We start from the raw sequence: 288,358 nt of genomic DNA on the forward strand, positions 1-288,358 counted from the left end.
TCTAGGCGATCCTTCTTCGATCTCTACTGGGATCATTGCCTCCATTCCGTATGCTAATTGGAAGGGTGATTCCTTTGTGGTAGAATGCGGTGTTGTTCGATATGCCCAAAGGACTTGTGGGAGCTCTTCAATCCAGGCTCCCTTTGTGTCCTGTAATCTCCGTTTTAGTCCAGCCAATATGACCTTGTTGGTGGCCTCGGCTTGTCCATTGGCTTGGGGATGTTCTACAGAAGTGAACTGGTGTTTTATGTTCAAGTCGGCCACTAGCTTTCTGAAGCCTGTATCTGTGAATTGCGTGCCATTGTCTGTGGTGATGGAGTATGGAACCCCGAACCTTGTGACAATGTTCCTATATAGGAATTTTCGACTTCTTTGAGCAGTGGCGTTAGCTAGGGGTTCTGCCTCGATCCATTTTGTGAAATAATCTACCCCTACTATGAGGAATTTAACTTGCCCCGATCCCTGAGGGAAAGGTCCGAGAAGGTCGAGTTCCCATTTTGCGAATGGCCAAGGTGAGGTCACGCTGATGAGCTCCTCTGGGGGGGCGATGTGAAAGTTGGCATGTTTTTGACAGGGTGGACATGTCTTTACGAACTTTATGGCCTCTTTTTGTAGGGTTAGCCAGTAAAATCCTACCCGGAGTACTTTTTTAGTAAGTGCTTGTACTTCGAGATGATTGACACAAATGCCACTGTGTTTTTCTTCTAGAACTTCCTTTGTGTTGGAAGTCGGCACACATTTTAACAATGGTATTGAAATCCCTCTTTTGTATAGAGTATTATTTATGATAGTGTAGTGTTGTGCCTCCCGTTTTAACCTCTTTACCTCCTTTTCACCTGTGGGGAGTGTTTCTATTTTGAGGTATTTAATTATGGGTGTCATCAATCCTTGATCCTGACCTGTTATGGTTTGGATTTTTTCTTCTTCCGAGATTGACGGAAAATGCAGCATTTCTTGGATGAGGCTTCTATTGTTCCCCCTGGTTTGGCGCTGGCTAGTTTTGAGAGTGCGTCAGTGATAAACCACTATTTTATGGTTTATAATGTGTTTAATTGTGTGGTTTTATCATGATCTTTACCCACTTATTCATATGATTAGCATGCATTTATATTTCCTTCCTAAAATTATTACATGATTGAAAACTTGCTTCCTAGAGACTTTTTATTACGTATTTTAATTCTCCTTTATTCTATTCGATGCCGTGATCTGTGTGTTAAGTGTTTCAGGCTTTATAGGGTATGAATGAATTGGAGATTGGAAAGGAAGCTTGCAAAACTGGAAGGAACACAAGAAATTGAGGAGATGACCAGCGAAAAGTGACGCAGCCGCATGGCTCGCGCGACCGCACGAAAGAGAGGAAATCGCAGTGACGCGGCCGCATGGCTCACACAACCGCACGGATTGGAATAGCACAAGTAACGTGGAGGTGTGGACGACGCGCTCGCGTGTCAGGGCAAAACACCGAATGACGTGGCCGCATGTGACGCGATCGCGTGATGTGCGCGATCTGCATAATTTGCAGAATTCGCTGGGGGCGATTTTGGGTCCTGTTTTGACCCAGTTTTTGGCCCAGAAAAGCAGACTAGAGCCAGAGAACATGCAGAAACCAAAAACAACATTCATTCTACACAATTTTAGTTTTTAGATCTAGTTTCACTCCTCCTCTAGGTTTTCTCTCTACACATTCATAGTTCTTAGGATTTTTATTTCTATTGCTCTTTGCATTGGGATATTGAGAAGAGTTATTACCTCATCAAGACTTCATCATTCTAGTTCGTTTTCTTTACCTGGCTCTACTCTTCCATGTCCTTTAATTTACTCAATTTTACTATTGGATTATTTTAGAATTTATTAATACAAGAATTACTTTTATTATTAATTGATTTCTTTGATTTTTATTTATCATGTCTTTCTTTAATTCCCTTTCCTATGTTATGAATTCTACATTCACAATGAGCGAGTAGTTCCCTAACTTGATGGGGAGTTAATTGAAAGGAACCCTTGAGTTGGAATGCTCAAAAGAAAAATTGTAATTGGGTTTATTGTCGGATTTCCCTCTAGTCACTGACACCAATCCCTTTTAATTGAGTGGGTTGGAACTTGTGAATAGAAGTAGCATTCCAACTTGTTTGACTTTCCCTTACCTAGTAAGGGATAACTAAACAGGACAACCTACAATTATCAATTAATCTTGAGAGTACTTCAACAAGAATAGGGCTTCCAACTAATCTACTCCCAGTCAAGGCTTTTATTTAAATTATTTAATTTCTCTAATTTAATTTCCTATTTATTCAACTTAAACCATTTTGAAAACATCTGATTAATAAAATAGCACACCTTTTTGCAACTCGTTGGGAGACGACCTGGGATTCATACTTCCAGTATTTTAATTTTAATTTTTGTGACACCCTTCTAAATTGATAAGCGGAATTCTGGTTGGTTAAGAACTATACTTGCAACGCATATCTTATAACAATTCTCGACTCGCCAATTTCCGCCACGTCAATTTTTGGCGCCATTGCTGGGGAGTTACAATAGAATGCTAAGTTATTGATTGGAATTTATTTATTTGCATTTTATTTTATTTTGCTACTATGAGCTGCTTGTTTCTTTCGTTAGATGACGCGTTCACTTCCTGATCCAAACTAGCCAGTATTCGATCCTGAGATTGAAAGAACTATTTCACGAATAAGACAAGCTCGGCGTCGGTTAGTCCTCTCTGAGAGCGGATCTAAAACGTCATTTGAGGAAGAAACCAACCCCCATTCTACTGATTCGGTTGATTTATGTGTAGGTGACATGGCAGCACCTAGGAGAGTTACTATCCAGGAGGCTGGAGCCCCTGATTTTACAATGCAACCGTTTCAAGCACATCATCCAGCGGTGGCTACAGACTTTGAAATAAAGACTGCACTGCTCAATTTGATGCCCAAGTTTCATAGCTTACCTGCTCAAGAGCCTATCAAGCACCTGAGAGATTTTCAAGCAGCCTGTTCTACTGTCAGGCGTGATGGTGCAGATGAAACTTCAATTTTGTTGAAAGCTTTCCCGTTTTCTCTTGACGAAAAGGCAAGAGAGTGGTACTACACTCAACCTGCAGCAACTGTATCCGACTGGGATACACTTAGAAGAGAATTTTTAGAAAAATTATTTCCAGCTGAAGTTACTGATAAACTGAGGAAAGACATTTCCATGATTGTTCAGGACGAATCCGAGACTCTCTATGAATACTGGGAGTGCTTCAATAATCTTCTGGAAGCATGCCCCCACCATATGATTGACAAGATAGTGTTACTCGGTTACGTCACACAGGGCATGAGGCCCCAAGATAAGACCACATTGTAAAGTGCTAGCAATGGGTCTATGAAAAAGTACAAAACCACTAATGAGGCATGGCAATTGATCAATGACTTAGCTGAATCTACTCGGAATCACAGGCAGAAACAAGGCCGTTCAAAAGCCGTTGCAAAAGTATCCTCTAACAGAGAGACTGCTGCTCTAACTCATAGTATCTATGAAATGACCAACTTACTGAAGCAGATGCAATTGAATCAACAAAAAGTTCAGCAAGCTCAACCTTCTCCACCACAGAAAAGCCAACAGTTAGTCCCACAGAGAGTTTGCGGTGTCTGTGCTGACTATAGCCATTATACTGATGAATGTCCGTAACTCCAGCAGGAAGACAACACCGTGGCAGCCACTCATAACTTCTATGACCGCCCCAACCAAGGGTACAATCAGGGTGGCAATTACAGCCATGGATGGCAGGACAATTCTAACCAGAATTGGAGGGAGAACGACAACAACAGAGGAGGCAGAGACAATCAGGGAAATCAGAGGTGGAATAATAATAACAACAGGCAGCAGAACCAGAACCAGCCTTACAGAGCACCTCACCTGAGGCAATCCCAAGGACCACAAAATACCCAACAGCAGACCTCTCAAATTACTTATCTTTCTTCATCTTCTAATGACGACTTACTACAATCTATTGATCGGAGACAACAGACCATGGAAAATAACCTTTATGCTACACTAAATGGTCTGAACTCTACTTTGCAAGCTCTTGTCTCACAGATTGGATCAATGAATAACTTCAATAACCAGCCTTTGAGCTCCAGTGGAATCTCCTCTCAACCATTACCCAATCCAAAGGGTGGCATTAATGCCATCACCCTAAGGTCCGGAACCACACTGCAGGAGAAGAATCAGGAAGAGCCAAGCCCACCAGAACACGCCTTAGCTGAAGAGGTAGTGGAAACAGAAGATGTTGAAGTGGAAGAGGACATACAGGACATGGCTGAAAAAGAAGAAATTCAACCACAGGTGGAAGCACCAAAGGGCGCAGACACTGCAGAAGACACCACTCCCTTTCCATTTCCACAACTTGCAAGGAAGCCCAGGAAGTAGCTGGAACCTGATCCCAAAATGGTAGAGATATTCAAAAAGGTTGAGGTAACTGTTCCTCTTTTTGATGTTATTCAACAGGTACCTAAATATGCAAAGTTTCTAAAAGATCTATGTATACATAAAGACAAAATTAATGAATTAGAAACTATTCCTTTAGGTAGTTCCATATCTGCTTTAATGGGAGGTTTACCTGAAAAGTGTAGTGACCCAGGTCCATGTATGGTTAATTGTACTATTGGTGGTGTAGTATTTTTTGACTGCATGTGTGATTTAGGAGCATGTGTGAGTATAATGCCTTTGTCTATATATGATATTTTGAGGCTCCATCCCTTAAAAAGGTCGGCAGCTCATTTTGTGTTAGCAGATAAAAGCATTATTACAGAGGCTGGAGTTGCTGAAGATGTATTAGTAGGCATTAAGGGGCTCACATTTTCCATTGATTTTTATATCCTGGAGATGCCCCAAAATGACTCAGAGAAGCCATCATCAATTCTACTCGGAAGACCATTCCTGAAGACCTCGAAGTTCAAATTAAATGCTTTTTCATGAACATACTCTTTTGAAATAGATGGCCGAGTAGTAATCTTCAATCTGAATGGAGTTATGAAGCATCCTTCGGAGGATCATTCTATCCTCCAGTGTGACATCATAGATAAAACCGTGGCTGAAGTTCACAAGGAGGAATTTGAAGAGAAGTACATAGGACAAGGTCCAAGTGTGGGGATATTTTCGGAGGACAATGACAGTGCTTTACCATTGTTACCAGCTCTAGACAATCCAGAGCCTGACCATGATCAGAAGTTAGAATTAAAACCCCTTCCTCCACACCTCAAATATGCTTACCTTGAAGACGAGCAGAAGTTTCCAGTTATCATTGCAAAGGAACTCACTTCTCAACAGGAAGAGCAGTTACTTAGTGTCCTGAGGAGGCACAAGAAGGCAATTGGTTCGAGTTTGGCAGACATAGTAGGCATCAACCCTCAAGTCTGTGAGCATAGGATATTTTTAGAAGAGAGAGCAAGACCTGTCCGTCAACCCCAGAGAAGACTGAACCCTACTATCTTAGAGGTTGTCAAGAAGGAAGTGACCAGACTACTTGAGGCAGATATCATCTACCCAATTTCAGACAGTGAATGGGTAAGCCCAGTACAAGTAGTGCCCAAGAAGTCTGGAGTCACTATAGTGAAGAATAAGCATGGAGATCTCATGGCAACCAGAGTTCAGAACGCCTGGAGGGTCTGCATTGACTACATACGCCTCAACCAGGCCACTCGTAAGGATCACTATCCTCTTCCATTCATTGATCAAATGCTGGATCGCCTGTCAGGTAAATCACATTATTATTTTTTAGATGGTTACACAGGTTATTTCCAGATTCATATAGCTCCTGAGGATGAGGAAAAGACCACTTTTACATGTTCTTTTAGGACTTATGCTTACAAGAGAATGCCCTTTGCCTTGTGCAATTGATAAACCACTATTTTATGGTTTATAAACCACTATTTTATGGTTTATAATGTGTTTAATTGTGTGGTTTTATCATGATCTTTACCCACTTATTCATGTGATTAGCATGCATTTATATTTCCTTCCTAAAATTATTAAATGATTGAAAACTTGCTTCCTAGAGACTTTTAATTATGCATTTTAATTCTCTTTTATTCCATTCGATGTTGTGATCTGTGTGTTAAGTGTTTCAGGCTTTATAGCGCATGAATAAGTTGGAGATTAGAAAGGAAGCTTGCAAAAATGGAAGGAACACAAGAAATTAAGGAGATGACCAGTGAGAAGTGACGCGGTCGCATGGCTCACGCAACCGCTCGGAAGAGAGGAAATCGCAGTGATGCGGAGGCATGGACGAAGTGGCCACGTGGCAAAGCAAACGCCACATGACGCGTCCGCATGAATGACGCGATTGCATGACATGTGCGATCTGCATAATCTGCAGAATTCACTGGTGGTGATTTTGGGCCCTGTTTCGACCCAGTTTTTGGCCCGGAAAAGCAGACTAGAGCAAGAGGACATGCAGAAACCAAAAACAACATTCATTCTACACAGTTTTTTAGTTTTTAGAACTAGTTTTACTCCTCCTCTAGGTTTTCTCTCTACACATTCATAGTTCTTAGGATTTTTATTTCGATTGCTCTTTGCATTGGGATATTGAGAAGAGTTATTACCTCATCAAGACTTCGTCATTCTAGTTCGTTTTCTTTACTTGGCATTACTCTTCCATGTCCTTCAATTTACTCAATTTTACTATTGGATTATTTTAGAATTTATTAATACAAGAGTTACTTTTATTTTTAATTGATTTTTTGAGTTTTATTTATCATGTCTTTCTTGAATTTCCTTCCCTATGTTATGAGTTCTACATTTATAATGAGCGAGTAGTTCCCTGACTTGATGGGGAGTTGATTGAAAGGAACCCTTGAGTTGGAATGTTCAAAGGAGAAATTGTAATTTGGTTTATTGTTGGATGGCTCTCTAGTGACTAATGCCAATCCTTCCAAGTAAGCGGATTGGGACTTGTGAGTAGAAACATCATTCCAACTTGTTTGACTTTCCCTTATTTAGCAAAGGATAATTAAATAGAACGACCTCCAATTATCAATTAATCTTGAGAGTACTCCAACAAGAATAGGACTTCCAACTAATCTACTCCCAGTCAAGACTTTTATTTAAATGACTTAATTTCCCCAATTTAATTTCTTGTTTATTCAACTCAAACTCTTCCTGAAAATATCTGATTAATAAAATAGCACACCTTTCTGCAACTCATTGGGAGACGACCTGGGATTCATACTCCCAGTATTTTAAATTTTAATTTTTGTGACAACCTTTCTAAATTGATAAGTGGATTTCTGGTTGGTTAAGAACTATACTTGCAATGCACAACTTATATCAATTCTTAATTAGCCAATTTCCGCCACGTCAATTTTTGGCGCCATTAACGGGGAGTTGCAATAGAGTGCTAAAGTTATTAATTGGATTTTATTTATTTGCATTTTATTTTATCTTGCTACCATGAGCTGCTTGTTTCTTTCCTTAGATGACGCGTTCACTTCCTTATCCAAGCTTGCTAGTATTCGATCCTGAGATTGAAAGAACTATTTCATGAATAAAGCAAGCTCGGCGTCAGTTAGTCCTCTCTGAGGGCGGATCTGAAACGTCACTTGAGAAAGAAACCAGCCCCCGTTCTACTGATTTGGTTGATTTACGTGCAGGTAACATGGCAGCAGCTAGAAGAGTTACTATCCAGGAGGCTGGAGCCCTTGATTTTACAATGCAACCATTTGAAGCGCATCACCCATCGGTGGCTACAGACTTTGAAATAAAGACCGCACTGCTCAATTTGATGCCCAAGTTTCATGGCTTGCCTGCTCAAGAGCCTATCAAGCACCTGAGGGATTTTCAAGCAGCCTGTTCTACTGTCAGGCGTGATGGTGCAGATGAAACTTCAATTTTACTGAAAGCTTTCCCATTTTCTCATGAGGGGAAGGCAAGAGAGTGTTACTACACTCAACCAGCAGCAACTGTATCCAACTGGAATACACTGAGAAGAGAATTATTGGAAAAATTCTTTCCAGCTGAAGTTACTGATAAACTGAGGAAAGACATTTCCATGATTGTTCAGGATGAATCTGAGACTCTCTATGAATACTGAAAGTGCTTCAATAATCTTCTGGAAGCATGCCCCCACCATATGATTGATAAGATAGTGTTACTTGGTTATGTCACATAGGGCACGAGGCCCCAAGATAATACCACATTGGAAAGTGCTAGCAATGGGTCTATGAAAAAGTACAAGACCACTGACGAGGTATGGCAATTGATCAGCGACTTAGCTGAATCTACTTGGAATCACAGGCAGAAACAAGGCCATTCAAAAGCCGTTGCAAAAGTATCCTCTAGCAGAGAGACTACTGCTCTGACTCAGAGTATCTGTGAAATGACCAACTTGCTGAAGCAGATGCAATTGAATCAACAACAAGTTCAGCAAGCTCAACCTTCTCCACCACAGCAAAACCAACAGTTAGTCCCACAGAGAGTTTGCAAAATTTGTGCTGATTATAGCCACTATACTGATGAATGTTCGCAGCTCCAGCAGGAAGACAACACTGTGGCAGCCACTCATAACTTCTATGACCGCCCCAACCAAGGGTACAATCAAGGTGGCAACTACAACCATGGATGGCAGGACAATTCTAACCAGAATTGGAGGGACAACAACAACAGAGGAGGCATACACAATCAGGGAAATCAGAGGTGAAATAATAACAACAACAGGCAGCAAAACCAGAACCAGCCTTACAGAGCGCCTCACCTAAGACAATCCCAAGGACCACAGAATACCCAACAGTAGACCTCTCAAATTACTTATCCTTCCTCATCTTCTAATGATTATTTACTACAATCCATTGATCGGAGACAACAGACCATGGAAAATAACATTAATGCCACTCTAAATGGTCTGAACGCTACTTTGCAAGCTCTTGTCTCACAGATTAGATCAATGAATAATTCTAATAACCAGCCTTTGAGCTCCAGTGGAATCCCCTCTCAACCATTACCCAATCCCAAGGGTGGCATTAATGCCATCACCCAGAGGTCCAGAACCACACTGCAGGAGAGGAATCAGGAGGAGCCAAGCCTACCAGAACACGCCTCAGCTGAAGAGGTAGTGGAAATAGAAGATGCTGAAGAGGAAGAGGACATACAGGACATAGCTGAAAAAGAACCACAGAAGGAAGCACCACAGGGCGCAGATACTGCAGAAGACACCACTCCTATCCCATTTCCACAACTTGCAAAGAAGCCCAGGAAGCAGCTGGAACCTGATCCCAAAATGGTAGAGATATTCAAAAAGGTTGAGGTAACTGTTCCTCTTTTTGATGTTATTCAACAGGTACCTAAATATGCAAAGTTTCTAAAAGATCTATGTATACATAAAGACAAAATTAAGGAATTAGAAACTATTCCTTAAGGTAGTTCCATATATGCTTTAATGGGAGGTATACCTGAAAAGTTTAGTGACACGGGTCCTTGTATAGTTAATTGTACTATTGGTGGTGTGATAATTTCTGACTGCATGTGTGATTTAGGAGCATGTGTGAGTATAATGCCTTTGTCTATATATGATATTTTGAGGCTCCCTCCTTTAAAAAGGTCGGCAGCACGTTTTGTGTTAGCAGATAAGAGCATTATTACAGTGGTTGGAGTCGCTGAAGATGTATTAGTGGGCATTAATGGATTCACATTCCCCACTGATTTTTATATTCTGGAAATGCCCCAAAATGACTCAGAGAAGCCATCATCAATCCTACTTCGAAGATCTTTCCTGAAGACATCAAAGTTCAAATTGGATGCTTTTTCAGGAACATACTCTTTTGAAATAGATGGCCGATTAGTAAGTTTCAACCTGAATGGAGTTATGAAGCACCCTCCAGAAGATCATTCTATCTTCCAATGTGACATCATAGATAAAACTGTAGCTGAAGTTCACCAGGAGGAATTAGAGGAGAAGCACACAGGACAAGGTCCAAGTGTGGGGACATTCTCAGAGGACAATGACAGTGCTTTACCATTGTTACCAGCTCCAGACAACCCAGAGCCTGACCATGATCAGAAGTTAGACTTGAAACCCCTTCCTCCACACCTCAAATATGCTTACCATGAGGACAAGCAAAAGTGTCCAGTTATCATTGCAAAGGAACTCACTTCTCAACAAGAAGAGCAGTTACTAAGTGTGCTGAGGAGGCACAAGAAGCCAATTGGGTGGAGTTTGGAAGATATAGTAGGCATCAACCCTCAAGTATGTGAGCACAGAATATTTTTAGAAGAGGGAGCAAGGGCCGTTTGTCAACCCCAGAGAAGACTGAACCCCACTATCTTAGAGGTTTTCAAAAAGGAAGTGACCAGACTATTGGAGGCAGATATCATCTATCCCATCTCAGACAGTGAATGGGTAAGCCCAGTACAAGTAGTACCAAAGAAGACTTGAGTCACTACAGTGAAAAATGAGCATGGAGAACTCATAGCAACCAGAGTACAGAACACTTGGAGGGTCTGCATTGACTACAGACGCCTCAACCAAGCAACCCGTAAGGATCACTATCCTCTTCCATTCATTGATCAAATGCTGGATCGCCTGTCAGTTAAATTAAATTATTATTTTCTAGATGGTTACACAGGTTATTTCCAGATTCATATAGCTCCTAAGGATCAAGAAAAGACTACTTTTACATGTTCTTTTGGGACTTATGCTTACAAGAGAATACCATTTGGCTTGTGCAATGCACCAGTGACTTTCCAAAGGTGCATGATGAGTCTTTTCTCTGATCTTATTGAGGACCGTATGGAAGTTTTTATGGATGATTTTAGTGTTTATGGCGATTCCTTTAGCCTTTGCTTAGATGGATTATCTAGAGTATTAGATTGATGTGTCAGTACAAACCTCGTATTAAATTTTGAAAAATGTCACTTTATCGTTAAACAAGGGATTGTAGTAGGACATGTTGTGTCTAATACTGGCATTTTTGTAGATCCAGCAAAGGTGGATGTTATTTCTGGTTTACCTTACCCCTCTTCTGTGAAGGAAGTCCGCTCGTTCCTTGGCCATGCAGGTTTTTACAGGAGATTCATTAAGGACTTCAGTAAGGTAGCACTTCCCTTATCCAGACTACTGCAGAAGGATATTGAGTTCGAGTTCAGTGAAGATTGCAAACAAGCGTTTGATAAGCTGAAAACTACCCTGACTCAAGCTCCAATTGTGAGAGGACCAGACTGGAGCCAGCCATTCGAAATAATGTGCGACGCTTCCAACCATGCAGTAGAAGCAGCATTGGCTCAGCGTGAAGGTAAGGATCCTTTCGTTATTGCTTATGTGTCTAAAACTCTAGATGCAGCATAATCCAATTACACTACTACTGAGAAAGAGCTTCTTGCTATTGTTTTTGCTCTGGATAAATTCCGAGCCTATTTACTTGGTACGAAGGTAGTAGTGTACTCAGACCATGCAGCTCTAAAATATCTATTAGCTAAAAAGGAGTTCAAACCAAGGCTTATACGTTGGATACTGCTATTACAAGAATTTGATTTAGAAATTAAGGATAGGAGTGGTAACCAGAACTTAGTGGCAGACCACTTGAGTTGCCTTGAGCAGATTTCAAATGACCCCACTCCTATAGCTGATAATTTCCCATTTGATAACCTACAAGCAGTATCTGAGGTAGTCCCTTGGTATGCACCTGTAGCTAATTATCTAGTTAGCCGCACTTTTCCTCCAAACTTTTCTAAGCATCAAAGAGACAAGCTGAAAAGCGAGTCTAAATATTATGTATGGGATGACCCATATTTATGGAGATGTGGCACTGACCAGGTAATTAGACAGTGTATGCCTCAATCAGAATTCTAGTCCATCTTAGAGGTCTGTCACTCATCTGAGAGTGGAGGACATTTTGGCCCTCAAAGAACAGCTAGAAAAATCTTATACTATGGATTCTGGTGGCCTACACTTTTTAGAGACGCTGCTAAATTTTCTAGATCTTGTTTTCCATGCCAAAAATTTGGTAATATATCCAGGAGGGATGAAATTCCTCAACAAATTATGCTTTTCTGTGAAATTTTTGACGTTTGGGGCATTGACTTCATGGGCCCATTTCCAAATTCTAATGGTTATTTTTATATATTGTTAGCTGTGGATTATGTTTCCAAATGGGTGGAAGCAATTCTTACCCACACTGATGATGCTAACACTGTTGTTTCCTTTGTGAGAAACCACATTATTTGTCGCTTTGGATCACCACGAGCAATCGTGAGCGATCAGGGCACCCATTTTTGTAACAGGAGACTAACAGGATTAATGAAGAAGCATGGAATAATTCATAAGGTTGCAACAGCCTACCATACTCAGACTAATGGGCAAACCGAGGTGTCAAACAGAGAGATAAAGCGTATCTTGCAGAAGATAGTCAAACCTCATAGAAGAGATTGGAGCACCAGGCTACAAGATGCACTTTGGGCGTACAGAACCGCATACAAGACACCTGTTGGGATGAGTCCTTTCCGCTTAGTCTACGGAAAAGCTTGTCATCTCCCTGTTGAAGTTGAGCACAAAGCCTTTTGGGCAGTAAAGGAGTGCAACATGGGAATTGAGGAAGCCGGAGCTGAAAGGAAATTACAACTGCAAGAATTGGGAAGCCTTCGCCTAGAAGCTTATAAGAATTCAAGACTATACAAGGAGAAGATGAAGGCTGTACATGATCAGCACATTAAGAGAAAAGAGTTCCAACTTGGGGACTTAGTCCTCCTTTACAAATCTCGACTGAGACTCACCCCAGGCAAGTTGAGATCAAGATGGGATAGTCCATACAGAGTAGAGAAGGTGTAACGACCCAACTTCTAATACGTCATGATCGTACCAAAAGTAAGGCGTTACTGACCTGTTTTCCTTATTAACTATTTAATATTGGGCCTTTAGTTCTATATCGCGATCCAGTTTTAGTAAAAATACCAGAAAATTTTGTTTTTATTTATCAAATCATATATCAAGCATCACCAAATAATAATAATCATATAATTATTAGTAATAATATCTGTCATACAAAAGATTTCAAATAAAACTCAGATACACATCCTTTCCCTCTGTATAAAATAAAAATCTTAAGCAATAAGGGCGAGGGGACTCTATTAAAGCAAATTAACTCATACACTTAACTCATAAATATAGTCCAACAATCGTCTGCAGCTTCAAACTGAGTCTTCGAACCTGTGTCACTGAAAGGGTGGAAGATTTTGGGGTGAGAACAAACCACACGTTCTCAGTAGGGAATGAGAATGCCGTAAAAGTAATGATTAACATGCAAATAATTAACTCCAGTTTCCAATGTAGTTTTCTTTATCAAACCTTTTCAAAATTTCTTAAGACTTACTTGAAACCGTTTAAATCCCTTTCTTTAAATCATATTACTTAAATAAAGTCTCAACTGCATTAGCAATTCTTCAGCTACAAATAACTAAGTAAATCAGCAACATAAATAATATACCCAAACCTTACTTCACAAATACCATTCCTCAATATTTCACTAAGTTCAAAGCATCAACAAAATATCTAATCAAACACACAAACAAGTCACCAAGACAAGCAGCACAATCACAAAGAAACAAGACTAGCAACACGATCGAATGCATATGCACAAACAATATGAGCTCATGTGTCGGTTGGCTGCCCGCAATCCCGACATTTACCCGGTCACGAGTAATCCCGATTTTCCGGATACGATTTTCCGTTCCTAAATAAATGCGCATATAATAATAGCTGCTCATCTGAGACAGCCTCTGCTTAATGCAGGAAAATATATATATACTCTGCTCTGCTCTGGGGAAGTGGAAAATAGCTGTAGGTAATTTAGTTTCCCTATAAAAGCTCTGGGTTGCATTAAGCAACTAATATATATTAAATATAGCTCTGGGTTGCATCAAGCAACTAATATATATATATATATATATAAATATAGCTCTGGGTTGCATTAAGCAACTAATATATATATATATATATATAAATATCTCTTTATTATATTACTCTTCTCTTTATATCTCTTTACTCTATTCTGGTTTCTCTTTTCTCTGTATCTCTTTACTCTGCTCTGGTTGCTCTGTTCTCTGTATCTCTTTACTTTTCTTTGATTACTCTTTCCTTTATATCTATGTTACTCTTCTTCTCTTTATCTCTTTACTTTCCTCTGGTTACTCTGTGCTCTGTGTTTCTTTACTCTGCTCTAATTTTTCCACTTAACGTATGTATTTAAAGCTTATGTAAATTTCGGTATGAATAGTTAGCCTGACCCAGGTATAGGTTCATTAAGTCTATACTAAAACAGTTTAACTTTTCATATAACACCTAACCCTAGTCGCAACTCAAGAACAAACTATGTTGCCCTAGTTCGTTCACTAATCTCTGTCTATTTTTCTGTCATTAAAACTTTACAGACTTTTCTTTGGTAAATCAAACTCAAAATATTATAATTCCTTTCTTAACTAAATAAAACTCAAGTAATATAATTTTCCAAATTTAAAGCTTCTAAAATAACTTTTCAAATGAAACCTCAGATTTTCATAAAATTTCGGCAGCATCTCCCTTAAAACTCGGACTTAGCCACCCTTACGGGTTCCCTCTTTCTCAACATCTCATCGAACCTTTCTCAACAATTATCACAATAAATCAATCAGAAATTTAACAATCCGCAATAGTTAATAATTCAGCCATAATCCGCAACTTCCACATACTCCATCTACCCAACTTCAATTTGATCAATTCATAAATTATTTTAACCAAAGGATTAACAATTTTGCACTTTCCAAACACCCAAAACACATTATCACCTAACTTAACCAAAATCTTAGCAATATTGACACCAAAACACATAGTATGTATTATTTACATAATTCCAGTTCTTTTATAATATGTTCACCCAAAAATTCTGCTCCATATAATTCCCAATTATCACAAGTTATCCTTATACTTTTAGAGTTACTGTTCTTATCTTTAAATTCAGATTTCATAAGATACATTTAATAATCAAGCTTCAATCTGTTAACAGTTCTCAAACTTAATTCTAATTAATCATGAACCAACATTAAAAACTACCAAAACCAGTTCCAACCAGTCACAAGTCAATTTCACAGCCATTCCGATACATCAAATAACTAAAAACAACAAGCACTTACTCTCCATAACCAGAATACAGCCACACAACTCAACTAATTCAGTATAATCACATAGAATCAGAACTTTTCAACAATCCCATCAAAATCAGAAAACATCAATATCAATTACAGCTTCAAACTAAAGCAAATCTCATCAATTAATTACTCACGACAACGAAACCAGTCAATATCACAGCCGTAACCCAAACTCAATTCACATTCTCATCCAACTTCAATCATAACTCATAATAATCACCACAACTAACTCTTCTCAAATATATTTCATTCAATGATTAACTCTTCATATCTTAATTTAATAAGTAAACTTATATAAATCACTAATCGCAGCCACAGTTCAACCAATTCCAACTTGTCACAAATCCATTTTACAGCCATCCCAATATATTAAATTTCGAATTCAATATCAAACAATTCAAAGTAATTCATTCAAGATCAAAATCCCAGCCAACTCATCACAAGATCAGAATTTCCAACAAATCCACTACCGTTACACTATATCAAATAACCATCACATCATTCAATTCAATATAAATCCATCGAAGATCAGAATTTCAGTCAGTTTGCAACCATCAAGCAAACCAGCTTATGGCAACCATCTCAACATAATCAAATAACAGGATTCTCAATAATTCCAAATAATTAGAAAATCGGTAATAGTTACAGCCTCAAATCAAAATCAATATTACCAGTTTAATCACCGTTCACAACCACATTTAATTCGAATCATCACAATAGCTAACCATTCTCAAACACATTTCAAGTCATTTTTGACAATTAAGAAATTCTTAACTATTATTAACCATTTGCACTTATCCAATAACTTTGTTGGCATTCTAAATTAAAAAAGTTAAATCCCCTACCTCGGTTAGTCGAAATTGCAGAGTCTAAACGCCACAACCAAGTATTTCGAAGCCACCTGCAGCAACGGCAATTTTAGCATCTCTGATTGACGGCAGCAGCACTCTGTCAGGTTCTGACATCCGTTCTGTCCCCATGGTAGGAAACACAGTGTTCTTGGGCAGCTTCAATAACAATTTCCAGCACTTATTTTGTTTCCTGGGTAGCAACCATGGTGGTTTTGAGCAACTCCAGTGATGGTGGAAGGCATCAGCAGCGGCCAAACAGCAAAGTTGGTTCCTACAGCAGTAGTGACAGTTGTAGTAGTACAAGGAATCTGCATTTGACGAACTCAAGGTAGAAATAGCTCAAGATAGTGGACGTTGAATATGATTAGAATGGCAACAGGGCAGTAGCAACTCACCCCGTTAGTGGCTCTAATTGTAGCAACTCCAAATCGACGGTGGCGGCGGCTTCCTTCGACGGTGACCAAGAAACACGACAGTGACGGCTTGGTGAGAAGTGGCAGCGGTGGAGCATGACGACAGCGGCGATGGCTTCGTGGTGAGGTTTTCCCTTCGTGCGCGCTCTCTCTGGTGGCGGCTGGGACGGTGGACTCCACCCACGACGACAGCGACACTCTCTTCCACAAACCTTGGCAGCAGCGGCGATGGAAGGGCAGCATTGCTTCCTCTTCTCCTTCGCGAACTCCTCTCTCTCCCTCTCCTCTGTTCGCAGTTCACGGTGGTGGCAGATCGGTGGTGCGACACGGAAGCTCCTGGTTCGCATTCCTCTCTGCGGCCTCCATGGAGCAGCGATGAGAGCGACGACGGCGGCGCAAAAATGGCAGCGACGCATGGCTCGATGGCTGGGCACGGTAGCGGCAGCAGCTCCTCCATCTTCTGTTTCTCTCTTGTTTTGTGTGTGTATATTGAGGAATGAAGATGAAGGTGAACGAAGGGGGAACGGCGCTGGGGTGTGGGGTTAGTGGGTTAGGGTTTCTCAATTTGGGAAATTAGGGTTTCTGAGTTTGATTTGGGAATTTAGGAATTAGGGATTTTATAAAGTAACATGGATAGATATGAATAGATATTTTGATAAAATTGGAGGATAGGATAATTTTAAAATCAAATGTACTCTATTAAAAATATTTAGAAACATTATTTATCAACATATTGCTAAGTTGAATTAATTATTTCTAGTTTAAATTATAAAATAAGCATATTAATCATATAATTATAAAATATAGTTCAAACTCAATATTAATCATTCAAATTAAATGATATAACTTCTCATTATTTTTCTATCACTAGACTTTAATTTCAATTTATAAAATAACCAATTATAATAAAAATTGTACATAAATATTAATTGACGTAAACTTAAAGTATTTATAAATATCAATCTAATCATTTCAAATAAAATAAATTCTAGGAGTTCAAATTAATAACATAATTCATTCAAAATAGAATTTATTTAAATTAAATTATACAATTCTTCTTATTTTTCAATTATCAAAATTATAATTTCAATTATACCAAATATCCAATAAAGATTATATAAAAATTCTTATTAATTTAAACTCCAATTATGATGAAATTCCATTTAATTTCCTTTAGTAAAATAATTTTCTTAAAATAAAGTTATCAACAAATATAATAAATCACAAATAACTAATTATTTGATTTTCAAAAACTAGGGTTGTTACAGAAGGCCGAACCATACGGAGTTTATCACCTAAGCCATCTTTCAAGCTCTGAACTTATCAAAGTTAATGGACATCATTTAAAGCTGTACCATGGAGAGAGGATGCAAAAAAACAAGGAGCTCGAGATCTTCCTCTTGGAAGATCCTCACATAGCCGAAGATTGAACTAATGCAGCGTCCAACTTACGGACGTTAAAGCAAAGTGCTAGGTGGGAGACAACCCACCATAGTATGATCGTTCTTTTCTTTATTTTTAGTTTTTCTATTTAATAACTCTTCTCTTTATTAGTACATTTCGTGCATTTGCATTTCCATACTTTTATTTTTAATTTTAATTGAAAAAAAAAATGTTACGTGACGCGAACGCATCATTGACGTGTCCGCGTCGCAAGGAGATGGGAGAAAATAAAAACCAACAGAGAGTCACGCAAGAGCGTGGCTGGAGGCGTGCCAATGGCACAATATGCCCCACGCGACCGCGTCGCCGACGCGCCCGTGTCACATGGGAACATTGGCCTCCCACGCGACCGCATGACCCACGCGGCCGCGTGCCCTACAATTCGACGTCAAAAGGGCGCACGACCGAAAGTTGTGCTAGAGTGGTGCTGGATTGGTGCTGAACACACAATCCTTCCCACGCGGCCGCGTGACCTACGCGACCGTGTCATATCTTTCTAATGGCCACTCACGCGATCGCATGCCCCATGCGATCGCGTCACCCAATATTTGGCAATTAATGATTTTGAACAGAGAGTTGTGCGAGCGCGAGGCTGCCCTCGTGCCAGTGGCATAAAACGGGTCACGCGACCGCGTGACTGACGCGGCCGCGTCAATCAGTATCAGCGCAAGTCGCGCGACCACGTGCCCCACGCGACCACGTCGATTGCGCCGCACAGCTTTCCTGATTTGCCACTTATCTTATCTTTTTCTCCTCAAATCCTATTTTCTCTTTTCCCTCCTTATTTCTTCTTCCTTCATTCTTCCTTCTTCCTTCTTTCTCACTTTTTACACCCTCACTCTCTCTCTCTCTCTCTCCACCATTAACAAGGTTTTCTTTTTCTTATTCTCTCCTTACTTTTCAATTTTTCTTGTTATTTTTCTATGTTATCTTCTTTTCTTTTCTTTTTACTTTCATTATTCATATTTTCTTCCTTTTTACTTGGTGTTAGAAATTTATTTGAGTCATTATTTCTCATTATATGCTTGTGGATTGTTCTAAACTTGTTTGGCAACTATATATGACTTTTTAAGGGGTTGCTTGCATGTTCAATTTAATACTTTCCTTACATTATTTCACCATGCATGCTATGTGTTTGTGAAAAAGCCCATATGGCATTTTGCACTTTTCTCCGTTATTCTACTCTACGATTAAATGCCCGTTTTTCACAAAATCCCTTTTATATTTTATTTGTTATAAATAATTATCAATACAAACGTGATGGTTTGTTACGAGTGATGCTTGATCTATGCTACTCATGCCTTTGCCATCATACCAATAAACACCTTGCATTCACTTGTCATTATATGCACTAACTATTTTCCATTGATGACTTTTCACATGTAGTCATGACCATGTGATAACATCATTTTCCTTTTAATGTGCATTCATAACCATCCTTTTCCGTTCTCTTCCTTGCTCTATCTCTTCGAATTTAATTTACTTTCTCTTCCCTTTTTCAGAATGGCCACCAAGAAAGGAAAAGAGAAAGCTACTCCCAAATCCACAGCAAGAAGAGGAACAAAAAGAGCATTAGTGACAGAACCCTCTTCATCTGCGGTTAAACCCTCAACAAAGAGACTTAAGAGGATTATAAAGGTTGATGATAAAGAAAAAGCCTTCCCAGCAAAGGACACTACACGATTTCCCAATCGCTACTGTGAGCAGATGTTCCCCATCCTCGCAGAAAGGAGCTACAACAACGAATACATTCTTCTCCTCCCAAACCATATTGCTACCTTTGTTGAGCCGCAAATTGCACAAAGACAATGGGGTTTCCTACAGAGACAGCCGAGGCAGGTCAATCTTTCTTGGGTAGTCGAGTTCTACTCCAACTTCCACCTGCCAACCCTGCAGTCTGTCTTTGTCCGTCAGAAGCAAGTCCCCATTACAGAAGAGGCCATTCAATAAGCTCTAGGTCTTCCCCCTATTCCAGAAGGTTTGGATGCCTTTCAAGAAGCCACACTCAAGCGCCAGATGTACCAATTTGACTGGGACGTCGTTCTCAGAGTTATCGCACTACCTGGCAGCTGATGGATCTACGGATACTATCGTACCCACCCTAGGGGAATTTCGGCTTCAGCACTTACCTTGGAGGCTCGCGTATGGGCACAGATCATGTCCCATTACGTCTTTCCGAGCACTCACGAGTCCTCCTTCACTGCGGACATGGCCGTTCTACTATGGTGCATCCTTACAGACCAGCCTCTGAACCTACCAAGACACATCCGAAATGCCATGGGACACGTACAAATCGCGGGCAACTTACCTTTCCCCGCCTTAGTCTCAGATCTCGTCTCAGCAGCCAGAGTCTCCTTCAGAGCTGGGGACACCAAAGCCATACTTCCACGGGATGATCAATATGTCCCTAATGGGAAATATATCAGACCCTCAGCCGCCACTATAAGCCAACCCACTGAACCGGCTCAGGACATTCCTCTTTCCGTACCACAAGCACCTACCACAGACCAACTACTCCATCAGATACTCGAAAGGTTGGATCGGTAGGAACACAAAGCTAAGATGAGAGAGCGCCATAACAAGCGCGGATTTACATACCTCAAGGAGCTGAATATGGGAAAATTCAAGGACTCAGACACCCCGGTCTCCACTTCTTTTACCAGCACAGGGAGCCATGACGGTCCCGACTATGGAGATACTGCTACCAGCCCACCTCTGTTCCTGACAGATGGCACCGAGGATGGTGCAAAGCCTTAAGTGTGGGGAGGTCGGTCAGTACCTGACTTCCGGAGGTAACTTATCTTCCATAAACACCATTAAATTAGGATATTTAGTTAGTTTTTCTTTTGTAGAATAGGATAAATTGCACAGTAATAGATTAGTTGCATGCATATTCTACTTTATTAAAAAGACAATAAGTTTCTTCTAAGACTCTATTTTTGGAACAAAATTTCAGTAATTTTAATTAAATTTTTATGTTAAATTTGCTTGAAGTTGTATTTGGAACATGATTTTTGAGCTAAAGAACACACAACCTGTGAGAATTGAGCCTTTATGCATGGTTACATTATTTAACCATAATTATTTTATTCTTGTGTGTTTACTTCTCTATGATTGTAATCTATATATTGTTTCATCCTATATGTCCAATATTTATTATATTTATATGTTTGCATATGATTAAGTCCATTAATTGTTTAACTCACTTATCCAAATTAAGCCTACCCTTTCAATTACCTTTGTTAGCCACTTTGAGCCTTTAAATCCTACTTGTTCTATATTTTACCACATTACTAGCCTTAAGCGAAAAAACAATTATATCTCCCAAACTGAATCTTTGGTTAGCTTAAGATAGAATTGTGTGTGCTAATTAAGTATGGGAAATTGTGGAAACAAAAGATAATAAGGGAATGTGTCATGATAATAAAATGGGAATTTGGATACCTACTCATGTGAAACTATAAGAATTAAAAATCTATGTGCATTGATAAGCTATGTTTATTTTTATGCTTATATTAAAAAAAATCAATAAAAAATATTCAATATATAAATAAGGGGACAAAATTACCCCAAAGTTAATTTAAGAATTCAAAGGTCAATGCATGTATAATAAAATTAAAATAAAAGTTGATACAAGAGTATGGAATGTGAAAGAGAAATTCTGGGTAGGTAGGTATGAATTCTAAAGTTATATAGAATATATACATAGGTTATGTTAAAGCTTGGGTTAATTAAAGATTCAGTTTATAAGCTTACTTAGCCATATATGTATCCTTACCATTACCTTGGCCCAATTACAACCTTGAAAAGACCTCATGATGTCTGCATTGGTATATTAAATGTTGTTGATTGATTAGGAGAAGAACAAAAATCAGAAAGCATGATTAGAGAAGGATAGAGTGATTGCCCTATACTCTAGAGAGATTAGAGCGTACATACATCATCAGTGAGGGTTCAATGCTTAAAATTCTATATTCTCTGCTTTCCTGAGCTGCCTTCTTACATTTTTATCTGTTCTTACTGCATGAGAATTGAATTAGTTGAATTTAATTTGTAATTGTTTTGAAGAGCTTATTTATTATTGATCAAGTGGAAAAAAAATCATATAGTTGCATTCATATATATAGGTTGCATTGCATTGCATGAGTTTTACATGTTCCTACTCATTTATTTTATCTCCTTCAACTAAGCATGAGGACATGCTAATGTTTAAGTGTCGGGAGGTTGATAAACCACTATTTTATGGTTTATAATGTGTTTAATTGTGTGGTTTTATCATGATCTTTACCCACTTATTCATGTGATTTGCATGCATTTATATTTCCTTCCTAAAATTATTACATGATTGAAAACTTGCTTCCTAGAGACTTTTAATTACGCATTTTAATTCTCCTTTATTCCATTTGATGCCATGATCTATGTGTTAAGTGTTTTAGGCTTTATAGGGCATGAATGAGTTGGATATTGGAAAGAAAGCTTGCAAAAATGGAAGGAACACAAGAAATTAAGGAGATGACCAGTGAGAAGTGACGCGGTCGCATGGCTCACGCAACCGCTCGGAAGAGAGGAAATCGCAGTGACGCGGTTGCATGGCTCACGCGACCGCGCAGATTGGAATAGCACAGGTGACGTGGAGGCGTGGACGACGCACCCGCGTGGCAAAGCAAACGCCGCATGACGCGTCCGCATGAATGACGCGATTGCGTGTCATGCGCGATCTGCATAATCTGCAAAATTCGCTGGGGGCGATTTTGGGCCCTGTTTCGACCCAGTTTTCGGCCCGGAAAAGCAAACTAGAGCCAGAGGACATGCAGAAACCAAAAACAACATTCATTCTACACAGTTTTTTAGTTTTTAGATATAGTTTTACTCCTCCTCTAGGTTTTCTCTCTACACATTCATAGTTCTTAGGATTTTTATTTCGATTGCTCTTTGAATTGGGATATTGAGAAGAGTTATTACCTCATCAAGACTTCGTCATTTTAGTTCGTTTTCTTTACTTGGCTTTACTTTTCCATGTCCTTCAATTTACTCAATTTTACTATTGGATTATTTTAGAATTTATTAATACAAGAGTTACTTTTATTTTTAATTGATTTCTTTGAGTTTTATTTATCATGTCTTTCTTTAATTCCCTTTCCTATGTTATGAGTTCTACATTCACAATGAGCGAGTAGTTCCCTGACTTGATGGGGAGTTGATTAAAAGGAACCCTTGAGTTGGAATGTTCAAAGGAGAAATTGTAATTGGGTTTATTGTTGGACGGCTCTCTAGTCACTAACGCCAATCCTTCCAAGTAAGCGGATTGGGACTTGTGAGTAGAAACATCATTCTAACTTGTTTGACTTTCCCTTATTTAGCAAGGGATAACTAAACAGAACAACCTCCAATTATCAATTAATCTTGAGAGTACTGCAACAAGAATAGGGCTTCCAACTAATCTACTCCCAGTCAAGACTTTTATTTAAATTACTTAATTTCCCCAATTTAATTTCTTGTTTATTCAACTCAAACTCTTTCTGAAAATATCTGATTAATAAAATAGCACACCTTTCTGTAACTCGTTGGGAGACGACCTGGGATTTATACTCCCAGTATTTTAAATTTTAATTTTTGTGACAACCTTTCTAAATTGATAAGCGGATTTCTGGTTGGTTAAGAACTATACTTGCAACGCACAACTTATATCAATTCTTAATTAGCCAATTTCCGCCACGTTAGCAATGCACCAGCTACCTTCCAAAGGTGCATGATGAGTCTTTTCTCTGATCTTATTGAGGACTGTATGGAAGTTTTTATGGATGATTTTAGTGTATATGGCGATTCCTTTAGCCTTTTCTTAGATGGATTATCTAGAGTATTAGATAGATGTGTCAGTACAACCTTGTATTAAATTTTGGAAAATGTCACTTTATGGTAAAACAAGGTATTGTACTAGGACATGTTGTGTCTAATACTGGCATTTCTGTAGATCCAGCAAAGGTGGATGTTATTTCTAGTTTACCTTACCCCTCTTCTGTGAGGGAAGTCCGTTCGTTCCTTGGCCATGCAGGTTTTTACAGGAAATTTATTAAGGACTTCAGTAAGGTAGCACTTTCCTTATCTAGACTACTGCAGAAGGATATTGAGTTCGAGTTCAGTGAGGATTGCAAACAAGCGTTTGATAAGCTGAAGACCGCCCTGACTCAAGCTCTAATTATCAGAGGACCAGACTGGATCCAGCCATTTGAAATAATGTGCGACGCCTCCAACCATGCAGTAGGAGCAGCACTGGCTCAGGGTGAAGGTAAGGACCCCTTTGTTATTGCTTATGCGTCTAAAACTTTAGATGCCACTCAGTCTAATTACACTACTACTGAGAAAGAGCTTCTTGCTATTGTCTTTGCTCTGGATAAATTCTGAGCCTATTTACTTGGTACGAAGGTTGTAGTGTACTCAGACCACGCAGCTCTAAAGTATCTATTAGCTAAAAAGGAATCAAAACCAAGGCTTATACGTTAGATACTGCTATTACAAGAATTTGATTTGGAAATTAAGGATAGGAGTGGTAACCAGAATTTAGTGGCAGACCACTTGAGTCGCCTTGAGCACATTACAGATGACCCCACTCCTATAGCTGATAATTTCCCATTTGATAACCTGCAAGCAGTATCTGAGGTAGTCCCTTGGCATGCACCTGTAGCTAATTATCTAGTTAGCCGCACCTTTCCTCCATACTTTTCTAAGCATCAAAGAGACAAGCTGAAAAGCGAGTAAATATTATATATGGGATGACCCATATTTATGGAGATATGGCGCTGACCAGGTAATTAGATGGTGTGTGCCTCAATCAGAGGACCAGTTCATCTTAGAGGCCTGTCACTCATCTGAGAGTGGAGGACATTTTGGCCTTCAAAGAACAGCTAGAAAAATCATAGACTGTGGATTCTGGTGGCCTACTCTTTTTAGAGACGCTGCTGAATTTTGTAGATCTTGTTTCCCATGCCAAAAATTTGGTAATATATCCAAGAAAGATGAGATGCCTCAACAAATTATGCTTTTCTGTGAAATTTTTGATGTTTGGGGCATTGACTTCATGGGTCTATTTCCAAATTCTAATGGTTATTTTTATATATTGTTAGCTGTGGATTACGTTTCCAAATGGGTGGAAGCAATTCCTACCCGTACTGATCATGCTAACACTGTTGTTTCCTTAGTGAGAAACCACATTATTTGTCGCTTTGGATCACCATGAGCATCGTGAGCGATCAAGGCACCCATTTTTGTAACAGGAGACTAACAGGATTAATGAAGAAGCATGGGATAATTCATAAGGTTGCAACAGCCTACCATCCTCAGACTAATGGGCAAGCCGATGTGTCAAACAGAGAGATAAAGCGTATCTTGCAAAAGATAGTCAAACCTCATAGAAGAGACTGGAGCACCAGGCTACAAGATGCACTCTGGGCATACAGAACAGCATATAAAACACCCATTGGGATGAGTCCTTTCCGCTTAGTTTATGGAAAATCTTGTCATCTCCCTGTTGAAGTAGAGCACAAAGCCTTTTGGGCAGTAAAGGAGTACAACATGGGAATTGAGAAAGCCGAAGCTGAAAGGAAGTTGCAACTGCAAGAATTGGAAAGCCTTCGCCTAGAAGCTTATGAGAACTCAAGACTATACAAGGAGAAGATGAAGGTTGTACATGATCAGCACATCAAGAGAAAAGAGTTCCAACCTGAGGATTTAGTCCTCCTTTACAAATCTCGACTGAGGCTCATGCCAGGCAAGTTGAGATCAAGATGGGAAGGTCCATACAGAGTAGAGAAGGCCGAACCGTACGGAGTTTTTCACCTAAGTCATCCTTCAAGCTCTAACCTTATCAAAGTTAATGGACAACGTTTAAAGCTGTACCATGGAGAGAGGATGAAGAAAAACAAGGAGCTCGAGATCTTCCTCTTGGAAGATCCCCACAAAGCCGAAGACTGAGCTAGTGGAGCGTCCAACTTACGGACGTTAAAGCAAAGTGCTAGGTAGGAGACAACCCACCATGGTATGATTGTTCTTTTCTTTATTCTTAGTTTTCCTATTCAATAACTCTTCTCTTTATTAGTACATTTTGTGCATCTGCATTTACATACTTTTATTTAAAAAAAAAAAAAATTTCGCGACGCGACCGCATCATTGACGCGTCTGCGTCACAGGTGATTGGAGAAAATAATAAAACGAACAGAGAGTCACGCGAGAGCGTGGCTGGAGGCGTGCCCGTGGCACAAATTACCCCACGCGATCGCGTCGCTGACGCGTCTGTGTCGAGTGGGAACATTGGTCTCCCACGCGACCGCGTCACTCACGCGACCGCGTGCCCTGGAATTCGACGTGAAAAGGTTGCACGACCGAAAGTTGTGCTAGAGTGGTGCTGAATTAGCGCTGAACGCATAATTCTTCCCACGCGGACACATGGCTCAGGCGTCCGCGTCATATCCTTCTAATGGCCACTCACGCAATCGCATGCCCCACGCGATCGCGTCATCCAACATTTGGCGCAATAAGAGTTTGAACAGAGAGTTGTGCAAGTGCGAGGCTGCCCTCGCGCCAGTAGCATAAAACAGGTCACGCGACCGCGTGACCGATGCGACCGCGTCCATTAGTTTAAGTGCAAGTCGTGCGACCGCGTGCCACACGTGACCGCGTCGCTTGCGCCGCACAGCTTCCCTGATTTGCCAATTATCTTATCTTTCTTTTCCCCAAATCCTATTTTCTCTTTTCCTTCCTTATTTCTTCCTTCTTCCTTCTTCCTTCTTTCTCATTTTCTACTCTATCTCTCTCTCTCACCCCCCTTAACAAGGTTTTCTTTTCTTCTTCCCCCGTTACTTTTCTATTATTCTTCTTATTTTTATATGTTATCTTCTTTTCTTTTCTTTTTATTTTCATTATCCATATTTTCTTCTTCTTTCTTTTTCCTTTTTACTTGGTGTTGGAAATTTATTTGAGTCATTATTTCTCATTATATGCTTGTGCATTGTTGTAAAATTGTTTGGCAATTATATACCTTTTTAAAGGGTTGCTTGCATGTTCACTTTAATACTTTCTATACCTTATTTACCATGCATGCTATGTGTTTGTCGAAACGCCCATATGGCATTATGCACTTTTCTACGTTATTCTACTCTCATATTCAATGCTTGCTTTTCACAAATTTCCTTTACTATTGTATTAATTGGATTTAATTGTCAATACAAACGTGATGGCTAGTTTGTTACAAGTGATAACACATTCAACTAATTAAAAGCTTAATCTATGCTACTCATGCATTTGCCTGCATGCAAATAAACCCCTTGCATTTAATTATCCTCCAATGCACTTGCTATATTTCCATTGATGAACTTTTCACATGTAGTCATGACCATGTGTTAACAACATCCTCTCTACCGTGCATTGTTTATCACTTATACAACCCTCTTCCTTGCTCTATCTCTTTGCATTTACGTTACTTTCTTTTTTTTCCTTTTTCAAGATGGCCACCAAGAAAGGTAAAGAGAAAGCTACCCCCAAACCACCAGCAAGAAGAGGAACAAAAAGAGCATTAGTGGCAGAGCCCTCTTCAACTGCGGTTAAACCCTCAACAAAAAGAACTAAGAGGATTATAAAGATTGATGATAAAGAAAAAGACTTCCCAGAAAAGGACACTGCACGATTTCCCAATCGCTACTGTGAGCAGATGTTCCCCATCCTGGCAGAAAGAAGTTACATCAACGAATACCTTCTTCTCCTCCCGAACCATATTGCTACCTTTGTTCAGCCGCAAATTGCACAAAGACAATGGGGTTTCCTATAGAGACAGCCGAGGCAGGTCAATCTTTCTTGGGTAGTCGAGTTCTACTCCAACTTCCACCTGCCAACCCTGCAGTCTGTCTTTATCTGTCAGAAGCAAGTCCCCATTACAGAAGAGCCCATTCAAAGAGCTCTAGGTCTCCCCCTGTTCCAGAAGGATTGGACGCCTTTCAAGAAGCCACACTCAAGCGCCAGATATACCAATTTGACTGGGACACCGTTCTCAGAGTTATCGCACTACCTGGCAGCCGTTGGATCTACGGATACCATCGTACCCGCCGTAATGGAATATCGGCTTCAGCACTTACCTTGGAGGCTCGCGTATGGGCACAGATCACATCCCATTATGTCTTTCTGAGCACTCACGAGTCCTCCTTCACTGCGGACATGGCCTTTCTACTATGGTGCATCCTTACAGACCAACCTCTGAACCTACCAAGACACATCTGGAATGCCATGGGACACGTACAAATTGCGGGCAACTTACCTTTTCCCGCCTTGGTCTCAGATCTTGTCTCAGTAGCCGGAATTTCCTACAGATCTGGGGACACCAAAGCCATACTCCCACAGGATGATCAATATGTCCCTAACGGGAAATACATCAGACCTCCACCAGCCGCCACAAGCCATCCTACTGAACCAGTTGAAGATATTCCTTCTTCAACACCACAAGCACCTACAACAGACAAACTTCTCCATCAGATACTCGAAAGGTTGGATCGGCAGGAACACAAAGCTAAGATGAGAGAGCGCCGTAACAAGCGCCGATTCACATACCTTAAGGAGCTAATTATAGGAAAATTCAAGGACTCAGACACCTCGGACTCCACTTCCTTTACCAGCACAGGAAGCCATGATGGTCCCGACTGTGGAGATACTGCTACCAGCCCATCTTTGTTTTCGACAGATGGCACCGAGGACGGTGCAAAGCCTTAAGTGTGGGGAGATCGGTCAGTACCTGATTTCCGGAGGTAATTTCTCTTCCCTAAACACCGATAAATTAGGATATTTAGTTAGTTTTTCTTTTGTAGAATAGGATAAATTGCATAGTAATAGGTTAGTTGCATGCATGTTCTACTTGATTGAAAAGACAATAAGTTTTCGTCTAAGACCCTATTTTTGGAACAAAATTTCACTAACTTTAATTAAAACTTTTATGTTAAATTTGCTTGAAGTTGTATTTGGAACATAATTTTTAAGCTAAAGAACACACAACCTGTGAGATTTGAGCCTTTATGCATGGTTACATTATTTAACCATAATTATTTTATTCTTGTGTGTTTACTTCTCTATGATTGTAATCTATATTTTTTGTTTCATCCTATATGTCCAATGTTTATTATATTTGTATGCTTGCATATGATTGAGGCCATTATTTGTTTAAACTCACTTATCCAAATTAAACCTACCCTTTCAGTTACCTTTGTTAGCCACTTTGAGCCTTTAAATTCCATTTGTTCTATATTTTTCTACATTACTAGCCTTAAGCGGAAAAACAATTATATCCCAAATTGAATCTTTAGTTAGCTTAAGATAGAATTGTGTGTGCTAATTAAGTATGGGAAATTATGGGAACAAAAGATAATAAGGGAATGTGTCACGATAATATAATGGAAATTTGGATACCTACTCATGTGAAACTATAAGAATTAAAAAAAAAAATCTATGTGCATTGATAAGCTATGTTTATTTTTATGTTTATGAAAAAAAAACCAAAAATATTCAATAAATAAATAAGGGGACAAAATTACCCCAATACTAAAATTAAGAATTCAAAGATCAATGCATGTATGATAAAATTAAAATAAAAATTTGATACACGAGTATGGAATGTGAAAGGGAAATTCTGGGTAGCTAGGTATAAATTGTAAAGTTATATAGAATATATAGGTTATGTTAAAACTTGGGTTAATTAAAGATTCAGTTTATAAGCTTACTTAGCCACATATATATCCTTACCATTACCTTGGCCCTATTACAACCTTGAAAAGACCTCATGATGTTTGCATTGGTATATTAAATGTTGTTGATTGGTTAGGAGAAGAACAAAAATTAGAGAGCATGATTAGAGAAGGATAGAGTGATTGCCCTATACACTAGAGAGATTAGAGCGTACATACATCATCAGTGAGGGTTCAATGCTTAAAATTCTATATTCCCTGCTTCCATGAGCTACCTTCTTACATTTTTATCTGTTCTTACTGTATAAGAATTGAATTAGTGGAATTTGATTTGTAATTGTTTTGAAGAGCTTATTTATTATTGATCAAGTGGAAAAAAAATCATATAGTTGCATTCATATATATAGGTTGCATTGCATTGCATGAGTTTTACATGTTCCTACTCATTTATTTTATCTCCTTCAACTAAGCATGAGGACATGCTAATGTTTAAGTGTCGGGAGGTTGATAAACCACTATTTTATGGTTTATAATGTGTTTAATTGTGTGGTTTTATCATGATCTTTACCCACTTATTTATGTGATTAGCATGCATTTATATTTCCTTCCTAAAATTATTACATGATTGAAAACTTGCTTCCTAGAGACTTTTAATTACGCATTTTAATTCTCCTTTATTCCATTCGATGCCGTGATCTGTGTGTTAAGTGTTTCAGACTTTATAGGGCATGAATGAGTTGGAGATTGGAAAGGAAGCTTGCAAAAATGGAAGGAACACAAGAAATTAAGGAGATGACCAGTGAGAAGTGACGCGGCCGCATGGCTCGTGCGACCGCGCGAAAGAGAGGAAATCGCAGTGACGTGGCCGCATGGCACACGCAACCGCGCGGATTGGAATAGCACAAGTGACGCGGAGGCGTGGACGACGCACTCGCGTGGCAGGGCAAAACGCCGAATGATGTGGCTGCATGAATGACGCGATTGCATGATGTGCGCGATCTGCATAATCTGCAAAATTCGCTGGGGGCGATTTTGGGCCCTGTTTTGACCCAGTTTTCGGCCCAGAAAAGCAGACTAGAGCCAGAGAACATGCAGAAACCAACAACAACATTCATTCTACACAATTTTAGTTTTTAGATCCAGTTTCACTCCTCCTCTAGGTTTTTTCTCTACACATTCATTGTTCTTAGGATTTTTATTTCTATTGCTCTTTGAATTGGGATATTGGGAAGAGTTATTACCTCATCAAGACTTCGTCATCCTAGTTCATTTTCTTTACTTGGCTCTACTCTTCCATGTCCTTTAATTTACTCAATTTTACTATTGGATTATTTTAGAATTTATTAATACAAGAATTTCTTTTATTTCTAATTGATTTCTTTGATTTTTATTTATCATGTCTTTCTTTAATTCCCTTTCCTATGTTATATGAATTCTACATTCACAATGAGCGAGTAGTTCCTTAACTTGATGGGGAGTTGATTGAAAGGAACCCTTGAGTTGGAATGCTCAAAAGAAAAATTGAAATTGGGTTTATTGTTGGATTGCCCTCTAGTCACTGACACCAATCCCTTTTAATTGAGTGGGTTGGAACTTGTGAATAGAAGTAGCATTCCAACTTGTTTGACTTTCCCTTACCTAGTAAGGGATAACTAAACAAGACAACCTACAATTATCAATTAATCTTGAGAGTACTTCAACAAGAATAGGGCTTCCAACTAATCTACTCCCAGTCAAGGCTTTTATTTAAATTATTTAATTTCTCTAATTTAATTTCTTGTTTATTCAACTCAAACCATTTTGAAAACATCTGATTAATAAAATAGCACACCTTTCTGCAACTCGTTGGGAGACGACCTGGGATTCATACTCCCAGTATTTTAATTTTAATTTTTGTGACACCCTTCTAAATTGATAATCGGAATTCTGGTTGGTTAAGAACTATACATGCAACGCATATCTTATAACAATTCTTGACTCGCCAATTTCCGCCACGTCAGTTAGCTCGGGCATTCTGTTCTCGGGGTATGTGATGGACTTCATATTCTCCTATCTGTCCGAGCTGTTCCCTGGTTTTGTCCAAATATTTCTTCATGGTGGGATCTCTAGCTTGGTAGCTCCCTGCTATTTGTGAAGTGACTACTTGTGAATCGCTGAAGATGATAAGCTTTTGAGCTCCAACCTCTCTAGCCAGCTTCAAACCAGCTAGTAGTGCCTCATATTCTGCTTGGTTGTTTGAGGCCGGGAACCCGAATTTGAGGGAGAGTTCGATTTAGGTTCCTTGATCGCTTTCGACTATAACGCCTGCGCCGCTTCCAATTTTATTTGAGGAACCATCCACGTAGAGACTCCATTCTGTGGGGGGTTCCGGGGTGTCTGTAAATTCTGCGATGAAGTCGGCCAGGAACTGTGACTTAATGGCTGTCTGAGCTTCGTATTGTAGATCAAATTCGGACAACTCGACTGCCCATTGCAAAATCCTACCCGCTAGATCTATTTTCTGCAAAATCCCTTTTATAGGCTAGTTAGTCCGAACCTTAATGATGTGGGGTTGGAAGTATTGACGAAGTCGTCGAGATGTTAGTATGGGGCATATGCAAATTTTTCTATTTTTTGGTAGTTTAGCTTGGATCCTTGTAATGCTTTACTGATGAAGTATACGGGTTGTTGCCCACTGTCGTCTTCTCGAACTAGTGCTGACGCTACTGCCCGACTTCCTACAGCGAGGTATAATGTGAGTGGTTCTCCTTCCCATGGCCGAGTTAGGATAGGTGGTTGTCCCAGGAATCTTTTGAAATCATGGAAGGCTTGCTCGCACTCATTTGTCCATTCGAACTTTTTTCCTTTCCTTAGAGTAGCGTAGAAGGGGAGAGATCTTATTGCCGATCCGGCTAGAAATCTGGACAAGGCTGCCAGCCTTCTGTTGAGTTGTTTTACTTCTTTGACAGAAGTCGGGCTCCTCATGTTGAGTATTGCCCGGCATTTATCTGGATTTGCCTCTATTCCTCTTTGCGTGAGCATAAAACCCAAGAATTTGCCAGCTTCTACTGCGAAGGTGCATTTGGCAGGATTGAGTCACATGCCATGCTTTCTTATAGTGTCGAACACCTGAGTTAGGTCGGACAATAGCATCTTGGTGCACGAAATTGTGATCCCTGGTAATGGCTCCAAAAACTTGGTGCTCTAATCTTAATTCATGATTTGTCACAACTTCGATACAACTAACCAGCAAGTGCACTGGGTCGTCCAAGTAATAAAACCTTACGTGAGTAAGGGTTGATCCCACGGAGATTGTCGGCTTGAAGCAAGCTATGGTCACCTTGTAAATCTCAGTCAGGCGGATATCAAATGGTTATGGAGTTTTCGAATAACAATAATAAATAAACAGAAAATAAAGATAGAAATACTTATGTAATTCATTGGTGAGAATTTCAGATAAGTGTATAGAGATGCTTTCGTTCCTCTGAACCTCTGCTTTCCTGCTGTCTTCATCCAATCCTTCCTACTCCTTTCCATGGCAAGCTTTATATAGGGCATCACCGTTGTCAATGGCTACATCCCATCCTCTCTGTGAAAAAGGTCCAAATGCTCTGTCACGGCACGGCTAATCATCTGGAGGTTCTCGATCATACTGGAATAGGGTTCACCCTCCTTTTGCGTCTGTCACTACGCCCAGCACTCGCGAGTTTCAAGTTCGTCACAGCCATCCCTTCCCAGATCTTACTCAGAATTCCACAAACAAGGTTTAGACTTTTCGGATCTCAGGAATGGCCATCCATGGGTTCTAACTTATACCACGAAGATTCTAATATCTCGGACTCGGTCCTCTGTATTAGATATCTAAGAGATACTCATTCTAGCTTGTTTGCATGTAAAACGGAAGTGTTTGTCAGGCACGCGTTCATGAGTGAGAATGATGATGAGCGTCACATAATCATCACATTCATCATGTTCTTGGGTGCGAATGGATATCTTAGAAGCGGAATAAGTTGGATTAAATATAAAACAGTAGTACTTTGCATTAAATCATGAGGAACAGCAGAGCTCCACACCTTAATCTATGGAGTGCAGAAACTCTACCGTTGAAAAATACATAAGTGAAAGGTTCAGGCATGGCCGAATGGCCAGCCCCATGATCTAAGAACTAGACGTCCCAAGATGTCTAATACAATAGTAAAAAGTCCTATTTATACTAAACTAGTTACTAGGGTTTACAGAAGTAAGTAATTGATGCATAAATCCACTTTCGTGGCCCACTTGGTGTGTGCTTGGGCTGAGCTTGAAGTTTACACGTGCAGAGACTTCTTTTGGAGTTGAACGCCAAGTTGTAACGTGTTTTTGGCGTTCAACTCTGGTTTGTAACGTGTTTCTGGCGTTTAACTCCAGACTGCAGCGTAGAACTGGAATTCAACGCCCTTTTGCGTCATTTAAACTTGGGCAAAGTATGAACTATTATATATTTCTGGAAAGCCCTGGATGTCTACTTTCTAACGCTGTTGAGAGCGCGCCATTTGGAGTTCTGTAGCTCCAGAAAATTCACTTTGAGTGCAGGGAGGTCAGAATCCAACAGCATCAGCAGTTCTTCTTCAACCTCTGAATCTGATTTTTGCTCAAGTCCCTCAATTTCAGCCAGAAAATACCTGAAATCACAGAAAAACACACAAACTTATAGTAAAGTCCAGAAATGTGAATTTAACATAAAAACTAATAAAAACATCCCTAAATGTAACTAGATCCTACTAAAAACATACTAAAAACAATGCCAAAAAGCGTATAAATTATCCGCTCATCACAACACCAAACTTAAATTATTGCTTGTCCCCAAGCAACTAAAAATCAAATAGGATAAGAAGAAGAGAATATACTATAAATTCCAAACTATCAATGAAACATAGCTCCAATCAGATGAGCGGGACTTGTAGCTTTTTCCCTCTTGAATAGTTTTGGCATCTCACTTTATCCATTGAAGTTCAGAATGATTGGCATCTATAGGAACTCAGAGTTCAGATAGTGTTATTGATTCTCCTAGTTTAGTATGTTGATTCTTGAACACAGCTACTTTATGAGTCTTGGCCGTGGCCCTAAGCACTTTGTTTTTCCAGTATTACCACCGGATACATAAATGCCACAGACACATAATTGGGTGAACCTTTTCAGATTGTGACTCAGCTTTGCTAAAGTCCCCAATTAGAGGTGTCCAGGGTTCTTAAGCAAACTCTTCTTTTGCTTTGGACCTTGACTTTAACCGCTCAGTCTCAAGTTTTCACTTGACACCTTCACGCCACAAGCACATGGTTAGGGACAGCTTGGTTTAGCCGCTTAGGCCAGGATTTTATTCCTTTAGGCCCTCCTATCCACTGATGCTCAAAGCCTTGGGATCCTTTTTATTACCCTTGCCTTTTGGTTTTAAGGGCTATTGGCTTTTTGCTCTTGCCTTTTGGTTTTAAGAGCTTTTGGCTTTTTGTGCTTGCTTTTTCTTTTTCTTTCTATTTTTTTTGCCATTTGTTTTTCTTTTTTTTTTCTGCAAGCTATTTGTATTCACTGCTTTTTCTTGCTTCAAGAATCATTTTTATGATTTTTCAGATTATCAAATAACATGTCTCCTTGTCATCATTCTTTCAAGAGCCAACATATTTAACATTCATAAACAACAACTTCAAAAGACATATGCAATGTTCAAGCATTCATTCAGAAAACAAAAAGTATTGTCACCACATCAATATAATTAAACTAAGTTCAAGGATAAATTCGAAACTCATGTACTTCTTGTTCTTTTGAATTAAAAACATTTTTCCTTTAAGAGAGGTGATGGATTCATAGGACATTCATAACTTTAAGACAAAGTTACTAAATACTAATGATCATGTAATAAGACACTAACATAGATAAGCGCTTAACATAAGGAAAACGAAAAACAGAAAATTTAAGAACAAGGAATGAGTCCACCTTAGTGATGGTGGCGTTTCCTTCTTGAGGAACCAATGATGTCCTTGAGCTCTTCTATGTCTCTTCCTTGTCTTTTTTGCTCCTCCCTCATTGCTCTTTGATCTTCTCTAATTTCATGAAGGATGATGGAGTGCTCTTGATGTTCCACCCTTAATTGTCCCATGTTGGAACTTAATTCTCCTAGGGAGGTGTTGATTTGCTCCCAAAAATTCTCTGGAGGAAAGTGCATCCCTTAAGGAATCTCAGGGATTTATTGGTGATGAGCTTCTTCATGCATCTCTTGAGATCAATGAATAGGCTCTCTTGTTTTCTCCATCCTTTTCTTAGTGATGGGCTTGTCCTCATCAATGAGGATATCTCCCTCTATGTCAATCCCATCCGAATTGCATAGATGGAAAATGAGGTGAGGAAAAGCTAACCTTGCCATAGTTGAGGACTTGTCAGTCACCTTGTATAGTTCTTGAGGTATAATCTCATGAACCTCCACCTCTTCTCCAATCATGATGCTATGGATCATGATGGCCCGGTCTATAGTAACTTCAGACCGGTTGCTAGTGGAAATGATTGAGCGTTAAATGAACTCCAACCATCCTCTAGATACAGGCTTAAGGTCAAGCCTTCTTAGTTGAACTGGCTTGCCTTTTGAGTCAATCTTCCATTGAGCTCCTTCCACACATATGTCCATGAGGACTTGGTCCAACCTTTGATCAAAGTTGACTCTCCTTTTGTAGGGGCATGCGTTTTCTTCGATCATTGGCAAGTTGAATGCCAACCTCACATTTTCCGGACTAAAATCTAAGTAATTCCCCCGAACCATGGTGAGATAATTCTTTGGGTTCGGGTTCTTACTTTGATCATGGTTCCTAGTGATCCATGCATTAGCATATAACTCTTGAACCATTAGAATTCTGACTTGTTGGATGGGTTTGTTAGAACTTCCCAACCTCTTCTATGGATCTCATGTCGGATCTCCGGACACTCATTTTTCTTGAGTTTGAAAGGGACCTCGGGGATCACCTTCTTCTTGGCCACAACATCATAGAAGTGGTCTTGATGGGATTTGGAGATGAATCTTTCCATCTCCCACGACTCGGAGGTGGAAGCTTTTGTCTTCCCTTTCCCTTTTCTAGAGGATTCTCCGGTCTTAGGTGCCATCAATGGTAATGGAAAAATAAAAAGCTTATGCTTTTACCACACCAAACTTAGAATATTGCTCGCCCTCGAGCAAGAGAAGAAAGAAGAGATGAAGAAGAAGAAGAAATGGAGGAAGGGGAGAGAGGTTGTGTTTCGGCCAAGAAGAGGAAGAGAGGGTTGTGTTGTGTGAAAATGAAGAAGAATGGAGAGGTTTATATAGTGGAGGGAGAGGGGTTAAGGTTCGGCCATATGGGGAGGGTTTGGGTGGGAAAGTGATTTTGAATTTTGAAGGTAGGTGGGGTTTATGAAGTAGGTTTATGGGGAAGAGTGGATGGATGTGAGTGGTGAATGGGTGATAGAGAAGAGAGCTTGAGGTGATTGGTGAAGGGTTTTTGGGGATCCTGTGGGGTCCACAGATGCTGAGATGATCCTGTGGGGTCCACAGATCCTGAGGTGTTAAGGAATTGCATCCCTGCACCAATTAGGCTTGTAAAATGCCTTTGCATGCAATTTTGGCGTTTAAACGCCGAATTGGTGCTTGTTCTGGGCGTTCAGCGCCCAGATGTAGCATGTTTCTGGCGTTGAATGCCAGTTCTATGCTTGTTTCTAGCGTTCAGCGCCAGCTTTCCTCAGTGTGCATTCCTGGCGTCTGAACGCCAGGATGCTGCTTGTTTTGGGCGTTCAACGCCAGATCCATGCTCTCTTCTGGCATTGAACGCCAGCCAGATGCTCTTTACTGGCGTTTAAACGCCAGTAAGCCCTTCCTCCAGGGTGTGATTTTTCTTCTGCTGTTTTTGATTCTGTTTTTGATTTTTCTATTTATTTTGTGACTCCATATGATCATGAACCTAATAAAACATGAAAGAACAATAAAATAAAAATAAAATTAGATAAATAAAAATTGGGTTGCCTCCCAACAAGCGCTTCTTTAATGTCAATAGCTTGACAATGGGCTCTCATGGAGCCTCACAGATGTTCAGAGCATTGTTGAGACTTCCCAACACCAAACTTAGAGTTTGGTTGTGGCCTCTCAACACCAAACTTAGAGTTTAATTGTGGGGGCTCTGTATGACTCTGTTTTGAGAGAAGCTTACTGTGCCTCTTTTCCATGTTTACAGAAGGATGACCTTGAGTTTTAAACACAAGGGAGTCCTCATTCAATTGAAGGACTAGTTCACCTCTGTCTACATCAATCACAGCTCTTGCTGTGGCTAGGAAGGGTCTTCCAAGAATGATGAATTCATCCTCATCCTTCCCAGTATCCAGGATTATGAAATCAGTAGGGATGTAAAGGCCTTCAACCTTTACTAACACGTCCTCTACTGGTCTATAAGCCTCTTTTCTTGAGTTGTCTGCCATCTCTAATGAGATTTTGGCAGCTTGCACCTCAAAGATTCCCAGTTTCTCCATTACAGATAGTGGCATGAGGTTTATTCCTGACCCAAGGTCACATAGAGCCTTCTCAAAGGTTATGGTGCCTATGGTACAAGGTATTAGGAACTTTCCAGGATCCTGTTTCTTCTGAGGCAATCTCAGTTGATCCAATGCATTTAGTTCATTGGTGAACAGGGGAGGTTCATCTCCCTAAGTCTCATTACCAAATAAATTGGCATTCAGCTTCATGATTGCACCAAGGAACTTGGCAACTTGCTCTTCAGTAACATCTTCATTCTCTTCAGAAGAGGAATACTCATCAGAGCTCATGAAGGGCGTAAGGAGGTTTAATAGAATCTCTATGGTTTCTAGATGAGCCTCAGAGTCCTTTGGTTCCTCAAAGGGAAACTCCTTGTTGATCACTGGACGTCCCAGGAGGTCTTCCTCCTTGGAATTCACGTCCTCCCCTTCCTCCTTAGATTCGGCCATGATGGTTATATCAATGGCCTTGCACTCTCCTTTTGGATTTTCTTTTGTATTGCTTGGGAGAGCACTAGGAGGGGTTTCAGTGATCTTCTTACTCAGCTGGCCCACTTGTGCCTCCAAATTTCTAATGGAGGACCTTGTTTCATTCATGAAACTCAGAGTGGCCTTAGATAGATCAGAGACTAAGTTTGCTAAATTAGAGGTATTTTGTTCAGAGTTCTCTGTCTGTTGCTGAGTGGATGATGGAAAAGGCTTGCTATTGCTAAACCTGTTTCTTCCACCATTATTAAAGCCTTGTTGAGGCTTTTGCTGATCCTTCCATGAGAGATTTGGGTGATTTCTCCATGAGGGGTTATAGGTGTTTCCATATGGTTCACCCATGTAATTCACCTCTGCTATTGCAGGGTTCTCAGGATCATAAGCTTCTTCTTTAGAAGATACCTCTTGAGTACTGTTGGATGCGGCTTGCATTCCATTCAGACTCTGAGAAATCATATTGACTTGCTGAGTCAATATTTTATTCTGAGCCAATATGGCATTCAGAGTATCAATTTCAAGAACTCCCTTCTTCTGAGGCGTCCCATTACTCACAGGATTCCTCTCAGAAGTGTACATAAACTAGTTGTTAGCAACCATGTCAATAAGTTCTTGAGCTTCTGCAGGCGTTTTCTTTAGATAAATGGATCCACCTGCAGAAGTATCCAATGACATCTTAGCTAATTCAGACAGACCATCATAGAATATATCCAGGATGGTCCATTCTGAAAGCATGTCAGAAGGGCACTTTTTGGTCAGTTCCTTGTATCTCACCCAAGCTTCATAGAGGGATTCACCTTCTTTCTGTCTGAAGGTTTGAACATCCACTCTAAGTTTACTCAGCTTTTGAGGAGGAAAGAACTTGGCTAAGAAAGCCTTGACCAGCTTATCCCAAGAGTTCAAGCTATCCTTAGGTTGAGAGTCCAACCATATTCTAGCTCTGTCTCTTACAGCAAACGGGAAAAGCATGAGCCTGTAGACTTCAGAAGCTACTCCATTAGCCTTAACAGTATCACAGATCTGCAAGATTCAGTTAAAATTGAAAGGGATCTTCAGATGGAAGTCCATGAAACTTGCAGTTTTATTGCATCAGAGAAACTAATTGAGGTTTAAGCTCAAAATTGTTTGCTCCAATGGTAGGGATGGAGATGCTTCTTCCATGTAAATTGGAATTAGGTGCAGTAAAGTCACCAAGCATCCTCCTTGGATTATTATTATTTTCGGCTGCCATCTCCTCTTCCTGTTCGAAAATTCCTGTAAGGTTGTCTCTGGATTGTTGTATTTTAGCTTCTCTTAGTTTCCTCTTCAGAGTCCTTTCAGGTTCAGGATCTGCTTCAACAAGAATGTTCTTGTCCTTGCTCCTGCTCATATGACAAAGAAGGGAATAACAAAGAAAATATGAAATTCTTTATGTCACAGTATAGAGATTCCTTTGTGTGAGTAAAAGAAGAAAAGAATGTAATGTAAGAAAAGAGAAGGGAGGAGAATCCAAACACAAGGGTGAGGAGAGCAGAGATATGAGATGAAGAGAAGTGTTAGTAAGTAATTAAATAAATAGAAGAGGGTGAGGGAGAAGAGAATTTCGAAAATAATTTTTTAAAAAGGAGTTGATGTTTTTCGAAAATTAAGATAAAATTAAAATTAAAATTAAAAATTGAAACAATTAATTAATTAAAAGAATTTTTAAAAAAGAGGGAGGTATTTTCGAAAATTAGAGAGGGATAGTTAGTTAGGTAGTTTTGAAAAAGATAAGAAACAAACAAAAACTTAATTAGTTAGTTGAAACAAATTTTGAAAATCAATTTTTAAAATATAAGAAGATAAGAAGTTAGAAAAGATATTTGAAAAAGATATGATTTTGAAAAAGATAAGATAAAAATATATTTTTGAAAAGATATGATTGAAATTAGTTTTGAAAAAGATTTGATTTTTAAAATCATAATTAATGACTTGATTCACAAGAAATCACAAGATATGATTCTAGAACTTAAAGTTTGAATCTTTCTTAACAAGTAAGTAACAAATTTGACATTTTTGAATCAAAACATTAATTGTTGATGATATTTTCGAAAATATGATATAAAATTAGGAAAAATATTTTTGAAAAATATTTTTAAAATTTTCGAAAAATAAGAAAAATGAAAAAGATTTGATTTTTGAAAAAGAATTTGAAAAAGATAAGATTTTTAAATTGAAAATTTGATTTGACTCATAAGAAACAATTGAATTTTAAAAATTTTTGAAAAAGTCAATCCAAATTTTTGAAATTTATGAGAGAAAAAAGGAAAGATATTTTTTTTATTTTTGAATTTTTTTATGATGAGAGAGAAAAACATGAAAAATACTCAATGCATGAAAATTTTGGATTAAAACATGTGATGCATGCAAGAACACTATGAATGTCAAGATGAACACCAAGAACACTTTGAAGATCAAGATGAACATCAAGACTTATTTTTGAAAATTTTTCAAGAAAAGAAAACATGCAAGACACCAAACTTAAAAATTTTTCATGTATAGACACTATGAATGCAAGAATGCATATGAAAAACAAGAAAGGACACAAAACAAGAAAATATGAAGATCAAACAAGAAGAATGGCCAAGAACAACTTGAAGATCATGAAGAACACTATGAATGCATGAATTTTTCGAAAAAAATGCATAAAGAATTTTTAGAAAAAATGCAATTGACACCAAACTTAAAAATTGACTCAAGACTCAAACAAGAAACACAAAATATTTTTTATTTTTATGATTTTATAAATTTTTTTGTTTTTTTTTCAAAAATTAATGTGAAAAAGAAAAATAAGGATTCCAAAATTTTTAATATGAATTCCAAGAATCTTGCACTCTTAGTCTAAAGCTCCAATCTGAGGGTTAGACATGGCTTAATAGCCAGCCAAGCTTTAGAAGATACAAATCAGGCATATAACAACTGATACTTCATCCAACTTCATATACATGCCTTTTATGTTGACAAGTGGAAGCCTCAATCCAAAAGAATTTGGATATGGCTTACAGCCAGCCAGGCTTCAACATGTTACCATGAAACTCTAGAATTCATTCTTAAAAATTTTGAATAATTTACGAAAACAAAAGGAAATTTTTTTTTTTGAAAGATTTTTGAAGAAATATTTTTGAAAATAAAACAAAAAGAAAATTACCTAATCTGAGTAACAAGATGGACCGTCAGTTGTCCAAACTCGAACAATCCCCGGCAACGGTGCCAAAAACTTGGTGCACGAAATTGTGATCCCTGGCAATGGCTCCAAAAACTTGGTGCTCTAATCTTAATTCATGATTTGTCACAACTTCGATACAACTAACCAGCAAGTGCACTGGGTCGTCCAAGTAATAAAACCTTACGTGAGTAAGGGTCGATCCCACGGAGATTGTCGGCTTGAAGCAAGCTATGGTCACCTTCTAAATCTCAGTCAAGCGGATATCAAATGGTTATGGAGTTTTCGAATAATAATAATAAATAAACAGAAAATAAAGATAGAAATACTTATGTAATTCATTGGTGAGAATTTCAGATAAGTGTATAGAGATGCTTTCGTTCCTCTGAACTTCTGCTTTCCTGCTGTCTTCATCCAATCCTTCCTACTCCTTTCCATGGCAAGCTTTATATAGGGCATCACCACTGTTAATGGCTACATCCCATCCTCTCTGTGAAAAAGGTCCAAATGCTCTGTCACGGCACGGCTAATCATCTGGAGGTTCTCGATCATACTGGAATAGGGTTCACCCTCCTTTTGCATCTGTCACTACGCCCAGCACTCGCGAGTTTGAAGTTCGTCACAGCCATCCCTTCCCAGATCCTACTCGGAATACCACAGACAAGGTTTAGACTTTCCGGATCTCAGGAATGGCCATCCATGGGTTCTAACTTATACCACGAAGATTCTAATATCTCGGACTCGGTCCTCTGTATTAGATATCTAAGAGATACTCATTCTAGCATATTTGTATGTAGAACGGAAGTGTTTGTCAGGCACGCGTTCATGAGTGAGAATGATGATGAGCGTCACATAATCATCACATTCATCATGTTCTTGGGTGCGAATGGATATCTTAGAAGCGGAATAAGTTGGATTAAATATAAAACAGTAGTACTTTGCATTAAATCATGAGGAACAGCAGAGCTCCACACCTTAATCTATGGAGTGCAGAAACTCTACCATTGAAAAATACATAAGTGAAAGGTTCAAGAACTAGACATCCCAAGATGTCTAATACAATAGTAAAAAGTCCTATTTATACTAAACTAGTTACTAGGGTTTACAGAAGTAAGTAATTGATGCATAAATCCACTTCCGGGGCCCACTTGGTGTGTGCTTGGGCTGAACTTGAAATTTACACGTGCAGAGGCTTCTTTTGGAGTTGAACGCCAAGTTGCAACGTGTTTTTGGCGTTCAACTCTGGTTTGTAACGTGTTTCTGGCGTTTAACTCCAGACTGCAGCGTAGAACTGGCGTTCAACGCCCTTTTGCGTCATCTAAACTTGGGCAAAGTATAGACTATTATATATTGCTGGAAAGCCCTGGATGTCTACTTTCCAACGCCGTTGAGAGAGAGCCATTTAGAGTTCTGTAGCTCCAGAAAATCCACTTTGAGTGCAGAAAGGTCAGAATCCAACAGCATCAGCAGTCCTTCTTCAACCTCTGAATCTGATTTTTGCTCAAGTCCCTCAATTTCAGCCAGAAAATACCTGAAATCATAGAAAAATACACAAACTCATAGTAAAGTCCAGAAATATGAATTTAACATAAAAACTAATAAAAACATCCCTAAATATAACTATATCCTACTAAAAACATACTAAAAACAATGCCAAAAAGCGTATAAATTATCCGCTCATCACATCTCCTCACTTTGTGTCTTTATTAACATGTCGTCCTCATAGACTTCCATGATTTTTCTGATTTGATCGGTAAAGATTTTGTTCATTAATCTCTGATAAGTAGCTCCCGCGTTTTTGAGACCAAAAGGCATGACAATGTAGCAGTAGTTTGCTTTTGGGGTTAAGAATAAAGTTTTTTTCTTGGTCGGGTGGATACATTGGGATTTGGTTGTATCCCGAGTATGCGTCCATAAATGAGAGGTATTTATATCCAGAGGAGGCATCTACCAGAGCATCGATACTTGGGAGTGGATAAGGATTTTTTGTGCAGGCTTTGTTGAGATCGGTGTAATCGGTGCACATTCGCCATTTCCCATTTAATTTTTTTTCACCAGGATGATGTTAGCTAGCCATAATGGATACTTAACTTCTCTTATGAATCCTGCCTCTAGTAGAGCCTGTACCTGCTCTTCCAGAGCTCGGGATCGTTCTGGCCCGAGCTTTCTTCGCCTTTGTTGTACTGGCCGAGATCCCGGGTAGACCGCCAACTTGTGGCACATTAATTTGAGGTCTATACCTGGCATGTCTGCAATATTGGTTGTTTGGTCCGGGATATCTCCGATCTGGATTTTTTCTATTTCACCTTCGGGTTGTGGGCGGAGCTCTTCCCGCCTCTGAACTTCACCGAGTTCAATTGTGTGGAATTCTTCTCCTCTACCTCTGAGATTTAGACTCTCATTGTAACAGCGGCGCGCCATCTTCTGGTCTACTTTTATTGTGACTATCCCTTTTGTAGTTGGGAATTTCATGCACAGATGTGGAGTCGAGACTATTGCGCCGAGCTGATTCAATGTTGTCCGACCTATTAGGGCGTTGTAGGCAGAGTTTACATCGACCACGATGTAGTCTATTTTGAGCATTCTTGATTGGTTTCCCTTTCCGAAGGTTGTATGTAATGAGATGTATCCGAGTGGTTGCACTGGGGTGTCTCCCAATCCGAACAGACTGTTTGGATATGCTCTAGGTTCTTTTTCTTCTAGGCCGAGCTTGTCGAAGGAAGTTTTGAACAAGATGTCAGCGGAGTTCCTTTGGTCTATCAGTGTGCGGTGGAGATTTGCATTTGCCAGTATAATGGTGATGACCATGGGATCGTCGTGTCCTGAGATGACACCGGATGCGTCTTCTTTAGTGAAGGTAATGGCGGGAATGTCGAGTGCTTCCTCCTTCCCCTCGACATGATATACTTCTTTGAGATATCATTTGCGAGACGATTTAGAGATTCCTCCTCCTGCAAACCCTCCGTGTATCATATGGACATGCCTTTCTGGCGTACGAGGTGATCGCTCGGTTCGTCCGACATCCTCGTTCCTTCTCTTACTAATTTTTCTATGACATTTTTTAAGTCAAAGCATTCGTTGGTGGAATGCCCAAGGATTCGATGGTATTCACAATATTCGGTCCGATTTCCTCCTCCTTTTTTGTCTTTGAGTGGTCGAGCTGAGGGTATTTTTTCTGTGTGACAGACTTCTTTGTAGACGTTCACAAGGGACACCCGAAGCTGGGTGTAATTGTGGTATTTTTTATTTTTTCCTCATGTCGATCTTCCTTCCTTTTGGATTCCTTATCCTTGTCCCGGGGGGGATAGGGGAATTCGGATTTTGAGGTTTTTCTTAGTTGAGAATTTGATGTATTTCTCCGCTCGTTCTTGCACTTCGTTCAGAGATGTGGGGTATTTTTTCGATATAGATTGGCTAAAAGGTCCCTCTCGTAGGCCATTGATGAGGCCCATGATGGCGGCTTCTGTTGGTAGGCTTTTTATGTTTAAGCATGTTTTGTTGAATCTTTCCATGTAGTTGCGAAGTCTTTTCCGATCTCCTTGCTAGATTCCTAATAGACTGGGGGCGTATTTAGCCTTATCTTTTTGGATGGAGAATCTGGCCAGAAACTTTTTGGCTAAGTCGTCGAAGCTCGTGATGGACCTAGGAGGTAGATTGTCGAACCTTCTAATCACTGTCTTTGTTAGAGTTGTTAGAAAGGCTTTGCAGCGAACTGCATCTGAGGCGTCCGTGAGGTACATTCTACTTTTGAAATTGCTGAGGTGGTGGTTGGGATCTATAGTGCCATCGTACAAAGTCATATCCGGGAGCTTAAAGTCCTTCGGGATTTTGGTCTTCATGATTTCCTTGGTGAATGGATCTTGATCCTTGCGGGAGCTATCCTTATGAGAGGATTGATTATCTTTGGCCTTGAGATCGGCTTCGATTTTTAGGTGTTTGTCCTTCAGTTCCCGGCGTCATCTTATTTCCCTTTGTAGGTTTTTCTCAGCTTCCCGTTGATGCTCCGCCCCTTTTTCGAGTTGCTTCAAGCGATCCTGGAGTGCCTCTATGGCTTCCATAGTTGGTGAATCGCCATTTTTGTTAGGTTGAAGAGTATCTTTTGCTGTGGTGTCCGTGTTCTTGTGTGGCATTCTATCTTCCAGATCTGAGTTGTGATCATTGTGATGATTGTCCACCATTGTGACGGGATGACTTCCAAATCCCCGGCAACGGCGCCAATGTTCCAGGGGTTACCTGAAACTGTAGGTCGATCTCGGCCGAGATCTTCTGTGCTGGTCAGAGATGACGTGTCTGACTGGTGGGTGGCGGCCGGAGCTGTCGTGTCCGACTTGAGGGACTAGCTGCACTGCTAATCCTTCATCACTGGAGCGTGGGGGTACTGATGAGCGGATAATTTATACGCTTTTTGGCATTGTTTTTAGTATGTTTTTAGTATATTTTAGTTAGTTTTTATTATGTTTTTATTAGTTTTTAAATAAAAATCACTCTTCTAGACTTTACTATGAGTTTGTGTATTTTTCTATGATTTCAGGTATTTTTTGGCTGAAATTGAGGGACCTGAGCAAAAATCTGATTCAGAGGCTGAAAAAGGACTGCAGATGCTGTTGGATTCTGACCTCCATGCACTCAAAGTGGATTTTCTGGAGCTACAAAAGCCCAATTGGCGCGCTCTCAATTGAGTTAGAAAGTAGACATCCTGGGCTTTCCAGAAATATATAATAGTTCATACTTTGCCCAAGATTTGATGGCCCAAATAGGCGTTCCAAGTCAGCTCAAGAACTCTGGCGTTTAACTCCAAAACTGGCACAAAAGCTGGAGTTAAACGCCCAAACTGGCACAAAAACTGGCGTTTAACTCCAAGAAAAGTCTCTACACATGGAAGCTTCAATGCTCAGTCCAAGCACACACCAAGTGGGCCCGGAAGAAGATTTATGCATTAATTACTCATTTCTGTAACCCTAGGCTACTAGTTCTCTATAAATAGGACCTTTTGATATTGTATTTTCATCTTTGGACACATCTTTGGACGTTTAGTCCCCAGACCTTGGAGGCTGGCCATTCGGCCATGCTTACACCATTATCACTTTTATATTTTCAACGGTGGAGTTTCTACACACCATAGATTAAGGTGTGGAGCTCTGCTGTCCTTCATGAATTAATACAAAGTACTATTGTTTTTCTATTCAACTCAAGTCTATTTCTTCTCCAAGATATTCATTCGCACCCAAGAACATTATGAATGTGATGATTATGTGACACTCATCACCATTCTCATCTATGAATGCGTGACTGACAACCACTTCCGTTCTACATGCAAACAAGCTTGAATGTGTATCTCTTGGGTTTCTAATCTAAGATTAGAACCTTCGTGGTATAGGCTAGAATTATTGGCGGCCATTCCTGGGATCCGGAATGTCTAAAACCTTGTCTATGGTATTCTGAGTAGGATCTGGAAAGGGATGGCTGTGACGAGCTTCAAACTCGCGATTGTTGGGCGTGTGACAGACGCAAAAGGACCAATGGATCCTATTCCAACATGATCGAGAACCGACAGATGACTAGCCGTGTGGTGACAGCGTGCGTAGAACATTTTCACTGAGAGGACGGGAAGTAGCCATTGACAACGGTGATGCCCAACATAAAGCTTGCCATGGAAAGGAGTATGAATGATTGGAAGAAGGCAATAGGAAAGCAGAGGTTCAGGAGGAACAAAGCATCTTCATACGCTTATCTGAAATTCCAACCAAAGAATTACATGAGTATCTCTATCTTTATTTTATGTTTTATTTATCTTTTAATTATTAATTCTCCATCACCATCTGAATTCGCCTGACTGAGATTTACAAGGTGACCATAGCCTGCTTCAAGCCGACAGTCTCCGTGGGATCGACCCTTACTCACGTAAGGTATTACTTGGACGACCCAGTGCACTTGCTGGTTAGTTGTGCGGAATTGTGACAAAGTGTGATTCACGTTTAAGAGCTCCAAGTCCTTTGGCGCCATTGTTGATGATCACAATTTCGTGCACCAGGTACCTGCAAGGGACTCCGATGCTTAAGTTAGCAAGGGTATTAGCAGGTTCTTATGTAGAATCAGAGTATGAGTTATACCTGGGTGCTCCAGTGTATTTATAATGGTGTAGAGTGACCTTTTTAGATAAGATAAGTTAGTTATCTTATATTTATCTTTTGGGTGAGGTCAGCTTATCTTCAAGGGAACCGCCCTTATCCCTATAGGCTTGGGCCGCCTTATGGTCTGGGTCGTGTTCCTTGAGTTGGGCCTCTTTTGGGCTTTCCTGTCGATTTGGCCAAGCTCTTCGAGAAGAGGTCGAATGATCTGACCTGAAGAGGTCGGTCGCTTTTTTGCTAATCATCCCGGGTCAGATAGCTCGACCCAGGGTATGAACAGTTACATTGTCATTACTCTTTCTTCTAATTCAAGTTATAGTTCGATTTTTCTTCTCTCTTGCAATTTTAATTTCTTGTTGATGAATTTGATGTTTGATGTTTGTTTCATGCTTCCTTGTGTTATTCTTGTTGATTGAGATCAATTGTTGCTTTTAGTATCAAGCCTTTTCTCTTTTTCTCCATGTTTAAGGTTTTTGCCCACCAAGTGTTTGACAAAATGTCAAACATGGTTTTAGGCTAAATTTTTGGTTCTTGGCATGGGTAAAGTGAGCAATTGGGTTTCTAGAGTTAGAATATCCAATATTTACTTTCAATTCTTGGATTGTTAATTGTTCTTGTTCCCACTAACGCTAATTTATTGCTAAGCCAATTAGCAAGCAATTTAGGATTTCTGCGTTGGGAACACTTATGCTCATTTAACTTACCTTCCGATGTGAGGGTTGATCAAGTGAGATTAATCCATCATAATTGTCATAGTTGTGGTTCCAACAAGGAAAGGACCCTTAGCTCACTCCAAGCCAAGACTCTTTTTGATGCTTTTAATCTTTCATATAATTCTATGTTGATCTCTTTCATACTTTACTTGTTTATATTACATAGTCGGTTCTTTAATTTCTTCATTAGTTCAATCATTACAATTTTGCATGTTCTTTTATTGCTTAAATTTTCATTTCTTTATTGACAACCCCTTGATCACTACAACCGGATTTGCACACTTATTATTCTAGAAGTACTCCTTGGGAGACGACTCAGGAGTTTGAATACTCTTGGTTATTTGATTTGAACTATGACATCTTTGATTTTAACTTTGACTGTGAGAGTTCATTATTGGTTTGGGCTATTCTATTAACGAAGTGATTCTTATTTTGATTGATTCTAAACTGGCAATAATTCTCTTGTCACCAGCTTCTACTACAAAAGTGCATTTTGCAGGATTAAGCCTCATCCCATGCTTTCTTATGGTATCGAACACTTTAGTGAGGTCGGATAGCAATGTTGCTTTGTGTGTTTACCAACATGTCATCGACATAAACTTCTATTAGCTTCCCAATGTGATTGGTGAAGACTTTGTTCATCAGTCTTTGGTAGGTAGCCCCTGCGTTCTTGAGTCCGAAGGGCATGACTATATAGTAGTAGTTTGCTTTTGAGGTTAAGAATGATGTTTTCTCCTGGTCAGGTGGATACATTGGGATTTGATTATATCCTGAGTAGGCGTCCATGAAGGAGAGGTACTGATAGCCTGACAAAGCGTCGACTAGTGTGTATATATTCGGGAGTGGGTAAAGATCTTTTGGGCAGATGATGAAAGAACTTTTTTGTGATCTAGAATTCCACTAATGAATTCTCGTTGTAAAGTATAGTTTCTAAACCAAACAATAGTCCTTTCATGCAAAAATTTGGTTGTCACAAATAACGAACCCCAAATAAGAATTACCCGAAGTATTTAGACTCCGGGTCGTCTCCCTAGGAAACAATGAAGTGCATGCATATTGGCTATGATGGGTTAAGAGAGGGGTTTGGTTTATAAGATGGTAAGAAAGTAAACTGAGTGAATAAGTAAAGAAAGCAAAGTAAAGAACTCTTGGCTAAGACTTGGGTACTTGAGATTACCATCCTAGTCAACAAACCAATTCATGACAATTATGAGAGGCCAACCCATTAAGTCTACTTCTCGAAGTCTTAAGTACGTAACATTTACTCCTAGACTTGAAGTATGTCAAATAGGCTTGATCTCATCAACCCATAAGTCCCAACCTACCTACTAATTAGATTAGTAGTGGGTTAGCGTCAATGAGTATCAAATTGATCACCAAGGGTTCTCAAATCACCAATTCATTGAGACCTAATGACTCAAGGTCACTCAAGTCCCTTGGCTTAGGTCAAGAGTTGACAAAACTACTTAAAAACTAAAGTGAGCATTTCATCAAACACTTAGAATGCAATAAAAGTCAACATCATAAATTGCAAGAATACTAAAATCTATCATTATTAATTGCAAGAAAAGTGAGATCACAACTCAATTCATCAATTGAAGAAACATCGACGTCAAAATTACATTAAATGTAAACAAATCCAACATGAGTCATCATCACAAAAGATAGCAAAATGGGACATTAACATAAAAACTAAGAGAATCAAGAGTAGAGACATGAAATTGTAAAGAAAACAAGATAAGATCAATTAATTAAATATTTATCTAAGATAATCTAACCTAATCCTAACCTAATTCTAGAGAGAAGAGAGAGCTTCTCTCTCTAGAAAACTAACTAAAGGTTCATGTTGGATTTTCTAATTGCCCTCCCCTTGCTTGGACTTCAATTATGCATGAAATACACTCAGAAACAAGTTGGATTTGGGCCTGGGCAGCTCAGAAATCGCCCCCAGCATTTTGCCTTCAAGTGGGCCACGTGAGAGTATCGGTTCGTGCGCGCCATGTGCGCGTGCGCGTCGACTGGCAAATTCTCAACCCGCGGGGACGCGGCATGTACGCGTGCGTGTCTATAGGTGAAACCACTTTTGCGCGTGCGCGCCTGGTGTGTGTGCGCGTCCTTTGGTGCATTCCCAATCTTTGTTTGTTCATGCATTCTCCCTTTTTGTATGCTTTTCTCCTCATTTCTTCTATCCAATACTTGCCTTATGAACCTGAAATCACTCATCAAACACATCAAGGCATCAAATGGAATTAAAGTGAATTAAAATCACCAATTTATAGCCTAAAAAGCATGTTTTTACACTTAAGCAAAATTCAAGGGAGAATTACAAAACCATGCTATTTCATTGAATAAATGTGAGAAAAGGTGACAAAATCCCCCAAAATAAGCACAAGATAAATCACGAAATCTGGGTTTATCAAATCTCCCCATACTTAAACTAAGCATGTACTCATGCTAAAATCAAGAAGAAGCAAAGGGTATTAACATTTATTCAATGCAACTACTAAATGCAATCTATCTATATGCAATCTATTTACCCTAATACAATGGCCTAGTTAAAATGAGTCAACCTCCAAGAATACATATATAAGCATAAGGGCCAAGGCAATAGCAATTAAAGGAAACCACAATTGGATTGAATCATTGAAAGATTTCACAAACATGCAAGAAAAGATGATCATGGGTAGAAACATGTAATTGAGCGATCGAACCCTTACTGGATGTGTATCCGCTCTAGGCACTCAAGTGTATGGAGTTGATTCACTCAATTCTCCCCTAATCATGCTTTCCAAGATTTATTTTTCATCTAACAAACAACAATTACTTTATGCATGCTTACAAGTATCATGAGGTCTTTCCCATAGGTTGTAATGGGGCTAGGGTCAAGGTAGGATGCATATGGTTAAGTGAGCTAGAAATTTGAATCTTTGATTAACTTAAACTTCCCACCTATTCTATGACAACCTATACAATTCTAAACAAACCTAACTACCCATTCTTCACTTTTCTCACACACTCATGTATTCTCTTTTTGATCACCACACATATGTATTGACTTTTATTGAGCTTCACTTTGGGGCATTTTGTCCCTTTTTTTATTGTAATTCTTTTTTTTCTTTCTTTTTCTTTTTGTTTTTCTCATTTTTTTTAAATATATACAAGAACATCAATGCATATGTTTTACACATGATTAATACATGAGTATGTACCGAATTCCCATGATTTTTCAACAAACACACTTTTATCTCTACCCCATGTTCCCAACTTCCCAAAATCAATTGATGAACACTTTCACTAGTCTAAGCTAATCAAAGATCCTAATTAGGGACATTTATTATTTTTCACTTAGTCTTGTAATGTGCTACAATTAAGAACAAATGGGTTAAACATAGGCTCAAAAGTGGCTAGCAATGTAAGATAAAAGGTTGGCTTATTTGGGTAAGTGAGATATTTGAACAATGGCCTCAATCATATAAATGCATGTATACACAAGATAATGGACATAAAGAATCAAACAAATCAAGGATTACAATCATAGGAGGAGAATAATGCACACAAGAATGGAAGTAAGTGGTTATGTATGATGTAACCACACAATTAGGCTCAAATCTCACATGCTTGTGTTCTTTGCTCAAAACATGATCCACAACGTGTATAACTCAAGCAGGTTCTAAAAAAAATTTTCAACCAATTGGGGTGGTGCCCTAAAAATGAGTTTCTTGGGAATTTTCCTCATATTGACTAAGCTTATTCTAATGCAATATTATGATTTAGAAAATTTTTTTAAAAATTTTGCTAGTTTACCCCTTTTTCAATCAAAACACATTTCTTATATGAAAAGGGTTGACTAGATTTTTAGCAATCCATAAATTCTCTAATCACAATCAACAACTAAGATGCAAAACATATATATATACTAAAAGTGTGCAACAACCAAAATAAGAGTATCTACAATAGCAAATATGTATAGTAATCCCAAAATGATCGAAAACATAAAGTGTGGAATAAAACAAAATAAAGTAGTAGCAAATAGAAATGGAAGTCTAAAAGTTTACCGCATAAATGTAAACACCGGTCACGAACGGTGACCTCCTCACACTTTAGAATCAAGCATCGTCCTCGATGCTACTACTGAAGCTCGAGATGGGGTCAATAATCGCACTAGGCTATGGCTCATGCTCAAGCTGTAGGACTGGAGGTGGTACTGGCTGTGGCTCAGGTATGTCATGCTGGACCTCAGGAGGCTGCTAAACCTCAGTGGTGGTCTGCGTCTCTGGTGCTGCCTCCTGCTATGTCGGCTCCTCACTATGCTCCTCCTCCTGGTCTTGCTCGTCAGAAGCGGGAGAGTCTGGAAGTGGAGGGAGCTCAATGCCCTGCGATGCGAATACCTGGTCTATGCGGTCAAGACGTCGCATGACACGACGCTCGAAGCGCACCATAAAGCGAAGAAGGTGCTGCACTAACAGATAAGTTGGCTTAGGTGCCAGTGATGGTGGTGGTAAGGATGCTGCGGCTGCTGTGGAGGAAGAGGGTTCTGCTACTGCTGTGGAGGGTGAGGGTCTGGCTGCCTCAACTACCGCTCTAGCCCAAGAATGACGTCTAGTCGGGGGCTTTTCGTACACCCATCCACCCCATGGAATAGTAACTTCCTTGTCGTCATCATCTGGGGGTGGTGGTGTCACGTCATCGTCCTCCCACGGGACATCAGCTAGCTCAGCTAAACTAGTGACCAGTGTAGGAAACGGTAGCAAGCCACGAATATGAGCTCTCCACATGCTATGCCTAATCAGCCGGGGGAAATACACCTCTTTCCCTTCCATGGCACACCCAATCAGAACTAGAATATCCATCGGAATATCTGAGAAGTGAGTGGTAGGCAGGACATAGTGGGCATATATCTGCTGCCAGGTCCTAGCCTCCTTAGACAGATATGTAGATAGCATCCCCTTAGGCTTCTTGTTGTTTGAATCCATCACCCAGGGAGCGTCTGGTGTAGTAATCACGCGCTTAAGCGCCTCATAGTCAAAAGTCATGGAGAGAAGAGCTACCTCTGCCTGCTGGTAGGCACAAGTGTCAGGAGTACCAACTCTGTAAAGCAGTGCATCTCCTATAGCATCCTCAGTGATCATAATCTCTCTACCCCTTAAGTGCACTGAATCCAAGTTCGCTTGGAAGAAGTTACAGTAAAACTCCTTATCCCATGAGTTGTTAATCCTTTCTAAGTCCCTATCAACGAAATCCAATCCCAACTCTGAGATGCGCATGTTTATGGCATGCCTCACTTCATTGGGTGTTTATAGCACGCCTCACTTCCAATCCCTATCAACGAACTTTTGTGTGATCTAGAATTCCACTAATGAATTCTCGTTGTAAAGTATAGTTTCTAAACCAAACAATAGTTCTTTCATGCAAAAATTTGGTTGTCACAAAAAACGAACCCCAAATAAGAATTAACCGACGTATTTAGACTCCGGGTCGTCTCCCTAGGAAACAATGAAGTGCATGCGTATTGGCTATGATGGGGTAAAAGAGGGGTTTGGTTTATGAGATGGTAAGAAAGTAAATTGAGTGAATAAGTAAAGAAAGCAAAATAAGGAACTCTTGGCTAAGACTTGGGTACTTGAGATCACCATCCTAGTCAACAAACCAATTATTGACAATTATGAGAGGCCAACCCATTAAGTCTACTTCTCGAAGTCTTAAGTACGTAACATTTACTCCTAGACTTGAGGTATGTCAAATAGGATTGATCACATCAACCCATAAGTCCCAACCTACCTACTAATTAGATTAGTAGTGGGTTGGCATCAATGAGTATCAAATTGATCACCAAGGGTTCTCAAATCACCAATTCATTGAGACCCAATGACTCAAGGTCACTCAAGTCCCTTGGCTTAGGTCAAGAGTTGACAAAACTACTCAAAAACTAAAGAGAGCATTTCATCAAACACTTAGAATGCAATAAAAGTCAACATCATAAATTGCAAGAATACTAAAATCTATCACTATTAATTGCAAGAAAAGTGAGATCACAACTCACTTCACCAATTGAAGAAACATCGACGTCAAAATTGTATTAAATGTAAACAAATTCAACATGAATCATCATCACAAAAGATAGAAAAATGGGACATTAACATAAAAACTAAGAGAATCAAGAGTAGAGACATGAAATTGTAAAGAAAATAAGATAAGATCAATTAATTAAATATGAATCTAAGATAATATAACCTAATCCTAACCTAATTCTAGAGAGAAGAGAGAGCTTCTCTCTCTAGAAAACTAACTAAAGGTTCATGTTGGATTTTCTGATTGCCCTCCCCTTGTTTGGACGTCAATTCTGCATGAAATACACTCAGAAACAAGTTGGATTTGGGCCTGGGCAACTCAGAAATCGCCTCCAGCGTTTTGCCTTCAAGTGGGCCATGTGAGAGTATCGGCGCGTGCGCGCCATGTGCGCGTGCGCGTCAACTGGTAAATTCTCAATCCGTGCGGACGCGGCATGTACGCGTGCGCGTCTATAGGTGAAACCACTTTTGCGCTTGCGCGTCCTTTGGTGCATTCCCAATCTTTGTTTCTTCATGCATTCTCCCTTTTTGTATGCTTTTCTCCTCATTTCTTCCATCCAATACTTGTCTCATGAACCTGAAATCACTCATCAAACACATCAAGGCATCGAATGGAATTAAAGTGAATTAAAATCACCAATTTAGAGCCTAAAAAGCATGATATTACACTTAAGCAAAATTCAAGGGAGAATTACAAAACTATGCTATTTCATTGAATAAATGTGATAAAAGGTGACAAAATCCCCCAAAATAAGCACAAGATAAATCACGAAATCGGGGTTTATCAGCAGGCTTTGTTAAGGTCGGTGTAATCAATGCACATCCACCATTTTCCATTTGACTTTTTGACCAATACTACATTGGCTAGCCATAATGGATATTATACTTCCCTTATGAATCCTGCCTCGAATAAGGCCTCTACCTGCTCCTCTACAGCTTGCAACCTTTCTGGACCGAGTTTCCTACATTTCTGCTGTACTGGCCTAGACCCTGGATATACGGCTAACTTATGGCACATTAGTCCGGGATCAATACCAGGCATATCTACGGCCTTCCACGCAAAGAGTTCGGTATTATACTTCAGGAGCTTTATAGTGGTTCCTTTAGATATCCTTTCAGATTTGCCCCTATACTTGTTGTTTTGTCTTGATTGTCTCTGATTTGAACTTCTTTAGTTTCACCTTCTGGCTGCAGACGGAGTTCTTTGCGAGCTCGAAATCTCCCGAGTTCTATGGTATTGGTTTCCTTTCCTCTGGGGTCACCTTTAAGGTTCAGACTTTCGTTATAACACTGTCGCGCGAGTTTTTGGTCTCCTTTTATGGTAGCGATCCCTTCTGGAGTTGGGAACTTCATGCATAAGTGTGTAGTGGAGACCACAGCGGTGAGCTGGTTCAGTGTTGTCCATCCTATTAAAGCATTGTATGCTGAGCTCACGTCCACTACAATGTAATCTATGCTTAACGTCCTAGACTGAATTCCCTTTCCAAAGGTTGTGTGTAGTGGGATGTACCCTAATGGCTGAATTGGGGCGTCTCCTAGTCTGTATAGGCTATTTGGATATGCTCTGAGTTCTTTTTCTTATAAACCGAGCTTGTCGAAAGTAGATTTAAACAGTATATCTGCAGATCTTCCTTGGTCGACTAATGTTCGGTGGAGGTTGGCATTGGAAAGTATTATGGTAACAACCAATGGGTCATCATGCCCTGGAATGATGCCCGATGCGTCTTCTAGAGTGAAGGTAATAGTGGGGAGGTCATCCGACCTATCCCTTCCTCCAACATGATATACCTCCTTAAGGTGCCTTTTGCGCGATTATTTAGTGATCCCTCCTCCTACGAATCCTCTGTTTATCATGTGAACATGCTTCTCAGGAGTGTGAGGGGGACTGGTGCACGAAATTGTGATCCTTAACAACGGCACCAAAAACTTGGTGCTCGGAACGTTGATGCGCATAAACTAGTTATGCTACGATTTAGGAAATTGCACGATCGGCAAAATTCCTTCCGGCAAGTGCACCGGTTATCGTCAAGTAAAAACTCACAATAGAGTGAGGTCGAATCCCACAAGGATTGGTTGAATGAGCAATTCGGATTAGAAGTGTGTTCTAGTTGAGCGGAATCAAGGTTGAGATGAGTATTGCGGAATGTAAAATTGGCGGGAAAAGTAAATGACAAGAAATTAAAATGGCTGAATCTTAAATTGCATGAATTAAAGAGCAGAAACTAAATTGCTGAAATTAAAGGGGATGGGGGTGATTGCATGAATTTAATTGCAGGATGTAAAGAAAAAGTGGAAATCAGAATTGGGGAATTCATTGGGTTATAGGAGATATTGAGATCTCCGAATCAAAACATGTTTATCTCTTCCTCAACCAATGCGTTCATTAAATTTTGCTTGGCAATCTTATATGATTGGATCCCAATTCCTTGGCTCACCAATGCTCTCTAAAAACAAACAAATTTCCAATCCCTTGGTTTAAATGTTCATAAGAAGAGATGATGCTTGATCACTGATTATACCACACAATTTCATGAACCACAATTTGGTAGGATTACATGTCACAATATCCATCCAAACCCCAATCCAATCCACTGTGAGAAAGCTTCTCTAGCATGAATCCTCCATTCCTTTCCCAAGGCTCCGAAGGATTCCAAGTATGAGTAGTTTCTTTCCCAAGACAACTACTCAATGGAATTAGATCGAGAAGCTTTCTAACAAAATTCAAGAGAAAAGATTGAAGAAGAAGATAAACTATTATTGATTCATTGAATTACAATAGAGCTCCCTAACCCAATGAAAGGGGGTTTAGTGAATCATAGCTCTGAATTCAATTACAAAGAAAAGGAAAACTAGCTAAAAGTGAAGGTAAAAGTCCCCTCTCAGGGGCTGGATTCCCCTTCAATCCCCCCCCTTCAAATGCAGAAACTAAGGCCTTTAAATAGGCTCCCTAAATTACAAAATGAAAATGAAATTCAAAGCAAATTACAATCAAATGAAAATAAACTATTCTAGATGATTCTTGTGGCCTTGATTTGGTGTTGTTGATGGGCCTTGCTTGCTTGAAGGGCTGAGTGACATAATTGATCCAAAAAGGATAATGATCCATTAAACTACACTCAAATGTTGCACCCCCTTTCTTGAGTCGTCACTTTGTTCTCTTGTCAACCTTGCCAATTTGATGCCAAATATAGACTATTATACCTCGTTGGAAAGCTATGGATGTCTGCTTTCTAACGTAACTGGAAGCACCTCAATTGGATCTCTACAACTCGAGTTATACTCCATGGAAGGTGAAGAGGTCAGCTGGCCTGATTGCATGTTGGTACTATGCTCTTCTATGCACATTACGGGGCTGTTTTCTCCCTCAATTTTTAGTATCCACCATGCATGCCATATATGCTTGGAAAGCTCTAGATGTCTTCTTTCCAATGCATTTTGAATCACCTCATTTGGAGTTTTGTAGCTCAAGTTATTTATGTTTGAAGAAGGCATGGTCAAGCTGTTCCATATAACACGTTTAAGCTTCAGTTTAAGGTTAAACTGAAGCTTAAACGTGGAAATGGAAAAGGTAGCCCTGGAGGTCGAACACGTTTAACCTCCAGTTTGAGGTCAAACTGGAGGTTAAACGTGGAAGCTTAGAATGGTAGCCCTGGAGGTGTCGAACACGTTTAACCTCCAGTTTGAGGTCAAACTGGAGGTTAAACGTGGAACTCCTTCCTGAGTGGCATTGTCATTCTGGCGTTTAACCTCCAGTTTGAGGTCAAACTGGAGGTTAAACGTGGAATGCTTCTTTGGTGAGACTTTTCATTCTGGCGTTTAACCTCCAGTTTGAGGTCAAACTGGAGGTTAAACTTCAATTCCAGCATTTCTTAGCCTTCATGATTCTGGCGTTTAAGCTCCAGTTTAGGCTTAAACTGGAACTTAAACTCCACATGTGATATTCAAGCTTCCTTTATTGATTTTGTTGCTTCCTTGGTTAGCCTCTTCTTCCCTGAAATCATCCAAACAAATGCATCAAAGTCTTGCAAAATTTCATGAGAAATCTTCCATTCATAGCATTCAAGGAATATAACTAAAAACTCATGGAATTTGCATCAAAATCTTCATGTTGAATGATTTAAGACAAGCATGACTATTTGGCCCAAAATGATTACTTAAGGCTCAAGAAAATGCATAAAACAACTAAAAATAAAAGAAAAAGGCTAGTGAAACTAGCCTAAGATGCCTTGGCATCACAACACCAAACTTAATCCTTGCTTGTCCCCAAGCAAGTTCTGAATTATTGAGAAGAAAGAATGAAACAGAAAGTAAATTCATTAGCCATATCAGTAAGTAATTGACATTGATTAATGGGGTGTTCATGCAGAAAGTTGTTGCAGCATCACTTTATTGTTTCTTAGGTAAGAATGTCACTTTTTATGTTCCCACTAAAACACTGCTATGGCCTCTTGTTATTCACATATCCTTGGCAAGTTTCTTTTCTTTGTTTTTCTTTTCCTTTGAGCTTATTTGCTCCTTGTTGCTCAGTGTCATGTGTTGCACAAGCCTTTGGCATTTTCTTTTTCTTATCAGTGCACTACACATATCCACTACAGGCATTTTAGTTCACATTTCTTCTTGAGACATTGGTGCCCAGCACCTCTTTGTGTGACTAAATGTTTTGTATTTAGGTTGCTCTTGATAATGGACTTTTGGTTGATAATCCCGGGTTAGTTAACCCAAGTTACCAAATGTTGAAACACTCCTCAGAACCTATTCATCCAAGCATATCCTTAATACATAAACACCACAGGCATTTGTCTCAGAAGTTCAAACCATTGGTGCCTAGCTTATTTTCTCAATTTTTTTTTTTTTTGCTTTTTGGTTGCCCTTTTTCAGTGGCTTTTTCTTCTTCTTTTTCTTTCTTTTTCATGGCCAAAGACATTTATTCATCAAGATCCATAGACAGCATTCTAATTTCCACTAAAAGTGACAATTCTAACTTTATTTCTTAGTGAGCTGACTATTCAATCAAACATGCATACCACCACTTAATCTTATTTGATTTCTTACCAAATGGAATTGAGTTACTTTTGTTCAAACTTTTCTTTTATTTTTGGAAACAGAACAAGCATGGCAAGCATACATTTAAGCAAGTGAAGTTTATCCAGACACTTAGACTATCACTTATTTGGAAATTAAACAAACAGACAAACAAAAACTGCAATGACTCAAACTTAAAGCAGGGGTGCATGCAAACTTCCAATATCAGCAATTCAAAGTACAAGCAATTAAGTGACAATACAACCTTTTAGCATCTTCTTTGTTGTTCATCATCCTTCCTAGCCTTGGTGTTCTCTTTGATGATGATGTATATTCCTTCCATGAGATTGATTGTCTTCCTGCAAAGCTATTAGAAGTTGCTTGTTCCCCAAGCACTTTGAGAATTGGTTAGCATGCATGTATGTTTGTAGGCCTCTGAACTTAGATTGGTGTGTGAACACCAAACTTAGTTTCTTGCCATATGCAGCAATTTGGATCATATGCAGAAAACCTCATGTGCTTTTATTAAGAAAATAACTATGAACTAGAAAAAGAAACTATGAACTAGAAATTAAACTATTGTTTAAGTAGTTTCCCTGATTGGTTGGAGCTAGTGACTAGTCATGCTGAGGTAGAAATGTGCTTTTAATGAAGTTTTTGGTGGAACACCAAACTTAGAATCTCACATTCACCCTTGAATTGTTTTGGTGTGCAACACCAAACTTAGCTCCTTGCAATACAGATAAATCTACTTAACTCTTTTATTGAAATAACTAGAAAAGAAAAACTACCTTTGGTTGGGTTGCCTCCCAACAAGCGCTTCTTTAACGTCATTAGCTTGACATGCTGTTCCTGACTTTCTTCCTCTTCTTCCAGTTTGTTAAGAGGAATGACTTCAAGTGGATAAAGGAGCTAGTTAGTGCCCCTTGTTGTGAATGCTTCTTTCCAGCAAGCTTTCCCTTGTGATTGGCTTGAGTGAACTTGCTTGTTGGCTCAGGAGTTGGATTGTTCTTCGACCTTCTCTTCTTCATGGATATGATCCTTTGTTTCTCGGTCACAATCCTCATTTTGGTGCTTGTTTCTACTGCCTTCACATCCTTGATCTCAGAACTTGGTTGTTGTTGGACAGTTGGAGTATCCTGTTCATCAAAAGCTTCCTGAATTTGTGGTTCAATGAACCCTTCCTCTTTGCAACTCTCTGTGTCATTGGAGTGTGATCTCCCTTGATTGACTTTCTCCCTTTCTTGTTCTTCTGATTCCTCCCTTGGGTTTGCCATGGTATCACTAGAAGAATTGTGGGTAGGGATTTGCTTTGATAGATATCCAATTTGTGCTTCTAGCTTTTGAATGGCAACACCATGATTTTGTAAGTTGGATATCAATTCTTCCTTAAAGCCTTTCAAATCTGCCACATCTCTGCCCATAGTTGCAAGCATTCCTTCTATCCTGTTTAATTGATCTTGAAATTGTTGGTTCGGATTGGGTTGATGAGGTTGATTATCTTGGCTGTGATATGGTGGTTGGGAGTATGTGTTTTGTGTGGTATGATAGAGTCTTTGGTTGGAGTGTTGGTAGTGGTATGACTCTTGTGTGTAGTGGAATGAGTCTTGTGGATAATGAAATGAATTGTATGAATTTGAGAAGGAATTTTGTGCTGAGAAATGCTCAAGTGATGAAGAATTTGGATATGTAAAACTAGGAGGTGAGGTTGGATAATTCAGAGGTGATGGCTCTTGATGAATGGGGTGTGAATAAGTGAAATCTCTTTGGTTTTGATCTTCCCAGCCACAACTTGAGTAGTGATCAAATTCACCAAAACATGGACCATTTTGTGGCTCTGGGAAGTACCCCGTTTCCTGTTCCTGATACTCCCACCCACCATGAGCATAATGACATGAATCATTCTGTGGTGGTGGAGAGTTTCTCATGAATTTTGATTGACCAAAAGATGATGGATACTCCTTTCTTTTTTGCAATGTGCTCAGTCTCAAACAATACTCATCCAAAGATAGTGGAAATCCCATAGTGAGGCAATATCACAAACAGCTAGTGGTTAGTATGCTAACAAGTGAATAAGCAAAGAAAACAAATTAAAATTTGCAGAAATTAGCAGTAATAAACTGAAACAAAAACTATTAACAAAAGAAAAGAAAAATTGCTCAATCTAGTTAACTTCCAATTGGAGAATTGTCAATCGAAAACCAATCCCCCGCAACGGCGCCATAAACTTGATGCACATAAACTAGTTATGCTACGATTTAGGAAATTGCACGATCGGCAAAATTCCTTCCGGCAAGTGCACCGGTTATCGTCAAGTAAAAACTCACAATAGAGTGAGGTCGAATCCCACAAGGATTGGTTGAATGAGCAATTCGGATTAGAAGTGTGTTCTAGTTGAGCGGAATCAAGGTTGAGATGAGTATTGCGGAATGTAAAATTGGCGGGAAAAGTAAATGACAAGAAATTAAAATGGCTGAATCTTAAATTGCATGAATTAAAGAGCAGAAACTAAATTGCTGAAATTAAAGGGGATGGGGGTGATTGCATGAATTTAATTGCAGGATGTAAAGAAAAAGTGGAAATCAGAATTGGGGAATTCATTGGGTTATAGGAGATATTGAGATCTCCGAATCAAAACATGTTTATCTCTTCCTCAACCAATGCGTTCATTAAATTTTGCTTGGCAATCTTATATGATTGGATCCCAATTCCTTGGCTCACCAATGCTCTCTAAAAACAAACAAATTCCCAATCCCTTGGTTTAAATGTTCATAAGAAGAGATGATGCTTGATCACTGATTATACCACACAATTTCATGAACCACAATTTGGTAGGATTACATGTCACAATATCCATCCAAACCCCAATCCAATCCACTGTGAGAAAGCTTCTCTAGCATGAATCCTCCATTCCTTTCCCAAGGCTCCGAAGGATTCCAAGTATGAGTAGTTTCTTTCCCAAGACAACTACTCAATGGAATTAGATCGAGAAGCTTTCTAACAAAATTCAAGAGAAAAGATTGAAGAAGAAGATAAACTATTATTGATTCATTGAATTACAATAGAGCTCCCTAACCCAATGAAAGGGGGTTTAGTGAATCATAGCTCTGAATTCAATTACAAAGAAAAGGAAAACTAGCTAAAAGTGAAGGTAAAAGTCCCCTCTCAGGGGCTGGATTCCCCTTCAATCCCCCCCCTTCAAATGCAGAAACTAAGGCCTTTAAATAGGCTCCCTAAATTACAAAATGAAAATGAAATTCAAAGCAAATTACAATCAAATGAAAATAAACTATTCTAGATGATTCTTGTGGCCTTGATTTGGTGTTGTTGATGGGCCTTGCTTGCTTGAAGGGCTGAGTGACACAATTGATCCAAAAAGGATAATGATCCATTAAACTACACTCAAATGTTGCACCCCCTTTCTTGAGTCGTCACTTTGTTCTCTTGTCAACCTTGCCAATTTGATGCCAAATATAGACTATTATCCTCGTTGGAAAGCTATGGATGTCAGCTTTCTAACGTAACTGGAAGCACCTCAATTGGATCTCTACAACTCGAGTTATACTCCATGGAAGGTGAAGAGGTCAGCTGGCCTGATTGCATGTTGGTACTGTGCTCTTCTATGCACATTACGGGGCTGTTTTCTCCCTCAATTTTTAGTATCCACCATGCATGCCATATATGCTTGGAAAGCTCTAGATGTCTTCTTTCCAATGCATTTTGAATCACCTCATTTGGAGTTTTGTAGCTCAAGTTATTTATGTTTGAAGAAGGCATGGTCAAGCTGTTCCATATAACACGTTTAAGCTTCAGTTTAAGGTTAAACTGAAGCTTAAACGTGGAAATGGAAAAGGTAGCCCTGGAGGTCGAACACGTTTAACCTCCAGTTTGAGGTCAAACTGGAGGTTAAACGTGGAAGCTTAGAATGGTAGCCCTGGAGGTGTCGAACACGTTTAACCTCCAGTTTGAGGTCAAACTGGAGGTTAAACGTGGAACTCCTTCCTGAGTGGCATTGTCATTCTGGCGTTTAACCTCCAGTTTGAGGTCAAACTGGAGGTTAAACGTGGAATGCTTCTTTGGTGAGACTTTTCATTCTGGCGTTTAACCTCCAGTTTGAGGTCAAACTGGAGGTTAAACTTCAATTCCAGCATTTCTTAGCCTTCATGATTCTGGCGTTTAAGCTCCAGTTTAGGCTTAAACTGGAACTTAAACTCCACATGTGATATTCAAGCTTCCTTTATTGATTTTGTTGCTTCCTTGGTTAGCCTCTTCTTCCCTGAAATCATCCAAACAAATGCATCAAAGTCTTGCAAAATTTCATGAGAAATCTTCCATTCATAGCATTCAAGGAATATAACTAAAAACTCATGGAATTTGCATCAAAATCTTCATGTTGAATGATTTAAGACAAGCATGACTATTTGGCCCAAAATGATTACTTAAGGCTCAAGAAAATGCATAAAACAACTAAAAATAAAAGAAAAAGGCTAGTGAAACTAGCCTAAGATGCCTTGGCATCAAACGTAATTCACACACTTTGTCACAACTTCGCACAACTAACCAGCAAGTGCACTGGGTCGTCCAAGTAATAAACCTTACGTGAGTAAGGGTCGATCCCACGGAGATTGTCGGCTTGAAGCAAGCTATGGTCACCTTGTAAATCTCAGTCAGGCGGATTCAAATGGTTATAGAGTTTTAATAATTAAAATACAAATAAAATGTAAAATAAAGATAGAGATACTTATGAAATTCATTGGTGGGAATTTCAGATAAGCGTATAGAGATGCTTTCGTTCCCCCTGAACCTCTGCTTTCCTACTGTCTTCATCCAATCCTTCATACTCCTTTCCATGGCAAGCTTTGTGTAGGGCATCACCGTTGTCAATGGCTACTTTCCATCCTCTCAGTGAAAATGGTCTAAGATGCGCTGTCACCGCACGGCTATTCATTTGTCGGTTCTCGATCATACTGGAATAGGATTCAGTAATCCTTTTGCGTCTGTCACTATGCCTAGCACTCGCGAGTTTGAAGCTCGTCACAGCCATCCCTTCCCGGATCCTACTCGGAATACCACAGACAAGGTTTAGACTTTCCAGATCTCAAGAATGGCTGCCAATAATTCTAGCCTATACCATGAAGACTCTGATCTCACGATCAGAAGGCTAAGAGATACGCATTCAAGCTTGTTTGCATGTAGAACGGAAGTGTTTGTCAGGCACGCGTTCATAAGTGAGAATGATGATGAGCGTCACATAATCATCACATTCATCATCTTATTGTGTGCGAATAGATATCTTAAAGAAGAAATAGGCTTGAATTGAATAGAAAAAGAGTAGTACTTTGCATTAACTCATAAGGAACAGCAGAGCTCCACACCTTAATCTATGGTGTGTAGAAACTCTACTGTTGAAAATACATAAGAACAAGGTCCAGGAATGGCCGAATGGCCAGCCCCCATAAAGGTCTAAGATCGCATAAGACTAATCAAAGATCAGACCCCAATGACTCTGAATACAATAGTAAAAAGTTCTATTTATACTAAACTAGTTACTAGGGTTACAAAAATTAGTAAATGATGCATAAATTCACTTCCGGGGCCCACTTGGTGTGTGCTTGGGCTAAGCATTGAAGCTTTCACGTGTAGAGGTCTTCCTTGGAGTTAAACGCCAGTTTGTAACCTATTTCTGGCGTTTAACTCTGCTTTGCAACCTGTTTCTGGCGTTTAACTCAAGAATAGGGCAGAGAGCTGGCGTTGAACTCCAGTTTGTGTCATCTAAACTCGGGCAAAGTATGCACTATTATATATTTCTGGAATTCCCTGGATGTCTACTTTCTAACGCAATTGGGAGCGCACCATTTGGACTCCTGTAGCTCCAGAAAATCCACTTTTAATGCAGGGAGGTCAGAATCCAACAGCATCTGCAGTCCTTTTCAACCTCTGAATCTGATTTTTGCTCAAGTCCCTCAATTTCATCCAGAAATTACCTGAAATCACAGAAAAACATACAAACTCATAGTAAAGTCCAAAAATGTGAATTTTATTTAAAAACTAATAAAAATATACTAAAAACTAACTAAATCATGCTAAAAACTATGTAAAAATAATGCCAAAAAGCGTATAAATTATCCGCTCATCACAACACCAAACTTAAATTGTTGCTTGTCCCCAAGCAACTGAAAATCAAATAGGATAAAAAGAAGAGAATATACTATAAATTCCAAAATATCAATGAAACTTAGCTCCAATCAAATGAGCGGGACTAGTAGCTTTTTGCCTCTTGAATAGTTTTGGCATCTCACTTTATCTATTGAAGTTCAGAATGATTGGCATCTATAGGAACTTTAGATTTTAGATTGTGTTATTGATTCTCCTATTTCAGTATATTGATTCTTGAACACAGCTATTTTATAAGTCTTGGTCGTGGCCCTAAGCACTTTGTTTTCCAGTATTACCACCGGATACATAAATGCCACAGACACATAATTGGGTGAACCTTTTCAGATTGTGACTCAGCTTTGCTAGAGTCCCCAATTAGAGGTGTCCAGGGTTCATAAGCACACTCTTCTTTTGCTTTGGACCTTGACTTTAACCGCTCAGTCTCAAGTTTTCACTTGACACCTTCACGCCACAAGCACATGGTTAGGGACAGCTTGGTTTAGCCGCTTAGGCCGGATTTTATTCCTTTAGGCCCTCCTATCCACTGATGCTCAAAGCCTTGGATCCTTTTTTATTACCCTTGCCTTTTGGTTTTAAGGGCTATTGGCTTTTTGCTCTTGCCTTTTGGTTTAAAGAGCTTTTGGCTTTTTCTGCTTGCTTTTTCTTTTTCTTTCTCTCCATTTTTTCGCCATTTTTTTCTTTTCTCTTCTCTTTTTTTTGCAAGCTTTTGTATTCACTGCTTTTTCTTGCTTCAAGAATCAATTTTATGATTTTTCAGATTATCAATAACATTTATCCTTTTTCATCATTCTTTCAAAAGCCAACATATTTAACATTCATAAACCACAATATCAAAAGACATATGCACTGTTCAAGCATTCATTTAGAAAATAAAAAGTATTGTCACCACATCAAAAGAATTAAACTAGTTTCAAGGATGAATTCGAAACCATGTACTTCTTGTTCTTTTGTTTTTAGAACAGTTTTCAATTAAGAGAGGTGATGGATTCATAGGACATTCATAGCTTTAAGACATAGACACTTAAACACTAATGATCATGTAATAAAGACACAAACATAAATAAGCATAATAAACGAAAAATAGGAAAAAAAGAACAAGGAGATTAAGGAACGGGTCCACCTTAGTAAGGGTGGCGTCTTCCTCTTCTTGAAGAACCAATGGTGCTCTTGAGCTCCTCTATGTCTCTTCCTTGCCTTTTTTGCTTCATCCCTAGTGATTTTGGGGCCCCTATCCTTAGTTGCTCCCAATAGTTGTGTGGAGGAAAATGTATCCCTTGAAGTATCTCAGGGATTTCTTGGTGAGGGAATTCCTCATGCTCTTGTTGAGGTCCATGCGTGGGCTCTATTGTTGTGCAATTAAATGCTCTACTACTGAGCTATGGACCCTTGAGATGAATCTCTCCATCTCCCATGACTCAGAGGTGGAAGCTTTTGTCTTCCCTTTCCTCTTTCTTGAGGTTTCTCTGGCCTTAGGTGCCATTAATGGTTATGGAAAAACAAAAAGCAATGCTTTTACCACACCAAACTTAAAATATTTGCTCATCCCCGAGAAAAAGAAGAAAGAAGTGAGTAGAAAAAGAAGAAAATGGAGGAGATGGAGGTGTGTGAATTGTTTGAATTTGAGTGGGTGGGTGTAGGTAGGTTGTATGATGGTTTTAGAAGAGTAATGGAGGTGATTGGTGGAGGTTATTTGTGGAAGAGAGTTATGAAAAGGTGTGAATAGGAGAGAACAAAAGGTGGGGATCTTGTGGGGTCCACAGATCCTGTGGGGTCAATGACTTAACATCCCTGCTCTAATTAGGCGTGTAAAACGCCCTTAGTATGCATGTCTGGCGTTTAACGCCAGCTTGCTGCTTGTTTCTAGCGTTTAACGCCACTTCCATGCTCTGTTCTGGTGTTAAACGCTAGTCTGGTGCTTGTTTCTGGCGTTTAACGCCAGCTTGATGCTTCTTTCTGGCGTTAAACGCCAGTTTGATGCTTCTTACTAGCGTTTAAACGCCAGTAAGTCCTTCCTCCAAGGTGAGCTGTTTTTAAAGCTGTTTTTCATTCTGTTTTTGATTTTTCAGTAGTTTTTGTGACTTCACATGATCATCAACCTAAAGAAACATAAAATAACAATAGAAATAAAATAGATATAATTAAATAACATTGGGTTGCCTCCCAACAAGCACTTCTTTAATGTCAATAGCTTGACAGTGAGCTCTCATAGAGCCTCACAGATGTTTAGAGCATTGTTGGAACCTCCTAACACCAAACTTAGAGTTTGAATGTGGGGGTTCAACACCAAACTTAGAGTTTGGTTGTGGCCTCCCAACACCAAACTTAGAGTTTGACTGTGGGGGCTTTGGTTAACTCTGCAGTGAGAGAAGCTTTTCATGCTTCCTCTCTATAGTTACAGAAGGAGATCCTTGGGTTTTAAACACAAGGTTGTCCTCATTTAGTTGTAGGACCAAGTCTCCTCTGTCCACATCAATCACAGCTATTGCTGTGGCTAGGAAGGGTCTTCTAAGGATGATGGATTCATCCTCATCCTTCCCAGTGTCTAGGATTATGAAATCAGCAGGGATTTAAAGGCCTTCAACCTTTACTAACACGTCCTGTACTTGTCCATAAGCCTATTTTCTTGAGTTTTCTGCCATCTCTAATGAGATTCTGGCAGCTTGCACCTCAAAGATCCCAAATTTCTCCATTACAGAGAGTGGCATTAAGTTTATTCCTGACCCCAGGTCACATAGAGCCTTCTCAAAGGTCATGGTGCTTATGTTACAGGGAATTACGAATTTTCCAGGATCCTATTTCTTTTGAGGTAATTTCTGCCTATCCAATGCATTTAGTTCATTGGTAAGCAAAGGAAGTTCATCTTCCCAAGTCTCATTACCAAATAATTTTGCATTCAGCTTCATGATTGCACCAAGGTACTTGGCAACTTGCTCTTCAGTAATGTCTTCATCCTCTTCAGAGGATGAATATTCATCAAAGCTCATGAAGGGCAGAAAGAGGTTCAATAGAATCTCTATGGTCTCTAGATGAGCCTCAGATTCCTTTGGTTCCTCAAAGGGAAACTCTTTATTGGTCACTGAACGTCCAATGAGGTCTTCCTCACTAGGATTCACGTCCTCCTCCTCCTCTTTGGGTTCGGCCACACCATGTAAGGTAATGGCCTTGCACTCTCTTTTTGGATTCTCTTCTGTATTGCTTGGGAGAGTACTAGGAGGAGTTTCAATGACTCTTTTACTCAGCTGGCCCACTTGTGCCTCCAAATTTCTAATGGAGGACCTTTTTTCATTCATAAAACTTAAAGTGGCCTTAGATAGATCAGAGACTATATTTGCTAAGCTAGATGGATTCTACTCAGAATTCTCTATCTGTTGCTGAGTGGATGATGGAAAAGGTTTGCTATTGCTAAACCTATTTCTTCCACCATTAATAAAGCCTTGTTGAGGCTTTTATTGATCCTTCCATGAGAAATTTGGATGATTTCTCCATGAGGGATTATAGGTGTTTCCATAGGGTTTACCTATGTAATTCACCTCTGCTATTGCAGGGTTCTCAGGATCATAAGATTCTTCTTCAGAAGATGCCTCTTGAGTACTATTGGATGCAGCTTGCAATCCATTCAGACTTTGAGAAATTATATTGACTTGCTGAGTCAATATTTTATTCTGAGCCAATATGGCATTCAGAGTATCAATTTCAAGAACTCCCTTCCTCTGAGGCGTCCCATTACTCACAGGATTCCTTTTAGAAGTGTACATGAACTGGTTATTAGCAACCATGTCAATGAGTTCTTGAGCTTCTGCAGTCGTTTTCTTTAGGTGAATGGATCCACCTGCAGAATGATCCAATGACATCTTTGATAATTCAGACAAACCATCATAGAATATATCCAGGATGGTCCATTCTGAAAGCATGTCAGAAGGACACTTTTTGGTCAGTTGCTTGTATCTCTCCCAAGCTTCATAGAGGGATTTACCTTCTTTCTGTTTGAAGGTTTGAACATCCACTCTAAGCTTGCTAAGCTTTTGAGGAGGAAAGAACTTGGCTAAGAAAGCCGTGACCAGCTTATCCCAAGAGTTCAGGCTATCTTTAGATTGAGAGTCCAACCATATTCTAGCTCTGTCTCTTACAGCAAATGGGAAAAGCATAAGCCTGTAGACCTCGGGATCAACCCCATTGGTCTTAACAGTCTCACAGATTTGCAAGAATTCAGTTAAGAACTGAAGAGGATCTTCCGATGGAAGTCCATGAAACTTGAAACTCTGTTGCATCAGAGAAACTAATTGAGGCTTTAGCTCAAAATTGTTTGCTCCAATGGCAGGGATTGAGATGCTTCTTCCATGTAAATTGGAATTTGGTGCAGTAAAGTCACCAAGCATCTTCCTTGCATTGTTATTATTTTCGGCCATGTCTCCTTCTTTTTTGAAAATTTCTGTCAGATTTTTTCCAGAGAGTTGTGCTTTAGCTTCCCTTAGCTTCCTCTTCAGAGTCCTTTCAAGTTCAGGATCAGCTTCAATAAGAATGTTCTTATCCTTGTTCCTGCTCATATGAAAAAAAAAAGAAAACAGAAAAGAAGAGGAATCCTCTATGTCACAGTATAGAGATTCCTTTATGTGAGTAAAAAAAGAAAAGAAATTTGAACACAGAAAGAGCGAGAGGGTTCGAATTTTTAAGAAGAAGAGAAGTGTTAGTAGATAGATAAATAATTAGAAGGAGGTGAGAGAGAAGAATTTTCGAAAATAATTGAAAAGAAAAGAAAAATATTTTTGTTTTTAATTTAAAATTAAAGTTAAAATTCGAAAATTAAGAAGGGAAAAAAAATTAAATCAAATTAAAATTTAAAACAAATAGTTAATTAAAAAGGAATTTTGAAAAAGAGGAAGGTGATTTTCGAAAATTAAGGAGAGAATTAGTTAGGTAGTTTTGAAAAAGATAAGAATCAAACAAGATAAGATTAATTGAAAAAAAAAGATTTGAAAATCAATTTTGAAAAGATAAGAAGTTAGATAAGAAGTTAGAAAAGATTTTGAAATTGATTTTGAAAAAGATGTGATTGAAAAGATATGATTGAAAATTATTTTGAAAAAGATTTGAAAAGGAAATTAAAAAGATTTGATTTTTGAAATCAAACTTGATTACTTGACAAACAAGAAACTTGAAGATATGATTTTAAAATTTAAAGATTGAACCTTTCTTAATAGGCAAGTAACAAACTTAAAAACTTTTGAATCAATCACATTAATTGTTAATAAAGATTTTGAAATTATGAACAAGATAAGAAGATTTTTGAAAATGAATTTGAAATTTTTGAAAATCATAAAAGAAAAATGAAAAAGATTTAATTTTTGAAAAAGATTTGAAAAAGATAGAATTTTTAAATTGAAAATTTGATTTGACTCATAAGAAACAATTAAATTTTAAAAACTTTTTGAAAAAGTCAACTCAAATTTTCGAAAGTTTATGAGAGAAAAAGGGAAAGATATTTTTTTTTATTTTTGAATTTTAATGATGAGAGAGAAAAACATAAAGTTGATGCAAAACATAAAAATTTTGGATTAAAATAAAAGATGCATGCAAGAACAGTATAAGTGTCAAGATGAACACCAAGAACATTTTGAATGTCAAGATGAACACCAAGAACTTATTTTTGAAAATTTTTAAGAAAAGAAAAACATGCAAGACACCAAACTTAGAAATTTTCAATGTTGAGACATTAATAATTCAAAAATACATATGAGAAACAAGAAAAGACACAAAACAAGAAATTTTAAAGATCAAACAAGAGGATTCATCAAGAACAACTTGAAGATCATGAAGAATGCAATGCATGGATTTTCGAAAAATGCAAGAAAGAGATAAACATGTAATTGACACCAAACTTATGACTTGACACTAGATTCAAGCAAGAAACATCAAATTATTTTTTGTTTTATAATTTTATTAATTTTTTTTGGATTTTTCGAAAATTAATTGGAAAAAAGAAAAATAAGGATTTCAAAATTTTTAATAGGAATTCCAGGAATCTTGCAATGTTAGTCTAAAGCTCCAGTCCAGGAATTAGACATGGCTTACTAGCCAGCCAAGCTTTTAGTGAAAGCTCCAGTCCAAAACAATAGACATGGCCAATGGCCAGCCAAGCTTCAGCAGATACAAATCAGACATACAACAGCTGATACTTCATTCAACTTGCTTCTGTGCTGATAAGTGGAAGCCTCAGTCCAAAAGAATTAGACATGGCTTTACAGCCAGCCAGGCTTCAACATGTTTCATGAAACTCTAGAATTCATTCTTAAAAATTTTGAAGCCATAGAATAAATTTTTTTTTTTGAAAAATTTTTGAAAATAAAAGGAATAAAAGTAAAAACTTAAAATTAAAATAAAATTACCTAATCTGAGCAACATGATGAACCGTCAGTTGTCCAAACTCGAACAATCCCCAACAACGGCGCCAAAAACTTGGTGCACGAAATTGTGATCCTTAACAACGGCACCAAAAACTTGGTGCTCGGAACGTAATTCACACACTTTTTCACAACTTCGCACAACTAACCAGCAAGTGCACTAGGTCGTCCATGTAATAAACCTTACGTGAGTAAGGGTCGATCCCACAGAGATTGTCGGCTTGAAGCAAGCTATGGTCACCTTGTAAATCTTAGTCAGGCGGATTCAAATGGTTATAGAGTTTTAATAATTAAAAGACAAATAAAACGTAAAATAAAGATAGAGATACTTATGTAATTCATTGGTGAGAATTTCAGATAAACGTATAGAGATGCTTTCGTTCCCCCTGAACCTCTGCTTTCCTGGTGTCTTCATCCAATCCTTCATACTCCTTTCCATGGCAAGCTTTGTGTAGGGCATCACCATTGTCAATGGCTACTTTCCATTCTCTCTGTGAAAATAGTCCAAGATGCGCTGTCACCGCACGGCTATTCATCTCTCGGTTCTCGATCATACTGGAATAGGATTCATTAATCCTTTTGCGTCTGTCACTACGCCCAGCACTCGCGAGTTTGAAGCTCATCACAGCCATCCCTTCCCGGATCCTACTCGGAATACCACAGACAAGGTTTAGACTTTTCGGATCTCAAGAATGGCCGCCAATAATTCTAGCCTATACCACGAAGATTCTGATCTCACGATCAGAAGGCTAGGAGATACGTATTCAAGCTTGTTTGCATGTAAAACGGAAGTGTTTGTCAGGCACGCGTTCATAAGTGAGAATGATGATGAGCGTCACATAATCATCACATTCATCATGTTCTTGTGTGTGAATGGATATCTTAGAGAAGAAATAGGCTTGAATTGAATAGAAAAACAGTAGTACTTTGCATTAATTCATAAGGAACAGCAGAGCTCCACACCTTAATCTATGGTGTGTAGAAACTCTACCGTTGAAAATACATAAGAACAAGGTCCAGGCATGGCCGAATGGCCAGCCCCCATAAAGGTCTAAGATCACAAAAGACTAATCAAAGATCAGACCCCAAAGACTCTGAATACAATAGTAAAAAGTTCTATTTATACTAAACTAGTTACTAGGGTTACAGAAATGAGTAAATGATGCAGAAATCCATTTTTGGGGCCCACTTGGTGTGTGCTTGGGCTGAGCATTGAAGCTTTCACGTGTAGAGGTCTTCCTTGGAGTTAAACGGCAGTTTGTAACCTGTTTATGGCGTTTAACTCTGCTTTGCAACCTGTTTCTGGCGTTTAACTCCAGAATAAGGCAGAGAGCTGGCGTTGAACGCCAGTTTGCATCATCTAAACTCGGGCAAAGTATGGACTATTATATATTGCTGGAAAGTCCTAGATGTCTACCTTCCAACGCAATTGAGAGTGCGCCATTTGGACTCCTGTAGCTCCCGAAAATCCACTTTGAGTGTAGGTAGGTCAGAATCCAACAGCATCTGCAGTCCTTCTTCAACCTCTGAATCTGATTTTTGCTCAAGTCCCTCAATTTCAGCCAGAAATTACCTAAAATCACAGAATCTGGATGGGTAGGAGAATCCGGATTTTGAGGTTTCTCCTAATCGAGAGTTTTCCTCCATATTAATGTACTTTTTTGCCCGCTCTTATTCCTCGTTTAGAGATGTTGGGTGTTTTTTGGATATAGAGTGGCTGAAGGGTCCTTCTCGTAGGCCATTGATGAGACCCATGATGGCTGCTTCTTTCGGCAAACTTTGTATGTCCAGACATGCTTTGTTGAATCTCTCCATGTAGTTGCGAAGGCTTTCCCGATCTCCTTGCTTAATTCCTAACAGGCTTGGGGCATGCTTGGCTTTGGCTTTTTGGATGGAAAATCTGGCTAGGAACTTCTTGGCGAGGTCATCGAAGCTTGTGATTGACCCTGGCGGCAAACTGTTGAACCACTTTATTGCCGTTTTGGTTAAAGTGGCCGGGAAAGCCTTACAACGGATTGCATCTGAAGCATCCGTAAGATACATCCGACTTCTGAAATTGCTGAGATGATCGCTTTGATCAGACGTACCGTTGTACAGAGTCATATCGGGGGCTTTTAAGTTCTTCGGAACATTAGGCTTCATGATCTCCATTGTGAATAGGTCTTGGTCCTTGTGGGGGCTGTCTTCGTGGCTGAATCGAGTGGTCTTAGTTTTGAGATCAGCTTCGAGCTGCAAGAGCTTTTTCTCCAACTCTCGACGCCGTCTTGTTTCTCTCCGAAGGTCTCGCTCAGCCTCCCGCTCTCGGTCGGCTTCTTGTTCAAGCTGTTTCAGTCGATGCTGTTGCTCACGGATAGCTTCCAAGATTTTGGTGTTTGGTGGTTGTTTATCTCCCTTATCTTGATGTGTATCCTTTGGTATGGTATCCGTGTTCTTGTGCGATGTTCTATCCTCCAAGCCAGAATTACGATCGTTGTCAAGGTTGTCTTCCATGATGATGGGAAGACTTCTAGGTTCCCCGGCAACGGCGCCAATGTTCTGAGGGTTACCTGAACTGAAGGTTGATCTCGAAGGAGATCTGCTGTTGTGGCTGGAGCTACTGTGTCTGACTTGTTAAGCCTTGAGATCTTGCTGATCCTTGATCATTGGAGGGTGGTGGTACTTGCAAGAGACTCCGATGCTTAAGTTAGCATGGTCTTTGAGTAGGTTTTCTATGTAGAATCAGAGTATGAGTTATACCTAGGTGCTCCAGTGTATTTATAGTAGTGTTGAGTGACCTCTCTTGAGATAAGTTTGTTATCTTATCTTATGTTTTTGTGGGTGAGATCACCTATCTTTGGCCAGCTGCCTTCAAGTGGGCTGTGATCTTCTGTTCTGGGCCCATTAGGCCTTAATAGTGATTTGGCCGAGCTCTTTATGAAGAGGTCGGAGATGAACCATCCTTAGAACAGGTCGGCCATTTTCATCATTGTCCAACCCGGACCTTATAGCTCGTCCAGGCTATGAACACTTACCAACCAATTCAATCCTATCCTAAGGTCTACTAGCCTAAGTGTCCAAAAATATTATATATATTACATAGAGGACACCAAAACCATACCTTGGCCGATTTTCAATGTGCACAAAATCACCAAACTGGCCTCAACCAAGCTTCCACAAGTTCTCAAACTCAATCAAGCCATCAATTAATCTGCAACAAGCATCAACAATCAATATTCCAAGCTATACACATTAATATACAATAAATTAGTACCTAGGGTTCTTAATTATTCAATTTCACAAGGGATATGGGTGAGCTTACCTTACCCACAATTGATTAAGACAAAACCCACTAAGTAGCCGGGGCTAGATTGTACCTAATTAATCAAAATCACAAGAACCACTCATTCACCATAGCCAAAACTGAATCTATTATAGAAGGAAGAATTAGGCAAGAAATTGGAAGTTCCTTACCACTTTTTTTGAATGAAATCAAAGAGCTCAACGAGAGCTTCGCGTGGCAACTGATGGCACATGAATCGGAGCTCCGGATAGTGAGATATGGCTCCAAGAAGAAGATGATGAATAGTAAATTTTTGGAACCCTACCTCTCTTCTCTCTCAATCACGTTTCAGCTGCTAGAAATGGGTGAAAATGGCTGAGTTTGCCACTTAAGTGGCTTTATATATGTTGGGCTTGGGCCCAACTTGGGCCCGGTCTAACCCGTTAGCATTTTTGGTCCATTTGGCCCAAATTCGGGCCAAACCTTTAAAATTACGGCCCGGTTTTTCATTCTAAATATTTTTCTAAGGTTTTCTACTATTTTTAATTATTCTCACACAGTACCGGACGGACTTAAGCTGGTAGTGCCAGTTAATTTACTGGTACATGTTTTTACGCAATTTTCTGAAGAAAATTACATTTTCCAACTTAGAAAAATCTACGGAGTCCAAAAATCATATTTATATTTTCTAATTAATATTCTAAAGAATTATAAATATGATTAAAGAATTAAAGAATAAGTAGATTTTTGGACTCCGGGTAATTAAAGAATTATTATTTTACATTAATTAATCGGTTAATTAATTCGCGATTCTTACATTGTGCATTTTTGAATGATTTTGATGTTATTTTGGATTGGAATTTCAATAATGTACTTCTTGTTGCTTTGTGTTGCTAACACCAAATTGATATGAAAATTGACATTTAATTTCTTGTTAGGTGAAATTTGAAACGAGTACATATTGAATTTAGTGAATTAAATTGAATTGCTTGTTCATCATGGTTTTTAAGTCAATATAATCACATAACAAGGTATTTGTTCCTTGTTAATGCTTTGTATTTTTTTGAGTTGACTTGACTTGATTCTTATCAAGACTTGTCACTTTTTGTAACAAGCACCTTATACATGTGATTATTTCATTATTCCTAAGGATGAATAAGTAGTTTCTTTTCATCATTGAATTGGTTATTGCTTGTTGTGCTATTTTATTAATCTTGCACTTTCAGTTGCACGATTTCAATATCCAATATTCCCTAAATTCAATTCACTCTTGTTGTAATTGCCAAAGCTTGCTTGAGTCTAATTGATGCTTATTCATTGCATGCAACTTAGGCCATTTAATTGAGGAACCCATGCTTACTTTTTGATTGTGTAGATGCCGTTTTAACCGGCTGTTGTGTATGTTCTAACCGCGCGCATAATTGGAATACACACACGGCTCATTTTCATCATACCACACCTCTATGCAAACTTTCTCAATTAAATGCTTGTTTGTTTTCTTTTTCCTCCAAACATACAATGCATTTGCTCCCTCCTTTACCTTTTTGAGCTACTTGCCTTATGATTCCTAATTATACTTTATTTATTCTTTTTGAGGATGAAACATAAAGGCAAGGAGCCAGGAGAGGAGAAGGACACCGTGGACGAACATGCCGAGAATGCATTGGACTTGGCGATTTCCACACAACCCAAGCCTTCGCATCCGCCAGCTGAAGGTGGAGCACTTGAGAGACATTTCCCCCGGGATCGTGTTCATGCACGGAGGACTGTGCAATGCGTAAGTGTGGGGGAGGATTCACCACTTTTGGGGCGTAAATTTTCTTTTCCGAACACTTTGCACTTTATTTTTGTTTTCTTTTACTATGTTTCTTGTAGATATTTGGAGTATTTTTTATTGTTGCATTGCACTTTCTTCTAGTATATATATACATCTTAGCTCATCCATAGTTATTGCATTTTTCATTTTTGCATGGTATATATTTTATAAATAGAATTTGTGATTGGATGATGTGAATATCATAGTGCCTAGTTCAAGCTTGCCCTAATTGTTCATGTTAGTTTTTTTTGGCATATTGAAAAAATTAGGAATAGAACTAGAAAAATTTTTGAAATTGCATCCATCACATCATAGATATATATAGGAAATAATTTTGGTGAAAACAACAATGATTTCCAAGAATTTTATTTTTTGGGCGTTTTATTTAATTGATTTCGAAAATTTTTTTTAAACTTGCTTGAATGATTTTTATGGAACATAGAAGAGAGATAGAACAAAATACCTTGTGAGTTTTTGAGTTTATATTGAGTGGTTATACATTCTAACCACATTTTGTTCATTGTGTGCTATGATCCTTCTATAATTGTAATCTTTATTTTGCTTGATTCTTTATTTTCAATAGTTGATGTTTGAATGTATTGAGCATGATTGAGGCCATTTTTGAATTAAACTCACTCACCCATATGGACTTACCCTTGCATCTACTGTTGTTAACCCCTTTTGAGCCTTATTTACCCCATTATTTTTAATATCACAACATCACAACCTTAAGCAGAAAACCATTATTTACCTCGATTTGTATCCTTGATTAGCTTAGGTTAAGGTGTGTGTTTCATTTAAGTGTGGGAGAATGATGGAAAACATTGGTAGTGAATGAAAAATTTTTTTTGGGTATTTTATGGAAAAATTTGGAAAATGGGTGCACATTCATGTGTCAATTTACTTTAACCATATGCATTTGTCACAGAAAAGAAGTAATGAGTGGCTAGAATGCATTTTTGTTATTTGATTGATATAGGTTGAGTTGAATACTTAAGCTAATCAAAGATTCAATCTTCTAGTCCCCTTAGCCATATTCATCTTACCCTTACCCCAACCCCATTACAACCTTCTAAAGACCTCATGATACTTGCATTCAGGCATCACATGGTTGTTGATTGTTAGATAAAAAGCAAATAATTGAAAGTATGATTAGAGGAGACGTGAGTGATTAAAACCCTAGACACCGAGCGATTAGATTGCATACACACCTAATGAGGGTTCAATTACTCAATTTTATGTCTCCACCTCTCTTATCATGCATTCTTGCAAGTTGCTTCATTGTAAAACTTGAATCAATTCTTTGGATTTTAATTGCATTAAATTATTTCTTTGCTTAGCCCTATATGTCTATATACTTGCTTGGAATTTGATTGTTTGTTTACACCAAATCAATAGGACATTATAGATAGATAGATATATATAGTATATACATAATTGTATGCATATAGATAGTTACATTCAATAAGTTGTTACCCTTTGATCATTCTCCTTGTTTTTGTTTAGCATGATGACATGCTTTTGTTTAAGTGTGGGGGAATTGATAAGTCCAAATTTGATATTTATATTTGCCTTGAATTGGATAGATTTCATCATATAAACTCACACTTATTGATTAAAATAGCATACTTTTGCGTTCGATCCTTAAATTGAACCTAAATGTGAACACATGCATTTTTGTGCTTAAATTGAGCAATTTAATTCCAATTTTCTTCCATTCGATGCTGAGATATGTTTGTTGAGTGATTTCAGGTGTAATAGGTAGGAATGTCTTGATAAAGGTGGAAGAGAAGCAGCAATTGGGAGAAAACATGAAGAAAACAAATGAGAAAAGCATTTCAGAGTGTGCCGACACACACTCTTTGTGCCTACGCACGAGGGTCAAAATCAGCACTTGTGCACAAGCACAACTCTGTGCCAATGCACAAGTACAGAAATTAGCAAGTGTGCCTACGCACAACCCTGTGTGTACGCACAGGTGAAAAATCAGCATGTGTGCGTACGCACAGGTCCTTGCACGTGGATTCATTAATGAAACATGTGATCCGCATTTTTGGGGGCCTTTGGCCCAGTTTTGGAAGGCTTGATGCTGAATGGGAGTGCTATATCAAGGGAAATTGAAGCCATATGATGGCATTAGGACTTAGAACTTTATTTTTACATTTTTTCCATAGTATTAGGAGTAAGAGTTGTGTAGAGTAGTTTTCTTCATTTTCTCTTCTAGGGGTCCCTAAACTTTCCTTGTAGCATTTTATAGTCAAGCCTGATCTTTGATTTTACTCATCTTTTGTAAGTACTCTTTAATTTCCTCTTTAATTTCACTACTTTTGCTTTTATTTTCTTATGGTTGAAGTTACTTTGTTTATATACGCAATTTTGGTTTCTTGAAGTTTTGATTGATGAATTTAATGTTTTATGCTTTATATATGCTTGTTTGATTGTCTATTGTTGATATTGTGAATATTTTGGTTATAGCCTTCATTTTTCTTTGCAATTTCTCATGTTTTGGTTATATGCCCACCAAGTGTTTGTGAAAATGTCACTTGGTAATTTTGAGTAGATTTTCACACCTTGGCTTGGGAATTGAGTTCCTAGGATACTAGAGTCATAATGTCCGACATTTAGTGGCAATTCTTTGGTAGTTAGTTGACTCTTGTTTCCATTGACGCTAGCTTTTTACCAATTAATTTGGTAAGTTAGCTAGGACTTATGGATTAAGGTCAATTATGCTTGCTTGACTTACTCCTCGATGTTAGGTGTAGACGAAGTCAGATAGACTCATCATAGTTGCCATAGTTGTGGTTATGACGATGATAGGATTCCTTGGAGTCTCATTCCCAAGTCAAGGCTCCTTTATGCATTTATAGCATTTTCACTAGTTTTGATCTTATTTCCTTTTTAGTGCATTGATTCCAGTTTTGATCATTCCTTAGTTTTTTTATTTCTTAGTTCTTTTAATATTTCATTCTTTAATTCCAAAACCCCCTTTTTCCCCAAAACCGAAAGTGTGACACATCGATTTGCATTCTTAGGGAGAACGACCCGAGGTTTCATTACTCTCGGTTTATATTTTGTATATGAAAAATCTAAACTTTGATGGTGGGAGTTGGTTGCCGGTGTGGTCTATACTTGCAACGTAAGTTATCTTAAGTTGAAAAATCTGAGCCGGTATAATTCCCTATACATCAAGCCATGATTGATTATGTGATGGGCCAGAGGCCGTGATTGGTTTGAGTTGTGGTTTAGTAAAGTATGAAATATCAAGCTGGTTCAGCATAGACTTAATGAACCTATTTTTGGAAGAGGTTGGTTATTCATGCCATTAGGAAACTTTTAAGATTCTTTTTATCTGAAAAAGGGAGTTTGGATTTCTGGTTAATTAATTGATTTTTTTTAAAAAAAGGTGTTGAATATTTTATGGTTAAACCATCGATTTTTAAAGGATTTAAAAACTTGCAAACAGACATTATAAATGAACTTAACTCTAAACCCTGACCTTACTAATAACTCCCCAGTTCTTACCCCTTACACCTCTTTAGATGTACACGGGAGTCCTTGATGAGCGGATAATTTATACGCTTTTTGGCATTGTTTTTACTATGATTTTGTGTGTTTTTCTGTGATTTCAAGTATTTTCTGGCTGAAATTGAGGGACTTGAGCAAAAATCAGATTCAGAGGTTGAAGAAGGACTGCAGATGCTATTGGATTCTGACCTCCCTGTACTCAAAGTGGATTTTCTAGAGCTACAAAACTCCAAATGGCACGCTCTCAATTGCGTTGGAAAGTAGACATCCAGGGCTTTCCAGAAATATATAATAGTTTATATTTTGCTCGAGTTTAGATGACGCAAACTGGCGTTCAACGCCAGTTCCATGCTGCATTCTGGAGTTAAACGCCAGAAACAGGTTGCAAAGTGGAGTTAAACGCCAGAAACAGGTTACAAACTGGCGTTCAACTCCAAGAGAAGCTTCTACACGTGTAAAGCTCAATGCTCAGCCCAAGCGCACACCAAGTGGGCCCCAAAAGTGGATTTCTACATCAATTACTCATTTTGTAAACCCTAGTAACTAGTTTAGTATAAATAGGACTTTTTACTATTGTATTACAATCTTTGGATATCTTTGGATTATCTTTTGATCCTTTGATCATGTTTAGGGGGCTGGCCATTCGGCCATGCCTGGACCTTATCACTTATGTATTTTCAATGGTAGAGTTTCTACACTCCATAGATTAAGGTGTGGAGCTCTGCTGTTCCTCATGAATTAATACAAAGTACTACTATTTTTCTATTCAATTCAAGCTTATTCCTTCTCTAAGATATCCATTTGCACCCAAGAACATGATGAATGTGATGATTATGTGACGCTCATCATCATTCTAACCTATGAACGCGTGCCTGATAAACACTTCCGTTCTACATGCAAACAAGCTAGAATGAGTATCTCTTAGATATCTAATACAGAGGACCGAGTCTGAGATATTAGAATCTTCGTGGTATAAGTTAGAACCCATGGACGGCCATTCTTGAGATCTAGAAAGTCTAAACTTTGTCTGTGGTATTCCGAGTAGGATCTGGGAAGGGATGGCTGTGACGAGCTTCAAACTCGCGAGTGCTGGGCGTAGTGACAGACGCAAAAGGATAGTAAATCCTATTCCAGTATGATCGAGAACCGACAGATGATTAGCCATGCAGTGACAGCGCATTGGACCATTTTCATAAAGAGGATCGGATGTAGCCATTGACAACGGTGATGCCCTACATAAAGCTTGCCATGGAAAGGAGTAGGAATGATTGGATGAAGACAGTAGGAAAGCAGAGGTTCAGAGGAACAAAAGGCATCTCTATACGCTTATCTGAAATTCTCACCAATGAATTACATAAGTATCTCTATCCTAGTTTATATTTTAATTATGTTTTAATTATAAAATCTCTATAACTATCTGAATCCGCCTGACTGAGATTTACAAGGCGACCATAGCTTGCTTCAAGCCGACAATCTCCGTGGGATCGACCCTTACTCACGTAATGTTTATTACTTGGACGACCCAGTGCACTTGCTGGTTAGTTGTGCAGAATTGTGACAAAGTGTGATTCACGTTTGAGAGCACCAATCCATTGGCTCCATTGTTGAAGATCACGATTTCGCATACCAAGTTTTTGGCGCCGTTTCTGGGGATTGTTCGAGTTTGGACAACTGACGGTTTATCTTGTTGCTCAGATTAGGTAATTTTATTTTAATTTTAAGCTTTTTATTTCTTATTTTTGAAAAATACAAAAAAATTTTCTTCTTTTTTCTTTTTCCCAATTAATTTTCAAAAAATCAAAAAAATCAAAAATATTTTGTGTTTCTTGTTTGAGTCTTGTGTCAAATTTTAAGTTTGGTGTCAATTGCATCTTTTTAATTTTTCTTAAAATTTTTGAAAACTCATGCATTTGTTCTTCATGATCTTCAAGTTGTTCTTGACAAGTCTTCTTATTTGATCTTCATATTTTCTTGTTTTGTGTCTTTTCTTGTTTTTCATATGCATTCTTGAATTATTAGTGTCTAGAGAATAAAAAGTTTTAAGTTTGGTGTCTTGCATATTTTTCTTTTCTTAAAAATTTTCAAAAATAAGTCTTGATGTTCATCTTGATCTTCAAAGTGTTCTTGGTGTTCATCTTGACATTTAAGGTGTTCTTGCATGCATTAGTTGTTTGATTCATAATTCTTATGTTTTGTTTCAATTTAGTGTTTTTCTCTCTCATCATTAAAAATTCAAAAATCAAAAATATATCTTTCCTTGTTTTACTCATAAATTTCAATTTCAAAATTCTATCTTTTCAAATCTTTTTCAAAAATCAAATCTTTTACATTTATTTTTATATATTTTCAAAATTTTTTTTTAAAATTAATTTTCAAAATCTTTTTCCTATTCTTACTTCATATTTTCGAAAATCTCACTAACATTTAATTTTTAGATTAAAAAATTTCAAGTTGTTACTTGCCTATTAAGAAAGGTTCAATCTTTAAATTTTAAAATCATATCTTTTTGTTTCTTGTTAGTCAAGTAATCAACTTTGATTTTTAAAATCATATCTTTTTAATTTTCAATCATATCTTTTTGATTGTTAATTTCAAAATCTTTTTCAAAATCAAATATTTTTAATTTCTTCTTCAATCATATCTTTTTTATAAATTGCAATCATATCTTCTCAATCAAATCTTTTTCAAAATAAATTTCAATCACATCTTTTTCAAAATCAATTTTAAAATCTTTTCTAACTTCTTATCTTTTCAAAAATTAAGCTTCAAATCTTTTTCAATCAATCTTATCTTTTTGTTTCATTCATATCTTTTTCAAAACTACCTAACTAATTCTATCTCTAATTTTCGAAAAGCCCTTCCCTCTTTTTCAAAATTCCTTTTTCATTAACTAACTATTTTAAATTTTAATTTAATTTAATTTCATTTTTCTTTTTAATTTTTGAATTCTAACTTTGATTTTAAATTAAAAATAAAAATATTTTTCCTTTTATTTTAATTTAATTTCGAATTTTTCTCTTCTCCCTCTTCTCTTCTTCTCTTCTTCTACTCGCACAAAAGAATCTCTATACTGTGACATAGAGAATTCCATATTTTCTATTTTCTTCTTTTTCATATGAGCAGGAACAAGGATAAGGACATTCTTCTTGAAGCTGATCCCGAACCTGAAAGAACTCTGAAGAGGAAGCTAAGGGAAGCTAAAGCACAACTCTCTGGAGAAAATCTCACAAAAATTTTTGAAAAAGAAGGAGACATGGCTGAAAATAATAACAATGCAAGGAAGATGCTTGGTGACTTTACTGCACCTAATTCCAATTTACATGGAAGAAGCATCTCAATCCCTGCCATTAGAGCAAACAATTTTGAGCTGAAACCTCAACTAGTTTCTCTTATGCAACAAAATTGCAAGTTTTATGGACTTCCATCCGAAGATCCCTTTCAGTTCTTAACTGAATTCTTGCAGATCTGTGATACTGTTAAGACCAATGGGGTTGATCCCAAGGTCTACAGGCTTATGCTTTTCCCATTTGCTGTAAGAGACAGAGCTAGAATATGGTTGGACTCTCAACCTAAAGACAGCCTGAACTCTTGGGATAAGCTGGTCACGGCTTTCTTAGCCAAGTTCTTTCCTCCTCAAAAGCTTAGCAAGCTTAGAGTAGATGTTCAAACCTTCAAACAGAAAGAAGATGAATCCCTCTATGAAGCTTGGGAGAGATACACGGAACTGACCAAAAAGTGTCCTTCTGACATGCTTTTAGAATGGACTATACTGGATATATTCTATGATGGTCTGTCTGAATTATCTAAAATGTCATTGGACCATTCTGCAGGTGGATCCATTCACCTAAAGAAAACGCCTGCAGAAGCTCAAGAACTCATTGACATGGTTGCTAATAACCAGTTCATGTACACTTCTGAAAGGAATCATGTGAGTAATGGGACGCCTCAGAGGAAGGGAGTTCTTGAAATTGATACTCTGAATGCCATATTGGCTCAGAATAAAATATTGACTCAGCAAGTCAATATGATCTCTTAGAGTTTGAATGGATTGAAGGAATCATCCAACAGTACTAAAGATGCCTCTTCTGAAGAAGAAGCTTATGATCCTCAGAACCCTGCAATAGCAGAGGTTAATTACATGGGTGAACCCTATGGAAGCACCTATAATCCCTCATGGAGAAATCATCCAAATTTCTCATGAAAGGATCAACAAAAACCTCAACAAGGCTTTAACAATGGTGGAAGAAATAGGTTTAGCAATAGCAAACCTTTTCCATCATCCACTCAGCAACAGACAGAGAATTTTGAGCAGAATCCATCTAGCTTGGCAAATATAGTCTCTGATCTAAATAAGGCCACTTTGAGTTTTATGAATGAAACAAGGTCCTCCATTAGAAATTTGGAGGCACAAGTGGGCCAGCTGAGTAAAAGAGTCACGAAAATCCCTCCTAGTACTCTCCCAAGCAATACAGAAGAGAATCCAAAGAGAGAGTGCAAGGCCATATATTTAACCATCATGGCTGAACCTACAAGGGAGGGAGAGGACGTGAATCCCAGTGAGGAAGACTTCCTGGGACGCTCAGTGATCAATAAGGAGTTCCTCAATGAAGACCTAAAGAAATCTGAGGCTCATCTAGAGACCATAGAGATTCCATTGAACTTCCTTCTGCCCTTCATGAGCTCTGATGAGTACTCTTCTTCTGAAGAGAATGAAGACATTACTGAAGAGCAAGTTGCCAAGTACATTGGTGCAATCATGAAGCTGAATGCCAAATTATTTGTTAATGAGACTTGGGAAGATGAACCTCCCTTACTCACCAATGAACTGAATGCATTGGATAGGCAGAAATTACCTCAAAAGAAACAGGATCCTGGTAAATTTCTAGTTCCCTGTAACATAGGTACCATGAACTTTGAGAAAGCTCTGTGGGACCTGGGGTCAGGAATAAACTTAATGCCACTCTTCGTAATGAAGAAACTTGGGATCTTTGAGGTGCAAGCTGCTAGAATCTCATTAGAGATGGTAGACAACTCAAGAAAATAGGCTTATGGACAAGTAGAGGACGTGTTAGTAAAGGTTGAATGCCTTTTACATCCCTGCTGATTTCATAATCCTAGACACTGGGAAGGATGAGGATGAATCCATCATCCTTGGAAGACCCTTCCTAGCCACAGCAAGAGCTATGATTGATGTGGACAGAGGAGAGTTGGTCCTCCAACTGAATGAGGCAACCTTGTGTTTGAAACTCAAGGATCTCCTTTTGTAACCATGGAGAGGAAGCATGAAAAGCTTCTCTCACTGCAGAGTCAACCAAAGCCCCCACAGTCAAACTCTAAGTTTGGTGTTGGGAGGCCACAACCAAACTCTAAGTTTGGTGTTGAACCCCCACATTCAAACTCTAAGTTTGGTATTGGGAGGTTCGAACCTTGCTCTGATTATCTGTGAGGCTCCATGAGAGCTCACTGTCAAGCTATTGACATTAAAGAAGCGCTTGTGGGGAGGCAACCCAATGTTATTTAATCATATCTATTTTATTTTCTTTTTGTTATTTCATGTTTTATTAGGTTGATGATCATGTGAAGTCATAAAAACTACTGAAAAATCAAAAATAGAATGAAAAACAGCATTGAAAACAGCACACCCTAGAGGAGAGCAGTCTGGCATTTAAACGCTAGAAATAAGCATCTGTCTGGTGTTTAACGCCAGAAACAGGCACCAAGCTGGCGTTTAACACCAAAAACAAGCATCTACCTGGAGTTAAACGCCAGAAACAAGCTATATTTGGGCGTTTAACGCTAGAAACAGGCAGCAGTCTGGCGTTAAACGCCAGGATTGCACAGCAAGGGCGTTTTACACGCCTAATTGGAGCAGGGATGTTAAGTCCTTGACCCCACTTGATCTGTGGACCCCACAGGATCACCACAGGATCTCCACCACTTCTTCTCTCCTCTTCACACCTTTTCATAACTCTCTCCCCAAAATAACCTCCACCAATCACCTCCATCTCCTCTATCTCTTCTTCTTCTCATCCTTTCTTTCTTCTTTTGCTCGAGGACGAGCAAACACTTTAAGTTTAGTATGGAAAAAGCATTGCTTTTTTGATTTTCCATAACCACTAATGCCTCAAGGGATGCACTTCCCTCCACAAAACTATTTGGAGCAAATCAACACTTCCTTAGGAGAATTAAGTTCCAACATGGGACAACTAAGGGTGGAGCACCAAGAGCACTCCATCATCCTTCATGAGATTAGAGAAGATTAAAGAGCTATGAGGGAGGAGCAACAAAGGCAAGGAAGAGACATAGAGGAGCTCAAAAGCACCATTGGTTCATCAAGAAGAGGAAGACGCTATCCTCACTAAGGTGGACTCATTCCTTAATCTCCTTGTCTATTTATTTTACTGTTTTTCAATTTTTGAGCTTTATGTTTTATTTATGTTTGTGTCTTTACTATATGATCACTAGTGTCTAAGTGTCTATGCCTTAAAGTTATGAATATGAATCCATCACCTCTCTTAAATGAAAACTATTCTAAAAACAAAAGAACAAGAAGTACATAGTTTCAAATTCATCCTTGAAACTAGTTTAATTATTTTGATGTGGTGGCAATACTTTTTGTTTTTTGAATGTATGCTTGAACAGTGCATATGTCTTTTGAATTTGATGTTTATGAATGTTAAATATTTTGGCTCTTGAAGAATAAGGAAAAAGGAGAAATGTTATTTGATAATTTGAAAAATCATAAAAATGATTCTTGAAGCAAGAAAAAGCAGTGAATACAAAAGCTTGCAGAAAAAAAAAGAAAGAAAAGAAAATGGCAAAAAAAAAAGAAAAAAAGAAAGAAAAGAAAAAGCAAGCAGAAAAAGCCAAAAGCTCTTTCAACCAAAAGGCAAGAGCAAAAAGCCAATAGCCCTTAAAACCAAAAGGCAAGGGTAAATAAAAAAGGATCCAAGGCTTTGAGCATCAGTGGATAGGAGGGCCTAAAGGAATAAAATCCTTGCCTAAGCGGCTAAACCAAGCTGTCCCTAACCATGTGCTTGTGGCGTGAAGGTGTCAAGTGAAAACTTGAGACTGAGCGGTTAAAGTCAAGGTCCAAAGCAAAAAAAGAGTGTGCTTAAGAACCCTGGACACCTCTAATTGGGGACGTGATGCTGGGGCATTTTGGCCAGTTTCACTGACCTTTTCTTTACTGTTTTAGGGTAGTTTCATGCATTTTCTTAGGAAATAAGCAAGTTTTGGGTAGAATTTCACTTACCTCTTGATTCAAGCAAACATGGTGCACTTTACATGGTTTCATGAGAATTATGCATGAATTATATGACAAATTAGATGATGCATGTCTCATGATGTGGATTAGAACTTTGATGCACTTTATTGCTTGATTTCAGGACAAAGGAAGCAAGAAAGAACCACGTTAGCAACCACGTTAGTCTAACTAACGTGACCACTAACGTGGAATGGGAGCTAGCTTGCAACGTTAATGAGAAAAGTAATCGCCAATAACGTCCTCAAAGCCATCATAGCCCACGATAAGAGTCACATTAACTAAGTTAACGTGAACTCTAACGTGGAAGAAAGAAAGTGGAGCCAACGTTAGTGACACTCACCTTTGTCACTAAGGTTGGACCAAGCTCATATTGGCCATATTAGCCTCCACGTTAACTTAGTTAACGTGGACTCTAACGTTGGGAAGCAAAAGAATGGCCAATGTTAGTGACACTCACCATTGTCACTAACGTTGGACTAAGCCACTTTGAGCTACGTGAACTCCCACGTTAACTAAGTTAACGTGAAAGCTAACGTAGAGAAAGCAAACAATCGCCAATGTTAGTGACACTCACCTTTGTCACTAACGTTGGAATGAGCCACAATGAGCCACTATGAGCCACGTAACTCCCACGTTAACTTAGTTAACGTGGAAGCTGACGTGGAGGGAAGGATGATGAGCCAACGTTAGTGACACTCACCTTTGTCACTAACGTTGGAGATGGCTATCATCACCACGTTAGAAGCCACGTTAACGTAGATTCTAACGTGGGAAGTAGGGGCATCTTGGAACGTTAGTGACAAAATTAAGTGTCACTAACGTTCTCGAAGGATTAGCAAGCCTACGTTAAGAGCCACGTTAACTAAGTTAATGTGGACTCTAACGCAGGGGAAAGAAGGACTCTCAACGTTATTGGAAAAGGTGAGTCCCAATAACGTGTGCGAAGGACCAAGAGGTAACGTTAGTGGTCACGTTGGTGCCACTAACGTTGAAGTTAACGTGGATCATCCCTGGGTTAGGAACGTTAATGAAAAAGGAGATTGTCACTAACGTTCTTGAATCCACACTCTCACTTAACGTTAACGCCACTAACGTCCTGAGCTAAATACCCTGCCTACTTCACACTTTCTCTCTGCAAGTAAAGCTAAGCCCACTGAAGAGGATAACTGCTTCAAACTCAAGATCCAAAGGCCCATATCCAAGACTTGAAGAACCAACTAGAAGATCAGAAGAGTAGTATATATAGGGGTCATTTTGAATTAGAAAGTAGCTTTTTTGGGGGAGTTGGAAACTGGAGAACTTCTCTCTGGATAATTTTACTTTCTCTGCACTTCTAGTTTACTTTTCATGATGTATTTTCCATCTCTGTTTTCCATTTCCAGAGCTATGAACAACTAAACCCCCTTTCATTGGGTTAGGGAGCTCTGTTGTAATTTGATGGTTCAATATTAGTTTTCATTATTCTTCTTCTATCTTTTCTCTTGATTTTACTAGAAAGATTTCAATCTTCATCCAATTGGATAGTTATCTTGGAAAAAAAGCTATTCATACTTGGATCTCTTCTGAACCTTGGAAGAGGAATGAAGAGATCATGCTAGAAATGCTTTCTCATGTTGGACCAAATTGGGGTTGGAAGGATATGGTGACTATAATTCTACCAACACTTGATTTGGGAATGCATGTGGTATAATCAATGACCATACTTCATCTCTTCTCATGAGAAATTGACCAAGGAATTGGCTATTGATCAAGATTTGAGAGATTGAATTACAAGGAATTGTAATTTGATCACTTAAGATTGCCAAGGAGATCAATGAACGCATTGATTGAGGAAGAGGTGAAAATGAATTTGATCCGGAGAATGCAACATCTCCTAAGCCCAATGAATTCCCCATTTCTGATCTTACCCATTCTCTTTAATTTCTGTAATTTACTTTTATGAGCATCTTCCCCATTCCCATTTAAGATTCTGCAATTTACTTTCTGCCATTTATTTTCAGCTCTTTACTTTCAGCATTTACATTTTATAGTATTTACTTTCCTGCCATTTAATTTCTTGCAACTCTCAAACCAAATTCTGCTTCGCTCAACTAGAACATTCCTCTAATTAAAGTTGCTAGACCAATCAATCCATGTGGGATTCGACCTCACTCTATTGGGAGTTTTTACTTGATGACAATTCGGTATACTTGCCAAAGGAAAATTTATGAGAGACAAGTTTCCCTGCATCAAGTTTATGGCACCGTTGCCGGGGATTGATTTTGTATCAACAATGATTAAATTAGAGGATAACTAGATTGAGCATTTTTTTTGTTTGATTTAAGTTCATTTAAGTAATTTACTTTCTGTTCAGTTATTTTCTTCCCTTTTCCCTACCCATTTTCTTAGTTGTTTACAATTCAGTCCACTAACCCACTAACTGTTTGATATATTGCATCACTCACACTAACAGTATTTCTGTAGAAATTACTTTCTGCATCTATTTTCTTGCTTGTGCCTTGTTGGTTGTATGACAGGGAGAAGAAGCGGGGCTTCAACTTCATTTGATTCTGAACCTGATAGGACCTTCCTTAAATTAAGGAGGGAAGGAAGAGGAAAGAGAGTAGTTGGTGCTGAGGAAGAGGAGGAATACTTTGAACCAGATATGGATGAGAACATGGAGAACCATAATGAAGAAGAAGCTCACAACCATGGCCTGGAAGGTCCAGCACATCAGGCTGGGCAAGAGAGAAGGGTTCTAGGTTCTTACATCAACCCAAACCCAGGAAATTGCGGAAGCAGCATCCAAAGGCCAACCATACATGCCAACAACTTTGAACTAAAGCCACAGCTCATCACCCTTGTTCAGAACAATTGTTCATTCAGAGGAGGTGTCCAAGAAGATCCCAATCAACATCTCACCACCTTCCTGAGGATATGTGATACTGTGAAGTCTAATGGTGTTCATCCTGACACCTATAGACTACTTCTGTTCCCTTTCTCACTCAAGGACAAGGCATCTAAATGGCTGGAATCCTTCCCAAAGGAGAGTTTAGCAACCTAGGAAGATGTGGTGAACAAATTCTTGGCAAGATTCTATCCTCCTCAACGGATCAACAGGCTGACAGCTGAGGTGTAAACCTTCAGGCAGCAAGATGGTGAGACTCTATATGAAGCATGAGAGAGGTTTAAGGACCTGACAAGAAGATGTCCACCAGATATGTTCAATGAATGGGTGCAGCTACACATTTTCTATGAAGGCCTTACTTATGAATCAAATAAGGCAGTAGACCATTCATCAGGGGGATCTCTAAACAAGAAGAAGACCATTGAAGAAGCCATAGATATCATTGAGACTGTAGCAGAGAATGACTACTTCTATGCCTCTGAAAGAGGCAACACTAGAGGAGTGATGGAGCTAAACAATGTAGATGCACTGCTGGCCCAAAACAAGCTCATTACCAAGCAATTAGCTGACCTCACCAAGAAGATGGAGAGGAACCAAGTAGCAGCAATCACCACCTCATCAACAACCCAAGAAGGAGAGGATGAAGAAGCAGAGGGTAGTCAGGAGCAAGCCAACTATATTGGGAATTTACCTAGGCAAAATCATGACCCATACTCCAAGACCTACAACCCTGGTTGGAGGAATCACCCAAACTTTGGGTGGGGAAATCAACAGGATCAAGGTCAAGATCAGAGACGTCACAATCCCAACAACCATGCGGCTCACCAACATTCCACACAAAGATCATATCAACATCACCCTAACAACACCTCTCCCCATCCATACCAAAACCAAAATAACCCAACTCACCCATCCACTCTCAACTCACCATCATCTGAAGATAGACTCTCCAGAATTGAGACTCTACTTGAGGGCATATGCAAAGAGATTCAAGATAATAAGGTATTCAAGGAGGAGGTGCGAGCCAATATCAAGAATCAGGGAGACACCATCAAGAGGCTGGAATTTCAAGTGGGATACCTCTCTGAGCAGATTCCCAAACCTACTGATAGCTTCCCAAGTGACACAGAGAAAAATCCGAGAGGTGAAGCAAAGAAAGTCAGATGGGAAGATTGCAAGATGGTTACTACAAGTAATAAGGAGACTAAGGAAGAGCTGAACAACCCATTAGAACAACTTGAAGATACTTCAGCAGGAAAGCAGGGGGAGAATCATCAAGAAACCACAATTACACAGAAGGAGCTGACACAGAAGGAGCTGCTGAGACTCTATGCACCCTTTCCCCAATTACTAAATGGCTGTGTAGAGAAGAGACTATACTCAAGGTTTCTTGACATGTTTGCATCTCTCCATATAAACATACCATTCATCGCCCTCCAACAAATGCCCTCATACATTAAGTATATGAAGGAGCTGCTGACCAAAAAAAGCTCACTCAAGGGAGGACAAACAATAGTGATGAATAAGGAGTGCAGTGCTCTCATTCAACCAGAGATGCCTACAAAAAGGAAGGACCCAGGAAGTTTCTATATCCTCTGTGCCATAGGAGAAACAATGTTTGATAAAGGACTCTGCGATTTGGGAGCAAGCATCAACTTAATGCCTTTATCCCTTGTGAAGAGGCTGCAGATCAATGAGATAATACCCACAGATGTAGTTATCAGGCTGGCTGACAAAACTCAAAAACAAGCAGTAGGAGTGGTTGAAAATGTGCTGGTGAAGGTTGGAAAATACTTCCTGCCCACAGACTTTGTCATCTTGGACATGGAAGAGAGTCACCTCCACCCAATCATATTGGGAAGACCATTCCTAGCTACAGCCAGGGGAGCTAATTTTGAGGATTCATGATGAACAACTCACTTTGAATGTTTTCAAGCCCTCAAAGAAACAGATCAAGAGAACAAAGAACCAGGCAAAGATCACAGTGAGATACTGAAGGAAGAAACAGGCACTGAAGCACAACCAGCACATCTGGAAATCCCCTTAGTTGATGAACAAGGCGTTCAGAAGCTGACACAGCTCAAGAAAAATCAGGAGGAACCTAAACCACCAGAGTTATATGAGACCAGCAACAAAATCTCTTTGGAAGAGGAGGTCACAAAGAGCAAGGCAAAATCAAAAGGAACAAAGAAGAAGGTACCAAGGAGGTGAGGAACAAGAAGATCCCTACAGAGGACTTCTCTCCAAGGGATAAAGTAATCTCAGTGTACTTCCCAGTTATTCCCCCCGATCTCCCCACCATCCCATCTCAGCTACCTAAAGTTTTTACCATCAACAGAGTTCTCTCCCTAGAACATGTGGAAATCCTTGATGAAGCCAATGGAGATAGATTTACTGCAAGGGGGGAGGATTTGAAGCACTACCAGCCACCCTGCCAAAGGAAAAAACGTCAAGCTAGTGACGCTAAAGAAGCGCTTCATTGGAGGCAACCCATGTTCTACATGCTTTTAGAAGAGTTAATAATGCAAGGTTCATGAATTCCAAACCAACCCTGACATACACTTGAATGAATCCTTTTATGCAGCATATAGTAAAGAACAAGTTTGGTGTTCAAGGCATACTAATAGAGCATAATTGTGATGTTACTCTTAGAGCCTTGAATAAAAATCTTACATCACATGGCCACAAACTAAGTTTGGTGTCACCTATGGTGTCACCAATGTTGCATACACTGACACATTCAGTTAATCAGTTGGTTGGCATTCATGAATACTACTTAGTTAGTTATAAACAAAAACTATAAAAAAAAAGTGGTAGTTGCTCCCATTTTTTTTATTTTGCCGCCACTATCCACACAATTAATAATTACATTTTTTTCTTGTTTTGTAGGAAAATTGATGACAATTGAAAGGAAGATTCGGCCACCACAAAAGGAGAGTATTTCACAAGTGTCTCAAGGGGGAATGCATTGGGAAATGTTGCCATGCAAAAATTGAAAGAATGAGACCCTTGGAGACCGAACCAATCTCCTTCATAAAGATGAGGATCCTTGTGCTCATCCTATGCTAAAACCCCATCCGTTCATCACACAACCACTCCATCAATCCAAACCTTTCATTCACTTACCACTTTCTTATATAAGTGATTTTAGTCTATACCCCTTCCACATTCGAAATTCCCATCCTTTATACTCCACATTCCAACAACCACTTCTTCAAACCTCTCATTCTTGAAATCCAACACCTTCACATAGCCAAAATCACTCATGGCATCATCAAGCTCTAAAAGAAGAAAGGAAAAGGAGCCTATGGAGCAATGCCCTTTCGATGAAAAGAAATTTAGAACCCTTCACCATGCGTTGCAGTATGGGTGGATGGTTGATAAAGAGATCATATATGAGCTAGGATTTCAAGTCAGAAAGACTGAGTGCCCCGAAATCACAAAGAAGGTGGAAAAGAGAAGATGGGAGCCCCTCACTGATCCGGTCACTAGGGTAAATGCAAATCTTGTAAGAGAGTTTTATGCAAATGTTGTCCGATATGATAAGGCAGATGAGTCTTACACAAGTTTTGTAAGAGGAAAGACTGTGGATTTAAGTCCCATGAGTGTTATGAGGGCATTAAAGTTACGGTCTATACCGTTTAAGGAAGAGAGCTATCATTCAAGAATTGATAACAGCCCCAACTATGACCAGATTGTGCAAGATATAGGCGTACCAGGCGTTGACTGGGTGCGAGATTCCGAAAGGAAACCCAAGTTCATTAAGAGAGGGGACCTCACTCTTGAAGCAAAGGGGTGGTTCGAAATTGTAAGGAGATCCATCCTCCCCGCCGGGAACAACTCAGAGGTGAATCCCAAGAGAGCCACAATGGTGCACTGTATACTCAAAGGAGGAGAGATCAAGGTTCATGAATTCATAGCCCAAGGCATTAGGAAGAGGGCCGAGAATAGCGATTTTAGAGAAAAGTTAGGCTACCCCAGCACTATTTTCCGACTATGCGACATGGCTGGAATGGTGTTTGAAGACGAAGACCCCGAGTGGATAAAAGAGGGCATTCCAATTACAGTCCGACGGATGAATGCTGTTGCATCTCCCCTACCTCAGCCCTAAAGCCAAGGGATGGTTTGAACTCGTTAGGAGATCTATCCTCCCAGCAGCGAACAATTCTGAGGTCAACATCACTCGAGCTACTATTGTATATTGCTTAGTACAAGGTGGAGATATCAATGTGCACGAACTTATAGCTGAGGGGATTCAAGAGTCAGCTGAGAAGATTGATTCGGGTGCCAGGCTTTGGTACCCCAGCACTATCCTCAGACTGTGCACGAAGGCCAAAGTTGTCTTTGAGGATAGCAACCCAGATTGGTTAAATCCTGGGAGGCTAATTACGTTTCACCGTCTAACTCATGTGACACCAGCCCAACAACAAAGAAGACCTCACATAGGAAAGCCAAAACCAAAAAGAGGAGCTCACCAAGAAGAGTCTCATCAGGAAGAACACCAACAAAGAGGATATTATGACCCAACCAACATAAACCTGAATCACATTTATGGAGCCATTGGGGAACTAGCAAGGAGTTATATGGAGGGACAAGTACAACAACTGCACATTCAAGCTCAAAGAATGGATCGTCAAGAAGAGCTCCTTTCTAATTGGATGAATCAACAAAGGGAGTGGCAGAAACAGAAAATGGAACATTATTCCCAGCTCACTCAAGCCATCAATCAAGTGTCTGAAAGGCAAGAGCGTCAAGATAAGCACCTTCAAGAACTCAACCAACGCCAGCTAGCTCAGACGAAGGCATTCAATGAGTTCAGTGTACTTAATGAAAGACGACAACTACATAGGGAGGAGTTCAACGTAAACACTCAAGCTAAGTTGAACTATATGTCTAGTCATATGCATAATCTACACTCTGCAATCCCTAGGTATGATGAGGTCCAAAAAGATTTCACAGAACAATAGGAAAGGAAGGTAAAACAGCAGAAGGAAACACTGAAAAAGAAGATGGAAGATGCTGGTTTTTGGAAGAAGTTGATTGGAAAAGGCAAGGGAAGTGGGAGTACAAGCACTCAAGAAAAACACCAAGAAGACAAGCAAGAGGAAGAGCATGGGCAACCCCATGAGTAAAAGGTGGTGGAGTTCCCTCTTTGATCCATATTTTTCAAGCTTTAAATAAGGAAAATCATGTATGAAATAGAACATGTTCCATGGTAGTTTAGGATTTTCAATTCTGTTTCTAGTATTCTCCTTGCTTAGGTCTATAATTGCTAGTCAAATTGCCTGTTTTCAATCCCATCTTGCTTGTTGTGTTGCTTGTCTCCTTTTTAATCAAATAAAAAGAGAATGTGTATTATCAAAGACCATATTGGAGTTCATATTGTGGAGTAAGTTCCTAGATTTGTGGTGTGGTAATAGATTAGCTAAGTTGGTTCACCAATAAGGTGGGAAGGCAACTATCTGTCCTGAAGCATATGCTTGAAACACACCCTATGAGACTTGCTGAATAACAAGATCCCAATAAGAAAAGGGAAAGAAAAAAAATGAAAGTTAAAGAATAAAAGAAAAAGAGTAAGAAATAAGGCTAGGCACCAAGGGTTTGAATCTTGGGGCAAGTGTCTGTGGTGTTCCTGTGTAAGAGATTTACTTGGATGAATAAGCTCTTAGGGGTGCCTTATCACTTGGTAACTTGGGTTAACTAACTCGGGATTATCAGCTGAAAGTCCACTATCAAGAGTAACTTTTGCTATAGAACACTTAGTAACCCAAAGAGGTGCTGGACACCAAGGTGTCAAGAAAAAAAATAACAAACCATGTGCCTGTGGTGTGTATGTATGGGGGAAAAAGACTTGAGGGAGTAAGCCCTTAGGGGTGTCTCAACACCTAGCACCTTGAACCAACTGGTTCGGGAGTGCTGGCTGAAAGCTTATCTTAAAGAGTCGCCCCGTCACAGAGCACCTAGTCTAAGAACACAAATATGCCCTGAAATGACAAAAAGGATCAATGAATAAAAGTCTCATAAGGTGCAGTCAAGTGGGTATTCCAAGACATGATAAAGGTCTGAAAGCCAGTGAAGGAATGAACCTAAGTTGCTATGCATGAAACCACCATAAAACCAAGGACATAACTTCCACAATAATGACTCATTTCTCTTGGCATTTCATTCATCATTCTCTTGTTCCAGTACTTACTTAGGAACAAGCAAGCTTTAAGTTTGGTGTTGTGATGCCGGGGCATTTTGGCCAGTTTCACTGACCTTTTCTTTACTGTTTTAGGGTAGTTTCATGCATTTTCTTAGGAAATAAGCAAGTTTTGAGTAGAATTTCACTTACCTCTTGATTCAAGCAAACATGGTGCACTTTACATGATTTCATGAGAATTATGCATGAATTATATAACAAATTAGATGATGCATGTCTCATGATGTGGATTAGAACTTTGATGCACTTTTTTGCTTGATTTCAGGACAAAGGAAGCAAGAAAGAACCACGTTAGCAGCCACGTTAGTCTAACTAACGTGACCACTAACGTGGAATGGGAGCTAGCTTGCAACGTTAATGAGAAAACTGATCGCCAATAACATCCTCGAAGCCATCATAGCCCACGATAAGAGTCACGTTAACTAAGTTAACGTGAACTCTAACGTCGAAGAAAGAAAGTAGAGCCAACGTTAGTGACACTCACCTTTGTCACTAACGTTGGACCAAGCTCATATTGGCCACGTTAGCCTCCACGTTAACTTAGTTAACGTGGACTCTAACGTTGGGAAGCAAAAGAATGGCCAACGTTAGTGACACTCACCATTGTCACTAACGTCGGACTAAGCCACTTTGAGCTACGTGAACTCCCACGTTAACTAAGTTAACGTGGAAGCTAACGTAGAGAAAGCAAACAATCGCCAACGTTAGTGACACTCACCTTTGTCACTAACGTTGGAATGAGCCACAATGAGCCACTAGTTAACGTGGAAGCTAACGTGGAGGGAAGGATGATGAGCCAACGTTAGTGACACTCACCTTTGTCACTCACGTTGGAGATGGCTATCATCACCACGTTAGAAGCCACGTTAACGTAGTTAACATAGATTCTAACGTGGGAAGTAGGGGCATCTTGGAACGTTAGTGACAAAATTAAGTGTCACTAACATTCTCGAAGGATTGGCAAGCCTACGTTAAGAGCCACGTTAACTAAGTTAACGTGGACTCTAACGCAGGGGAAGGAAGGACTCTCAACGTTATTGGAAAAGGTGAGTCCCAATAATGTGTGCGAAGGACCAAGAGGCAACGTTAGTGGTCACGTTAGTGCCACTAACGTTGAAGTTAACGTGGATCATCCCTGGGTTAGGAACGTTAATGAAAAAGGTGATTGTCACTAACGTTCTCGAATCCACACTCTCACTTAATGTTAACGCCACTAACGTCCTGAGCTAAATACCCTGCCTACTTCACACTTTTTCTCTGCAAGTAAAGCTAAGCCCACTGAAGAGGATAACTGCTTCAAACTCAAGATCCAAAGGCCCATATCCAAGACTTGAAGAATCAACTAGAAGATCAGAAAAGTAGTATATATAGGGGTAGTTTTGAATTAGAAAGTAGCTTTTTGGGGGAGTTGGAAACTGGAGAAGTTCTCTCTGTATAATTTTACTTTCTCTGCACTTCTAGTTTACTTTTCATGATGTATTTTCCATCTCTGTTTTCCATTTCCAGAGCTATGAACAACTAAACCCCCTTTCATTGGGTTAGGGAGCACTGTTGTAATTTGATGGATCAATATTAGTTTTCATTATTCTTCTTCTATCTTTTCTCTTGATTTTACTAGAAAGATTTCAATCTTCATCCAATTGGATAGTTATCTTGGAAAAGAAGCTATTCATAGTTGGATCTCTTCTGAACCTTGGAAGAGAAATGAAGAGATCATGCTAGAAATGCTTTCTCATGTTGGACCAAATTGGGGTTGGAAGGATATGGTGACTATAATTCTACTAACACTTGATTTGGGAATGCATGTGGTATAATCAATGACCATACTTTATCTCTTCTCATGAGCAATTGACCAAGGAATTGGCTATTGATCAAGATTTGAGAGATTGAAGTACAAGGAATTGTAATTTGATCACTTAAGATTGCCAAGGAGATCAATGAACACATTGATTGAGGAAGAGGTGAAAATGAATTTGATCCGGAGAATGCAACATCTCCTAAGCCCAATGAATTCCCCATTTCTGATCTTACCCATTCTCTTTAATTTCTGCAATTTACTTTAATGAGCATCTTCCCCATTCCCATTTAAGATTCTGCAATTTACTTTCCGTCATTAGTTTTTAGCTCTTTACTTTCAGCATTTACATTTTATGCTATTTACTTTCCCGCCATTTAATTTCCTGCAACTCTCAAACCAAATTCTGCTTCGCTCAACTAGAACATTCCTCTAATTAAAGTTGCTTGACCAATCAATCCCTGTGGGATTCGACCTCACTCTGTTGTGAGTTTTTACTTGACGACAATTCGGTATACTTGCCGAAGGAAAATTGTTGAGAGACAAGTTTCCGTGCATCAAGACTTTAGCAAAGCTGAGTCACAATCTGAAAAGGTTCACCCAGTTATGTGTCTCTGACATTTATGTATCTGGTGGTAATACTGGAAAACAAAGTGCTTAGGGCCATGGCCAAGACACATACAGTAGATGTGTTTAAGAATCAACATACTGAACTAGGAGAATCAATAACACTATCTGAACTCTGAGTTCCTATAGATGCCAATCATTCTTAACTTCAATGGATAAATTGAGATGCCAAAACTATTCAAGAGGCAAAAAGTTACAAGTCCCGCTCATCTGATTGGAGCTAAGTTTCATTGATATTTTGGAATTTATAGTATATTCTCTTCTTTTTATCTTATTTGATTTTCAATTACTTGGGGACAAGCAACAATTTAAGTTTGGTGTTGTGATGAGCGGATAATTTATACGCTTTTTGGCATTGTTTTTACATAGTTTTCAGTATAATTTAATTAGTTTTTAGTATATTTTTGTTAGTTTTTAATTAAAATTCACATTTCTGGACTTTACTATGAGTTTGTGTGTTTTTCTATGATTTCAGGTATTTTCTGGCTGAAATTGAGGGACTTGAGCAAAAATCAGATTCAGAGGTTGAAGAAGGACTGCAGATGCTATTGGATTCTGACCTCCCTGCACTCAAAGTTGATTTTCTGGAGCTACAGAACTCCACATGGCACGCTCTCAATTGCGTTTAAAAGTAGACATCCAGGGCTTTCCAGCAATATATAATAGTCCATACTTTGTCCGAGTTTAGACGACGCAAACTAGTGTTCAACGCCAGTTCCATGCTGCATTCTGGAGTTAAACGCCAGAAACAGGTTGCAAAGTGGAGTTGAACGCCAGAAACAGGTTACAGACTGGCGTTCAACTCTAAGGGAAGCCTCTACACATGTAAAGATCAATCCTCAGCTCAAGAACACACCAAGTGGGCCCCAGAAGTAGATTTCTGCATCAATTACTCATTCTGTAAACCCTAGTAACTAGTTTAGTATAAATAGGACTTTTTACTATTGTATTACAATCTTTGGATATCTTTGGATTATCTTTTGAAACTTTGATCACGTTTAGGGGGCTGGCCATTCGGCCATGCCTGGACCTTTCACTTATGTATTTTCAACAGTAGAGTTTCTACACTCCATAGATTAAGGTGTGGAGCTATGTTGTTCCTCATGAATTAATACAAAGTACTACTGTTTTTCTATTCAATTCAAGCTTATTCCTTCTCTAAGATATCCATTTACACCCAAGAACATGATGAATGTGATGATTATGTGTTGCTCATCATCATTCTCACCTATGAATGCGTGCCTGACAAACACTTCCGTTCTACATGCAAACAAGCTAGAATGAGTATCTCTTAGATATCTAATACAGAGGACCGAGTCCGAGATATTAGAATTTTCGTGGTATAAGTTAGAACCCATGGATGGCCATTCTTGAAATCTGGAAAGTATAAACCTTGTCTGTGGTATTCCGAGTAGGATCTGGGAAGGGATGGCTGTGACGAGCTTCAAACTCGCGAGTGCTGGGCATAGTGACAGACGCAAAAGGATAGTAAATCCTATTCCGGTATGATCAAGAACCGACAGATGATTAACCATGCAGTGACAGCACATTGGACCACTTTCACAGAGAGGATGGGATGTAGCCATTGACAATGGTGATGCCCTACATAAAGCTTGCCATGGAAAGGAGTAGGAATGATTGGATGAAGATAGCAGGAAAACAGAGGTTAAGAGGAACGAAAGGCATCTCTATACGCTTATCTGAAATTCTCACCATTGAATTACATAAGTATCTCTATCCTAGTTTATATTTCAATTATGTTTTAATTATCAAATCTCCATAACTATCTGAATCCGCCTGACTGAGATTTACAAGGTGACCATAGCTTGCTTCAAGCTGACAATCTCCGTGGGATCGACCCTTACTCACGTAAGGTTTATTACTTGGACGACCCAGTGCACTTGCTGGTTAGTTGTGTGGAATTGTGACAAAGTGTGATTCATGTTTGAGAGCACCAAGCCATTGGCGCCATTGTTGAAGATCACAATTTCGCATACCAGTCCTGCTCTATGAGATTAATCATCTGTATGTTTATGAGGACCTGGTGCACGAAATTGTGATCTCTAACAATGGCGCCAAAAACTTGGTACGCACAATCTTAATCTCAACTCTTTTTCACAACTCCGCACAACTAACCAGCAAGTGCACTGGGTTGTCCCAGTAATACCTTACGTGAGTAAGGGTCGATCCCACGGAGATTGTCAACTTGAAGCAAGCTATGGTCATCCGTGTAAATCTCAGTCAGGTAGACTCAAATGGTTATGAGGTTTTAAAAATTAAAATATAAATAAAATATAAAATAAGATAAAGTCACTTATGTAATTCATTGGTGGGAATTTCAGATAAGCATCTGGAGATGCTTTGTTGCTTCTGAACCTCTGCTTTCCTATTGTCTTCTTCCAACCATGCATTACCTCCTTCCATGGCAAGCTGTATGATCCTCTCGGATGAAAACAAATCCATATGCGCTGTCACCGCACGGCTAATCATCTGTCGGTTCCCGCTAGCGTCGGAATAGGACCATTGTCCTTTTGCACACTGTCACTTGTGCCCAACATTCGCAAGTTTGAAGCCCGTCACAGTCATCCCTTCCCAGATCCTACTCGGAATACCATAGACAAGGTTTAGACTTTCCGGATCTCAGGGATTCTGCCAATGGTTCTAGCCTATACCACGAAGACTCTGATTCCACGGAATGGAATGCTCTGTTGTTAGGAGAGGCAACCATGCATAGTGAACCAGGAGGCCAAGAGATATAAACTCAAGCTATTGCAGATAGAACGGAAGTGGTTGTCAGGCACGTGTTCATAAGTGAGAATGATTATGAGTGTCACGGGTCATCACATTCGTCAGGTTGAAGTGCGAGTGAATATCATAGAGAAGAAGTAGGCGTGAATTGAATAGGAAAACAATAGTACTTGTATTAATTCATGAAGAACAGCAGAGCTCCACACCTTAATCTATGGGGTGTAGAAACTCCACCGTAGAAAATACATAGGTGAAAGGTCTAGGCATGGCCATGAGGCCAGCCTCTAAACGTGTACAATAGATGATAGTGTTCGATTGATCAAAAAACTTTTTTTTAATAAATCTCTAAAAGTAGTTTTTATACAAAACTAGTAACTAGGGTTTACAGAAAATGAGTAACTAAGTGCAGATAGTGCTGAAATCCACTTCTGGGGCCCACTTGGTGTGTGCTTGGGCTGAGCATTGAAGCTATTTCGTGCTTAGACTGTTCCTGGAGTTAAACACCAGCTTTGGTGCTAATTTGGGCGTTTAACTCCAATTCTGGTGCCAGTTTGGGCGTTTTACGCCAAGATGTTTTAGGCTGACTTTTAACGCCAGTTTCGGCCATCAAATCTCAGACAAAGTATGGACTATTATATATTGCTGGAAAGCCCAGGATGTCTACCTTCCAACGCAATTAAGAGCGGGCTAATTGGGCTTCTGTAAGTCCAAAAAATTTACTTTGAGTGCAGGAAGGTCAGAATCTAACAGCATCTGCAGTCCTTTTTTAGCCTCTGAATCAGATTTTTGCTCAGGTCCCTCAATTTCAGCCAGAAAATACCTGAAATCGCAAAAAAATACACAAAATCATAGTAAAGTCCAGAAATGTGATTTTTTAATAAAAACTAATAAAAATATAATAAAAAGTAATTAAAACATACTAAAAACTATGTAAAAATAATGCCAAAAAGGGTATAAATTATCCACTCATCACAACACCAAACATAAATTGTTGCTTGTCCCCAAGCAACTGAAAATAAAATAGGATAAAAAGAAGAGAATATAAGATGAATTGCAAACTTATCAATGAAGATTAGCTTCAATTAGATGAGCGGGACTTGTAGCCATCTTGCTTCTGAACATTTTTGGCATCTCACTTTATCCCTTGAAGTTTAGAATGATTGGCATCTATAGGAACTTAGAATTCAGATAGTGTTATTGATTCTCCTAGTTCAGTATGTTGATTCTTGAACACAGTTACTTATTGAGTCTTGGCTGTGACCCTAAGCATTTTATTTTCCAATATTACCACCGGATACATAAATGGCACAGACACATAACTGGGTGAACCTTTTACCCACATTCACTCAATAAAATAGCATGGTTTCAAGATTGTTTCCCAACTTGTGCTTAAGTGTGAAAATGTACTTTCTAAGTCCTTAATTAGCTAAATTTAATTCACCTTTGATTCCACTAGATGCTTTGATTTATTTGTTAAGTGATTTCAAGTTGAAAAGGCTAGGAATGAATCAATGGAGTGAAGAGGAAAGCATTCAAAGTGGAGAAATCATGGAAAAACCAAAGAATTAGAAATGTGCATCCACGCGCACGCGCACGCTACCCGCACGCGTGGATTGCAGAAACTTCAAGGGGCACGCACCTGCACTGTACGCATATCCTCCGATGGGCACACGTGAGTTTTTAAATAGAAAATGTGCCCAACGATTTCTGAGAGCTGTGGGGCCTAATTTCAACCAACTTTGGCTCCAAAATGCATATAAGGACCAAGGATTGAAGGGGGAAAGGGAGATTCACTCATTTTCACTTATACACACTCATTAGGATTAGTTTAGAGTAGTTTTAGAGAGAGAAGCTCTCACTTCTCTCTAGAATTAGGATTAGGTTAGATCTAGATTAGAATTTCTTAGATCTAGGTTAATTTCATTCTTAGATTTACCCTTTCTTTTGTAATTCTTCTTCTTCTACATCTCTTCTCTCTAGTTTTGCATTTAATTCTTGTAATCCTTTAGTTTTATGTTGATGCACTTTTGTTCTTTTATCTCTCTTTAATGCAATTTATGTTTTCATGTTCCTTTATTGTTCATTTGATTTGTTGTTGTTTAATTCCTAGCAATTGAGTAGTGTAGATTTACTTTCCTTGCAATTTTATTATGCTTTCCTTTTATGCCTTCCAAGTGTTTGATGAAATGCTTGGAAGGATGTTAGAGTAGATTTTAGTGCTCTTGGCTTGGGAAGGTAACTTAGGAACTCTTGAGTTACTAATGTCCAAGTGAATGACGATTGGGAGCCATTGACTCTAGATCTCACTAATTGATTTGGTGGAGAACTAGGACTTATGGACTTGGGTTGATATAGCTCACTTGACTTTCCTCTACTATTAGTTAGGGGTTGACTTAGTGGGATTGATCCTTGCCAATTCTCATGTTGTGGTTAGTGATAGGGATAGAGATCCTTGACCACCAAACCTTGCCAAGACCTTTGTAGTTGTTAGTTTATTTTCATTGCCATTTATCTTTCATGTCTCTTATCAAAACCCCAAACATAACTCATAACCAATAACAAGGACACTTTATTGCAATTCCTAGGGAGAACAACCCGAGATTTAAATACTTCGGTTTATAGATTTTAGGGATTTGTACTTGTGACAAACAAATTTTTGTATGAAAGGATTATTGATTGGTTTAGAAACTATACTTACAACAAGACTTCATTTGTGAATTCTAAACCACACAAAGAGTCTAATCATCAAGCTCTTAAGCACACTCTTTTTGCTTTGGACCACGACTTTAACCGCTCAGTCTCAAGCTTTTCACTTGACACCTTCACGCCACAAGAACATGGTTAGGGACAGCTTGGTTTAGCCGCTTAGGCTAGGATTTTATTCCTGTGGGCCCTCCTATCCATTAATGCTCAAAGCCTTGAATCCTTTTTACTTTACCCTTGCCTTTTGGTTTAAAGGGCTATTGGCTTTCGCTGTTTGCTTTTTCTTTTTCTTTCTCTCTTTTTTTTTTGCAAGCTTTTCACTGCTTTTTCTTGCTTCAAGAATCAATTTTATGATTTTTCAGATTATCAATAACATTTCTCCTTTTTCATTATTCTTTCAAGAGCCAACAATTTTAACATTCATAAACAACAATATCAAAAACATGCACTGTTCAAGCATTCATTCAGAAAATAAAAAGTATTGCCACCACATTAAAATAATTAGATTATTTTCAAGATATAATTTGAAATTCATGTACTTCTTTTTCTTTTTCAGAAAACATTTTTTCATTTATGAAAGGTGAAGGATTCATAGGACATTCATAGCTTTAAGACATAGACACCAGACACTAATTATCATGTAATAAAGACATAAACATAGACAAGACATAAAGCATAATTTTTGAAAAACAGAAAAATAAGAACAAGGAAATTAAAGAACGGGTCCACCTTAGTGATGGCGGCTAGTTCTTCCTCTTGAAGATCTTATGGAGTGCTTGAGCTCCTCTATGTCTCTTCCTTGCCTTTGTTGCTCCTCCCTCATGGCTCTTTGGTCTTCTCTAATTTCATGGAGGAGGAGGGAATGCTCTTGGTACTCCATCCTTAGTTTTCCCATGTTAGAACTTAGTTCTCCTAAAGAGGTGTTGATTTGTTCCCAATAGTTTTGTGGAGGAAAGTGCATCCCTTGAGGCATCTCAGGGATTTCATGATGAAGAACTTCCTCATGCTCTTGTTGAGGTCCATGAGTGGGCTCTCTTGTTTGTTCCATCTTCGTCTTAGTGATGGGCTTGTCCTCTTCAACGAGGATGTCTTCCTCTATGACAATTCCAGCTGAATTGTATAGGGTATAGATGACTTGGCTACAACTTCATAGAAGTGGTCTTGATGGACCTTTGAGATGAATCTCTCCATCTCCCATGACTCGGAGGTGGGAGCAATTAATGGTTATGGAAAAACAAAAAGCTTTAGCTTTTCCTACACCAAACTTAGAATGGTTGCTCGTCCTCGAGCAAAAGAAGAAAGAAATGAGTAGAAGAAGAAATGGAGGAGATAGAGGTGAGGAGTAGGTTCGGCCAAGGGGGGTAGTAGTGTGTATGAAGTGTGAAAGTGAAGGGAGTGAGGAGGGGTGTTTATAGGGTAGGGGAGAGAGGGAATTCGGTCATAAAGGGGTTGGTTTGGGCAGGAAATGGTTTGAATTTGAATGGTGAGGTAGGTGGGGTTTTATGATGGATGGATGTGAGTGGTGAAGAGAATTTGGGGAAGAGTTATTGATGGGATTGGTCAAGGGTATTTAGGGAAGAGTGTTATGGAAAGGTGTGAAGAGGAGAGAAAAAGAGGTAGGGTAGGTGGGGATCCTGTGGGGTCCACAAATCCTGAGGTGGCAAGAAATTTGAGTCTCTGCACCATTCTGGCATTCAAACGCCCATTGTATGACAAATCTGGCATTTAACGCCAGCTCTGCTACCTTTTCCGGTGTTAAACGCCAGTCTGCTGTCCATTCCTGGCGTTAAACGCCAACCAGATGCCCATTTCTGGCATTTAATGCCAGCCAGATGCCAGACAGCCCTTTCTGGCGTTAAACCCCCAGAATGCTGCCCATTCTGGCGTTTAACACCCAGAATGCTGCCAAGCTGGGCATTAAACGCCCATTCTTCTATCTTTACTGGCGTTTAAATGCCAGTAAGCTTGTCCTCCAGGATGTGCTATTTTTTATGCTGTTTTTCAATCTGTTTTTGATTTTTTCATTTGTTTTTGTTACTTCACATGATCATCAACCTAAAGAAAACATAAAATAACAATGGAAAATAAATAAATATAATTAAATAACATTGGGTTGCCTCCCAACAAGCGCTAACACTACAAAAAATTCTGGTAAAAATGGCGGTTTTTTTTTGTATTTACGGCAGTTTAAACCGCCATTATTACCAATAATGGCGGTTTTGTAAAGCGACGTAATTCTGGGCGCCATTCTGGTTATTACGGCGGTTAAAACGGCAGTTTTTGAATAGGTTAAAACGGCGGTTCAAACCGCCGTTATTTCCAGGGTTAAAATGGCGGTTCTTGGATAGGTTAAAATGGCGGTTTGAACCGCCATTATTACCCTGACAGAGTGGCATTTTGGTTGGTTAAAACGGCAGTTCTAACCGCCATTATTTCCAGGGTTAAAATGGCGGTTTTTGGATAGGTTAAAACGGCGGTTTGAACGGCCATTATTACTCTGACAGAGTGACATTTTGGTTGGTTAAAACGATATTTTTGAACCGCCATTTTTACCCTAACAGTAGCGTTTTGGTTGGTTAAAATGGCATTTTAACCGCCGTTTTATCCTGACAGTGACATTTTTTATCGTTCTTTTTAACAATTTTTACCGTCATTTTTATCGCGTTAAATAAATAATTTTGTGATTAAAATTTCACAATGGCAAAAAATCATAATCCATAAATGAAATATTATATAACTCAAAAACAAAATATTAATATAATATATAATTTTTTATTATTGAAAATTAAAAGTAATAACTCCTATACAAAACCTTGTCTTACTAAACTTACCAAAATACAAGCATTGCAATAAACACTAATCAATCAAATCTACCATCCAGTTCTCTAAACTTTGTTAATATCTAATAATGTATTTAAACCATCTAATAAGTGCTGTTTTTACTACTTAGAATATAAATATACAAGACAAGTAGCATAGTTAAGTGATAATGAATAAGATTTGGAGGCCAAAAAGTTTCCTCCTTCTACGACAGCAAACTCGGTGGAACTTCGCGTCTTCGGATGGAATTTTAGATCTGAGAGATTGGGACTTCCTTTCTCTTTTATACTTCTTTTTTTGTAGTGGCAACAAGTCCGGCGAGGACCACCGACGCTGTTCCCTGCAACAAACCAGAGGGAATTAAATTCAGATGTGCTTACTCCTCCAACTCTTGCATAGTATGCATTGTTGAGGATGAAGGCTGAAAATCCAGAACCTGCATGCAGTAGAAAGATGTCCCTTAACCAATTCCAGATTTGTTATATCAGTATATAAAACAAGCTGCTGTACTATTTGTAACCCTTAGTAAATCTCAAGTTCAATTGCTGGTAAATATAAAACAGAACTAAAGAAATAATAAAAACATATACTTAATTTAGATATGAACCGTTAATGTGTTATTAAATTTAAGAAATAATAAAGTTACTATCATTATGAGTAGTTGGCATCTCTTTCGTCTAGTTAAGAAGATGTAATATTGTATGACTAAGCATATGATCTAATCCTAAAACATAATTAAATTTGTGATATTCAAAACAGAGAGAGAGAGAGAGAGAGAGAGAGAGAGAAATGAGAATGAGAATTACTTGGCTCAGCTGAATTTCATCAGGCACCAAACGTTGACTCTATTGGATGAGCTTCAAAATAACAACAATCCTACTGTATCAGCATTAGCAACCCAAGTTAGTTTCATTTCATTTCAACAATTTGGGCTTATTTTACTTCCACCTACTTTGCAATTTGGTTCCAATTTTAATAAAACTGGCCCAAAATCATAAGGGTATTAAATTTCTGAGTCATGCAAAAGTAGGGGTTTTTTTAACCCCAAAAAAATACAAAAGTAAGTTTTTATTTATTTTATTTTTTATATAAAATCTACCTCTATTATATATATAAATAAAAATTGCGAGAAATCTGATACACAATTTTTTTCTTCAAACATAGCCTTCATTATGTATATACACTCTTTGTAATAATAATAATAATGGTGTGCCTTGCTCTGCTTGTAAATTATGTATGTTTATTTCCATTTATAATAAATTATGAATGCTTGTTTTTATACAGTACAATCCTATTGGAATTTGTAAACAAGGGGATTGAATTTGATTGCATTAATTCAATGAAATGAAATAAATTGAATCCTATTGGTCATTGTTGTTTTAAGAAAGAACTGAAATATGGGGAGGAAAATTGTTTTGAATATTTAAAATGCAATTGATAGCTAAAACAAGAAAAAGATCATTACTTCATTTCAAAGAGTAAAAAAGATGATGCATATCAGAATTTAGATTCTAACCAGTCATCAAATTTTAACCGAGAACAAAGAAAATGGTAAATTTAAGGTGAAGTGCTTCCAAAATTAGCATATATATGTACCAAAATCTAATTACTGCTCCAAAAGAAAGGTGTACCTCTGAAATTACATGCTTGATTTCTTCTTGGCCTGCAATGCTTCAGCAAGCTCAATCTCGAATATAAGAAGACACAATTTAGATCACATTTACACCAGACACAACAATAAAAGTCACAACTCGAATATAAGGAAAATGCAAATGCTATCCATGTTACCTTTCGCATGATACTAGAAAATAAATTTACTATATTTAGAAGTATAGATGAATGAAGAAAGAGTAGTTACAAATAATAGTGCCTAAATTGTTACCTCCTTATTCAAGTTGTCCATGCTAGATTTCAAACTTTTAATTAAATCCGCGTGCTTTTCTTCTTTTTGTTGTGAGTAGTCTTCACTTCCGGAATTGAATCTGGTTTGGCATACTGAGATAAGTACAAGACTTTAGGCAATAACAACATTAACATGCAGAGTAAAAGAAATAAAAAGCTGCATCAAGTGAGATATAAATGGTTTACATTATCCAAATATATTTCAAAGAATCTCAGCACAGCAACATCCCCAGCACAGTTATACAAGCTAAGGTATAGCATTATGAATAATTTCAGCAATTCACCTCCCAAATGTCATGTGATTCAATTCAAACTCATCTTCCTACAAAAGAAAAAACCAGAACCAAACAGAACAGTATAAACACATTCTTATTCACGTTAGAATGAGTTGAAAAAGCATGCCTTTTACTAGCTTCTGCAAAGATTCTGACCTAGCCCCTTCTTGAATTTATACAACACTTCCAACTCTGACATCTCGCTATACACAATATAGAGAATAGAGAGATTAATGATTAGTAATCCAATAAAGCATTAAACTTGGCTGTAAAACTATAATTTCAACTGGAAAAAAAAAGTAAAGTCCGGTCTCTGGGAGTCTCTATACACAAAACAAGTCAGGTTTTTAAGCAGTTACTAGAAACATAGCACGTATAGTGGTGCAGGACCTGCGACCACAGATTCACCAGTCAGAAAATTGACTAAGAAATTCAATGGCCATGGAAATCGATCGTTCAAATTATCTTGAAACAAACAGCAAAAACATACAATGTAAAAATGAAAAGTGGGAAATGCAAAACGGTTTATCAAAACATGAAGAGAACAGGAACAGAACACTCTGACTGCCATAATTGTTAAGTGTTAATACTAAGTTGCCAATCCCCCCAAAAAAGTTAACAATTCTTCAGAAAGGCCAGGTAAGATAAAGTTCAATTTCCTACTATTTAAGCAAAGAATTGAGAAGTGTTCTAAATTAGATAATCTTTCAGCAAGGATGTCCACTTGTAAATAGTTTTTGTAGGCTTCGAAAAAGAAATATAGCTGAAAAAGTGCACTCCATTGGGCTTTATTGAGCTCAATTTCCTACAATTAAAGCCATTAATTAAAAAAAGTCACAATTCTTTTAATAAAAAAGAAAACTAAATGGGATAACACCTCTTACATCACAAATCTTGTTGCCATAGCGAAACATAAATGAGTTTGAAAACGATATCAAATGTGAGCCAGCTTGAAAGGAAAAATAGATTCTAACATGTCAAATTTCAGCAGATGCTCCATACCTCTTCCTTGAGTCTATTCTCAACATGGAGACTAGACAATTGCTACATGTTGAACTAACACACTAGCCTCTGACTTGTTCTTGTTGTAGCACCAACTTGGATAGCAGATTCTACCCTCCTTAGATAGCACTGAGGTTGACAATGGCGATCGCTCGGACCACAGTAGAAGCTTTGATAGTTTTTGAGGAAAAAAATGCAACAACAATAAATAAATAAATAGTAAATAGTGTTGTTTGATGAGAGGTCTTCCTTATAGGAAGTTCCTAGCTCTCTAATTATATATAAATAGCTTCAGATAGAGATCTGCAGAAGTTGATATATATAGCAAAACACAAGAAACAGAAACAACACACTCTTCCCATGGCTTCTAGAGAGCAAAAGAGAGCAACAGTAATGCACGAGAAGCTGAAACTTCTTCGTTCCATTACTAAATCTCATGCTATAATTCATTTTTTTCTTTCTTTTTAATTTCATTGAATTTCCTAAATTTAGAAAATGTTCATTCAGTATCCTTACATACATGCCTTTATTTTCTGCCATAGCTTTAATTCCAAAATATCTGGACATAGAAGAATTGAAAGATGTAACTGATTAAAAATTTATCTATGATAGGAATTAATTAATTCCAATTTCAATACCTTATCAGCATATCCAATGTGAAAAATCTTCTGAATCTTTTATTTTTTTCTTCAAGTAAATAACAAAATGTGAGCATGCAAGTCATGACATTGATGAAAAAAGTAAACAAAGAAAGCATGTCCTTGCTGGATTCACATTGGGAGCTAAGCTAGTTTTGAATTTCAAAAATACACAATGATGAACATGCAGTAGTTATAGTAATAAGCACCAAAGAATTATCATCTATAACAGAAAACAAGTTCCACTCCTTTCCATCTCTCTCAGGAAATTCATCAACCACATGGCAAGCATAACAATACTGAACCGAAATACAGTTAGTAAACAAGCAATTGAAAATGAACAAGAAGAGAAAGAGAATAAAAATAGAAATTGCAAATGAACAGAAACACACTACGAGCAATGTTGAGTGGATCGAAGAAAAAGAGAATGCAGAAGTGAGAACGTACCGGCGCCACTGGCGGAGGAGACACATTAATGGAAGAGGTGCTTTGCTCAATCTCATAAGCTATAGCATAGTGACCAGATTTGGAAATGCGTCGATAGAGGAGGCGCTTTCACTTGAACGCAGAAGGTTGATGGAAGCGGCAGACATGAGATGAATGGTGGTGACTATGGCGGCGACAAGATTTAGGGTTTCAGATGAACTTACTCTCGTTCTCCTTTCCTTCTCCCTCCGATGTGCGATCTCAGATTATACCAAGAAGGAAAAAGAAAATTAACCAAGAGAATTATACTTAAGAGAGCTATTGAGACGAAAGCTTCACAAAACTCAGATTCAACCAAGCAGGACCACCATTGAAGGGGAAAAAGAAAATAAAGGCTCTGTAAAAGCTTAACCAAATTAGAATTAAGAAAATTTAGGATCAACTAAAATGCACAAAACCAGATAGCAGAAGCTCCACCGAGGACAACAATGATGGCGTTACTTGTGGTGAGGAGGAGATGAGCGACGGTGCAACGAACCCTCAAATCGAAGCCAATAAACCTAATCAAAGAAGAGCACTCCTTCCAAGGCAGCAACAAGGACATTGCCGCCAGAGGAGAGCGTTGTGGATGAAATCGCAGATCTCATGCTGCGATGGAGTTTCTTCTTGGTTCTCACATTGCGATAGAAGTTCCATTGAATAGCACCATGTTTATTAGTGAAATAAAAATGTTTTTATATCTGTGAAGCAGAGCAGGTAATGGCGTTTAAATCCGCCAAAATCCGCCAAAAACACCAAAACACTACCGCTTTCTATGAGTAAATTATGGCAGCTGCATAAACCGCCTGAAGTTATGAATATAACGGCGGTTTTATTATGTTGATGCCATTTTATATCCATTTTTTTGTAGTGTTATTTAATGTCAATAGCTCGACAGTGAGCTCTTAGAGAGCTTCACAGAGACTTAGAGCTTGATGTTGGCCTCCCAACACCAAACTTAGAATTTGAGTGTGGGGGCTCTGTTTGACTCTGTGTTGAGAGAAGCTTTTCATGCTTCCTCTCCATGGTTACAAAAGAAGATCCTTGAGCCTTAAACACAAGGCAGTCCTCATTCAATTGAAGGACTAACTCTCCTTTGTCCACATCAATCACAACTCTGGCTGTGGCTAGGAAGGGTCTTCCAAGGATGATGGATTCATCCTCTTCCTTCCCAATATCTAGGATTATAAAATCAGCAGGGATGTACAGGCCTTCAACCTTCACCAAGACATCCTCTACAAGTCCATAAGCCTGTTTCCTTGAATTGTCTGCCATCTCTAGTGAGATTCTTGCATCTTGCACCTCAAAGATCCCTAGTTTCTCTATTACAGAGAAGGGCATGAGGTTTATCCTTGATCCCAGGTCACACAGAGCCTTCTCAAAGGTCATGGTGCCTATGGTACAAGGTATTAAGAAATTTCCAGGATCCTATTTCTTCTGAGGTAATTTCAGTTGAAACAGATCATTTAGTTCATTGATGAGCAATGGGAGTTTATCCTCCCAAGTCTCATTACCAAATAACTTGGCATTCAGCTTCATGATTGCTCCTAGATATTGAGCAACTTGCTCCTCAATAATATCTTTATCCTCTTCAGAGGAAGAATACTCATCAGAGCTCATGAATGGCAACTGTAAATTCAATAGAATCTCTATGGTCTCTATATGAGCCTTAGATTCCTTTGGTTCCTCATTAGGAAACTCCTTTGAGGCTAGTGGACATCTATTGAGGTCTTCCTCACTGGAAATCACTGCCTTTCCCTCCTCTACAGGTTCGGCCATGTGGGATGTGTTTATGGCCTTGCACTCTCTTTTTGGATTTTCTTCTGTATTGCTTGGGAGAGTACTAGGAGGGAGTTCAGTAACTCTTTTACTCAGCTGACCCACTTGTGCCTCCAGATTTCTAATGGAGGACCTTGCTTCAGTCATGAAACTAAGAGTGGTCTTAGATAGATCAGAGACTACATTTGCTAAGTCAGAGTGGCTCTGCTTAGAATTCTCTGTCTGTTGCTGAGAAGATGATGGAAAAGATTTGCTATTGTCTACCATTGTTGTTGCTTAGAATTCTCTGTCAGAGAGACTACATCTTCGTTGCATCTCTACCATTGTTGTTGGGTTCGGCCATCTCTTCTTCTTTTTCGAAAAATTTTGTCAGGTCCTCTCCAGAGTGTTGTGTCTTAGCTTCTCTTAGCTTCCTCTTTAGAGTCCTTTCAGGTTCCGGATCAGCTTCAATAAGAATGTTCTTATCCTTGCTCCTGCTCATATGAAAAAGAAGAGAACAGAAAAGAATAGGAATCCTCTATGTCATAGTATAGAGATTCCTTTATGTGAGTAGAAGAATAGAAGAGTAGAATGAAGAAGAGAGAAGATGAAGAATTCAAACACAAAGAGGGAGAGAGGGTTCGAATTATAAGAAGAAGAGAAGTGTTAGTAAATAAATAAATAAATAGAAAGAGATGAAAGAGAAAGAGAATTCGAATTTTAAATTAAAATAAAAGGAAAATATTTTTGTTTTTATTTTAATTATTGGTTAGAATTCGAAAATTATTAAAAGGAATAAATAAAATTAAAATTTAAACAATTAGTTAATTAAAAAAGAAATTTGAAAAAGTGGTGAGGAGTTTTTGAAAATAAGAGAGAGAAAAGTAGTTAAGTAGTTTTGAAAAAGATAGAAAATAGTAAACTTTTAAAATCAAACAAAAAGTCAAGTGGTTAATTGAAAAAGATTTAAAAATCAATTTTGAAAAGATAAAAAGTTAGAGAAGATTTTGAAATTAAATTTTGAAAGAGATATGATTGAAATTCATTTTGAAAAAGATTTGAAAAGGAAATTTAAAAAGATTTGATTTTGAAAATTAAAGTTGATTACTTGACTAACAAGAAACTAAAATATATGATTCTAGAATTTAAAGATTGATCCTTTCTTAATAGGCAAGTAACAACTTGAAAATTTTTGAATCTAAACATTAAATGTTAGCATTAATTTCGAAAATATGAAATAAAAATAAGAAAAAGATTTTGAAAATTGATTTTGAAAATTTTCAAAAATAAATAAAAAAAAAAGGAAAAAAGATTTGATTTTTTTGAAAAAGTTAGAATTTTTTTAAATTTGAAATTTTTACTTGACTAACAAGAAACAACCAAATTTTAAAACTTTTGACTAAATCAATTCAAGAGAAAAATATGAAAATGACACAAAACATAAAAATTTAAGATCAAAACAAAAATGCATGCAAGAACACTTTGAATGTCAAGATGAACACCAAGAACTTATTTTTGAAAAATTTTTAAGAAAAAAAAAATACATGACACCAAACTTGAAAATTTTTAAACTTTAGACAATAAGAATTCAAAAATGCATATGAAAAACAAGAAAAGACACAAAACAAGAAAATGTAAAGATCAAACAAATAAAATCATTAAGAACAACTTGAAGATCAAGAAAGAACAAAATGCAATTTTTCGAAAATTAAAGAAAAAATAAAAAGATGCATTTGACACCAAACTTAAAACTTGACACAAGACTCAAATAAGAAACACAAAAAAAAAAATTTTATTTATTTTATGGTTTATTAATTTTTTTATATTTTTCAAAAATTAATCAGGAAAAGAAAATAAAGAAATTCAAATTTTTTGATAAGAATTCTAGGAATCATGCAATGTTAGTCTAGAGCTTCGGTCCAAAAATTTAGACATGGCTTAATAGCCAGCCAAGCTTTATGTGAAAACTTCGGTCCAAAAGATTAGACATGGCAAATGGCTAGCCAAGCTTCAACATACAAATCAGACATACAATAGCCAATTAGATGGGAATCCAAAGGCTCTTGCAATGATAAGTGGAAGTCTCGGTCCAAAAAAAATTAGACATGGCTTAGCAGCCAGCCAGGCTTCAACAGATCATGATGAAACTCTAGAATTCATTATTAAAAATTCTGAAGAACAAAATAATTTTTTTTTGAATTTTTTGAAAATAAAAGAATAACTTAAAAATAAAATAAAATTACCTAATCTAAGCAACAAGATGAACCGTCAGTTGTCCAAACTCGAACAATTCCCGGCAACGGCGCCAAAAACTTGGTGCACGAAATTGTGATCTCTAACAATGGCGCCAAAAACTTGGTACGCAAAATCTTAATCTCAACTCTTTTTCACAACCCCGCACAACTAACCAGCAAGTGCACTGGGTCGTCCAAGTAATACCTTATGTGTGTAAGAGTCGATCCCATGGAGATTGTCGGCTTGAAGCAAGCTATGGTCATCCTTGTAAATCTCAGTCAGGCAGATTCAAATGGTTATGAGGTTTTGATAATTAAAATATAAATAAAATATAAAATAAGATAAAGTCACTTATGTAATTCATTGGTGGGAATTTCAGATAATCGTCTGGAGATGCTTTGTTGCTTCTGAACCTCTGCTTTCCTATTGTCTTCTTCCAACCATGCGTTACCTCCATCTATGGCAAGCTGTATGATCCTCTCGAATGAAAACAAATCCATATGCGCTGTCACCGCACGGCTAATCATCTATCGATTCCCGCTAGCGTCGGAATAGGACCATTGTCCTTTTGCACACTGATCTCACAGAATGGAATGCTCTGTTGTCAGGAGAGGCAACCATGCGTAGTGAACCAGGAGGATAGAATGGAAGTGGTTGTCAGGCACGCGTTCATAAGTGAAAATAATGATGAGTGTCACGGGTCATCACATTCATCAGGTTGAAGTGCGAGTGAATATCTTAGAGAAGAAGTAGGCGTGAATTGAATAGAAAAACAATAGTTCTTGTATTAATTCATGAAGAACAGCAGAGCTCCACATCTTAATCTATGGGGTGTAGAAACTGCACCGTAGAAAATACATAAGTGAAAGGTCTAGGCATGGCCGTGAGGCTAGCCTCCAAACGTGTATAATAGATTGATCAAAAAACTTTTTTTTAATAAATCTCTAAAAGTAGTTTTTATACTAAACTAGTAACTAGGGTTTACAGAAAATGAGTAACTAAGTGCAGATAGTGCAGAAATCCACTTCCGGGGCCCACTTGGTGTGTGCTTGGGCTGAGCATTGAAGCTTTTTCGTGCTTAGGCTGTTCTTGGAGTTAAACGCCAGCTTTGGTGCCAGTTTGGGCGTTTAACTCCAATTCTGGTGCCAGTTTGGGCGTTTTACGCAAAGATGTTTTAGGCTGACTTTGAACGCTAGTTTGGGCCATCACATCTCGGGAAAAGTATTGACTATTATATATTGCTGGAAAGTCCAAGATGTCTACTTTTCAACGTAATTAAGAGCACGCCAATTGGGATCTTGTAGCTCCAGAAAATCTACTTCGAGTGCAGGGAGGTCAGAATCCAACAGCATCTGCAGTCCTTTTTTAGCCTCTGAATTAGATTTTTGCTCATGTCCCTCAATTTCAGCCAAAAAATACCTGAAATCACAGAAAAATACACAAACTCATAGTAAAGTCCAGAAATGTGATTTTTGAATAAAAACTAACAAAAATATAATAATAAGTAATTAAAACATACTAAAAACTATGTAAATACAATGCCAAAAAGGGTATAAATTATCCGCTCATCAGGACCCAGGGCCCGGTAAATATTACATCTATTGTGCGGCACCTTGTGTATGTATTATGTAATACGTGGTTGACCTTTTCAGCATCCTATTAGTATACCTTTCTTTGATCCCGATGCACCCTCTGACCTTCCTTTTTCTTGGATGCAACCTGAGGAAGACCCTGAGATCGCAGATATCTCTTCTGGCAATGATGAGCCAGATAAGGCACCAGCGACCAGGCATCACTACCTACCTAATGGTTTTCTTTTAGGGACTTTTTGGATCAGAGACGAGGAGACTTTTTGAGACGTCTAGTCTAACTCCGGTACCTTAGAGTGTCTCTTTCACTTTTCCTAGCATGATTAGAGGGAACAGACATGTTATAGAGTTTGGCTAGCCTGGGTGCCAGTTTAGGGGCTTTTGGATAGGCCAGGCCTTGGGACGTCTTATGTTCATATATTTATATATTATATGAGTCGCTAACTGAGAGATGGTGTATCTTAGTCATGTACTTGTTTAACTGAGCTACTCTTGTATCATGATGTGTATTATAATATGATGTTTCATATATTGCTTTATTTCTATTGTTCTATATATGTATGTGTTTGTTACTCCTCGTTACATTGAACGTATGCAACTTTTTAACTACTAACATTTAAAAAAAAATACTCGTAAACTCGCGAGGTGTTAATAACAATGAACAGGCTTATATTTATTAAATATTATTTAAGTTGGGGAAACAAGTTGATCACGTTCAGCTTCTAGTATGATCATGACATGCTAGGAATTGGGCCGTTACACCTTGGGTATGTGTGAAATGAGTGACAGTCCCATGTCTTCAGTGCTATCAAAATGTCATGCTCTCTGAATTCTAGCCCAACGTGTCTCTGGCGTCTTTGTGAAGTGTGTAACATCCCTGGGAGCAACATTAATTCATCTTCAAGTGTGTGACGTTAGAGTGAAGTGAGGCACGCCCCTGGGAGTGTCACTAACTTGGCTCATGCATGCTTCAATGTGAAGGATATTGCAACCTCGTCGAGCACATCTTGAAGGGAGGCTTGGCTAAGCATGTCAAAGTGAAGGATGTTGCAAAAGGGGGGACTTCTTCAAGCACGCCATTGGTTGTGGCTTCATTTTTTTGGTATAGAGTGAGCAACGTCTCTGGGCTTTGGAATGTTCTCGAGCAAGTAGGAAGCTTGGTGCACGTGTGGTTGGCCTTGGAGTGAGTGACATCTTTGAGGGACAGACATCTTCTAGCACGACCTTGGCTGTGGCTTCCATTTTGCTTGCCAACGTGTGGGACGTTACTTCTCTAAAGACATCACAGCCATGCATGCCTCAACGTGGGTTATGTCACTGGAGGGAGAGACGCAATGGACCACATCTAGCTTGTGGGCTTCACTTTGCATGCCTCAACATGAGTGATGTCATTGGAGGGAGAGACGCCATCGAGCACGTCTGTCTTGTGGGCTTCACCATGCATGCCTGAACGTGAGTGACGTTGTTGGACGTTGCTTACTCTGAAGATGTCACAACCATGCATGTCTCCACTTGATGCAAGGTGAGGGACGTTGCTGGCTCCAGAGACATGATCGAGCACGTCCCTCTATGCTTCTTCCTTTGTTGCTTCAATGTAAACCAAAGTGCGGGACGTGGGAGCCTAGAGATGCCAAGTGGCACGTCCTCTTCCTTATGCATGCATGAAGTGTATGACGTAAAGGACGTTGCATGGTAGAAGGATGCCTAATAAGTCGTATTCTTCCAAATTGGTCCCAACGTCCCCGGGAGTGCACCAAAGAGTAAGGGATGTGTGAAGATTAGGGACGCCTTTGATGTATGTAGGTAATGATTTGCTCAACGTCTCTTGGAAGTGAGCCAACGTGTATAACATCCTAGGGAGTTGGAGATGTCCATCCTTCAAGTAGCTCCTTGGCATTAATTTCTTGCAATCAAGCACACAAACATTTGAAGTACTTTGGATTCACATTTTAACCAAAACTCCTTATAATTATGCACTCTAAGACATATGAAGTGTTTTAGTTAATAATGCAAATTCATTAACAAGAATTCATTTTTTTATTAAACTATTTAGCTACAAAATTAACTATATGATGCTCATTGATAAGTGAATATCTTATACCCTCTTTAGCGCCATTTTTATAGTGTTTTTAAGTCTAATTTATTAAGTTTTAGTATGTTTTGGTGCAAAATTTATGTTTTGGATGCTACTTTGAGTTTTCGTGTTTTTTCTATGATTTTAGGAGATTTTTGGGTGAAATCGGTAAAGTCTTGTTCAAAGATGAAGAAAGGATAGCAGAAGTTGTCAAACCTGAACTCTGTGCATTCCTAAGAGCATATCTTGAGCTACAAAAGTCCAATTGGCGTGGTCTCAACGACGTTGGAAAGCTAACTTTCAGTGCTTTCCAGAAATATATGATAGTTTATACTTCTCTTCCTGAATCATTGCTAAAACTGGCGTTGAACATCCACATCTGGAGTTCAACGCCCAAGAAGGACCAACCTCCAGCATTGAACGCCCAAAACTGGCGTCCAACGCCAGCCAGGGAACAAAATGCAGCGAGCTCATCCCCTAATGGGTGTTCAACGCCCACTCACCAAGTTAAACGCCAGGCTTTATACGAGACACATGACCAAGTGAGCCTAGAGTGGATTTTAGCACTCCTTAGCCTAGCTAGTCCTATATTTGTACTTTTTAAATTTAAATTTAATAACTTTTAGGGTTAGTATTTACTATTTAAATAGGAGATCACTTAGGTTACAGAGACGAACAGACACCATCAGACAGATCCTCTTAGTTTTTTCTGTAAAAGTTATGAGCAACTAAACCTCCTAGGTTAAGGTTAGGAGCTCTGCTTATTCCCATGGATTAATATTATTACTTTCTCTATTATAATATATGTTTGATTCAATTCTATGAAGTATTGTCATTCTTCATCTAAATGAATCTGAGGTGGAACGAAAGTATGACCTGTTATTCTACATGAGTTCTTGCGAATCCTTAACCGGATAGTATTGAGCTACAGCTTGAGAATACATCACCTAAATTACAAATTGCCTGGGCTAAGGCTAGACCACTGAGCTTCATTCTCCAATCCAAAAGATCTTACCTTGTCTGTGGCACTTTAAGTAGGATCAAAGGAGATTGAATTGCATGAACTTCATCCTCGTTCAGATTAAATGACTACTGACCCTGGCGTTTGATGTGGATTAGAGGAGATTAATTGACCACTGACCCTGGCGTTAATCACTTACAGCTTTGCCATAGAATGAATCATTTGTTGTTAATATAAATCAGTAAGAAGTACTAATTCGGAAAGATAAGTAACTCTGAGGCCTTAACTATTTTTCCATTATTTTTCTACACCGATTCTTTATTGTTTTCTTTACTTTCTTGTCTTATGCGCCTACAACAACAACTCTCTTTTCTATTTGCCTGACTAAGTTCAGCAGGATAACTATTGCTTGCTCAATCCAACAATCCTCGTGGGATCGACCCTCACTCACCTGAGGTATTACTTCGACGACCCAGTGCACTTGTCGGTGAAGTTGTGCGAGTTCAAATTTCGCGCACCACTCATGCATCAACTTTCGGTGTCTGTCGTCGTATTCGTTGTGCCTAGTGCATTGTGTTCATTTTGTCTAACATCGTGTTCATTGGGATCTTCGAGAGCATATCAAGTTCAAACATTGTTAGGGATTTAAAGAGCAATTCAAGCACAAGCCACCATGAGAAGAACCTCACCAACCGTCCAACTTAAGGATTGATATGGAAAAATTTAATCCGCATAACTACCGGCAAGTATACCAGGTCTTATCAAGTAATAAAATTTACAAGAGTGAGGTCGATCCCACAAGGATTAAAGGATTAAGAAATCAATAGTTAGTTGATTATTCTAGTTATACGGTTCATATTGGAATGATGAGTAAATAAGAAATGTAAATGGCTAGAAATTTAAAAGAAAGCAATAAAGAGCAAGAAAGTAAATGACAAAAATATAACGTATAAGAAAGTAAAGTGCTAAAATATAAAGTGCAAGAAAGTAAATGTGCTAGAAATTAAAGATAGAAAACATTGGGGATTGGAGATGTTGATTCCTCTTGAATTAATAGGTCTCAACTCCTTCTCAATCATGTAAAGTAGATCTATGGTGGATTATGAGTAATTAAACCCTAATCTCTTGGTGATTTAATTTCTCTTCACATAATCAATTGCTAATCTCTTGATCTAATTGCTCATGAGAAGAGGTGAAGTTCGATTGCTAATCCAAAGGCCACACAACCCTCAAGACCTCAATTCAAAGTGGTTACATGTCACATACTGGACCAAGAATGTATTGATCAAAAATACTATGAGAGAAGAACCTCAAACTGAATTCCATAACTCCTTTCTCAAGTTCATCATGTAATTCAAGTAGATCCAATCCCTCTCTTGATAGTAATTGGATCTATGAAGCACAAAGGCTCTTTCTTAGATAAATAAACATGATTTCTAATCTCATACTACATAATTCCAAGGACCCCAATATTAGAGCGGCACTACAAGAAAAAGCAATATTTGTAACAAAAAAAAAATCGTTACAAAAAATCGAAATTTTGAAACAAGGATTTTGTAACAAAAAAAAGGAGCCGTTGCAGTATGTTCCGTTACAAAAAGTTTTTGTAACAAAAAATGGAATTGTTACAATTCAAAGTAATATTTTGTAACAAATTTTTCTGATACAAAAAACTAAAAGTCATTACAAAAGTGATAACAAATTTTGATCTTCAAAATGTTTTTCGTAACAATTTAAACTTTTGTGTCATAATATTTTGTTACAAAATACTACTTACTTTTGTAATATTTTTTATTCTTAATTACAAAAATAGAAAATTCATTTTAAAATATTTAATTAAATAATTGATATGTCAATTAATTTTCTAAACACGCTAACTTAACATTTATATAATATATAATCATATAGATAATTAGAATATCTTACATGTCATTAAGATTCTTTTACAATAAAATAAGTTGTACAAATTCAACTAAACACAACTTTTTCCAAACATAAAATTGTATCATATCAGATTTATAATTCTTGATTCTTCTAGCATATTTCAGTCAATATAAAGTCTAGCATGTTGGCATCAATTTTGTACCCCTGCAAATATGAGCAATGAAAATCAAAATTAAAAAATCACATATAACACTATCTTCATCAGAGTAAAAATAAAATTAGAACTTACAAGTTAAAATTAACTAATTCTTTAAGAATCTATTCTCAAAGTTTAAAACTAGTCAATCAAGAATGCAAATTATCAAAAATTGACAATTCAATATATAAACTCGGCCTAATTAATCATAATTCAATTCATTAAATTTACATAAGTATCAACTATCTAAAAATCACTACAAAGCACAATTTCCACCAAAGTCCTCATAACAAATATACTTGACTTTTAGAAATAGTTTGGAAATAGAAAAGTATAGCAAGAATGGAAAAATAAAACCGAATAACAACTTGACAGCTAAGCCATACTATCTTGAACTTTCTTGACAGCTAAGCCACACTAATCCAGAGATATCTTTTGCCACCTAATTTACTTTTATATGATTTTTTTTTAAAAATCGGCTACTGATTTAGTACACTTCAGAAAAAACAGCAAGCAGTAACCAATTTAAAAAAATCATTTAAAATCCAACTTTTGTTGGATTCTTCTTAAATTTGGTGTGGTTGAACTAGAATTACCTATCTTTCACCCAGGTTAAGTCACAGAGAATTTTCACTTCTCTAGAAAAAGTTATGCCTCTTGAAATATGATTTTGTTTTAAGGAAAGGATGCTGTCACAGCAGTGAACAGTCCTGCTTTCAGAAAGCACAACTTTCTCTACAAAACTCAAATTGTTCTGAAATTTGGACATAAAATATTAGACATCCTAATATTTTACCCCTTTTTGGTTTCACCTTCAAAGAGTTTTAGAGTATTGAGATATGTGGTTTTGAAGTTGCTGTTCCAGAATTCGGACAGCAATATTTCTGCAGAAAATAACCATTTTCTAAAAATCATATCTCCCAAACCACACATCGAAAAATTCTAAAATTTTAGAGGAACAATATAGACATATCAAATTTTTATAGAAAAATAATTTCACATATTTTGAGTGGCTAGATTGCTCCCAGTTGTTTTCACAAAGTGCTGTCCGAAACTGCATAATTCTGCAACATGTAACCTTGGGTTTTGAGAGGTCAAAAATTGATTCCTAACTTTTCATTCACTCTAACCTTGCATTCTAATTTTTTTTATCTATTGTGACTTGTTAAAAATATTAAATTAGCCTCAAGTGCTCAGGATTAATTAAATCATCATTTTTGGTCAGTTTTCACATTTAAGCATACTCATATGAAATCAACAAGTTCTGCATTACTCAACACAATCCAGCCACAAATCACTCAAACAATTCACATATATTATCATCAATTTACTGTATCATATATAACAAATATTCCAACATCATCTCAAGTAATTATTAGCATGTATGATCAATTAATTCAATCATGAAACTTGGCTTTTAGCCTTTCAACAAATTCTGTACTCTAACAAACTGAATTTTCAGCATCATCATCATTTAATAAGTCAAACACAGCATCATTCAATCAGTTTAAACAAAAAAAGTTTTCTAAAGTTGCAATAATCAAAATTTATAATCAGTACAATTTAACAATTCATAGTATTTTTTCTTTGAAAATCTCTTTACAGGAATAATCACATTTTGTTTTAAATATTAGTATTTACACAGCATCTCATCAATTTTAATTCCATATATATAATAAATCAATATATCATTCCATCCATCAGACTAACCATCATCTAAGTCTGGAATAAGATATGACTTAACGTTTTTTTATATACATGAAAGGGGGTTTGGATGATTGACACTAACAGGAACTCAAGAAGAACAAAATCAATCAATATTATAAAGCCTTAATCAAAACACTAACAGGAACTCAAGAAGAATAAAATTAGAACAATTCACTAACAGGAAGAGAAGAGAAGCAAATTTCAAATTTACCTAATCAGAACTTCTAATAACCAAATCCCAAATTTCAGAAGAGAAGCAATCTTAATCAGAAATTCCAAATTTCCAATAATCAGAACCCTAAATCCCTAATCATAAATTCTAATAATCAAATCCCTAATCAGAAATTTTAATAACCAAATCCCTAATAAGAAATTCAAAACATATAATTTACCTGAACTGAACTTGAGCAGTGGCTAGAGAAGAGAAGAAGACCAGCGGAAGAAGTAGTCGTTGTCGCCGTCGTCCTTCGGGCCTTGAGGGTCAGAGAAGCTCCATCGCTGTCTGCAGTTATTTGCCATCTGAAAGAACGCTTCTCCTCCAGACTTCCAGCAGCAGATCCGGCAAGACACAGCTCCACCGACGGCACTAGGAAGCACGATGATGATGGCTTGGTGAGACGCGATAGCGGCGGAGCATGATGACAGCGGCGACGGCTTCGTGGTGGCATTGCCCTTCACACACGCTCTCTCTCATCTTCGTGATTCTTCTCAGGCTACAGAACCGGCTTGATAGAAGGCAGAACGGCGATTGGGCAGCGACGAACGGTAGACTCCAAGGTAGCGACGGCGTAGTGGCGCTGAGGACAGCCCCCTTCCTCCCTTCTCTTCTCCTGGCTCGACCCTCTCTTCCCTCTTCCCTCTTCCCTCTTCCGTTTCTTTCTTTCTTTCATATTTCTGTGTGTGGGTGTGTGGAACAAGTGACCCCTGTGTGGCTGGGTGTATGTGCACGCTGAAGAGGGGTGGAGGTTCTAGGGTTAGGTTTTTCTAAGGGTTTGTAATTTTAATTAAATTAGGGAATAGAGTATTCATTAAAAATATAATTTAATCTCTTTAAATTACTTTAAAACATTAATTAAATTATCAATTTATTAATTAATTCTTAACAAGTATTCTAATTTAAAATATAAGATGATATAATTAATTATAAAAATTAAAGTATTAAATTCTAAAATCTCAATTATTTAAATTAAATAGTATAATTTTTTTACAACTACTAAGTCTTATAATTTAAATATAGAAAATTATTCAATAATTATAAAATTCAGTAAAACTTTTATTTTAATTACCAAAACTTGATTTAATTATTCTCAATGAAATAATTTTTGAAAATAAAATCGCTAATAAATAAATAAATTTGGAATCAACTCAAAATAGGATTTTTCAAAAGTTCTGGATCTTACATAAATAATTTTTTCAAAATAAAACCATGAATAACTATAATAAATTACGATACAAATAATTTATTATTTATTTTCTAACAATCATAGATTTTACCGGCTTAATGATGAGTGTTAGGTTAAGGTGGGTTTAGGACTAGTAGAGAGAGAAAAAAAAATCAGAGCTCTATATTTTATACCTAAGGAAGTTTTTCAAAATTTTATTTAATGGACGAGGATGACAAACAACAAAATAAAAAATAAAGGTGAGGGTTATATTTAGAATTAGAATTTTTATTTTTTATATTTGTTTTTATTTTTAAATTTTAACTATTTTTATTTATGTTTAATAATTAATTTTTTTAATTTAAAAATTTAATTTTTAATCAACATTTAAGATTTAATTATTAGTAAAATTATATATTAATTTTATAAAAAATATAAAATAATATATACCATTTTTAAAAATAAATCATTTAATCTTTAATTCTTTTATAAAAAATAATTCTTTTAATTATCTTAGAGATTTTAATCATTTAATCATTTAATTCTTTTAATTATCTTCCAGATTTTAACATTTTAAAATAATTTTTTTACATACAAAAATTTTTGTATTTTGTGACAAACAAATACCTTGTTACAAACAATATTGAATTTTGTGACAAATTAATTTTTTATTACAAAATAATTGGAATTTTTGAAACAAATGGACATTTTGTTACAATATATTTTAAACTTTTGCAACAACATCATCTTTTGTTACAAAATATTTTAAAATTTTGCAACAAAAAAATGGTTCGTTACAAAAGCCAATATAATTTGTAACAAAAAAAATTAAGTCGTTACAAAATATCAAAACATTTTGTAACAAATTGTATTGTTGTTACAAAATATTATTATTATGTAACAGTTACTAATTTTTGTTACAAAAGAATAATTTTTTGTAACAATTTTAAATTTGTTACAAAGTTTTTGTTACAAATGTTCAATTTTCTTGTAGTGCGGTTACATGTCACAATACCAACTCTAAATCAAGATCAATTTCATTACGCAAAGAGAGTTCAAACTGAATTCTATGATTCCTTTCTCAAGGTTCACATAGAATTCTAATAGATCCAAGTGGATCTTTGAAGAACGGAACTCTCTTGTATGTATTGAGATAAAATTAAAAAAAAAAAGAAGAAATAAACATCAATTCAATCAAAATTAAAACAGAGCTCCTTTCCTAAATGAAAATTAGAGACTAATAATATTTACGAAAGTGGTATGAAAGAAGATGGAGGAGAAGAGAAGTATGGAAGGGAGGGGTCCGAAGACCCACTCCCAGTGGTGTGTGCCAAGTATGTGCGTATGGGTGTATCCCGCTCCCCTCATTCTTTGAAACTAGGGCCTTTATATAGGCTCTCCTAAACTACAAACTTAAATGAAATTGAAAAGAAATTACAATCAAATGAAAATTAACTATTCTAGGTGCTTCTTGTGGCCTTGATTGGTTGACAGTTGTGGGCTTTGGTTGCTTGAGGTTTGGGTGCACTTGGAGTGAGTTTAATGATGCTCCAGAGGTCCTTTGGCGTACTGGCATCAATGTTGGCGTTGACAATTCCCATACTGGCATTAGTGACATAGCGTTAGCATGGGTAACGCTTTTACAACCACGCGTACATATCACCCACACGTACGCGTCATCACTGATCTTGGCATTTTCTACGAGTACGCTTCGGTCATGCGTACGTGTGGCCTTCATCACTGGCATTGCTGAGGTAGCGTTAGCATTAACAACGCTGGGATCTGGCGCTGGCAGGGCAACGTTAGCGTTAACAATGCTCACGCGTACACGTCGCCTAGGCGTACGCGTGGCTTGCAAAATTTTCCAGAATCATTATCGCTAGCGTTATTGGAGCTGGCATTAGCGTTACTAACGCTATGCTTCTTACCTTCCCCTGCTTCTTTCCCCCCATTTTCTACAACATAAATCAAATTTAAGAGGTGAAAGCAATATACAATTTAAACCCAAAAACACTCAATAATTAAGCATGATTAATTAAATTTTAATATAAAAAACCATAGAAAAATACAACATGATGCAAATGCATCAAGGATGTTAAAGAAAAGTACTAGGTGGGAGACAATCCAACATGGTAATCTCATTTCTTAACTCTTTTTATTCTTGTTTAATTTAATCTTAGTTAGATTATTGTTGGAGATTTTTCAATCTTGTTCTAGTTTTTTAGGATACATTTATGAGTATATAGATGTTAGTTTTAGGCATAAAAGAGGCATATAATAGGTTTTCTGAAAAAAAAATAGTAGAAGTCTAGGTAATTTAGTAATACAATTGTAGTATATAGTTAATGTAAAATCATTTCTCATTGCTCCCAACCAAACATCTTGCATGAATAGGAATTGTGGCTTTTGACAATACTTGAGACTCATTCTTTTTATTGATATATTGAGAAATATTAGTTGTTTCAAATTAAAGTTGAATTATTTTTGATATTGCGTTGCATATTGTTCTTGTTCTAATTGGTTATGGAATTTATACCTGTGAGCTTTTGAGTCGGAAATGGTACATTACACATCACTTAAACATTCTTTTCTTTTGCGATTTTAGTCTCTTCTTGCATTTGTAATCCTACCTTATCTCAGCCTTTGATTTTAATTGTCATTGATGCATATATTTTAAATGATTGACTCTTTGTTTGTTTTGGAACCACTAACTATATAGCCTACCCTTACATCAACCATAGTTAGCCACTTTGAGCCTCCTATCCCTTTTCATTGAAATATAACACAATACAAGTCTAAGATTAAAAATTAATAAATTACCTTTAGCCTAACTCTCTAGATAACTTAGGATGTTATGTGGTGCATGAATTTCCACACTTCGTACAAGTAATAGCCGAGTGAGTCAGGGTCGATCCCACAAGGATTGTGATTTGAAGCAAGCTATGATTATCTTGTAGATCTTAGTCAGGCGGATAGAAGAGTTGTCTGTTCATTTAATTCACATAAAAAGAAAATAAGTAAAATGTTACTAGGTTGATGTGTTTGCAATGATAAGAAGATGGTTAAGGCTTGGAGATGCTTTGTTCTTCTGGATTAATCCGGTCTTATTGTCTATTCCAACTGTGAATGATTTATTCTATGGCAAGTTTTATGTGATTAACGCCCTTCTTAAGAGATTACCAATGCTCCTCCAGATCTGAACCCCAAGGTTAGTGCAGATCCAGTCTGATTGAAGGTGAAGCTCCTGCAGTTCATTCTCTTTGGTGATCCTACTTAAAATGCCATAGACAAGGTTGAATCTTCCGGATCAGGGAATGCTGTACCTTTGGTTCTAGCCTCTACCACAAAGACTCTAATCTCCCCATACTTTGGCTGAACTGGTGTCTCGAGAAGTCCCTATCAAAGTTGTGGAATAGCCGTCTAGGAGATGTATGATCAAACTGGTGGTTCATCATTATCCGATGAAAGGCTCACTCTAAACCCCTGTAGAATGAGATAACCTTGTGCCAGTTCAATGCATTCATAATGATGAAAAACGGATATACATCTTAGAATAGAGAATCCAATACAAATTGAGATAGAACAGTAGTACTTTATTAATCCATAAAACTCAGCAGAGCTCTTTCCTTCAACCTAAAAGGCTTAGAAACTCATAATGATAGAAAATACAATGTGGAATTTGAAAATATGGCAAAAAGTTCCTGAACAAGGGTGATCCTTGTCCTTTAAATACTAAACTAATGACTAAGGATTACGTAAGAAGGGTAAAACAGTCTTTTAGTGCTAAAATCCACTTTTAGGGCCCACTTGGTGAGTGTTTGGGCTGAGCTTGATGGAGATCAACGTGCTACGAGGCGTCTAGAATGTTGAACGCTGGCTATGGGGTCCTTTATGGGTGTTGGACGCTGGTCTCTTCTCCTTTGGGTGTTGGGCACCAGAATAGGGCAGGAGGCTGGCGTTGAATGCCAGTTTTGGGCCTTTAATTCTGAAGCAAAGTATAAACTATTATCCATTGCTGGAAAGCTCTGGATGTTAGCTTTCGATAGCCATTGAGAACGCTCAATTTGGACTTCTTTAGCTCTAGAAAAGCTCTTTCAAATGCAAGGAGGTCAGATCCAGACACCATCTACAGTGCTTTCTCTGTCTCTGAATCAGACTTTTGCTCCAGCTCGTCAATTTCAGCCATAAAATATTTTAAATTGAATAAAAACACTCAAACTCAAAGTAAAATCCAAAAATGTGAATTTTGCACTAAAACCTATGAAAACTTAAAAAAACTTAAACAAAACATACTAAAAACTATATGAAAATGATGGTAAAAAGCGTATAAAATATCTGCTCATCAGAACACCAAACTTAAACTGTTGCTTGTCCCTAAGAAACTAAAAACAAAGTAGGATAAAAATAAGAGTAAGATACAATAAATCTCATAGTTTTCAATGAAACTCAGTTTCAATTAGATGAGCGGGACTTAGTAGCTTTTTGCTTCTGAATAGTTTTGGCATCTCACTATCCATTGAAACACAGAAGTGTTGGTCTCTTTAGGAACCTAGAATCCAGATGATATTATTGAATCTCCTAGTTTAGTTCTTTTTAATTCTTGAACACAGCTTTTAGAGTCTTGGCTGTGACCCTAAGGAATTTGTTTTCTAGTATTACCACTAGATACATAAATAACACAGACGCTTATCTGGGTAAACCCTTTTGGATGTGATTCAGTTTTGCTAGAATCCCCAGATAGAGGTGTCCAGTGTTCTTAAGCACACTCTTCTTGCTTTTGATCATGACTTTAACAGCTCAGTCTCAAGTTTTTCACTTGACACCTTCACACCACAAGCATATAGTTAGGGACAACTTGGTTGAGCTGCTTAGGCCAGGATTTTATTCCTTTTAGGCCCTCCTAACCATTGATGCTCAAAGCCATGGATCCTTTAATCCTTTCCTTTTGGTTTAAAGGGTTATTGGCTTTTTGCTCTTGCTTTTTGGTTTAAAGAGCTATCGGCTTTTTCGGCTTTTTATTTCTCTTTTTCTTTTTTTCTTTTATTGCAACATGCTTTTTCTTTTTCTTTTTGCTACTTTTTCTTGCTTCAAGAATTAAATTTTTGATTTTTCAGATTACCAATAATACTTTTCCTTTTTCAACATTCTTTCAAGAGCCAACATTCTTAATTTCAATTTAAAATATGCACTGTTTATTCATACAATCAGAAAACAAAAGCAATGCCACCACAACATCAAAATAATTGACTTTTCTTATTATAAACTCGAAATTCATGCAACTCAATTTTCTTTTTCAACTAAAATTTTTGTTTAAGTAAGGTGAGAGATATATGGAATATTTTATAACTTTAAGACATAGATAGAAATGATCATGCAATAAGAACGAGAGAACAGACAATAAAACATAACAGAAAAAAGAAAAATAACATAAGAGAAGGGGATTAAGAGAACGAATCCACCTTAGTGATGGCGGCTACTGATCCTCCTTGAGGATCCAATGTAGTGCTTGATCTCTTCAATACCACGCCCTTGTCTCTATTGTTCTTCCCTCATAGCCCTTTGATCTTCCTTCATAGCCCTTTGGTCTTCTCTTATTTCATTGAAGATGGTGGAGTGCTCTTGATGCTACAACCTCAATTGCTCCATATTAGTGTTCAATTCTCCCAGAGAATTATGCAATTGATTCTAATAGTCTTGAGGAGAAAATCGCATCCCTTGAGGTATCTTAGGAATTTCTTGCTGAGGCGGTTGCACAGGCTCACGTGCATGCTCTCTAGTTTGCTCCATCCCCTTCTTAGTGATGGCATTGTCCTCTTCAATGAAGATGTCCCCCTCTATGACAACTCCAGCTGAATTGCATAGGTGACAGATAAGATGAGGGAATGCCAACCTTGCTTTGGTGGAAAGCTTTTTAGCTATCTTGTACAATTCTTCAGGTATCACCTTATGTACTTCCATCTCACTCCTAATCATGATGCAATGAATCATGATGGCTCTGTCAATGGTCACTTCTGACCGATTACTAGTAGGGATGATAGAGTGTTGGATAAATTCCAACCATCCTCTAGCTACAGGCTTGAGGTCACGTCTTCTAAGTCGAATGGGCTTGCCTTGGGAATCCCTTTTCCACTGTGCTCCTTCCACACAGATGTCTGAGAGCACTTGATCCAATCTTTGATCAAAGTTGACTCTTCTAGTGTAAGGATGTGGGTCTCGTTGCATCAAAGGCAAGTTGAACGCCAATCTCACACTTTCCGAACTAAAGTCTAAGATTCTTCCACGGACCATGGTGCTCCAATTCTTGGGATTTAGGTTCACACTAATGTCATGGTTTTTTGTGACCCATGCATTAGCATATAACTCTTGCACCATTAGGATTACAACCTCTTGGATGGGATTGGTTAGGACTTCCCAACCTCTTCTCCGAATTTCTCTTTGGATTTCCGGATACTCATTCTTCTTAAGCCTAAAAGGTACCTCAGGGATCACCTTCTTCTTTGCCACTACTTCATTGAAGTGGTCTTAGTAGGCTTTAGTGATGAATCTCTCCATCTCCCAAGATTCGAAGGTGGCGGCTACTGCCTTTCCTTTCCTCTTTCTAGAGGGTTCTCCAATCTTAGGTGCCATAAGTGGGAATGGTGAGTTTGTGTGTTTTTCTGTGATTTCAGGTATTTTCTGGCTGAAATTGAGGGACTTGAGCAAAAATCAGATTCAGAGGTAGAAGAAGGACTGCTGATGCTGTTGGATTCTGACCTCCCTGCACTCAAAGTGGATTTTCTGGAGCTACAGAACTCAAAATGGCCCACTTCTAATTGTGTTGGAAAGTAGACATCCAGGACTTTCCAGCAATATATAATAGTCCATACTTTGGCCGAGTTTAGATGACACAAAAGAGCGTTGAACGCAAGTTCTATGCTGCTGTCTTGAGTTAAACGCCAGAAACACGTCACAAACCAGAGTTGAACGCCAGAAACATGTTACAACCTGGCGTTCAACTCCAAAAGAAGCCTCTGCACGTGGAAAGCTAAAGCTCAGCCCAAGCACACACCAAGTGGGGCCCGGAAGTGGATTTAAGCATCAATTACTTACTTCTGTAAACCCTAGTAGCTAGTTTATTATAAATAGAACTTTTTACTATTGTATTAGACATCCTGGATTGTATTTTTGATCCTGTGATCACGTTTTGGGGGCTGGCCATTCGGCCATGCCTGGACCTTTCACTTATGTATTTTCAACGGTAGAGTTTCTACACTCCATAGATTAAGGTGTGGAGTTCTGCTGTTCCTCATGAATTAATGCAAAGTACTACTATTTTTCTATTCAATTCAACTTATTCCGCTTCTAAGATATTCATTCGCACTTCAACATGAATGTGATGAACGTGACAATCATCATCATTCCCCCACGAACGCGTGCCTGACAACCACTTGATGCACGGAAAACTTGTCTCTCAACAAATCTCCTTTCGGCAAGTGTACCGAATTTGTCGTCAAGTAAAAACTCACAATAGAGTGAGGTTGAATCCCACAGGGATTGATTGATCAAGCAACTTTAATTAGAAGAATGTTCTAGTTGAGCGAATCCAGAATTTGGGTTGAGAGTTGCAGAAAATAAAATGGCGGGAATGTAAATAACAGAAAAGTAAATGCTAGAATTAAATGACTGGAAGTAAATGACTGAAAATAAATTGCAGAATTGTAAATGGGAATGGGGGATTTGCTCATAAAAGTAAATGGGGAGTTCATTGGGCTTAGGAGATGTTGCAATTCTCCGGATCAAGTTCATTTTCATCTCTTCCCCAATCAATGCACTCATTGATCTCCTTGGCAATATTAAGTGATTGGATTACAATTTCTTGCAATTCAATCACTCAAATCTTGATCAATAGCCAATTCCTTGGTCAATTGCTCATGAGAAGAGATGAAGTATGGTCACTGATTATACCACATGCATTTCCCAAATCAAGTATTGAGAGGGTTATAGTCACATACCCATCCAAACCCAATTCGGTCCAGCATGAGAAAGCATTTCTAGCTTGATCTCTTCATTCCTCTTTCACGGTTCAAAAGAGATCCAAGTTTGAATAGCTTCTCTTCCAAAATAACTACTCAATGGGATGAAGATCGAAAGCTTTCAAGTAAAATCAAGAGAAAAGATAGAAGAAGAATAATGAAAATTAGTATTGATCCATCAAATTACAATAGAGCTCCCTAACCCAATGAAAGGGGTTTAGTTGTTCATAGCTCTTGAAAATGAAAATAAAGATGGAGAATACATCAAAAAACTAGAAATTGCAGAAAAAGTAAAATACAGAGAGTAATTCTCTTTTTCCAACTTTTTGAAATCTCCTAAAAAATTCAAAGCTACTCCTATATATACTACTCTTCTCAGCTTCTAGTTTGCTCTTCAAGTCTTGGGCCTTTGGATCTTGAGTTTGAAGCAGTTCTTTTCTTCATTTGGGCTTGGCTTTACTTGCAGAGAGAAAGTGCTAAGTGGGCAGAGACTTTAGCTCAGGGCGTTAGGGGTGTTAACATTTAGTGAAAGTATAAGTTCGAGAACGTTAGTGACACTTAACATTTTCACTAACGTTCCAATGTACCCCTTTGCCTCATGTTAAAGCCCACGTTAACTAGGTTAACGTGGCTTCTAACGTGGCCTTGCCAAACTTCGAGGACGTTAGTGACACTCAACATTGTCACTAACGTTCTAATGTGCCCCTAGATCTCACGTTAGAGTCCACGTTAACTAGGTTAACGTGGCTTCTAACGTGGCCATTCTTAGCCATCCCAACGTTAGTGACAATGTTGAGTGTCACTAACGTTGGCTCATCATTCATTCCTCATCGTTAGCTTCCACGTTAACTAAGTTAACATGGAAGTTAACGTGGCTCCTTGGGGGGTTGTGTGGTTGCTTCCAACGTTAGTGACAATGTTGAGTGTCACTAACGTTGTCGACAACTCTCACTTCTCACGTTAGCTCCCACGTTAACCAAGTTAACGTGGGAGTTAACGTGGTGTATTGCATCCTTAGGCCAACGTTAGTGACAATGTTGAATGTCACTAACGTTGGCTTCTCTTCCCCCTTTAACGTTAGAGGCCACGTTAACTAGGTTAACGTGGGCTCTAACGTGGCCACTCATGAGTGTTTGCCAACATTAGTGACAATGTTAAGTGTCACTAACGTTGGCTCAACTTCTCTTCTCCACGTTAGAGTGCACGTTAACTTAGTTAACGTGACTCTTAACGTGGGCAATGATGGCTTTGAGAGTGTTATTGGCAATCACTTTTCTCATTAACCTTGCAAGTTACCTCCCTTTCCTTGCTTCCTTTGGTCCTGAAATCAAGCAACAGAGTGCATCAAAGTTCTAGTCCAAGTCATGGGTAATGCAGCATACAATTTGTCACTAAATTCATGCAAAATCCTCATGAAATAATGTAAAATGCACAATGTATGCTTGAATCAAGGTGTAGGTGAATATCTACCCAAAACTAGCTTATTTCCTAAAGAAATTCATGAAACTACCCTAAAAACAGTAAAGAAAAGGTCAGTGAAACTGGCCAAGATGCCCTGGCATCACAACACCAAACTTAAAGCTTGCTTGTCCCTAAGCAAGTACTGGAACAAGAGAATGATGAATGGAATATCCAGAGGAATGAGTCATTCTTGTGGAAGTCATGTTACTGATTTTATGGTGGTTTCATACATAGCAACTTAGGTTCATTCCATTACTGGCTTTCAGACTTTTATCATGTCCCTAAATACTTACTTTGTTTACATCCCATGAGACTTTTATTCATTGATCCTTTTATTGTTATTTCAAGGGTTATTTGTGTTATTTAGGCTAAGTGCTCTGTAAGGGGGCAACTCTTTAAGATAAGCTTTCAGCCAACACTCCCAAACCAGTTGGTTCAAGGTGCTAGGTGTTGAAGCACCCCTAAGGACTTACTCCCTCAAGTCTCTCCCCCATACATACACACCACAGGCATATAGTTCATTTATTTTCTTTTCTTGAGACCTTGGTGTCCAGTACCTCTTTGGGTTACTAAATGTTCTGTAGTGAGGGTTACTCTTGATAATGGATTTTCAGCTGATAATCCCGGGTTAGTTAACCCAAGTTACCAAGTGATAAAGCACCCCTGAGAGCTTATTCATCCAAGTAGATCCCTCACACAGGAGCACCACAGACACTTGTCTCAAGGTCCAAACCATTGGTGCCTAGCCTTATTGCTTACTCTTTTTCTTTTGTTTTTCACTTCCATTGTTCTTTCCCTTTTCTCTTATTAGGATCTTGTTATTAACTTAGTCTCATGGGTATATCCAAAGTCAAGTATTCAGGATAGATAGTTGTCCTCCTAGCCTTGTGGTTGAACCAACTTAGCTAACTTATGACTACCCCAAAGATTCATAAATGCACTTCCACATTATGAACTCTACTCTGGTCTTTTTAAAAAAACATAAACATTCTCTTCTTCATTTGATAAAAAAAAGGACAAGCATACAAGTAAGTTAAGGAGGATGCAGTGACATAAAGACTAGCACACATAGACTTTCTTCAATACCAAAAACTTAAAAGACATAATTGAAAAAGGTTTAAACATAACATGGAAGCAAGTTCTATTTCATATAAGATCTTCCTTATTTAAAACATAGAGAAAGATGGAACAAAGAAGGAACTCCACCACCTTTTACTGTTGTGGATGTCCATGCTCTTTGTTTGGTTGTCCAATCTATCCCTTTTTATGCTCCTTTTCTTTTCCTATAAAGACAAACTAAGAAAAGTAAGAAAATATATTAAAATGACCATATGAACTTTACGGCTAATATTAATAAAAGGGAAGAAAGGATTTGATTTTTTTATTTATGAATTCCAACTAACTAACTAACTATTGGTGGGTCCTTATATGCATCTTGGTGGCACCATGGGGTGACACCAAACTTAGTTTGAAGCAATGTGATGAAAAATTTTGTTCAAAGCTCCCAAGACTAGCATGCATCTTGGTTTGCTTTGAACACCAAACTTGTTCTTCACTATATACTGCATGATAAAGATTTCACCAAGTGTTTGTCAAGTTTGGGTTGAAATTCGTAAACATTAATTTATTCATTATTTTAAAAACATATAAAACATGGGTTGCCTCCCATGAAGCACTTCTTTAGCGTCACTAGCTTGACGTTTTTCCTTCATCAGGGTGGTTAGTAGTGCTTAAAGTCCTCCCCTCTTGCTGTGGACTTATATCCATTGGTTGGATCAATGATCTCCACATGTTCCAGGGAAAGAACTATGTTGATAGTGAAGACCTTGGGTAACTGAGATGGTACAGTGGGGAGATTAGGGGGAATATCTGGGAAGTAAGCTGAGACAACTCTATCCCCTGGAGAGAAATCTTCCGTAGGGATTTCTTGTTCCTCCACCTCCTTGGTACCTTCTTCTTTATTTTTTTTGATGTTGTCTTCCCCTTGGTGACCTCTTTTTCTAAAGGAGTTGTGGTGCTGTCTTCACTTGCCTCTAGAGGTTTAGGTTCCTCCAACTTTTTCTTGAGCTGTGGCAATTGCTGTTTTCCTTGTTTATATATTAAGGGGATCTCAGAATGAACTGGCTGTGCTTCAGTGCTTGTTTCCTCCTTCAGTGTCTCATTATCATTTGTGCTTAGTTCCTTGTCCTCTTGATCTGTTTCTTGTGAGAGTTTGAAAACATTGAAGCTGAGTCGTTCATCATGGATTCTCAATATTAGCTCCCCTTTCTCTACATCGATAAGTGCTCTGGCCGTAGCTAGGAAAGGTCTTCCCAATATGATTGGATGAGTGTGACTCTCTTCCATGTCCAGGATGACAAAGTCTGTTGGGAGAAAGTATTTCCCAACTTTTAGCAACACATTTTCCACCACTCTTATTGCTTGCTTTTGAGTTTTGTCAGCCAGTCTGATGATTAAATCTATGGGTATTATCTCATTGATCTGCAGCCTCTTTGCCAGGGATAAGGGTAGTAAGTTGATGCTGGCCCCTAAATCACATAGTGCTCTATCGAATATAGTTTCACCTATGGCACAAGGGATGTGAAAACTCCCTGGATCTCTTCTTTTTATAGGCAACTCAGGTTGAATAAGGGCACTACATTCCTTGTTCATCACTATAGTCTGGCCTCCTTTAAGTGAGCTTTTCCTGGGAAGAAGTTCCTTCATATACTTGATGAATGCAGGAATTTATTGAATTGCCTTGATGAATGGTATGTTCACATGCAGAGATGCAAACAAGTCTAGGAACCTTGAGTATATTCTTTTTCCCACAGCACCATTGAGCAGTTGAGGGAAGGGTGCATAGAGCTTCAGCAGCTCTTGTTGTGAGATTTATGGTTCTTGGCGATCTCTATCCTCCTCCTTTGTTGAGTTGTCTTCAGGTTGTTTGCAAAGTTTGCCTTGCTTGTCTTCAGTCTCTTGATCACTCACAGTGACCATTTTGCAATCTTCCCATCTTACTTTCTTTGCTTCTCCTTTGGGGTTTTTCTCCGTGTCACTTGGGAAGCTATCAGTAGGTTTGGGAATCTTCTCAGCTAAATATCCCACCTGAAATTCTAGCTTCCTGATGGTCTCTCCCTGGTTCTTAATACTGGCTCGCACCTCCTCTTTGAACACCTTATTTTCTTGAATCTCTTGGCATATTCCTTCAAGTAGGGCTTCAATCTTAGAGAGCTTGTCATCAATAGATGAGTGATTCGGAACAGATATGCTGTTTTGGTTTTGATAGGCGTGTGGAGAAGTGTTGTTGTGGGGGTGTTGAGATGTCCTCTGTGTCAATTGCTGGTGAGCTGCATTGTTGTTGGAGTTGTAACGTCTCTAGTCTTGGTTTTGATCTTGCTCACTTTCCCACCCAAAGTTTGGGTGGTTTCTCCATCCAGGGTTATAGGTCTTGGAGTATGGATCATAGTTTTTCCTTGGTGAATTCCCAATGTAGTTGGCTTGCTCCTGACTCCCCTCTGCTTTTTCATTCACTCCTTCTTGGGTTGTTGATGAAGTGGAGATTGCTGCTACTTGGTTCATCTCTATCTTCTTGGTGAGGTCAGCCAGCTGCTGGGTAATGAGCTTGTTTTGGGCCAACAGAGCATCTACATTGTTTAGCTCCATTACTCCTCTTATGTTCCCTCTTTCGAAAGCATAGAAGTAGTCGTTCTCTGCTACTATTTCAATAACATCTATGGCTTTCTCAATAGTCTTCTTCTTGTTCAAAGATCCTCTGGATGAATGGTCTACGGCCTTCTTTGACTCATAAGAGAGTCCTTCATAGAAAATGTGCAGCTGCACCCATTCGTTGAACATGTCAGGTGAACACCTCCTTGTTAAGTCCTTGAACCTCTCCCATGCTTCATATAGAGTCTCACCATCTTGTTGCCTGAAAGTTTGGACCTCAACTCTCAGCCTATTGATTCGTTGAGGAGGGTAAAATCTTGCTAAAAATTTGTTCACCACGTCTTCCCAAGTTGTCAAGCTTTCCCTTGGGAAGGATTCCAGCGACTTGGCTGCTTTGTCCCTAAGTGAGAATGGAAATATGAGCAGTCTATAGGCGTCAGGGTGAACACCATTAGACTTCACTGTGTCACATATTCTCAGGAAGGTGGTCAAATGTTGATTGGGGTCTTCTTGAACACCTCTTCCAAACGAGCAGTTGTTCTGAACAAGGGTGATGAGCTGTGGTTTAAGTTCAAAGTTGTTGGCATGGATTGTTGGCTTTTGGATGCTACTTCCACAATTTCCTGGGTTTGGATTGATGTAAGAGCCCAAAACTCTTCTATCCTCCCCAGCATGATTTGCTCTACCTCCTCCCCCATGGTTGTGATCCTCTTCTTCATGATGGTTTTCCATGTTGTCTTCCATGTTTGTTTCAAAGAATTCCTCTTCTTCCTCAGCACCAACCACTTTCTATCCTCTTGCCTCCCTCCTTAATCTAAGGAAGGTCCTCTCAGGTTCAGAATCGGAGGAAGTTGAAGCCCCGCTTCTTCTCCCTGTCATACAACCATCAAGTGCAAGCAAGAAAAGATAGGTGCAGAAAGTATTTGTGTCAGAATTACTGTTAGTTGTGGGTGATGCAATATATCAAATAGTTAGTGGGTTAGCAAACAGAATTGAAAATAACAAAATAAAACAAAAGAGTAGAGGCGGAAGGGAAGAAGTTTAACGAAAACAAAAAGTAAATCACTCAAACAGAAAATGAAATTCACAAAAATAAAAATGCTCAATCTAGTGATCTTCCAATTTAATCATTGTTGATGCACAATCAATCCCCAGCAACGGCGCCATAAACTTGATGCACGGAAAACTTGTCTCTCAACAAATCTCCTTTCGGCAAGTGTACCGAATTTGTCGTCAAGTAAAAACTCACAATAGAGTGAGGTCGAATCCCACAAGGATTGATTGATCAAGCAACTTTAATTAGAAGAATGTTCTAGTTGAGCGAATCTAGAATTTGGGTTGAGAGTTGCAAAAAATAAAATGGCGGGAATGTAAATAACAGAAAAGTAAATGCTAAAATTAAATGACTGGAAGTAAATGACTAAAAATAAATTGCAGAATTGTAAATGGGAATGGGGGATTTGCTCATAAAAGTAAATGGCAGTAATTAAAGAGAATGGGTAAGATCAGAGATGGGGAGTTCATTGGGTTTAGGAGATGTTGCAATTCTCCGGATCAAGTTCATTTTCATCTCTTCCTCAATCAATGCACTCATTGATCTCCTTGGCAATCTTAAGTGATTGAATTACAATTTCTTGCAATTCAATCTCTCAAATCTTGATCAATAACCAATTCCTTGGTCAATTGCTCATGAGAAGAGATGAAGTATGGTCACTGATTATACCACATGCATTTCCCAAATCAAGTATTGAGAGGGTTATAGTCACATACCCATCCAAACCCAATTCGGTCCAGCATGAGAAAGTATTTCTAGCTTGATCTCTTCATTCCTCTTTCAAGGTTCAAAAGAGATCCAAGTTTGAATAGCTTCTCTTCCAAGATAACTACTCAATGGGATGAAGATCGAAAGCTTTCAAGTAAAATCAAGAGAAAAGATAGAAGAAGAATAATGAAAATTAGTATTGATCCATCAAATTACAACAGAGCTCCCTAACCCAATGAAAGGGGTTTAGTTGTTCATAGCTCTTGAAAATAAAAATAAAGATGGAGAATACATCATAGAACTAGAAATTGCAGAGAAAGTAAAATACAGAGAGTAATTCTCTTTTTCCAACTTTTTGAACTCTCCTAAACAATTCAAAGCTACTCCTATATATACTACTCTTCTCAGCTTCTAGTTTGCTCTTCAAGTCTTGGGCCTTTGGATCTTGAGTTTGAAGCAGTTCTTTTCTTTATTTGGGCTTGGCTTTACTTGCAGAGAGAAAGTGCTATGTGGGCAGAGACTTTAGCTCAGGGCGTTAGGGGTGTTAACATTTAGTGAAAGTATAAGTTCGAGAACGTTAGTGACACTTAACATTTTCACTAACGTTTCAATGTACCCCTTTGCCTCACGTTAAAGCCCACGTTAACTAGGTTAACGTGGCTTCTAACGTGGCCTTGCCAAACTTCGAGGACGTTAGTGACACTCAACATTGTCACTAATGTTCCAATGTGCCCCTAGATCTCACGTTAGAGTCCATGTTAACTGGGTTAACGTGGCTTCTAACGTGGCCATTCTTAGCCATCCCAACGTTAGTGACAATGTTGAGTGTCACTAACGTTGGCTCATCATTCATTCCTCATCGTTAGCTTCCACGTTAACTAAGTTAATGTGGAAGTTAACGTGGCTCCTTGGGGGTTGTGTGGTTGCTTCCAACGTTAGTGACAATGTTGAGTGTCACTAACGTTGTCGACAACTCTCACTTCTCACGTTAGCTCCCACGTTAACCAAGTTAACGTGGGAGTTAACGTGGTGTGTTGCATCCTTAGGCCAACGTTAGTGACAATGTTGAATGTCACTAACGTTGGCTTCTCTTCCCTCTTTAACGTTAGAGGCCACGTTAACTAGGTTAACGTGGGCTCTAACGTGGCCACTCATGAGTGTTTGCCAACGTTAGTGACAATGTTAAGTGTCACTAACGTTGGCTCAACTTCCCTTCTCCACATTAGAGTGCATGTTAACTTAGTTAACGTGACTCTTAACGTGGGCAATGATGGCTTTGAGAGTGTTATTGGCAATCACTTTTCTCATTAACCTTGAAAGTTACCTCCCTTTCCTTGCTTCCTTTGGTCCTGAAATCAAGCAACAGAGTGCATCAAAGTTCTAGTCCAAGTCATGGGTAATGCAGCATACAATTTGTCACTAAATTCATGCAAAATTCTCATGAAATAATGTAAAATGCACAATGTATGCTTGAATCAAGGTGTAGGTGAATATCTACCCAAAACTAGCTTATTTCCTAAAGAAATGCATGAAACTACCCTAAGAACATTAAAAAAAGGTCAGTGAAACTGGCCAAGATGCCCTGGCATCACCACTTCTGTTCCACCTTATATTGGATGATTATCTCTTGGATCTCTTAATCAGAATCTTCGTGGTATAAGCTAGATTGATGGCGGCATTCATGAGAATCCGGAAAGTCTAAATCTTGTCTGTGGTATTCCGAGTAGAATTCTGGGATTGAATGACTGTGACAAACTTCAAACTCGCGAGTGCTGGGCGTAGTGACAGACGCAAAAGGAGGGTGAATCCTATTCCAGTATGATCGAGAACCTCAGATGATTAGCCGTGCTGTGACAGAGCATTTGGACCATTTTCACAAGAGGATAGGGTGCAGCCATTGACCACGGTGATGCCTCCAGATGATTAGCCATGCAGTGACAGCGCATCGGACCATTTTCACAGAGAGGATGAAAAGTAGCCATTAACAATGGTGATGTCCTTACATACAGCCAGCCATGGAAAGGAGTAAGACTGATTGGATAAAGACAGCAGAAAAGCAGAGGTTCAGAGGAATGAAAGCATCTCTATACGCTTATCTGAAATTCTCACCAATGAATTACATAAGTATTTCTATCTTTACTTTCTGGTTATTTATTTTCATTATTCAAAAACTCCATAACCTTTTGATATCCGCCTAACTGAGATCTACAAGATGACCATAGCTTGCTTCATACCAACAATCTCCGTGGGATCGACCCTTACTCACGTAAGGTTTATTACTTGGACGACCCAGTGCACTTGCTGGTTAGTTGTATCGAAGTTGTGAACGAAAAATGATTTATTAAGACGTGCGTACAGAGTTTTTGGCGCCGTTGCCTGAGATCACAATTCCGTGCACCAGTCCATTCCTATTCCATTCCCATCCATGGTGAAGAAAGCAAAGAAAACACCGGAATTTGACTTGAACATGCTTCAAGTGTTCAAGAAGGTTGAGGTAACCATACAACTTCTTGATGCTATTCAACAAATTCCAAAGTCTGCAAAATTTTTGAAAGACTTGTGTACACACAAAGACAGGATAGGAGAATTGGAGACATTATCCATGGGTAGTTCAATTTCTTCCTTGATGGAACCTATTCCAAAGAAATGTGGTGACCCTGGACCTTGTTTGGTGTCTTGTATTGGTGGGTGCACTTTTCATGATTGTATGTGTGACCTGGGAGCTTGTGTAAGCATCATGCCGCTTTCCATCTATGTGCGGTTGAATTTAGCTCCATTAAAGAAGTCGGTGGCGAGGTTTGCCTTAGCCGATAAAAGTGTAATCACGGTGATGGGAATAGCAGAAGATATACTTGTGGAGATCAAGGATTTGGTTTTTTCGGTTGACTTTTACATCCTTGAAATGCCTCCAACAGAAAATAGAAGCTCATCCTCTGTTCTACTTGGTAGACCCTTCCTCAAGACCTCTAAATTCAAGTTAGATGCCTTCACCGGCACATATTCTTTTGAGGTTGGAGACAAGACTATCAAGTTCAATTTAGAAGAAGCCATGAAACATCCTCTCGAAGAACATTCCGTGCTCCGATGTGATGTAATTGATGAAGTGGTGGCGGAAGTGCAAGAAGAAGACCACAACAAGTTGTGCTACCCTATTGTTGTGGAGACGAATGACCAAGAGGATGAACATGAGAAAATTGTTACAAATAAACTCCACGAGCTTGATGAAAAGGAACCTCAGCTTGAGGTAAAGAGTGAATTGAAGCCCCTTCCATCTCATTTGAAGTATGCTTTCTTAGAGGACAACCAAAGGTTTCCGGTTATTATTGCTAGTGAGCTTTCAAGTGAAGAAGAAGACAAGTTCCTAGATGTTCTAAGAAAGTACAAGAAGGCAATTTGATGGAGCCTAGCTGATATTGTGGGGATTGACCCTCACAAGTGCATGCATCGGATATTTCTCCAAGAGGGAGCTAGGCCCGTTAGGTAACTGCAAAGAAGGCTCAACCTAACTATCCTAGATGTGGTGAAGAAAGAGGTCACGAGATTACTTGATGCAGGTATTATATACCCAATTTCTGACAGTGAATGGGTGAGCCCGGTCCAGGTTGTTCCCAAGAAATCAGGCATCACTGCGGTAAAAAAGGATGATGGTGAAGTAGTCACTAAAAGAGTACAAAATGTGTGGCAAGTGTGCATTTATTATAGAAGATTGAACGCCGCTACAAGAAAGGACCACTACCCTCTACCCTTTATCGATCAGATGTTGGACCTTTTGGTGGGTAAATCCCATTATTGTTTTCTTGATGGATTCACTGGTTACTTACAGATTCACATTGCTCCTGAAGATCAGGAAAAGACCACATTTACTTGTCCGTTTGGTACCTTTGCCTATAAAAGAATGCCATTTGGACTATGCAATGCACCTGCTACTTTTCAGCGGTGTATGATGAGTGTCTTTTCCGATCTAGTGGAGAATTGTCTGGAAGTCTTTATGGATGACTTCAGTGTTTATGGTACTTCATTTCATTATTGCTTAGAGAACTTGGCCAAGGTCTTAGCTAGATGTGTTAACACCAACCTTGTCTTGAATTTTGAAAAATGTCAATTTATGGTAAGACAAGGTATCGTGTTAGGACATGTAGTATCTCATGAAGGCATTTCTGTAGACCCAGCCAAGGTCGATGTTATCACCACTTTACCTTACCCCTCATCTGTGAGGGAGGTCCGCTCGTTTTTAGGACATGCAGGATTCTATAGGCGCTTTATCAAGGATTTCAGCAAGATTGCTTTGCCATTGTCGCGCCTATTCCAACAAGATGTGGATTTTGAGTTTGATAGTGAATGTGTGAAAGCTTTTGAAGAGCTAAGGAGAGTTCTTACCACAACACCAATTGTGCGAGGCCCCAACTAGACGTTGCCATTTGAGATAATGTGCGATGCGTCAAACCATGCTGTAGGTGCCGCGCTTGCACAGCGCGATGGTAAACTCCCTTATGTCATTGCTTACTCTTCTAAAAAACTGGATGCAGTACAATCCAACTATACCACTACTGAAAAGGAACTCCTAGCTATTGTTCATGCTTTAGATAAATTCAGATCTTATTTGCTAGGGTCAAAGATAGTGGTATACACGGATCATGCAGCTTTAAAGTACTTGTTGACAAAAAATGAGTCAAAGCCTAGACTCATACATTGGATCTTGCTTTTGCAAGAATTCGACATTGAGATTAGGGACTAGAGTGGATCTCAAAACCTGGTTGTGGATTATTTAAGCCGCATTGAGAATTTAAAATTTGATCCACTTCCGATCAATGACTCATTCCCATTGGATAGTTTGCATGCTGTGTCGGATAGTTTTCCTTGGTTTGCCCCAATAGCAAACTACTTGGTTGCGAAACTCTTCCCTCCCAACTTTTCTAAACACCAAAGGGATAAGTTGAGGAGTGATTCCAAATACTATATTTGGGATGACCCTCACTTGTGGAAGAGGGAAGTAGACCAAGTAATTCGAAGATGTGTCCCGGAGTCTAAAATCCAACCCATTCTTGAAGTTTGCCATTCGTCCGAATGTGGTGGCCACTTTGGCCCACGAAGGACCGCTAAAAAGCTGTTGGATTGTGGATTCTGCTGGCCAACCTTATTCAAGGATGCTAACCGGTTCTACGTGTCTTGCCATTAGTGTCAGAAGTCGGGAAACACATCCCAAAGGGATGAAATGCCTCAACAACCTATGTTGTTCTGTGAGATATTTAATGTATTGGGCATTGACTTTATGGGACCGTTTCCCAACTCGAGTGGGTATCTTTTGTTAGCGGTTGACTACGTGTCAAAGTGGGTAGAGGCCATACCTACCCGCCTTGACAACGCCAATACCGTTTCTTCTATTATTAGGAATAACATTGTATGCTGTTATGGGTCACCACGAGCAATCGTGAGTGACCAAGGATCCCACTTTTGTAACAGGAAGGTAGAGGCATTGCTCAAGAAATATAGAGTGTCGCATAAGGTTGCTACTTATCATCCACAAACCAATGGACAAGCGGAAGTGTCCAACCGGGAGATTAAGAGAATTTTGGAGAAAGTGGTCAATCCACAAAGAAAAGATTGGAGCCTCTGGTTAGGAGATGCATTATAGGCGTATAGAATGGCCTACAAGGCTCCGTTAGGGATGAGTCCGTTTCGGATCGTCTATGGTAAGGCATGCCACCTTCCGGTGAAAATTGAGCATAGAGCCTATTGGGCGGTAAAGTAGTGCAACATGGATTTGACCAAGGCGGGTGAAGCCAGAAAATTACAGCTAGAGGAACTTGAGTGTTTGTGGAATGAGTCATATGAGAATGCCTGGATCTACAAGGAAAAGACTAAGGCATTTCATGACCAACACATCCGTAAGAAGGACTTTGAAGAAGGTGATGAGGTCCTCCTCTACAACTCAAGGCTTCGATTCATGCCTGGCAAGCTCCGCTCTAGATGGGAAGGACCTTTCAAGGTGAAGGAGATAAAGCCCTATGGAGTGGTGGAGTTGTTTGATCCCAAGAGTGAAGCAACTTTTAAAGTGAATGGACATAGAGTGAAGAAGTATCACGGCTACAAGCTCCCAAAAGAGCTAGAGGTGTTCCTATTGGAGGATGCACCAAGGAGAGAGGAAGCTTAAGAAAAGGACTGTCCAACTTAAAGACGTTAAAGAAAAGTGCTTGGTGGGAGGCACCCCACCGTGGTAAGATCTTCCTTGTGTATACCATCTTGTTTGTAACCTTAAGTTCTTGTGAATTTTGTGATTTCTTGATGATTGATTGATTGTATAGGAATGCTAGTTTTATTCTTCTTGTTGAATAGATAGGATATTCATATAGTTTTCATCATTTTGGTATGGATGAATTGTTGAAGTAGGGAGAATGCTATGTTTTGTATAATGCATGAAATTGTGAAGTGTTCTCTTTGACTACTAGCTTAAGCACATACCAAGAATGTGTTAGAATAAGTCTTGTTATGTTGAAAAAAAAAACGAGAAGAGAAAAAGGAAAAATGGGCACCGACGCGCCAGCACACTGTGCGCGCGCGCCGGTGGTGCACTTCCAACTCTTGGGCCAAAAACCCGAGAGTCATGCCCACTTCATGCCCATCTCACGCCAGACACCCACGCGTCTGCATGCTTGCCACCTGCGCACACCTTTGCAAATCGCCCATCGACGCACAAGCGCACTGTGCGCGCGCGTGCCGATGGCGCTATGTGGACTCCCTGGTACAAAAACCAGAGAGTTATGCCATACTTATGCCACACTTGTGCCCACACCGACGCGTCCGCACACTGCACGCGTCCGCACCGGTTGCCAACTGACTCAAGCACGCGTCTACGCAAGGTGTGCGTCCGCGCGCCTGCGCCACATGCCAACTCTGGTATAAAATCCAGAGACTTATGCCAATTTTGTGCCAGTCCTGTGCCAAGGGCACAACTGACCTCGCGCGTGCGCACCACTGACGCGCACGCGTCCCATACCAGCATCTCACCGATGCGCCAGCGCACTGTGCGCGCGCGCGCCGGTTGTGCGAACCAGTTTTAAAACTGTGCGCCCTGTCTTTCTCACCCCCTTTCTTTTCTTATTTCTTTCTTCTTCTTTCTCCATAACCCTCCCTTCTCCTCTTCTTCTTCCACAATCCACCACTACCGTCTCCGGCCACTCACCGGCGATAACCACCTCTTCCGGTGGCACTACTTCTCTCCTATTTCTTTCTCATTTTCACAAAAGAAAATTCAACCTTGTTCTTTTGCACTTCTCAAGGTTCTACTTCCTCCATATCCCATCTATTACTTTTTTTGCATTATTTCTTCTTTTAGTTAGATTCTTTTTGTTGATTTACTTAGTTTCTCTTTTAGTTGCATGATGATGTTCCTTACTTTTTGTTTGCTTACTTTTCCTTTTCCTTATTTTTCCATGGATGTTGTATTTGAGCTTAAATTTCTTTAATAGATCTTTTGTCACTTTTCCTTATCTTTGCCTATATGTGATGTTTATGTGATGATTGATGTTTCATTTTGGGCTTTAAATTGGATGAGTATCTCATAATTGCTCATTGCTTGTTAATTGCACACCAAGTGTTCGAGGAAATGCATGAATGCCATTTTGGTTTATTTTGATAATGTACTTTGAATTTGGTGCTTCTCCTCATTCACTTGTTTTCTTCTATACCCATTGAGTCCACTTTGCTTGCTTATTAGATAGTCATTGAACATGACTTGCTCTTTGTTATGGATGCTTGAGATTACTCCTTTCATGCTATTGCATGCTTTATTACCACTTGCATCCCATGCCAAGTGTTGTGACCCATGCCTCTATAATCACTTTGTTGCACTACTTCTTTTAGGCACTATCCTTCACTTGCATAATTTTGTTAAAATGATTCTTTAGGTTTAATGTTTTCTTATTTCCCTTCCTTTCTCAGGATGGCCACCAAGAAAGGCAAGGAGAAAGCTTCGAGGAAACCGGCCGCAAAGAGGGCACCCTAAAGATCAACTTCTAAGGCGCACTCTTCATTGGGAGCCAGACCCCTATCTAAGAAGGCGAAGACACCCGCTCCTATTGATGAGAATGAAAAGAGCAAACTGGCAAAAGATTCTTCAAGGTTCCCCAACCGCTTCTGTGAACTTATGTTCCCCTCCATAGCTATACGGAACTATCATCCTGAGCATCTACTTGCTCTGCTGGACAAGGTTGCTCCTTGTATTCTACCCCGCATTGAACGGCGAGGACGGGAGTTTCTCTTGAGAAAACCAAGGGAGATCAACCTCTCTTGGGTGGAAGAATTCTACACTAACTACCACTTTCCCTCTCTTCAATCGGTATACATGCACCGGAAGCAACTCTCAGTTTCATAAAAGGCTATTCAGCAAGTGTTTAATGTCCTACCGGTACCAAGTGATATGGATGGCTACCAAGAAGTCTTACGTTTGTGAGAAAAGTTTGGATTTGATTGGGACTCGATCCTTCGAGTCATTACTGAACCAGAGGCATTTTGGATCCATGGTCGACTCCGGATGAGGCCCAAGTGCATTGACGCTCGCTTTCTCACTGTGGAAGCTAGAGCTTGAGCCCAGATCCTATCTTATTATGTGATACCTAGCACCCACAAGTCATCCTTCACGGCGGACCTCGCCTTGCTTGTTTGGTGTGTTCTCACGGAGAGGCCGGTGAACATTCCATTTCTTGTCAAGCAAGCGATGAGTCAAGTCCACGCCCGGGGTAATTTGCCATTTCCAGCATTGGTATCTGATCTAGTTGCTGCTGCGGTCCCAAGGACAGAAAGATTATAGTTCCGGCTAAGGGCGATGTGGCCCCAAGCGGAAAATACTTACATCTTCCCATGAACAACCCAAGTCTTGACATAGCCCTTCCATCTACTATTCCTTCCACCTCATCATCACCACCACGGCAAAGATCCACGCATCAAAGGATAGAAGATCTACACCGGAAGCTTGATAGATATGAGCGGCGCAACCAACGCCGATACACTTATATCAAGAAGCTTCTACGTTGTGTTACCCCTAGCATGGAGGAACCCGAAATATTCACTTCCACCTCAAACCCAAGTGATGGGAGCTCTGAAGGAGAGGATAGTGACGGTTCTGGTCCCGACCGCCCTTTGCACATAGTTTGTAGCACGGAAGACCGTGCTAAATTCTATGTGTGGGAAGGTCGTTCGACCGATCTCCATGGGTAACAATCTCTTCTTTCAATACCCATGGATTTATCTTTTGCTTAGTAGTTAGTACATTGCATGTGTAGTTAGTCTTGCTTGTAAATACTCCTTGCGTGATAGTTAGTTTCTATAGAGTTGCTTAGTCAAAATAATAACTTCTTCCCCAAGAAACTGTGTTTTAGGGTACTCTACCAAATTTTGAAAACTTTTTGCAATAAACTTGTTTTAAGAATGTATTTTGGAACATAGTGATTGAGCTAAGAATACAAGCATGTAAGTTTCGAGCCTATTGCATGGTTACATCTTCTAACCATTATTTTCCATTCTTGTGTGCTTATTTCTCTCTCTATGATTGCAATCCTTGTTTTGTCTGATTCTATATGTCCATTACTTTGTGTATGAATGCATTTACATGATTGAGGCCATCATTTCAATATCACTTTTTCCAAATGGCCTTAACCCTTTTATCTACCATTGCTAACCAATTTTGAGCCCATGATAAACCCTTTTTGTTCTTAAATAGAGCACATCAACAACCCTAAGAGAAAAACCATGAATGTCCCTAAATTTGGATCCTTGATTAGCTTAGGTAAGTTAGGATGTGTATCATTCAATTAGGAGGTATACTTGGGAAATTTGGGTAGATATAGAGGTGTGTAATTGTAGTGTAATTGAAAATTCTAGGATTTGGGAACATGCTCATGTATTGAATGATTGAACCATATGCATTGAAACTTTTGTACATAAATCCCCAAGAAAAGGGGGACCCAAAAAAATCTTTGAAAAAGAAAATAAAAGCAATGAAAGTGGACAAAGAAACCCCAAGAAAAAGTAATAAAAACAATGTATATGGGATGTGAATTGAAAATAATGCATGAGTATGCAAAAAGTGAAACTCAAGGGTAGCTAGGTAATGTATTATAGTTGTATAGGTTGTTCTATGTGTCTAGTGGGATTCTAGGTTAATCAAGGACTCAAATTTTAAGCTCACTTGGCCATACACATCCTTACCTTCACCCTAGCCCCATTACAACCCATGGATAAGACCTCATGATACTTGTAAGCATGCATTAAGTAATTGTTGATTGTTAGATGAAAGACAAATCTTGGAAAGCATGATTAGGAGAGGATTGAGTGACGAACCCTATACACTTGAGCGGATAAAGCGGATACACTTCCGGTGAGGTTTCGATGCTCAACTCCTTGTTCCCGGCTTTCACAGGCATTCATCTAGCAAGTTATATGCACTCCTTAGTGATGTTCAATTTGGTAGGATTCATGAACTATGTATTATTTTTACCCTATATGTTCATATGTGTTCTTGGAGGATAAATTTACCCTTGACCAAGTAATTAGATGATTTTACATTAGTTGCATGCATTTACTTAGGTAGTTTGCATTTAATAAACCCTTTCTTACCATGATCTTTGGTCTTTTTATTCTAGGCATGAGGACATGCTTGGTTTAAGTGTGGAGACATTTGATAAACCCCAATTTTGTGGTTTATATTATGTAGAATTTAGGGGGTTTTGTCAATATTTTCTGCACTTATTCACAAGAAATGCATGGTTTTGTGTTTCCTTCCTAATATTGCTCCATGATGAAAAACATGCTTATTTTTCCTTAAAATTGCCATATTTTAATCCTCTTCTATTGCCATTCGATGCCGTGATGTATTTGTTGAGTGATTTCAGGAATTATAGGGTAGGAATGGCCTAAAAGAGAGAAAGAAAGCATGCACAAGAGGAAGGAACATGAAGATTTGGATTTTGGGATATTCAGCATTGGCGCGCATGCGCACTCCACGCGCACACATGGATGAGGATAGCTAGAAGTGGCGAACGAGGATGGACGCATCCGCGCGGATCAGAGGATTCCCATTGACACGCACGTGCACCTGGCGCGCACGCGTGGATCACAAAAGCAATCGGCGAGCACGCACGCATGGCGCGTACGTGCGGGAAGCTGCACGTGACCTCATTAAAGGAAATCATGCCTGGCAATTTCTGAGGCTCATCAGGCCCAATTTCGAGCTGTTTCTGCATGGAAAAGACCCAAGAATGCTATGGGGAAAAGGGGGGATCATCCATTTTACACTAGACACAATTTTTAGCTAGCTTTTGGTTTTTGTTTTTCTAGGGAGAGAAACCCTTGTTCCTCTCTAGATCTAGCTTTAATTTGATCTCTCCTTTGTGAATTCTGAATTGGATCTTGTTAATTACCAGTTTTAATTGTTCAATTTGAATTCCTTAGTATAATTTTGCTTAGATCTTGTGTTAGTTTTACGAATTCTTGTCAATTGTCATTTTATACCCATTTCATGAATGTTGTGAATCTTGATTTGTTGATGTTACATTGATAATTTCTATGATTAATTGTGTTGTTTGAGTGATTGTATGTTGATAATTGTTAGTGGATACTTGTTGATTTCAATTTAATTACAATTTGAACATGTCTTTTATTAATGCTCACCATGTGTTTGATGAATTGTTTACTTTGATTATGGAGTAGTTCTCTTTAATCTTGGCCTAGGCTAAGGGGATTAGGTGAGCTTGAGTCATTGGGTCTAATGGAGTTGATGATTTGAGAGCCCTTAGTGGTCAATTTGATAGCCATTGACGCTAACCTTCTATTAAGTCAATTAGTAATGAGGTTAGAACTTATGGGTTGATGTTGACAAAACCATTTGACGTACTTCAAGTGTAGAAGTAGACTTAATGAGTTTGGTTCCTCATAATTGTCAAGATACGGTTATTAGACAAGGATGGTGACCCCAATTCCTATGCCTAGCCAAGAGTTGCTTTTATCATTCGTATTTGAAAACCCAATTTCTTGATTACTTGTCTTAGTTATGGTTACTTGTTTAGTCTAGAATAGAATTATATTGGATGTTACTTTGTTAGTTTCAAATTGCTCATATCTTGCTTAGTTATTTGAATTAGTTTCTTGCAATTTAAGATTACTTGTTTGTTAAGATTCCTAGTTTAAATTCTTGCGCATGACTCACAACCCCGGATTTCTAACCAATGTTGAAGCACATGTTTGCCCATTCCTTGTGAGATAACCCGAGGTTTGAATACTTCGGTTATTTCTATTGGGGTTGAACTTGTGACAACCAATTTCTCTTTCTAAATTTGATACTCGAGGATTGTTGTTGGTAGAGCTATACTTACAACACGACTTTCACTGAGAGATTCTTTACCGACAAATTCTCGGGGCATCACTTTGCCACCACCGACCAGCCACAGCCACCACTGCCTCGCCTCGCCATGCCCCCGCCACTGCACCGCCCTCGCCAACTGCCCTCCCACCCTTCTCCCTGCACTGCCCCCCATCACCGAACCACCACCGTGCCGCCACCACCCAGAACCGCCGACCACCACCACGACCCCCACAACCCTCACCCTCCTCGCCCCCTTCTTCTCTCCCCCCCATAACCCCCTTTCTTCCCCAACCACCAAACCGCCGCCCTGCCTCTACCAAGGACTGCCGTCGTGCCGCCTCCTAGTGCCGCCGCGTCGCTAGTACCACTACCACCATCTCTCTGAGTCAAAATTCTATTCCTCTGCCCACCAGGTTCCGCCAAACAACGATTCCTTTCCCCGTTAATTAGTTAGTCACATTTTTTTTCAAATTAGGATAGTTAGATATGCATGATCGTAGTGGATTTTAGGTGATTAGTTAGCTAGGATGTGGTTAGTGGATTTAGGCCTGATAATTGCGCCGTTCTTGTTACTTGTTTTATCTGTTTTGCAATTTTGAATTTGCTATGATGATAATGCTGTTCATATGCTGTTTTTCCCATTCTTTAATGCAGATTGAGTTTGTTTATTCTGAACTCATGTGAATTACTATTTGTTACTCTTTTCTGTACTACTTTATTATCATATGAACTGTCTCTGCTACTGTTTATTACCTGGGAATGTCCAATTTTTAGCCAGAATGCTGGCCAATTTTTTCCAAATTGTTTCAATAAACTACCATTCATGAATTGGTTTTGGTAAATTCAAGTTTTGTACTAATTGGTTTCAACCAATCCAATTCATGGATGAATGGGCTATCTTTCTTATTCTTTCTGATTCCCTTATTCATTAAACCGCCTTATTGATGATTTTACTTTCATTCTACAATTCTTTTATATGAATTATCATCAATAATCTGCAATATTTACTTGAATGTGAGTTACTTGTTATTCAAGTTTGTGAAATTTGTTATTAATTAAAGAACCACAACACCATGCCACTTACTTTGACTTCACTTTTTAACTCCTAACTGCTTTAACTCTATAACTTTTCTTTTGGTTTTTACCTAACAACTTTCAAACCATTTCAAGGCATGGTTACTGTTGTTCCTAATTAACAAGAATTCCGCATATCATAGATTTTGGATTGTGATTTTCATTCTCAAACTTTTAACTTGAATACAGTCCAATATTTTATAGTTATTTAACTCACCCCATGCTTATATTGCTACTTTATTCCTCTTTTGCCCCTCTATGCTTATATTGATAAAATCCTATTTGCTTACCTATTTTCCTGCTTTAATTTCTTAAACTGTATCCTGAAACTTCTGCTTTTCAGGATGTTTGACCCTAAAAGCAAAGGAAAGGGCAAGGCAACCACAGGCAAAAAGAAAAGAGGAGAATCCTCTACCACCATCTTAAATATCCTCCATGATGATTCCTGGCGGGAAAAGAATTTTACCCTACAGGAAAAGGCTGATCAGTTGGTGCCTGCCACAGACCTAGTAAAGTTTGCCAATAGATACTGTGAACTCAAATATCCGATCTTTCAAACTTCAAGGAATTTATACCTGGAAAAGACCCTCAAAATTCCAGAAGAACTCAAATAATACACCTCAGAACAAATTAGATAGAGAGCCTAGTTCTTATTGGAGAGGAACTTGACTGAGGTCAATTCATCCTGGGTTAGAGAATTCTACTGTAACTATTTCAAAACGATCCTGGATGCCGTACAGCTTAGAGGCAAACAGATTCTAGTTACTGAGGAAGCAATAGAAGATATCCTCCAGCTGCTACCTAAATCAAATACACCAGATGGTTATCAGCAAGCTGAAGAGGATATGAGATTCATGAGGTTTGACTGGGACGCAGTAAAGCAGACTATAGCTCTTGATCCTACTGTCCCATGGGTCATGGGCAAGTCCACAGTGGCCCCAAAGGGAATAAAGCTTATCTATCTGAATGATAAGGCTCGGCTTTGGCAGCAGATTTTGAGTAACTACGTGATGCCGAGTACTCATGAGACAGAGGTGCCAGCTGCCATGATTACCCTCATTTGGTGTGTGATGGAGGGCAAGGACTTGTACCTTCCCAGATTTATCCGGTATAATATGTCCAGGGTCCATGTCCGAGGCACTCTGCCCCCTCCATACTTGATTACTCAGATGGGACGCCGAGCTGAGGTGCCGAGGGAGATTGTTGATGAAAAGCCACCTGTCGCCGAATGCAAGAAGATTATCCCACACAGCAGGAAGTTCCAGGTTTTGGGCTACTAACCACCCTTTCTCACTGACTCTGCTGAGGCAGCCACATCTTCTGCTGCCCATTCAGCTCCTACTGCACCAGCCACCACCACAGTACCTCCACCTGCTTCAGAGCCCATCAACCACCTGGTGCACTGACTCTTCGAGTGCCTGGATCGGATGGAGCGCTGTGATGAGCAGATAATTTATACGCTTTTTGGCATTGTTTTTAGTATATTTTAGTTAATTTTTATTATGTTTTTATTAGTTTTTTAAATAAAAATCACATTTCTGTGATTTCAGGTATTTTCTGGCTGAAATTGAGGGACCTGAGCGAAAATCTGATTCAGAGGCTGAAAAAGGACTGCAGATGCTATTGGATTCTGACTTCCCTGCACTCAAAGTGGATTTTCCGGAGCTACAAAAGTCCAATTGGCGCGCTCTCAATTGAGTTGGAAGGTAGACATCCTGGGATTTCTAGCAATATATAATAGTCTATACTTTGCCCGAGATTTGATGGCCTAAACTGGCGTTCCAAGTCAGCATAGAAATTCTAGCGTCAAAACGCCAGAACTGGCATAAAAGCTGGAGTTAAACACCCAAACTGGCACAAAAGCTGGCGTTTAACTCTAAAAAAAGTCTCTACACGTGAAAGCTTCAATTCTCAGACCAAGCACACACCAAGTGGGCCCAAAAGTAGATTCTGCATCATTTACTCATTTCTGTAAACACTAGGTTACTAGTTTTCTACAAATAGGACATTTTGCTATTGTATTTTCATACTTTTACACACTAAAGAATAATCTTTGGACGTTTAGTCCTTAGACCTTGAGACTGGCCATTCGGCCATGCCTAGACCTTTTGTTCTTATGTATTTTCAACGGTAGAGTTTCTACACACCATAGATTAAGGTGTGGAGCTTTGCTGTTCTTCATGAATTAATGCAAAGTACTATTGTTTTTGTATTCAACTCAAGCCTATTTCTTCTCCAAGATATTCATTCGCACTCAAGAACATGATGAATGTGATGATTATGTGACACTCATCATCATTCTCACCTATGAACGCGTGCCTGACAACCACTTCCGTTCTACATGCAACAAGCTTGAATGCGTATCTCTTGGGTTTCTAATCTAAGATTGGAACCTTCGTGGTATAGGCTAGAATTATTGGCGGCCATTCCTGAGATCTGGAAAGTCTAAACCTTGTCTGTGGTATTCCGAGTAGGATCTGGGAAGGGATGACTGTGACGAGCTTCAAAATCGCGAGTGTTGGGCGTAGTGACAGACGCAAAAGGATCAATGGATCCTATTCCAACATGATCGAGAACCGACAGATGATTAGCCGTGCGGTGATAGCGTATTTGGAACATTTTCACTGAGAGGATGGGAAGTAGCCATTGACAACGGTGATGCCCAACGTAAAGCTTGCCATGGAAAGGAGTATGAATGATTGGAAGAAGGCAACAGGAAAGCAGAAGTTTAGGAGGAACAGAGCATCTTCATACGTTTATCTGAAATTCCTACCAATGAATTACATAAGTATCTCTATCTTTATTTTATGTTTTATTCATATTTTAATTATCAATTCTCCATAACCATTTGAATCTGCCTGACTGAGATTTACAAGATGACCATAGCTTGCTTCAAGCCGACAGTCTCCGTGGGATCGACCCTTACTCACGTAAGGTTTATTACTTGGACGACCCAGTGCACTTGCTGGTTAGTTGTGCGGAGTTGTGATAAAGAGTTGAGATTACAATTGTGCGTACCAAGCTGTTGGCGCCATTGATGATCACAATTTCGTGAACCAAGTTTTTGGCGCCGTTGCCGGGGATTGTTCGAGTTTGGACAACTGACGGTTCATCTTGTTGCTTAAATTAGGTAATTTTACTTTATGCTTTTAGCTTTTTACTTTTTATTTTTGAAAAAAAAAATTTTTTCAAAAATACAAAAATACTTCTATTCTGTTCTTCAGAGTTTTTAATAATGGATTCTAGAGTTTCATGATGATTTGTTGAAGTCTGGCTGGCTGTGAGCCATGTCTAATCTTTTGGACCGAGGTTTCAACTTATCATCACAAGAGCTTGTTGATTTCTATTAATTTTGCTGTTGAAAGTAATGATCTGCTAAAGCTTGGCTGGCCATTGGCCATGTCTAGTATTTTGGACCAAAGCTTTCACTGAAAGCTTGGCTGGCTAGTAAGCCATGTCTAATTCCTGGACCGGAGTTTTAGACTAACATTGCGTGATTCCTGGAATTCTCTTTAAAAATTTTGAATCTCTTTATTTTCTTTTCCATATAATTTTCGAAAAATCACAAAAAAAAAATTTATAAAACCATAAAAACCAAAAAATATTTTGTGTGTCTTGTTTGAGTCAAGTGTCAATCTTAAGTTTGGTGTCAATTGCATGTCTTTATTCTTCTTGCATTTTTTTCGAATATAAATATGTTCTTTATTGATCTTCAAGTTGTTCTTGATGATTCCAGTGCTCCGATCTTTAATTTCTCTTATTTTGTATCTTTTGTTGTTTCTTACATGCATTTTTAAATTATTATGGTCCTTAGTATACAAACTTCTGAGTTTGGTGTCTTGCATGCATTGTTTATTTGATCTTAATTACATTTTTTTATTGTTTTTCATCATTAAAAAATTCAAAAAAATTTTTAAAATTGTGTCTTTTCAAGTCAATAATACAGAGAATTGAAGATTCAGAACATGCAGCTGAGGAATTACAGGAAAAAAGCTGGGCGTTCAAAACACCCAGTGAAGAAGGAAAACTGGTGTTTAAACACCAGCCAGGGTACCTAGCTGGGCGTTAAACGGCCAAAAAGGTAGCATTTTGGGTGTTAAACGCCAGAATGGATGCCATTCTAGGCGTTTAACGCCATGAGGACACTAGAGGGAAGATTTTGTTTTTAATTCAAATCTTTTTCAAATATTCATAATTTTTCAAAATCAAATCTTTTTTAAATCATATCTCTTCAACCATATATTTTTAAAATCAATTTATTTTCAATTTTTATTTATTACTATTTTCGAAAATCCTTGCTACAATTAGTGATTTAATTCAAAATTTTCAAGTTGTTACTTGCCTATTAAGAAAGGATCAAATTCTAGAATCATATCTTTTAATTTCTTGTTGGTCAAGTAATCAACTTTAATTTTAAAAACTTTCTTCTTTTTAATTTGATTTTCAATCATATCTTCTCAATCATATCTTTTTAATCACATCTTTTTCAAGATTAATCATATCTTTTTGATTTCTAATTTCAAAATCTTTTTTAAAAATCACTTAATTTCTTTTCCAATCTTAGTTTTCGAAAATTATTTACCAAATTTTCAAAATTTCTCTTAATTATTTCAAAATCTTTTTACTTTATTTTTAAAAATTCTTCCCATCTTCTCACATCCTTCTATTTATAGACTAACACTCTTCTTCAATGTACAATTCGAACTCTATCCCTCTTGATAAGTTTGAATTCTTTCTTCTCTACCTTTTCCTTCTATTCTTCTTTACCTCTGACACCTCAAGGAATCTCTATACTGTGACATAGAGGATTCTATATTTTCTTCTCCTCTCTTTTCATATGAGCAGAAGCAAGGACAAAGGCGTTCTTGTTGAAGCTGATCCTGAACCTGAAAGGACCTTGAAGAGAAAGCTAAAGAGAAGCTAAAGTACAACTCTCTATAGAGGACCTAACAGAACTTTTCAAACAAGAAGAAGCCATGGCAGCCGAAAACAACAACAATGCCAACAATGCAAGGAAGGTGCTTGGTGACTTTACTGCACCTACCCCTGGCTTCTATGGGAGAAGCATCTCAATCCCTACCATTGGAGCAAACAACTTTGAGCTTAAGCCTCAATTAGTTTCTCTAATGCAATAGAATTTCAAGTTTCATAGACTTCCATTGGAAGATCCTCATCAATTCTTAGCTGAATTCTTGCAAATCTGTGACACTGTCAAGACCAATGGGGTTGATCCCGAGGTCTACAAGCTTATGCTTTTTCCCTTTGCTGTAAGAGACAGAGCTAGAACATGGTTGGATTCACAACCTAAAGAAAGCTTGAACTCTTGGGAAAAGCTAGTCAATGCCTTCTTAGCAAAATTATTTCCACCTCAAAAATTGAGCAAGCTTAGAGTGGAAGTCCAAACCTTCAGACAGAAGGAAGGTGAATCCCTCTATGAAGCCTGGGAAAGATACAAGCAATTGATCAGAAGATGTCCTTCTGACATGCTTTCAGAATGGAGCATCATAGGTATTTTCTATGATGGTCTATCTGAACTGTCCAAGATGTCATTGGACAGCTCTACTGGAGAATCTCTTCATCTGAAGAAAACGCCTGCAATAGCTCAGGAACTCATTAAAATGGTTGCAAATAACCAATTCATGTATACTTTTGAAAGGAATCCTGTGAATAATGGGACAAATCAGAAGAAAGGAGTTCTTGAGATTGATACTCTGAATGCCATATTGGCTCAGAACAAATATTGACTCAACAAGTCAATATGATTTCTCAAAGTCTGTATAGAATGCAAGCAGCAACAGGCAGTACCAAAGAAGCTTCATTTGAAGAAGAAGCTTATGATCCTGACAACCCAACAATGGAAGAGGTGAATTACATGGGAGAACCCTAAGGAAACACCTATAATCCTTCATGGAGAAATCATCCAAACCTCTCATGGAAGGATCAATAGAGGCCTCAACAAGGCTTCAACAACAATAATGGTGGAAGAAATAGGTTTAGCAATAGCAAGCCTTTTCCATCATCTTCTCAGCAACAGACAGAGAATTCTAAATAGAGCCATTCTGACTTAGCAACCATAGTCTCTGATCTAATTAAAACCACTAAAGTTTCATAACTGAAACAAGATCCTCCATTAGAAATTTGGAGGCACAAGTGGGTCAGCTGAGTAAGAAAATTACTGAACTCCCTCCTAGTACTCTTCCAAGCAATACAGAAGAGAAACCAAAAAGAGAGTGCAAGGCCATCAACATTACCCACACGACCGAACCTGGAGAGGAGGAAGAGGCAGTGATTTCCACTAAGGAAGACCTCAATGGATGTCCACTAGCCTCCAAGGAGTTCCCTAATGAGGAACCATGAGAATCTGAGGCTCATACAGAGACCATAGATATTCCATTAAATTTACTTCTGCCATTCATGAGCTCTGATGAGTATTCTTCCTCTGAAGAGGATGAAGATGTTACTGAAGAGCAAGTTGCTAAGTACCTTGGTGCAATAATAAAGTTAAATGCCAAGTTATTTGGTAATGAGACTTGGGAGGATGAACCCCCTTTGCTCACCAAAGAACTGGATGACTTGACTAGGTAGAGATTACCTCAAAAGAGACAGGATCCTAGAAAGTTCTCAATACCTTGTACCATAGGCACCATGACCCTCGAGAAGGCTCTGTGTGACCTAGGGTCAAGCATAAACCTCATGCCTCTCTCTGTAATGGAGAAGCTAGGAATACTTGAGGTACAAGCTGCAAGAATCTCACTAGAGATGGCAGACAATTCAAGAAAACAGGCTTATGGACTTGTAGAGGATGTCTTGGTAAAGCTTGAAGGCCACTACATCCCTGCTGATTTCATAATCCTAGACACTAGGAAGTGTATGGATGAATCCATCATCCTTGGCAGACCCTTCCTAGCCACAGCAAAAGCTGTGATTGATGTTGGCAGAGGAGAACTGGTCCTTCAAGTGAATGAGGACTCCCTTGTGTTTAAGGCTCAAGGATCTCCATCTGTAAGCATGGAGAGAAAGCATGTAAAGCTTCTCTCAATGCAGAGTCAAACAAAACCCCCACATTCAAACTCTAAGTTTGGTGTTGGGAGGCCATAGCCAAACTCTAAGTTTGGTGTTGAGAGGCCATCATGATGCTCTGAGTACCTGTAAGGCTCCATGAGAGCCCACTGAAAAGCTACTGACATTAAAGAAGCGCTTGTTGGGAGGCAACCCAATTTTACTTATCTATGTTAAATTTTTATTTTCCATTGTTATTTTATATTTTCTATAGGTTCATGATCATGAGAAGTCACAAAAATAATTGAAAAAGCAAGAACAAACTGAAAAATAGAATGAAAAACAGCACACCTTGGAGGAGAAGCCTACTGGCATTTAAACGCCAGTAAGGGCAGCAGAATGGGCGTTAAACGCCCAGTCTGGCACCATTCTGGGCGTTTAACACCAGAAATGGACACCAAACTGGTGTTTAACGCCAGAAAAGGGCAAGAAGCTGGCGTTAAATGCCAGAAATAGGCAGCAACCTGGCGTTTAACGCCAGGATTGGCAGCAGAGGGCGTTTTGCACGCCTAATTGGTACAGGGATGAGAAATCCTTGACACCTCAGAATCTGTGGACCCCACAGGATCCCCACCAACCTCAACTCACTCTCTTTCTTCTTCACACCTTTTCATAATACTCTTCCCCAAATACCCTTCACCAATCAACTTAATACCTCTTCCCCAAAAACCCCTTACCTATCAAATCCTACCCTCTTCTCCATAAACCCTTCACCAATCCACATCCATCCATCATAAACCCCACCTACCTCACCATTCAAATTCAAACCACTTTCCCTTCCAAACCCACCCATACATGGCCGAACCTTACCCTCTCCCCACTCCTATATAAACCCATCTTCACCCCTTCATTTTCACACATCTTAAACACTACTTCTCCCCCTTGGGCGAAACACTAACACCCTCCATCTCCTCTATTTCTTCTTCCTCTACTCTCTTCCTTCTTTTTTTACTTGAGGACGAGCAAACCTTCAAAGTTTGGTGTGGTAAAAGCTAAAGCTTTTTATTTTTCCATGACCAATTATGGCACCAAAGGCCGGAAAAACCTCTAGAAAGAGGAAAGGGAAGGCAAAAGCTTCCACCTCCGAGTCATGGGAGATGGAGAGATTCATCTCAAGGGTGCATCAAGACCACTTCTATGAAGTTGTGGCCAAGAAGAAAGTGATTCCCGAGGTCCCTTTCAAGCTCAAAAAGGGTGAATATCCAGAGATCCGACATGAGATCCGAAGAAGAGGTTAGGAAGTTCTCACCAACCCCATTCAACAAGTCGAAATCTTAATGGTTCAAGAGTTCTATGCCAATGCATGGATCACCAAGAACCATAATCAAAGTGTGAACCCGGATCCAAAGAATTGGCTTACAATAGTTCGGGGGAAATACCTAGATTTCAGTCCGAAAAATGTAAGGTTGGCATTCAACTTGCCAATGATGCAAGGAGATGCACACCCCTACACTAGAAGGGTCAACTTTGATCAAAGGTTGAACCAAGTCCTCATAGACATTTGTGAAAAGGGCGCTCAATGGAAGAGAGATTCAAGAGGGAAGCCAGTTCAACTAAGAAGGCATGACCTCAAGCCCGTGGCTAGGGGATGGTTGGAGTTCATCCAACGCTCAATCATTCCCACGAGCAACCGGTCTGAAGTTACTATAGACCGGGCTATCATGATCCATAGCATCATGATTGGAGAGGAAGTAGAAGTTCATGAGGTTATATCTCTAGAACTTTACAAGGTGGCAGACAAGTCTTCTACTTTGGCTAGGTTAGCCTTCCCTCATCTCATTTGTCACCTCTGCAATTTAGCTGAAATTGACATAGAGGAAGACATCCTCATTGATGAGGACAAGCCCATCACTAAGAAAAGGATGGGGCAAACAAGAGATCCCACTCATGGACAAGAGCATAAGGAAATTTCTCATCATAAAATTCCTGAGATACCTCAAGGGATGCATTTTCCTCCACAAAACTATTGGGAGCAAAATAACACCTCCCTAGGAGAATTAAGTTCCAATATGGGACAACTAAGGATGGAGCACCAAGAGCATTCTATCCTCCTTCATGAAATTAGAGAAGATCAAAGAATCATGAGAGAGGAGCAACAAAGGCAAAGAAGAGACATTGAGGAGCTCAAGAACTCCAAAAGATCTTCAAGAGGAAGAACAAGCCGCCATCACTAAGGTGGACCCGTTCTTTCATTTCCTTGTTCTTTATTTTCTATTTTTCAAATTTTTATGCTTTATGTTTATTTATGTTTGTATCTTATTACATGATCACTAGTGTCTAAGTGTCTATGCCTTAAAGCTATGAATATGAATCCATCACCTTTCTTAAATGAAAAATGTTTTTAATTGCAAAAAGAAAAAGAAGTACATGAATTTTGAATTTTAAATAGTTTAATTATTTTGATGTGGTGGCAATACTTTTTGTTCTTCTAAATGAATGCTTGAACAGTGCATATTTTTGATATTGTTGTTTATGAATGTTAAAAATGTTGTCTCTTGAAAGAATAATGAAAAAGGAGAAATGTTATTGATGATCTGAAAAATCATAAAAATGATTCTTGAAGCAAGAAAAAGCAGTGAATAAAAAAGGGCTTGGAAAAAAAAGAAAAGAAAAAGAAAGAAAAAGAAAAAGCAAGCAGAAAAAGCCAATAGCCCTTTAAACCAAAAGGCAAGGGTAAAATAAAAAGGATCCAAGGATTTGAGCATCAGTGGATAGGAGGGCCCACAGGAATAAAATCCTGGCCTAAGCGGCTAAACCAAGTTGTCCCTAACCATGTGCTTGTGGCGTGAAGGTGTCAACTGAAAACTTGAGACTGAGCGGTTAAAGTCGTGGTCCAAAGCAAAAAGAGTGTGCTTAAGAGCTCTGGACACCTCTAATTGGGAACTCTAGCAAAGCTGAGCCATAATCTGAAAAGGTTCACCCAGTTATGTGTCTGTGGAATTTATGTATCCGGTGGTAATACTGGAAAACAAAATGCTTAGGGTCACGGCCAAGACTCATAAAGTAGCTGTGTTTAAGAATCAACATACTAAACTAGGAGAATCAATAACACTATCTGAATTCTGAGCTCCTATAGACGCCAATCATTCTGAACTTCAAAGGATAAAGTGAGATGCCAAAACTGTTCAGAAGCAAAAAGCTAAAAGCCCCGCTCATCTAATTAAGACTGATCTTCATAGATGTTTTTGGAATTCATTGTATATTCTATTCTTTTTATCCTATTTGATTTTCAGTTGCTTAGGGACAAGCAACAATTTAAGTTTGGTGTTGTGATGAGCGGATAATTTATACGCTTTTTGGCATTGTTTTTAGTATGTTTTTAGTATATTTTAGTTAATTTTTATTATGTTTTTATTAGTTTTTTAAATAAAAATCACATTTCTGGACTTTGCTATGAGTTTGTGTGTTTTTCTATGATTTCAAGTATTTTTTGGCTGAAATTGAGGGACCTGAGCAAAAATCTGATTCAGAAGCTGAAAAAGGACTGCAGATGCAGTTGGATTCTGACCTCCCTGCACTCGAAGTAGATTTTTGGAGCTACAGAAGCCCAATTGGTGCGCTCTCAATTGCGTTGGAAAGTAGACGTCCTGGGCTTTCTAGCAATTTATAATAGTCTATACTTTGCTCGAGATTTGATGGCCTGAACTGGCATTCCAAGTCAGCATAGAAATTCTGGCGTCAAAACGCCAGAACTAGCATAAAAGCTTGAGTTAAACGCCCAAACTGGCACAAAAGCTGGCGTTTAACTCCAAGAAAAGTCTCTACACGTGAAAGCTTCAATACTCAGCCCAAGCACACACCAAGTGGGCCCGGAAGTGGATTTTGCATCATTTACTCATTTCTGTAAACCCTAGGTTACTAGTTTTCTACAAATAGGACCTTTTGCTATTGTATTTTCATACTTTTACACACTAAAGAATAATATTTGGACGTTTAGTCCTTAGACCTTGGAGCCTGGCCATTCGGCCATGCCTAGACCTTTTGTTCTTATGTATTTTCAACAGTAGAGTTTCTACACACCATAGATTAAGGTGTGGAGCTTTGCTATTCTTCATGAATTATTGCAAAGTACTATTATTTTTCTATTCAACTCAAGCCTATTTTTTCTCCAAGATATTCATTCGCACTCAAGAACATGATGAATGTGATGATTATGTGACACTCATCACCATTCTCACCTATGAATGCGTGCCTGACAACCACTTCCGGTCTACATGCAAACAAGCTTGAATGTGTATCTCTTGGGTTTCTAATCTAAGATTGGAACCTTCGTGGTATAGGCTAGAATTATTGGCGGCCATTCCTGAGATCCGGAAAGTCTAAACCTTGTCTGTGGTATTCTGAGTAGGATCTGGGAAGGGATGACTATGACGAGCTTCAAACTCGCGAGTGTTGGGCGTAGTGACAGAAGCAAAAGGATCAATGGATCCTATTCCAACATGATCGAGACCCGACAGATGATTAGCCGTGCGGTGACAACGCATTTGGAATATTTTCACTGAGAGGACGGGAAGTAGCTAATAAACCACTATTTTATGGTTTATCTTGTGCTCAATTGAGTGGTTTTTATCAACTCTTTACCCACTTATTCATACTATTTGCATGGTTTTACATTTGCCTTCCTAATTATGTGCTTTGATTGAAAACATGTTTCCTGGGCCTTTAAATTGCTAATATTAATTCTCTCTTATTACCATTAGATTCCTTGATATGTTTGTTAAGTGTTTTCAGAGATTACAGAGCAAGAATGGCTTAGAGGATGGAAAGGAAGCATGCAAAAGTGGAAGGAATACAAGAAACTGAAGGAACTGCTAAAGCTGTCCAGCCTGACCTCTCTGTACTCAAACAGTCATAACTTGAGCTACAGAGGTCCAAATGATGCGGTTCTAGTTGTGTTGAAAAGCTAACGTCCGGGGCTTCAATTTGATATATAATTTGCCATAGCTGCCCCGAAGTTAGGTGACGCAAACGCATGAATGACGCGCCCGCGTCGCATCTGCAAACTTCAATCCGCGCGGACGCATGGACGACGCCTCCGCAACACCTTCCCGCGACCTGAACGTAACAGAAATTGCAGGGGGCAATTTCTGGGCTGTTTTTGACCCAGTTTTCAGCTCAGAACACACAGATTAGAGGCTATAAAGTGGGGGAATGCATCCATTCATTAATAAGCTTTCAAATTCACAATTTTAGGATTAGATGTAGTTTTTAGAGAGAGAGGTTCTCTCCTCTCTCTTAGGATTTAGAATTAGGATTCTTTTCAGTTTATGATTATTTCATCTTTTGCGATCACAGGTTCAATATTTCTTTTATTTATTTTTCTAAATTAATTTATGAACTCTTCCATGTTACATTTGATATCTTTATTAGTATAACTTGAGGTATTTCAGAATTATGATTGCTTTCCTTTATTTATATAAATAATTTGAATTTTTCCCTTTTGGCTTTGGTTGAGTCATTGGAGACACTTGAGTTATCAAACTCATTGTTGACTGAAAATTGAAATTCTTCAAGAATTAATTCGAGATCCAATAACTCTAACTTTTCCCAAGGAGAGACTAGGACTTGAGGAATTAGAATTAATTCATCCACTTAACTTACCTTCATAGTTAGAGGTTATCAAAGTGGGAGAGAAATCCAATTCTCATCACAATTGATAAGGATAACTAGGATAGGACTTCCAGTTCTTATACCTTGCCAAGAGTTTTATTTTATAGTTATTTATTTATTTTACTTGTCATTAAACATGCTTCTTTCTTACTTTCAAAACCCCCAATTTACAAGACTCATAACCAATAATAAGAACACCTCCCTGCAATTCCTTGAGAAGACGACCCGAGGTTTAAATACTTGGTTATCAATTTCAAAGGGGTTTGTTACTTGTGACAACCAAAACATTTGTAAGAAAGGTTGATTGCTTGGTTTAGTAACTATACTTACAACGAGAGTTTACTATAACTTCTAAACCATCAATCTTCGGTTCTTTCAAAATGGCGTCGTTGCCGGAAAATTGCAAACGTCTGCCTTATTATTGGTTATTGTAAATATTTGCTTTTTACTTGTTTATTTGTTTTTATTTTTGTTTTTATTTTTGCTTTTTTATAAATTAAGACGTTATTGGTTTTTATTTAGTTATTAAAAATTTTTCAAAAATTTTGTTCTTCGTGTTCATCTTGACCTTCAAGTTGTTCTTAGTTGTTTTCTTCGTTTTAATCTAAAAATTTTAAATTTGGTGTCATTTTATTATTTTTCTCTTTCCTCATTTTATTCAAAAATATCTTTTCTCTTTATTTTTATTGAATTTTCGAATTTTCCTTAAAAAAAATTTTCAGATTTTGATTTTAAAATTTTTATCTTATCTTATCTTAGTTTTAAATTTCAAAATTCAAATATTTTTCAAAAATCATATCTTTTTCAAAATCTTATCTTATCTTATTTCAAAAATCAAATTTCAAAATTCAATATTTAAATTTTAAATTTCAAATTTCAAATTTCAAAATTTAATTTTCAAATTCAAAATTTAAATAACCTTTTAATTTAAATTTGTTTTTATTTTCATTTTTAATTTTTATTTGCTACTATGAACTCTCACCCCTTTGGCTATGAGTCTGGTTACAATTATATTGCAGGAAGAGGAAATTACAATGAGAACATGCATCAAAGTTGGAACAATCAAAGATGGGAGGAGCCACAAGGATTTGATCAACCCTCATGGCAACAACCACCTCCGATGGACTATCAACAACCACCACCATATGCCTATAAACCCTCTCCTCAACATCATTTTGGACCACCATACTCACAAGCCCCTTACCACCAAACACCCTCATATGATCCTAACCCTCATCCACCATATCAACCACCTTATGAACCATATGAACCATATATAGAACCACCCCAATTCCAACCCAATTACTCCCAAGAACCACCACCTCCCTATGCATCATGTCCATATCCATCACCCAAAGAATCAACGGAGAAACTCAAGGAAACATTTGCAAAATTTAATGCCACACTTCATCAATTGAATCAAGCTATAAATCAATTAGCTTCCCGACGTTCGGACACTCAAGGAACCCCCATGGCTTCATGTGGACAATCTAATGAAGAACGTAGCATGAAGGAGACATTGAAAACTCCGGTGGACAGTAAGGATCATGAATTTGTACTGGAACAAGTGGAGGAAGCCGAAATTATTGAAGAAGAAGACGTAGTTGCAGACTTAGGAGATGCAGAACCTCCATGGGAAAGTCCAGCCATAGAACCTCCTTCAAAGACGTTTGAAATTGATGTTGAGGAGGGTGTACAACCTCTAAGGCATATCATGGCTAAAGACTTTGAAGAGGTTGATCAAGAGATGGAAATTAAAGAAGAAAAAGCACTACCTCCCATGCCCTTGGTAAGTAATAAAGAAGAGATTGAATTGGAAGAAAGCTACCAAGAGGAAGAGGTTGAAATTAAAGAAGTTTGCAAAGAGGTGGAAGTTGTCAAAGAGCACAAGAGAGTGGAGCTTGAAATCACCTTGCCAAAGTTATTGAAGACCCCTCCCCCTAAGTTGCCATCATCCTTCAAAACATTCAAGTGGGTAAAATTCATATCCCTTCGCTTTCTAATTCCACTTGAATATGGGCTACTAGAGATGGATGGTCAACTTAGAGCTCTTTGTGGCATTAAGAGTAAGAGGAAAATGGTCAGTGGTAAGAATTGTCTTGCAAGGTTCATTATGGTTGGAAGCTCAAAGTTTAAATGCAAAGGTTGGTGTGGAGCTCAACTGAATGGGTCTAGGAAGTTGTTTGGCCGCTTTAGTGAGAATTCAGATTGCCTGCCACCCGGATGGAACAATATTGATCAACAAGAATACGGGTGCAAAAGCAAGACTTGGGACCCCGGAATTCATTCTACCAATCAACACTCTTGGGGCCTTGTCACTTGCTTCAACTTACTTGAAGGCTTTCTACTTCTAGTTTGGGATCTTGGAGGCTACTGGAATTCCAAACATTGGTGGAGATTTCTGGATGAGTTCAAGCACAAGCCACCATAACAGGGAGCTCACCAAATGTCCAACTTAAGGACTTTAACTAAAAGTACTAGGTGGGAGACAACCCACCATTGTATGATCGTTCCTTTTTTATTTTTATTTAGTTTTATTTGTTTTCAAGTTTTATTTTATTTTATTGTATTGAACCTGGAGTTTTGCATAACATTCATATTAGCATTGCATTCTACATACTGCATTATTACAAAAAAAAAAAACACGCACGCGACGCGGCAGCGTCGCTGACGCGTCTGCGTCACTAGTGCGTTTTGGAAGAAAAGAATTGAACAGAGAGTCACGCGAGAGCGTGGCTGGAGGCGTGCCTTAGGCACAAATATTCCCACGCGACCGCGTCACCGACGCGGCCGTGTCATTTGCAAAATAGCTTCCCCACGCGTCCACGTCACCCACGTGACCGCGTGGCTCTGTAAATCGACGTAACAAGGGTGTATAGCCGAAAGTTGAGCAGGAATTGGGCTGGATTCGTGCCAGAAGTACAAACCTTTCCATGTGAACGCGTGCCCTACGCGTCCGCGTCATTTTCAAAATATGGCCATCCATGCGATCGCGTCAACCACGCGACCGCGTCACCCAAAAATCTGGCGAAAAGAATTTCGAACAAAGAGTTGCGCGAACGCGAGGCTGCACTCGCACCGATCGCACAAATCAGGCCACGCGATCGCGTGACCCACGCGTTCGCGTCACCTGACCTTATCGCGCACCACGCGACCGCGTCCCTCACGCGTCCGCGTCGCCTGCGCCGCACAACTCATCCAAATTAGTGCCAATTATCTTATCTTTTCTTTTCTAATCCTAATTTATTTTCTATCTTTTCTTCTTTCATCTTTCTTTCTTACTTCATCTTTTTAACTTCTCATCCTTCTTATCTTTTATTTTATTTTATTTTATTTATTTGCATACTTTCATTCAATGCATTTTAATTTTGTGCATATTTTTATTTCTTTTCTAAAATTATTATTTTTTTCAACTGGTGTTAAAAATTTTCTTATTCAACTGTTGCATCTTTTCTTAAATTTACTTTGGTGCTTAGTAACTTGTTTTACACTGTGGGATGATGTTAATTATCTGCCAATGCCAATTTTTATGATACTTACACTCCATTTGCATTGACATGAGCTTATATTGATATTTTCATTACCCACACTCCTCCCCTGTGTTGCAAATTCTGCACCACTGGTATGCCATGTGCTTCTATTGTTTTCTCACGTACATGTTTTAGCTTCCATGTAAATGAGACCCTTTTCATTTGGCATTAACCCACCCATACTTCATTTATTTTCTTATCTCTATTTCTGGGTTACTTTTCTTCCCTTTTTTTTTCAAGATGGCCACCCGGAAGGGAACCGGAAGATGTTTACATGGGGAGACAAACAAGTCCATCAGCACAATCCTTGGAGAAAAGCATCAGTTGGAGAGACCCGTCCACTTGTACATCTTAGCATGCACCGAGGACGGTGCAATCTTTAAGTGTGGGGAGGTCGATACCGATCTCCACGGGTTAGTATTTTCTTCTCAACACCAATGGTTTATTTTCCTTGTTAGTTGTTGCATTTACATGTTTGATTTTTGTGCATATTTTACCACTTGTTTGAAGAAATATTTTCTTTTTCAAAAAAAAAACTTTTAGAGCATTTCACTAATTTGAATAAAATTTAATGTTACACTTGTTTGAAGAAATATTATACTGGAACATAGTTTAGAGCTCGAACACACAAAACCTGAGAGATTTTTTAAGCCTATTTGAATTGGTTGCATTTTACCAACCAATATTTTACTTTTGGTGTGTGTTTTTCTCTCTAAAATTGTGATTTTTGTCTTGCTTAATTCTATATTTCCATAGTTTGATGTATACATACACTTACATGATTGAGGCCTTTGTTTCACTGAGCTTACATACCCATATGGCCTTATCCTTTCATTATTCTTTGCAAACCAATGTTGAGCCTATTATACCCCTTTGTTCTTTACTTTAGCACATCATTAACTCTAAGCGGAAAACAATAATGTCCTCAATTTGAATCCTTGGTTAGCTTAGACTAGTGAGAGTGCTCATGAATTAAGTATGGGGAAAGTTGAATTTGGAAACATTTGGTTTGAGAATTGAGTATGTTAGAATTTTCTGAAATGTGAAAAAAAATGTTTAGAACATGATTCATGCATCCAATAATTTAATCATATGCATTGAAAAAAATAAAAGAAAAAAAAAAAAAAATATATATATATATATATATATATATATATATATATATATATATATAAAGAGAAAAGAAAAATAGCAAATAAGAAAAAGGGGACAAAATGCCCCAAAGTAAGTGGTGAAAACAATGCATATGTACTGTACTTGAAATTAGAATGCATGAATATGTGGAAAACATGGTTAATGGATAGTTAGATGTGGTATTATGATTACATGGATTGTCTAAAGTTAGGTGGAAAGTTTAAGTTAATTAAGGATTCAGATTTTAGTCCACTTGGCCAAATACAATCCTACCTTGACCCTAACCCCATTACAACCCTTAAAAGACCTCTTGATATGTGTATCTGTGCATTAAATTTATGTTGATTGTTAGATGAAGAGTAAGCCTTAGAAAGCAAGGTTAGTAGTGAATTGAGAGAATCGAACCCAAGACACTTGAGTGATTAGAGTACATACACTTCCAGTGAGGGTTCGATGCTCGATTCTTTGTTCCCGGCTTTCACAAGCTATTTTCTTTTATAAGTCTATTTGTACTTTATATTTATGAGTTGACTTAGTGAAATCCAGTCCATATTTGTTCTTAAAAGATTTATTTACAAGTCTATTTCCCATAGCTGCCCCAAAGTTAGGCGACGCAAACGCGTGAATGACACGCCTGCGTCGCATCTGTGAACTTCAATCCGCGCGGACGCGTGGACGACGCCTCCGCGTCACTTTCCGCGACCTGAACGTAACAGAAATCGCAGAGGGCGATTTTTGGGCTGTTTTTGACCCAATTTTCAGCCCAGAATACACAGATTAGAGGCTATAAAGTGGGGGAATGCATCCATTCATAAACAAGCTTTCAAATTCACAATTTTAGGATTAGATGTAGGTTTTAGAGAGAGAGATTCTCTCCTCTCTCTTAGGATTTAGAATTAGGATTCTTTTCAGTTTATGATTATTTCATCTTTTGCGATCACAGGTTCAATATTTCTTTTATTTATTTTTTTAATTTAATTTATGAACTCTTCCATGTTACATTTGATATCTTTATTAGTATAACTTGAGGTATTTCAGAATTATGATTGCTTTCCTTTATTTATATAAATAATTTGAATTTTTCCCTTTTGGCTTTGGTTGAGTCATTGGAGACACTTGAGTTATCAAACTCATTGTTGACTGAAAATTGGAATTCTTCAAGTACTAATTCGAGATCTAATAACTCTAACTTTTCCCAAAGAGAGACTAGGACTTGAGGAATCAGAATTAATTCATCCACTTAACTCACCTTCATAGTTAGAGGTTACAAAGTGGGAGAAAAATCCAATTCTCATCACAATTGATAAGGATAACTAGGATAGGACTTCCAGTTCTTATACCTTGCCAAGAGTTTTATTTTATAGTTATTTATTTATTTTACTTGTCATTAAACATGCTTCTTTCTTACTTTCAAAACCCCCAATTTACAAGACTCATAACCAATAATAAGAACACCTCCCTGCAATTCCTTGAGAAGACGACCCGAGGTTTAAATACTCGGTTATCAATTTCAAAAGGGTTTGTTACTTGTGACAACCAAAACGTTTGTAAGAAAGGTTGGTTGCTTTGTTTAGTAACTATACTTACAACGAGAGTTTACTTCTAAACCATCAATCTTCGGTTCTTTCAGTAGCCATTGACAACGGTGATGCCCAACATAAAGCTTGCCATGGAAAGGGGTATGAATGATTGGAAGAAGGCAATAGGAAAGCAGAAGTTTAGGAGGAACAAATTATCTTCATATGCTTATCTGAAATTCCTACCAATGAATTACATAAGTATCTCTATCTTGATTTTCTGTTTTATTCATATTTTAATTATCAATTCTCCATAACCATTTGAATCCGCCTAACTGAGATTTACAAGATGACCATAGCTTGCTTCAAGCCGACAGTCTCCGTGGGACCGACCCTTACTCACGTATGGTTTATTACTTGGACGACCCAGTGCACTTGCTGGTTAGTTGTGCGGAGTTGTGATAAAGAGTTAAGATTACAATTGTGCGTACCAAGCTGTTGGCACCATTGATGATCACAATTTCGTGCACCACGCTGCAACAAGCGGCGTTATGAGCATCTGAAGCTAATGATCCGGTCCGGCACCCATGACATCCCCTCCAAGCCTGACACACCATCAGAGCCATCTGAGGAGGAGGCGGATGACCATGAGGCAGAGGCACGTGCAGAGCACCAGCAGGGAGCATCTCAGCAAGCAGAATCCTAGCATGAGGAGCCTCCGCAGATACAGCCAGTAGATCCAGAGGTCCGTCTACAGACAGAGCCTCCACTTCAGTAGGCAGATCCTCCGACACTCATACAGACTGCAGACCCTCAGGCCACCACCGAGACACCAGCAGTACATCCTTCAAGAGATGCCACTTATTCACACCCAACTTGATCGAGCATTGAGGACGATGCTATTATTTAAGTGTAGGGAGGTCGCCATCTCTGGCGAATCTTTTTGGTGAACCACTTTCAGACTCTCTTTATCCTATTTTTATTTCTTTTTCTATATTTTATTTTATTTTATCTTATCTATCTTTCAGTACTTGTGCATTTTTCTTTTACTGTATTTCTGTTTACTTTATTATATTTCACACTATGGTTTGTATATATCTTAGATATTTAGTTTTGTTTGCACTTTTAGCTTATTAAGTTGTGATATAGAAAATATGGATTAATTAGTTTAGTTTACCCTTTTTAGCATCTGATAATTTGGTTTGATTGAGAATAAAAAGAGTAAACTAGAAACTTTAGTTTTTCATAATCACAACAATCCACACACTATATATATATATATAGCAATAATTGTTGGTTAATTGACAACATTTTTCAAGGAAAATGTTGATTTTTATAAGAGCCATTCAAGAATTACATTGAGTTGAATGGAAACTTGTGATTTCTACTTGCATGATATACATAACTGATATATGGTTTTTGAGCCAAAGAACACATAACCCGTGAGTTTTTGAGCTTAATTGTATGGTTATATTTAACCATAATTTTCATTCGTGTGTGTTTCGCCCTTCTTTTCTATGCTTGCAATTTTTACTTTGTTTCAGTCTATATGTCCAATATAGAATGTATTTACATACTTACATGTGATTGAGGCCATTACTTATTTTTGCTCACTCATCCCAAATAAGCCTACCCTTTTATGTCACCCTTATTAGCCCCCTTGAGCCTTTTAATCCCCTTCTGTTCTATAAACACATTACTAGCCTTAAGCAGAAAAACAATTTAAAAATCCCAAATTGAATCTTTGGTTAGCTTAAGGTAGAGATTGTGAATCCACTAAGTGTGGGGAACCGTGGGAACATGGGTTGATAGGAAAAGGTTAAATTAATAAAATAATCAAAAATTTGGGAGCATGCTCAAGTGAAACCAATTTAAATTAAAATACCATGTGCATTGATATATGTTGTGTTTATATTTCAAAAAAAAAATCTTAAATAAATAAAGGAATAAAATTACCCCATTATTAAGCTTAATAGAAAAATCTATGCACATGGGATAAAATCAAAAATAAAAATTGGTACATGAGTATGTAATAAGAAAGTGGGAAAATTATGGGAAGCTAGGCAAATTTTTATAGAGAATGTATATGTTAGGTGAGATCTTAGACTAATCAAAGATTCAATTGTATAGCTCACTTAGCCTTATATATATATATATATATACTCACCTTTACCTTGACCCCATTACAACCTTCAAAAAAATCTCATGATGTTTGTATGTATACATTAAATATTTGTTGATTGGTTAGATGAAGAACAAAGTTTTACAAAGCATGACTAGAGAAGAATAGAGTGATTAGCCCTAAACACTAAGTGACTAGAGAGTAAACACAAATCCAGTGAAGGTTCAATAGCTCATTTCCATATATCCATGTTTAATTATTAATTGTCTTGCAAGTTTGTAAATTCTTTAAATTCAACTCAATTGTGAATGTGTTTTAATATGGTCTAGCTTTAGTTGTACATATATGATTCCTTGAAAATATGAATCAATTTAACCACATGTAAGCTTTATGTATATAGGTGGATAGTAATTAGAAATGCATGATTCATTTAGGTAGCTTGCATTTAGAATAGATTGCATCGCATAAGATTCCACCATTCTACCTTCATTCTTTTCTCTTGGATTTAGCATGAGGACATGCTAATGTTTAAGTGTGGGGAGGTTGATAAACCCCTATTTTATGATTCATCTTGTGCTCAATTAAGTGTTTTTATCAATTCTTCACCCACTTATTCATATGGATTGCATGGTTCTATAATTCCTTCTTTATTTTATGATATATGTGAAAACATGTTTCCTATGCTTTAAAAATATTAATTTAATTATCCTTTATTACCATTCGATGCCGTGATTTGTGTGTTAAGTATTTTCAGGCTTCATAGGGCAGGAATGGCTTAGAGGACAGAAAGAAAACATAGAAAAATGGAAGGAAAGCACAAAAATGGAGTTTTGAAGAAAAGGCAGCGACGCGCATGCGTGGACGACATGGACGTGTGTCTAGCGCGAAATGGCAGTGACGTGTACGCAAGTCCAAGTGCTAGTCCAGAAACACAGAATAGAAGCCAGAGAATGGGGGAATCAATAACGACAATTCATAAAACATTGAAAATAGAGAATTATGAGGTTTTAGATGTAGTTTTAGAGAGAGAGGTTCTCTCCTCTCTCTTAGGTTTTAGAATTAGGATTTCTTTTACTTTATGGTTATTACTCCATTCCAGGTTCAATGTTTACTTTAATTTTATATTCTCTTCTACTTCTAGTTACTCTAATGCTTTTACTTGTTAATTACTTATGTTGCCAAATTGGCTTATGAATCTTTCCATGTTAGATTTGAATATTCTATTTAATATAAATTGAGGTATTTCAGATTTATGATTGTTTTATTCTATTTATGATGCTTTTAGTTTAATTTAAGATTTATTCCCTTTTTCTTTGGTTAAGTAATTGGTAACACTTGAGTTATCAGACTCAGCAGTTGATTGAAAATTGGGAATTGCTGATTGATTTGGATTGCTCTAAAACTAGTCTTTCCACAGGAGTTGACTAGGACTTGAGGATCAAATTGATTGGTCCACTTGACTTTCCTTTATTTAGTAAAGGTTAACTAAGTGGGAGCAATAACAATTCTCATCACACCTGATAAGGATAACTAGGATGGGATTTCCAGTCCTTATACCTTGCAAGAGATTTTTATAATTATTAATTATCTTTCTTGCCATTTAAATTACTCGTTCCTTATTTCAAAAACCCAAAAATATACAATTTCATAACCAATAATAAATCATACTTCCCTGCAATTCCTTGAGATACGACTCGAGGTTTAAATACTTCGGTTATAAATTTATTTGGATTTTGTTACTTGTGACAACCAAACTTTTGTACGAAGGGAATTCTTGTCGGTCTAGAAGCTATACTTACAACGCGATTATTTTTATAAACATTATTTACCGGCAGGAATCCGATCGTCAATTATTCAAAGTGAGTCTGCAACCCCCTTTAATTGAAATCAATGGCCAAATTATGAGTTTGATAAAAAAAATAAGAGACTTTATACATTTATCTTTATAAGAAGAAAAACAAATGTAGGAATTCTATTGGTGAATCTTCAAAGTGGAGGGATAATAGATGGGGTATTATAGTTTAATGTTGCAGCAGCCAGAATAATAATTTTCCATTCAATGAGATAGATAATTAGAACAATAATTCTCCATTCAATTCATACAAATAAATTAACTCCTAACCAATCAAAATGTGAACCACAATGAAGAAGAAACTTACAACAGGATCCATTCAAATGAAGAAGTCAATACTCAGATTTTAAAATCTGCACATTTTCAATCCATTGAAATGAAGAAGTGAGAAGTATACTAATGAAGGAAAAAAACAAAACAAATCAACAAAATAGAAAAAACCCAGATAAGAAACTCAGAAGAAAACTTAGAACTCAGAACCAATCAACTAAGGGCAAGGAGGAGAGGCTTACCTCAATTGATAAGTTATGGCGAGCCATCAACGAAAGAAGAAGAGAACTGAAAAAGAGAGATACTCCAGCGGAAAGAATGGGAGGTCGAGGTAGAGAGAGAGAGAGAGAGAGAGAGAAAGAGAGAGTTGCGAATCAAAGTGAAGACTCGAAGAGGCAGAGGTCCGACGAACCACCGGTGAGTTTCGGCAAAAAGCAGAGGAGAAGAAATGTTAACGGTGGCCGGCAGCATACAGAGGTGTGATGCCAGGGCATCATGGCCTGTTTTTCTATGCTTTTTCAATAGTTTTTAATGCAGTTTTCATACAATTTCTGTTGATAAAGGAGCAAATGCATGAAAAATCTCTGCATGAAACAAAATCTCAAGCATAGGTGAATTTTAGTTAATATACATGGTAAATATGATGAAATAGATCACACTAAGTGAAGTTTTGATTTTGGGCATTATTAGCACACTTAGTATAATGAAGTTTGTCTTGTATGTTACTTTGATACACTTTGTTTGCTTGATTTCAGACCAAAAGAAGCAGAAAAGAGCCACGTTAGTGGCTACGTTAGCGCCACTAACGTGGCTATTAAAGTGGAAGGAAGGAAAGATTGGAAAGCTAGTGAGAACGTTAATGCCACTAACGTTAGCAAAAGGCAAGAAGACCCACGTTAGCTACCCCGTTAGCTTCACTAACATGGGCACTAACGTGGAAAAAAAGAGAAGCCCCAACGTTAGTGAGAAAGTTAATGACATTAACTTTAAAGAAGGAAAGGGAAACGCCAACGTTAGTTGAAAAGGAGAGTGCCACTAACGTTTGTGAAGGCTAGAAGACCCACGTTATCTTCCACGTTAGTTACGTTAACGTGGGAACTAACGCGGAAGGAAAGGGGAACGCCAACGTTAGTGGAAAAGGTGAGTTCCACTAACGTTGGCGAAGCAAAAAGACCCATGTTAACTTCCACGTTAACTAAGTTAATGTGGTAGTTAACGTGGGCAAAAGTCCCACCTGGCAGCCTGACCATGCCATCTTCAAACACGCATAACTTGAGCCACAACGCTCCAAATGAGGTGATTCCAGTGGCATTGGAAAGTAGGATTCCAGAGCTTTCCAAGCATATATGGAACTACATAGTTGACACTAAATTTGAGGAAGAAAACCTGCCCCGAAAGTGCAAAGATGAACATGGTATCAACCTGTAGTAAGGCCAACTGACCTCTTCACCTTCCAAGAAGTGTAACTCGAGTTGTAGAGCTCCAAATGATGCGCTTCCAAAGGCGTTGGAAAGTAGACATTCAGAGCTTTCCAAAAATATATAATAGTATGGAGTGGACATTGATTTTGACCTCCAGAACTTGGAAACATTAAGCCCCTGGTCGCTAGCGTTATCGGGACTCACGTTTTCCATTAACGCTAGCAACTATGCCAGCGACCATGTCCACTTCAAAGGAGCATAACTTGACTTATAGAGATGCAATTGAGGTGATTCTAGTTGCGTTAGAAAGCTGACATTTAGAGCTTTCCAACGATATATAATACTCTATAGTGGGCATGAAATTAAAGCACAAACAAGAGGCATCTTTTAAGCCCCAAAAATACCAACTGGGCAGCAAGTGCAACGTTAGCCACAATAACTTTAGCACTAACGCCACACTTGTAGCGTTAGTGTGGCTAACTTTAGCACTAACTTTAGCACCTGGACCTCAACTTAACTCACTTCTCTCTCAAGTCCACTTCAAAGCTCAAGCAAGCAAGCCAACAATTGTCAACCAATCAAGGCCACAAGAAGCATCTAGAATAGGAATTTTCATTTAATTGTAATTTGCTTTTAATTTCATTTTGTAATTTAGAAGAGCCTATATAAAGGCCTTAGTTTTTACATTAAAGGCATTCTGGAGAATTGAAGGAAGAGGGAGAGAGTGAAGACCAATTCGAACTTCTGTGAATTGGCACACTCCAAGCGGAGTGGGTCTTCGGACCCCTCCCCTCAACCACTCTTCTTCCTTTTCTCTTCTTTTCTTCCTTAGGAGTAGTTTCGTTTTAGTTGTAATTTTCATTTATGAATTTTGAAGTTTCAATTTCAGTTTCAATCTTCATCTTTACTTTTCTGCACTTTCTTTCTTTTCTATTTTGGTAGAGCAATGATCAACTAACTCTTTTCATTGGGTTAGAGAGCTCTATTGTGATTCAATAGATTAAGTGTAGTTCTTATTCTTCTTATTCTTTCTTTTCTCTTGATTTTACTAGAGAGCTTTCGATCTTCATCCAATTGGATAGTTATCTTGGAAAAGAAGCTATTCATACTTGGATCTCTTCTGAACCTTGGAAGAGGAATGAAGAGATCATACTAGAAATGCTTTCTCATGTTGTACCAAATTGGGTTTGGAAGGATATGTGACTATAATCCTCCAACACTTGATTTGGGAATGCATGTGGTATAATCAGTGACCATACTTCATCTCTTCTCATGAGCAATTGACCAAGGAATTGGCTATTGATCAAGATTTGAGAGATTGAATTACAAGGAATTGTAATTCGATCACTTAAGATTGCCAAGGAGATCAATGAATGCATTGATTGAGGAAGAGATGAGAATGAACTTGATCCGGAGGATTACAATATCTCTTGATCCCAATGTTCATTTTATTTTTAGTTCTTACATTTACTTTTCTTGCCATTTTACTTTGCTGCACTTTATTGCTTTCTTTACTTTTATGCCATTTACATTCCCTTGTTGCTTATCACTCCAATCTGATTCGTCTAACTAGAATAATCAATTAACTATTGATTGCTTAATCCGTTAAACTCTGTGGGATTCGACCTCACTCTTTTGTGAGTTATTACTTGACGACAATTCGGTACACTTGCCGAAGGAAAATTTGTTGAGAGACAAGTTTTCCGTGTATCAAGGAGAACTGGAAAGCAGCGAAGAGTGAAGATCGAAGAGGTTTTGATTTTTGAAATTAGGTTTTGATTAGGTTTTTCTTTTAATTTGGTTTTGTTTTTGGTTAACCGGTTAAAAATCGATTTTTTTTTAATTTTGTTTTAGCTAACCAATTTTAAAAAATATGGATATGGTTTTTAAAATTGTTTTATTAAATTGTTTAACCAAAATGTGATTATGATTTTTTAATCGGTTGACCATATTTTGGTTTTTTTTTTTTTGTACACTCATATATGTTTAGTGCCAGAATGCTACTCGTTGTAAGATTTTTTTTTTTTTTGTAAAATAAGAGGGTAAAAAACCCCAATCAGAAAAAAATAAAAACAAACAAAAAACAAGAACAACTAACTACAGCCCCTTAATCTAAAGAAGCCAAAGCCACCAAATGATAAAGATTGAATAATATCAAGAGGCTGCAATTAAAAGGTGTGGAGATGATAAACCGCATTTCTAGGGTTTATCTTGTACTTAATTTAGGAGATTTTATAACCTTCTACCCACATTTATTCAATGAAATAGCAGGGTTTCATGATTGTCTCCAAATTTGTGCTTAAGTGTGAAAACATGCTTTTTAGGCCCTTAAATTACTAATTTTGATTCACCTTTAATTCCACTAGATGCCTTGATATGTTTGTTAGTGAATTCAGATTGGAAAGGCTAGGAATAGATTAAAGGGGTGGAGAGAAAAAGCATGCAAGTGGAGAACCCATGAAGAAACAAGGATTTGGGATGCTGAGATCGACGCGCACGCATGGAAAGTGATGTCGCAAGGCGACACGTACGCGCACATGACGCGTACGCGTGGATAGCAATTTGTCAAGCGACACGCGTACGCGTCGATGCTCGCACGTGACCCACTTAAAGTGAATCCGCTGGGGGTGATTTCTGGGCTTTCCATGCCCAAATCCAACTCATCTCTGATGATATTTAACCTAATGATTGAAGGGGAATCAACACATTTTTAGACATTACACATTAGGATCTAGTTACCAATTAGTTTAGTTTAGTTTTGGAGGGAAACTTAGTTTCTAGAGAGATAAGCTCTCTCTTCTCTCTAGAATTAGGATTAGGTTAGAGGTAGATTAGGATTTCTTAGATCTAGGTTAATTTCATGCTTTGATTCACGTTTCCTTTTGTAAATCTTGTTCTTCTACATCTCCTCTCTCTAGTTTAGCATTTAATTCTTGTAATTCTCTACTTTTATGTTGATGCACTTTTGTTTCCTCTATTTTTCTTTTAATGCAATTTATGACTCATGTTCTTTTATTGTTGAATTGCTTTGTTGTTGATTAATTCCTTGCAATTAGTAGTTGTAGATTTATAATTCTTGCAATTTGATTTTTACTTTTCTTTTATACCTTCCAAGTGTTTCACAAAATGCTTGGTTGGATTATAGAGTAGGTTTTTCCCCTCTTGGCCTAGGTAGAGTAATTAGTGACTCTTGAGTTATCAAACTCCTTTGTTGATTGATAATTGGAAGTTTCTAATTAACTTGAATGCCACTAAAGCTAGTCTTTCATCATGATTAGGCTAGGACTTGTGGAACAAAGTTAATTCATCCACTTAACTTTCCTTCATAGTTAGAGGTTAACTAAGTGAGAGCAATGGACAATTGTTGTCACAATTGTGGAGGATAATGAGGATAGGACTTCTAGTTCTCACACCTTGCCAAGAGCTTCTTCAGTTGTTAGTTTATTTCCTTTGCCATTTATATTTCTTGTCTACTACTTCAAAAACCCCAGACATACTTCATAACCAATAACAAGAACACTTTATTGCAATTCCTAGGGAGAACGACTCGAGGTTTAAATACTTTAGTTATTAGATTTTTTAGGGGTTTGTACTTGTGACAAACAAATTTTTGCATGAAATGATTATTGTTGGTTTAGAAACTATACTTGCAACGCGATTTCATTAGTGAAATTCTATACCATCAATTTTCCATTCACCATGATGGCGCCGTTGCCGGGGATTTGCAATGGTGTTATGTTATTGGTTATTGTATATATGTGAATATTGCGAATAGCTTGATTTTTGGATTGCTTGTTAGTTTTTGCTAGTTTTAGGACTTTGTTTCATTATTTCTTACTAGCTTTTGTTTCTATTTCTCTTTTCATTATGAGTTTTCACTTTGGCTATGAGTTTGGTTCTAACTATGTTGTAGGAAATGGAAGCTACAATGAGGATATGTATCAAGGATGGAACAATCAAAGGTGGGAGGAGCCTCGAGCTTATGGACAACCTTCATGGAAACAACCTCATCCGGCTCCTTATAGGTATAATTCCACGCCTAATGCATATCAATCCAATAGCTATGATGGATCCCCTTGTAGTTACCAACAAGCCCCACCATATGTTTATGAGCATTATCCTCAATATAACCCTCAACCATACTCACAAGCCCCTTTTTACCAAACACCTTCATATGACCCCAATCCTTACCCATCTTACCAACAACCATGTGAGCCATATGAACCATACATGGAACCACCACCATCCTAACCTCAACACGTACAAGAACCACCCCCCATACTATGACCAAGATGAACCACCTCTAATGTACACAAATTTTCAACCTCAAGATGAATTCTATCTCCCACCATAACCCTCCATGGAAGAATATCAATGTCCATCACTCAAGGAAACCTTACATCGGCTTCAAGCAACCGTCCGTCAAAAGTTAGATGCATGGGACTCATACCACAGGTCCATGGATGATTACAGGAGAGCAACTGAAGAGGGTAGTATGAAGGAGATTGTAGAATCTCAACTTGAGAACAATGGATTGGAGTGTGTTGGGCAACAAGTAGAACAAATGGAGAACATAGAACCACCACATCCTTACTATGATGAATCACCTTCCTACTATGAACCCTTCCCCCAAGACAATGAGCCCTCTCATCCACTCTAACCTCTAATGGATGACATCCTTGGTGTTCTTCTTCAAGGGCAAGAGGAGATGAAAAGGGATGTACAATAAATCACGGCTGCCTTGGAGGAGGTAGTAAACCAGTTAACATCCCAATGCCTGGGAACCCAAAGTACTCCTATGGCTACATATGAAGAATCCAAGGAAGAGCATAGCATGAAGGAGAGATTGGAAACTCTGGTGGAGAATGAGAGAAGTTGCTTTATGTTGGAACAATTGGAGGAAGCTAGGATTGTTGAAGAAAAGGAAGAAGTTGTTGAAGACTTAGGAGATGCAGAACCTCCATAGGAACATAGAGTTGAAGAAAACCCTTCCAAGAAGATTGAATTTGATGCTAAGGAGGAATGTTCACAACCTCCAAGGCATACTCCTTATGAAGAATTGAATGGGATAGAGCAAGAATTGAGTTCCCTTGGTGATGAAGATCAAGCATCAAGCCTTAGTGGTGAAGAATCCTTTGAGCATGAAGAACCTTCTCCCGGTGGATTTGAAAGCATTTTTGTGGAGGTAAATTTCTCTCACCCTTCCATTTATAGTTTGATTAAGGGAAAAAGCTTCGATGAAATTGTTGAACAAAGGATTACATTTGAGAAAACTTGTGAAGAGGTGGAAGTCCTTAGAAAGAGAAGGACAGGAGTTGGATACGCTTTGTCAAGACCCTTGGAAGCATCTTTGCATAGGTTGCCATCAACTTCTTCATTTGAGTGGGTAAAATTAATTTCTATTAGCTTCATTATCCCACTTGAATATGGCTTGTTTAAAACGGATGGTCAACTTAGGACACTTTGCGGGATGAAGCGTAAAGGGAGGATGTTTCCTGGTTGGCGTTGCAAATCAAGGCTCATTACACTACAAAAAAACTAGTGTAAAATGGCATCAACATAATGGCAATTTTAAAATACTGCCGATATATTCAGAAATGGAGGCGGTTTGTGTGGCTGCCCTAATTTGCTTGTGGAAAGTGGCAGTTTTTTAGTGAATTTGGCGGTTCTAAATGCCAGTATCTCATTATCTGATTCACTAATAAAAACCTAACTCTTGTATTTCACTAATAAACGCTGTGCTACTCATCAATTTATTGAAACTCCATCGCAACGTGAGAACCAAGAAGAAATTCTATTGCAGCGTGAGATCTGCGATCTCATTGATAAACCCCATATTTAGGGTTTATCTTGTGCTTGATTTAGGGGATTTTATCACCTTTTACCCACATTTGTTTAATGAAATAGCATGGTTTCATGATTGTCTCCTAATTTGTGCTTAAATGGGAAAACATGCTTGTAGACCTTAAAATTGATGATTTTGATTTACCCTTGATTCCACTAGATGCCTTGATATGTTTGCTAGTGATTTCAGGATTGAAAAGGCTAGGAATGGATCAAAGGAGTAAAGAGGAAAGCATACAAAGTGGAGAACACAAGAAAAATCCAAAGAATTGGAAATATTCATCCACGCGCACGCGCACTGTACGCGCACGCGTAGATCGCGAAAACTTCAAGGGACGCACACGCGTGCTGTACGCGTACGCATCGGTGGCCGCATGTGATTTTTAAATAGAAAATGTACCCAGCAATTTCTGAGAGCTGTGGGGCCCAATTTACAACCAACTTTGGTGCCAAAATGCATAAAAGGACCAAGAATTGAAGGGGAATGATCACTTCACATCATATACACTCATTAGGATTAGTTTAGAGTTAGTTTTAGAGAGAGAAGCTCTCACTTCTCTCTAGGATTAGAATTAGGATTAGGTTTAGTTCTTAGATCTAGGGTTTAATTCATGCTTTCTTCTACTTCTTCTTCTTAATTCTTTGTTGTTACATTCATGATTCCTCTATTTTGTTTCTATGCTTTGATTGTAGATCTACTTTTGTTCCTTCTATTCTCTTTCAATTCAATTAGAGGTAATTCATAATAATTGTGTTTCTTTTGATTGTTGTTGTTAATTCCTTGTAATAATTGTTGTTAGATTCTATTTTTGTTGTCAATTTCCTATGCTTTTCTTTTGTGCCTTCCAAGTGTTTGATGAAATGCTTGGTTGGATTTTAGTGTAGATTTTGTTCCTCTTGGCCTAGGTGGAGTAACTAGTGATGCTTGAGTTATCTAATTCCTTTGTTGATTGATGATTAGAAGTTGCTAATTGATTTGGATACCACTAAAGCTAGTCTTTCCCTTGGGAGTTGGCTAGGACTTGTGGAATCAAGTTAATTCATCCACTTGACTTTCCTTTATGGTTAGAGGTTAACTAAGTGGTAGCAATGGACAATTTGTGGTCACAATTGAGGAGGATAACTAGGATAGGACTTCTAGTTCTCATATCTTGCCAAGAGGTTTGTTAGTTGTTAGTTTATTTTCTTTGCCATTTATAATTCTTGTCTAAAATCTCAAAAAACCCCAAACATACTTCATAACCAATAACAAAGACACTCTATTGTAATTCCTAGGGAGAACGACCCGAGGTTCAATACTTCAGTTTATAAATTTAGGGGTTTGTTTTAGTGACAAATAATCTTTTGTATGAAAGGACTATTGTTTGGTTTAGAAACTATACTTACAACGAGAATTCATTTGTGAATTCTAAACCATCAAGAATCGAATCATCAAAATGGCACCGTTGCCGGGGAATTACAATGGTGTTAGGTTATTGGTTATTGTATATATGTGAATATTGTGAATAGCTTTATTTTTGGATTGCTTGTTAGTTATTGCTAGTTTACAACTTTGTTTCATTAGTTCTTATTAGCTTTTATTTCTTATTTTCTCTTTTCATTATGAATTCTCACTTTGGCCATGAGTTTGGTTCTAACTATGTTGTAGGAAATGAGAACTACAATGAGGATGTCTATCAAGGATGGGAAAATCAAAGGTGGGAAGAGCCATATGCATATGATCAATCCTCTTGGCAACAACCTCCACACATGGACTATGAAGAAGAGCCATTCTATGATGCATACCAATCAAATGGCCATGGTGAGCATCCTTGTGACTTTCAAGAACCACCACCATATGCCTATGAGCCATACATTCAACATAACCCTCAACCATACTCACAAGCCACTTTTCACCAACCACCTTCATATGACCCTAATCCATATGCACCATTACAACAACCATATGAGCCATATGAACCACATATAGAGCCACTACCATCCCAACATCACCACTTTCAAGAGCCACCCCCTCCATACTACTACCAAGATGAATCACCTCCAATGTATGAAAATTTCCAACCACAAGATGAATACTACTTTCCACAACAACCTCCCATGGAAGAATACTCATGTCCATCGATCCAAGAGCCATATGATCCTACTCATGATATCCAAGAGGAACAAGAGTCAAGGGATCGTCTCAAGGAATTATTGGATCAACTTCAAGCAACCATGGAATGTGTTGTGCAACAAGTGGAAAGAATGGAAAATATTGAACCACCACAACTCTACCAAGAAGAACCACTTTCCTACTATCAGTCCTTCCTTCAAAATGATGAACCCTTTCATCCACCCCAACCTCCAATGGATGACATCCTTGATGTTCTTATTCAAGGACAAGAGGATATGAAAAGGGATGTGGAATAATTCATGGCCGCCTTGGATGAGGTGGTAAACCAGTTAGCATCCCAATGCTTGAACACTCAAAGAACTCCCATGGCTACATGTGGAGAAACAAATTAAGAGCATAACATGAAGGAGAGATTGGTGGAGAATGAGGGGTGTTGCTTTGTTTTGGAACAATTGGAGGAAGCTATAATTGTTGAAGACAAGGAAGAAGTTGTTGAAGACATAGGAGATGCAGAACTACCTTGGGAATCTAAAATTGAAGAAAACCCCTCCAAGATGATTGAATTTGATGGTAAGGAGGAATGTGCACAACCTCCAAAGCATATTCCATATGAAGAATTGGATGGGATAGAGCAAGAATTGAGTTCCCTTGGAATTGAAGACCAAGCATCAAGTCTTAGTGGTGAAGAATCCTTTGAGCATGAGGAACCTTCTCCCGATGAGATGGAAAGTAATGTGGAGGTAAAATTCTCTCACCCTCCCATTTATGATTTGAGTAAGGAAAAAGGCTTAGAAAAAATTGTTGAACAAAGGAGTGAGATTAAGAGATCTTGTGAGGAGGTGGAGATCCTTAGAAAAAGGAGGATGGGAATTGAATATGCTTTGTCAAGACCCTTGGAAGCTTCTTTACCTAGGTTGTCATCTACTCCTTCACTTGAGTGGGTAAAACTCATTTCTATTAGCTTTATTGTCCCACTTGAGTATGGCTTGCTTGAAACGGATGGTCAACTTAGGATGCTTTGTGGGATGAAGCGTAAGAGAATGATGTTTCGTGGTCGACATTACAAATTAAGGCTCATTTTGGTTGATGCTTCAAGAGCTAAATACAAAGGTTGGAGTAGTGCTCAACTAGATGGGTCTAGGAGGATTGTTGGTCACTTTATTGAGAATTCACCTTGCTTACCACCCACATGGACCAATGATGATCAATTCAAGGATGGGTGTGGAAATAAGATATGGGATTCGGGAATATACGAGGATCACCTTTGGGAGCTCATAGCTTGTGCGGAACTCCATCAAGGCTTGAAATATTAAATTTGAAGAATGAAGTCTATTGGAGATTCAAGGATTGGTGGATGTTCAAACATAGCTTCAAGCACAAGCCACCTTGATGAGGAGCTCCCCATAAGTCCAACTTAAGGACAATAAACAAAAGTGCTAGGTGGGAGACACCCCACCATGGTAAATTCTTTTCATTTTTTTCCCTTTTGTAAATATTGGTAGAATAGGTCTAATTTCATAATTTTTTTTTGTTTGTTGAGTTTATTTAGTAGTTTGGTATGTTAAATAAGATTTCATGGTGTTTCGGTAGCTGTTTGGAGGTTTGGAAGGCTTGGTTTAGTGCAACAACTTGGAAAAATTTTGAAAAATAGAGCACCAAACTACACGTGCGCGCACTTGGCGCGTACGCTTGACCCAAGCATTTTCGACCATCCACGCGCACACGTACATGGCGCGTATGCGTGGATGCAAAAATTCCATCCCCAGCCAAAAACCCGAGAGTTAGGCCTGCACTATGCGAACATTGGGCCTAAGGCACAAACCAACCCACGCGTGCGCGCACCTGGTGCGTACGCGTCCACGATCCCATATGCGCAATGCACGCGTACGCACGCCGTATACGCGCGCTGATGACAAGTCAGCTTATGCTAATTTTACAAGCATTTTTCATTAGTTTCATTAGGTTTTATGCACTTTCTTGCATAATAAGTAAGTAATTGGAGTGGATTTTCGTGATTATGTTGAATCAATCAAACATCATTTATTTTACACAAAATCATAGGTTTTATGCTAGAATTAATTGATTTTATAAATGATGCAAAGGTCTAGTGATTTTGGTGGGACTTTGATTAGTTGTTTGGTTGCTTGTAGGTGAAGAAATAATGAAAAAAAGGAAAGAAGAATTTTGGAGCACGCTTTGGACCTTAGGCCATGCTTTTAAAAGCGTGGGCCTATGACATTAAAGCGTGGCATTCACAAGGGAAGCTGGGCACGAGGCAAACCAAGGGTAGCGTTCCAAAATGTGAACGCCACGCTCACTTTCCCTACCTTTTTCGTGCCTTTCAATCAAGGGATGCAAGCCACACAACCAAGCAGCACAAGTATCGTTCAAAGGAGGAAACGGAGCGCTCAAAAAAACCAAGGCACAACAAGAGCCACGTTCACTAGAGTGAACGGCACGTTCACTTTTGTGAACTTTTTCGTGCTCTTGGCCAAGGAAAGCAAAGCTCGCCAAAGGAAGCAAAGGAATGTAGCGCTCAAAGAATGGAGCGTGGCATTCAAAATAGTGAACGCTAGTGGAGCAAGCATACCTCCAACCCAATCCCACTCAAGTGTAGCGTTCACAATTTGAACGTAGCGTTCAAAGAGTGAACGCTAGGCAAGGAGGGTTGGCACACGACAAGGCACACAAGGCTAAGTGAACGCAACGTTCACTACTCAAAACGGAGCGCTCCACTGGAGCATACCCCCAACCCATTTTCAATGAAATGCCATCCGGATCCATCGCTTCTTCAAATCCAAAATCAAAAGGCCCACTCCAAGCTTTAAAAGACCAAAATAGAAAGTGTGTATATATAGGAGTTAATTTGATTTGTAAAGGGACCTTTAGCTCATTTTAATTTTCTCACTTTTAATTTTCATTTGTTTTGAATTTGGGAATTGAGATTGGATCTGATTTGCTTTTTGTTTTCATTTTCTTTCTTCTGCAACTCTACTTTCTGTTTTTGGGTTTTTGAATTGAGATTGAAGAGCTCCATTGATTCCTGATCTGAGAATCATCTTTGATTTTCTTTCATAAAGTTTTGGGAATTGGAGAATTGGATTTAAGCTTCTTTTGCTGTTTTCATTTTTATTTCTTCTGCAATTTCTTTTCTGCTTCGTCACGGGAGTAAATGAGATCTAGATCTGATTTCTGATCTCATTGCTCTTCTTCGATCTTCAAGTTCTCTTTTATAGTTTCATAATTGAGCTAAGTTTTCTTGCTGTTTATTTCTTCAAGAAATTTTACATTTCTATTTGGATGCTGAGCTAAATCTCTTCATCTCAAAGCTCTCTGATTCACTTTAGCTTGCATTTTCTTGTTCAATTCTGAATCCCAATACCCAAATCCCTTTTACTCTTCAAGCAATTTACATTTTTTAGCATTTAGATTCAGCAATTTACATTTCTTGCACTTTAAGTTTCTGCAATTTACTTTTCTTGTAATTTAAGTTTCAGCTCTTTTACTTTCTTGCTCTATAAGTTTTTGCAATTTACTTCTTCAGCACCTTTAGATTCAGTCAATTTACCTTTCTGCACCTTTTCTTTTCTTGCAATTTAGATTTTGTTAATCAAGTTTCACTCAAATCATCAAATATTCGCTTAACTAAATTCATCACCTAACTAAAATTGCTCAATCCATCAATCCCTGTGGGATCGACCTCACTCTTGTGAGTTATTACTACTTGATGCGACTCGGTACACTCACCGGTGAGTTTTGTGTGGAATCATTTTTCTCTCATCAAGTTTTTGGCACCGTTGCCGGGGATTGATTTAGATTGACAATGACTAAGTAAGGTGATAATCTAGATTAAGCATTTTCTTTTTATTTTTACTAAGCATACTAACTATTTGAATTTTTGCTTAAGCTAACACTAACCTCACTCTAGCAGTAGAGTGCTTCATTTTAGTTTCTGGTTTTGTGTTTTATGTCAGGAGGAGGAAGATGTGAATCCACATTTTTTAACCTTGACGAGAGAACCCTCTGAAGATTGAGAAGAAAAGCAAGAGGAAAGGGAATTATTGGTGAAAAGGAATCAGAAGAGGAGGATCAAGTGATGGATGATGATATCCCAAATCACAATGATGGTGTGGCCAACAACAATGGCCAGCCTCAGAGAAGAGTCTTAGCTTCCTACACTATCCCCAACCTAAAGAATTGTGGGAGTAGCATCCTAACCCCCAATGTCAATGCCAATAACTTTGAACTCAAGCCTCAATTGATTACCCTGGTTCAAAACAATTGTCAATATGGAAGAAGTGCTGCTGAAGACCCAAACCAACACCTCTCTGTATTCCTGAGAATCTGTGACACTGTCAAAACCAATGGAGTCATCCCTGACATCTATAAGCTTCTTTTATTCCCATTTTCACTGAGAGACAAAGCCACACATTGGTTAGAAACCTTCCCTAAGGAGAGCATTACGAGCTGGGATGATTTGGTTAGCAAATTTCTAGCCAAATTCTATCCACCCCAAAGAGTCATCAAGCTAAAAACTGATGTGCAAACCTTCAGACAGCAAGAAGGAGAGTCATTGTATGAAGCTTGGGAGAGGTATAAAGCTCTAATCAGAAGGTGTCCTGAGGGAATGTTCAGTGAATGGGTGGAGTTGTAAAATTTCTATGAAGGCTTATCCTTACTTTCAAGGAAAGCTTTGGATTATTCATCAGGACGATCTTTGCAAATGATGAAAACTGCTTAAGAGGCACATGATCTCATAGATATGGTGGCCAATAATGAGTATTTCTACTCCTCTGAAAGGCAAGCAGCCCCAAAGAAAGGTGTATTTGAGCTTGAAAGAGTTGATACTATATTAGCTCAAAACAAACTCATGCACCAGCAGCTCTAACAACAAATTGAAACAATGTCAAAGAGGATGGATGGATTGCAACTTGCAGCAATGAGCACAACTAACCAACCATCAGTGGTGTGGGGACAGCAAGAGGAAAACTATGAGGAGCAGCAGCAAGAGCAAGTGCAATACATGCAAAATCAAGGGTCTGGATCAAATGACTTCCATGGAGACACTTACAACTCATCCTGGAGAAACCACCCCAATCTGAAATGGGGAGAGAGTCAAAACCAGCAACCTAGGCAAAGAAATTCAAACCAAAACAACTTCAGAAACACAAACCATCAAAACCAGCCAAACACTAACCAAAATCCATACAGAAAACCACAAAATAATCAACTCTAATCCAACTACTATCCACCCAACAACTCATCCACTAACCAAAATAACTATCATTCACCCTCAACATCCCATAATCAACCACAACCACCCCAAGAATCTCAAAGGATCTCCAACTTGGAGATATTGATGGAAAAAATGATGAAACATCAAGAGCTAGCTAACAAGAACCATGAAGCTTCACTGAGGAACTTGGAAAGGCAAATTGGACAATTATCCAAGCAAATAACGACAAGAGGCCAGCCGATAAAGAAACTAACAAGAAGCCTGTGGAGAATGATATTGGCAGCAAAAAGCAAGAACGAGAAAAAGACAAGCAAGACCAAGAAAAACTCAAGAAGAAAGAGGAACCTCAAGCTTCAAAGAAAGGGAAGCAAATCATGGAGGAACAGTCACAAGAATAGAGGACAATGATGAAGACTCACATCCCTCCTCTGCCATATTGATGCCAGGGTATTTTGGCCAGTTTCACTGACCTTTTCTTTACTATTTTAGGGTAGTTTCATGCATTTTCTTAGTTAATAAGCAAGTTTTGGGTAGATAATCACTTACATCTTGATTCAAGCAAACATTGTGAATTTTATATGATTTTATGAGAATTATGCATGAATTGAATGATAAAATGGATGATGCATGATCTCATGAGTTAGAACCTAGCTTTGATGCACTTTACTTCCTTGATTTCAGGACAAAGGAAGCAAGGAAGATGCCACGTTAATAGCCACATTAGTCTAACTAACGTGACCATTAACATGAAATGGGAGCTAGCTTGCAACGTTAATGAGAAAAGTGATCGCCAATAACGCCTTCGTGAGCCATCATAGCCCACGTTAGTTGCCACGTTAACTACATTAACGTGGAAGCTAACGTGGAGGAGAAGTAAAGCTCCAATGTTAGTGGTAAAAGTGAATACCACTAACATAGAAAAAAGGGGCACACTTAGCCACGTTAAGAGTCACGTTAATTACATTAACGTGAACTCTAACGTGGAAGGAATAAAGAAGTGCCAACGTTAGTGACACTCACCTTTGTCACTAACGTTGGACCAAGCCACTATTAGCCATGTTAGTTGTCACGTTAATTACATTAACGTGGAAGAAAGAAATGATGAGCCAACGTTAGTGACACTCACCTTTGTCACTAACGTTGGAGATGGCAATCACCACCACGTTAGTGGCCACGTTAATACAATTAACATGAGGCACTAACATGAGAAGGGGCGTTTGGAGCATTAGTGACAAAGGTAAGTGTCACTAACGCTCTCGAAGCTGAGGCATGCCCACGTTAAGGGTCACGTTAGCTACACTAACGTGGACTCTAACGTAGGAAGGAAGGGCAACAAGCAAACGTTATTGGAAAAGGTGAATGCCAATAACGTTTGCGAAGAACCAAGAGGCAACGTTAGTGGTCACGTTAGTGCCACTAACGTTGAAGTTAACGTGGACCATCTTTGGTTAGGAACGTTAGTGAAAAAGGTGATCGTCACTAACGTTCTCGAACCCACATTCTCACTTAACGTTAACACCATTAACGTCCTAACTAACGTCCATGCCTAACTCACACTTTCTCTGCAAGCAAAGCTGAGCCCACTGAAGACTACAACTACTTCAACTAAAGATCCAAAGGCCCATATCCAAGACTTGAAGAGCCAACTAAAAGATAAGAAAAGTAGTATATATAGGAGTAGTTTTGAACTAGTATGGGAGCTTTTGGGGGCATTAGGAGAACTACTCTCTGTATAATTTTACTTTCTCTGCAACTTCTAGTTTTACTTTTAAAATGTATTTTCCATCTTTGCTTTCCATTCCCAGAGCTATGAACAACTAAACCCCTTTTATTGGGTTAGGGAGCTTTGTTGTAATTTGATGGATCAATAATAGTTTTCATTATTCTTCTTCTTTCTTTTCTCTTAATTTTACTAGAAAGATTTCAATCTTTATCCAATTGGGTAGTTGTCTTGGAAAAGAAGCTATTCATACTTGGATCTCTTCGGAACCTTGGAAGAGGAATAAAGAGATCATGCTAGAAATGCTTTCTCATGTTGGACCAAATTGGGGTTTGGACGGATATAGTGACATATAATTCACCTAATACTTTAATTTGGAAATACATGTGGTATAATCAGTGACCATACTTCATCTCTTCTCATGAGCAATTAGACCAAGGAATTGGCTATTGATCAAGATTTGAGAGATTGAATTACCAAAGAATTGGAATTCAATCACTTAAGATTGCCAAGGAGATCAATAAATGCATTGATTGAGGAAGAGATGAAAATGAACTTGATCCGGAGAATACAACATCTCCTGAGCCCAATGAACTCCCCATTTCTGATCTTACCCATTCTCTTTACTTTCTGCCATTTACTTTTATGTTCATCTTCCCCATTCCTCATTTAAGATTCTGCAATTTACTTTCCGTCATTTACATTCAGTTCTTTATTTCTAGCAATTATATTTTCTGCCATTTACTTTTTCGCCATTTAATTTCCTGAAATTCTCAAATCAAATTCTGCGTAGCTCAACTAGAACATTCCTCTGATTAAAGTTGCTTGACCAATCAATCCCTGTGGGATTCGACCTCACTCTATTGTGAGTTTTTACTTGACGAAAATTCGGTATACTTGCAGACAGAAAATTGTTGACAGACAAGTTTCCGTGCATCAAGTTTATGGCGCCGTTGCCGGGGATTGATTTTGTATCAACAATGATTAAATTGGTGGATAAATAGATTGAGCATTTTTCTTTTGTTTGATTTAATTTCTGTTTGATTGATTTACTTTCAGTTTCAGTTATTTTCTTCCCTTTACCCCTACCCGTTTGTGGTGTTCTCTTATTTGTTACAATTCAGTTCACTAACCCACTAATTGTTTGATATATTGCATCACTCACACTAACAGCATTTTTAATAAGAATACTCTCTATCTCCCTTTTGCTTTGGCCTTGTTGGTTGTATGACAAGTAGAAGAAGTGGGGCTTTAACTTCTTTTGATTCTGAACCTGAGAGGTCCTTCCTTAGATTAAGGAGGGAAACAAGAGGAAAGAGAGTTGTTGGTGCTGAGGAAGAGGAAGAGTACTTTGAACCAGACATGGATAAGAATATGGAGAATCATCATGAAGAAGAAGCTCACAACCATGGCAGAGAAGATCCAGTGCATCATGCTGAGCAAGAGAGAAGAGTTCTGGGATCTTACATAAATCCAAACCCAGGAAACTGTGGAAGTAGCATCCAAAAGCCAACCATACATGCCAATAACTTTGAACTAAAGCCACAGCTCATCACCATTGTTCAGAAGAACTGTTCATTCGGAGGAAGTGTCCAAGAAGACCCCAATCAACATCTAACCACATTCCTAAGGATATGTGATACTGTAAAGTCTAACGGTGTTCATCCCAACACCTATAGACTGCTTCTGTTTCCTTTCTCACTCAAGGACAAAGCATCTAAATGGCTAGAATCCTTCCCGAAGGAGAGTTTAACAACCTGGAAAGATGTGGTGAACAAATTCTTGGCGAGATTCTATCATCCTCAAAGAATCAACAGGTTGAGAGCTGAGGTACAAACCTTCAGGCAACAAGATGGTGAGACTCTATATGAAGCATGGGAGAGGTTTAAGGACTTGACAAGAAGGTGCCCGCAAAACATGTTCAATGAATGGGTGCAGTTACACATTTTCTATGAGGGTCTTTCTTACGAATCAAAGAAGGCAGTAGACCACTCATCTAGGGGATCTCTGAACAAGAAGAAGACCATTGAAGAAGCCATAGATGTCATTGAGACTATAGCAAAGAGTGACTACTTCTATGCCTCTGAAAGAGGCAACACTAGAGGAATAATGGATCTAAACAACGTGGATGCATTGCTGGCCTAGAACAGGATGATTACCAAGCAGTTGGCCGACCTTACCAAGAAGATGGAGAGGAACCAAGTAGCAGCAATCACCACCTCATCAGCAGCTCAAGAAGGAGTGAATGCAGAGGTAGAGGGTGATCAGGAACAAGCCAACTACATTGGAAACTCACCTAGGCAAAACCATGATCCGTACTCCAAAACTTATAATCCTGGTTGGAGGAACCACCCAAACTTTAGGTGGGAAAATCAACAAGATCAAGGACAAGATCAAAGACGTCACAACCCCAACAACAGTGCAGTTCACCAACACTCCACACAGAGATCATATCAGCACCCACCTAACAACACCTCTCAACATCCATATCGAAACCAAAATAGCCCTCCTCATCCTTCTAATCTCAACTCACCATCATCCGAAGATAGACTCTCAAGGATCGAAACTCTACTTGAACCTATATGCAAAGAAGTTCAAGACAGTAAAATGTTCCGAGAGGAAGTGCGGTCCAATATGCAGAATCAAGATGCTGCCATCAAGAAACTTGAGACTCAAATTGGCTACTTATTCAAGCAAGTTCCCAGCCATAATCTGTGCAGCAATACTTTTTCAAACCTAAGGGAGGAATGCCAGGCCATCACCCTCAAAAGTGGGAAGGAATTGAAGGAAACTCCCAAGAAACCACAAGAAAAGAACTCAAATGAAGGGAAAGAGGAACGAGATGAAGTCCAAATTTCCACTCCCAATTCACAGCAAAAAGGAGAAATGGTGAAGCGAGACGTTCTAAAAGCTCCATACCCTCAGCAATTGAAAAAGAAGGGGGATGACAACCAATTCCCAATATTTTTGGAAATCTTCAAGAAACTACAGATTAACATACCTTTTGCTGAAGCAACAGAGTAAATGCCGCTCTATGCCAAGTTCTTGAAGGAATTAATGACCAAGAAGAGAAGTTGGAAGAGCAACGAAATTGTGATACTAACCAAAGAATGTAGTGCCATCATTCAGCACAAACTACCCCAGAAATTGAAGGATCCTGGAAGCTTCCAGATTTCTTGTATTATAGGAGAAATCACAGTGGAAAAGGCTCTATGTGACTTAGGAGCCAGTATAAATCTGATGTCCGTAGCTATGATGAGAAAAATGAGGATTGAGGAGGCCAAGCCAACAAAAATGGCCCTACAACTGGCAGACCGATCATTCAAGTTTCCTCGTGGCATAGTAGAAGACTTGCTGGTGAAGGTAGGAGATTTTATCTTCCTAACAGACTTTGTAGTGTTGGACATGAAGGAGGAAGCCAAGGCCTCCATCATCCTGGGAAGACCATTCTTGGCCACTGCTGAAGCTATCATTGATGTCCAAAAAGGTGAACTTATCCTGAGATTACACAATGAGAAGATGACATCCAATGTGTTCAAGGCCATGAGCTACCCACAAGAACCATTGGGAGAATGTATGAGGCTGGATTCACTGGAAGATAGAGTACAAGAGATTTTTGAAGAAGAAGAACTTGAAGGGTTAACAGAAGAGGAATCAGCATCTAGCGAAGAGGCTGTAATAGCGGAGATTCATGTTCAGGGTGCACCAGAGGAGGAGAATGAAAGAAAAGAAGCACCCAAACTCGAACTCAAAGCACTGCCACCCACTCTCAAGTATGCATATTTAGGAGAGAATAAAAGTTACCCAGTGATCATAAACTCAGCCCTCAGCCAAGATCAAGAGGATGAATTACTCCAAGTATTACAAAAGCATAAGGATGCTATTGGATGGACCCTCCCTGACTTGAAGGGAATCAGTTCGGCCATATGCATGCATAAGATACTACTGGAAGATGATGCCAAACCATCCATCCAGTCCCAAAGGAGGCTAAATCCAGTCATGAAAGAAGTGGTACAGAAGGAAGTCATGAAGCTTTGGCAAGGAGGGGTGATCTACCCAATTTCGAATAGCCCATGGGTCAGCCCCGTCCAAGTGGTCCCCAAGAAAGGAGGAATCACTGTAGTACCCAATGAGAGGAACGAACTCATTCCTACAAGGACCGTCACAGGATGGCAGGTGTGCATAGACTACAGAAAACTCAATGAAGCTACAAGAAAAGATCATTTCTCCCTTCCTTTCATGGATCAAATGCTGGAAAGACTTGCAGGACATGCATATTACTGTTTTCTCGATGGTTATTCAGGATATAACCAAATAGTGGTTGATCCGAGAGACTAAGAGAAAACCTCATTCACTTGCCCATATGGAGTGTTTGCCTACAGGCGCATGCCATTTGGGCTATGTAATGCACCTGCAACTTTCCAATGCTACATGCTCTCCATTTTCTCAGACATGATAGAGAAATTCATTGAAGTCTTTATGGATGACTTTTTAGTATTTAGAGATTCCTTTCTTAATTGCCTAAATCACCTGGCCCTGGTATTAAAAAGATGTCAAGAGATAAACTTGGTCTTGAACTGGGAGAAATGTCACTTTATGGTGACAGGAGGAATAGTTCTTGGCCATAAGGTTTCTAACCAAGGCATTGAGGTAGACAGAGCTAAGGTGGAACTCATTGAAAAATTACCCCCACCAAGTGATGTCAAGGCAATTAGGAGCTTTTTAGGGTATGCTGGCTTTTACAGAAGGTTTATTAAAGATTTTTCAAGGATAGCCAAGCCCTTAAGCAATCTCCTTGTATCTGATACACCATTTGTCTTTGATGAAAAATGCATGCTAGCATTCGAAAACTTGAAAAAGAGGTTGTCCTCTGCCTCTATCATTTCTCCACCTGATTGAAACTTACCATTCGAACTGATGTGTGATGCATCTGATTTTGTAGTTGGGGCAGTGTTAGGACAGAGGAAAGATAACTTGGTCCATGTGATATACTATGCCAGCAAAGTCCTCAATGACACTCAAAGAAATTATACCACTACTGAAAAGGAGTTGCTGGCAATAGTTTTTGCATTTGACAAGTTTATATCATACCTCATTGGTGCCAAAGTGATCATTTTCACAGATCACACAGCACTTAAATATTTGTTTGCCAAGCAAGAATCAAAACCAAGACTAATAAGATGGATCTTGTTGTTGCAGGAATTCAATATTGAAATTAGAGACAAGAAAGGAGTGGAGAACAAAGTAGCAGATCACCTATCCAGAATCCCTTATGATAAAGAAGGAACACATGATACAAGTGTAAATGAGTTCTTCCCAGATGAGCAGTTGATGACAGTTCACAGAGCACCCTGGTTTGCAGATATTGCCAATTTCAAGGCAACTGGGGCTTTACCTCCAGAAATCAACAAACATAAAAAAAAAAGCTCATCAATGACACGAAGTATTTTGTTTAGGATGAACCATACCTATTCAAGAAGTGTTTAGATGGAATCCTTAGAAGATGTGTTTCAGAAGAAGAGGGAAGAGAGGTCTTATGGAACTGCCATGGCTCGTGCTATGGAGGCCACTTTGGAGGGGAAAGAACTGCAGTCAAGGTGTTACAAAGCGGATTTTTTTGGCCCACCCTTTTCAAGGATGCCAAGGAAGTAGCAAAGAACTGCAATGAATGCCAAAGAGCTGGAAACCTACCCAAAAGAAATGTGATGCCATAGAATTTTATCTTAGAGCTAGAACTATTTGATGTATGGGGAATCAATTTCATGGGACCATTTCCAACCTCATATTCAAACAAGTATATCCTAGTAGCAGTGGATTACATTTCCAATTGGGTAGAGGCCATTGCAACCCCAACAAATGATAACAAGGTGGTCATGAACTTCCTCAGAAAGAATATCTTTAGCCGGTTCGGAGTCCCACGAGTGCTCATCAGTGATGGAGGAAGCCATTTTTGTAACAGACCACGAGAAGCTCTTCTCCTACGATACGGGGTAAAGCACAAGGTTGCCACACCTTACCACCCCAAACAAGTGGACAAACCGAGATATCTAACAGAGAGTTAAAAAGGATTCTGGAAAAGACTATAGGAGCATCAAGAAAAGACTGGTCGAAGAAGCTAGATGATGCTCTTTGGGCATACAAAACGGCATTCAAAATACCAATCGGGATGTCCCCATATCAACTGGTGTACGAAAAGGCCTGTCATTTAACATTGGAGCTTGAACACAAATCCCTCTGGGCTCTCAAGCTACTAAATTTTGATAGCTTTGCTGCTGGTGAAAAAAGAGTCTTGCAGCTGCAGGAAATGGAGGAGTTTAGATCTCAAGCCTATGAAAATGCCAAGATCTATAAAAAAAAGGCAAAGAGAAGACATGACCTCAATCTGACACCCAGGAGCTTCGAAAAAGGACAGCAAGTGCTCCTCTACAACTCCAAATTGAGAATTTTCCCTGGAAAACTCAAATCAAGGTGGTCTGGACCCTTTCTTGTCACAAAGGTCTCGCCGTATGGACACATAAAAATCATGGAGGAAAGCTCAAGGAGGACTTTCACTGTGAATGGACAAAGGCTCAAGCATTACATGGACAACATGGGGGAAAGCCCCAAAGTGAAATATCATCTCAACTGATGGAGAAACCGTCGAGCTAGCGACGCTAAAAGAGCGCTTCATTGGGAGGCAACCCAACCTAAGGTAGTTTCCTTTTCATGATTATTTCAATAAAAGTTACAAGTAGTTTGCCCTGTATTGCGAGAAGCTAAGTTTGGTGTTGCACACCAAAACAATCCAAGAGTGAATGTGTAATTCTAAGTTTGGTGTTCCACCAAAGATTTCAGTTAGAATCACACTACACCTCTTCAAGAGCAGATTGCTAGCCCCAACAAATCAGGGAAACCACTTGACAAGAGTTTAGTTTCTAGTTCATAGTCATTTTAGTAATAAAAGTACATAAGGCTCTCTGCATGTATTCAATCTGTTGCATTAGGCAAGGAACTAAGTTTGGTGTTCACACACCAAATCAGGTTCAGAAATTCACAAGCATACATGCATGCTAACTATTTCTCAAGTGCTTTGGGAACAAGCAACTTCCAATAACTTTGCAGGAATTAAATCAAATCTTCGGGAAAAATGGTGCACCATCATCCAAGGAGGCAAAGAAGGATGCAAAAGCTATGGACGATGACAACAAAGGGATGGCTAGAAGTCACCACCAAAAGGTTGTATTGTTACTTGATTCCATATGCTTGGAAATGCTCAAATTGGAAGTCTGAATGTATCCTTGATTATTAGTTACTCTTTAGTTTACATCACTAAGATTTAATGTTCGTTTTTCCCCGCCTTTGTCATATGTGTGCTGTTTCAAGTTACCTGCTGCATTTTCACCTTGCTTACTTGTATGCTTGTCCTTTAAGTCAAATAAAAAAAGATGTTATGAAAGACCAGAGTGATGTTCAGTTGTGGAGTAAGTTCTTAAGCTTATGGTGTAGTAATTACTTAGCTAAGTTGGTTCACCAACAAGGTAGGAAGGCAATTATCTGTCCTGAATCATATGCTTGAAACACACCCCATGAGATTAGCTAAATAACAAGATCCTAATAAGAAAAAGGGAAAGAAAAATGAAAGTTGAGAGATAAAGAAAAAGAATAAGAAATAAGGCTAGGCACCAAGGGTTGAATCATGGGGCATGTGTCTGTGGTGCTCCTATGTAAAGGATATGCTTGGATGAATAAGCTCTCAGGGGTGCCTTCTCACTTGGTAACTTGGGTTAACTAACCCGGGATTATCAACTGAAAGTCCACTATCAAGAGTAACCTTTGCAACAGAACACTTAGTAACCCAAAGAGGTGCTGGACACCAAGGTCTCAAGAAGGAAAATAACAAACCATGTTCCTGTGGTGTGTATGTATGGGGGAAAGAGACTTGAGGGAGTAAGTCCTTAGGAGTGTCTTAACACCCAGCACCTTGGACCAACTGGTTCGGGAGTGCTAGCTGAAAGCTTATCTTAAAGAGTCACCCTCTCACAAAGCACCTAGTCTAAGAACACAATTAAACCTTGAAAAGACAAAGGGATCAATGAATAAAAGTCTCATAGGGTGCAATCAAGTAAGTATTCCAGGGCATGATAAAGGTCTGAAAGCCAGTAAAGGAATGAACCTAAGTTGCTATGCATGAAACCCCATAAAACCAAGGATATGACTTCCATAATAATGACTCATTTCTCTTGTCATTTCATTCATCATTCTCATGTTTCAGTACTTGCTTAGGGACAAGCAAGCTTTAAGTTTGGTGTTGTGATGCCAGAGCATTTTGGCCAGTTTCACTAACCTTTTCTTTACTGTTTTAGGGTAGTTTCATGCATTTTCTTAGTTAATAAGCAAGTTTTGGGTAGATAATCACTTACATCTTGATTCAAGCAAACATTGTGAATTTTATATGAGTTTATGAGAATTATGCATGAATTGAATGATAAAATGGATGATGCATGATCTCATGAGTTAGAACCTAGCTTTGATGCACTTTACTTGCTTGATTTCAGGACAAAGGAAGCAAGGAAGATGCCACGTTAATAGCCATGTTAGTCTAACTAACGTGACCATTAACGTAGAATGGGAACTAGCTTGCAACGTTAATGAGAAAAGTGATCACTAATAACGCCTTCGTGAGCCATCATAGCCCACGTTAGTTGCCACGTTAACTACATTAACGTGGAAGCTAACGTGGAGGAGAAGTAAAGCTCCAATGTTAGTGGTAAAAGTGAATACCACTAACGTTGGAAAAAGGGGCATACTTAGCCACGTTAAGAGTCACGTTAATTACATTAACGTGAACTCTAACGTGGAAGGAACAAAGAAGTGCCAACGTTAGTGACACTCACCTTTGTCACTAACGTTGGACCAAGCCACTATTAGCCACGTTAATTACATTAATGTGGAAGCTAACGTGGAAGAAAGAAATGATAAGCCAACGTTAGTGACACTCACCTTTGTCACTAATGTTGGAGATGGCAATCACCACCATATTAGTGGCCACGTTAATACAATTAACGTGAGGCACTAACGTGAAAAGGGGCGTTTGGAGCATTAGTGACAAAGGTAAGTGTCACTAACGCTCTCGAAGCTGAGGCATGCCCACGTTAAGGGTCATGTTAGCTACACTAACGTGGACTCTAACGTAGGGAGGAAGGGCAACAAGCAAACGCTATTGGAAAAGGTGAATGCCAATAACGTTTGTGAAGGACCAAGAGGCAACGTTAGTGGTCACGTTAGTGCCACTAACGTTGAAGTTAACGTGGACCATCTTGGGTTAGGAACGTTAGTGAAAAAGGTGATCGTCACTAACATTCTCGAACCCACATTCTCACTTAACGTTAACACCACTAACGTCCTAACTAACGTCCATGCCTAACTCACACTTTCTCTGCAAGCAAAGCTGAGCCCACTGAAGACTGCAACTGCTTCAACTAAAGATCCAAAGGCCCATATCCAAGACTTGAAGAGCCAACTAGAAGATTAGAAGAGTAGTATGTATAGGAGTAGTTTTAAACTAGTAAGGGAGCTTTTGGGGGCATTGGGAGAACTACTCTCTGTATAATTTTACTTTCTCTGCAACTTCTAGTTTTACTTTTAGAATGTATTTTCCATCTTTTCTTTCCATTCCCAGAGCTATGAACAACTAAACCCCTTTCATTGGGTTAGGGAGCTCTGTTGTAATTTGATGGATCAATAATAGTTTTCATTATTCTTCTTCTTTCTTTTCTCTTGATTTTACTAGAAAGCTTTAAATCTTCATCCAATTGGGTAGTTATCTTGGAAAAGAAGCTATTCATACTTGGATCTCTTCGGAACCTTGGAAGAGGAATGAAGAGATCATGCTAGAAATGCTTTCTCATATTGGACCAAATTGGGGTTTGGACGGATATAGTGACATATAATTCTCCCAATACTTTGATTTGGAAATACATGTGGTATAATCAGTGACCATACTTCATCTCTTCTCATGAGCAATTAGACCAAGGAATTGGCTATTGATCAAGATTTGTGAGATTGAATTACCAAGGAATTGGAATTCAATCACTTAACATTGCCAAGGAGATCAATGAATGCATTGATTGAGGAAGAGATGAAAATGAACTTGATCCGGAGAATACAACATCTCCAGAGCCCAATGAACTCCCCATTTCTGATCTTACCCATTCTCTTTACTTTCTGCCATTTACTTTTATGTTCATCTTCCCCATTCTCCATTTAAGATTCTGCAATTTACTTTCCGTCATTTACATTCAGTTCTTTATTTCCAGCAATTACATTTTCTTCCATTTACTTTTCCGCCATTTAATTTCCTGAAATTCTCAAATCAAATTCTGCTTAGCTCAACAAGAACATTCCTCTGATTAAAGTTGCTTGACCAATCAATCCCTGTGGGATTCGACCTCACTCTATTGTGAGTATTTACTTGACGACAATTTGGTATACTTGCCGAGGGAAAAATTGTTGAGAGACAAGTTTCCGTGTATCACATATCCTCAAAGGTTCAACAGAGATCTTAAAGACCAACAGTTCCCCAAGTTCCTAGAAGTGTTTAAGAAGCTAGGGATCAACATCCCACTTGCTAAAGCTCTGGAACAAATGCCTCTATATGTAAAATTCCTCAAAGAGCTCATTGATGATTGTAAAATTCCTCTATATGTAAAATGCCTCTATATGTAAAATCCCTCAATCCAATCTTTGCCTCCTAAACCTGAAATCACTTAACAAACATATCAAGGCATCTAATGGAATCAAGGTGAATTAAATTTAGTTATTTTAAGACCTAAAAAGCATGTTTTCACTCTTAAGCACAATTAAAGGAGAAGTTATAAAACCATGCTATTTCATTGGATAAATGTGGGAGAAGGCGATAAAATCCTCTAAATTTAACACAAGATAAACCCTCCAAATGGGGTTTATCACTCATCAACATGAAAAGGAGCTGGAATGAAAAAGAAATAGTGATCCTGACACAAGAATGCAGTGCAATGATCCAATAAGGCATCCCACTAATGCTTAAAGACCCTGGGAGCTTCTTCTTACCTTGTACCCTTGGTGACACAATCATTGACAAGACACTGTGTGATTTAGGATCCAGTATTAACCTCATGCCTCTGTCCATGATGAGAAGGCTATCTATAGACAAAGTGAAGCCTACACAGATGTCATTGGAGCTAGTGGATAGATCTCTGGTAACTCCTAAGGGGGTGATTGAAAATCTCTCGGTCAGAGTAGAAAAATTCATATTTCCAGTAGACTTTGTAATCCTGGACTTAGAAGAAGAGGGGAATAATTCTATCATATTGGAAAGACCTTTCCTGGCCACAGCAAGGGCCATCATTGATGTGGAATAAGGAGAAATGACCTTGAGGGTAAATGATGAGAAGATCACCTTAAATGTCTTCCAGGAAGTATAGCATACTGTTGAAGAAACAAGCTGCATGAGAATTGAAGAAGAAGAGCTACAGTGGAAAGAAAAAACCAATGAATAGCTCATCAGCTCACTTGTGAAGCAAGAGATGGAAGGTAGAGAAGGAAAAGAGGGTAAAGAACATGAGAAGGCTGAAAAGAGAAAGCAGGAAGGGATTGAAGATTTGATGTATGGGAAGGAAGTTCCTGACATTAAATCCGATGTAAAGACAGAAGAGCCACCAAAGAAAGGAAAGAAGAACAAGAAAAGAGCTCCAAAAGGGTAGAAGAACAAAAGGATACCAACTGAAGGATTCTCAAAAGGGGACAGAGTAAGATTGATCTACCAACAGTTGGAAACAGATCCACAAACTAATGATTACTACACCATCAACAAGATACTCTCACTGGAGCATGTAGAGATGACCATCAACGTACAGGCAGAAGGCTCACAGTGAGAGGAGACAAATTGAGGCACCACAATCATCAACCACCCTAACAAGGGACCAATGTCAAGCTAGTGACAATAAAAGAGCGCTCCATGGGAGGCAGCCCATGATTTAATATTCTTGCTGTTATTTTAATTTCAATAATTAATGGTTATTCTAGCATAAATTTGAGCTCTCATGAGTGGATTTGATAATTGCACACATCATTTTGAGGCATATGCTTGACTCCTAAGTTTGGTGTGCCTAAAGGCACTTTAAAATAGCTTTTCAAGCATGATTGATCATAGAACCATTCTAGGATATATACTCATTTTTTCTGTTTAAGTATATAGCCAAACATTAACTTTGGTGTCTGTATATGCTATGAATTTCAAGAAAGTCATCTTTTACTCAAAGGCTCAAATTCATGAATAGATAAACCATACATTGCATCATTTTACGAGTTTATGGTAGCATGGTAGCAAATAAAATGTTCCTCATAATAAATATACTAATTATGATAGATATTCATTGGATTTTATATAGATCGCTTAGAAGAAAACAAGTTTGGTGTTCACCAAAATTTTGTTCAATTTCTAAGGGGCATGGTTGGTTATTCACACATAATGAACACATAGCAACGTTTTCCTTTTGTACATATACTACATCACCGTATGTAATTTAAAGTTTAAGCTTACTAATTGTTTGGTTCATGTGGATAGGAATGGTGAAATTTGAAGAAAAGGACAACGGGCATGCACGGTTATCACAAGATGGAAAAGGGAGTCACATGTGCTTAGGAAAGTGTGCTCTCTTGGAAACAAAATTTGCATGGCCTAGGAGGCCGAACCACATGCAACCAATGGAGGAACAATCCTTGTCTTCACTCATTTTCACATGCAGGCCGTCCATTTCATGGATCTTCAACAATGATTTGCTCAATCCTCACCATTCCTTGTCACATGACCGAACCAATGCTTCTCTCCAACAATGCCTTCTGAAACGAGCCAATTTCCAATACGTCATGATCGTACCAAAAGTAAGGCGTTACTGACCTGTTTTCCTTATTAACTATTTACTATTAAGCCTTTAGTTCGATATCGCGATTCAATTTTAGTAAAAATACCAGAAATTTTTTTTATTAATTAAAATCATATAGTAAACATCACCAAGTAATAATAATCACATAATTATTAATAATAGTAATATTATACAAAAGAATTTAAAAAAAATTCAGGTACAACAAATATCCCTCTGCATAAAATAAAAACTAAAGCTACAAAGGCGAGGGAATTCTATGAAAGAAACTCAAGTCATAAACTTAACTCGTAAATAAATGCTAGAATCGCCCGCAGCTTCAAACTGAATCTTCGTACCTGTGTCACTGAAAGGGTGGAAGATTTTGGGGTGAGAACAAACCACACGTTCTCAGTAGGGAATGGGAATGCCGTAAAAGTAATGATTAACATGCAAATAATTAACTTTGCTTAATAAACCATCTTTGTTAAATCCCTTGAAATACTTTTTAATCTTACTTTAGATAAATAATTACTTTCTTTGAATCTCTAAACCCAAAACAGATCTTAATCGCAAAACTTGTCATATTAAATATCTTTCAGCCACATAATTGATTCTCAGTCATAACGACAGATATTAATCATCTCTTTCCATTCACAAACTACTAGCACAAGTAAGAAACTCAATTCAACACGCAAAGGAATCACAATAAGACAAACAGCACAAAAAAAGTAATACAGGCAAACACAACTAAATGTAAATGCACAACCAATATGATGCTTGTCTATCTTAAGCAGGCCATGAGCTCACATGTCGGTTTACACCCTACAGCCCGACATTACCTAGGAACAAGTCCCAGATATGGCTTCCCTTTGTGTCCTTAGTGCATATGTGTCGGTGGTAAGAATACCACTCCTTCGTGACTACCGGCAGTCGGCGCAAAGCCCGACCCCATAATATACGCACAAGGGGAAACAGTGATCCTCAGTTCGTGGGCGCCCCCGAGATCATTTCACAAACAAAACAGAGATCTTCAGTTCGTGGGTTATACCCGAGATCAATACACAATAACATAGCGATCTTCAGTTCGTGGGTTATACCCGAGTTCAATAAACAGCAAACATTGATCTTCAGTTCATGGGCTATACCCGAGATCAACATACAACAATTCATGGGTTATTCCCGTAATCAATGATTATCAGTCCGTGGGTTTTTCCCGCATATAAAACAAATAACAATCTATAGGTTTTTCCCGAGATCAATGATCATTCAGTTTGTGGGTACTTCCCTAATTTTACCAATTATCAATTCATGGATTTTCCCCGTAGTTAAACAACTAACAGTTCGTGGGGTTTTCTCGTATTTTATCACTTTTCATTTTCCTTTCTAAAACTCAACAATCCATATATCAGTTCCCCATTCTCTTTTCCCTTTGAATCCTTAACGTATTTTCTTAAACCTTTCTTAACTTTCTCAAGCATTCGTTCGCAAAAATCTCAATCATCAATTCAGTTCATAATCTCTGATTTAGCAACCTTGAGTCAAGGCAACTTTAAAACTATTTTTCAGTTTAGTCCTCTATCAAAAGACTCAAGAAAATCATTTATTTTAATTTCATTAAACACCTTTCAAAACATAGCCTCTCATTAGAAGTAATCAAATAAAACTTAAATAATCATTTTTCAAATCCAAATCTTCTAAAATAACTTTTCAAATAAAACCTCAAATTTTATAAAATTTCGGCAGCACCTCCTCTAAAACTCGGACTTAGCCACCCTTACGGGTTCCCTCTTTCTCAACAAGTCTCCCCCTTTCTTCAACAACTACAAAATAAGAGGTTCTCAAATCAGTCAGAAAATTCACAATTTACAATAGCCAACAGTTCGGTCATAACCCACAATTCCCACATAACCCATCAATTCAACTTTCACCTCATCAATTCGTAACTAACTTTCACTTATCATAGGATTCTTTCAAAATTAAACTCAATAGACTAGTATTCCAAGAAACTTGGTGTTGAGGTAATTTGGTCACAATAAAAACTTGTACCATCTCTCTTATAATTCTGTTATTGTTTCCTAAGAAAATGCAGAAAAACAGCAGCAAGTAGTAAGTTTGATAAATTCCTTAAAAATCCAGTTTTCACCCAATGCCTTTCAAAATTCACGACCTCAAACAAGACTCTTTCAGCTTTTTATTGAATCCAATTCCAGATTAATACCATGTCATATGAAAAAGTTATGAAGTGAGAAACACAGCCAGGCCTTTTAGAATTCGGTTTCTAAAATCCAGTGAGTTATCCATACTCTTTTCAACATATCTACTTGGTTAAATAGGATGTTGACATGAAATTTAAAATGAAGATTGTGGACACAGGAAGCTTGAAAATGCCGTTAGTTTCAGCTCAAATACTTACCAGAATTGAAAGTTAAGTGAGTTGGAAGTTGGTGCTTCTGCAGTAAAGAAACAGAATTTTCTGCAGAAACCATCAATCTTCAAAAATTCATTTCTCCCAAAATACTCATCAATAAATTCTGAATTTTTTATGAGATGCTCAAAACACAGTAAAGTTTCATGCAAAAATAGTTTCATTCAAGTATATGACCTGGGATGCTCCCAGAAATTGATTCTTTCTACTGTCATGTATGCAGAAATTCTGCCTTAAGCATTTTCAACAACCTTACTTATCAAAAACCACATTTGAACTTATAACCCTTCCAAAATCACACGTTTAACCTCTTTCCAGTTATTCAAAATTGTCTTCATTGCCAACACAGCCCAAGAACCCAGAATCAATAATTCACACGATGTCAAGTACTTAAGCATCATCAAACCTTTTCTTTTCTACACTATGCCAAGCATAATTTTCCATATACACTCATCATCATTCAAACACACAATAACTCATCAATTCACACCATCAAGCTCAGCAACAAAAGTAACACCATTTATCATATCCCTTACAACATTCAGTACGCACAATCATCAAATCAATCACCAACTACAGTTATAATTCAACTCAATTCCATCCACATCAGAGAAAATAATATCAATTACAACTTCAAACACTCACAACAAAGCCGAAAGACATTCACAGCCTTAACCTGAATTCAATAATCCAATTGAAGCACTAAAACATCATCAAACTTATTCCAAATTTCACAACCTCAAACCAAGCTTATTTCTATCAATTAGTCTCTCTTAACAACAAAACTAATTACATTCACAGCAAAAATCAAAACTCAATTCATCAGTTATCCATACCACAGCTTTTCAATATTAACTCGGCATATTTCAATTTAATAAACTATACTAAATTAATCATTATTCACAACAGCATCTAAATTCAATCACAGCTCAGAATAATCACAACAACCAACTAATTCCACATGCATTTCAAGTCATTCATGTTAATTAAGAAATTCTTAACCTTTGTTAACCATTTGCACTTATCCAATAACTTTGTAGGCATTCTAAATTAAAAACGTTAAATCCCCTACCTCAGTTAGTCGAAACCCACAAAATTAAACGTGACTCCAATTTCGTTCTAACTCGCATCAGCAACAACAGCAGCAATAACAGTTTCCTGATAGCATCAACAGTATCCCCTATGATAGTTCTAGCAATAAACAGGGAAAATAGAGTAGCAGCACTGAACAAAAACATAGGTTTCCTTAGTTAGAACAGGTGAAAAACATAGGAATAGAATAGAAGCAGAGTAAGGATTAAAGCTCACGGTCTCAAAAATGGAGGAATTGGGACCAAATCAATAGCTTTAATGGCAGCTCTGATTGCAGCAGAGGCTCCGGCAGCTGCGAGAACCAGGACCAGAAGCAGATCCGAGCAAGCCTCCCTTCCAAACCTCCAGAAGCAACACCAGTTCCAACAAGGCTCTACGGTGGTAGCGGCCGACTTCAGTGCTGGCGACGCCGGGCAGAATTGTGACGGTAAAAGCTCGGCGTGGTGGCTAGTCTTCAGCAGCGGTGGTGACAGCAACGATCCCAGTTCCTCCTCTTCGTGTTCTTCTCTTCCTCGAGTTCTCTCTCCTCAGATCCACTCTCCTCCATGGCGAACCAACGGCGGTAGCAACGAAACCCCAGCGGTGACGAAGGCAAGGCGGCGGCGCAAGCAGCAACGCCTCCCTCTCTCACTCGTGATGGCAGCGCGGACTCCATGGGACTGCGATAGGCATGAACAACTTCCTCCTTCAACGGCGACGGCGCACAAACGACGGCTCTGGCAAGGTGGCTGGACGGCTTTCTCTCTCCGCGGTTCCATTTCCGACGACAGCTCAGCAGCAATGACCGGTGGTGACACACGTCGGAGGTGGCGACTGCGTCAGACTCGATCTCCTTTCTCTGCACTCTCCGTTCTCTCTGTTTCTCATTTCTCCAGTGTTTGTGCGTCTATGCTGCTAAGTTTGGGGGAAGGGGGTTTCGGCGGCTGTGAGGGTTATAGGAGATTAGGGTTTCTGTTTTCTCAATTTGGGAATTTGGGAATTTAGGGTTAGGAATTAGGATTTTATAAAAGAATAATGGATAGCTATGAATAGATATTTTGATAAAATCGGAAGGTAGAGTAATTTTAAAATCAAATATACTTTATTAAAAATATTTAGGAACATTATTTATCAACATATTGCTAAGTTTAATCAATTATTTCTAATTTACATTATAAAATAAACAAGTTAATTATATTTTGTAAAGTACAATTTAAATTCAAATATCAATTTTCTAGATTAGATCATACAAATCTCTATTATTTTTCTATCTCTAAAACTTTAATTTCAATTTATAAAATAATTAATTATAATAAAAATTGTACATAAATATTAATTGACCTAAACTTAAAGTATTTATAAATATCAATCTAATTATTTCTAATAAAATAATTTTTAGGAGTTCAAATTAATAACATAATTCATTCAAAATAGAATTTATTTAAATTAAATTATACAATTATTCTAATTTTTCAATTATCAAACTTATAGTTTCAATTATACCAAATATCCAATAAAGATTATATAAAAATTCTAATTAATTTAAACTTCAATTATCATGAAAATGTATTTAATTATCTTTAGTAAAATAATTTTCTTAAAATAAAATTATCAACAAATAAAATAAATCACAAATAACTATTTATTTGATTTTCAAAAACTAGGGTTGTTACATTCTACCCACCTTATAAAAATTTTCGCCCTCGAAAATTGCTAGAATAAAATAAGTTCAAACTTAAATCAAAGAAAACAGAATATATGAACAGAAACATAGGCATTATCAGGGATGAATATTCAAAGAGTCAGATTCATAGGCAAGCAAAGGTATACAAGAATGACAGAGTATGGTTGGGAACAATCAAACTAGAGAAAAAGATGGCAATGAAAGCAACGAAGAAAAAGATGACACGAGTTCATGTGGCACGAATAAAGATTATACGTCGAATTGAAGCTAACTTCATAACCTCTAACGCTCCCAAACCCTGTGAATCGCATTACCTATTACTTCTATTTCGTCTATGATAACCTGTTAGTGTTGCCATGTACATAAATCATTAGTATTAAGTTGGCCAGACCTAATACCATGAAATATGAAATGGTAAACTAACAGCGTTAATCATCAGACAGTCATGCAAATAAAACACAAACTCTTGTTACAAGAACAAGTCACAAAGGATGACAGACACTCAGAGTATGCAATGAAGCATAGTCAGTCCATTCCCAAGGCTCTAACAGGAACGAACTGTTCTGATACCATATTGTAACGACCCAACTTTCAATACGTCATGATCGTACCAAAAGTAAGGCGTTACTGACCTGTTTTCCTTATTAACTATTTACTATTAAGCCTTTAGTTTGATATCGCGATTCAATTTTAGTAAAAATACCAGAATTTTTTTTTTTAAAAATTAAAATCATATAGCAAACATCACCAAGTAATAATAATCACATAATTATTAATAATAGTAATATTATACAAAAGAATTTAAATAAAATTCAGGTACAACTCCTATCCCTCTGCATAAAATAAAAACTAAAGCTACAAAGGCGAGGGAATTCTATGAAAGAAACTCAAGTCATAAACTTAACTCGTAAATAAATGCTAGAATTGCCCGCAACTTCAAACTGAATCTTCGTACCTGTGTCACTGAAAATGTGGAAGATTTTGGGGTGAGAACAAACCACACGTTCTCAGTAGGGAATGGGAATGCCGTAAAAGTAATGATTAACATGCAAATAATTAACTTTGCTTAATAAACCATCTTTGTTAAATCCCTTGAAATACTTTTTAATCTTACTTTAGATAAATAATTACTTTCTTTAAATCTCTAAACCCAAAAAAAGATCTCCATCGCAAAACTTGTCATATTAAATATCTTTCAGCCACATAATTGATTCTCAGTCATAATGACAGATATTAATCATCTCTTTCCATTCACAAACTACTAGCACAAGTAAGAAACTCAATTCAACACGCAAAGGAATCACAATAAGACAAACAGCACAAAAAAAAAAGTAATACAGGCAAACACAACCAAATGTAAATGCACAACCAATATGATGCATGTCTATCTTTAGCAGGCCATGAGCTCACGTGTTGGTTTACACCCTGCAGCCCGACATTACCTAGGAACAAGTCCCAGATATGGCTTTCCTTTGTGTCCTTAGTGCATATCTGTCGGAGGTAAGAATACCACTCCTTCGTGACTACCGGCAGTCGGCGCAAAGCCCGACCCCATAATATACGCACAAGGGGAAACAGTGATCCTCAGTTCGTGGGCGTCCCCGAGATCATTTCACAAACAAAACAGAGATCTTCAGTCCGTGGGTTATACCCGAGATCAATACACAATAACATAGCGATCTTCAGTTCGTGGGTTATACCCGAGATCAATACACAGCAATCATTAATCTTCAGTTCATGGGCTATACCCGAGATCAACATACAACAATTCATGGGTTATTCCCGTAATCAATGATTATCAGTCCGTGGGTTTTTCCCGCATATAAAACAAATAACAATCTATAGGTTTTTTCCGAGATCAATGATCATTCTGTTCGTGGGTACTTCCCTAATTTTACCAATTATCAATTCATGGATTTTCCCCGTAGTTAAACAACTAAGAGTTCATGAGGTTTTCCCGTATTTTATCACTTTTCATTTTCCTTTCTAAAACTCAACAATCCATATATCAGTTCCCCATTCTCTTTTCCCTTTGAATCCTTAACATATTTTCTTAAACCTTTCTTAACTTTCTCAAGCATTCGTTCGCAAAAATCTCAATCATCAATTCAGTTCATAATCTCTGCTTTAGCAACCTTGAGTCAAGCCAACTTTAAAACTATTTTTCAGTTTAGTCCTCTATCAAAAGACTCAAGAAAATTATTTATTTTAATTTCATTAAACACCTTTCAAAACATAGCCTCTCATTAGAAGTAATCAAATAAAACTTAAATAATCATTTTTCAAATCCAAATCTTCTAAAATAACTTTTCAAATAAAACCTCAAATTTTATAAAATTTCGACAACACCTCCCCTAATACTCGGACTTAGCCACCCTTACGGGTTCCCTCTTTCTCAACAAGTCTCCCCCTTTCTTCAACAACTACAAAATAAGAGGTTCTCAAATCAGTCAGAAAATTCACAATTTACAATAGCCAACAGTTCGGTCATAACCCACAATTCCCACATAACCCATCAATTCAACTTTCACCTCATCAATTCGTAACTAACTTTCACTTATCATAGGATTCTTTCAAAATTAAACTCAATAGACTAGTATTCCAAGAAACTTGGTGTTGAGGTAATTTGGTCACAATAAAAACTTGTACCATCTCTCTTATAATTCTGTTATTGTTTCCTAAGAAAATGCAGAAAAACAGCAGCAAGTAGTAAGTTTGATAAATTCCTTAAAAATCCAGTTTTCACCCAATGCCTTTCAAAATTCACGACCTCAAACAAGACTCTTTCAGCTTTTTATTGAATCCAATTCCAGATTAATACCATGTCATATGAAAAAGTTATGAAGTGAGAAACACAGCCAGGCCTTTTAGAATTCGGTTTCTAAAATCCAGTGAGTTATCCATACTCTTTTCAACATATCTACTTGGTTAAATAGGATGTTGACATGAAATTTAAAATGAAGATTGTGGACACAGGAAGCTTGAAAATGCCGTTAGTTTCAGCTCAAATACTTACCAGAATTGAAAGTTAAGTGAGTTGGAAGTTGGTGCTTCTGCAGTAAAGAAACAGAATTTTCTGCAGAAACCATCAATCTTCAAAAATTCATTTCTCCCAAAATACTCATCAATAAATTCTGAATTTTTTATGAGATGCTCAAAACACGGTAAAGTTTCATGCAAAAATAGTTTCATTCAAGTATATGACCTGGGATGCTCCCAGAAATTGATTCTTTCTACTGTCATGTATGCAGAAATTCTGCCTTAAGCATTTTCAACAACCTTACTTATCAAAAACCACATTTGAACTTATAACCCTTCCAAAATCACACGTTTAAGCTCTTTCCAGTTATTCAAAATTGTCTTCATTGCCAACACAGCCCAAGAACCCAGAATCAATAATTCACACGATGTCAAGTACTTAAGTATCATCAAACCTTTTCTTTTCTACACTATGCCAAGCATAATTTTCCATATACACTCATCATCATTCAAACACACAATAACTCATCAATTCACATCAGCAAGCTCAGCAACAAAAGTAACACCATTTATTCTATCCCTTACAACATTCAGTACGCACAATCATCAAATCAATCACCAACTACAGTTATAATTCAACTCAATTCCATCCACATCAGAGAAAACAATATCAATTACAACTTCAAACACTCACAACAAAGCCCAAAGACATTCGCAGCCTTAACCTGAATTCAATAATCCAATTGAAGCACTAAAACATCATCAAACTTATTTCAAATTTCACAACCTCAAACCAAGCTTATTTCTATCAATTAGTCTCTCATAACAACAAAACTAATTACATTCACAGCAATAATCAAAACTCAATTCATCAGTTATCCATACCACAGCTTTTCAATAATTAACTCGGCATATTTCAATTTAATAAACTATACTAAATTAATCATTATTCACAACAGCATCTAAATTCAATCACAGCTCAGAATAATCACAACAACCAACTAATTCCACATGCATTTCAAGTCATTCATGTTAATTAAGAAATTCTTAACCTTTGTTAACCATTTGCACTCATCCAATAACTTTGTAGGCATTCTAAATTAAAAACGTTAAATCTCCTACCTCAGTTAGTCGAAACCCACAAAATTAAACGTGACTCCAATTTCGTTCTAACTCGCATCAGCAACAACAGCAGCTCTAACAGTTTAACAGTATCCCCTATGATAGTTCTAGCAGTAAACAGGGAAAATAGAGTAGCAGCACTGAACAAAAACATAGGTTTCCTTAGTTAGAACAGGTGAAAGACATAGGAATAGGATAGAAGCAGAGCAAGGATTAAAGCTCACGGTCTCAAAAATGGAGGAATTGGGACCAAATCAATAGCTTTAATGGCAGCGCTGATGGCAGCAGAGGCTCCGGCAGCTGCGAGAACCAGGACCAGAAGCAGATCCGAGCAAGCCTCCCTTCCAAACCTCCAGAAGCAACACCAGTTCCAACAAGGCTCGACGGTGGTAGTGGCCGACTTCAGTGCTGGCGACGCCGGGTAGAATGGTGACGGTAAAATCTCGGGGCGGGGGCTAGTCTTCAGCAGCGGTGGTGACAACAACGATCCCAGTTCCTCCTCTTCGTGTTCTTCTCTTCCTCGAGTTCTCTCTCCTCAGATCCACTCTCCTCCATGGTGAACCAACGGCGGTAGCAACGAAACCCCAGCGGTGACGGAGGCAAGGCGGCGGCGCAAGCAGCAACGCCTCCCTCTCTCACTCGTGATGGCAGCGCGGACTCCATGGGACTGCGATAGGCATGAACAGCTTCCTCCTTCAACGGCGACGGCGCACAAACGACGGCTCTGGCAAGGTGGCTGGATGGCTCTCTCTCTCCGCGGTTCCATTTCCGACGACAGCTCAGCAGCAATGACCGATGGTGACACACGACGGAGGTGGCGACTGCGTCAGACTCCATCTCCTTTCTCTGCACTCTCCGTTCTCTCTGTTTCTCGTTTCTCCAGTGTTTGTGCGTCTAAGCTGCTAAGTTTGGGGGAAGGGGGTTTCGGCGGCTGTCAGGGTTAGAGGAGATTAGGGTTTCTGTTTTCTCAATTTGGAAATTTGGGAATTTAGGGTTAGGAATTAGGATTTTATAAAAGAATAATGGATAGCTATGAATAGATATTTTGATAAAATCGGAAGGTAGAGTAATTTTAAAATTAAATATACTTTATTAAAAATATTTAGGAACATTATTTATCAACATATTACTAAGTTCAATTAATTATTTCTAATTTACATTATAAAATAAACAAGTTAATTATATTTTGTAAAGTACAATTTAAATTCAAATATCAATTTTCCAGATTAGATCATACAAATCTCTATTATTTTTCTATCTCTAAAACTTTAATTTCAATTTATAAAATAATTGATTATAATAAAAATGGTACATAAATATTAATTGACCTAAACTTAAAGTATTTATAAATATCAATCTAATCATTTCTAATAAAATAATTTTTAGGAATTCAAATTAATAACATAATTCATTCAAAATAGAATTTATTTAAATTAAATTATACAATTATTCTAATTTTTCAATTATCAAACTTATAGTTTCAATTATACCAAATATCCAATAAAGATTATATAAAAATTCTAATTAATTTAAACTTCAATTATCATGAAAATGTATTTAATTATCTTTTGTAAAATAATTTTTTTAAAATAAAATTATCAACAAATAAAATAAATCACAAATAACTATTTATTTGATTTTCAAAAACTAGGGTTGTTACACCTTCCCTTCTATAAATTGGCAGCAACATTCCTTAAGCCACACACCTTTGCTTTCTTCGTATAAGTCCCCTACAAAGTTTACATTATTCTTCTCTTACCTAAAGACACCACACAACACCTTACCTCCCCTTTCTTCCATCACTACCGTGCCTTAACCGAAGCCTATCTTCTCTTCTTCTTTCTTTCCTTCCTAACTCATGGCTTCATCAAGTTCCAAAAGAAGGAAAGGAAAGGAACCAGTTGTAGCCGAACCACCAACCTATGATACCAAGAAATTTAAGTCTCAATTCCATGAATCAAGGTATTATAGGCTAATAGAATCAAAGAAAGTCATTCCAGAGACGGGGTTCAGACTGAAAGATGGAGAATATCCCATTATGAGAAGAATAGAGGCAAAGAGGAGATGGGAACTTTTGTGTGAACCTCTCACAGACATCAGTACAGTCATGATAAGGGAATTTTATGCAAATACTGTGAGGACAAGCAAGGACAACCCTCCCTATAAGAGCTACGTTAGAGGGGTTGAGGTAGATTTCAGCCCACCATCCATTATGAGAGTCCTACAGATAAGGGTGATATTATATGGAGAACCCAGCTTTGAGGAAAGACTGCAGGTTGAGAATGACCCTGATGAGATATTAAATGGGTTATGTTTTGAACGCAAGGATTGGGAAAGGGACTCAAAGGGAGCTCCAAGCCACTTGAAAAGAATAGATCTCATACCAGAAGCCAAAGGTTGATATGAGATAGTGAGAAGATCCATCTTCCCTACTACAAATACATCTGAGGTCACAATCAAGAGAACAATCCTGACATATTGCATACTTAGGGGAGGAGAAGTAAATGTCCCGCAGCTTATTGCAGATAGCATTCAAGAAATAGCTGAGGATACTGGTAAATCAAGTAGACTTGGTCACCCAAGCACTATTCTGAGGCTATGCAAAAAAGCAGGAGTACTCTTTGAGGATGAAAATACTGAGAAGGTAAAAGGAAGCAGAGGGATCACTAAGAAAAGCATGGAGGGTGTCGCTGATGACACTGACAATCAGCAAGAGAGAAGAGCTCAAGGAAGAAGGAGAAGACCACAAGTAGAGGGGGAACAAGCTCCTGGTGCAATGGACCTGAGCCAAATGCAAAGAGCCATTGAAGAAATATCTCAACAATACATGAGAGCACAGTAGCAACAACAGGAGCAATACTTGAGGCAACAAGAGCAGTATTTGAAGGATCGTGAGCAACAACAGCATTGGCAGTAGCAAATGATGGAGAAGCAAGAAAATTTCCATTTCTAAATATTGGAGCAACAAAGAGAGTTTCAGGCAAAAATTCTTGAGGGGCAAGGGGAACAATCAGCAAACTTTCAAGAATCATTCAATAGATTGTCCCTACGACAGTCCAAGTATGGGGAGTACACAAAAAATTTCTACCAATGGAAGAATATCTATCATACAATTGGAGAGCATAGGAACTTGGACAGAATGGAGTATGATATAGCAACTCAAGCAAAGTTGGACTATGTAGTCCATAGCATGCCAGCATTGAACCAACAGATCAAGCCATTTGAGCAATGCCAAGAATTGGTAGACCATCAGAGAGCACTAGCCAATAAAAATACATCACACATGCAACAAGGATTGAAGGATGCTGGGCTTTGGGGTCAGGTAGACCAAATTTGGGATCGAAGGTGCCCTGTTGAAGAACCCCAAGAAAGAAAGAAGAACTCAAAGAGGAAGGGAGAATCCAGCAAAATGAAAGAGCACGACAACTAGAGGTGGTGGAGTCCCTTTTATAATTTTAATTAAATAAGGATGATGCATATCAGAAACATGATATGCCTCCAAATATTTTATATTCTGCACTTTCATATCTTGAGTAGTTTTCTTGTTAGGATTTGCATTATGCTTGTTATCACTCATCTATCTTAAACTCATGTTTTGTTTCCCTTTTGCACAATTAAGAGAAAAATGTTTGAAATAGAAAGTGATTGTTCAATGTGGTAGGAATTAGAATGAAGTTTGTGGTGGTAATTGCTTGATTAAGATGATAAGCTCAATAATAAAAGCTGCATAATAGAACGTTCTTTGTAGTGTTAACCTGGTTGCTGTCATTAAACCTTTTATTAATGAAATTCCCTGGAAAATGAAGCAAAGTAAGAAAGAAAAAGAAAAGAAAAGCCAAGAATTGGCAAAGAAACAAATAATAAGGCTAGACACCAATAGCTTGGACCTTAGGACATATGTCTGTGATGCTTTTTGTACTAGGATATGCTTGGATAATTAAGTTTTGAGGAGTCCTTTAAAACTTGGTAACTTGGATTAACTAATCCGGGATTACCAACCGAAAGTCCATCATCAAGAGCAAGCTAGCTACAAAGCATTTTAGTGATCGAAAGAGATGCTGGGCATCAATGTTCCTAAGAAGATTTGTGAGCCAAGTGTCTGTAGTGAAGAAGTGTTGAGCAAAATTGAGCCAAAAGGCTGCTGCAACACTTGACACTGAGTTATCATTGAGAAATAAGCTTTCTAAGCAAAAGAAAGAAGGAAAAACCAAAAAGGGATCAATCAAAAAGCAAGGCATTGTGACAGCAACTCTAGTGAATCCTCCAAGAAACATTTCTTATCTATCAGCAAAGAATAAGTGAGCTGCATCTTGTCTGCATAAAACCCCTTGGTCTCAATTCTATTATCTGCTAAATAAGGATATATATGCTTCTCTGTTTCATTTCATTTCTTCTCATGTTTAGTGCTTGCTTGGAAACAAGTAAGGTTTAAGTTTGGTGTTGTGATGACAAGTCATCTTATGTTAATTTTACAAGCATTTTTCATTAGTTTCATTAGGTTTTATGCACTTTCTTGCACAATAAGTAAGTAATTGGAGTGGATTTTCATGATTATGTTGAACCAATCAAATATCATTTATTTTACACAAAATCATAGGTTTTATGCTAGAATTAATTGATTTTATAAATGATGCAAAGATCTAGTAATTTTGGTGGGACTTTGATTAGTTGTTTGGTTGCTTGTAGGTGAAGAAATGATGAAAAAAAGGAAAGAAGAATTTTGGAGCACGCTTTGGACCTTAGGCCACGCTTTTAAAAGCGTGGCCCATGACATTAAAGCGTGGCATTCACAAGGGAAGCTGGGCACGAGGCAAACCAAGGGTAGCGTTCCAAAATGTGAACGCCACCCTCACTTTCCCTACCTTTTTTGTGCCTCTCAATCAAGGGAAGCAAGCCACACAACCAAGCAACACAAGTAGCGTTCAAAGGAGGGAACGGAGCGCTCAAAGAAACCAAGGCACAACAAGAGCCACGTTCACTAGAGTGAACGGCACGTTCACTTTTGTGAACTTTTTTGTGCTCTTGGCCAAGGAAAGCAAAGCTCGCCAAAGGAAACAAAGGAATGTAGCACTCAAAGAATGGAGTGTGGCATTCAAAATAGTGAACGCTAGTGGACCAAGCATGCCTCCAACCCAATCCCACTCAAGTGTAGCGTTCATAATTTGAACGTAGCGTTCAAAGAGTGAAAGCTAGGCAAGGAGGCTTGGCACATGACAAGGCACACAAGGCTAAGTGAACGCAACGTTCACTACTCAAAACAGAGCACTCCACTGGAGCATACCCCCAACCCATTTTCAATGAAATGCCATCCGGATCCATCGCTTCTTCAAATCCAAAATCAAAAGGCCCACTCCAAGCTTTAAAAGACCAAAATAGAAAGTGTGTATATATAGGAGTTAATTTGATTTGTAAAGGGACCTTTAGCTCATTTTAATTTTCTCACTTTTAATTTTCATTTGTTTTGAATTTGGGAATTGGGATTGGACCTGATTTGCTTTTTGTTTTCATTTTCTTTCTTCTGCAACTCTACTTTCTATTTTTGGGTTTTTGAATTGAGATTGAAGAGCTCGATTGATTCCTGATCTGAGAATCATCTTTGCTTTTCTTTCATAAAGTTTTGGGAATTAGAGAATTGGATCTAAGCTTCTTTTGCTGTTTTCATTTTCATTTCATCTGCAATTTCTTTTCTGCTTGGTCAAGGGAGTAAATGAGATCTAGATCCGATTTCTGATCTCATTGCTCTTCTTTGATCTTCAAGTTCTCTTTTAGAATTTCATAATTGAGCTAAGTTTTCTTGCTGTTTATTTCTTCAAGCAATTTTACATTTCTGTTTGGCTGCTGAGCTAAATTTCTTCATCTCAGAGCTCTCTAATTCACTTTAGCTTGCATTTTCTTGTTCAATTCTGAATTCCAGTACCCAAATCCCTTTTACTCTTTAAGCAATTTACATTTCTTGCACTTTAAGTTTCTAAAATTTACTTTTCTTGCAATTTAAGTTTCAGCTCTTTTACTTTCTTGCCCTTTAAGTTTCTGCAATTTACCTCTTCAGCACCTTTAGATTCAATCAATTTACCTTTTGCACCTTTTATTTTCTTGCAATTTAGATTCTATTAATCAAGTTTCACTCAAATCATCGAATATTCGCTTAACTAAATTCATCACCTAACTAAAATTGCTCAATCCATCAATCCCTGTGGGATCGACCTCACTCTTGTGAGTTATTACTACTTGATGCGACCCAATACACTTATCGGTGAGTTTTGTGTGGAATCGTTTTTCCCTCACCACGCGCGTCGATAGCGCCACCTACCCTCATGGTACATTTTCTAGAGAGTTGGGCTAACCTTGAGCTAGCGCTGTGCCCTGCGCCCAACCTAACCCACACGTGTGCGCACCTGGAGCGTACGCGCCCTTCGGCCAAACTGCGCATCGACGCGTAAACGTGCATGACGCGTCCGCGTTGGTAACAAAAAAAAGTTTTTTTTCTTATCTTCCATTTTCTTTTATTTATCGCATTCGTATACTTCTATTCTTTACATTTTAATTTTGTTTTTATAGCTTGTTTTCATTTTATTTTCTAAGTTTCTCATTTTAATAATGGTGTTGCATCTTCCTACTCAATTGTTGAGAATTTCTTGCATTATTTTGGTGCTTCGTGACTTGTAGCATTAATTGTAATGTTGTTTCTTCACACGAGATTAGTGCTTTAGTCCTTCCTAACTCAGTGTTCCTTGTTTTTGTGCCTCATTATCATTGAGTTAGGGTGGGACCAATTGCTCTCATGCTTATCACTAATCTTGTTTGTGTCAATTCTTATTTGATCTTGATGCTCAATATGCTCTTCATGCTTTGGATTTACTCTTGCATCAAGCTTCATGATATGCCTTAGCTTACATTATTTTCTCACTCACATGTTGTAGCTAGCATGTAGTAGAGAACCATACTCTTATTTGGCATTAGCCCCCGCCTATGCTCTATTTGCTTTGATATCTTTGCTATAGGCTTGATTTTCTTTCTTTTTCTTTCCTTTTAGGATTGGCCACCAAGAGGGAAAGGATAAGCTTCAAATGGGGCAACAAACAAGTCGTCTGCACAACCTTTTGAAGAAGCTCATCAGTTGTAACAACCCATCCACATTGCTCTTCTTTGCATGCACCGAGGACGGTGCAATCTTCAAGTGTGGAGAGGTCGTCCGATCGATCTCCATGGGTAACAATTTCCTTTTTCAACACCAGTGTTAGATTAGTTATTGCATTGCATGTTAGGTTGCATGTTAGTTAGAATTTGTACATATTTTTACCACTTCTTTCTTATTAGGACTACTTGGTTAGGGAGATAATTTTTTTTTCAAGAAACTGTTTTTAGGAAAACCTACCAATTTGAAAAAAATTTTTTGTTGAACTTTATTGAAAGAATTTATTTTTGAACATGGTTTTTGAGCTACGAACACAAGCTTCTGAGATTTGAGCCTAATGGTGTGGTTACATCTTATAACCACTTATTTTTCCTCTTGTGTGTAATATTCTCTTTCTATGATTGTGATCCTTGATTTGTTTGATGCTTTATGTCCATTATTTTGTGTATTCATGCACTTATATGATTGAGGCCATCGTTTCATTTAGCTCACTTACCCAAATAGCCTACCTTTTATTGATGCACGGAAAACTTGTCTCTCAACAAATCTCCCTTCGGCAAGTGTACCGAAGTTGTCGTAAAGTAAAAACTCACAATAGAGTGAGGTCGAATCCCACAGGGATTGATTGATCAAGAAACTTTAATTAGAAGAATGTTCTAGTTGAGCGAATCCAGAATTTGGGTTGAAAGTTGCAGAAAATAAAATGGCGGGAATGTAAATAACAGAAAAGTAAATGCTAGAACTAAAGGACTGGAAGTAAATGACTGAAAATAAATTGCAGAATTGTAAATGGGAATGGGGGATTTGCTCATAAAAGTAAATCGCAGAAATTAAAGAGAATGGGTGAGACTAGAGATGGGGAGTTGATTGGGCTTAGGAGATGTTGCAATTCTCCGGATCAAGTTCATTTTCATCTCTTCCTCAATCAATGCACTCATTGATCTCCTTGGCAATCTTAAGTGATTGAATTACAATTCCTTGCAATTCAATCTCTCAAATCTTGATCAATAGCCAATTCCTTGGTCAATTGCTCATGAGAAGAGATGAAGTATGGTCACTGATTATACCACATGCATTTCCCAAACCAAGTATTGAGAGGGTTACAGTCACATACCCATCCAAACCCAATTTGGTCCAGCATGAGAAAGCATTTCTAGCTTGATCTCTTCATTCCTCTTCCAAGGTTCAAAAGAGATCCAAGTTTGAATAGCTTCTCTTCCAAGATAACTACTCAATTGGATGAAGATCGAAAGCTTTCAAGTAAAATCAAGAGGAAAGATAGAAGAAGAACAATGAAAATTAGTATTGATCCATCAAATTACAACAGAGCTCCCTAACCCAATGAAAGGGGTTTAGTTGTTCATAGCTCTTGAAAATGAAAACAAAGATGGAGAATACATCATAAACTAGAAATTGCAAAGAAAGTAAAATACAGAGAGTGGTTCTTCAGCCTCCAGAACTATTTTACAATTCAAAGCTACTCCTATATATACTACTCTTCTCAGCTTCTAGTTCACTCTTCAAGTCTTGGGCCTTTGGATCTTGAGTTTGAAGCAGTTCCTTTCTTTATTTGGGCTTGGCTTTACTTGCAGAGAGAAAGTGCGGAGTGGGCAGAGACTTAAGCTCAGGGCGTAAGGAGTGTTAATCATTTAGTGAAAGTCCAAGTTCGGGAACGTTAGTGACACTTAACTTTGTCACTAACGTTCCAATGCACCCCTTTTGCCTTACGTTAAAACCCACGTTAACTAGGTTAACGTGGCTTTTAACGTTGCCTTGTCAATCTTCGAGAACGTTAGTGACACTCAACATTGTCACTAACGTTCCAGTGTGCCCCTTCTTGCTTCACGTTAAAGCTCACGTTAACTAGGTTAACGTGGCTTCTAACGTGGCCTTTGCCATCCTTCGAGAATGTTAGTGACATTCAACATTATCATTAACGTTCCAATGTGCCCCTAGGTCTCACGTTAGAGTCCACGTTAACTAGGTTAATGTGGCTTCTAACGTGGCCATCTTTTAGCCATCCCAACGTTAGTGACAATGTTGAGTGTCACTAACGTTGGCTCATCTTTCATTTCTAATCGTTAGCTTCCACGTTAACCAAGTTAACGTGGAAGTTAACGTGACTCTTGGGGGTTGTGTGGTTGCTTCAATGTTAGTGACAATGTTGAGTGTCACTAACGTTGTCGACAACTCTTCATTCTCTACGTTAGTTCCCACGTTAACCAAGTTAGCGTGGGAGTTAACGTGGTACTTAGCACCATAGGCCAACGTTAGTGACAATGTTGAGTGTCACTAACGTTGGCTTCTCTCCCTCCCCCTTAATGTTAGAGGCCACGTTAACTAGGTTAACGTGGCTTCTAACGTGGCCACTTATGAGTGATTGCCAACGTTAGTGACAATGTTGAGTGTCACTAACGTTGGCTCAACTTCTTTTCTCCACGTTAGAGTTCACGTTAACTTGGTTAACGTGACTCTCTAATGTGGGCATTGATGGCTTTTTGAGAGTGTTATTGGAAATCACTTTTCTCATTAATCTTTGCAAGTTACCTCCCCTTTTCTTGCTCCTTTTTGGTCCTGAAATCAAGCAACAAAGTGCATCAAAGCTCTAGTCCAAGTCATGAGTAATGCAACATAATATTTGTCACTAAACTTATGCAAAATCCTCATGAAATCATGTAAAATGCACAATGTATGCTTGAGTGAAGGCATAAGTGAATATTTACCCAAAACTAGCTTATTTCCTAAAGAAATGCATGAAACTAACCTAAAAACAGTAAAGAAAAGGTCAGTGAAACTGGCCAAAATGCCCTGGCATCACAACACCAAACTTAAAGCTTGCTTGTCCCTAAGCAAGTACTGGAACAAGAAAATGATGAATGGAATATCCAGAGGAATGAGTCATTCTTGTGGAAGTCATATTACTGATTTTATGGTGGTTTCATGCATAGCAACTTAGGTTCATTCCATTACTGGCTTTCAGACCTTTATTCTGTCCTAAAACACCCACTTTGTTCATATCCCATGAGACTTTTATTCATTGATCCTTTTATTGTTATTACAAGGGTTGTTTGTGTTATTTAGGCTAGGTGCTCTGTAAGGGGGCAACTCTTTAAGATAAGCTTTCAGCCAACACTCCCGAACCAGTTGGTTCAAGGTGCTAGGTATTGAGACACCCCTAAGGACTTACTCCCTCAAGCCTATCCCCCATACATACACACTACAGGCATTTAGTTTATTTATTTTCTTTTCTTGAGACCTTGGTGTCCAGCACCTCTTTGGGTTACTAAGTGTTCTGTAGTGAAGGTTACTCTTGATAGTGGACTTTCAGCTGATAATCCCGAGTTAGTTAACCCAAGTTACCGAGTGATAAGGCACTCCTAAGAGCTTATTCATCCAAGTAGATCCCTCACACAGGAGCACCACAGACACTTGCCTCAAGCTTAAAACCATTGATGCCTAGCCTTATTGCTTACTCTTTTTCTTTTGTTTTTCACTTCCATTGTTCTTTCCCTTTTCTCTTCTTAGGATCTTGTTATTAACTTAGTTTCATGAGTGTATCCAAAGCAAAGTATTCAGGATAGATAGTTGTCCTCCTAGCCTTGTGGTTGAACCAACTTAGCTAACTTATGACTACCCCAAAGATTCATGAATGCACTTCCACAATATAAACTCCACTCTGGTCTTTTACAACTATAATCATTCTCTTTTTATTTAATTTAAAGGGACAAGCTTACAAGTAGGTTACATGATGGTGCAGTGACATTTAAACCAGAAAATCATGGACCTCTTCAGAAGGAAAAACTTAAAAGACAGAATAAAAAAAAGTTTAAACATAACATGGAAGCATGTTCTATTTCATACAAGATCTTCCTTATTTAAAGCATAGAAAAGATGGACTAAAAAGAACTCCACCACCTTTCATTCATGTGGATGTCCATGCTCCCATCCTTGTTTATCCTCATTGTGTCTCTCTTGAGTACTTGTACTTCCACTTCCTTTGCCTTTTCCGAGCAGCTTTCTCCAGAAACCACTATCTTCCATCTTCTTCTTGAGTGTCTCCTTTTGCTGTTTCACTTTTCTCTCTTCTTGTTCTACAAATTCTTTTTGAACTTCATCATATGCAGGGATGGCATAGTGTAGATGATGCATATTACTGGTCATGTAGTTTAACTCGGCTTGAGTGTTTACATAGAACTCCTCCCTATGTAGTTGCCTCCCTTCATTGAGTACACTGAACTCATTGAAAGTTTTCATTTGGGCTATCTGCCGCTGGTTGAGCTCTTGCAAGTGCTTCTCTTGAAGCTCTTGCCTTTCATTCACTTGGTTGATGGCTTGAGTGAGCTGAGAGTAGTGTTCCTGCTGCTGCTCCATTTGTTGTTTTTGCCATGCTTCCTGTTGGTTCAGCCGGTTCAGTATTTGCTCTTGTCCTTCCATATGTCTCTGTCCTAAATCTTCAATGGCTCTTAGAAGGTGAGTCATATTCAAGTTGGCTGGGTCATGATACTCTTCTTGTTGATGTTCTTCCTGATGGTATTCCTCTTGATGAGCTTCTTCCTGGGTCCTTTGCCTTCCTATATGTGGCCTTCTTAGTTGCTGAGCCGGTGTGGTATAGACCATTCGCTCGAGTGTGACTGGCCTCCCTGGGTTTACCCAGTCTGGGCTGCTATCCTCAAATACTACCTTGGCCTTGTTGCACAAGTAGAGAATGGTGCTGGGGTACCAAAGTCTGGCTCCTGAGTCAGCTTTCTCAGCTAACTCTTGAATTCCTTCGGCAATGAGCTCATGCACTTTGATTTCCCTACCTTGTACCAAGCATTGTACCATAGTGGCTCGATTGATGTTAACCTCTGAATTATTGGCAGCTGGTAGGATGGACCTCCTTACAAGCTCAAACCACCCCTTGGCTTCAGGGTGAAGGTCCCCCCTTTTTATGAATTTTGGTCTCCCATCTGAGTACCTCTCCCAGTTAGCGGCTGTGACACAGATATCTGATGCTATCTCTGAGAGCTCATCCTTATCGGGGCTTCTACTTATCCTTGCCTGATAACTCTCCTCATCAAAATGAGGTGATTTTAATTGAAGATCTCTTGTTATGGCACTTGGGCTGAAGTCCACCTCCCTTCCTCTCACATAGCTTTTGAAGGTTGGGGCTTTGGTCTTATCCTCTCTAACTGCATTTGCATAGAATTCTTTGATGAGGTTTCCATTGATTTTCCCCTCTGGACTGGTGAGCAATTGCCACCCCCTCTGTTCGATTTTTCTCCAAATCTGTGGTGATTCATTGGCATTGATTTGGAAGATTAATTCTGGCAATATCCTTCTGGCACTTATCCGCTCAAATTCATGCTCATGAAAGGTAGTCTTGAATCTCTTGTCATCAAAAGGAGCACTCTCAATAGGCCCTTTCCTCTTTTGCCTCTTTGAGCTTGATGATGCCATGGCTTGAATTGTTGTTTGAGGGGGTTCGAGGCTTAGGATAGATGAAGAGAGGGTTGGTTAAAGCATTTTGTGATGAAGGGTTTAATGTGCCAATAGAAGTGTGGAGAGTGGGGATTTGAATGTGAGGAGTGAGCATGCACTACGGTTCACTTATGTAAGAAAATCATGAGTGGATGAAGGGTGTGGATTGCATGAATGTTTACTAGATGAACGGATGGAGTTGTGTATGAAGGGAAGACAAGGATCATCACTTTAATGAGAGTGATTGGTTCCGTCTTCAAGGGTCTTCTTTCTCCAATGTTGCATGGCAGCATTTCCCCATGCATTCCCTCTTGAGACATGTGTGTAGTGCTCTTCATTAAGTGGCGAAATCTCCCCCATTTAATTGTCCAATCAATCCCTTTTCATGCTTCTTTTCCTTTCCTATAAAGATTTGAAATAAGGGAATTAATATATAAGAAAATTAAAACTCTACGGCTAGAATAAATTGAAAGAAAGGATTTGATTGTTTGTTTATGAATTTCAACTAACTAACTAACTATTGGTGGTTCCTTATATGCATTTTGGTGGCACCATGGGGTGACACCAAACTTAGTTTGAAGCACTGTGATGAAAGTTTTGTGTTCAAAGCTCCCAAGGCTAGCATGCAACTTGGTTTGCTTTGAACACCAAACTTGTTCCTCACTATATTCTGCATACGAAGATTTTCACCAATTGTTTGTTAAGTTTGGATTGAAGCTCATAAAGATTGACTTATTCATTATCATCTGGAAGCATATAAAACATGGGTTGCCTCTCATGAAGCGCTTCTTTAGCGTCACTAGCTTGACGTTTTTCTTTCATCACGGTGGTTGGTAGTGCTTAAAGTCCTCCCCTCTTGCTGTGGACTTGTATCCATTGGTTGGATCAATGATTTCCACATGTTCCAGGGAAAGAACTCTGTTGATAGTGAAGACCTTGGGTAATTGACATGGCACAGTAGGGAGATTAGGGGGAATATCTGGGAAGTAGGCTGAGACAACTCTATCCCCTGGAGAGAAGTCTTCCGTAGGGATCTTCTTGTTCCTCCATCTCCTTGGTACCTTTTTCTTTGTTTCTTTTGAGGTTGCCTTCCCCTTGGTGACCTCTTTTCTCCAAGGAGTTGTGATGCTGTCTTCACCTGCCTCTAGAGGTTTGGGTTCCTCCAACTTTTCCTTGAGCTGTGGTAATTGCTGTTTTCCTTGTTTGTCAGTTAAGGGGGTCTCGGAACGAACTGGCTGTGCTTCAGTGCTTGTTTCCTCCTTCAGTTTCTCATTATCATTTGTGCTGAGTTCTTTGTCCTCTTGATCTGTTTCTTGTGAGAGTTTGAAAACATTGAAGCTGAGTTGTTCATCATGGATTCTCAATATTAGCTCCCCTTTCTCTACATCGATAAGTGCTCTGGCCGTAGCTAGAAATGGTCTTCCCAATATGATTAGGTGAGTGTGACTTTCTTCCATGTCCAGAATGACAAAGTCTGTTGGGAGAAAGTACTTCCCAACCTTTAGCAACACATTTTCCACCACTCCTATTGCTTGCTTTTGAGTTTTGTCAGCCAGTCTGATAATGACATCTGTGGGCATTATCTCATTAATCTGCAGCCTCTTCACCAGGGATAAGGGCAGTAAGTTGATGTTGGCCCCTAAATCGCATAGTTCTCTGTCGAACATATTTTCACCTATGGCACAAGGGATATGAAAACTTCCTGGGTGTCTTCTTTTTGTAGGCAACTCAGGTTGAATAAGGGCACTACATTCCTTGTTCATCACTATAGTCTGCCCTCCCTTGAGTGAGCTTCTCCTGGGAAGAAGTTCTTTCATATACTTGATGAATGTAGGCATTTGTTGAATTGCCTTGATGAATGGTATGTTCACATGCAGAGATGCAAACAAGTCTAGGAACCTTGAGTATATTCTTTTTCCCACAGCACCATTGAGCAGTTGAAGGAATGGTGCATAGAGCTTCAGCAGCTCTTGTTGTGAGATTTCTGGTTCTTTGTGATCTCTATCCTCCTCCTTTGTTGAGTTGTCTTCAAGTTGTTTGCACATTTTGCCTTGCTTATCATCAGTCTCTTGATCACTTGTAGTGACCATTTTACAATCTTCCCATCTTACTTTCTTTGCTTCTCCCTTGGGGTTTTTCTCCGTGTCACTTGGGAAGCTATCAGTAGGTTTGGGAATTTTCTCAGACAAATATCCCACCTGGAATTCCAGCTTCCTAATGGTTTCTCCCTGGTTCTTAATATTGGCTCGCACCTCCTCTTTGAATGCCTTATTTTCTTGAATCTCTTGGCTTATTCCTTCAAGTAGGGCTTCAATCTTAGAGAGCCTATCATCAATTGATGAGTGGTTCGGAGCAGATGTGCTGTTTTGGTTTTGATAAGTATGTGGAGAAGTGTTGTTGTGGGGGTGTTGAGATGTCCTCTGGGTGAATTGTTGGTGAGCTGCATTGTTGTTGGAGTTGTAACGTCTCTGGTCTTGGTTTTGATCTTGCTCACTTCCCCACCCAAAGTTCAGGTGATTTCTCCATCCAGGGTTGTAAGTCTTGGAGTATGGATCATAGTTTTTCCTTAGTGAATTCCCAATGTAGTTGGCTTGCTCCTGACTCCCTTCTGCTTCTTGGTTTACTACTTCTTGTGTTGTTGATGAAGTGGAGATTGCTGCTACTTGGTTCATCTCCATCTTCTTGGTGAGGTCAGCCAGCTGCTGGGTAATGAGCTTGTTTTGGGCCAACAGAGCATCCACATTGTTTAGCTCCATCACTCCTCTTGTATTCCTTCTTTCGGAAGCATAGAAGTAGTCGTTTTCTGCTACTGTTTCAATAACATCTATGGCTTCCTCAATTGTCTTCTTCTTGTTCAAGGACCCTCCAGATGAATGGTCTACTGCCTTCTTTGACTCATAAGAGAGCCCTTCATAGAAAATGTGCAGCTGGACCCATTCGTTGAACATGTCAGGTGGACACCTCCTTCTTAATTCTTTGAACCTCTCCCATGCTTCATACAGAGTCTCACCATCCTGTTGCCTGAAGGTTTGAACCTCAGCTCTCAACCTATTGATTCGTTGAGGAGGGTAGAATCTTGCTAAGAATTTGTTCACCACATCCTCCCAAGTTGTCAAGCTCTCCCTTGGGAAGGATTCCAGCCACTTGGCTGCCTTGTCTCTGAGTGAGAAGGGAAATAAGAGCAATCTATAGGCGTCAGGATGAACACCATTAGATTTCACTGTGTCACATATTCTCAGGAAGGTGGTCAAATGTTGGTTGGGATCTTCTTGAACACCTCCTCCAAACGAACAGTTGTTCTGAACAAGGGTGATGAGCTGTGGTTTAAGTTCAAAGTTGTTGGCATGGATTGTTGGTTTTTGGATGCTACTTCCACAATTGCCTGGGTTTGGATTAATGTAAGAGCCCAAAACTCTTCTATCCTCCCTAGCATGATTTGCTCCACCTCCTCTGCCATGGTTGTGAATCTCTTTTTCATGATGATTTTCCATGTTTTCTTCCATGTTTGGTTCAAAGTATTCCTCAAACTGTTCCTCTTCTTCTTCAGCACCAACTACTTGTTTTTCTTTTGCCTCCCTCCTTAGTCTAAGGAAGGTTCTCTCTGGTTCAGAATCAAAGGAAGTTGAAGCCCCGCTTCTTCTCCCTGTCATACAACCAACAAGTATAAGCAGAGAATATAGATGCAGACAGTATTTATGTCAGAATTGATGTTAGTTGTGGGTGATGCAATATATCAAACAGTTAATGGGTTAGCAAACAGAATTGAAAATAACAAAGAAAAACAAAAGAGTAGATGGAGAAGGGAAGAAGTTTAACAAAAACAAAAAGTAAGTCACTCAAACAGAAAAATGAAATTCACAAAATAAAATGCTCAATCTAGTGATCTTCCAATCTAATCATTGTTGATGCACAATCAATCCCCGGCAACGGCGCCATAAACTTGATGCACGGAAAACTTGTCTCTCAACAAATCTCCCTTCGGCAAGTGTACCGAAGTTGTCGTCAAGTAAAAACTCACAATAGAGTGAGGTCGAATCCCACAGGGATTGATTGATCAAGCAACTTTAATTAGAAGAATGTTCTAGTTGAGCGAATCCAGAATTTAGGTTGAAAGTTGCAGAAAATAAAATGGCGGGAATGTAAATAACAGAAAAGTAAATGCTAGAACTAAAGGACTGGAAGTAAATGACTGAAAATAAATTGCAGAATTGTAAATGGGAATGGGGGATTTGCTCATAAAAGTAAATCGCAGAAATTAAAGAGAATGGGTGAGATTAGAGATGGGAGTTGATTGGGCTTAGGAGATGTTGCAATTCTCCGGATCAAGTTCATCTTTATCTCTTCCTCAATCAATGCACTCATTGATCTCCTTGGCAATCTTAAGTGATTGAATTACAATTCCTTGCAATTCAATCTCTCAAATCTTGATCAATAGCCAATTCCTTGGTCAATTGCTCATGAGAAGAGATGAAGTATGGTCACTGATTATACCACATGCATTTCCCAAACCAAGTATTGAGAGGGTTACAGTCACATACCCATCCAAACCCAATTTGGTCCAGCATGAGAAAGCATTTCTAGCTTGATCTCTTCATTCCTCTTCCAAGGTTCAAAAGAGATCCAAGTTTGAATAGCTTCTCTTCCAAGATAACTACTCAATTGGATGAAGATCGAAAGCTTTCAAGTAAAATCAAGAGGAAAGATAGAAGAAGAACAATGAAAATTAGTATTGATCCATCAAATTACAACAGAGCTCCCTAACCCAATGAAAGGGGTTTAGTTGTTCATAGCTCTTGAAAATGAAAACAAAGATGGAGAATACATCATAAACTAGAAATTGCAAAGAAAGTAAAATACAGAGAGTGGTTCTTCAGCCTCCAGAACTATTTTACAATTCAAAGCTACTCCTATATATACTACTCTTCTCAGCTTCTAGTTCACTCTTCAAGTCTTGGGCCTTTGGATCTTGAGTTTGAAGCAGTTCCTTTCTTTATTTGGGCTTGGCTTTACTTGCAGAGAGAAAGTGCGGAGTGGGCAGAGACTTAAGCTCAGGGCGTAAGGAGTGTTAATCATTTAGTGAAAGTCCAAGTTCGGGAACGTTAGTGACACTTAACTTTGTCACTAACGTTCCAATGCACCCCTTTTGCCTTACGTTAAAACCCACGTTAACTAGGTTAACGTGGCTTTTAACGTTGCCTTGTCAATCTTCGAGAACGTTAGTGACACTCAACATTGTCACTAACGTTCCAATGTGCCCCTTCTTGCTTCACGTTAAAGCTCACGTTAACTAGGTTAACGTGGCTTCTAACGTGGCCTTTGCCATCCTTCGAGAATGTTAGTGACATTCAACATTATCATTAACGTTCCAATGTGCCCCTAGGTCTCACGTTAGAGTCCACGTTAACTAGGTTAATGTGGCTTCTAACGTGGCCATCTTTTAGCCATCCCAACGTTAGTGACAATGTTGAGTGTCACTAACGTTGGCTCATCTTTCATTTCTAATCGTTAGCTTCCACGTTAACCAAGTTAACGTGGAAGTTAACGTGACTCTTGGGGGTTGTGTGGTTGCTTCAACGTTAGTGACAATGTTGAGTGTCACTAACGTTGTCGACAACTCTTCATTCTCTACGTTAGTTCGAGTTAACGTGGTACTTAGCACCATAGGCCAACGTTAGTGACAATGTTGAGTGTCACTAACGTTGGCTTCTCTCCCTCCCCCTTAACGTTAGAGGCCACGTTAACTAGGTTAACGTGGCTTCTAACGTGGCCACTTATGAGTGATTGCCAACGTTAGTGACAATGTTGAGTGTCACTAACGTTGGCTCAACTTCTTTTCTCCACGTTAGAGTTCACGTTAACTTGGTTAACGTGACTCTCTAACGTGGGCATTGATGGTTTTTTGAGAGTGTTATTGGCAATCACTTTTCTCATTAATCTTTGCAAGTTACCTCCCCTTTTCTTGCTCCTTTTTGGTCCTGAAATCAAGCAACAAAGTGCATCAAAGCTCTAGTCCAAGTCATGAGTAATGCAACATAATATTTGTCACTAAACTTATGCAAAATCCTCATGAAATCATGTAAAATGCACAACGTATGCTTGAGTGAAGGCATAAGTGAATATTTACCCAAAACTAGCTTATTTCCTAAAGAAATGCATGAAACTAACCTAAAAACAGTAAAGAAAAGGTCAATGAAACTGGCCAAAATGCCCTGGCATCATTTATCAACCTTTGTTAGCCAACTTTGAGCCTACGAGTAATCCACTTTGTTCTTTAATTTAGCACATTACAAGCCTTAAAGCGAAAAAACAACAAATGTCCTTTATTTGGATCTTTGATTAGCTTAGGCTAGTGAGTGTGAGTATCATTCAAGTGTGGCAAAACTTGGGACATTAGTTGGGATAAAAGGGTTTTTTTGTTTTGTATTTCTATATTTGGGAATTGGGTACATGCTCATGTGTTAATTAAATGTAAAACCATATGCATTGATACTTTTGTGTATACTTTATTGCAGAAAGAAAAAAATGAGAAAATAAAAAGAAATAAAAAAATGTAGATATCAAAAGAAAAAAAATAGAAAGAAAAGAAAAAGAAAAGAAAAGTAATAAAAAGGGGACAAAATGCCCCAAGTGAAGCTCAATAATAATCAATGCATATGTGTTGTGATCAAGAAAAAAAATGCATGAGTATGTGAAAAAGTGAAGAATGGGTAGTTAGGTTTGTTTAGAATTGTATAGGTTGCTATATAGGTTAGGTGGGAAGTTTAAGGTAATCAAAGATTCAAATTTCAAGTCCACTTGACCAAATATGTATCCTTACCTTGACCCTAGCCCCTTTACAACCTATTAAAAGACCTCATGATGAATGTATGCATGCATTGAATAATTGTCGATTGTTAGATGAAAAACAAATCTTGGAAAGCATGATTAGGGGAGAATTGAGAGAATCGACCCTATATACTTGAGCGATTAGAGTGCAAACACTTCCGGTGAGGGTTCGACGCTCAATTCCTTGATTCCCGGCTTTCATGAGCGTTCTTCTTGCAAGTCTACTTGGACTTCATTTTCATACTTGAATTGGTAGGATTCATGAGTCATCATATGACCTTAGCCCTACCCGTTTATACATGCTCTTGGAAGACTGATTTATTTTTAACCTAGGTAGAATTATTTTGCATTTAGTTGTATTCATATAGATAGATGCATTTAGGTTATTTGCATTGAATAAATGTCATACTCCTTATTTCATTCTTGGTTTAGCATGAGGACATGCTATGGTTTAAGTGTGGGGAGGTTGATAAACCCCATTTTTAGGGTTTATCTTCTGTTGAATTTAGAAGGTTTTATCATCTTTTTCCATATTTATTCAATGAAATAGCATGGTTTTGTAAATTCTCCTTTAATTGTGCTTAAGAGTGAAAACATGTTTTTATGTCTTAAAGTAGCTAAATTTAATTCACCTTGATTCCATTAGATGCCTTGATATGTTTGTTAAGTGATTTCAGATTTAGGAGGCAAGGATTGGATTGAGGGAATGAAGAAAAAGCATGTAGAAATGGAGAACTCATAAAGAAATGAAGGAATAGCAAAGCTCTCAAGCCCGACCTCTTCGCACTTAGTCGACCATAACTTGAGCTACAAAAGTTCAAATGATACGGTTCCAGTTGCGTTGGAAAGCTAATATCCGGTGCTTCATAATGATATAAAATTTGCCATAGTTACATCACGTTTAGGGGTGCGCACGCACACTGTATGCGTACACACCGATGTTGCACGTGACCCACTTAAGCGCAACTCGTGGCCAGCGATTTCTGGTGCATTTTGGGCCCAATCTAACTTATTTCTGATGCTATTTAACCCATGGATTGAAGAGGGATGAGAGAACTAGTCATTATTAGTTTAGCTTAGATTAGTTTTGGAGGAAAAGTTAGTTTCTAGAGAGAGGAGCTCTCTCTTCTGTCTAGAATTAGGAGTAGGTTAGATCTAGATTAGGAATTCTTAGATCTAGGTTAATTTCATGCTTAGATTTACTTTTCCTTTTGTAATTTTTCTTCTTCTATATCTCTTCTCTCTAGTTTAGCATTTAATTCTTGTAATTCTTTACTTTTATGTTGATGCACTTTTGTTCTTTTATTTCTCTTTAATGCAATTTATGTTTTCATGTTCCTTTATTGTTGAATTGCTTTGTTGTTGTTTAATTCCTTGCAATTGAGTAGTGTAGATTTACTTTCCTTGCAATTTTACTATGATTTTCTTTTATGCCTTCCAAGTGTTTGATAAAATACTTGGAAGAATTTTAGAGTAGAATTTTCTGCTCTTGGCTTGGGAAGGTAACTTAGGAACTCTTGAGTTGCTAATGTCCAAGTGATTGATGATTGGGAGCCATTGACTCTAGTTCTCATTAATTCAATTGGTGGAGAGTTAGGACTTATGGACTTGGATTGATATAGCTTATTTGACTTTCCTTTACTACTAAGTTAGAGGATGACTTAATGGGATTGATCCTTTCCAATTCTCATGTTGTGGTTAGTGATAAGGATAGAGATCCTTGACCGCCAAACCTTGCCAAGACCACTTTATCATTTACATTTCCATTGTCATTTACTTTTCTTGTAATTGTGAGACGACACTACCCTGTAATTCCTTTGAGAGATGACCCGAGGTTCCAATACTTCGGTTTATAAATTTAGGGGTTTGTACTTGTGACAAACAATCTTTTGTATGAAAGGATTATTGTTTGGTTTAGAAACTATACTTGCAACGAGATTTTATTAGTGAATTTATATACCATCAAAAAAATCAATTCATCACTCATCCACGACGCTCTCCTCTGGCGGCAAGCTCCTCCATCAATGCTTTTCTTCTAGCTGCGATCTCTTCCATCAAAGTTTCCTGCTCCATCGTGTTGTGCTCTGTGAAGATTCTTTTTCTCCATTTTTGTTGAACTAGGTTTATATACAAATCCACATTCTCTTCTTTTAATTACTCATATTTTTTATTTGCTAATTGTTACTACTTCTATTTCATTAATGCTAGGTTTTGATTTTCTCTTTGTTAGCAGAAATTGGGGTAAGGTCTTAATGAAATTCCTTTGTTTTTTTCTTAGCATACAAATTTGCATTCGCTTCGCGGTTTTGATTTGTAAATATGCTCTCTATTGGTGATTTACTGATTTGCATAGCACGTGTTTGATGAATTGCTTGAATGCTTATTTTTTTTTGTTCAAGGCAATCGAAGATTCTAGAATCTCGATCGTGGTTTTCTCCAGAAGCTATGGAGATTCGACGTGGTGGTTGAAGGAATTGGAGAAGATAATGAAGTGTGGGAGCAGCAAGGGTCAGAAGGTTATGCTGGTGTTCTACGGTGTTAATCCGTCGGAAGCTGGGATGGCGTTCGCATACGGGAACCGCTCAAGGAAGCTGCTTGTCTTTCGAGTTTTGTTACATATATCAGTAGGTACTTTTAAGTTTTAAAGCTGTTTAAAGAATGACTGATCATATAATCCATATAAATGCGAGACAGTCATATGCTTTTCAAAGTGTCTCTGCTCCATCCTAGCATCCCTCTTCACCGAGGATTGTTAAATTGACCACTCACCTTCTTGAAGTTGGGTTTGGACATGGTGAAATATTTGTAGGTGCCCATAAATGATTATGCAGTAACATTTTATGCCCCTTGTTGTCCCTAGGTGAAGTGGGGCAATTAATTTCTTATTATAAAAGGTCTCTTAACATTGTAGTATTGTCTTATTTTTGCAGGATGCTACAGAGTATAAAAGAAGGGTCAGGCAGTAGGCAAAGCAATAGCCACCAATAATCTAGTGATACCACAACTCACCTTAGGAACTATTTTTGCATCATATATGCTCTCATGCACTATAGCTTGAAACTGTTCTGTCATCTATGATTGTTGGCTATAATATTTTGCATACACTATGGTATTTCCTATATATGTTTACTTTTCGATTTGGATTAAGTGTTAATATATAAACAATGTGGAAACAACAAAAGAAGACATGTTGGTGGCATGTGCCTGATGTTTGCTGATGCATTTCTATATGAATCAATAACAGTTCGGGTGAATGAATTGCATGTGTCTCCTTTGATTTCTTTGTTATTCGATTTTTTTAGGTGAATGAATTGCATACACAATGAGAATAATATATTTTCTTTTTTTATTTCCTTGACTCTTTTTACTTTATAGTAAAAAATTAATTTGCATATAGACAATTACTTGAGAAGGAAAAATGCACAATATAAAAGCATATAGATATCCACTACTAGTTATCCCAAAAGTACTATTTTTAAGAAATTTACATTGGTAGTATTTCATGCCTTTGCAACTAGTATTATGTATAAGAACAAAACTGAAGTTAATTGTGAATGTTGTCTTTGGTTGAGATTGATATTGCTACCAACCGCTTAATAAAATCTGATGATAATGTGTTGGTTAGTTTAGGTTGCTTAAGTGATTGGACTTTCCAGAAATGAAGTTTAGCTTATACTTATGGGTTATGAGGTATGTGAAATGCTATTTTTCTGCACCTCTTTACTACTAAAAATTTGATTGCATACTTGCAAGAAATGAAATAGCACACTGGATTTGCAAATATGCATTTAGTTATTATATTCATGGATATGTTCCTGATCTTATTTTATATCTTGTTTAGAATACGGTAGAAGCTCCTGGTAATCCAGAGATTTTGCAAAAAAAATTAGCCTTTAATTTACTCAAATAATTTTATATAATTTTTTTTATTTTCTCTATATGATCATCAGTTGTAGTTGGAGTGGTTGATGGCATTGATGTCATCACCTCCTTCTGTCTTTTCCCCTACTGAAAGGAGAAATTATTAGTTCACATGGTGGCATAGTGGGGTTAGGATTGTTTTCTTAGGACTCTTACCCTCGGCTTCAATTATATAAATATCATGCGCCCCTCGTTTTCCTTAATGGGGAAAAGTTCCTCTCATCCCCTTTCCTAATTTTAATTTGCTTCCCTAACTTCATACTCTCTAGTAATAATTTAAGGCCTATATACAAAATCTATATCATGCTATATGCTATATTTAATTTCATACTTATTTTTTAAACTCACGTGTTTCCTAGAAGTAAACTTTAAGTTCTTCTAAAATCGTAGGTCTACCATATGTATGGCAAACCTTGCTGGTATATATTGAATATTGATCAATTAATTATTGTTCTTAAAATAATCACTATATTTTAACTATAGTTTCTTAATAATCTTTAATTTTGCAATACTTTTTTTTTGCAAAAAAGTAATTTTATACTATTAAATATAATTTTATACAATTAATATTTAATAATAACTAATTAATGATTATAAATTATAAAATTGTTGGTTTTTTAGTAATCCGCGTTTTATATATTTTGATGATGACGACACATATGCTATGCACGCGTCTGCAAGCCTTAAAATGCTACTTTGCTCATTAAGTCAATAATATTAATATACTCTCCGCCCAAATATCATAGCTCGGTCAAAGCCTAGCTATACCCAAGTTAGCTATACAAAAATTCTAAGCTATATAATGTCTAGTACACGCGTTGATTATGATGATGATTAACTTCTCTCATTAACTTGGGTGAAACAACTTACTATGTGTAATTATATATACATACTTTTCTTACTGAAATAATTAAACAATTGTCACATGCGAGGGAAATGTAAAAATTAAAGCAGCCAGATAGTGAATGCCTATTTTCGAATATCTTGTAAAAATGTTGTTAAACGTTGAAAAAGCATAACACAGGTAGCACTTGTTATTTTTGTATTCTATGAAAGAATTAGTGATAATAGAAGATCTAATTTCTTTGGTTTCTAGGCTTTTGATAAAGTATTATTAAGTTTTGTGATAATAGAAGATCTGTTGATTTCATATGTGCTACTCCAGCTTCATCAAGATTTGCCAATAATAACAATAATAATGATGCACTAGTTCCAGCAATTAAGAATATCAATAGGCCTAGCATGGTGGTGAATGTGAAGGTCTTGAAGAAGCTATTCTCTGTTAACAACTATCAAAAGAAACCAAGAAGGAGAGTAAGATAATTATCCTTTTCCTATGGTGATTTATGTGGTGATTTATGTCAATCAGGTATAAAATTGATCTTTTATTCAGGTATAAAATTAGAAAGGCTTTTATTAGTCTTTGGTGAGGGGATTAATCCATATCACTAGAAAGCTATGCCTCTTCAAATGAAATGTAAAGATAAAAGAGTATTTGGATATGTAAGTTGGTCGCTTAATCTTAGTTGTTATAGAAGCGTTCTGTGGATTTCAGAGTATGCTAAGCTTTACTTTTAACCATCATGTCTACTCACTGGCATATATCTCCACTGTCCAAGTTCATGAGGTTAAGGATATCATGAAAGACAGGGTAAGAATTATATATTACTGGTTAATTTTAATGTTGATTTGTCAGCAATTGTGTGCCAAGTAAGTGATGATTAGCAAGTAATGTTCTCTCTTGTCATTGTAGTTTTAAACATGACATTGTTTTATAATTCACTATGCTCAAGAAGCGCAAACTGATGGTGATCCTGAACTTCTGGATGATTCTGAATTTTATCAGCAATTACTGAAAGAATGTTTTGAGATAGTTGATCCTAATTCATTTGGTAAAACATTGTGGCTGAAAATCTTCACATATAGCTCTTTTTTCGGCCAGTGTTTTTAATTTCCTAGCGGAATATTATGCCCTTAAACTCTGTTCTTTAATAGTCCATGTCAAATACCTCATTTTCTGTTATTTCACTTTTATAGAGACAGCATTTTATGCGTTGAAGAGAATGCAAAAAAAGAAACAAAAAATTGTTGATCGCTGTGCCTAAAAAAGCCGCAAGATAAGGTATCAAGAGACTGCCAATACTTTTGAGTTTCTTTCCCTAGGTGTTTCTTTCATAATATTAACTGAACAAGCTTTGGAATGATTTGATGTTGAAGGTATAATGCTCATGAAAAGATAGTAAACTTTATGGCCCCTCAACCTATGAATCTTCCTTCTATGGCTCCAAAGTTATTTGAGAATCTGTTCGGATTGAAGACTCAAATATCATCTGCTGCAGCCTCATAATCATGGTTGGCAGACAGAAACATATGTTGTATCAATTTTCCAACACTACCAAAGAAAATTTAATTTCTTGCCCGTGTAGGCCAAAATTTTGCTCTATGTACTCCATAACTATTCAGGATAGATGTGCCTAAGAGATTTTGATTAATTTAAGCTAGCTTATGTTGTTTTCGATGTCCACACATTTAAGAAGGAACAACATTACACAGCCATAGAAATCTACATTTTTGAATAAATATACATTATTGTGTAATTTTAAACAAAAAGTTATTTGTTTAACACGGTAAAAATGACAGTTAAAACTACATTTCTAAATGATAAAAAATATCACTTTCATCCGGTAAAACTGGCGACTTGTAACTACCATTTTAAACAACATGAAATGTCACTTTAATATGATAAAAACGGCGGTTTTAAACACCATTTTAACCAATAAAAATGTCACTGTCAGGGTAAAATTGGCGGTTCAAAATGCCATTTTAACCAACTAAAAATGTTGTTTTAAGCCGGTAAAAACGGCGGTTTCAAGCGCCATTTTAACCAACCAAAAACGCCACTCTGTTAGAGTAAAAATGGTGGTTCATAAACGACATTTTAACCAACCAAAAATGCTGTTTTACCCTGGAAATAACGGCAGTTTGAACCGCCATTTTAACCAACCAAAAAACCGCCATTTTATTTGGAAATAACGGTGGTTCGAACTGCCATTTTAACCTATCCAAAAACCGCCATTTTAACCTAAGAAATTGTGGCGGTTTTCTGAAAACTGCCGTAATAACCAGAATGGCGCCTAGAATTACGTCGCTTCCTAAAATCGTCGTTCTTGGTAATAATGGCAGTTCAAACCGCCGTAAATACCCAAAAAAACCGCCATTCTTGGTACACGTGGATGCCCTTATTTCATCCATCTTCTTTCCATTTCTTCTCTTTTCCTTTCTTCTTCCCTTCTCCTATACCTCATCCAATACTACCATACACCATCAACCATTCGTTAGTTTAGTTAGTTAGCTATTTTGATGGTTTAAATTTTGTTTAATTTTCTATTTTTCATGATAAGTGTTGGATTTTTTATTTTGTTTACTATATATTGCTGCTTATTACTAATTGAATGCTATCTTAGCATAATCATTGTTGTTATTCATTGATTGGATTTCTTTGTTGAGGTTATACTCGGCTTGATAATGTTTGTGAGTACCAAGTGAATGAGAATTTCCTTCAAGCTTGTAAATCTTTTTGAATTGCATGATTTGGCTACCATGTGATTTGAATTCTTTTCTTTGATTAGGCAATTTCTTGATGGATGTTTTGCATTTATCTTAATACATTGTGTTTCATAATCATATGCGTCCATATGTTGTTTTTGGCTTGAATGCTTTCATGCTTCTTTACTGCTTGTTTGGTTGTTTTAACCCACAAGTTTGGAGCATCTCAAGCACGCTAGGATGAGTGACGTGCATGCTTCTTTTGTGACATCGTCTTTCATGCTAGTATGTTGATGGTGTGGAAATTATAATTCCACACCAAAACTCACCGGCAAGTATACCGGGTCGCATCAAGTAGTAAAACTCACTTAGAGTGAGGTCGATCCCACAGGGATTGATGGATCAAGAAACTTTAGTGGGTGATTAGTTTAGTCAAGCTAACATTGGTGAATTGAAGTGAAATTGAAGCAACAGAATGTAAATAGCAGTGAATTTAAATTTGTAGAAAGTAAAGTGGACAGAAGCTTAAAGAGCAAGAAATATAAATTGCCAGAATCTTAAATGACAAGAAATATAAATTGCATCAAATGTAAAGGGGGGCTGGGTACTGGAAACTAAAGAAAGCAATGAAGCAAGCAATCAAAGAGATCTTCAGAACAAGTGACAGGAAATTTAAAGTGTAGGAAAATTAAATTCAGATCACAATAGCTCAAATGTAAAGTGCAGAAGAACAAAAGTGCAGGAAAGTAAATTGGGATCAACGGAAAAGGGAATTGAGGTGCAGGGAAATTTAAATTGCTTAGAATTGTAAATCAAGCTCACAGCAAACTCATGTAAAATTTCAGAAAGCAAAATTGTAGAAGAGAAGATTTAGAAACATGAAATTTCATAAACCAAATTGACAATTGTAGAAAAAGTAAAAGTGTTTCAAAGAGAATTCTCTATTCTACTCTACTCCTAATGCTCTCTAGCAGAGCCAGCCTTTTTTAATGAAATGGAATTGATGCCTTTATATAGGCTTTACAAGATAAAAATAAAATTAAAATTGAAAACAAATTACAATTAAATGAAATTCCTAATCTAACTATTTCTTGTGCCTTTGAGTGATGATAATGGGCTTTGCTTGCTTTTGATTTGAAGAAGAGTGGATCCGGATGGCTTGATTTAAATGGATCAGTGTGCATTTTGTGAAGCTTGGGTCAGGGGCACTTGGTTTAATTCTGGTTGGAGGCATACTTCCAGTAGAGCGCTCAGTTAAGTAAGGTAACTGAGCGCCCAATGCCTTGTCCCAGGCTTATTTTGGCTCGTGCCAAGTCTTGTGTAGCGCTCAGTTGGGTAAGTTAACTTAGAGCCCTTTAGCTTGCATGAGGCTCCAGATTCGAGCCTTGCTGAGTGCATTTTGGCTCACTTCCTTGTACTAGCACTCAGTTAAGTAAGGGAATTAAGCGCCCTTGCCTTCCTTGTGTAGCACTTCTCTTGGCTCCCTAGGTGCAAGGTTCGATCCTTGCTTGCTTCCTTTCTTGCTATTGCACCTTGATTTTCTTCTTGGATGAAGCACGAAAAAGTTAAAAGATTAAACGGAGTGCTCCTTTGTTTCTCCTTGGCTTTGTTGAAGCGCTCAGTTGCAACAAGTAACGTAGCGCTCTTCCTTGCCTAATGAACACTGGCGTTCATTTATGTGAACATTGCTTCCTTGCTAGCGTTCATTCATTACATGTTTTATGCATGCTTTAATTTTAATTATTAATGCCGATTGCATTAGAAATGTTGCTAATGCATTAATGTAAGCTTTCATTGGCCTTAATAATTATGTGCTTCATGCATGCATTATATTACTTAGCATTAATGATTAAATGCATGCATACTTTCATTGGCCATGGCATTTAATGAATAAGCCTAGTATGACTAAGCCAACTTAGCATGCATTCATTTAATTCATTCTCAATTAAATGCATGCCTTAGATATTAATTCATGCATGCATAAGGCATTAGTGCATGCCATGGCTTCATAGTCATGGGTCACGCTTTTAAAAGCGTGGCCTAAAGTTCTAAAGCGTGCTCAAACTTCAAAGTGTGCCCCAAAATTCCTCTTTTCTTCTTTTTAGCTTATTTTGTGCTATTTTGCTTCTTTTTCCACTTATTTCCTAAAAAATTTATAGAATCAAAAGATCAAGAAAATATACTATTTAAGCACAAAAGAATGCAATATTTAAGCAGTAATCATCAATTTCTTGTATGAAAAAGCATAGAAAATCATGACATGATGACATGTCATCACAACACCAAACTTAAACCTTGCTTGTCCCCAAGAAAGAAAAGAATCATGCAATAAAGATTGACAATCCAAGGTAAGAAGAATAGCAACTCAATGTTCATGGTTGGCTAGTTTTCTATGCATGCTACAATCACAAAAGAAATGTAAATGATTGATGCTTCTATCTAGCTCATTTTATGAAATCTTTTCCTTATATTTCTTCCTTGAAACAAGCTTTTGATTTTCTTATTAGCTTCTCCTTTTGAGTACTTTGTCCCATGAGTTGATAACAAAGCTACGACTCTAAATGCTTTGTTTTTAAGTATTACCACTTGATACATAAGCACCACAAGCATTTAATTAGAGGTTCTTTTTAGCTAATTTGTTTCTTTTCTTTACTCTCTAATCATTGATGCTCAGAACCTTGAGCTTTGAGGGACTACTTTTGCACTTGAGCCTAGCCTTGACTCTAAGTGTTTTGTTTTCAAGCTTTTTGCCTGATACATAAACACCACAAGTACTTAACAACTTAATTGTCATTGGTACTCAGAGCCTTCAGCTTTCTCATTCTTTCCCTTTTTCTTTCTTGCCTTAATTTGCAATTGCTTCTTTCAAGGTTTTCATGATTTCCAAAGATTTCACAAAATGTCCTAGATGAAAACTTCAATTAAATAAAATCTAATGCAATTGAGCAACAACTAACCATACTAGCCATCCAATACTTGTATGCACATACTAAGTTCTTCTTTAATTCCTTGTTTGTTTATGATCATGATACTTTACTGCTTTGAACTCACAATGTAACGACCCAATTTTTAGTACGCCTAGGACATACCAGAAACTGAGTGCTTCCAATTTGTCATCCTATATATTATCTATTATTTATTATATGAGCCTGATTCGTTGTTAAAAGCGTAGTTAGTTTGTGAGGTACTTTTTTTTTGAAAATGTTTGAATTAATAAACAGAATCATTCATAATTAGTTCAGAACTGATAACAGATAAAACGGTTATAAACAACAACACATAAATTTATCACAGGTAGTCAACAACATTCAGTGATTCAGGCTTTATTAGAGTATAGACTTTTAGTTAGAACACCCCTAGATATAGCTAGATAATAACTATATACATACATATATATATATATATATATATATATATATATATATATATACAACATCCTAGGCCCTGACCTGTTCAAGAAGTCCCTAAGCTGGCGCCCAGGCTAGCCTAGACTCTATACTCACCTAGTCCCTCTAAACTACTAAACTGAGGGAAAGTACGTTCTAAGTCTTCACAACTCAAGTCAAGTGGAACGTCATCAAAAGATAGAACATCATCTGCTATTCCTCTGCATGATCAGACGTTGCCATATGACGTCTCTCTGGTACCTCATGAAGTAGCCACAGAATAGGAATCTCGTACACAGGATTTAGGTTAAAGTGCGCATACGAAGGGGTGCAGACGTTGGCTGGTCTCACAGTATTTACATATAATCAGAGAACGATATTCATGCTAGACTCAGAAGACTATCTAGAGCAGAATCCTCTTCTTGCGAACGGTCATCAGCGAACTATGGTAAGGTACTCTTACTTCCATCTGAAGGGGGAAGGGAGATAGAAGGGGTAAGAACTGGGGAGTTCTTAGTAGGGTCGGGGTTATTAGTTACGTTCATTAATTCTATGTTGTTTAGCAGACTATTAGCAGAATACAAGAAAGTAGTAATTAGAAAACACAGATAAGTAGAGAAGATAGAGAAAACAGATAGCAGAACACAAACAGAAGAATACAAGAAAATATCACAAGCGCAGAGAATGGAATACAAACAAGGAAAGCATACATTCATACCACAAACATAACAAAGGAAATGTGCAACCAAGTATGATGCATGTCTAGCCCTAGTGCAGGTAATGAGCTCATCTGTCGGTTACTAACCCGCTCCCGACGTTATCCAGCAACCTCTGTCTGGATAAGGCTTTCCTATTGGCTATACCCCTGTGTACAGGAAATAACCCCTCTGCCACCACAGAGTCCACTGCACGCAGGAAATAACACATCTGCCACTGCAGGGATGTACGCCGACACACTTTCTGTATACAGGAAATAACCCCTCTGCCACTACAGAAATGGAACAGGTGGTCACGGTACTTCTGTAGCAGGAAATAACCCCTCTGCCTTACAGAAATAAAATATGGATTTATACCGTAGGAAAGCATTCTCAGTGATCACACCATTATCTATCTGACTGCCTCACTGCAGCAGATGATCATACAAGTATATCTGGAGTTGCCTTAACGCAACAAATGAATAAACACATCTCTTGGGTTGCCTCGAGCAACAAATAAATATCTCTTGGGTTGCCTCAAGCAACAAATCATCACATAATCATTCTCATTATTCATCATCATTCTCACATTCTTATGCAGTACCTCTTTCTTTCTCTGTTCAATCATACTGTACAAACTTTACATCTTTCACTTTTACAACATCTTAATTCAAACCATTTCTCTTTATCACATTACTCTTTTCTCTTTGTCTTTTTACTTTGCTCTGATTACTCTTTTCTCTGTATCCCTTTATTCTGCTCTGGTTACTCTGTTCTCTGTGTTTCTTTTCTCTGCTCTGATTTCTCTGTTTAATGTATGTATTTAAAGCTTATGTAAATTTCGGTATAAATAGTTAGTCTGTCCCAAGTATAGGTTCATTAAGTCTATATTGAAACAGTTTAACTTTTCATATAATACCTAACCCTATTCGCAATTCCAGGACTAACTATGTTGCCCTAGTTTGTTCACTAGTCTCTGTCTGTTTTTCTGTCATTAAAACTTTACAGACTTTTTCTTCGATTTTTATCTTTTCTTCAACTTTTTATCTTTTATTTATATTTGCCTCACTAATATGTTTTCACCACTCCCTAAGTGTTTTATGAAAGTAATTATGAGATTCTATGCTTAAAGTTGTCTTTCTAAAGCTTTTACAGAAAACTGCCTTTTCCGTATTATTTTATTATTTTTATTAAAATATTATTTTTAATTAAATATTATTATTTAATATTTTATTATTTTTTATTACTTTATCATTAAATTTTCTAAAATTTACTTACTTTTACTTTTAACCTTTAAAATTCACTTTGTACCACCCGTAACTTTTAATATTTCTACTTTTATCACCCTAACTTTCAGAAATTACAAAATAACCCCCCAAACACCAAATTAATTACTTCCTTGCCCTTTTATGAATAAAAAAGATGTTCTTCATTGTTCTTCACCACACTCAAAGTGTTCTTCATGTTCTTCATAAATTCTTCAGATTCTTTCTCTGTTTTTACCCGTTTTTCAGTCTTTTCAGCAACCGATTTTTACTATAATTCATAATAAATTAGCAGCCACTAAAACCCCATATTTTCTACATGATTTCAACACAAATTGAACCTCAATTTAAGCTTAGGATTTCGTTTTTCCAGCTGCCCCAAGAACATGAACTTTAGAGCTTGAATTTCATCAAATTTCATCAAAATTTCACCAAATTTTCACCAAGAATCAATCATATAAGCAACCAATTTTTAGCACAGCCAATTTATACAACATTCACACAACTCAAACACAAATAATCAAGATTAATTTCGTGACACCCTACCTGGTTTTGCTGCTCCTAATTCGGTTAAACTTTCAGGTGGTCCTTAAGCACTTTTTCCTCCTAAATCACATCAAGAACAACTTTAAATCCAAAAACTCTCAACTGACCAAATCTCACTCAGTATGTTAGGAAGAGATATCTCACCTTAGACTTCCTGGAAATTCACGTTTCTTGGCCCTCAAGTCAAGTTAAGCATGATTCCTAAGGAAGAACATCAAGAAAACACATGTTTTGCATGGTTTTCCTTGAAAACCGAATTGAAATGGGAGGGAGACAGCCATCTCACCTTATTTCCATCCTTGATAAGTAACATGGTTATGTAGAGGAAGAAGAGAGGATCATTTTGGTGAAATCGGAGTTTTGATTTGAGTTTTCTCTGGTGTACAACTACTAAAACTAGGTGTATCGGAACACTCGTAAAAACATCTCTAAAAATTATTTTCTGAGCTACTAGCATAAATGACACTAGTAACATATTTATTATGAGAATAGTACATGTATAATGAGGCCTTAGCATTGCTAAATTCATCAGAGAGTGTTGGTGCTAAGCTGCACCAGTAAATCGTAAACCCGGTTAAACTGATTTTCTGTTTTTAACTAAAACTGACCAGGTAACCTTATAATATTATTCAAGAAGCTTCTAATACTAATATAATGATAATATCATCCTATTATCTCTCTTCTCTCATAAATCGAGTCCGGTTCGTCAAACTGAGACTATTTACAAAAAACCAAATCAAAACTTCTAACCGATACGGTTCAAAAACCAGGTTCTTCGTGACCGCATTATCGAGCTTGTCTCGGAAAAGGTTCTAACTTAAATATGACATAATGACAATGAGGATTGAGATACTTGATGATATATCAAAGGTTTTCCCTTTACTGATCTTCCGGAGAAATCCGTACTTTCAGAAAAGATTTCGCGTTCTCGAAAACCGGGGTTGTTACACACAAAACTCAAGTTGGTAGTCATAACGTCACAGTAGCATGTTACAAATCAAGATTCAGGCTATGCTTATTCATACCACACATATATATAGAGAAGATGAAGACACTCATGCAATTTAAAGTGCTAGAAACAAATGAGAGGAAAAGGAACTTTACAACCTTGTAATTCATCTTCTCTACTGTTATCCTTTTCCTTCAATTCTTTCCTTTCCCTTGCCAAACTCAGAATGCTTTCTCATCCTCAAGCAACAATTAGAACAATAGCTATGGGGCCAAGATGGATCATGAATGTCTTACACAATGAAATGTTAGTAGTACGTGTGTTTTAAGCAAGCAAAATTAAAGATAACAATCAAGGCACAAGAGACAGAGACATTATGATTGCAAACATAGAGGGTGTGCATGATACATTACATAAAGAAAATAAGTGGCACACCAAACTTAGTTTGATACTTCCACTTGGAATTGATGCAAGTATCTAGTAAGGATTGGAACCAAATTTTGTTGCATAGCAACACCAAACTTAGAATGCAACCATATGTCAATTTATTTAAACTAAACAGATGAAATTGTTATATGTTAAGTACAATCACCAAGGCAAGAATATGTCATGAATAAGGATCTCTTGGTGATGTATTAACAAAAATAGTTAATAAAGGAAAGCATTAAAAACATGGAAATGACTAACATAAAGAGAAAACTAAAATTGTCTAACTAAAAGAAAAATAAAACTGCAAACGGCATTATGATTATGCAGACAAGTGGTGTTGCTGAATGAATTGCATAGAAAATAAGTGGCACACTAAACTTAGAATCTTAGTGTGACACTCTCAATTAGAATTGATGTAATCATCCAGAGGGATTGAAAACAAAGTGTTGTATGGCAACACCAAACTTAGAATGTAATCATATGCCAATTTATTGAAATTTAAACAAAGCAGAGAAAGAAAGTAAACAAAGCAAAGAAAAGAAATGTTACCTACGGTTGACATGTTCTTTACTTTCTTCCTCTTCTTCTAGTTTGTTAAGAAGCATGACCTCAAGGAGGGAGAAGATTCAACTATTGTCCCTTGTCTTAGCCTCTCCTCAGCAAGCTTCCTTTTGTAAATGGCTTGATTGAGCTTGCTTGCTGGATTAGGGATAGGATTGGTGCTCTTGTTGGTTGCCTTCACTTCTTTGGATTCAAGACTTGGTTGTTGTGTGATTATTGGAGTTTTATCTTCATCCAGAGCCTTATGAATTGGTGGTTCCATGAGCTCTTCCTCTATGCACTTCTCTGCTTCAATTGAGTGTGACTTCTCTTGAGTGTCTTTCTCACTTTCTTGCTCCTTCACTCCTTCTTTTGCACTCAACATTTGACTTAATAGCTCTTTCATGGAGGAGGTTTGTTATTTTTCCCAAGATTTCTTCATCTCCTCTTCATATTTTTCAATCATAGATCAAGTGTTGAGAGTTTTTTGTTTAAGAAAGTTTGTGAGGGTTGTGAGCTTTCATGTTCTCTTGTCATCTCAAGTGCAGTTTCAGGTTCAAATACCTCCACCATCTCATTCTTCACTGAAAATTTGCTTGACACAGGGGCCTCTTCTTTTTTCTCTTCCACTTCCTCTTTCACACTTAACATTTGGTTTATGAGCACTTCCATGTTTTTGAAAGAGTTCTCTTGGTCATTCCAGGATCTCTGTGCTTCCCTTTCATATCTTTCAAACATTGTTTCAAGCCTTGAGAGGCTTTGGTTCATGGAAGTTTGTGTGGACTTTGAGTTTTGGAACGGATTTTGTGTCCAGGGATAGTTAAGTGATGAAGAATTTTCAGATGAAAAACTGGGAGGTGAGGTTTGACAGCTTTCCATGAATGAATTGAAGGTTTGCTCAAGTAATGATAGCTCTTGATAAGTGCAGTATGAATTGTCAAATGCTTTCTGATTTTGATTCTCCCAAGCACAACTTGAAGAATTGTTGAATTCATCACAGTATGAATCATTTTGTGGCAATGGGGAACAATTTTCCATGTATGCATTGACAGCACAATCAAATGATGATGTTCCTTGATGAACAGAAGATGAAACATTGAAATTCCCTTTCCAACCACAATTTATGTCAGTATCATAGCAATGTGGGTCACTTTGTGGCTCTGGGAAATAGTTCATTTCACTTGATTGTTCATACTCTTGTTGATATGCCCAGCTACCATGAGGATAATGACATAAATCATTTTATGGTTCTGGACAATATCTCATGTGATTTGCTTGATCATTTGTCATTTCTTGGTAATACTCCCAGCCACCATTAGAATAATGACTTGCATCATTTTGCGGTGGAGTGAAATATCCCATATGATTCTCTTGCTCATCTTGTGTCTCTGAAGCAAATTTCCATGGATTGGAGTGCTCAGAATTTGTATTTTCGTGGTGATATTCCCAGCCACCATTAGAGATTGGTGATGGTGGATAATATCCCTTGAAATTTGTTTGATCACAAGATGAATTGAACTCCATTTGAATTTTGGAAAACACTAACACCAAGAAAATTAAAATTCATGTCTCAGATGAGGTTTGCTTAGTGAGGCAAAAACACAAACACCTTGGTTTCAACAGAAAACAAAAAGAAAATTCTTAATCTAGACTTCTCACCCACTTAAACATTGTTGATCTAAATCAATCTCCGGCAACGGCACCAAAAACTTGATGGGTTGAAATCGGATTCCAACACCTAAACTCACCGGCAAGTATACCAGGTCGCATCAAGTAGTAAAACTCACTTAGAGTGAGGTCGATCCCATAGGGATTGATGGATCAAGCAACTTTAGTGGGTGATTAGTTTAGTCAAGCTAACATTGGTGAATTGAAGTGAAATTGAACCAACATAATGTAAATAGCAGTGAATTTAAATTTGTAGAAAGTAAAGTGGACAGAAGCTTAAAGAGCAAGAAATGTAAATTGCCAGAATCTTAAATGACAAGAAATATAAATTGCATCAAATGTAAAGGGGGGCTGGGTGCTGGAAATTAAAGAAAGCAATGAAGCAAGCAATCAAAGAGATCATGAGAACAAGTGACAGGAAATTTAAAGTAAAGGAAAATTAAATTTAGATCACAGTAGCTCAAATGTAAAGTGCAGAAGAACAAAAGTGCAGGAAAGTAAATTGGGATCAACGGAAAAGGGAATTGAGGTGCAGGAAAATTTAAATTACTTAGAATTGTAAATCAAGCTCACAGCAAACTCATGTAAAATTTCCGAAAGCAAAATTGTAGAAGAGAAGATTTAGAAACATGAAATTTCATAAACCAAATTGACAATTGCAGAAAAAGTAAAAGAGTTTCAAAGAGAATTCTCTATTCTACTCTACTCCTAATGCTCTCTAGCAGAGCCAGCCTTTTTTAATGAAATGGAATTGATGCCTTTATATAGGATTTACAAGATAAAAATGAAATTAAAATTGAAAACAAATTACAATTAAATGAAATTCCTAATCTAACTATATCTTGTGCCTTTGAGTGATGATAATGGGCTTTGCTTGCTTTTGATTTGAAGAAGAGTGGATTCGGATGGCTTGATTTAAATGGATCAGTGTGCATTTTGTGAAGCTTGGGTCAGGGGCACTTGGTTTAATTTTGGTTGGAGGCATGCTTCCAGTGGAGTGCTCAGTTAAGTAAGGTAACTGAGCGCCCAATGCCTTGTCCTAGGCTTATTTTGGCTCGTGCCAAGTCTTGTGTAGTGCTCAGTTGGGTAAGTTAACTTAGTGCCCTTTAGCTTGCATGAGGCTCCAGATTCGAGCCTTGCTGAGTGCATTTTGGCTCACTTCCTTGTACTAGCACTCAGTTAAGTAAGGGAACTGAGCGCCCTTGCCTTTCTTGTGTAGCGCTTCTCTTGGCTCCCTAGGTGCAAGGTTCGATCCTTGCTTGCTTCCTTTCTTGCTATTGCACCTTGATTTTCTTCTTAGATGAAGCACGAAAAAGTTAAAAGATTAAACGGAGCGCTCCTTTGTTTCTCCTTGGCTTTGTTGAAGCGCTCAGTTGCAACAAGTAACGTAGCGCTCTTCCTTGCCTAATGAATGCCGGCGTTCATTTATGTGAACATTGCTTCCTTGCTAGCGTTCATTCATTACATGTTTTATGCATGCTTGCATTTTAATTGTTAATGCCGATTGCATTAGAAATGTTGCTAATGCATTAACGTAAGCTTTCATTGACCTTAATAATTATGTGCTTCATGCATGCATTATATTACTTAGCAGTAATGATTAAATGCATGCATACTTTCATTGGCCGTGGCATTTAATGAATAAGCCTAGTATGACTAAGCCAAATTAGCATGCATTCATTTAATTCATTCTCAATTAAATGCATGCCTTAGATATTAATTCATGCATGCATAAGGCATAGTGCATTCCATGGCTTCATAGTCATGGGTCACACTTTTAAAAGCGTGGCCTAAAGTTTTAAAGCGTGCTCAAACTTCAAAGTGTGTCCCAAAATTCCTCTTTTCTTCTTTTTAGCTTATTTTGTGCTATTTTGCTTCTTTTTCCACTTATTTCCTACAAAATTTATAGAATCAAAAGACCAAGGAAATATACCATTTAAGCACAAAAGAATGCAATATTTAAGCACTAATCATCAATTCCTTGTATGAAAAAGCATAGAAAATCATGACATGGTGACATGTCATCATGTGTGTTCTAAATCGCGCGCAATTTAGAAGTCACACACCTATTTTTCATTAGTGTCACACTAATTCAACCACTTCATTCTAGTGATTATTACCTCATTCCAACAATGTATGCTTCCTTGCTTTTGCATTTACTTTTCTCATTATCCTATTTTCTATTTTCAGGATGAGTCACCACAAGCAAAAAAAAAAAAACGGAAGCGGATGAAAGAACACGCAGCAACCGGTTGATCTACCAGCTGAAGATAGCAACTCGGAAGTTGCCACAGCCCCTTGCTCGTCTTTGGATGCACCGAGGACGGTGCAAACTTTTAAGTGTGGGGAGGTCGTGCGATCAGTCGGCGTTTTGGGTGACAAGTTTCTAATCCCAACACTTTTGCATTTCATTCGTAGGTCTTTTAGGATTTTTGTTGCATTTCCTATTTTGCATACACATAATAAGCTTAGTCAAAATAATGAAAATTTTCAAGATTTCTATCTATAGATCACCCTACCAACTTGAAAATTTTTTGTTGAACTTGCTTGAATTATATATTATGGAGCAGGTTTTGAGCTAAGAACACACAAGCTTGTGAGTTTTGAGCCTAATTGTCTGGTTACATCTTATAACCACTTATTTTCCTTCTTGTGTGCATTGTTCTCTATCTATGATTGTAATCTTTGATTTGTTTAATTCTATATGTCCATTATTCCTTGTATTCATGCACTTATATGATTAAGGCCATTGTTTCATTAGCTCACTCACCCAAATAGCCCTACCATTTATCAACCTTTGTTAGCCAACTTTGAGCCTACGATTAACCCACTTTGTTCTTAATTTTAGCATATTACAAGCCTTGAACCGAAAACCAATAAATGTCCTTAATTTGGATCTTTGATTAGCTTAGGCTAGTGTGTGTGTGTGTCATTCAAGTGTGGGAAACTAGGGACATTGGTTGAGAGAAAAGGGTGTTTTTGTTTTGTAATTCTATATTTGGGAATTGGGTACATACTCATGTGTTAATTAAATGTAAAACCATATGCATTGATGCTCTTATATATATCTTAGTTTGAAAAGAAAAAGAAAATAAAAAGAGAAAAATGAATGATAAAGAAAAAAAAGAAAAATAAAAAAAAGAAAGAAATAAAAAGGGGACAAAATGCCCCAAAGTAAAGTTCCATAAAGATCAATGCATATGTGTTGTGAAATGAAAAGGAAATGCATGAGTATGTGAAAAAGTGAAAAATGGGTAATTAGGTTAGCTTTGAAATTGTATAGGATGTCATAGGTTAGGTGGGAAGTCTAAGCTTATCAAGGATTCAAATTTTAAGTCCACTTGACCAAATATGCATCCTACCTTGACCCTAGCCCCATTACAACCTATGAAAAGACTTCATGATATTTGTATGCATGCATGAAATAATTGTTGATTGTTAGAAGAAAAATAAATTTGGAAAGCATGATTAGAGGAGAATTGAGTGGATCGACCCTATGCACTTGAGCGAATAGAGCGTATACACATCCGGTGAGGGTTCGATTGCTCAATTATATGTTTTCACCTATGATCATCACTTCTCTTGCAAGTTTATAAAAATATTTAATAACTCAATTCAATTGTGGATTAGATTTGCTATTGCCTTAGCCCTTGTGCCAATATATGTAATCTTGGGAATTGATTTATTTTGACCAAGTAATTGCATTCATATAGATAGTTGCATTTAGATAGGATGCATTTAGTTAGTTGTTACATTATATAAATGTTGATACCCTTTGTTTCCTTCTTGATTTAGCATGAGGACATGCTATGGTTTAAGTGTGGGGAGGTTGATAAACCCCATTTCTAGGGTTTATCTTGTGCTTAATTTAGGGGATTTTATGACCTTCAACCCACATTTATTCAATGAAATAGTAGGGTATCATGATTGTCTCCAAATTTGTGCTTAGGTGTGAAAACATGCTTCTTAGGCCCTTAATTGCTAATTTTGATTCCACTAGATGCCTTGATATATTTGTTAGTGAATTCAGATTGGAAAGGCTAGGAATGGATCAAAGGAGTGGAGAGGAAAAGCATGCAAGTGGAGAACTCATGAAGAAATAAGGATTTGGGATGCTGAGATCGATGCGCACGCGCAGCAGACGCGCACGCGTGAAAAGTGACGTCGCAAGGCGACGCGTACGCGCACATGACGCGTACGCGCACATGATGATTTCTGGGCTTCCCAGGCCCAAATCCAACTCATCTCTAATGATATTTAACCCAAGGATTGAAGGGAAATCAACACATTTTTAGACATTACACATTAGGATCTAGTTACCAATTAGTTTAGTTTAGTTTTGGAGGAAAAGTTAGTTTCTAAAGATAGAAGCTCTCTCTTCTCTCTAGAATTAGGATTAGGTTAGAGGTAGATTCGGATTTCTTAGATCTAGGTTAATTTCATGCTTTGATTCACTTTTCCTTTTGTAATTCTTGTTCTTCTACATCTCCTCTCTCTAGTTTAGCATTTAATTCTTGTAATTCTCTACTTTTATGTTGATGCACTTTTGTTTCCTCTATTTTTCTTTTAATGCAATTTATGATTCATGTTCCTTTATTGTTGAACTGCTTTGTTGTTGATTAATTCCTTTCAATTAGTAGTTTTAGATTTATAATTCTTGCAATTTGATTTTTACTTTCCTTTTATGCCTTCCAAGTGTTTGACAAAATGTTTGGTTGGATTATAGAGTAGGTTTTTCCCCTCTTGGCCTAGGTAGAGTAATTAGTGACTCTTGAGTTATCAAACTCCTTTGTTGATTGATAATTGGAAGTTTCTAATTAACTTGAATGCCATTAAAGCTAGTCTTTCATCATGATTAGGCTAGGACTTGTAGAACCAAGTTAATTCATCCACTTAACTTTCCTTCATAGTTAGAGGTTAACTAAGTGGGAGCAATGGACAATTGTTGTCACAATTGAGGAGGATAATGAGGATAGGACTTCTAGTTCTCACACCTTGCCAAGAGCTTTGTCAGATGTTAGTTTATTTTCTTTGCCATTTATATTTCTTGTCTATTACCTCAAAAACCCCAAACATACTTCATAACCAATAACAAGAACACTTTTTTGCAATTCCTAGGGAGAATGACCCGAGGTTTAAATACTTCGGTTATTAGATTTATTAGGGGTTTGTACTTGTGACAAACAAATTTTTGCATGAAATGATTATTGTTGGTTTAGAAACTATACTTGCAATGCGATTTCATTAGTGAAATTCTATACCATCAATTTTCCATTCATCAGGAGGCCATAGGGTAGGTCATGCCGTGACTTTGCGAGAATATTGATAGAGAGTTTACAAATCAATATCCACCAAACTACTGGCAAGTGCACCAGATCGCATCAAGTAATACCACGGTTAGTGGGTTATCGTTCCCACGAGGATTAAGGAACTAAGCAAGCAATGATTGATTGAGTACTCTAGTTAGACAATTCATAATTTGATAATGAACAATTGATAATAGAAACATGAAATTTAAATGACGTGAGCAAGATGTAAATGAAAGCAATTAATGACTTGAATATAAAGAACGAAAATGTAAATGACTGAAAATTTAATTGCATGAATGTAAATACTGGGAATGTAAATTACAAAAATAGTAAATTGTAAGATTGTAAATAAAGCAACGTAAATTCACATTAATTGAAAGCATTAAATAAAGTAAAGGAGTAAGATAGTAAGGAAGGATCATTGGGTTTCAGAGATATTGAATTCTCAAGACAAAAGTAGTTTGAAGCATTTCAAGCAAATAAGAAATGTAAAATTGGTCAGAACCAACTCAACCTCATGCATGGTTTATTGTCCTACCTCAAGATGTCTTTCTTGCTATGGTTACGCAGAAAATGTCATGCTTATGCAGATTAAAATCTCAAATGTCATGCTAGCACTACAATTGCACTCTTATATTGCATGCATGCTAAAACACCAAACTTATTTCCTGCTTGAACTCAAAAGGCTAAAATCTTGCACCAAACCATTTTTCTGAAATACAGTGTTCTTGGTATGCATTATTCATCACTTGAAAACAACAAGCATTCAAACATCAACTCCTTCTTCTTATGGCATGGTTGAGTAACAACTCAACTTAGCTCCTGCTTGGGTTAAAAGCCTTGGTTCTAAACCAAATATTTCCTTTAGGCATGAATCATTAAAACAAAAACTTAATGAAAACTAAGAATTAATAAACATTCAAAAGGATACTATGATTGGGTTGCCTCCCAACAAGCGCTCTTTTAACGTCATTAGCTTGATGGTTGATCCTTGTTATAGTAGAGGATGATCATAGTGCCTCAACTTCTCTCCTCTCAGTATAAAGTTTTCTCTAGTGTCTTCTTTGATGATCTCAACATGCTTAAGAGAAATAATCTTATTGACTATGTAATGTCCAGACAAATGTGGAAATGGCTCCTTTGGTTGGTAAACTAGCGTCACCTTATCCCCTAGTGAGAAGTCTTTAGTGGGGATCTTTTTATTTTTCTAACATCTAAGTACTTTTTTCTTCAGATTCTTCTCTCCTTCAAGTGGTGGTTCATTCTCAATGCAAATCTTGGACTCAATGTCAGGAGGGATCTTGTTAGTTGTTACAAATGGAGGCTTTGGTTGCAAATCCTTTTTAACTTCACTGGTGTTGTCAACTTGTTGCACCACCTCTACTTTTTTTTCTTTCCTTCAAACATGGAAGTGGAAGCTTTGGAAGTGATTTATTTGGTTCTTCCTTCAGGTTTGGATCCATGGACTCAACCTTTATACAATTCTTCTCTTGAGTGGAATAGTGCATGGTTTTGAAAACGTGGAACACTAAATGTTCATCATGCACTCTTAGTATCAATTCTCCCTTTTCAACATCAATCAAAGCCCTGCCAGTAGCTAAGAAGGGCCTCCCAAAAATGATGGGGGTGTTGTAGTCTTCCTCCATATCAAGAATGACAAAATCAGCTGGGAGAAAAAAATTTTTCACTTTCACGGAAACATTCTCCACAACTCTATGTGCTTGTTTCATGGCAATATCAGCCAATTGAAGAGCTATTTTTTTTTGTTTTATTTCATGGATTTGAGCTTCTTCATCACAGATAGAGGCATGAGATTGATGTGTGCATCTAAATCACACAATGCTCTCTCAAAAGTTATGTTCCCAATAGTGCAGGGAATTTGGAAGCTTCCTAGATCCTTCTTCCTTGGCAAGTCCTTTTAAATGATGGTACTACACTCCTTAGTCATGACCATAGTTTGTCCTCCATTCAAGGATCTTTACTTGGACAACAATTCCTTCATAAACTTAGCTTATATTGGCATTTGTTCAAGTGCTTCTATGAATAGAATGTTGACGTGGAGTGTCTTGAATACTTCCAAGAATTTGGAGTATTGCTTCTCTTTGATTTCTCCCTTAAGCCTCTGAGAGTAAGGGATTTTGGGTTTGTATGCCTCAACTACCTCCTTCTTCATTGGAATTGTACTTAGTACGGAGGCATCTTGTTCTTGTTTTTGCACTTCCAATTCTTCCTTTACAGCTTCTTTATTGTGCACTTCATGGTTGGTGGCTTCTTTTTCCATAATTCTCCCACTTCTCAACATGATTGCCTTTTATTCTTCTCTTGGATTGACCTCAGTATCACTTGGGAGTATGTTACTGGGTTTTGATAATTGTTGAGCAATTTGGCTAATTTGCATTTCTAATTTTCTAATTGAAGTACCTTGATTCTGGAAGTTATACCTTGTTTCATCCATGAAGCTTTTAGTTTCTTGCATGAATATGGGTGCATTTTGAGAAAGTTTCTTCAGGGAAAAGTTCAAGATTAGAGAGACTTTGAGAGTTATAAGATGGTTGTGTCGGGTGTGGTGGTGGTTGGTGAGAATTGTTTGAAGAATTGAGATGGTTGTTTTGAGGGTTTCGGAAGTGGTTTTGAGTGTTTGGTTGGGAGTTGAAATTGTTTGCATGGTTGTAATTGTTGCTTCTCTTGTCTTAGCTTTGTTGGTTTCTCCACCCAAAATTAGGATGGTTTTTCTATCCAGGATTGTATGTCTTTGAATAAGGATCATTTTGTTATGGCCTTGAGAGGTCCCTCATGAAATTGGCTTGCTCCACTTGTGATAGATTAGTATTGAATGAATCAAAATTTTCACCAAATTGATTTCCCCCATCCATGTCATACCATGAGCTTTGTGTATTGATGGCAGAGACTTGCATTCCTCCCATCTACTTAGTGAGTGTAGAGAGTTGTTGAGACATGATTTCATTTTAAGCTACAAGAGCATCCAAAGTTTCCAACTCTATCACTCCTCTTTTCATGTTTAAATTTCTCTCTGATGAGTAGAGAGAGGTATTGATTATTTGCAATAATGTCAATGAGTTCCATAGCTTCACTAGGAGTCTTCATGTGTAGTGATCCCCCTGCTGAATTATCCAATGAGTTTCTTAAGGTTTGAGTGATTCCATCATCAAAGATTTATAGCTGGACCCAATATGTAAACATATTTGGTGGACATCTCCTCAACATCCCTTTGTATCTTTCCCAAGCCTAATATAAGAATTCTCCTTCAAATTGCCTGAAAGTTTGCACCTCTGTCCTCAACATGATCAATCTTTGGGGAGGAAATTAAAGAACTTAGTTAAAAACTTGCTAACTAAGTCTTCCCATGTGGCAATGCTTTTTTTAGGGTGTGATTCTAACCATTGTGCAGCTCTATCTCTAAGAGAGAATAGGAACAAGAGGATAGTCTATATGCCTCAGCTGACACTCCATTTGTTTTCACTGTATCATAAATTCGGATGAAGCTTATGATGTGTGGTTTGGGTCCTCCTGGGGGCTTCTTTCAAATTACCAATTTTGTTGGACAAGAGTGATCAACTGAGGCTTGAGTTCAAAATTGTTTACATTGACATTCGGAGTCAAAATACTACTTCCATAATTTCCAGGATCAGGAGTAGTATATGATCCTAATGTCCTCCTAGCATGTGGAGCACCATTGATTTCATTTTTGTTGTGAGGTTTAGCCATAGTTGTGCCTGAGGCTCCCTTACCTTCTTCTAGCACTCTTTTATTTCTTGCTTCCTTTCTCAACCTCTAAAGGGTTCTTTCAATTTCTGAATCAAAGAAGAGAGTTTCCTCTTCTTAATTTTCTTGCATATTGATGACTTACATCATTTAGCCTTTTTTCTTATCTAAAAAGGACCATAAAAGAGTATAATCTCATTTGATAATTGCAATTCATGAACTAATTGATGAATATTATGGTACATTTCTTTGAAATGGGTTTGTGCTGAATTTCAGGTGAAAAGAGTAACAAAAAGGGAAGAAAACAACAAAATAAAGCTGGGCGTGTGAAACTGAGGTGCCACTTGGAACAAATGCCATGAAAGTATGTGGGCATGGCACGCCAGGAACTGGGCGTGGCATGCCAGTTGTACTTTCCAGAGAAGGTTCTCAAAGCTTGAACATGGGCGTGGCACGCCAGGAGCCAGGCATGGCACGCCAGTAATGATTTCTAGAAAGGAATGTTTGGGTTTTAACAAGGGCATGGCACACCACCTGTTGGGCATGGCACGCCAGTATCATTTTCCAGAGAGCAATGTTGAAGGCCACAAAAGGGACGTAGCATGCCAAGCTGGGCATGGCACGCCAAGTCCATCACACACCATGGGCGTACCACTTGAACCATTGGGCGTGGCATGCCAGTTCATCAATCCAGAAGGGGACAACCACTTGGGCGTGCCAATTGGTATCGAAGGCATGGTACGCCAGCTCTAGCCCATCACTTGGGCGTGCCACTTGAAGACCCAGGCGTGGCATGCCAAGCTTGAAAAAGACACACCAATATGGGCGTGCCACTTGAATATCAAGGCGTGGCACGCCAGTTCAATTTTCCAGAGGAGGAAGAGAAAAGCCAAACACTAGGCGTGCCACTTGGTATTGAAGGCGTGGCATGCCAGCTATAATTCCTCACTTGGGCATGCCACTTGAGTCTCAGGCGTGGCACACTAATGCTCAACAACTCAATGGGCGTGCCACTTGGTGTCGAAGCCGTGGCATGCCAGCCATCATTTCTCACTTGGGCTTGCCATTTGGTATCGAAGGCGTGGCACGCCAGCTATCATTCCTCACTTAGGCGTGCCACTTGAGTCTCAGGTGTGGCACGCCAGCACCATCACTCAACAAGAAGAATACTGGGCATGCCACTTGAGCTTTAAGGCGTGGCACACCAAGACTAGAAGGCCATGGGCATGCCACTTGAGTTCTAGGCGTGGCACGCCAACCAAGGAACCAAGCATACACAAGGGCCATGGCACGCCAGACCCTGGGCGTGCCACGCTAGTTCAACTTTCCAAAGAGGGAATCAAACACACATAAGGGGCGTGGCATGCCAGACCCTGGGCGTGGCACGCCAGTTTAACTTTCCAGAGAGAAGAAGAAGAAGAAAAAGGCCTGGGCGTGCCACTTGGGCTCGAAGGCATGGCACGCCAGGCTAACCAAGCTTTAAAAATGCCTGGGCATGCCACTTAGGTTCGAAGGCGTGGCACGCCAGGGTAACCAAGGTTTAAATAGACCCTGGGCGTGTACTTGGGTTCGAAGGCATGGCACGCCAGAGAGCTGGATGCATGGAGCGTGCCACATGAGAGACTGGGCGTGGCGCGCATAGCCAAACTTAGTGGCTAGGCATGGCACGCCACTCAAATGCCCGCCACACGCCAAGCCTGAAAGCCACGTTTTTGGCGTTTCTCTTTCCCTCCAGCTGTAATTTTCTTTTCTCTTTTGTATTTTTCTTAATTCTAGTGCTAGGAGTAGTATAAATAACCCCTGAAAGTACTGAGAAGGGGTTGTTGAGTAGTAGTTTTGTTAAAGTATAGTTAGATTTACTTTTCATCTTCTTCTATCTCCTGTACTTTTCTCTTAATCTATGAGTAGCTAAATTCCCTCTCATTGAGAGAGGGAGCTCTGTTGTACTTAATGGATTGATGATAGTGAATTTCTTCTTCTCTTCATCTTCTCTTTGATTTGCTAGAAGGAATTTCATTTTAATGCTAGTGTTCAATCATCTTGGGAAAGAGGTTGAATGCAAAATGGGTTTCATGGGAACCTTGGAAAAGGAAACATTAAACCATGCTTGAAATCCCTTCTCACACTTGAGTAGATCTGAGTTTTGGTGATTGGATATGGTGACATATAATCCACCCACAATTTGGATCTATGAGGATGTGTGGTATAATCAGGGACCAAGCATATCTCTCTTCATGAGCAATTAGACCAAGGAATTGGCTGATTAACAAGATTTGAGAGATTGAATCACCAAGGGATTGGGGTTCAATCAATCATGATTGCCAAGAGGTCAAAGAGTTGCATGATTAAAGATGAGATGAGCTGGATTTAATCCAAAGTGAACAACATCTCCTGATCTCAATGAATTTCCCCTATTCTCATCTTCCATATTCTTTATAGCTTTCTTTACATTCTGTTATTCCCCATCCCCATTTACAATTAAGTCATTTATGTTTCTGCACTTTACATTCTTTCCATTTACTTTTCTGCACTCTACTGCTTCTCTTTACTTTTGAGTCATTTACATTTCTGCTCATTTACAATTCTGCAATCACAATCTATATTGCTCAGCTTGACTAATTCACCCATTGATTAAAATTGCTTAAATCTACCAATCTCTATGGATACGATCCCACTCCTAGTTGGTTACTACTTGACGATATTTTTGGTGTGCTTGCCAAAAGAACGGATTCATTATTTTTATATGGGGAGTGAATTCCGGTCGATCAAGTTTTATGGCTCCATTGCCGGGGATTGGTTTGAATTTAACAATGATTAAATTGATGGGAAGTGATGAGCGGATAATTTATACGCTTTTTGGCATTGTTTTTAGGTAGTTTTTAGTATGATTTAGTTGGCTTTTACTATGTTTTTATTAGTTTTTATGCAAAATTCACATTTCTGGACTTTACTATGAGTTTGTGTGTTTTTCTATGATTTCAGGTATTTTCTGGCTGAAATTGAGGGACCTGAGCAAAAATCTGATTCAGAGGCTGAAAAAAGACTGCAGATGTTGTTGGATTCTGACCTCCTTGCACTAGAAATGGATTATCTGGAGCTACAGAAACCCAATGGGTGAGCTCTCAATTGCGTTGGAAAGTAGACATTCAGGGCTTTCCAGCAATAGATAATAGTCCATACTTTGTCTGAGTTTTGATGACGCAAACTGGCGTTTAATCGCCAACTTCCTGCCTTATTCTAAAGTTAAACGCCAGAAATAGGTTACAAACCAGAGTTAAACGCCACAAACAGGCTACGACCTGGCGTTTAACTCCAAGAGAAGCCTCTACACGTGTGAAGTTCAATGCTCAGCCCAAACACATACCAAGTGGGCCCTGGAAGTAGATTTCTGCACTATCTATCTTAGTTTACTCATTTTCTGTAAACCTAGGTCACTAGCATAGTATAAAAACTACTTTTAGAGACTTACTATGTACCTCATTACATTTTACACACTTCACATTGTATTTCTAACGGCATGAGTCTCTAAACCCCATGATTGGGGGTGAGGAGCTCTGTTGTGTTTCGATGAATTAATGCAATTACTACTGTTTTTCATTCAATCACGCTTATTTCTATTCTAAGATATTCACTTGCACTTCACCCTGATGAATGTGATGATCCGTGACACTCATCATCATTCTCACATATGAACGCATGCCTGACAACCACCTCCATTCTATCTGCACTAGCTTGAGTGTGTATCTCTCAGCCTCCTAGTTCACGATCAGAGTCTTCGTGGTATAGGCTTGAATTATTGGCGGCCATTCCTAAGATCCGGAAAGTCTAAACCTTGTCTGTGATATTCCGAGTAGGATCTGGGAAGGGATGATTGTGACGAGCTTCAAACTCACGAGTGTTGGGCGTAGTGACAGATGCAAAAGAATCTATGGATTCTATTCCAACATGAGTGAGAACCGACAGATGATTAGTAATGCGGTGACAGCACATTTGGACCATTTTCACTAAGAGGATGGACGGTAGCCATTGACAACGGTGATCCACCAACATACAGCTTGCCATAGAAGGAACCTTGCGTATGTGAAGAAGAAGACAGTAGAAAAGCAGAGATTCAGAAGACAGAGCATCTCCAAAACCTCAATCTATTCTCCATTACTGCATAAGAAGTATCATTTATTTTATGTTAATTACTTTTCATAAACCCAACCATTTTTATTATTAATTTCCTGACTAAGAATTACAAAATAACCATAGCTTGCTTCAAGCCGACAATCTCCGTGGGATCGACCCTTACTCACGTAAGGTATTACTTGGACGACCCAGTGCACTTGCTGGTTAGTTGTACGGAATTACAAAAGTGTGATTTTGATTTTGTGCACCAAATTTTTGGCGCCATTGCCGTGGATTGTTCATGTTTAAACAACTGACGATTTATTTTTTTGCTTAGATTAGAAAAAATTTATCTTTTTAGTTTAGAGTCACTAAAATTGCGTTTTCTATTATTGTTTTTGGTTGAAACTTTTTTTTAAAATCCTTATTTTCTCTTTTTAATTTTTTCGAAAATTTTTTATAAACTAATAATTGAGTTTTTCTATTTGAGTTTAGTTTCATATTTTAAGATTGGTTTCAATTGCATGATTTTATTTTTCTTTCAATTTTTTTCGAATTATTAGTGCTCAGAATATAAAAATTTTTAAGTTTGGTGTCCTTTGTGTTTCTGTTTTCTTAAAAATTTTTCAGAAGTTGTTCTTAGCGTTCATCGTGATATTCAAAGTTTTCCTGTTTGTTTCCTTTGTTTTGATCTAAAAATCTAAGTTTGGTGTCATTTTTACTGTTTTTTCTCTTTCTTCATTAAATTCAAAAATATCTTTTCTCTTTATTTTAATTAATTTTCAAATTTTCCTTTAAAAATTCAGATTTTTATTTTAAAACTTTCTATTCTATCTTATCTTAGTTTTGAAATTTCAAAATTCAAAATCTTTTTCAAAAATCATGTCTAAAGTTTTTCAAATCTTCTTAATTAAGTAATTATTTTCGTTTTCAAATTTATTTCTCTCTTAGTTTTCGAAATTTACATTTTAATTTCTAATTATTTTATTTTATCTTATTATTTTTATTTATTCTTAATAATTCGGTTTGTTTCTACTTAAATAAAATAAAAATAAAAATATATTTTGTTTGCAATTCATATCAATTCCATTTTATCCATCATGGACCTAAATGGAAATGAACAGTCCAGAAGGACTCTGGGGTCATATACTAACCCCATTACTGCTGCATATGGGAGTAGCATCTGTATACCTTCCATTAAAGCAAGCAGTTTTGAGCTAAATCCTCAGCTCATTGTCATGGTGCAGTAAAATTGCCAGTATTTCGGTCTTCTACAGGAAGAACCTACTGAGTTTCTTGCGCAGTTCTTGCAAATTACTGACACAGTGCATGACAAGGAGGTAGATCAGGATGTATACAGGCTGTTACTATTTCCGTTTGCTGTAAAAGATCAAGCTAAGAGGTGATTAAATAACCAACCCACAACAAGCATAATAATATGGAAACAGTTATCAGACAAATTCCTGAATCAATATTTCCCTCCAAAAAGGATGACACAGCTAAGGCTGGACATCCAAGGCTTTAAACAAGAGGATGATGAATCCCTTTATAACGCCTGGGAGAGGTACAGAGGGATGCTAAGGAAATGCCCCTCTGAAATATTTTCAGAGTGGGTGCAATTAGACATCTTCTACTATGGGCTTACAGAAAAAGCTAAGATATCTCTAGATCACTCAGCTCGTGGATCTATACACATGAGAAAGACTATTGAAGAGGCTCAAGAGCTTATTGATATAGTTGCTAGAAATCAGCATCTGTACATAAGTAATGAGTCCTCCATGAAAGAAGAAGCTAAGGCAGTATCAACTGACTTTAGTCCTCATGAACAAATTACTGAACTCAATCAGCAACTATCTTCTATAACAAGGCAGTTAGCAGAATTTAAGGAGATGCTACGAGAAATCAAAATTGCTAACAAGGATATGGAATCACAATTGAATCAAACAAAGCAGCATTTATCAAAACAGATAACAGAGGAGTGACAAGCAGTTCAATTAAAAAGTGGAAAAACGTTAAATACCTCAACTCAAAGCAGCAGAAAGCCAAGAAAGGAACAGCTGATAGAGGATGTGTGACCTGCTATACAAAATCCTTCTGAGGACAGTAAGAGCCTAGAGAGGAACAAGTATGGCGTTCAAACACCAGAAATGGGTGAAAAACTGGCGTTAAACTCCCAATCCATGTCCAGTTCTGGCATTCAAACGCCAGAAAAGGGCAGGAATCTGGCGTTAAATGCCCAATCCACGTCCAGTTCTGGCGTTCAAACGCCAGTGAGGGATCAGACACCTGCAAGTGCTGATAATAACTCCCTCAAGAAGGCTTCTCAACCTGCCTCTGTAGGAAATAAACCTGCAGCAACTAAGGTTGAAGAATATAAAACCAAAATGGCTTATCATCAGAAACTCCGCCAAGCGAAATAGGATAAATAATTTGCCCGCTTTGCTGACTATCTCAGGACTCTTGAAATAAAGATTCCGTTTGCAGAAGCACTTGAGCAAATATCCTCTTATGCTAAGTTCATGAAAGAGATCTTAAGTCATAAGAAGGATTGGAGAGAAACAGAAAAAGTTTTTCTCACTGAAGAATGCAGTGCAGTCATCCTAACAAGCTTACTAGAAAAGCTTAAAGATCCCGAAAGCTTTATGATACCATGCACATTAGAGGGTACTTGTACCAAGACAGCTCTATGTGACCTTGGGGCAAGTATCAATCTAATCCCTACATCCACTATCAGAAAGCTTGGCTTGACTGAAGAGGTCAAACCAACCCGGATATGTCTTCAACTTGCTGATGGCTCCATTAAATATCCATCAGGCATAATTGAGGACATGATTGTCAAGGTTGGGCCATTTGCCTTTCCCACTGACTTTGTAGTGCTGGAAATGGAGGAGCACAAGAGTGCAACTCTCATTCTAGGAAGACCTTTCCTAGCAACTAGACGAACCCTCATTGATGTCCAAAAAGGAGAAGTGACCTTAATAGTCAATGAGGATGAGTTCAAGCTGAATGTTGTTGAGGCAATGAAGCATCCAGACACATCAAAAGACTGCATGCGTGTTGATATTATTGACTCCCTGGTAGAGGAGATCAACATGGCTGAGAGTCTCGAATCAGAGCTAGAAGACATCTTTAAAGATGTTCAGCCTGATCTGGAGGAATCAGAGGAAATAAAAGAGCCTCTGAAAATTCCTCAAGAAGAGGAAAAACCTCCTAAACTCGAACTCAAACCACTACCACCATCCCTGAAATATGCATTTATGGGAGAAGGTGACACTTTTTCGTTGATCATAAGCTCTGCTTTAAATCCACAAAAAGAGAAAGCACTGCTTCAAGTGCTAAGGACACACAAGACAGCTCTTGGGTGGTCCATAAGTGACCTTAAGGGCATAAGCCCAGCTAGATGCATGCACAAGATCCTATTGGAGGATGATGCTAAGCTAGTGGTTCAACCACAGAGGCGGCTGAATCCAGCCATGAAGGAGGTGGTGTAGAAAGAGGTCACCAAGTTACTGGAGGCTGGGATTGTTTATCCTATTTCTGATAGCCCCTGGGTGAGCCCTGTCTAAGTTGTCCCCAAGAAGGAAGGCATGACAGTGGTTCATAATGAAAAGAATGAACTGGTTCCTACAAGAACAGTTACAGGGTGGCGTATGTGTATTGACTACAGAAGGCTCAATACAGCCACCAAGAAGGATCACTTTCCTTTACCATTCATAGACCAGATGCAAAAGAGACTAGCAGGTCATGAATATTACTGCTTTTTGGATGGCTATTCAGGTTATAACCAAATTGCAGTAGATCCTCAAGACCAAGAGAAAACAGCATTCACATGTCCTTCTGGAGTGTTTGCCTACAGAAGGATGCCTTTTGGTCTGTGCAATGCACCTGCAACCTTTCAGAGGTGCATGCTCTCTATCTTCTCTGATATGGTAGAGAAATTTCTGGAAGTCTTCATGGATGACTTTTCAGTATTTGGAGACTCATTCAGCTCCTGCCTTGACCATTTAGCACTTGTTCTGAAAAGATGCCAAGAGACCAACCTAGTTTTAAACTGGGAAATATGTCACTTTATGGTGACTCAAGGGATTGTCCTTGGGCATAAAATTTCAAACAAGGGAATAGAGGTGGATCAAGCTAAAGTTGAAATAATTGAAAAATTACCACCACCTGCCAATGTTAAGGCAATCAGAAGCTTTCTGGGGCATGCAGGATTCTATAGGAGGTTTATAAAGGATTTTTCAAAAATTGCAAAACCTCTGAGCAATCTGCTAGCTGCTGACACACCATTTGTATTTGACACAGAGTGTCTGCAGGCGTTTGAAACTCTGAAAGCTAAGCTGGTCACATCACCAGTTATTTCTGCACCAGAATGGACATTACCATTCGAACTAATGTGTGATGCCTGTGGCCATGCCATTGGTGCAGTATTGGGACAGAGGCATAACAAGCTTCTGCAAGTCATTTATTATGCTAGCCGTGTTTTAAATGATGCCCAGAAAAATTACACAACCACTGAAAAAGAATTGCTTGCAGTGGTTTATGCCATTGACAAGTTTAGATCATACTTAGTAGGATCAAAAGTGATTGTGTACACTGACCATGCTGCTCTTAAATATCTACTCACAAAGCAGGATTCAAAACCCAGGCTCATAAGATGGGTGTTGCTTCTGCAAGAGTTTGATATAGAAATAAGAGACAGAAAAGGGACAGAGAACCAAGTGGCTGATCATCTGTCCCGGATAGAACCAGTAGAAGGGGCGTCCTTTCCCTCTATTGAGATCTCTAAAACCTTTCTGGATGAGCAATTGTTTGCCATTCAGGAAACACCATGGTTTGCAGACATTGCAAACTATAAGGCTGCAAGATTCATACCCAAGGAGTACAGCAGGCAACAAACAAAAAAATTAATTACTGATGCAAAGTACTACTTGTGGGATGAACCATATTTTTTTAAGAGATGTGCAGATGGAATAATCCGTAGGTGTGGGCCTAGAGAAGAAGCACAGAAGATCCTATGGCATTGTCATGGATCACAATATGGAGGACATTTCGGAGGTGAGCGAATAGCCACAAAAGTCCTCCAATGTGGCTTCTACTGGCCTACTCTCTATAAAGACTCCCGAGAGTTTGTGCATAACTGTGACAACTGACAGAGAGCTAGTAATCTGCCTCATGGTTACGCCATACCTCAGCAAGGGATCTTAGAGATTGAGTTGTTTGATGTATAGGGTATTGACTTCATGGGGCCTTTCCCACCATCATACTCAAAAACTTATATTCTGGTGGCAGTCGACTATGTATCCAAATGGGTAGAGGCCATTGCAACACCCACTAATGATACTAAGACAGTGCTAAAGTTCCTCTAGAAACATATCTTCAGCAGGTTTGGTGTCCCTAGAGCACTAATCAGTGATGGGGGCACTCACTTCTGCAATAAACAGCTTTACTCTGCTATGGTCCGATATGGAATTAGCCACAAAGTAGCAACTCCATATCATCCACAGACAAATGGGCAGGCTGAAGTCTCTAATAGAGAGTTAAAAAGAATCCTGGAACGGACTGTAAGTATCCGTAGAAGGAATTGGGCAAGAAGCTTGGATGAGGCTCTGTGGGCATACAGAACATCATTCAAGACTCCTATAGGGACCTCTCTATACCAGCTTGTGTATGGTAAGGCCTGTCATTTGCCCGTGGAACTGGAGCATAAGGCCTACTGGGCAACCAGATTCCTAAACCTGGATGCTAAGTTAGCTAGAGAAAAGAGATTACTCCAGTTAAATGAGCTAGAGGAATTCAGACTCAATGCTTTCGAAAATGCAAAAATTTACAAGGAGAAAGCAAAAAGGTGGCATGATAAAAAACTGTCATCCAGAGTCTTTGAACCAGGACAAAAGGTTCTGCTGTTTAACTCTAGGCTCAGATTATTCCCCGGGAAACTGAAATTCCGATGGAGGGGACCATATGTGATTACAACTGTGTCACCATATGGCTATGTGGAGCTTTAAGACATTGATTCTAATAAGAAGTTCATTGTTAATGGACAGAGAGTCAAGCATTATCTTGAAGGCAATGTTGAGCAAGAATGCTCAAAGCTGAGACTAGATTAAAAGCTCAGTATGGTCCAGCTAAAGACAATAAAGAAGCGCTTATTGGGAGGCAACCCAATTTTTACTTATCTATGTTAATTTTCTGTTTTCCATTTTTATTTTATGTTTTCTTTAGGATGATGATCATGTGGAGTCACAAAAATCAAAGCAAAATCAAAAACAGCATTAAAAACAGCTCACCCTGGAGGAAGAGCTTACTGGCGTTTAAACGCCAGTAAGAAGCATCAGACTGGCGTTTAACGCCAGAAAGAAGCATCAAGCTGGCGTTAAACGCCAGAAACAAGCTACAGTCTGGCGTTTAACGCCAGAAACAAGCACCAACTTGGCATTAAATGCCAATAAAGGGAGAAAAGCTGGCGTTAAATGCCAGAAACAAGCAGCAACCTGGTGTTTGACACCAGGATTGCACTCTATGGGCATTTTGCACGCCTAAATGGAGCAGGGATGATAAGTCCTTGACCCCTCAGGATCTGTGGACCCCATAGGATCCCCACCTACCCTACCTCTCTCTCTCTCTCTCCCACCTTTTCATAACACTCTTTCCCAAATACCCTTCACCAATCACCTCCCCCTACCCCTATATAAACCCCTCACCACTCCTTCATTTTCACACATTACAACCACTACTTCTACCCCTTGGCCGAACCACATATCTCCCTCCATCTCCTCTATTTTCTTCTTCTTCTACTACTTTCTTTCTTCTTTTGCTCGAGGACGAGCAAACGTTTTAAGTTTGGTGTGATAAAAGCATTGCTTTTTGTTTTTCCATAACCATTAATGGCACCAAAGGCCGGAGAAACCTCTAGAAAGAGGAAAGGGAAGACAATTGCTTTCACATCCGAGTCATGAGAGATGGAGAGATTCATCTCACAAGCCCATGACTAAGAAAAGGATGGAGCAAACAAGAGAGCCCACTCATGGACCTCAACAAGAGCATGAGGAAATTCCTCATCATGAAATCCCTGAGATGCCTCAAGAGATGCACTTTCCTCCACAAAACTATTAGGAGCAAATTAACACCTCCCTAGGGGAATTGAGTTCCAACATGGGACAACTAAGGGTGGAGCACCAAGAGCATTCTATCCTCCACCATGAAATTCGAGAAGATCAAAGAGCTATGAGGGAGGAGCAACAAAGGCAAGGAAGAGACATTGAGGAGCTAAAGCACTCCATAAGATCCTCAAGAGGAAGAACTAGTCGCCATCACTAAGGTGGACCCGTTCTTTAATTTTCTTGTTTTTTATTTTTCTGTTTTTAGTTTACTATGCTCTATGTTTATTCATGTTTGTGTCTTTATTACATGATCATTAGTGTTCAAGTGTCTATGTCTTAAAGCTATGAATGTCCTATGAATCCATCACCTTAAATGAAAAATGCTATAATTACAAAAGAACAAGAAGTACATGAATTTTGAATTCATCCGTGAGATTAGTTTAATTATTTTGATGTGGTGACAATACTTTCTGCTTTCTGAATGAATGCTTGAACAGTGCATATGTCTTTTGAATTTGTTATTTATGAATGTTAAAAATTGTTGACTCTTGAAAGAATAACAAAAAAGGAGAAATGTTATTGATAATCTGAAAAATCATAAAATTGATTCTTGAATCAAGAAAAAGCAGTAAAGAACAAAGCTTACCAGAAAAAAAATATAAGAAAGAAAAAGGAAAAGTAAGCATAAAAAGCCAATAGCTCTTTCAACCAAAAGGCAAGAGCAAAAAGCCAGTAACCCTTTAAACCAAAAGGCAAGGGTAATAAAAAGGATCCAAGGCTTTGAGTATTAATGGATAGGAGGGCCCAAAGGAATAAAATCCCGGCCTAAGCGGCTAAACCAAGCTGTCCCTAACCATGTGCTTGTGGCGTGAAGGTGTCAAGTGAAAAGCTTGAGACTAAGCGGTTAAAGTCGTGATCCAAAGCAAAAAGAGTGTGCTTAAGAACCTTGGACACCTCTAATTGGGGACTCTAGCAAAGCTGAGTCACAATCTGAAAAGGTTCACCCAGTTATGTGTTTGTGGCATTTATGTATCCGGTGGTAATACTGGAAAACAAGCTGCTAATGCCAGGGCATTTTGGCCAATTTCACTGACCTTTTTTTTATGGTTTTAAGGTAGTTTCATGCAATTTCTTAGGAAATAAGCAAGTTTTGGGTAAATAATTACTTACATCTTGATTCAAGCAAACATTGTGAATTTTACATGATTTCATGAGAATTATGCATGAATTAAAGGACAAATTGAATGATGCATGTCTCATAACTTGGATTAGAGCTTTGATGCACTTTATTGCTTGATTTCAGGATAAAGGAAGCAAGGAAGAACCACGTTAGTAGCCACGTTAGTCTAGCTAACGTGACCACTAATGTGGAATTAAGGCTAGCTTGCAACGTTAATGAGAAAAGTGATTGCCAATAATGCCTTCGTGAGCCATCATAGCCCACGTCAGTTGCTACATTAACTATGCTAACGTGGAAGCTAACGTGGAAGAGAAGTAGAACTCCAACGTTAGTTGTAAAAGTAAGTGCCACTAACGTTCCAAAAGGGGCAATTGGCCACGTTAAGAGCTACGTTAACTTAGTTAACGTGAGCTCTAATGTGGAAGAAGAAGATGATGCCAACGTTAGTGACACTCACCTTTGTCACTAACGTTGGACTAAGCCCATATTGGCTATGTTAAAAGCCATGTTAACCTAGTTAACGTGGACTCTAACGTGGAGGGAGCAAGAATCACCAACGTTAGTGACACTCACCTTTGTCACTAACGTTGGATTTAGCCACTATAAGCCACGTTAGTTGCCACGTTAATTACATTAACGTGGAAGCTAACGTGGAGAAGAGGGATGATGAGCCAACGTTAGTGACACTCATCTTTGTCACTAACGTTGGAGATGGCTATCAATACCACGTTAGAAGTCACATTAACCTAGTTAACGTGAACTCTAACGTGGGAAGTAGGGGCGTTCTGAAGCATTAGTGACAAAGGTAAGTGTCACTAACACTCTTGAAGATTTAGCAAGCCTACATTAAAGGCCACGTTAACTATTCTAACGTGAACTCTAACGTAGGGAGAAAGGGGTACTCTCAACGTTATTGAAAAAGGTAAACCCCAGTAACGATTGCAAAGGGCCAAGGGTCAACGTTAGTGGTCACGTTAGTGCCACTAACGTTGAAGTTAACGTGGACCACTTTGGGTTAGGAACGCTAGTGAAAAAGGTGATTGTCACTAACATTCTCAACCCTACATTTTCACTTAACGTTAACACCACTAACGCCCTAAGCTAAAGTCCCTGCCTACTTCACACTTTCTCTGCAAGTAAAGCTGAGCCCACTGAAGAAGATAATTGCTTCAACTCAAGATCCAAAGGCCCATATCCAAGACTTGAAGAGCCAACTAGAAGATCAGAAGAATAGTATAAATAGGGAGAGTTTTGAACTAGAAAGAGCTTTTAGGCATTATTAGAATTACTCTCTGTATTTTACTTTCTCTGCACTTCTAGATTAACTTTCAGAATGTACTCTCCATCTTTGCTTTCCATTCCCGGAGCTATGAACAACTAAATCCCTTTCATTGGGTTAGGGAGCTCTGTTGTAATTTGATGGATCAATAATAGTTTTCATTATTCTTCTTCTTTCTTTTCTCTTGATTTACTAGAAAGCTTTCAATCTTCATCCAATTGAGTAGTTATCTTGTAAAAGAAGCTATTCATACTTGGATTTCTTCTGAACCTTGGAAAAGGGATGAAGAGATCATGCTAGAAATGTTTGCTCATGTTTCACCAAATTGGGGTTTGGGCGGATATGGTGACATATAATTCTCCCAATACTTTGATTTGGAAATACATGTGGTATAATCAGTGACCACACTTCATCTCTTCTCATGAGCAATTAGACCAAGGAATTGGCTATTGATATGATTTGAGAGATTGAATTACCAAGGAATTGGAATTCAATCACTTAAGATTGCCAAGGAGATCAATGAATACATTGATTGAGGAAGAGATGAAAATGAACTTGATCCGGAGAATGCAACATCTCCTTAGCCCAATGAATTCCCCATTTCTGATCTTACCCATTCTCTTTACTTTATGCCATTTACCTTCATGCTAAACTTCCCTTCCCCATTTAAGATTCCGCAATTTACTTCCCGTTATTTATTTTCTACTATTTACTTTCCCACCATTTAATTTCCTGCAATTCTCAACTCACTTTCTGCTTAGCTCAACTAGAACATTCTTCCAATTAAAGTTGCTTGACCAATCAATCCCTATGGAATTTGACCTCACTCTACTGTGAGTTTTTACTTGACGACAATTCGGTATACTTGCCGAGGGAGATTTGTTAAGGGACAAGTTTTTGTGCATCAAGTTTATGGCGCCGTTGTCGGGGATTGATTTTGTATCAACAATGATTAAATTGGTGGATAACTTGATTGAGCATTTGTTTTTATTTTGTTTGATTTAAGTTCATTTGAGTAATTTACTTTCTGTTTAGCTATTTTCTTCCCTTTTCCCTACCCATTTTCTTAGTCTTTTACAATTCAGTCACTAACCCACTAACTGTTTGATATATTGCATCACTCACACTAACAGCATTTCTGTAGAAGTTACTGTCTGCACCTATCCTTCTTCCTTGTGCCTTGTTAGTTGTATGATAGGTAGAAGAAGCGGGGCTTCAACTTCCTTTGATTCTGAAACTGAGAGGACCTTCCTTAGATTAAGGAGGGAAGCAAGAGGAAAGAGAGTAGTTGGTGCTGAGGAAGAGGAAGAGTACTTTGAACCAGACATGGATGAGAATATGGAAAACCATCATGAAGAAGAGGCTCATAACCATGGCAGAGAAGGTCCAGCGCATCAGGCTGGGCAAGAGAGAAGAGTTCTGGGTTCTTACATCAACCCAAACCCAGGAAACTGTGGGAGTAGCATCCAAAGGCCAACCATACATGCAAACAACTTTGAACTAAAGCCACAGCTCATCACCCTTGTCCAGAACAATTGTTCATTCGGAGGAAGTGTCCAAGAAGACCCCAATCAACATCTAACCACCTTCCTGAGGATATGCGATACTGTGAAGTCTAATGGTGTTCATCCTGACACCTATAGACTACTTCTGTTTCCCTTCTCGCTCAAGGACAAAGCATCTAAATAGCTGGAATCCTTTCCAAAGGAGAGTTTAGCAACCTGGGAAGATGTGGTGAACAAGTTCTTGGCAAGATTCTATCCTCCTCAACGGATCAACAGGTTGAGAGCTGAGGTACAAACATTCAGGCAGCAGGATGGTGAGACTCTATATGAAGCATGAGAGAGGTTTAAAGACCTGACAAGAAGATGCCCGCCAGATATGTTCAATGAATGTGTACAGTTGTACATTTTCTATGAAGGCCTTTCGTATGAATCAAAGAATGCAGTAGACCACTCAGCCGGGGGATCTCTGAACAAGAAGAAGACCATTGAAGAAGCCATAGATGTCATTGAGACTGTAGTAGAGAATGACTACTTCTATGCTTCTGAAAGAGGCAACACTAGAGGAGTGATGGAGCTGAACAATGTGGATGCACTGCTAGCTCAAAACAAGATGATTACCAAGCAATTAGCTGACCTCACCAAGAAGATGGAGAGGAATCAAGTAGCAGCAATCACCACTTCAGCAGCAACCCAAGAAGGAGTGAATGAAGAAGCAGAGGGTGATCAGGAATAAGCCAACTACATTGGGAATTCACCTAGGCAGAATCATGACCCATACTCCAAAACGTATAATCCTGGTTGGAGGAACCACCCAAACTTTGGGTGGGAAAATCAACAAGACCAAGGCCAAGATCAGAGACGCCACAACCCCAACAACAATGCAACTCACCAACACTCCACACAGAGGTCATACCAACACCCACCCAACAACACTTCTCAACATCCATACCAAAGTCAAAATGACTCTTCTCATCCTTCCAATCTCAACTCTCCATCATCGGAAGAAAGACTATCAAGGATTGAGACTCTACTTGAAGGCATATGCAAGGAGATTCAAGATAGTAAGATGTTCCGAGAGGAAGTGCGATCTAACCTGCAAAATCAAGATGCTGCCATCAAGAAACTTGAGATACAAATTGGCTACCTATTCCAGCAAGCTCCTGGCCATGACCTTTGCAGCAACATTGAGTCAAGGCCAAGGGAGGAGTGTCAAGCCATCACCCTCAGAAGTGGGAAGGAACTGAAGGAGACTTCCAAGCAATCACAAGAGAAAGATTCAATTGGAAAGAAGGAGAAACAAGATGAAGTTCAAGTCCCCACCTCCAACTCACATCAAAAGGAAGGAGAGCTGAAGCCATATGTTCCGAAAGTCCCATATCCTCAACAACTAAAGAAGAAGGGGGATGACAGCCAATTCTCCAGATTTTTAGAAATCTTCAAGAAACTACAGATTAACATACCCTTTGTTGAAGTAATAGAGCAAATGCCGCTCTATGCCAAGTTCTTGAAGGAGTTGATGACCAAGAAGAAAAGCTGGAAGAACAACGATACTGTGATACTGACTGAAGAATGTAGTGCCATCATTCAGCATAAATTGCCCCAGAAAATGAAGGATCCTGGGAGCTTTCAGATTCTTTGTATTATAGGAGAAATAACAGTAGAAAAGGCTCTATGTGATCTAGGAGCCAGCATAAATCTGATGTCTGTAGCTATGATGAGAAAAATGAAGATTGAGGAGGCCAAACTAACAAAAATGGCCTTACAACTGGCAGACCGATCATTCAAGTTTCCTCACGGCATAGTGGAAGACTTGCTAGTAAAGATAGGAGACTTTATCTTTCCAGCAGACTTTGTAGTGTTGGACATGAAGGAAGGAGCTAAGTTTTCTATCATCTTGGGCAGACCATTCTTAGCTACTGCCGGAGCTGTCATCGATATCCAAAAGGGTGAACTGATTCTTAGACTACACAATGAAACAATGATGATCAATCTGTTCAAGGCCATGAACTATCCACAGGAACCATCGGGAGAATGTATGAGGTTAGACTCACTGGAAGATGTAGTACAAGAGACTTTTGAAGAAGAAGAACTTGAGGGATTAATAGAAGAGGAGGAATCAGCATCAAGCGAAGAAGCTGCAACAGTTGAGGTTCAAGTTTAGGGCACAATAGAGGAGAAGAATGGGAAGAAAGAAGCACCCAAACTTGAACTAAAGGCACTGCCACCCACTCTCAAGTATGCATATCTAGGAGAAAACGAAAGTTATCCAGTGATCATAAATTCATCCCTCAGCCAAGAACAAGAGGAAAAGCTACTTGAAGTATTGCAAAGGCACAAAGATGCCATAGGATGGACCCTTGCTGACTTGAAGGGAATCAGTTCGGCCATATGTATGCATAAAATACTGTTGGAAGATGATGCCAAACCATCCATTCAACCCCAAAGGAGGCTGAATCCAGCCATGAAGGAAGTGGTACAGAAAGAAGTCATGAAGTTGTAGCAAGAAAGAGTGATCTATCCGATCTCAGACAGCCCATGCGTCAACCCTGTGCAAGTTGTTCCAAAAAAAGGAGGAATCACTGTAGTCCCCAATGAGAAGAATGAACTAATCCCTACAAGGACCGTCACAGGATGGCGGATGTGCATAGACTACAGAAAACTCAACGAAGCTACACGAAAAGATCATTTCCCCCTTCCTTTCATGGATCAGATGCTGGAAAGACTTGTAGGACATGCATATTACTATTTTCTCGATGGTTATTCAGGATATAACCAAATAGTGGTTGATCCAAGAGACCAAGAGAAAACCTCCTTCACCTGCCCATATGGAGTGTTTGCCTACAGGCGCATGCCATTTGGGCTATGCAATGCACCTGCAACTTTCCAACGCTGCATGCTTTCCATTTTTTCAGATATGATAGAAAAATTCATCGAAGTTTTTATGGATGACTTCTCAGTATTCGGAGACTCTTTTCCTAATTGCCTGGATCACCTGGCCCTAGTATTAAAAAGATGTCAAGAAACTAATTTGGTCTTGAACTGGGAGAAATGTCACTTTATGGTGATAGGAGGAATAGTTCTTGGTCATAAGGTTTCTAACCAAGCCACTAAAGTGGACAGAGCCAAGGTGGAACTCATTGAAAAATTACCTCCACCAAGTGATGTCAAGGCAATTAGGAGTTTTCTAGGGCATGCTGGCTTTTACAGAAGGTTTATTAAAGATTTTTCAAAGATAGCCAAGCCCTTAAGCAATCTCCTTGTATCTGATACACCATTTATCTTTGATGAAAAGTGCATGCTGGAATTTGAAAACTTGAAAAAGAGGTTATCCTCTGCCCCTATCATTTCCCCACCTGACTGGAACCTACCATTTGAACTGATGTGCGATGCATCTGATTTTACAATTGGGGCAGTGTTAGGATAGAGGAAAGATAACTTGGTCCATGTGATATACTATGCCAGCAAAGTCCTCAATGATACTCAAAGAAACTATACCACTATTGAAAAGGAGTTGCTGGCAATAGTTTTTGCATTTGACAAGTTTAGATCATACCTCATTGGTGCCAAAGTGATTGTCTTCACAGATCACACAGCACTTAAATATTTGTTTGCCAAGCAAGAATCAAAACCAAGACTAATAAGATGGATCTTATTGTTGCAGGAATTCAATATTGAAATCAAAGACAAGAAAGGAATGGAGAACAAGGTAGCAGATCACCTATCCAGAATCCCTCATGATAAACGAGGAACACATGATACAAATGTAAATGAGTTCTTCCCAGATGAGCATTTGATGACGATTCACAGAGCACCCTGGTTTGCAGATATTACCAATTTTAAGGCAACTGGGGCTTTACATCCAGACATCAACAAACACCAGAAAAGAAAGCTCATCAAGGACGCAAAGTATTTTGTTTGGAATGAACCATATCTCTTCAAGAAGTGTTCAGATAGAATTCTGAGAAGATGTGTCTCAGAAGAAGAGGGACGAGAGGTCTTGTGGAACTGCCACAGCTCATGCTATGGAGGCCATTTTGGAGGGGACAGAACTGCAGTCAAGGTATTACAAAGCAGATTCTTTTGGCCCACCCTTTTCAAGGATGCCAAAGAACTGGTAAAGAATTGCAATGAATGTCAAAGAGCTAGAAACTTACCCAAAAGAAATGAGATGCCACAAAATTTAATCTTAGAACTGGAACTATTTGATGTATGGGGAATCGATTTCATGGGACCTTTCCTAACCTCATATTCAAACAAGTACATCTTGGTAGTAGTGGATTACGTTTCCAAGTGGGTAGAGGCTATTGCAACCCCAACGAATGATAACAAGGTGGTCATGAACTTCCTCAGAAAGAATATCTTTAGCCGGTTCGGAGTTCCACGAGCACTCATCAGTGATGGAGGGAGCCATTTTTGTAACAGACCACTAGAAGCTCTCCTCCTACGATACGGGGTGAAACACAAGATTTCCACGCCTTACCATCCCCAAACAAGTGGGAAAACTGAGATATCTAATAGAGAGCTAAAAAGGATTCTGGAAAAGACTGTGGGAGCATCAAGGAAGGATTGGTCAAAGAAGCTGGATGATGCTCTTTGGGCATACAGAACGGCATTCAAAACACCAATCGGGATGTCCCCATACCAACTGGTGTATGGAAAGGCTTGTCATCTACCATTGGAGCTGGAACACAAAGCCCTCTGGGCTCTCAAGCTGCTAAATTTTGATAGCACTGCTGCTGGTGAAAAGAGGGTCTTGCAGCTGCAAGAAATGGAGGAGTTCAGATCTCAAGCCTATGAAAATGCCAAGATTTATAAAGAAAAGGCAAAGAGAAGGCATGAACTCCATTTAACACCCAGAAGCTTCGAAGAAGGACAATAAGTGCTCCTCTACAATTCCAAATTAAGACTCTTCCCTGGGAAACTCAAATCAAGGTGGTCAGGACCCTTTCTTGTCACAAAGGTCTCACCGTATGGGCACATAGAAATCATGGAAGAAAGCTCAAAGAGGACGTTCACTGTTAACGGACAGAGGCTCAAACACTACATGGGCAACATGGGGGAAAACCCCAAAGTGAAGTATCACCTCAAGTGATGGAGAAATCGTCGAGCTAGTGACGCTAAAAGAGCGCTTCGTTGGGAGGCAACCCAACCTAAGGTAGTTTTCTTTTCATTTGCATTTTAATAAAAATCACAAGTAGTCTCCCCCGTATTGTGATGAGCTAAGTTTGGTGTTACACACCAAAACAATACAAAAGTGAGTGTGTAATTCTAAGTTTGGTGTTCCACCAAAGATTTCAGTTAGAATCACACTACACTCCTTCAAGGGCAAATTGCTAGATCCAACCAATCAGGGGAACCACTTAACAGTAGTTAGTTTGTAGTTGTCTTGCTGATAACAACACATGAGATTTTTTGCATGCATTCAACCTGCTGTATTAGGCAAGGAACTAAGTTTGGTGTTCACACACCAAGTTAAGTTCCGAAATGCACAAGCATACATGCATACTAACTATCTCTCAAGTGCTTTGGGGACAAGCAACTTCCAATAACTTTGCAGGGATTCAATCAATCTTTTGGAAAAACAGTGCACCATCATCCAAGGAAGCAAGGAAGGATGCAGAAGTTATGGACGATGACAACAAATGGGTAGCTGAAAGGCATCACCAAAAGGTTGTATTGTTACTTGATTCCATATGCTTGGAAATAATCAATTTGGAAGTCTGAATGTGCCCTTGATTAATAGTCACTCTTTAAGCTTAATTCACTAGAATTTGATGTTTGTTTTTGCTTAGGTCTATGCTTGCTAGTCAAGTTGCCTGTTTTCATTTTCATCTTGCTTATTGTATGCTTATCCTTTTAAGCTAAATAAAAAAAAAGAGATGTTATGAAAAACCAGAGTGATGTTCAAGTTGTGGAGTAGGTTCTTAAATTTGAGGTGTAGTAATCACTTAGCTAAGTTGGTTCACCAACAAGGTGGGAAGGCAACTATCTGTCCTGAATCATATACTTGAAACACACCCCATGAGACTAGCTAAATAATAAGATCCTAATAAGAAAAAGGAAAAGAACAATAAGAGTTGAAAAAGAAAGAAAAGTTAATAAAGAATAAGGCTAGGCACCAAGGGCTTGAAACTTGAGGGATGTGTTTGTGGTGCTCTTGTACCAAGGATCTGCTTGGATGAATAAGTTCTTAGGAGTGCTTCATCACTTGGTAACTTGGGTTAACTAACCCGGGATTATCAACTGAAAATCCACTATCAAGAGCAACCTTGCTACAGAACATTTAGTAACCCAAAGAGGTGCTGGACACCAAGACCTCAAGGAAAGAAAATAACAAACCATGTGCCTATGGTGTGCATGTATAGGGGAGAGAGACTTGAAGGAGTAAGTCCTTAGGGGTGTTTCAACACCTAGCACCTTGAACCAACTGGTTCAGGAGTGTTGGCTGAAAGCTTATCTTAAAGAGTCGCCCCCTCACAAAACACTTAGCCTAAGGATGAAATAAACCTTGGAAAGACAAAAGGGATCAATAAATAAAAGTCTCAAAGGGTGCAATCAAGTGAGTATTCCAAGGCATGATAAAGTTCTGAAAGCCAGTAAAGGAATGAACCTAAGTTGCTATGCATGAAACCCCATAAAACCAAGAACATGACTTCCACAATAATGATTCATTCATCTTGTCATTTCATTCATCATTCTCTTGTTCCAGTACTTGCTTAGGGACAAGTAAGCTTTAAGTTTGGTGTTGTGATGCCAGGCATTTTGGCCAGTTTCACTGACCTTTTCTTTATGGTTTTAAGGTAGTTTCATGCAATTTCTTAGGAAATAAGCAAGTTTTGGGTAAATAATTACTTACATCTTGATTCAAGCAAACATTGTGAATTTTACATGATTTCATGAGAATTATGCATGAATTAAAGGACAAATTGAATGATGCGTGTATCATAACTTGGATTAGAGCTTTGATGCACTTTATTGCTTGATTTCAGGATAAAGGAAGCAAGGAAGAACCACGTTAGTAGCCATGTTAGTCTAGCTAACGTGGAATGAAGGCTAGCTTGCAATGTTAATGAGAAAAGTGATTGCCAATAACGCCTTCGTGAGCCATCATAGCCCACGTCAGTTGCTACGTTAACTATGCTAACGTGGAAGAGAAGTAGAACTCCAACGTTAGTGGTAAAAGTAAGTGCCACTAACGTTCCAAAAGGGGCAATTGGCCACGTTAAGAGCTACGTTAACTTAGTTAACGTGAGCTCTAACGTGGAAGAAGAAGATGATGCCAACGTTAATGACACTCACCTTTGTCACTAACGTTGGACTAAGCCCATATTGGCTACATTAAAAGCCACGTTAACCTAGTTAACGTGGACTCTAATGTGGAGGGAGCAAGAATCACCAACGTTAGTGACACTCACCTTTGTCACTAACGTTGGATTTAGCCACTATAAGCCACGTTAGTTGCCACGTTAATTACATTAACGTGGAAGCTAATGTGGAGAAGAGGGACGATGAGCCAACGTTAGTGACACTCATCTTTGTCACTAACGTTGGAGATGGCTATCAATACCACGTTAGAAGTCACGTTAACCTAGTTAACGTGAACTCTAACGTGGGAAGTAGGGGCGTTCTGAAGCATTAGTGACAAACGTAAGTGTCACTAACACTCTTGAAGATTTAGCAAGCCTACGTTAAAGGCCACGTTAACTATTCTAACGTGAACTCTAACGTTGGGAGAAAGGGGTACTCTCAACGTTATTGAAAAAGGTAAACCCCAGTAACTTTTGCAAAAGGCCAAGGGTCAACGTTAGTGGTCACGTTAGTGCCACTAACATTGAAGTTAACGTGGACCACTTTGGGTTAGGAACGTTAGTGAAAAAGGTGATTGTCACTAACATTCTCAACCCCACATTTTCACTTAACGTTAACACCACTAACGCCCTAAGCTAAAGTCCCTGCCTACTTCACACTTTCTCTGCAAGTAAAGCTGAGCCCACTGAAGAAGATAACTGCTTCAACTCAAGATCCAAAGGCCCATATCCAAGACTTGAAGAGCCAACTAGAAGATCAGAAGAATAGTATAAATAGGGAGAGCTTTGAACTAGAAAGAGCTTTTAGGCATTATTAGAATTACTCTCTGTATTTTACTTTCTCTGCACTTCTAGTTTAACTTTCAGAATGTACTCTCCATCTTTGCTTTCCATTCCCGGAGCTATGAACAACTAAACCCCTTTCATTGGGTTAGGGAGCTCTGTTGTAATTTGATGGATCAATAATAGTTTTCATTATTCTTCTTCTTTCTTTTCTCTTGATTTTACTAGAAAGCTTTCAATCTTCATCCAATTGAGTAGTTATCTTGGAAAAGAAGCTATTCATACTTGGATCTCTTCTGAACCTTGGAAAAGGGATGAAGAGATCATGCTAGAAATGTTTGCTCATGTTGCACCAAATTGGGGTTTGGGCGGATATGGTGACATATAATTCTCCCAATACTTTGATTTGGAAATACATGTGGTATAATCAGTGACCACACTTCATCTCTTCTCATGAGCAATTAGACCAAGGAATTGGCTATTGATCTGATTTGAGAGATTGAATTACCAAGGAATTGGAATTCAATCACTTAAGATTGCCAAGGAGATCAATGAATTGCATTGATTGCGGAAGAGATGAAAATGAACTTGATCCGGAGAATGCAACATCTCCTAAGCCCAATGAATTCCCCATTTCTGATCTTACCCATTCTCTTTACTTTATTCCATTTACCTTCATGCTAAACTTTCCTTCCCCATTTAAGATTCTGCAATTTACTTCCCGTCATTTATTTTCTGCTATTTACTTTCTCGCCATTTAATTTCCTGCAATTCTCAACTCACTTTCTGCTTAGCTCAACTAGAACATTCTTCCAATTAAAGTTGCTTGACCAATCAATCCCTGTGGGATTCAACCTCACTCTACTGTGAGTTTTTACTAGACGACAATTCGGTATACTTGCCGAGGGAGATTTATTAAGGGACAAGTTTCCGTGCATCAAGTGCTTAGGGTCACGGCCAAGAATCATAAAGTAGCTGTGTTCAAGAATCAACATACTGAACTAGGAGAATCAATAACACTATCTGAATTCTGAGTTCCTATAGATCCAACCATTCTGAACTTCAAAGGATAAAGTGAGATGCCAAAACTATTCAGAGACAAAAAGCTACTAGTCCCGCTCATCTAATTGGAGCTAAGTTTCATTGATATCTTGGAATTTATAGTATATTCTCTTCTTTTTATTCTATTTGATTTTCAGTTGCTTGGGGACAAGCAACAATTTAAGTTTGGTGTTGTGATGAGCAGATAATTTATACGCTTTTTGGCATTGTTTTTAGGTAGTTTTTAGTATGATTTAGTTAGTTTTTACCATATTTTTATTAGTTTTTATGCAAAATTCACATTTCTGGACTTTACTATGAGTTTGTGTATTTTTCTGTGATTTCATGTATTTTCTGGCTGAAATTGAGAGACCTGAGCAAAAATCTGATTCAGAGGCTGAAAAAAAACTGTAGATGCTGTTGGATTCTGACCTCCCTGCACTCGAAATGGATTTTATGGAGCTACAAAAACCCAATTGGCGCACTCTCAATTGCGTTGGAAAGTAGACATTAAGGGCTTTCCAGAAATATATAATATTCCATACTTTGTCCGAGTTTTGACAATGCAAACTGGCATTTATACGCCAACTTCCTGCCCTATTCTGAAATTAAACGCCAGAAACAGGTTACAAACCAGAGTTAAACGCCACAAATAGGCTACGACCTGGCGTTTAACTCCAAGAGAAGCCTATACACGTGTGAAGCTCAATGCTCAGCCCAAACACACATCAAGTGGGCCCTGGAAGTGGATTTCTACACTATCTATCTTAGTTTACCCATTTTCTGTAAACCTAGGTCACTAGCTTAGTATAAAAACTACTTTTAAAGACTTACTATGTAACTCATGACATTTTACACACTTCACATTGTATTTCTGATGGCATGAGTCTCTAAACCCCATGATTGGGGTGAGGAGCTCTGCTGTGTTTCGATGAATTAATGCAATTACTACTGTTTTTCATTCAATCACGCTTGTTTCTATTCTAAAATATTCACTCGCACTTCACCCTGATGAATGTGATGATCCGTGACACTCATCATCATTCTCACCTATGAACGCGTGCCTGACAACCACCTCCGTTCTATCTGCACTAGCTTGAGTGTGTATCTCTTAGCCTCCTGGTTCACGATCAGAGTCTTCGTGGTATAGGCTAGAATTATTGGCGGCCATTCCTGAGATCCGGAAAGTCTAAACCTTGTCTGTGGTATTATGAGTAGGGTCTGGGAAGGGATGACTGTGACGAGCTTCAAAATCGCGAGTGTTGGGCGTAGTGATAGACGCAATAGAATTAATGGATTATATTCCAACATGAGTGAGAATCGACAGATGATTAGCAATGCGGTGACAGCGCATTTGGACCATTTTCACTAAGAGGATGGATGGTAGCCATTGACAACGGTGATCCACCAACATACAGCTTGCCATGGAAGGAACCTTGCATGCGTGAAGAAGAAGATAGTAGAAAAGCAGAGATTCAGAAGACAGAGCATCTCCAAAATCTCAATCTATTCTCCATTACTGCATAACAAGTATCATTTATTTTATGTTAATTACTTTTCATAAACCCAACCATTTTTATTAATAATTTTCTGACTAAGAATTACAAAATAACCATAGCTTGCTTCAAGCCGACAATCTCCGTGGGATCGATCCTTACTCACGTAAGGTATTACTTGGACGACCCAGTGCACTTGCTGGTTAGTTGTGCGAAATTACAAAAGTGTGATTGTGATTTCGTGCACCAGGAAGCTAGATTAAGCACTTTTAATTACCTTGTTAATTCCTTTCATTTCAATTCTTTAGTTCGCTTAATTCTTTCTATTTTTGATTTGATCATTTTAGCTGTTCATTGTTCATATTTCCATTTTTTACTACTCTATTAACTGTTTGATTAATTGTATCAACCAAACTAACCACCAGTCTTAACAAGAAGTGATTCCTTCACTTGTCCTCTGTCTGCTGTTTATTGAATGTATGACATGTAGAAGAGGAGAAACTTCATCCTCTTTTGATAGTGAACCTGAGAGGACCTTCCTGAGATTAAGGAAGGAAGCAAGCGGTAAAGGAATAGTTGGAGAGGAAGTAGTGGAGGAAGATCTGGGAGTTACTATGGAGGAAGATGTGAACTAAAGAAAATAGTTAGTGAACTAAAGAAAATAAAGAATTAAAAGCAATTAAATGACTAAACCAAGAAAAAAATGTCTAATTTAGATAATCAATCAATGGTAGTTTATTAATCACTGTTAATGCAACGCCGCCAAAAATTTGATACGGAATTTACAAATTGATATCCGCAAAACTACCGGCAAGTGCACCTGATCGCACCAACTAATACTATAGTGAGTGGGTTATCGTTCCCACCAGGATTAAGGAATTAAGCAAGCAATGATTGATTAAGTATTCTAGTTAAACAATTCATAATTTGATGATGAATAATTAATAATAGAAACATGAAATTTAAATGACATGAGCAAGAAGTAAATGAAAGCAATAAATGACTTGAATATAAAGAACGAAAATGTAAATGACTGAAAATTTAATTGCATGAATGTAAATACTGGAAATATAAATTTTAGGAATAGTAAATTGCAAGAATGTAAATAAAGCAACGTAAATTCACATTAATTGAAAGCCAATGACTAATCTATCACGGATCAAAGCTCCATTTAAGGATTTGTCGCAGGACAATGGGTTGCTGGATCGACAAGATGGAATTTGAACCTCGGACACTTTCTTAAGCAGACTAATGAACTAACCATTAGACCAACCTAACTTGGTTTGATTAAAAATTATATTATAACA

The 288,358-nt window shown here is 38.3% G+C and overlaps 1 long non-coding RNA gene, 8 other non-coding genes and 1 pseudogene across 9 annotated transcripts; 5 read left to right on the forward strand and 5 right to left on the reverse strand.

Moving 5' to 3' along the window:
* Nucleotides 1-15,740: 15,740 nt before the first annotated feature.
* On the reverse strand, nucleotides 15,741-210,602 carry LOC148545181 (uncharacterized). The gene is made up of 3 exons (XR_015899182.1): nucleotides 210,306-210,602; nucleotides 210,019-210,221; nucleotides 15,741-15,943 (listed from the first exon to the last, which is right to left on the reverse strand). It is a non-coding gene; the product is annotated as an uncharacterized LOC148545181 (long non-coding RNA).
* On the forward strand, nucleotides 39,277-39,384 carry LOC148545182 (small nucleolar RNA R71). Its single transcript, XR_015900298.1, has one exon. It is a non-coding gene; the product is annotated as a small nucleolar RNA R71 (small nucleolar RNA).
* Nucleotides 69,742-69,849, forward strand: LOC148545183 (small nucleolar RNA R71). Its single transcript, XR_015901301.1, has one exon. It is a non-coding gene; the product is annotated as a small nucleolar RNA R71 (small nucleolar RNA).
* LOC148545184 (small nucleolar RNA R71) lies at nucleotides 84,481-84,588 on the reverse strand. The gene has a single exon (XR_015900229.1). It is a non-coding gene; the product is annotated as a small nucleolar RNA R71 (small nucleolar RNA).
* LOC148545185 (small nucleolar RNA R71) lies at nucleotides 91,199-91,305 on the reverse strand. The gene has a single exon (XR_015901774.1). It is a non-coding gene; the product is annotated as a small nucleolar RNA R71 (small nucleolar RNA).
* LOC148545186 (small nucleolar RNA R71) lies at nucleotides 139,260-139,363 on the forward strand. Its single transcript, XR_015900286.1, has one exon. It is a non-coding gene; the product is annotated as a small nucleolar RNA R71 (small nucleolar RNA).
* LOC148545187 (small nucleolar RNA R71) lies at nucleotides 159,645-159,752 on the reverse strand. Its single transcript, XR_015900848.1, has one exon. It is a non-coding gene; the product is annotated as a small nucleolar RNA R71 (small nucleolar RNA).
* On the reverse strand, nucleotides 195,507-195,610 carry LOC148545188 (small nucleolar RNA R71). Its single transcript, XR_015900382.1, has one exon. It is a non-coding gene; the product is annotated as a small nucleolar RNA R71 (small nucleolar RNA).
* A 20,792-nt stretch (nucleotides 210,603-231,394) lies between the features above and the next one.
* On the forward strand, nucleotides 231,395-231,498 carry LOC148545189 (small nucleolar RNA R71). The gene has a single exon (XR_015901976.1). It is a non-coding gene; the product is annotated as a small nucleolar RNA R71 (small nucleolar RNA).
* A 46,790-nt stretch (nucleotides 231,499-278,288) lies between these two features.
* Nucleotides 278,289-288,358, forward strand: part of LOC148545190 (mitochondrial import inner membrane translocase subunit TIM23-1-like) — an 11,230-nt pseudogene continuing 1,160 nt past the window's right edge.

The sequence above is a fragment of the Arachis ipaensis genome, chromosome B9 (assembly GCF_059453495.1).
Source record: "Arachis ipaensis isolate K30076 ecotype BB chromosome B9, ASM5945349v1, whole genome shotgun sequence".
Classification (NCBI taxonomy): Eukaryota; Viridiplantae; Streptophyta; class Magnoliopsida; order Fabales; family Fabaceae; genus Arachis; species Arachis ipaensis.